This window comes from Heteronotia binoei, chromosome 6, assembly GCF_032191835.1.
Source record: "Heteronotia binoei isolate CCM8104 ecotype False Entrance Well chromosome 6, APGP_CSIRO_Hbin_v1, whole genome shotgun sequence".
Classification (NCBI taxonomy): domain Eukaryota; kingdom Metazoa; phylum Chordata; class Lepidosauria; order Squamata; family Gekkonidae; genus Heteronotia; species Heteronotia binoei.
The window spans coordinates 145,640,272-145,927,537 of record NC_083228.1 but is presented as its reverse complement, the minus strand read 5'-3'; the positions used below and the strand labels follow the sequence as shown (position 1 = coordinate 145,927,537).

The following is a 287,266-nucleotide window of genomic DNA, read 5'->3' as shown; positions in this document are numbered from 1 at the left end:
CCTAAAGGTAACAGGATCCAAACCACATTTTACCAACTTGTCAACAAGGATAGTATGTGGAACTTTATCAAAAGCCTTACTGAAATCAAGATAAACGATGTCTATAGCATTCCCCTGATCCAGCAAGGTAGTCACTTTCTCAAAAAAAGAGATCAGGTTAGTCTGACATGACTTGTTCTTGAGAAACCCTTGCTGGCTCTTAGTAATCACATCCATTCTTTCTAAATGTTCCAGGACCAACTGTTTGATGATTTGTTCTAAAACTTTTCCAGGTATAGACGTCAAGCGGATGGATTGGTAGTTACTTGGATCGTCTTTTTTCCCCTTCTTGAAGATGTGGACAACATTCGCCCTCCTCCAATCTTCCGGCACCTCTCCTGTTCTCCAAGAATTCTCAAAAATAATAGCCAGAGATTCAGAAATTACATCCGCAAGCTCTTTTAGAACCCTTGGATGCAGCTCATCTGGCCCTGAGGACTTAGTTTCATTTAAAGAAACTAGGTGTTTATGTACTACCCTTATGCTGATCCTAGGTTGGAACTTCATACCCTCCTTATATGTTCTATTTTTGCCATGTTGAGCACCGTTTCCCTCAGAAGAGAAGACTGAGGAAAAGCAGGAATTGAGCAGTTCCGTCCTCTCTTCGTTACCTGTTAGAATTTCACTTTCTTGCTTTCACAATGGGCTTACCATGTCCTTGCTCTTTTTCTTACTCTGAACATAAGAAAGGAACCCTTTTTTGTTGTTTTTAGCATCTTTGGCCAGCCTAAGCTCATACCGAGCTTTAGCTTTCCTAACGTTTTCTCTTCAAGCACTGGTGATTTGTTTATATTCATCCTTGGTTATAAGGCCCTCCTTCCAATTCCTAAAGAAGTCTTTTTTATTTCTCAAGTCTTTAGAGAGCTGTTTATGGAGCCACTTCGGCTTCTTTAGGCTTTTTCCATTTTTTCTTCTCATAGAAATCGTCTGTGATTGCACTTTCAGTATTTCGCTTTTAAGAAACTCCCACCCCTCCTGAACCCCCTTCCTCCTATTTCTGACCATGGGATTTTACCCAGCATAGTCCTAAGTTTATCGAAGTTTGCCTTTCTGAAGTCCAACCTATAAGTCTGACTACGTATAGCTTTCCCCTTCCCTAAGACTGTAAATTCCAAAATCACATGGTCACTACTGCCCAGGGTGCCCACTATTTCCACTTCTTCAATCAATTCTTCCTTGTCGGTGGGAATCAAATCCAAGATAGCAGATCCCCTTGTTTCCTTCTTCACTTTCTGGAAAAGGAAGTTGTCAGCAAGACAAGCCAGGAATCTCTTTGACTTTTCATTTTTAGCAGAGTTGGACTTCCAACAGATGTCCGGGTAATTGAAATCTCCCATGATCCCTGTATCCCTTCTCTTGGAGAACTTTGCAATCTGCTGTAGAAGTATCTCATCCAAGTCCTCTGCCCGACTTGGTGGTCTATAGCAGACCCGCATAATAATATCACTGTTATTTCTTACTCCTTTTATTTTTACCCAGAGACTCTCAACTGAGCTACCATGCTCAGATTCACATATTTCCTCAAAAGTATATACCTCCTTCACATATACTGCTACGCCTCCGCCCTTTCTCATTTGCCTGTCCCTTTTAAATAAGTTGTACCCCTGAATCCTAATATTCCAGTTGTGAGTGTCATCCCACCACGTTTCAGTAAGGCCTGTTATGTCATAGTCTCCTTCCTTTATTAGGACTTCCAGTTCCTCCTGTTTGTTTCCCATACTCTGTGCATTAGTGGGGTGCCACAGGGCTCGGTACTGGGTCCCATGCTCTTACTTAAGTTCATAAATGATTTAGAGTTGGGAGTGAGCAGTGAAGTGGCCAAGTTTGCGGATGACACTAAATTGTTCAGGGTGGTGAGAACCAGAGAGGATTGTGAGGAACTCCAAAGGGATCTGTTGAGGCTGGGTGAGTGGGCGTCAACGTGGCAGATGCGGTTCAATGTGGCCAAGTGCAAAGTAATGCACATTGGGCCAAGAATCCCAGCTACAAATACAAGTTGATGGGGTGTGAACTGGCAGAGACTGATCAAGAGAGAGATCTTGGGGTCATGATAGATAACTCACTGAAAGTGTCAAGACAGTGTGCGTTTGCAATAAAAAAGGCCAATGCCATGCTGGGAATTATTAGGAAGGGAATTGAAAACAAATCAGCCAGTATCATAATGCCCCTGTATAAATCGATGGTGCGGTCTCATTTGGAGTACTGTGTGCAGTTCTGGTCGCCGCACCTCAAAAAGGATATTATAGCTTTAGAGAAGGTGCAGAGAAGGGCAACTAGAATGATTAAAGGGCTGGAGCACTTTCCCTATGAAGAAAGGTTGAAACGCTTGGGACTCTTTAGCTTGGAAAAACGTCGACTGCGGGGTGACATGATAGAGGTTTACAAGATAATGCATGGAATGGAGAAAGTAGAGAAAGAAGTACTTTTCTCCCTTTCTCACAATACAAGAACTCGTGGGCATTCGATGAAATTGCTGAGAATTGCTGAGCAGACAGGTTAAAACGGATAAAAGAAAGTACTTCTTCACCCAAAGGGTGATTAACATGTGGAATTCACTGCCACAGGAGGTGGTGGCGGCCACAAGTATAGCCACCTTCAAGAGGGGTTTAGATAAAAATATGGAGGCAGAGGTCCATCAGTGGCTATTAGCCACAGTGTATGTGTGTATATAACATTTTTTGCCACTGTGTGACACAGAGTGTTGGACTTGATGGGCCGTTGGCCTGATCCAACATGGCTTCTCTTATGTTCTTATGTTCTAGTGTAGAGACATCGGAATCCACGTTTATGCATCCTGAAGGTTTGGTTTCTGTACAAGGCTGCAAGTTCACATTACCTAGCGTATGTGCCACTCTTTGCAAATCTTTAATATTCTTATCCCCAGTTTCTGGCATCATACGAGGCTTGAATTATTGTCTCGCTCCCCCCGTACAATTTAATTTTCTCTGAATGAACCGGGTTTGATTCCCCCACTCCTCCACTTGCACCTGCTGGAATGGCCTTGGGTCAGCCATAGCTCTCGCAGAGTTGTCCTTGAAAGGGCAGCTGCAGTCAGAGCTCTCTCAGCCCACCTTCCTCAAAGGGTATCTGTTGTGGGGGGAGAAGATAAAGGAGATTGTGAGCCGCTCTGAGACTCTGAGAGTCAGAGGGGAGGAAAAGGAAAGGAAAGGTCCCCTGTGCAAGCACAGTCGTTTCCGACTTTGGGGCAACATTGCTCTCATGTTTTCACGGCAGACTTTTTTACGGGTGGTTTGCCATTGCCTTCCTCAGTCATCTACACTTTCCTCCCAGCAAGCTGGCTACTCCATTTGACCGACCTCAGAAGGATGGAAGGCTGAGTCAACCTCAAGCCGATGACCTGAAAACCCAGCTTCCGCCGGGATCGAAAAGTCGTGAACAGAGCTTAAGACTGCAGTACTGCAGCTTCAACACTCTGCGCCCGGGGCTTTTACATCAGAGTGGAGGGAGGGATATAAATCCAATATCATCATCATCATCATCTTCTTCTTCTTCCTCAGGAGCATGGTCCATGGACCTTCTCTGTCTCTTCCCAGACCACAGTCTTGCAGCGACTGCCTGCTCTTAATGTCTCCTGCCTTTGCAAAACCAGCCGCTGACATGTCTGTAACATTCTTTGCACCAGCTCCAGCATCTTTAGGATGCGCTCGTTCCAGAGATAGCAAGGAAGGGAAGGGGACTTCATGTTGTATCTAAAGCCAGAAGGAATAAAAGGAAACTCAGAGAACAGATCCATGCGTTCACTTTTTGTCTGGGTTCTCAGGAAACTGGGACAAGAACTAACGCATGAGTCAGGAAACTGGCTTTTTAAAACAAATTAATTGGTTTACTTAAAGTTTTGCTTATCTGCCTGGCTCCTTTCTGGAACTCAAAGCAGCTTGCAAGGTAAAACATGATTAAAAACACAACACAAATCATTTTAAAACCTGTAAAGGTTGTAGTTTAAAAACTCCCAATTAGGATTGCCACTAAGCAAGCTAAATCATTCAAGGTGCTGTCTTGAGGGGGGACCAGGCACATCTCCCTTGGGGAGGCTGTCTCATAATCATGGGGCTGCCACAGAAGAGGCCCTCCAGAGGGGCTTCTTCATTCAGGGCTTTTTTTTGTAGCAGGAACTCTTTTGCATATTAGGCCACACACCCCCTGATGTAGCCAATCCTCCAAGAGCTTACAGGGCTCTTAGTAAAGGGCCTATTGTAAGCTCCAGGAGGATTGGCTACATCAGAGGGGTGTGTGGCCTAATATGCAAAGGAGTTCCTGCGAGAGAGAGAGAAAGAAAGAAAGAAAGAAAGAAAGAAGAAAGAAAGAAAGAAAGAAAGAAAGAAAGAAAGGAAGGAGGGAGGGAGGGAGGGAGGGAAGGAGGGGGGTGAGAGAAAGAAAGAGAGAGAGGGAGGGAGGGAGAGAGAGAGAGAAAGAGAGAAGGAAGGAGGAAGGAAGGAAGGAAGGAAGGAAGGAAGGAAGGAAGGAAGGAAGGAAGGGAGGGAGGGAGGGAGGAGGGAGGGAGGGGAGAGAGAAAGAAAGAAAGAAAGAAAGAAAGAAGAAAGAAAGAAAGAAAGAAAGAAGAAAGAAAGAAAGAAAGAAAGAAGAAAGAAAGAAAGAAAGCCCCAAAAGAAGGTGCCCCTATCCTTCATTATTTCCTATGGAAGGAAGGCATTGAAAAGGTGTGCCATCCCTTTAAATGCGATGGCCAGGAACTCCCTTTGGAGTTCAATTATGCTTGTCACAGCCTTGATCTTGGCTCCACTCCTAATGTCTCCTGGCTCCACCCCCAAAGTCCCCAGATATTTCTTGAATTGGACTTGGCAACCCTAACCCTGTGAGGTGAGTGGGGCTGAGAGAGCTCTCAGAAGCTGCCCTTTCAAGGACAGAGTCTCAGAGCGGCCTACAATCTCCTTTGCCTTCCTCCCCCACAACAGACCACCCTGTGAGGCGGGTGGGGCTGAGAGAGCTCTCCCAGAAGCAGCTCTTCAAGAACAGAGGCTCAAAGTGGCCTACAATCTCCTTTGCCTTCCTCCCCCACAACAGACACCCTGTGAGGTGGGTGGGGCTGAGAGAGCTCTCTCAGAAGCTGCTCTTCTAGGACAGAGGCTCAGGAGCAGCCTACAATCTCCTTGCCTTCCTCCCCCACAACAGACACCCTGTGAGGCGGGTGGGGGCTGAGAGAGCTCTCTCAGAAGCTGCTCTTTCTAGGACAGAGGCTCAGAGCAGCCTACAATCTCCTTTCCCTTCCTCCCCCACAACAGACACCCTGTGAGGTGGGTGGGGCTGAGAGAGCTCTCTCAGAAGCTGCCCTTTCTAGGACAGAGGCTCAGAGCGGCCTACAATCTCCTTTATCTCCCTCCCCCACAACAGACACCCTGTGAGGTGGGTGGGGCTGGAGAGGGCTCTCACAGCAGCTGCCCTTTCAAGGACAACCTCTGCCAAGAGCTATGGTTGACCCAAGGCCATGCTAGCAGGTGCAAGTGGAGGAGTGGGGAATCAAACCCGGTTCTCCCAGATAAGAGTCTGCACACTTACCACTACACCAAACTGGCTGTCTCTCAAACTGGAGTAGGGGCCTCTGGGGGTTGGGAGGGAGATATTTGTGGATTTCTTGCATTGTGCAGGGGGTTGAACTAGATAACCCTGGCCTGCCCACTCTAGGACCCCAGCCCTAAAAGCAGCTCCCCGCCAACTGTCAGCGAAGGCTCATTGAAGCTCCCAAAATAAGCAAGCTTGATTATTTGAAACAAAGTTGCATTTATAGTATACTCCAAAGTTACTTCAGCATGATAGGAGTTGGAATTGATGGCAAGCAGTTTGGGTCATTGGTATTTAACATTCTACATCAAAGCAATTACAACTACCCCCAATTCCCAAAACAGAGGTTGCTTTTGCATGTGAGACTTTTCACACGGCTCCCCCTTATCTTCTACCGTTGGTGGTTACATTCCCGAGCTTGCCTCTAGGGAGGAGGTGAGAATCTGCTGGGCAGTCTTCACTTCAAAGAATGCCTAACAACCTTTGATGTCCCTGGGAAGCTCCTTTTTGGCTATTCCCTACTTGGCCCCCTCTCCTATTCTACTAGCATAGGTTAGGAGAGCCAGGTTTGGTGTAGTGGTTAAGTGTGCGGACTCTTATCTGGGAGAACCGGGTTTGATTCCCCACTCCTCCACTTGCACCTGCTGGAATGGCCTTGGGTCATCCAGAGCTCTCTTATCTGGGAGAACCGGGTTGGATTCCCCACTCCTCCACTTGCACCTGCTGGAATGGCCTTGGGTCATCCAGAGCTCTCTTATCTGGGAGAACCGGGTTTGATTCCCCACTCCTCCACTTGCACCTGCTAGCATGGCCTTGGGTCAGCCATAGCTCTGGCAGAGGTCGTCCTTGAAAGGGCAGCTGCTGTGAGAGCCCTCTCCAGCCCCACCCACCTCACAGGGTGTCTGTTGTGGGGGAGGAAGGGAAAGGAGATTGTGAGCCGCTCTGAGACTCTTCGGAGTGGAGGGCGGGATATAAATCCAATATCTTCTTCTTCTTTTTTCTTCTAGTGAGCATATATGTGAATTAATCAATCTGGTTAGTAGCCAGCATTCAGCAATAGTATCAATGGACAGAGCCTGACACCACCAATCACTGAGAGTGTAAAACAGGCCTGCGGCAAAGTCGCTGCAAGACTGCAGCTTGCCGTGACTTCATTGGCCCTCATTTTGTTGCGGCTATTTCGATTTGGGGTTGGAGTTGGAAAACCCACGTTTCTCCGCAGAGCTACCGATTCCGCATTTGGATTTGATCCCACCCTTGTCTCTTTTGAACCATGGCATAAGAGTAAGTTGTTGGATTCGGTTGGGCAGCCGTGTTGCTCTGAAGCAACGGAACGACGTTTGAGTCCAGCGACACCTTGAACACTAACAACGTTTAATTCTTGGGGTAAGCTTTCATGTGGGTGAAGACATGAATTTTTTTTCCTGGGAGGCTTGAAATGAGCTAAAACTCCACTTTGTTTAATAACGCCCCCCCCCCCCCACACACCCAGCAGAGAACAGGCAGCCGACGGAAAAATCAGTTTAGTAGCTTCCCCAGACATACCTCAGCTCCCCTGCATACAAATGCAAACAGACCTAGGTGGAGAAATCATGGGCGGGGCCACCCCTCCCCCTTCTCTCCCCTTCAAGCAGGGAACAGAGATTTGGAGGGTCAGAATACTAGATAGTCTATAGCAGCGGCCAGATCAGACATAAAGGACCTTCTTGGCCCAGCCCTGCGTGTCAAAAAATGTAATCTCAGGTAGCAGAGATAGAAACTTCATAAAAGAAACAGACAAACATAATTAAAGTTTTTTTTTTTTAAAAAAACATAAAATAAAACATGATTAATATATTAGCACTCATTGACCTTAAAGGTGCTTTCTTTGTATTTCGCCCATGGGATCCAGGGAACTGGGCAAAGGAAGCTCTGTCTCTTTCCTTCCTTCCCCAGGGGACTGGGGGAGCCTCAGCCAATAGAAGGAAGAGAGGCATGGCTCAGTAGCCCTGCTGTGCGATTGAGAGAGCCAGGCAAAGCAAGCTCTCCCTCCCCAAGGGAGGAGCCTCAGCCACTGGAGGAAATAGAGGCGTTGCTCTGTAGCTCCTGTGTGATTAAGCAAGCCTGCCAAAGCAAGCTGTGATGCAGAAGGAAGCAAGAGAGAGAGAAAAGGAAGCAGATGACAGCCAGATGCTCGGGGGCCTGATTCAGCCCCTGGTCCGCATGCTAGACACCCCTGGTCTGTAGAACACTAGATAGTCTACTGAGAGTTCCAGGAAGAGCTTTTTTGAGCTGGCATGACCAGGAAGGAAGGAAGCAGGGAAGCAAGGAAGGAAGGAGGGAAGGAAGGAAGGAAGGAAGGAAGGAAGGAAGGAAGGAAGGAAGGAAGGAGGGAAGGAAGGAAGGAAGGAAGGAAGGAAGCAGGGAAGCAAGGAAGGAAGGAAGGAGGGAAGGAAGGAAGGAAGGAAGGAAGCAGGGAAGCAGGGAAGCAAGGAAGGAAGGAAGGAGGGAAGGAAGGAAGGAAGGAAGGAAGGAAGGAAGGAAGCAGGGAAGCAGGGAAGCAAGGAAGGAAGGAAGGAGGGAAGGAAGGAAGGAAGGAAGGAAGGAAGGAGGGAAGGAGGGAAGGAAGGAAGGAAGGAAGGAAGGAAGGAAGGAAGGAAGGAAGGAAGGAAGGAAGGAAGGAAGGAAGGAAGGAGGGAAGGAAGAAGAAGAAGATATTGGATTTATATCCCGCCCTCCACTCCAAAGAGTCTCAGATCAGCTCACAATCTCCTTTACCTTCCTTCCCCACAACAGACACCCTATGAGGTGGGTGGGGCTGAGAGAGCTCTTATAGCAGCTGCCCTTTCAAGGACAACCTCTGCCAGAGCTATGGCTGACCCAAGGCCCTGCTAGCAGGTGCAAGTGGAGGAGTGGGGAATCAAGCCCGGTTCTCCCAGATAAGAGTCTGCACACTTAACCACCACACCAAACTGGCTCTCCACAGGAGAAGGAGGGAAGGAAGCAGGGAAGGAGGGAAGGAAGGGAGGAAGAAGGGAAGGAAGGAAGGAGGGAAGGAAGGAGGGAAGGAAGAGAGGGCGGGCGGGAGGGAGGGAAATAGATGGCGGAGGGAGGAGGGAGGGAGAGGTGGAAAGAAAGCAACTTTAACTTTAAATACCATCTCCAAGCTGCAGTGCAGAAATGGCTTGGCGTGCAGAAATGATTTAAAGAGAGAAATGCCTTCTCCAAGCCAGCCAATGGGGCGGTGGGGGCTTCAAGAGCCACAGTTTGGCCCGCCCTGCTTTAAAGGCATAAGATTTGTTGCAGGGTTGGCGCTCTCACGAGTCATCGCCGCGCATCGCAGTGAATTCCAACAATGGCGAGGTATGCTGCAGTGCGTCGTGCTTCTATTCTGTCGGCAGTCAGCAGGGGGCGCTCCTGACGTTCCCCACGCTCTGCAAGGGCCAGCGGGGCGAGACCTTTGTGTGCAGCAAGGGAGGGAGCTTTGCCAAGGCCCCCGGCCATTGGCGTAAGGGCGCACTCGCTGGTTAATTCAACCGAGGGGATGAAAAATACCAACCCAAACGCCGTTAAGCTTCAGGGTGAGGAAAGGAGCCTTCAGTGCAGGGCTGGGAAAGCTGCAGAACTGTCTACCACACCTTGCGCAGATGAAAGACTTATTTACAATACAGAGCCCTGAGTTTGAAGTCAACGGATTATTAAATCTATCCCTGGGAGGTAAGCCACGGAGCCCGGCAAGAATCCGGCTTATCCCACAGAGTGCCACACCCTACGTTCAGGACGAGGCAGGGCGGGTCCCGGACTGGTTTGGTAACTTTCGCACCCAGCTACTGTGTGTGCCTACAAACCACAGCGTTCGGAGAGGCTTTCGGGATGCACCGCTCCAAAATGGCTGATCCCACTGAGGTTCCTTGTCACCAGGAGTCGTTTTGCAGAAAAATACGTAGCGGAGCACGTTGGCGTAACTTATAACATATGCTGCCCCCCCTCCAGTCAAAAGCGACCTGATGCAAGAAAGGAGAGCCCTGGTTGAGTGAGGCCTGCTCGGGTTGGCTAGAGATCCAGCCAGCCAAAGCAGGCCTCACTCGCCCGGGGCTCTCCTGGGCTGCCCCCCACACCAGCCCAAAGCGACCTGATGCGAGAATGGAGAGCCCCAGGCGAGCGAGCCCTCGTTGGGCTGGTTAGAAATCCAGGCAGCCCAAGCAGGCCTCGCTCGCCTGGGGCTCTCCTGGGCTGCCCCCACCCCCAGTCAAAAGGCCAGCAAGCCACCCGCCACCCAAAATCACATTAAGAATAATTGCAATTAAAAAAGGCCAGCGCCATGCTGGGAATTATTAGGAAGGGAATTGAAAACAAATCAGCCAGTATCATAATGCCCCTGTATAAATTGATGGTGCGGTCTCATTTGGAGTACTGTGTACAATTCTCATCACCACACCTCAAAAAGAATATTCTAGCACTGGAAAAAGTGCAGAAAAGGGCAACTAGAATGATTAATTGTTTGGAACACTTTCCCTATGAAGAAAGGTTAAAACACTTGGGGCTCTTTAGCTTGGAGAAATAACAACTGAGGGGTGACATGACAGAGGTTGATAAGATTATGCATGGGATAGAGAAGGTAGAGAAAAAAAGTACTTTTCTCCCTTTCTCACAATACAAGAACTCGTGGGCACTCAATGAAATTGCTGAGCAGTCAGGTTAAAATGGATAAAAGGAAGTCCTTCCCCCAAAGTGTGATTAACATGTGGAATTCACTTCCACAGGAGGTGGTGGCGGATACAAGCATAGCCAGCTTCAAGAGAGGATTGGATAAGCATCTGGAGCAGAGGTCCATCAGTAGCTATTAACCACAGCTTATTGTTGGAACTCTCTGTCTGGGGCAGTGATGCTCTGTATTCTTGGTGCTTTTGGGGGGGGGGCACAGTGGAAGGGCTTCTAGCCCCACTGATGGACCTCTTGATGGCACCTGGGTTTTTTTGGCCCCTGTGTGACAGAGAGTGTTGAACTGGATGGGCCATTGGCCTGATACAACATGGCTTCTCTTATGTTCTTGTGTGACACAGAGTGTTGGACTGGATGGGCCACTGGCCTGATCCAACAGGGCTTCTCTTATGTTCTTATGTGACACAGAGTGTTGGACTGGATGGGCCATTGGCCTGTTCCAACATGGCTTCTCTTATGTTCTTATGTGACACAGAGTGTTGGACTGGAGGGGCCACTGGCCTGATCCAACATGGCTTCTCTTATGTTCTTGTGTGACACAGAATGTTGGACTGGAGGGGCCATTGGCCTGATCCAAGAAGGCTTCTCTTATGTTCTTATGTGACACAGAGTGTTGAACTAGAGGGGCCATTGGCTTGATCCAACGTGGCTTCTCTTATGTTCTTAAGAAGTGGAGAAAGGGTGGCGCGGGCTTCTCCAGGGGTGAATGAGGGCTGCTGGGGGTGTGGCAAAGCCCCTGGCGCCTGGGCTGGCTGCCTAATCTCCTAATCCAGGGATTGTTATGCGCTCCTGTGAGCTCCTGCTGAGTCTGATGCTTGCTTGTCACACTTTCCCTTCGACTGACTCCCCTGCCGAAATCCACGGGCCCCGTCTCCTCCAGCTAGTTTGCGGCACCTCTGCACACACTCCCAGGCCTGTTGTCCATCCACCTTTCGACTGGGAGAGGCTTTCCTCTATTAGGGCTGCCAGTTGGAGGTCTCCTGCTTCGACAGCTGATCTCTTCCTCGAGGGACGCGAAAGCCATCTGAATTTCCCCGCAAACTGCTCTCCGCAGAACTCAGTCCCCGTGGAGAAGATGGCAGCTTTAGAGGGTGAACTCTGGGGCATCTTGCCACGCTGAGGTCCCTCCCTTCTCCACACCCCGCCTTCTCCTGGCTCCGCCCAAAATCTCCAGGTATTTTCCGAACCAGAGCTCAACAACAACTGGGAGCTACCTCTTCTTGAGAGCAATGTTGCTGGCAAAGGATTTTCTTGAAGCATTCAGTTTGCTAGCCAAGCACTTGGCAAAGGAGTCTGTCTGTTGTTCCGTCGCACAGTCGAGTTCGACTCTTTGCGACCCCCTGGACCAAGTCACGCCAGGCCCTCCTGTCTTCCACCATCCTCCGAAGTCTGCTCAAATTCGTGTTTGTTACGTCAGTAATGCTGTCCAGCCATCTCATCTTTTGCCGTCCCCTTCTTCTTTTGCCTTCTGTCTTTCCCAGCATCAGGATCTTCTCCAGTGAGTGCTCCCTTCTCATTGGGTGGCCAAGTATTGGAGCTCAGCTTCAGCATCTGACCTTCCAGGGAACAGTCTGGGTTGATTTCCCTCAGGACTGACTGACTGTATCTTCTTGCAGTCCAAGGGACTCCAGTGAGGGCTCCCTTCTCCTTTGGTGGCCAAAGTATTTCAGGCTTCAGCTTCAGCATCTGACCTTCCAGGAACAGTCTGGGTTGATTTCCCTCAGGACTGACTGACTGGATCTTCTTGCAGTCCAAGGGACTCTCAAGATTCTTATCCAGCACCACATCTCAAAAGCATCTATTCTTCTGCGCTCGGCCTTCCTTATGTCCAGCTCTCAAAGATGTCTTAGCAGCTCTGCAAAAGTACTAACCGCCAACTGTGCATGACATGAACTTGAGGGCTCTAGCTCAGGAATGTCAAACATTCGACCCAGGGGCCAAATCAGGCCTCAGCGGGCCCTTATCAGGTCTCCAAGCAACTGGCTCTTGTCTGCTTCCTTCTCCCTCTCTCTGCTTCCTCTGCATCACAGTTTGCTTTGCAGGCTTGCTCATCACACAGGAGCTATAGAGCAAAGCCTCTGTTTTCTCTATTGGCTGAGGCTCCTCCCTTGGGGAGGAAAGGGAGACAGATGGCTCGCTTTTGCCAGGCTCTCTCAATCGCACAGCAGAGTTACTGAGCCAAGCCTCTCTCCTTCTATTGGCTCCCCTTCCTAGTCTCCTAGGGAAGGAAGGAAAGAGCCAGAGCTTCCTTTGCCCAGTTCCCGGACTGCACAGGAGAGAGACAAAGAGAGCATATATATATACACACACACATATATTGGCCACTGTGTGACACAGAGTGTTGGACTGGATGGGCCATTGGCCTGATCCAACATGGCTTCTCTTATGTTCTTATGTTCTTATCTTTAAGACCAATTAGTGCTAATGTTTTAAGGGTGTTTCATTTTAAGCTTTTAAAAAAACTTAGTGTTTGTCTGTGTCCTTTATAAAGTTTATAAGAGAGAACCAGTTTGGTGTAGTGGTTAAGTGCATGGACTCTTATCTGGGAGAACCGGGTTTGATTCCCCACTCCTCCACTTGCAGCTGCTGGAATGGCCTTGGGTCAGCCTAGCTCTCCCAGGAGTTGTCCTTGAAAGTGCAGCTGCTGTGAGAGCTCTCTCAGCCCCACCCACCTCACAGGGTGTCTGTTGTGGGGGGAGAAGATATTGGAGAGTTCAGATAGAAGGGTGGGGTATAAATCTGCAGTCGTCGTCGTCTTCTTCTTCTTCTTTTTATATCTCTGCTACTTGGCATCACATTTTATGACATGAATGGCCTGCCCAACAAGGTCTCAATTATGTCAGATCTGGGCCTCATAACAAATGAGTTTGACCCCCTTTGGGCCACTGGCAGTGACTGGGTCTAGAACTGAGCAGTCAGGTGGCTCTCATCCTGGCTACACACAAGGAGAACCTGCAAGGTCTGGCTCTGGGTGGTGTCTTGAGATGGGCCAGCCAGCCAACCAGCAATGGAACCTTGTCTGAGAAGTCCTTCTGAGCAAACCACCAAGCTGAACTCTCCCCTGACTTTTCACCAGTCTTCTTTGGCCCAAGCAGCAGCTGTTTCTTGCCCGTCCCGGTTCTATGGCACAACCAGGTTACTTTGACACCAAACAAAATAATTTTACTAAAGGGGTGGAAGGAGACGGCATGAGTTAGAGCCAAGGCAAAACAGGTTTGTTCACCTCATCAGGAGATGACATCTACCTACTAGTTTTTCCAGCCCAACCAGGAGCTTTTTCTCCTGGGAAATCTGTCCCCATAATCTCCAGCTTCCTTTGCCTCAACGGACCCATGAAGAAGAACCCGATCCATGAGAGGTAGGACCGTCAAGTTCCAGCTATTCAAGTCCCACAAAGAGACCAACCTGATTTTGACCTCCCTTGACAGTCCTCTACTAATAAAGAGAAGAGAAGAAGGCCAAGAAGAAGATATTGGATTTATATCCTGCCCTATACTCTGAATCTCAGAGTCTCAGAGAAGTCGCAATCTTCTATACCTTCCTCCCCCACAAGAGACACCCTGTGAGGTGGGTGGGCCTGAGAGAGCTCTGACAGAAGCTACCCTTTCAAAACAACTCCTACAAGAGCTATGGCTAAACCAAGGCCATTCCAACAGCTACAAGTGGAGGAGTGGGGAATCAACCCGGTTCTCCCAGATAAGAGAGCTATGGCTCACCCAAGGCCATTCCAGCAGGTGCAAGTGGAGGAGTGGGGAATCAAACCCGGTTCTCCCAGATAAGAGAGCTCTGGCTGACCCAAGACCATTCCAGCAGCTGCAAGTGGAGGAGTGGGGAATCAAACCCGGTTCTCCCAGATAAGAGAGCTCTGGCTGACCCAAGGCCATTCCAGCAGCTGCAAGTGGAGGAGTGGGGAATCAAACCCGGTTCTCCCAGATAAGAGAGCTCTGGCTGACCCAAGGCCATTCCAGCAGCTGCATGTGGAGGAGTGGGAATCAAACCTGGTTCTCCCAGATAAGAGTCCGTGCACTTAACCACCACACCAAACTTTGTTCAGAAGGGCTTTTCAGACAAATATCTGAGTGTGTAAACAGTGTTCAAAGTGAGTGCAAGGTGTGGGTGTTTGACTCAATTGGTACTGCCGTGTTGTATCCCAAGAGGCTCTTTCCCAGAAGGAAGAATTGCGTTTTGGTTAGGGACTGAACTTGTGGAGAAATAAAACCAGGCTTGGTTTTGGGAGGGCTTGTGGCTCATTGAGAGAGCATCTGTTTTGTATGCAGAAGGTCCCAGGCTTCAATCCCTGGCATATCCAATCAGAAGGACAATTGAGGAGGGGATGTAAAACACCCTGGATGGCTACTGCCAGTCAGACGTGGACAGTACTGACCTAGATGGACCAAGATCACATGAAGTAACTAACCTGTTACATTTCTTTGAACAAACATGTGACAAAGGAGACCCGATAGATGTTGTTTACCTTGACTTCCAGAAAGCCTTTGATAAAGTTCCTCATCAAATGCTCCTTAGTAAGCTCGAGAGTCATGGAGTAAAAGGACAGGTCCTCTTGTGGTTAAAAACTCGCTAATTAATAGGAAACAGAGAGTGAGTATAAATGGGCAGTCTTTGCAGTTGTGGACGGTAAGCAGTGCGGTGCTGCAGGGCTCAGTACTGGGTCCCATGCCCTTTAGCTTGTTCATTAATGATTTGGAGTTGGGAGTGAGCAGTGAAGTGGCCAAGTCTGCAGATGACACTAAATCGTTCAGGGTGGTGAGAACCAGAGAGGATTGTGAGGAACTCCAAAGGATCTGTGAGGCTGGCAAGTGGGCGTCAACGTGGCAGATGAGGTTCAATGTGGCCAAGTGCAAAGTAATGTACATTGGGGCCAAGAATCCCAGCTACAACTGCAAGTTGATGGGGTGTGAACTGGCAGACACTGACCAAGAGAGAGATCTTGGGGTCGTGGTAGATACTCACTGAAAAGGTCAAGACAGTGTGCGTTTGTGATAAAAAAGGCCAATGCCATGCTGGGAATTATTAGGAAGGGAATTGAAAAACAATCAGCCAGTATCATAATGCCCCTGTATAAATCGATGGTTGCGGTCTCATTTGGAGTACTGTGTGCAGTCTGGTCGCCGCACCTCAAAAAGGATATATAGCATTGGAGAAAGTCCAGAAAAGGGCAACTAGAACGATTAAAGAGTTGGAACACTTTCCCTATGAAGAAAGATTAAACGCTTGGGGATCTTTAGCTTGGAGAAACGTCGATTGCTGGGTGACATGATAGAGGTTTACAAGATTATGCATGGGATGGAGAAAGTAGAGAAAGGAGTACTTTTCTCCATTTCTCACAATACAAGAACTCGTGGGCATTTGATGAAATTGCTGAGGCAGTTGGGTTAAAATAGATAAAAGGAAGTACTTCTTCACCCAAAGGGTGATTAACATGTGGAATTCACTGCCACAGGAGGTGGTGGCGGCTACAAGCATAGCCAGCTTCAAGAGGGGATTGGATAAAAATATGGAGCAGAGGTCCATCAGTGGCTATTAGCCACAGGTGGGGTATATATATATATATAATTTTTTTGGCCACTGTGTGACACAAGCGTGTTGGACTGGATGGGCCATTGGCCTGATCCAACATGGCTTCTCTTATGTTAAGTGATGGTATTGCTTTACTCTGCTCTGGTAAGACTCACATGGAGTCTTGTGTTCAGTTTGGGCACCCGCGTTTTAAGAAGGATATAGGCAAGTTGGAATGGTCCAGAGGAGGGTGACGATTGGTGAGGGGTCTGGAGACCAAGTCCTATGAAGAAAGGTTGAAGGAGCTGGGCATATCTAGCCTGGAAAGGAGGCAACTGAGAGGTGATAGGATCACCATCTTGAGTCCTTGAAGGGCTGTCCTGTAGAGGATGGTGTGGAATTGTTTTCTGTGGCCCCAGAAGGTCGGACCGGAACCAACGGGTTGAAATTAAATCCAAAACATTTCCAACTAAATATTTATTATTTTTATTTCATTCGATTTATATCCCGCCCAGCCCACCGAAGCTGGCTCATTAAGAAGAACTTCCAGACGGAGTAGTTCCTCAGTGGAACAGGCTTCCTCCTTGGGAGGTGGTGGGCTCTCCTTCCTTGGAGTTTTAAAACAGAAGCTAGAGGGGCCATCTGACAGCGATGAAGATCCTGTGAATTCGGCAGATCACGAGAAGGAGGGCAAGAAGGGTTGCATCAGTGCTTAGTTCTTGTGCCCTTTCATTTTGGTTTTAAAAGTTTTATTAGTTTCAGAAAGAAAAAAGTGAGGGCAGGGAATAGGGGAATAGAAAACAGAATACATATTAACTTGTTCTGCGTATGAGAAAGGTTCCCTTCCCTTCCCTATGAAGAAAGGTTGAAACGCTTAGGCCTCTTTAGCTTGGAGAAACGTCGACTGAGGGGTGACATGATAGAGGTTTACAAGATAATGCATGGGATGGAGAAAGTAGAGAAAGAAGTACTTTTCTCCCTTTCTCACAATACAAGATTCGTGGGCATATCGATGAAATTGCTGAGCAGACAGGTTAAAACGGATAAAAGGAAGTACTTCTTCACCCAAAGGGTGATTAACATGTGGAATTCACTGCCACAGGAGGTGGTGGTGGCCACAAGCATAGCCACCTTCAAGAGGGGTTTAGATAAAAATATGGAACAAGGTCCATCACTGGCTATTAGCCACAGTGTGTGTGTGTGTGTGTGTGTGTGTGTGTGACACAGAATGTTAGACTGGATGGGCCATTGGCCTGATCTAACATAGGCTTCTCTTATGTTCTTATGTAAAATTACTTTCAAAAAATATAAGCCTACATCTGCAATACTTCCTTAAAATACATAAATTGTCACATATTATTACCTGTAAGCGAAACATCATCAACATTTGATATTTTATATTATGAAGCTTTTAGTTAAGATATCTATTAAGTCTGACAATTCAATAAAGGCAATTTTTGTAATATGAAATACCAGGGGGAAAGGAGAAATAAGTTCACACCAAAGAATCTCGAGGGTCTAACCAGACATAGAATTTCATCCAATATTTTCTTGCTTCACCCTAAGATTTCCCAGCCAACAGCTGGGATTAAAAAATCCAGCTCTGCTGTTTCCAGAAGTTTCCCACCAAGTCCTATTTCATGGGAATTTCCTGCAATTTCCATCTCTGCACCAAGAGAATCTTAGCTGCTGTGTTAGTGTGTGCCAACACATGTCTCATTTCTTTGGAGTAGTCCTCAGGAAATATATTCAAGAAAAATCGTTCTGGTTTGAATTGGATCTGTGTCTTCATAATTTTCTGTGGTGTTTCATGAACCATTTCCCAATAGACCTTCACCATCTCACATGTCCACCACATATGATAAAAAGAAACTACTTGTTTAGTACATTTCAGCGTTTGTTAGACATATTAGTATAAATCTTACACAATTTCTGTGGAGTCAAGTACCATCTATAAAACATCTTATATAGTTCTCTTTAAAAGTTACTGACCTAGTTAATCTTGTGGCCCTTTCTTAGACACCCAAGGAAATGCTGATTGTCATTTTGGGGTCAGGCAAAACATTTCTCCAGGCCAGTTTGGCCAGGGATCATGGATTTTTCTTTTCTTTTTTTGCCATCTTTTGGGCATGCGTTGGGGGTCCCTGTTGTGTAGGGGGGGGGGGGGGAGGCACTGTTGACTTTCCTGTACTGTGCAGGTGGTTGGACTAGATGAGCCCAGAGGTCCCTTCCAACTCTAGGATTCTAAGAACATAAGAGAAACCATGTTGGATCAGGTCTATGGCCCATCTGATCCAACAATCTGTGACACACAGTGGCCAAAAAATCAGGTGTCATCAGGAGGTCCATCAGTGGAGCCAGGACACTAGAAGCCCTCCCACTGTACCCCGGAAGCACCAAGAATACAGAGCATCACTGCCCCAGACAGAGAGTTCCATCAATACTTTGTGGCTAATAGCCACTGATGGACCTCTGCTCCATATGTTTATCCAATCCCTTCTTGAAGCTGGCTATGCTTGTAGCTGCCACCAGCTCCTGCGGCAGTGAATTCCACATGTTAATCAGCCTTTGGGTGAAGAAGGACTTCTTTTATCCATTCTAACCCGACTGCTCAGCAATTTCATTGAATGCCCACGAGCTCTTGTATTGTGAGAAACGGAAAAAGTACTTCTTTCTCTACTTTCTCCATTCCACGCATATCTTGTCAACCTCTATCATGTCACCCTGCAGTTGACGTTTCTCCAAGCTGAAGAGCCCCAAGCATTTAAACCTTTCTTCATAGGGAAAGTGTTCAAACCTTTAATCATTCTAGTTGCCCTTTTCTGCACTTTCTCCAATGCTATAATATCCATTTTTAGGTGCGGTGACCAGAATTGCACACAGTATTCCAAATGAGACCGCACCATCGATTTATACAGGGGCATTATGATACTGGCTGATTTGTTTTCAGTTCCCTTCCTAATAATTCCAGCATGGCGTTGGCCTTTTTTATTGCTGTCACACACTGCCTCGACATTTTCAGTGAGTTATCTACCACGACCCAAGATCTCTTTCTTGGTCAGTCTCTCTTGGTCAGTTTCTTCATAGAAAAGTGTTCCAAGCCTTTCAATGTGATGGCCAGAACTCCCTTCAGAGTTCAATTGTGCTCATCACACCCTTGCTCTTTGCTCCTCCCCCAATGTCTCCTGGCTCCACCCCAAAGTCTCCTGGCTCCACCCCAACGTCCCAGAGATTTCCTGAATCGGACTTGGCCACCCTAGTCTAGAATGAGGAGGGGGCTTCAGCGGGAGAGAGATGGAAGGGTAGAGTTGCCAGGTGTGTGCTGGAAACTACCTGGAGACTTTGGCGGTGGAGCCAGGAGAGGGCGGAGTTTGAAGAGGCAAGGGGTCTCAGCACAGTGTGATGCCCAAGAGTTCACCTTTCAAGCGGCCATTTTCTTCAGGGGAGCTGATCTCTGCGCACTGGAGATCAGTTGTAGAAGAAGGAGATCTCCAGGCCCCACCTGGAGTCTGGAAAATACCTGGAGACTTTGGGGTGGAGCCAGGAGAGGGTAGGGTGAGGGGAGGAGCCATTTTCTCCAGGGGGAGCTGAAGAGAGCTAGTTTGTGTAGTGGTTAAGTGTGCGGACTCTTACCTAGGAGAACCTCCACTGTGAGAGCCCTCTCAGCCCCACCCACCTCACAGGGTGTCTGTTGTGGGGGAGGAAGGTAAAGGAGATTGTGAGCCGCTCTGAGACTCTGAGATTCAGAGTGGAGGGGTGGGATATAAATCCAATGTTGCCTTCTTCTTCTTCGAATCATAGAGTTGGAAGGTACCTCCACGGTCATCTAGTCCAACCCCCTGCACAATGCAGGAAACCCACAAATACCTACCCCAAATTCACAGGATCTTCATCGCTGTCAGATGGCCATCTAGCCTCTGTTGAAAAACCTCCAAGGAAGGAGAGCCCACCACCTCCCAAGGAGGAAGCCTGTTCCACTGAGGAACCGCTCTAACGGTCAGGAAGTTCTTCCTAAGGTTGAGCTGGAAACTCTTCTGATTTAATTTCAACCCCTTGGTTCTGGTCCTACCTTCTGGGGCCACAGAAAAGAATTCCACCCCATCCTCTATAGGACAGCCCTTCAAGTACTTGAAGATGGTGATCCTATCACCTCTTGGGCCGCCTCCTCTCCAGGCTAAACATCCCCAGCTCCTTCAGCCTTTCCTCATAGAACGTGGTCTCCAGACCCTTCACAATCTTCGTCGCCCGCCTTCTTCATCTCTGCCAGCTGGAGATAAGTTGTTAAAGCAGATCTCCAGGCCTCACCTGGAGGCTGGCAACCCTAGGGGACCGGGGCCTGCGGAAGGCCACAGGACTCCACACGGCCAGACGCAAAAGCCGCAGCTCTTCTCAAGAGGACAGAGAGGAGGCGGGTCTCCACTGGGGGTGCTTGTGTGATGACTATCAGAGATGCAGACAGACGCACGCAGCCATCTCTCCAGACAAGCTGAAGAAGCCGGGGCCCGGCCTACTGCTGGGAAACGGGAGATGTGGCAATGCGGGAGGGCCTGTGGGCAAACGGAGCTTGACATACTGTGACTGGCCACACCACGAAAATCCTATCTTGACAGATTAGCGCACAAAAGGAAGAAGAAACCTGCGCATGAGAGCCCGTGGGTGGCTGAAGCCACTGAGAACGGCCTGGGGCGCCGACTCCCAGATTTAACGAGGGCAGGGCTGGGAGACAGGCACGATCCGAGGTTCTGCTCCTCGCAGGGAAGACCCCGCGCAATTTGCAGACCGAGCCCGGGCTGTGAAATAAAGGGGGTTCGACGCACGGAAGAGGCGAGGTTGCAGTGAGCGACGCTCTTTATTGCGATAACAGCAAGGCGACGGTGAAACGAAAGACTACTCTGCTGGACCAATGGGGGCCAACTGTATATTCACTGCCACAGGAGGTGGTGACAGCTGCAAGCATAGACAGCTTCGAGAGGGGATTGGATAAGCATATGGAGCAGAGGTTTATGCAAAAGGTCAAGGTAGTCCCCCTGTGCAAGCACCAGTCGTTTTAAACTCCAGGGTGACGTTGCTTTCACAATGTTTTCACGGCAGACTTTTTACAGGGTGGTTTGCCATCGCCTTCCCCAGTCCTCTACACTTCCCCCCCCCCAGCAAAATGGGTACTCATTTTACCGACCTCAGAAGGTTGGAAGGCTGGAGCCAACCTGAGCCGGCTACCTGAAAACCCAGCTTCTGCCAGGATTGAACTCAGATCGTGAGCAGAGAGTTCAGACTGCAGGGGCTATTAGCCATAGCTTATTCTTGGAACTCTATGTCTGGGGCAGTTATGCTCTGTCTTCTTGGTGCTTCGGGGGGGGGGGGGGCATAGTGGGAGGGCTTCTAGTGTCCCGACCCCACTGGTGGACCTCCTGATGGCACTTGGTTTTTTTGGCCACTGTGTGACACAGAATGTTGGACTGGATGGGCTATTGGCCTGATCCAACATGGCTTCTCTTATGTTCTTATGTCTGGGGCAGTTATGCTCTGTATTCTTGGTGCTTGCGGGGGGTGGGGGGACAGTGGGAGGGCTTTTAGTGTCCTGGCCCCACTGATGGACCTCCTGATGGCATCTGGGTTTTTTTGGCCACTGTGTGACACAGAGTGTTGGACTGGAGGGGCCATTGGCCTGATCCAAGATGGCTTCTCTTGTGTTCTTATGTCTGTGGCAGTGATGCACTGTATTCTTGGTGCTTGAGGAGAGCACAGTGGGTGGGCTTCTAGTGTCCTGGCCCCACTGATGGACCTCCTGATGGCACCTGGGTTTTTTGGGCCACTGTGTGACACAGAGTGTTGGACTGGAGGGGCCATTGGCCTGATCCAAGATGGCTTCTCTTATGTTCTTATGTGACACAGAGTGTTGGACTGAATGGGCCATTGGACTGATCCAAGATGGCTTCTCTTATGTTCTTATACAGTCCAAAGTTCCTGTGCTAGAACACCAGGGGTCGTTTTGTAGAAAAATAGATGGTGGAGCTCATCCAGGGATTGTTACGCAGCTGCACCTACTATTCAATAGACAAGGAGACGGAACTCTCAGAAGGAGGAGGTGGAACTTCTCAGAAAGGTTTCAGGAGCTGCGCTCCTGTGATGTTGCACTGAATCTGGGTCATTTGGGTCACCCAACGCCATTGGGTCATTTGAACCAGCAGGAGGACCAGGGAAGCAGGGATTTGGATCCTCCTGCCCATTGTTTCCCAAACCCTAACCTCAGTCTTCAAGGTTCCAATGAGCCAGGCAGGAACTCACAATATATTGAGGGTAAAGTCTCGCACACACAACAAGCTGATAGGATGCAAAGTAGAAGTTAGAGCCCCCCTTTCCCAGTTTCCCCCCCCCCCCCCACCTTGGCTTCCCCGAGAGGTTCCTGGGCTTTCCTGCTGTCGTTTTCAACCTCCAGGCGGCTGGCTGGAGATATCCTGGGATCGCCACTCGTCTCCACCCTACAAATATCACTCGTTTATTTAAAACGTTTATCCGTCTCCACCCTACAAATATCACTCGTTTATTTAAAACGTTTATCGGGGATTTATATCTCGCCTTAATTTAAACCTGTAATCGTGAGTCTTGTTCCCTGCTGCCGACAGAAACAGCTCCCTGCCTTCCTCGAAGTGTTAAAAGAAGAAAAAAGTACTTCACATCACGGTGTTTTCACAGCAGACTTTTTTATGGGGTGGTTTGCCATCGCCTTCCCCGGTCATCTACACTTTCCCCCCCAGCAAGCTGGGGACTCATTACCGACCTCAGAAGGATGGAAAGCTGAGTCAACCTCGAGCCGGCTACCTGAACCAGGTTTTGCTGAGATTGAACTCAGGTTGTTAGCAGAGGGCTCTGACTGCAGTACTGCAGCTTTACCTCTCTGCACCACGGGGCTCTTAGAGGGGCTGGAAGGAAAGGAAAGGTCCCCTGTGCAAGCACCAGTCGTTTCCGACTCTGGGGTGTTGTTGCATCATGACGTTTCCACGGCAGACTTTTTATGGGGTGGTTCGCCCTTGCCTTCCCCAGTCCTCTACACTTTCCCCCCAGCAAGCTGGGGACTCAGTTTACCAACCTCAGAAGGATGGAAGGCTGGGTCAACCTGGAGCCGGCGACCTGAACCCAGCTTCCGCCGAGATCGAACTCAGGTTGTGAGCAGAGCTTGGACTGCAATACTTCAGCTTTACCACTCTGCACCACGGGGCTCAGTTCCTCTAGGTGACAGCCCTTCAAATACAAATGGCAGACTTTTTATGGGGTGTTTTGCCCTCGCCTTCCCCAGTCATCTACACTTTCCCCCCAGCAAGTTGGGGACTCATTTGACCGACTTCAGAAGATGGAAGGCTGAGTCAACCTCCAGCCGGCTACCTGAACCAGCTTCCGCCGGGATCGAACTCAGGTCGTGAGCAGAGCTTGGACTGCAGTACTGCAGCTTTACCTCTCTCCACCACGGGGCTCAGTTCCTCTAGGTGACAGCCCTTCAAATACTTATAGAGAGCAATCTTGTCCTCCCCCTCCTCAACCTCCTCTTCTCCAGACTGAACGTCCCCAAATGTAAAAGGTAAAGATAGTTCCTTGTGGAAGCACCGGTCGTTTCCGACTCTGGGGTGACGTTGCATCATTGCGTTTTCACGGCAGACTTTTTACAAGGTGGTTTGCCATCGCCTTCCCCAGTCCTCTACACTTTCCCCCCAGCAAGTTGGGGACTCATTTTACCGACCTCGGAAGGACGGAAGGCTGAGTCAACCTGGAGCCGGCGACCTGAACCCAGCTTCCGCTGGGATCGAACTCAGGTCGTGAGCAGAGAGTTCAGACTGCAATACTGCAGCTTTACCAGTCTGCACCACGGGGCTCAGTTCCTCTGGGTGACAGTCCTTCAAATGCTTATGGAGAGCAATCTTGTCCCCCCCACCCCTCAACCTCCTCTTCTCCAGACTGAACATTTCCATGTCCCTCAGCCTTTCCTTGTAGGGCTTGGTCTCCAGGCCCTTATCAACCTCGTCGCTCTCCCCTGCACCCACTCCATTCTGTCCACATCTTTCTTGAAGTGTGGCCTCCAGAACAGCATACAAGACTCCAGGTGTGGCCTGACCAATGCAGCGTACAGCGGGACTAGGACATCTTGCAATCTGAACGTTACGCCTCTTGCAGATAACAATCTTCAAGTACTTGAATGGCTGTCGTATAAAGAATGATGTGGGATCGTTTTCTATCGCTCCAGAAGGTCGAACCAGAATGAGTGGGCTGAAATTAAATCGAAAGAGTTTTTGGTTAAACATCAGGAACAACTTGTTGTAGGGGTTCCTCAGTGGAACAGGCTTCCTCGGGAGGTGGTGGGCTCTCCTTCCTTGGAGGTTTTTCAACAGAGGCTAGATGGCCATCTGACAGCGATGAAGATCCTGTGAATTTAGGGGGAGGGGTTTGTGAGTTTCCTGCCTTGTGCAGGGGGTTGGACTAGATGACCCTAGAGGTACTTTCCAATTCTATGATTCTATGATTCTAACTTCCTGACCGTTAGAGCGGCTTCCATGCCCTGTTGATGGCCTTTCAGAGGAGCTGGTTGGCCACTGTGTGAGATAGGATGGGGGACCTGATGGACTACTGGTCTGATCCAGCAGAGCTCTTCTGATGTCCTAATGAAGTCCCCCACTTCTGTGCCCTGTTGGTTTGGCCCTCCAGAGGAACTGGTTGGCCTTGTATGGGACAGGAGGCTGGACTAGATGGAGGGCTCTTCTGAAGTAACCATGCCCTAGTTCCAACCACAGTGGACACTCCAAGGGACCACATGGTTTATCTTGCAGCTGTCCAGAACCTCGGGTTGCCAATCCCCAGGTGGGGGCAGGGGATCCCCAGGTTTGGAGGCCCTCCCCCCACTTCAGGGTCATCAGAAAGCGGGGGGAGGGGAGGAAATGTCTGCTGCACACCCCATTATTCTCTAAGGAGACTGATTCCCATAGGGCATAATGGAGATTTGCAGATATTTGGGGCTGTGGGGGAGCCGTTGTTTGAGGTGAAGGCAAATCTTCACCACAGGGCTCCAGATTTGCAGCATAGCATTCAGTACCTCTCCTCAAAACACCCTCCCAGTTTCAAAAAGGATTGGACCAGGGGGTCCAATTCTGTGAGTCCCCAAAGAAGGTACCCCTATCCTTCATTATTCCAAATGGAGGGAAGGCATTTAAAAGGTGTGTGATCCCTTTAAATGTGATGGCCAGAACTCCCTTTGGAGTTCAGTTGTGCTTGTCACACCCTGGCTCTTGGTTCCACCCCCAAAGTCTCCTGGCTCCACCCAGGTATTTCTTTTTCTTTTCTTTTTTTTAAATAACAAACAGCTTTATTAGGAAAACTTGCAGAGAGCTGACATCAGATCAGAAAATAAATACAAAAAAAAAATACACAATACCTGATCGCCACGCCTGATGGAAGTGTGCTTAGAGAGCACACGAAAGCTGACGTTCTAAATAAAACTTGGTTGGTCTTAAAGGTGCCACTTGACTCCTGCTTTGTTCAACGACTCCAGACCAACACGGCGACTGCCCGCTTGGATCGATCTCCAAAAAAATACAGATAAGTACTACAAAAACACAGAGAACAATATACATAGAGAGCCAAAATATAAATTATTAATTTTAATTTTTTTTCTTATTACAAAAACAAGGATATGAAAAGTTTCCAGGTATTTCTTGAACTGGACTTGGCAACCCTACCAGAACCAGTCAGCTCCTTGTTCTGGACAGGTGGGCTGGGGAGGGTCACTAAGATGGGGAGGCCTGTGCAGGTGTGAGGAGGACAGCATGAGAGCAGAGAGGACTCTTGCCTCAGAACAGAAAAGGCCTCAGAACAGAAGAGGCCTCAGAACGGAAGGCCTCAGAGCGGAAGGGGCCTCAGAACGGAAAGGGTCTCAGAATGGAAAGGTCCTCAGAACGGAAGGGGCCTCAGAACGGAAGGCCTCAGAGTAGAAAGGGCCTCAGAGCGGAAAGGGCCTCAGAACGGAAAATGCCTCAGAACGGAAAGGGCTTCAGAACGGAAAGGGCCTCAGAACAGACAGGGCCTCAGAATGGAAAATGCCTCAGAATGGAAAGGGCTTCAGAACAGAAAAGGCCTCAGAATGGAAAGGTCCTCAGAACGGAAGGGGCCTCAGAACGGAAGGCCTCAGAGCGGAAAGGGCCTCAGAGCGGAAAGGGCCTCAGAACAGAAGGGGCCTCAGAACGGAAAGCCTCAGAGCGGAAAGGGCCTCAGAACAGAAAGGGCCTCAGAATGGAAAATGCCTCAGAACGGAAAGGGCTTCAGAACAGAAAAGGCCTCAGAATGGAAAGGGCCTCACAACGGAAGGGGCCTCAGAACGGAAGGCCTCAGAGAGGAAAGGACCTCAGAATGCGGAAAGGGCCTCAGAACGGAAAATGCCTCAGAACGGAAAATGCCTCAGAACAGAAAGGGCTTCAGATCGGAAGGCCTCAGAGCGGAAAGGGCCTCAGAACGGAAGGCCTCAGAACGGAAAAGACCTCAGAACGGGAAGGGCCTCAGAACGGAAGGCCTCAGAACGGAAAAGGCCTCAGAATGGAAAAGGCCTCAGAAGGAAAAGGCCTGACCGCAGGGAAATGGGAGGAGCTCACGGATGACTCGAGTCTCTCACAGTTGTCTCACGGCGACATCAGCACTGTGTGGGATGAACCTCCGTCATGACACACGCAATCCAGTCATGGTGGCGTAAGCATCAGAACACCAAGTCATGCTTTGTCATGGGTGATTCCTAAAGTGTGAGAAAAAGAATCGCCGTAGAAATCCCAACATTTCCACACACACTTGTGGATTTTGGGAAGTGAGCATTGCCCTGGAGCCCAGGGATGGCCAAATTGTGCCTCGGGAGCCACATGTGGCTCTTTCACACATATTGTGTGGCTCTTGAAGCCCCCACCACCCTGTCGACTGACTGAAGGCATTTGTCTCTTTAAATCATTTTTCCAAGCCAAGCCAACAGGCAGCTTGGAGTTAAAGTTAAAGTTGCTTTCTTTAAAGTTGCTTTCTTTCCACCTCTCTCCTCCTTCCTTCCTTCCTTCCTTCCTTCCTTCCTTCCTTCCTTCCTTCCTTCCTTCCTTCCTTCCTTCCTTCCTTCCTTCCTTCCTTCCTTCCTTCCTTCCTTCCTTCCGTCTTGTGCCTATTAAACACATTAATGTCATATGGCTCTCAAATACCTGACATTTATTCTTTGTGGCTCTTGCGTTAAGCAAGTTTGGCCAGCCTTGGTACAGAAAGACCTCTCTGTCTAGGGCAGTGATGCTCTGTATTCTTGGTGCTTGGGGGAGGGCAAGAGTGGGAGGGCTTCTACTGTCCTGGCTCTGCCGGTGGACCTGCCGATGGCACCTGGGTTTTGGGGCCACTGTGTGACACAAGTGCTGGATTATAGGGGTGATTGGCTTGATCCAGTGTGGCTTCTCTTGTGTTCTTACATCCGTAATGCACCTTAAAAAGGTAAAAGTAGTTCCCTGTGCAAGCACCAGTCTTTTTCAACTTTCACGTTTTCACAGTGTTTTCACAGCAGATTTTTTTACGGGGTGGTTTTTCATTGCCTTCCCCAGTCATCTACACTTTCCTCCCAGCAAGCTGGGTACTCATTTTACCGACCTCGGAAGGATGGAAGGCTGACTCAGCTGCTACCTGAACCCAGCTTCTGTTGGGATCGAACTCAGGTCGTGAGCAGAGGGCTCTGACTCCAGTACTGCAGCTTGACCACTCTGAGCCACGGGGCTCTTATGAGTGCACCTTAGATTCATCTTATTTAGTTACTTACTTACAATATTCATAGTCTGCCTTCCTCCCAGGGACAAGGCAAGTTACACAGAGTGAGCCAGAACAATCCACAAAATGGGATATTCCAAATGCATTAGGATTTTAGACGTCTGGGACCGCCAGGAAGAACTGAAGCAGAGTGTAAGAATTCACACGACACTTTAAGTATTCGCACGACACATTCACTGCCACAGGAGGTGGTGGCGGCTGTGTCACTGTGTGACACAGAGTGTTGGACTGGAGGGGCCTTTGGCCTGATCCAAAATGGCTGCTCTTATGTTCTTATGTTCATAGACGGCTTCAAGAGGGGATCAGATCAACATCTGGAGCAGAGGTCCATCAGTGGCTATTAGCTACAGCGTATTGTTGGAACTCTCCGTCTGTATTCTTGGTGCTTGTGGGTGGGGGGGCACAGTGGGAGAGCTTCTAGTGTCCTGGCCCCACTGATGGACCTCCTGATGGTACCTGGGTTTTTTGGCCACTTTGTGACAGAGTGTTGGCCTGATCCAACATGACTTCCCTTATGTTCTTATGAACATATGAAGCTGCCTTATACTGAATCAGACCCTCGGTCCATCAAAGTCAGTCTTGTCTACTCAGACTGGCAGCGGCTCTCCAGGGCCTCAAGCTGAGGTTTTTCACGCTTACTTGCCAGGACCCTTTTTAGTTGGAGATGCCGGGGATTGAACCTGGGACCTTCTGCTTACGAAGCAGATGCTCTTCCACTGAGCCACCAGGCTTCCCAAAGTAAGTATTGTCTACTTAGACTGGCAGCGGCTCTCCAGGGTCTCAAGCTGAGGTTTTTCACGTCTACTTGCCTGGACCCTTTTTAGTTGGAGATGCCGGGGATTGAACCTGGGATCTTCTGCTTACCAAGCAGATGCTCTACCTCTGAGCCGCCATCCCTCCTTATGTTCTTAAGTGGTACGGAAATTACATAAATAGGATTCTACGTTCAGTAAGCTAAGTGGAATACCCAGCAGCACAGACCACAGACTCTAATTAATGATCTATCCAAGTGAATTTGTGAACCGTTTTGTACAGCGTAACCACGTTGCTTGTACGGAAAAGCCCTCTTGAGTCATTTCAGTTTTGCGGCTGTTGAGGAGGGCCAGCAGAGGTGGACCGACTCTGGCAGGCCGTTCCACAAGGTGGGGGCCACAACGGAGAAAGCCCATGCACAAGCCGTTGTTGATTTCCTCCACTCGCCTGCTTCAAATGCGAGACAACATCGGCCCGGGGACAAGTTGCCACATCTCCCCGCCAAACGGTTTTGTAACATTTTGAAAAGGGCCGTGCAAAAAGGTGCCAAAAGGGGGGTGGGAAGGAGAGCGTTGTTTTGCAGGATCAAAGTGGCGCAGACAAGATCAGTCGAATATGACAAAGGCCAAATGGAAATATAATACCGATCCGCTGCCCAGAGGCAGAGTGTCAGGAGCGGACAGCCCTTGCCCTCGGATTGCCAACCCGACAGCGTGTGCCACCAATCACAGCCAGCCTCGCCCGCCATCCTGTGCCACTTTCTCCGCTGCTGGGCGAGCCCCACCCAGCTGGCAGAGCAGGACGAGGGGAGCGGATCTCCCAGAATTAAGCTGCAAACCAAAGGCTGGGTGTTACTCGAGTGTTTGCACTCTTTCCCACACTCTGCCTCCCAACCTGCTTGTGAACCTCAAAACCACAGAACGACTCCGGAGCTGCTTCTAAACAACTGTGGCTGCGGCTTTGTTAAATACTGGGTTCCATACATTCGGAGTTCGCACAGAACTGGCTTTATTGGTAACTACGTACTAAGACAAAACCAGTCCTGTGGCGCAGTGTGGTAAGCTACTGAGGTCTCTGCTCATGACCTTTCGATCCCAGCAGAAGCTGGGTTCGGGTAGCCGGCTCGAGGTTGACTCAGCCTTCCATCCGTCCAAGGTTGGTAAAATGAGTCCGCAGCTTGGCGGGGGGTAAAGTGTAGATGACTGGGGAAGGCAATGGCATTGTATTGTGAGAAAGGGAGAAAAGGACTTCTTTCTCGACTGTCTCCATCCCATGAATAATCTTGTAAACCTCTATCATGTCAGCCTGCAGTCGACATTTCTCCAAGCTAAAGAGCCCCAAGCGTTTCAACCTTTCTTCATAGGGAAAGTGCTCGACATGCAGAAGGTCTCAGGTTCAATCCCCAACATCTCCAGTTGAAAGGACCACGCAGGAGGTGACGGGAAAGACCGTGGCTACATAAGAGGGGTGTGACCTAATATGCAAAGAAGTTTCTGCTACAAGAAAAGCCTTGATCAGAACACAATTAAAACAATAAAACAGATCCAAAATTTTCAATACTATTAGCTGAAACCCCATCTCTGTCTCAGCATTCCCAATCAGATCCAGAGGCCACTCAGTCTCAAGTGTTGACTTTCTTTCCACCACTCCCTTCTTCCTCCCTCTCTCTATTTTCCTTCCTTCCGTCCTTTCTCCCTCCCTTCCTTCCTTCCCTCCCTCCCTCACTCATAAGAACATAAGCCATGTTGGATCAGGCCAATGGCCCATCCAGTCCAACACTCTCTGTGTCACACAGTGACCAATATGTGTGTGTGTGTGTGTATACACACACACACACACATATACATACACACAAACAAATATATATATATATATATATATATATATATATATATATATATATATATATATATATATATATATATATATATATATATATATATATATATATATATATATATATATATATATATATACTGTGACTACTTCCTCCCTCCCTTCCTTCCTTTCTCCCTCCCTCTCTCCCTTCCTGATGAAGAAAGGTTAAAACGCTTGGGGCTCTTTAGCTTGGAGAAATGTCAACTGCGGAGTGACACAATAAAGGTTTACAAGATTATGCATGGGATGGAGAGGGTAGAGAGAGAAGTACTTTTCTCCCTTTCTCACAATACAAGAACTCGTGGGCATTCAATGAAATTGCTGAGCAGTCGGGTTAGAACGGATAAAAGGAGGTACTTCTTCACCCAAAGGGTGATTCACACGTGGAATTCACTGCCACAGGAGGTGGCGGCGGCTACAAGCATAGCCAGCCTCAAGAGGGGACTGGATAAAAATATGGAGCAGAGGTCCATCAGTGGCTATTAGCCACAGCATACTGTTGGAACTGTCTGGGGCAGTGATGCTCTGTATTCTTGGTGTTTGCTGGAGGGGGGGGGGCAAAGTGGAAGGGCTTCTAGCCCCACTTGTGAACCTCCTGATGGCACTTGGGGTTTTTTGGCCACTGTGTGACACAGAGTATTGGATTGGGTGGGCCATTGGCCTGATCCAACATGGCTTCTCTTATGTTCTTATGTTCTTATGTTCCTTCCTTCCTTCCTTCCTGTCATGTGGGTCTCAAACCTCTGACATCCATGTCTTGTGGCTCTCAGACATCTGACATTTATTCTGTGTGGCTCTTACATTCAGGCAGTCTAGCCACCCCTGATCTAGAGGCAGGTGATGGGAAAGACCTCTGCTTGGGACGGTGCAGATCCTCTGTCAGTTTGAATCGACAATACTGACTGGGTTGGACCGAAGGCGCAGCTCCCTGCTCTATTTTGGTGGCTGTTTCTGAGATAACAGAGTAGAAAGCTTTGCCAGCGTAAGCAGCCGCTGCCCTTTGCCCACAGAGGAGGGTGGGCAGCCCCCCCCCCCGTGTTCAGGACCCACAACGCTGTCCTTTAGGAGCTGCTGTCACGGCTGGGGCCGGGTCAGGCAAAGTCCAGAGGCAGTCCGAGGTCTGTAGCCAGTAAGCAGGAGGGTCCGAGGCGCCAAATCCGAATCACTGTAGAAGTATCGCAGGTCTGAGGTCCAGAAGCCGAGGTCAGGGAGTCCAGAAGTCCAAAACCAAAGTCAGGGAGTCAGGAACCAAAGTCAAGCCAGAGTGGATGCTAGAATGTCAGGGAGATGACTAGTTGCTTCCACAAAGCCTCCTCCCAAAGCCCACAGCTATATAGCCCTCTGCTGGCTGTTGCCCGTTTGGGCTAATTGCTGGCTCAGGGAGGCAGCCAGGATCCTGTTATCACTCAAGCATCCTTGCTCTTAGAAGGGCCAGAATCCTCTCAGAACTCAGGGCTCAGGGAGCGTCTTGCTTGTGAGCGTGCCGCCCTCCTCCGATCCCTGAGGTCCTGCCGGAGGCGGTCACGTACACGAGCCACCCGAGAGGGCAAGGCAGGGGGGCTGGGATCTTCTCCAGCAGGAGGCAGGGGCGCTGGTGCAGGTGGCAGGGGCACAGTTTCCTCATCAGACTCAACTTCCTCTGAAGGGTCCCCAGCACCCATGACAGCTGCTATATCTCTGAACGGAATACCGCTACAGGGCAGACCTAAGTCCTGGGCGTGCTTCATAAACCCATAACTGTTTTACGATCAGGCGGCTGTTCCAGTTCTTGTGAGGTGTGACAAGTCGACTGCAATGCGTGCACACGGGGATCCGCCTTCTACTGAATCACACCAACCCTTGGTCTACCAAAGTCCGTACTGTCTACTCCAGGGGTGGCCGAACGGTGGCTCTTTCACACATATTGGGTGGCTCTTGAAGCTCCCAGTTTATTTTATGTGGCTCTTACATTTAGGAAGTCTAGCCACCCCTAGAGGTAGGTGATGGGAAAGACCTCTGCCTGGGACCCCACAGAGCCAGTGTGGTGTAGTGGTGAAGTGTGTGGACTCTTATCTGGGAGAACCGGGTTTGATGCCCCACTCGTCCACTTGCAGCTGCTGGAATGGCCTTGGGTCAGCCACAGTTCTGGCAGAGGTTGTCCTTGAAAGGGCAGCTGCTGTGAGAGCCCTCTCCAGCCCCACCCACCTCACAGGGTGTCTGTTGTGGGGGAGGAAGGGAAAGGAGATTGTAGGCCGCTCTGAGCCTCTGTCCTCGAAAGGGCAGCTGCTGTGAGAGCCCTCTCAGCCCCACCCACCTCACAGGAGGTCTGTTGTGGGGGAGGAAGATAAAGGAGATTGTGAGCTGCTCTGAGACTCTGTCTCAGAGACTCTGCCTCTGATTCCCCATTCCTCCACTTGCACCTGCTAGCATGGCCTTGGGTCACCCATAGCTCTGGCAGAGGTTGTCCTTGAAAGGGCAGCTGCTGTGAGAGCCCTCTCCAGCCCCACCCACCTTGCAGGGTGTTTGTTGTGGGGGAGGAAGATAAAGGAGATTGTGAACTGCTCTGAGTCTCTGAGAGCCAGTTTGATGTAGTGGTGAAGTGTGCGGACTCTTATCTGGGAGAACCGGGTTTGATTCCCCACTCCTCCATTTGCACCTGCTGGCATGGCCTTGGGTCAGCCATAGTTCTGGCAGAGGTTGTCCTTGAAAGGGCAGCTGCTGGGAGAGCCCTCTCAGCCCCACCCACCTCACAGGGTTTGATTCCCTCCCCACTCCTCCACTTGCAGCTGCTGGAATGGCCTTGGGTCAGCCACAGTTCTGGCAGAGGTTGTCCTTGAAAGGGCAGCTGCTGTGAGAGCCCTCTCCAGCCCCACCCACCTCACAGGGTGTCTGTTGTGGGGGAGGAAGGGAAAGGAGATTGTAGGCCGCTCTGAGCCTCTGTCCTTGAAAGGGCAGCTGCTGTGAGAGCTCTCTCATCCCCACCCACCTCATAGGAGGTCTATTGTGGGGGAGGAAGGGAAAGGAGATTGTGAGCAGCTCTGAGACTTCGGAGTGGAGGGTGGGATATAGATCCAATATCTTCATCTACCTCACAGGGTGTCTGTTGTGGGGGAGGAAGGGAAAAGAGATTGTGAGCAGCTCTGAGACTCTTCGGAGTGGAGGGTGGGATATAGATCCAATATCTTCATCTACCTCACAGGGTGTCTGTTGTGGGGGAGGAAGGGAAAGGAGATTGTGAGCCGCTCTGAGACTCTTCGGAGTGGAGGGCGGGATATAAATCCAATATCTTCATCTACCTCACAGGGTGTCTGTTGTGGGGGAGGAAGGGAAAGGAGATTGTGAGCCGCTCTGAGACTCTTCGGAGTGGAGGGCGGGATATAAATCCAATATCTTCATCTACCTCACAGGGTGTCTGTTGTGGGGGAGGAAGGGAAAGGAGATTGTGAGCAGCTCTGAGACTCTTTGGAGTGGAGGGCGGGATATAAATCCAATATCTTCATCTTCTTTTTCTTCTTTCCACTGCCCCATCGGCTGGCTTGAGGAAGGCATTGATCTCTTCAAATCACTTGAAGAACGGCATTTAAAGTTAAAGTTACTTTCTTCCCACCTCTCCCTCCTCATTAAATCTGCCATCGTTCCTCCTTGCGGCTCTCCAACATCTGATGTCTATTTTATGTGGCTCTTCCGTTAAGCAAGTTTGGCCACCTCAGGTCTACTCAATCCTGGCAGAGAGCTCTGTTTCCTGTAACACCAGAGCCTGGGCTCATCCATCCGCTGCAACTAAGAGGTGAGAGATTCAGGAGAGACACAAGGATGTACTTCTTCACGCAGCGCACAGTTAACCGGTTAAAACGTTAAACACTGAAAAGATTTTCACGCGATGAGATTTGATGTTCGAAAGCCCATTCCCTTAAAATCTTGTCAGCCTCTGAGTTGCTACTAGAATATGGTGCTGAAACAAATTGGGAGGCTCATGAAGAAGAAGAAGATATTGGATTTATATCCCGCCCTATACTCCGAATCTCAGAGTGGCTCACTTTACCTTCACCCCCCCCCCCACAACAGACACCCTGTGAAGTGGGTGGGGCTGAGAGAACTCTCCCAGAAGCTGCCCTTTCAAGGACAACCTCTGCCAGAGCTATGGCTGACCCAAGGCCATTCCAGCATGTGCAAGTAGAGGAGTGGGGAATCAAACCCAGTTCTTCCAGATAAGAGTCCATGCACTTAGCCACTACACCAAACTGGCTCTCAAACCTACCAGCACCTCCAGGTTGCTTTGTGCAGTGTCCCTAGAAATTAGGGTTGGCCAAAAGGCAGCTCCGGAGCCAAATGTGGCTCTTTCACACGTACTGTGTAGCTCTCAAAGCCTCACTGGAAAAGGCTTTTATCTCTTTAAGTTACCGCTCAAAGCCAAGACAACTGGTGGCTTGGAGAATGCATTCAAAATTAAAGTTGCTTTCTTTCCACTTCTCCTTCTCTCCTCCTCCCCCATCTATTCACCTTCCTTCCTTGGTCTTGGGTCAGCCATAGCTATCAACGGAGTTGTCCTTGAAAGGGCAGCTTCTTTCTTTTTTTGTTGGATGAGTAAAAAACAAACAAAAAGCCTACCGTTTTAAGAAATGGGATTTGCTGTCATGTTTTTGTGGAATGAGGGAGCCGTTTTGAAGAACCAGCCACCAATCGGAGTTTTCAAAAATTAAGCATGAATTCTTTGGTGCTCATGCCTGTCTCTCTAGCACACTGAAGTCTGCACGTGTATCGTAGAGGATCTTTTACTTATTCTTAGAAAGCAAATATCTTCTGAAAACTTATTTACTCAAAAAAAAAAAAGGAGCTCCAATTTAAATGAAATTTAAGCTGTATCATTTAGACTTGTATTTAGAATATATAGCTTTGTCTCTGGACTGTTACTTATGGTGTAAGGAGTAACGGACAGCATCGGATTTAACTTTTTTTTTTCCTCTAGGAGAATACAAGCCTTAATAAATAATGCAGGGCAGCTTCTGGGAGAGCCCTCTCAGCCCCACCTACCTCACAGAGTGTTGTGGGGGAAGAAGATATTGGAGATTGTAAGGCACTCTGAGTCTCTGATTCAGAGAACATAAGAACATAAGAGAAGCCATGTTGGATCAGGCCAATGGCCCATCCAGACCAACACTCTGCATCACACAGTGGCCAAAATACACACACACACACACTGTGGCTAATAGCCACTGATGGACCTCTGCTCCATATTTTTATCCAATCCCCTCTTGAAGCTGGCTATGCTTGTAGCCGCTGCCACCTCCTGTGGTGAAGGGCAGGGTATAAATATGCAGTCCTCTCCTTCCTTCCTTCCTTCCTTCCTTCCTTCCTTCCTTCCTTCCTTCCTTCCTTCCTTCCTTCCTTCCTTCCTTCCTTCCTTCCTTCCTTCCTTCCTCCTCTCAAGCAGCAGTTGGTGAGGTTTTTCAGCTCTCAAAAATCTGATGTTTATTCTGTGTGGCTCTTATGTTAAGCACGTTTGGCCACCCCTGCTGTAAATGAACATACCTGCCATGGGAACATCACTGCCAATTAATAGAAGAAGAGGAGAGTTGTGGCAAACTGTGAACAACTGGAGAAATTGTCCTGGTGAAACCAGAATTTGAGAGTGGCCGTGCAGCTGAAAAAGAGCATGGGATAGAACAAGATCACCCCAGCATGCAGCACTCTGCTGTTTTGTCCTTTATTTGTCGCTTTTCCTGTGTCCCCTCCTTTTTGGTCCCTCTTTCCATTGTCTTCTCTCTTTTTTTGGCCACTGTGTGACACAGAGTGTTGGACTGGATGGGCCATTGGCCTGATCCAACATGGCTTCTCTTATGTTCTTATGTGACACAGAGTGCTGGACTGGATGGGCCATTGGCCTGATCCAACATGGCCTCTCTTATGTTCTTATGTGACACAGAGTGTTGGACTGGATGGGCCATTGGCCTGATCCAACATGGCTTCTCTTATGTTCTTATGTGACACAGAGTGTTGGACTGGATGGGCCATTGGCCTGATCCAACATGGCTTCTCTTATGTTCTTATGGGTGCCTTAAATCTGACTGGCTACATGGGAGTGTTGAATTCATTTGTTATGAGGGACGGATCTGACAGAAATGAGACCTTGTTGGGCCGGGCCGTGTGAGCCATAAAAAGTAATGCTGGGGAGCATAGATATAAACTTTGTAAAGGACACAAACACAATTAAATATTTTTTTTAAGCTTAAAATAAAACAAGCTTAAAACATTAGCATTTGTTGATCTTAAAGGTGCTCTCTTTGCATTTCTCCCAGGGGATCCAGGGAACTGGGCAAAGGAAACTCTGGCTCTTTCCCTCCCTCCCCAGGGGACTGGGGGGGAGGGAGCCTCAGCCAATAGAAGGAAGAGAGACTTGACTCTGTAGTTCTGCTGTGCAATTGAGAGACCTGGGAAAACAAGTTCTGCTTCCCCCCCTCTTCCTCCCCAAGGGAGGAGCCTCAGCTAATGGAGAAAATAGAGGCTTTGCACTGTAGTTCCTGAGCGATTGAGGAAGCCTGGCAAAGCAAGCTGTGATGCAGAAGGAAGCAAGAGAGAGGGAGAAGGAAGCAGATATAAACTTTATAAAGGACACAAACACAATTAAAGATTTTTTTTTAAAAAAAACCCAAAATACAACATGCTTAAAACATTAGCACTCATTGGTCTTAAAGGTGCTTTCTTTATATCTCTCCCATGAGACCCAGGGAACTAGGCAAAGGAAGCTCTGGCTCTTTCCTTCCTTCCCCAGGGGACCGGGAGGGGAGGAGCCTTGGCCAATAGAAGGAAGAGAGGTTTGGCTCAGGAGCTCATGTTTGCGATTGAGAGATCCTGGCAAAGTAAGCTCTCCCTCCCCCCCCTTCCTCCCCAAGGGAGGAGCCTCAGCCAATGAGGAAAATAGAGGCTTTGCTCTTTAGCTCCTGTGCGATTGAGCAAGCCTGGCGAAGCAAGCTGTGATGCGGAAGGAAGCAAGAGTGAGGGAGAAGGAAGCAGATGACAGCAGGTCGCTTGCAAGGCATGATAGGAGCCTTCTAGGGGCCTGACCCCCCCCCCCCGGGCCACCTGTTTGACACCCTGGGCTACAGCAACCCATGTGCTTTTGTTCCTTCCCTCAAGGATGCTGGCTTCTCAGACACCAGCGAACAAAATCCTGCGGTTTGCAACAACCGACTGGATTAAAACAGCAGTGAGGGCAATGAAGGGCGAGGACAGCGATGGCAAAAGAGGGGGATGAACAAAACGTTGCACCAAGAAGACGCAGCCGCCGGAGAAAAAAATGAAGCCCAAGAACGTCCAACCACAACACACGCTCGGCTCAGGGAACGATTTGTCTCAGTAAATAGCTCCACACGTTTCGGAGCGTGTAATCCAAATCCGAGACGACGAGGGCTCCGTTCCTACAAGTCGGAGGCCTTTTCCGACTCCCACGGCTGAGGGAAGCCTCCTCTCGCCTTTGACAAAAACGAGTCTCCTTTCCCTCCGGAGCTCGGAGGAGACAAGTTCGTGCCTCAGCCTGGCAGGGCTGACAGGCTGGGATCGTGCCAGCGTGAGTCAGGCCCAGCCCTCATCGCCACCGCACACCCGCCCAAGGGTGATTTGGGCAAGGCTGACTGTACCTGCCGCTTCTGCCCTCACCTGACACCAGCCTCTCACCTGCCTCCGGAAGGCAGCCGTGTGAAGCACTGCCGAATCCCAAGGGCCGCCGCCCACACCTTTCGGCTGCAGGTTCCCATGACGGAGCTACGCGGCCCCCGGAGAGCAGAAGGAAGCGCCTTGACTCAGTTGCTGCTCACCGCCTGGCACACCAGAGTCAGCCTTGGAGCCCCGAGCTGTCTGGGCGCTCTGTTTCACTTCCCCCCCGGGCAGCAGCTGCCCGTCTGCTCCATAGGCTGGAGGATGCAGGCAAGACCATGCATGGGATGGAGAAAGCAGAGAAAGAAGTCCTTTTCTCCCTTTCGCACAATACGAGAACTCGTGGGCATTCCATGAAATTGCTGAGCAGTCGGGTTAGAACGGATACAAGGAAGTCCTTCTTCACCCAAAGGGTGATTAACATGTGGAATTCACTGCCACAGGAGGTGGTGGCGGCCACAAGCATAGCCACCTTCAGAGGGGTTTAGATAAAAATATGGAGCAGAGGTCCATCAGTGGCTATTAGGCCACAGTGTGTATATATATGTGTGCGTGTTTGTGTGTATGTGTATATGTATGCATGTATATACACACACACACACACACACATATATTGGCCACAGTGTGACGCAGCGTGTTGGACTGGAGGAGCCATTGGCCTGATCCAACATGGCTTCTTTTCTGTTCTTATGTGACACAGAGTGTTGGACTTGCAGGGGCCATTGGCCTGATCCAACATGGCTTCTCTTACGTTCTTATGTGACACAGAGTGTTGGACTGGAATGGGCCATTGGCCTGATCCAACAGGGCTTCTCTTATGTTCTTATGTGACTCAGAGTGTTGGACTGGATGGGCCACTGGCCAGATCCAACATGGCTTCTCTTATGTTCTTATGTGACACAGAGTGTTGGACTGGATGGGCCATTGGCCTCATCCAACATGGCTTCTCTTATGTTCTTATCATAGGCCGAAAAAAACAGGAGAGTCCTATCCAGCCCTTGTTTCGGAAGAAAGAAAAGAAAAAGAAGGGAAGAGACATGATTTATTCCTGCCCTTCGCCTGAGTCTCAGAACAGCTTCAATTTCCTTCCCCTCCCAGCAACAGACACCCTATGGCACTGGCAGGGGTGTCAAACATGTTGTTCAGGGGCTAAATCAGGCCCTGAGGAACTGGCTGTTATCTGCTTCCTTCTCCCTCTCCTTGCTTCCTTCTGCATCACAGCTTGCTTTGCCAGGCTTGCTCAGTCACACAGGAGCTACAGAGCAAAACCTCTGTTTTCTCCATTGGCTGAGACTCCGCCCTTCGGGAGGAAAGGGGGAGAGAAAGCTACTGAGATACCCCCACTTCCTTCTATTGGTTGAGGCTCCTCCCTATCCTGGGGGAGGAAGGAAGGAGCCAGAGCTTCCTTTGCCCAGTTCTCTGGATCCCATGGGAGAGATACAAAGAATCACAGAATCATTGGAAGGGACCTCCAGGGTCATCTAGTACAACCCCCTGCACAATGCAGGAAACTCACAATTACTTCTCCCTAAATTACCAGGATCCTCATTGCTGTCACATGGCCTTCTAGCCTCTGTTTCAAAACCTCCAAGGATGGAGAGCCCACCACCTCTCGAGGAAGCCTGTTCCACTGAAGAACCACTCTGACTGTCAGGAAGTTCTTCCTAATGTTGAGCCGGAAACTGTTCTGATTTAATTTCAACCCATTGGTTCTGGTCCTATTTTCTGCGGCCACAGAAAACAATTCTACACCATCCTCTATATGACAGCCCTTCAAGTACTTGAAGATGGTGATCATATGACCTCTTAGCTGCCTCCTCTCCAGGCTAAACATCCCCAGCTCCTTCAACCTTTCCTCATAGAACTTGGTCTCCAGACCCCTCACCATCTTCGTTGCCCTTCTCTGGACCTGTTCCAGCTTGTCTATATCCTTCTTCAAATGTGGTGCCCAAAACTGAACACAAGACTCCAGGTGAGGTCTTACCAGAGCAGAGAAAAGCGATACCATCACATCACGTGATCTGGACACTAGACATCTGTTGATACAGCCCAAAATTGCATTTGCCTTTTTAGCCGCCGCATCACACTGTTGACTCATGTTCAGCGTATGGTCCACTAAGACCCCTAGATCCTTTTCCCACATACTACTGCTAAGACAAGTCTCCCCCATCCTATAACCATGCATTGGATTTTTTAAGAGTTTGGATTAATACCCTGCCCTTCACTCAGAGTCCCAGAGTGTCTTATAATCTCTTTTCCCTTCCCCTCCCTACAACGGACACCCTGTGAGGCAGGTGGGGCTGAGAGAGCTCTGACAGAAACTGCTCTTGAGAGCAACGGCTCTGTGAGAACTCGTGACTGACTCAAGGTCACATCAGCAGGTGCATGTGGAGAAGTGGGGAACCGAACCTGGTTCTCCTAGATATGAATCCAGGCACTCAACGACTATACCAAACTGCATCTAGAAGGCTATGGAGACAGAATGAAACCCAGCCAGCCTGGGAGGTGAATTTGGGGCTGCAAACTCTGGGTTGGGAAATTTGGGGGCTGGAGGCCGGGAAGGCGGGGTTTGGGGAGGTGAAGGACTATACCCTCCAAAGTGGGGTATAACGACGTAGAGCCCGCTCTCGAAATCTGCTGTTTTCTCCAGGGAAGGCTGATCTCTGGAGTCTAGAGGAGTAATTCTGGAAGATCATAAGGCCCCACCTGAAAGGTGGTAACCCAAGACTGATAGGGCTTGGTGGCAGCCTGAAGTGGCAGTAACAGAGGTTCTCCTGTATACAGAACTTTCCAAGTTCTTCTTCTTCTTCCTCTTCTCCTTCTCCTACTTCTTCTTCTTCTTCTTCTTCTCATCCTCCTGTCTAGTGAGAGCCAGTTTGGTGTAATGGTTAAGTGTGCAAACTCTTACCTGGAGAACAGGGTTTGATTCCCCACTCCTCCATTTGCAGCTGCTGGAATGGCCTTGGGACAGCCATAGCTGTGGCAGAGGTTGTCCTTGAAAGGGCAGTTTCTGTCAGAGCTCTCTCAACTCCACCCACCTCACAGGGTGTTTGTTGTGGGGGGAGAAGATTGTAAGCTGCTCTGTGTCTCTGATTCAGAGAGGGTGGGGTATAAATCTGCAGTCTTCTTCCTCTTCCTCCTCCTCTTCTCTGGTTTGATCCAGCTGGGGTCTTCTGATGTTCTTATGTTCCTTTCTCTGCTCTTTTGCCCTCAGAGACCAGAGCTGGCAAATGGCTGCCCTCACCCCGCCAACTTTTCAATTTCTTTGACTCGATTCCTGGCTTAAAACTGGGTGGCTGGGTGGGGCCTGAGGAGGTGTCCCATTTTCATGATGGAGTCAGCCTTTGTTTACGTTCCCAGATGAAGCCTTTTGGCTTTGGGCGTGAAGGAGGGCAGGGCCCCCTTGGTTGGCACGCCTATCTCCCTGCCAAGCGCCAGGCTAAGCTCGGGGGCAGATCTGTTAGGCACCCACCTGCCCTCCTCTCCTAACAGGTACAGTAAACATCGCCGGCAGGAGAAGAATCCTCACTGGGGAGAGACTGCAATAGGATAGAATCATAGAGTTGGAAGGGACCTCCACGGTCATCTAGCCAAACCCCCAGCACAATGCAGGAAACTCACAAACGCCTCCCCCTAAATTCACAGGATCTTCACTGCTGTCAGATGGCCACCTAGCCTCTGTGTAAAAACCTCCAAGGAAGGAGAGCCCACCACCTCCCGAGGAAGCCTGTTCCAACGAGGAACCGCTCTAACGGTCCTTCCTTGGAGGTTTTTAAACAGAGGCTAGATCAAGGGTGTTGAACACATTTATTATGAGGGCTGGATCTGACATGGAAGAGAACTTGTTGGGCGGGGCCATGTCTGGTTGGGCTGAGCCATGTCGGGCCAGGCCATGTGAGTACATATTTAAGATTAGGTAGCAGAGATATAAACTTTATAAAGAACACAAACACATATTTTTGTGTTTTTGTGTGTGTGTGTTTCTAGTGTCCTGGCCCCACAGGTGGACCTCCTGATGGCACATTTTTTTTTTGTCACTGTGTTGGACTGGAGGGGCCATTGCCTGATCCAACAGGGCTTCTCTTCTGTTCTTATGTGACACAGAGTGTTGGACTGGATGGGCCATTGGCCTGATCCAACAGGGCTTCTCTTCTGTTCTTATGTGACACAGAGTGTTGGACTGGAGGGGCCATTGCCTGATCCAGCATGGCTTCTCTTATGTTCTTATGTGACACAGAGTGTTGGACTGGAGGGGCCATTGCCTGATCCAGCATGGCTTCTCTTATGTTCTTATGTGACACAGAGTGTTGGACTGGATGGGCCATTGGCCTGATCCAACAGGGCTTCTCTTCTGTTCTTATGTGACACAGAGTGTTGGACTGGAGGGGCCATTGCCTGATCCAACATGGCTTCTCTTATGTTCTTATGTGACACAGAGTGTTGGACTGGATGGGCCATTGGCCTGATCCAACAGGGCTTCTCTTCTGTTCTTATGTGACACAGAGTGTTGGACTGGATGGGCCATTGGCCTGATCCAACAGGGCTTCTCTTCTGTTCTTATGTGACCCAGAGTGTTGGACTGGATGGGCCATTGGCCTGATCCAACAGGGCTTCTCTTATGTTCTTATGTGACACAGAGTATTGGACTGGATGGGCCATTGGCCTGATCCAGCAGGGCTTCTCTTCTGTTCTTATGTGACACAGAGTGTTGGACTGGATGGGCCATTGGCCTGATCCAACAGGGCTTCTCTTCTGTTCTTATGTGACCCAGAGTGTTAGACTGCATCGGCCATTGCCTGATCCAACAGGGCTTCTCTTATGTTATTATGTGACACAGAGTGTTGGACTGGATGGGCCATTGGCCTGATCCAACATGGCTTCTCTTATGTTCTTATGTGACCCAGAGTGTTAGACTGCATGGGCCATTGCCTGATCCAACATGGCTTCTCTTATTTCGTATGTGACACAGAGTGTTGGACTGGATGGGCCATCGGCCTGATCCAACATGGCTTCTCTTATGTTCTTATGTCTCTGGAGCAGTGATGTTCTGTATTCTTGGTGCTTGGGGAGGCACAGTGGGAGGCCTTCAAGTGTCCTGGCCCCACTGATGGACCTCCTGATGGCACCTGGTTTTTTTGGCCACTGTGTGATACAATGTATGCAGATGACATGATGGTGACAATTAAGGATGTGGAGCCCGCAGTAGCACCCTTAAAAAAGATATTACAGGAATTTGAGGAAGTGTCAGGGTTAAAAGTGAATTTTTCAAAATCTTCAATGATGTGTGTTAATGTAAAACCAGGGTTACAATTAGCAGCTTCAAAAATTCTGGGTATTCCCATAGCAAATAAAATGGTGAAATATCTAGGGGTAAATATTCCTAGGAATATTAAAAAAATATTTGAGTATAGTTATAAAAAAATCTGGAGTGGAATTCAAGTTAAAATGAAAGACTGGAGGAAGAGGAAAGAATCAATTAGTACAAGGAATGCTATGGTTAAAATGTTTCTAGTTCCTAGGTTGACTTATTTATTTTATGTATTGCCTTGGCATATACCAGAACACGTACTGAAGAAATGGCAAGGAGATATAGATAGATTTGTTTTTGCATCAAAGAAACCAAGGAATAGCTAGTAGGTATAGATATTATGGTATTAAAGATGGGGGATGGGGGATTCCCAATATAATTTACTATTATGATGCATATCAATTAAGGCACTTAATGACTTCATTGGAGGGAGAGTTAGGAGAAGAGCTGAACGGGATAGAAAAGGAAAATTTAGAGGTAGTAGGAGGAAAGGAAAGTTTATTTGATAGAACGAAAAGGAGGAAGAAGATAGGTGATAAATTATCAACCTTTACGGGGCCCAGTAGGGTATGGGAGAAGTGGAAAAAAGAACTCGCTCCGGAGATATCATCTATTACTAAAATGTGGTATTATGATAAATTTGCTCCATTAAGGGGATCGTTGTCAAAGGAAGTAGGAGATAAACTGAAGAGGATTACGATTCGAGAATTGAAAGAGGTTTGGGGTACTGATGGGGTGAAGAAAGAGGAGTATAATATTTTGAATAATATTAATTGGTTGTTAAAAAGTCAAATCTCCTCATTGTTGAAGGAGGAAGAACTTAAAAATATTGGTAAAAGAATTAATACTCCCTTTGAAAAATTGGTGAAAGAGTATGGAGAAGATAAGTCAGAAATAGTTTCAAAATTGTATAAGATTTTATTAGGTACAGGGAAATCCCCGAGAGAATTTTTGAAGGAATATTGGGAAACAGATATTGGAGATAAAATTTTAAATGAAGATTGGGAGAGGATTTTTAGATTACCTCCCTTTGTTACAAGATCTAGGTTAATGCAGGAGCAGGGATTGAAGATGATACAGAAATGGTATTATACACCCATTAAGATGTATTATATTTCTAAATCAGGGAGTAAAAATTGTTGGAGGAAATGTGGAGAAATTGGAACTTTCAGTCACATGTGGTGGGATTGTCCCTTAGTGAAAAAATTCTGGGTGCAGGTTGGCATAGAGATGACAAAGATTATGGGAAGAAAAATAAGTATATCTAAAGCAATGGCAATTATTAATTTGGATGGTGTGGGATTAAGATCAAAAGAGGATAGTAAATGGATTAATTTGATGTTAGTAGCAGCAAGACAAGTGATAGCAAGGAATTGGAAAGAAGCTGAGGAACTGACAATTAATCATTGGAGGGATAAAATGAATAATATAATAATATTGGAGTATTTAACAATGAAGATACGAAGAATGAACGGATTAAAGGTTAGGGATCAGGAGGAGGGGTGGTTTAGAAAGATGGTGAGGTATTTGGAAAAGTTTAAACAATTTAAGACGATTGGTTGGTTAATAAGAAAATGAATTGATAAGATGTTTAAATAGAGTGATGGAGTTGTATTTGGATGAAATGTTAATAGTTATAAATATATGGAATATTATAATGTATCTATGGCCTGGGACTCTCACAGAGGTGTGGTGGTGTTGGAATATATAACAATAAAATTTTTAATTAAAAAATCTAAAAAAAAAAAAAGGATCAGGCCAATGGCCCATCCAGCCCAATACTCTGTTTCACACAGTGGCCAAAAAAACAGATGCCATCAGGAGATCCATCGGTGGGGCCAGGACACTGGAAGTCCTCCCACTGTGGTCCCCCATCTTGGTACTTGGGGGGCAACGGTGGGAGGGCTTCTAGTGTCCTGGCCCCACTGGTGGGCCTCCTGGTGGCCCCTGGGTTTTGGCCATTGTGTGACACAGAGTGTTGGACTGGATGGGCTGCTGGCCTGATCCAACAAGGCTTCTCTTCTGTTCTTAGAAGATAATAATAATAATAATAATAATAATAATAATAACTTTTAATTTCTATCCCGCCCTCCCCGCCAAAGCAGGCTCAGGGCGGCTTACAACATAAAATACATTATACATCAGATTACATAAATTGCAAATAAAATCCAAGTTAAGACAAATTACAAGTTAAAATTTACAAATTACAATGGTGCTAAAACATTCGATCTTCAATAATTCCATAAAATTCAGTAACCAAGAGCAATTTTTTAGAGGCATTTCCTAGTTTATCATTGGTTGAAGGCTAGTTTATAGAGGTGGGTCTTACAGGCCCTGCGGAACTGTTCCAAACTCCGCAGGGCCCGCACCTCTACCGGGAGTTGATTCCACTGCAGTGGAGCAGCAATAGAGAAGGCCCTATCTCGGGTGGCCTTCAATCTGGCCTCCCTTGGCCCAGGGACGGTCAGCTGGTTTTTTCCAGCCGACCGCAATGCTCTTTGGGGCTCATATGGGGAGAGACGGTCCTTCAGGTAGGCAGGTCCTCGGCCATATAGGGCTTTAAAGGTGATAACCAGCACCTTGTAACGAACTCGGTATCCCACTGGCAGCCAGTGCAGTTCGCGCAGCCCCGGCTGTATGTGCTCCCATCTTGGGAGTCCCAACAACAGCCTAGCCGCCGCGTTCTGCACCAGCTGCAGCCGCCGAGTTCGGCACAGGGGCAGCCCCATGTAGAGAGCGTTGCAGTAATCCAGTCTCGAGGTGACCGTAGCATGGATCACCGTTGCTAGGTCACGGCGCTCTAGGAAGGGGGCCAACTGCTTCGCCCGTCGGAGATGAAAGAACGCGGACTTGGCAGCGGCCGCTATCTGTGCCTCCATTGATAGTGAAGGCTCCAGAAGAACCCCCAAGCTCTTGACCCTATGTGCCGCTTTCAGCAGCACACCGTCAAAAATCGGCAAGGGGATTTCCCTTCCCAGGGCACCGCGACCCAAGCAAAGGACCTCTGTCTTCGTTGGATTCAACTTCAGCCCGCTCAGTCTGAGCCAACCTGCCACGGCTTGCAATGCTAGGTCCAGGCTTTCTGGGACGGAGTCAGGTCGGCCGTCCATTAATAGATAGAGCTGGGTGTCATCTGCATATTGATGGCACCCAAGCCCAAACCTCCGGGCAATCTGGGCAAGGGGGCGCATGTAGATGTTAAATAACATCGGAGAGAGAACTGCCCCTTGTGGCACCCCACACACTAGGGGGTGCCTCCGGGACAGCTCCCCCCCAATTGCCACCCTTTGTCCCCGTCCATCAAGGAAGGAGGAAAGCCACTGTAAAGCTAACCCCCTTATCCCTGTGTCGGCGAGCCGGCGGGCCAGTAGCTGATGGTCGACCGTATCGAACGCGGCCGACAGATCTAACAACATCAGCACCGCCACGCCGCCTCGATCCAGATGCCGCTGGAGGTCATCCATCAAGGCGACCAGCACTGTCTCCGTCCCATGACCCGGACGAAAGCCGGACTGGTAGGGGTCTAAGGCGGAAGTGTCATCCAAAAAGCCCTGCAACTGCGACGCTACTGCCCTCTCTAAAACCTTACCTAAAAATGGTAGGTTCGAGACCGGTCGATAATTCGCCAATTCGGCCGGGTCTGCTGTACTCTTTTTTAAGAGAGGGCGGACCATAGCCTCTTTCAAAGATGTTGGGAATTGCCCTTCCAAGAGGGATCTATTTATGATATCCCGTATAGGATATCTAAGCTCCCTCTGGCAAGATTTAATTAGCCATGAGGGGCATGGGTCGAGATCACAGGTTGTAGAGCGTGCAGTTGAGAGAATTTCGTCGACTTCCCCAAGACTGAGCGCGTCGAAGTGATCCAGGATAACTTCAGAAGACAGGCACGGAGCCCCGGGTTCTTGTTCTGCATCCAATGTGGCAGGAAAGTCCTGGCGGAGTGACAAGATTTTATCTGCAAAGAATTTCGCAAAAGCCTCACAGCCTATTTCCAATTCTCTCATATTTGGTCTGCCCTGGGGCAGATTGGTCAAATTTTCAATTATCTTAAATAATTGTGCCGGGCGCGAATTTGCAGATGCAATCCTGGCGAATTTGCAGATGCAATCCTAGAGGAGATGTAAGCCACTCTGAGTCTCTGATTCAGGGAGAAGGGCGGGGTATAAATCTGCCCCCACCTCACAGGGTGTCTGTTGTGGGGGAAGGAGATATAGGAGATTGTGAGCCGCTCTGAGTCTCTGATTCAGGGAGAAGGGCGGGGTATAAATCTGCCCCCACCTCACAGGGTGTCTGTTGTGGGCGGAGAAGATATAGAAGATTGTAAGCCACTATGAGTCTCTGATTCAGAGAGAAGGGCGGGGTATAAATCTGCCCCCACCTCACAGGGTGTCTGTTGTGGGGGCAGAAGATAGAGGAGATTGTGAGCCGCTCTGAGTCTCTGATTCAGGGAGAAGGGCGGGGTATAAATCTGCCCCCCCACCTCACAGGGTGTCTGTTGTCGGCGGAGAAGATATAGAAGATTGTGAGCCGCTCTGAGTCTCTGATTCAGGTAGAAGGGCGGGGTATAAATCTGTCCCCACCTCACAGGGTGTCTGTTGTGGGGGGGAGGAAGATAAAGGAGATTGTAAGCCGCTCTGAGTCTCTGATTTAGAGAGAAGGGTGGGGTATAAATCTGCCCCCACCTCACAGGGTGTCTGTTGTGGGGGGAGAAGGTAGAGGAGATTGTGAGCCGCTCTGAGTCTCTGATTCAGGGAGAAGGGCGGGGTATAAATCTGCCCCCACCTCACAGGGTGTCTGTTGTGGGCGGAGAAGATATAGAAGATTGTAAGCCGCTATGAGTCTCTGATTCAGGGAGAAGGGCGAGGTATAAATCTGCCCCCACCTCACAGGGTGTCTTTTGTGGGGGGAGAAGATATAGGAGACTGTAAGCCGCTCTGAGTCTCTGATTCAGGGAGAAAGGCGGGGTATAAATCTGCCATTCTTCTTCTTCATCTAAGTTATATACCCACCTGGGGATTGGCAACTGTATTCCAGAGCTCTGTTCCTGTGAGCTCCTGCCCAAAATGAGGCCTGGTGAGGACCATTCCTGCTTAGCTCCCAAAATCTGGCCAGATCAAGCTACCTCAGGCCACCTGGATCAGCGCTTATCACTGGACAGGATGACCTGAAGGGGGAAATCCCCCCTCCCTTTAACCTCATGATTTGATTTTAAGCCTCTCTCCCCTGGCCAGGCCCACCATGATATCTCTGGAGCAGTCAGCAGCCTTTCAAGAGGGCTTTAGAACAAAACAAAAACAACCCCGTCCAGGTCTTTTATGAGCCGTTGAAGGTGCAGCTCCAAAACACGCATCCCAGAACTCGTTCCCTGTGCATGACAGCGGGTACGTGCCACGCCCTGGGAGTGCCCACCCCCGGGCTCTTCCCGAGAATTTACGGCAAGATTCTCATACTTGTGGCATGAACAAACCCCCAAATGGTTATTTCCCTCACTTCCCTAATTTCTCAAGCACTTTTGTTGCCTCATGGAAGAGCAGATGGTTCCCAAGCGGAGGAACCAAACAAGGAACTTGGCGACGGGACACCAAAGTTTTGATTCCTGCTTTCCCCGCAGGGGAGCTCAAACGGGCAACGCGTGTGGGAGAAGGGAGTGCCGGGGTTGGGGTTGGTGGGTGGGCCGTGGAAAGGCAAAGCACCCTGGGAAAGGAAAGACGGTCAAGGGCCAACGGCGGATATTGCTGATTGATAAGGGGTGGTGAGCTAGGGAGACTGAGAGCCAGCCTCTGGGGAACGAAGTGCATCCTGGGAGTTAATTCCTTGCCAAGTGCCTTCACTCCAAAGCTGGAACGGAGCTAGGGTTGCCAAGTCCAATTCAAGAAATATCTGGGGGCTTTGGGGGTGGAGCCAGGAGACTTTGGGGGCGGAGCCAGGAGACATTAGGGGTGGAGCCAAGAGCAAAGCTGTGACAAGCATAATTGAACTCCAAAGGGAGTTCTGGCCATCACATTTAAAGGGACGGCACACCTTTTTTCAATGCCTTCCTTCCATAGGAAATAATGGATAGAGGCACCTTCTTTTGGGGCTCATAAAATTGGACCCCCTGGTCCAATAGTTTTGAAAGTTGGGGGGTATTTTGGGGAGAGGCACTAGGTGCTGTACCGAAAATGTGGTGCCTCTACCTCAAAAAACAGCCCCCCCCCAGAGCCCCAGATACCCAAGGATCAATTCTCCATTATTTTCTATGGGAATAAATCTCCATAAGGAATAACAGAGTTCCCAGCAGACATTTCCCTCCCCTCCCCCCGCTTTCTGACGACCCTGAAGCAGGGGGAGGGTCTCCAAACCGGGGGATCCCCTGCCCCCACCTGGGGATTGGCAACCCTAAACGGAGCTCTTTCCTGGCTTGAAGGGAGGTGGCATCTCTCATGAGATTTTGATGGCCGAGGCTTTTTCTTTTAAAATGATTTATTGCAAGAGTGGGGTTGCCAATCTTCGGGTGGGGGCAGGGGAATCCCCGGTTTGGAGGCCCTCCCCCCGCTTCAGGGTCGTCAGAAAGCGGGGTGGGGTGGGGTGAAGTGGGGAGGGAAATGTCTGCTGGGGACTCCATTTTTCCCTCTGGAGACCGATTCCCATAGGGAATAATGGAGAATTGATCCACGAGTATCTAGGGCTCTAAGGGGGCTGTTTTTTGAGGTAGAGGCACCAAATTCGCAGAACAGCATCTGGTGCCTCTCCCCCAAATACCCTCCAAGTTTCAAAAGGATTGGACCAGGGAATCCAATTCTATGAGCCCCCCAAAAAGGTGCCCCTATCTTTCATTATTTCTAATGGAGGGAAGGCATTTAAAAGGTGTGCAGTCCCTTTCAATGTAATGGCCAGAACTCCCTGTGTCATGCTTGTCACACCCTTGCTCCAGGCTCCACCCCAAAGTCTCCTGGCTCCACCCCCAAAGTCCCCAGATATTTCTTGAATTGGACGTGGCAACTCTATGCAAGAGGGAGAAGAAACCTCAACCCTGCACTGTTCTTGGCTTCCGAGGGCTGCCAACTCAGAACAGGGAAATTTCTGGAGATTCAGGGGGTGGGACTTGGGGAGGGCGATAGTTGGGGAAGGGGGGGAGCACAGCACAGTACAAGGCCATAACGTCCACCCTCCAAAGCAACCATTTTCTCCAGAAGAACTGGCCAGCAGACCCAGTTTGATGTACTGGTTAAGTGCGCCGACTCTTATCTGGGAGAACCGGGTTTGAATTCCCCACTCCTCCCCTTGCAGCTGTTGGAATGGCCTTGGGTCAGCCATCGCTCTCGCAAGAGTTGTCCTTGAAAAGGCAGCTTCTGGGAGAGCCCTCTCAGCCCCACTCACCTCACAGGGTGTCTGTTGCAGGGAGGGGAAGATAAAGGAGATTGTGAGCCGCTCTGAGAATCTGTCCTTGAAAGGGCAGCTTCTGGGAGAGCTCTCTCAGCCCCACCTGCCTCACAGGGTGTCTGTTGTGGGGGAGGAAGGGAAAGCAGATTGTAGGCCACTCTGAGACTCTATCCTTGAAAGGGCAGCTGCTGGGAGAGCCCTCTCCAGCCCCACCCACCTCACAGAGTGTCTGTTGGGGGGGGGGAGAAGGTAAAGGAGACTGTGCGCTGCTCTGAGACTCCTCGGAGTGGAGGGCGGTATATAAATCCAATATCTTCATCTACCTCACAGGGTGTCTGTTGTGGGGGAGGAAGGGAAAGGAGATTGTGAGCCGCTCTGAGACTCTTCGGAGTGGAGGGCGGGATATAAATCCAATATCTTCATCTACCTCACAGGGGGTCTGTTGTGGGGTAGGAAGGGAAAGGAGATTGTGAGCTGCTCTGAGACTCTTCGGATTGGAGGGCGGGATATAAATCCAATATCTTCATCTACCTCACAGGGTGTCTGTTGTGGGGGAGGAAGGGAAAGGAGATTGTGAGCCGCTCTGAGACTCCTCGGAGTGGAGGGCGGTATATAAATCCAATATCTTCATCTACCTCACAGGGTGTCTGTTGTGGGGGAGGAAGGGAAAGGAGATTGTGAGCCGCTCTGAGACTCTTTGGAGTGGAGGGCGGGATATAAATCCAATAACTTCATCTACCTCACAAGATGTCTGTTGTGGGGAAGAAGGTAAAGGAGATTGTGAGCCGCTCTGAGACTCTTTGGAGTGGAGGGTGGGATATAAATCCAATATCTTCATCTACCTCACAGGGTGTCTGTTGTGGGGAGGAAGGTCAAGGAGATTGTGAGACACTCTGAGACTCTTCGGAGTGGAGGGCGGGATATAAATCCAATATCTTCTTCTCTGCAGTCAGCCAGTTGTAACCAGGAGGCCTTCAGCTCCCACCTGAAGCATGCCTCCCCCATTACTTCCCCACCCCCCCTGTCTCCCCTCCACCCTTTCGGCTCTGCTTCTCTCCTCCTTGGCCTGCAGGCGCCATTTTGGATACCTCGGCATACACAAAAGTCCACCTGGATTCCAAGATCCCCAATTTTCCTGTTGATGTTTTGGATCTTTTATGTTATTACACACAGGGCTGGGCTCTCGGCTATCAGATAGGAAGGTATAGCCCTATCTGTGTAAGCATCAAGCTGGCCTCTCACTTTTGTCTTCTTGAGCCTTATCTGCAGAAGGAAGGCAGCTGGTGGCCAGAGACTGAATAATAGAGTTTGAAGGGACACCCCAGGGCCACCTAGTCCAACCCCCTGCACAATGCAGGAAACTCACAAATACCTCCCTCAAAATTCACAGGATCTGCATTGCTGTCAGATGGCCATCTAGCTTCTGTGTAAAAACCTCCCAGGAAGGAGAGCCCACCACCTCCCGAGGAGGAAGCCTGTTCCACTGAGGAACCGCTCTAACGGTCAGGAAGTTCTTCCTAATGTTGAGCCAGCTCTTCTGATTTAATTTCAACCAGTTGGTTCTGGTCCTACCTTCTGGGACCACAGAAAACTATTCCACACCATCCTCTTGAAATACTTAAAGATGGTGATCCTATCACCTCTCAGCTGCCTCCTCTCCAGGCTAAACATCCCCAGCTCCTTCAACCTTTCCTCATAGGACTTGGTCTGCAGACCCCTCACCATCTTCATCGCCCTCCTCTGGACCCGTTCCAGCTTCTCTATATCCTTTTTAAAACATGGTGCCCAAAACTGAATACAGTAGTAGTCCAAGTGAGGTCTTACCAGAGCAGAGCAAAGCGATACCATCACTTCACGTATATGTTGAATACCTAGCTGTGCCTAGCTTACGCTCTTAGGTTCCAGACTGAAACATTTTTGTAACGAAGCAGTTTCTATTCAGTTTATCTTCTGCTCCTAGTCTGAGGCCTGCTTCAGGAGTATCGTTTTAGACAACACTGCTGGTTTCATCTGCTTTTAGGCCCCAGTTCTTTTAATCAGCTTCTTTCTAATCCATTTTTATTCTTACTCTACTGATTTGGCTGTTCCACAAACGTTTTAGTCGCTTTACTGGTTTGTTAAATGTCGACTGCCCGGAGCAGCTCTGGAGAGCCGATACAGAAGCTTCAGAAATCCATCCTGGTTACTTCTCAGAGTAAGAAACCTGAAAGGTTAATAGGCAGTTAAAGGGCCAAACATTACAAACAAAACTGTAAAACAAATCATAAACCAACATGCATGTATTTATTGCAGAAAGCTAAAATCATTTAAGGGCCCGTTATAAGCCTCTATCCTATGTGCAGTAGGTCCCAGGTTCAGTCCCCGGCATCTCCAACTCAAAAGGGCCCAGGCAAGTAGGTGTAAAAAACCTCAGCTTGACTCCCTGGAAAGCCGCTGCCAATCAGAGGAGGGACGGTGGCTCAGGGGTAGAGCATCTGCTTGGGAAGCAGAAGGTCCCAGGTTCAATCCCCGGCATCTCCAACTCAAAAGGGCCCAGGCAAATAGGCGTGAAAAACCTCAGCTTGAGACCCTGGAGAGCCGCTGCCAGTCTGAGTAGACAAGACTGACTTTGATGGACCGAGGGTCTGAGTCAGTAGAAGGCAGCTTCATATGACCATAAAACCAGAATGGGAACCCACTCAACTTGACCTGACGCGTTTCGACCTAGATTGGTCTTCTTCAGAGGTCAGAAAGGTAAGTACACCTATTGGCTCATAGTACAGAATAGAACAATGCTGCACCACAAGGAAATTTAATGAAGCGACAAAGGCTTAAAGATATTCTTAAGGCCTCTTATTCTAAAGCCTTATGTCTTAATTAAGGGCAGACATATTGCATCCAGTGTCTTATTGTATGCTGCATGGTCCAGAATTGATCAAGACAGGTGTAAGGTCAGAGCCTATGTGCCAAGAGTTAACTTAACTCTTGAGAGGGTACCCATTGTGGTTTTATGACTGTACATAGGATAGAGGCTTATGATGGGCCCTTAAGGAGAGCCAGTTTGGTGTAGTGGTGAAGTGTGCGGACTCTTATCTGGGAGAACCGGGTTTGATTCCCCACTCCTCCGCTTGCAGCTGCTGGAATGGCCTTGGGTCAGCTATAGCTCTGGCAGAGGTTGTCCTTGAAAGGGCAGCTGCTGAGAGAGCCCTCTCCAGCCCCACCCACCTCACAGGGTGTCTGTTGTGGGGGAGGAAGGGAAAAGAGATTGTGAGCTGCTCTGAGACTCTTCGGAGTGGAGGGTGGGATATAAATCCAATATCTTCATCTACCTCACAGGGTGTCTGTTGTGGGGGAGGAAGGCAAAGGAGATTGTGAGCTGCTCTGAGACTCTTCGGAGTGGAGGGTGGGATATAAATCCAATCTCTTCATCTACCTCACAGGGTGTCTGATGTGGGGGAGGAAGGTAAAGGAGATGGTGAGCCGCTCTGAGACTCTTCGGAGTGGAGGGCGGGATATAAATCCAATATCTTCATCTACCTCACGGGGTGTCTGTTGTGGGGGAGGAAGGGAAAGGAGATTGTGAGCCGCTCTGAGACTCTTTGGACTGGAGGGCGGGATATAAATCCAATATCTTCATCTACCTCACAGGGTGTCTGTTGTGGGGGAGGAAGGGAAAGGGGATTGTGAGCCGCTCTGAGACTCTACGGAGTGGAGGGCGGGATATAAATCCAATATCTTCATCTCCCTCACAGGGTGTCTGTTGTGGGGGAGGAAGGGAAAGGAGATTGTGAGCCGCTCCAAGACTCTTCGGAGTGGAGGGTGGGATATAAATCCAGTATCTTCTTCTTCATCTTCTTAAATGGTTTTAGCTTTCTACAATAAATACATGTATGTTGGTTTATGATTTATTTTACAGTTTGTTTTTAATGTTTGGCCCTTTAATTGCATATTAACCTTCCAGGTTTCAGTTTTTGGGTTCTTTCCCTTCTTTGTTTTTCCTGCTTCTCAGAGTATAACAGGCCTCTACTTCCAGCAGCTCACAGTTCAAAATTTGACACGTGGGCGACTAGAAAAAACGCACCAATACGTGAAGCTGCCTTACACTGAATCAGACCCTTGGTCTGTTGAGGTCAGTATTGTCTGCTCAGGCCGGCAGCCGCTCTCCAATGCCTTCTTTAGGTGGAGGTCTTTCCTGTCACCTCCTACCTCATGCTTTTAGCTTGGGGGAACGTCGACTGAGGGGTGACATGACTGAACCTTCAACATACTTGATGTATCCCAATTCTCTATATATCTCCTCAGAAGGAAGTCTTGCGATGCTTAAAAAGGGATGATGTCTTCAGGGACCTTGGACGTGAAGGTTGCCAGTTCTGGGTTGGAAAATTCTTGAGTATTTTTTGTTGTTGGGGGAAAAGAATGAGGAGAGTGGGGTTTGGGGAGAGGAGGGGCCTTAGTGAGGTATAATGCCAGAGAGTACCACCTCCAAAGCAGCCATTTCCATCAGGGAAACTGAGGCTGATGTCTCTATATGGATTTCCACCCCCAAGTCGAGCTCTGATGGCTCCACTATCTCCACACAGGTGAAACGTAAGGCAGGGGTGGCCAACGGTAGTTCTCCCGATGTTTTTTGCCTAGAACTTCCATCAGCCCCAGCCATTGGCCATGCTGGCTGGGGCTGATGGGAGTTGTAGGCAAAAAAAAACATCTGGAGAGCTACTGTTGGCCACCCCTGACATAAGGGCATAAGAGAAGCCATGTTGGATCAGGCCAATGACCCATCCAGTTGGTGTCACACAGTGGCCATAAAAACCAAGTGCCATCGGGAGGTCCACCACTGGGGCCAGGACACTAGAAGCCCTTCCACTGTGCCCCCCCAAGCACCAAGAATGCAGAGCATCACTGCCCCAGACAGAAGAACATAAGAGAAGCCATGTTGGTTCAGGCTAATGGCCCATCCAGTCCAACACTCTGTGTCACACAGTGGCCAAAAAACCCAGCTACCATCAAGAGGTCCATCAGTGGGGCAAGGACACTAGAAGCCCTCCCATTGTGCCCCCCCCCCCCCCAGCACCAAGAATGCAGAGCATCACTGCCCCAGACAGAAGAACATAAGAGAAGCCATGTTGGATCAGGCCAATGGCCCATCCAATCCGACACTCTGTGTCACACAGTGGCCAAAAAAACCAGGTACCATCAAGAGGTCCATCAGTGGGGCAAGGACACTAGAAGCCCTTCCATTGTGCCCCCCCAAGCACCAAGAATGCAGAGCATTACTGCCCCAGACAGAAGTACATAAGAGAAGCCATGTTGGATCAGGCCAATGGCCCATCCAATCCAACACTCTGTGTCACACAGTGGCCAAAAAAAAAACAGGTACTATCAGGAGGTCCATCAGTGGGGCCAGGACACTAGAAGCTCTCCCACTGTGCCACCCCAAGCACCAAGAATACAGAGCATCACTTGCCCCATACAGATAGTTCCAATAGCCGCTGACGGATCTCTGCTCCAGATGTTTATCCAGTCCCCTCTTGAAGCTGTCTATGCTTGTAGCCGCCGCCACCTCCCGTGGCAGTCAATTCCATGTGCTGATCACCCTTTGGGTGAAGAAAGACTTTTTATCTATAGCTTCCAAAGCATCTAACGCCTCCGTAAGCCCCCCAAAATTCCAGACGCATCCACCACTGCTTTTAGAATTTGGCTTTTATTTACACTGGCATTAACAGATCAAATTAATACTTGTTACAACTCACAAATAACCTGTTGGTATCTGCCATTTGAACTGAACAAATGAAGTTGTTTTGAAATCTAGGACTCTTGCCTTGAAGTCAACCCTCCCATCACACTCCCCCCAAAGAGGTTTTCTCTCTCTTTTTCAAAACACATCCCTCCCCCATATTATTAATGTAGCAGACACTTGCATTAATAGGATCACGAGCATTCTTGAAAGTCAGCATACAGACAAGCCTTTGCCGTTCAAAAAAAAAATAAAAATTAAAAAATTAAAAAAAATACAAAACAAAACTGTGGTTCTGAAAGGCCCAGGTACCCCAAGGAGAAATGATAACCATTTTAAAAAAAGAGCTCAAGAATGATCGCTACAGGAAAATATATATATAAAAAAATCACACACACACACAAGACAATTCTTTACTTACAAACTTTACAAGGAACAAAAATCTCCCGTTTGAATGGTGGGCAGACAGAGAAAGAGAGGAACCGCAGAGGACTGCAGTGGCAGTAAACGTTGGGCTTGTGGGGGGGGGGGGGCGGGGGGGGCAAGGAGAGATTTGCAGCGGTGGACGTGAGCAATGGACCGATAAGAAAGAGACTCAATGCATGCTTTGCCCAAAGGGTCTTGGCAGGGCTGAGTTGGCAGTAGAAGCTGAAAAAAAAAAATACATATATTTACACACATACAAAATTCGATGCTCATGGAGCTGGTTCGTCGACATCGTGCAGACGGTTCGTCATGAAATGCTAGCAGAGGGAGCGGAGCCACGGCAGGGCCTCCCGTGTAAATGAACATCAACGCGGGGGGGGGGGGGGGTCCACTGATTCATCCAGGAAGTATCTGTCGTCAAGCAGAAACCGATTCCCCGCTAGCCTTCTTCTGCCCTCGCTCTCTTCTTCTCCGCGAGGCTTCCGTCGGATTTCACGCTCTCGGCCCCGGGGTTGCGGCTCGCTCCGCCACTTTCGCGCGGCAAACAAGACCTTAAAAAAAACCGGTTTCTGTTTGCTGCGCGAAAAGAGCCGAAGCTAGTTGCAGCTCCAGGGCAGACAGCGTGGAATCCCACGGAGGCCCCGCGGAGAAGAGGAGCGTGGGAGCGGCAGAAGGCTAGTGGGGAATCGGTCAGAATGTAGTTCTCGGCACGGCTTTTTTTTGTAGCAGGAACTCCTTTGCCTATTAGGCCACACACCCCTGACGAAGCCAAGCCTCCCAAGAGCTTACAGGGCTCTTCGCTACTGTCAGCTCCAGGAGGATCGGCTACACCAGGGAGGTGTAGCCTAATATGCAAAGGAGCCCCTGCCACAAAAACAAACCAACCAGCTCTAGTTCTTGGTTGCCTCTGGAGGGCAAATGCAACAAATGTACTTGCTCACAAGCTACCTCCTGGGCCAGTCCTTTCTAAGTCTTTTGCTCCCTGTCAGGGTAGAACTGGGGCAAAAACGGAACCCTCCATATTTTGGGCGGCGGCGGGGGGGGGGGGAACAACCCCCTCCCCAAGGCTCTTGTTGATTCAGGGGGGAAAAGGGAACTCAGAATGAAAACCAACACTGTTTTTTTTAAAAGATGGCCTGAAAATCTTGGGGATTTGTGCTGCCGGCTGGCCCATCCGAGGAGAGACATAAAGCACGGTCCACTCAGCCGTGCCGGGCGCAGCAGCAACGCCAGCGCTCGGTTGCCAACTCCTGGTTCTTTGTGGCACGGAGCAGCTGCTGGCAAGACGAGCAAAGGTACAGCTGCAACGTGCGGGCCTGGCAGGGGCAAAGCGTCACGCAGACGCCGGTTTCAACTCCTCTCTGATGAAAAATGCACACTGAACAACCCCACGATACTCTCTGGGATTTTGATTCTCTCCTGGATTTTGACTCTCTCCCACCCGCTGGGGGAAAGTGGCACCCACACCGCTGCATCGGTCCCATTTATCCCCACAGCAATTCCTTAAGCGGTCTCATCAGTATATCCTCAACAGCAGACACGTCCAAAAGCCTGGAGAAATGCGTTCTGGGAAAAGTCGGGCAGCCGTGCTCAGGTGCCACTGAATTAAAAACGGGTGTCTGCACGTTCGTATGACTCAAAACCGTCCCATCAACGCCTGGGCACTTATGCCAGGTCACCAAGAGGTATTGCTATCCTATTCCGGGGCCCAAGGACAGGAAGAAAAAGAGTAGGCCGGATGCCAGGAGATGGCCGTATCTTGGAGTGCGCCCTGAGGCTTCATGTCAGGCAAGTAAGTTCTTTTTCTGTCGCAGTCTGATGTAGGGGCTTCAAAGGACAGGCAAAGATGCCCCCTGATTTGCTCACGGGGTGGGGTGGGGCTAGCTCCAGCACGGTGCCACAACCATTTTAACAGAAGGGCAACGAGCGTGGCACGGAGCTGCCAAATTAAACGTAGGGCGATACTGATCCTTTCCCCCTCCCCACTCCCGTTTGGCAAAACGTTTGGAGTTCAACTATGCAACGGTCCAAACTTAAAAACAGCCAAAGCCCCACGGGCCGGCTTGAAAGTCTGCAAACTGGGGAGAGGACGTTCCGGAAGGAACCCAAAGCAAATGTTTTCTCACAAGAGGCGTTTCGCCCAGTTGCGAACACGGGCCGCGCAGAGGGATGCTGCGGACACTGCAGGCAAGCTGCCCTGCGCCGAACATGGGTGTCAGCTCAGCATGGGGACGGGCAGAAGCGTAAGGGGACAGGCAGAAGCGTAAGGCTTAAGTGCCACAATTTGCAACGTGATCTCAAAAGGCCGTCCGCCGTCCCTTCTTTCTCAGGTGCCGAAGAACGACAACTCCCGCCCCGAGACCGGCAAAAAAAGCTAACCCCCCCCTTCCCCACTAACAAAAGCAACGCCGAGGGAACGCAACTCTGGAGGTGCAGCAAGGGACCCCCAAAACCCAAGCAGGCCACAACTGTGGGGAAAGCAAAGCTCTGGTCAGCAAGAAAAACCTTTGCTTCCTCCCCACCTCCCCATCCCACTGAAGGGCAACTCGAATCAGACGCAGCCGAGAGGTCCCTGGGTTGTGGACGAGGGGTGGAGTGGGGCAGGGGGGGGGCCCGGGGCAGCTCCCCCCCTTCATTCCCCTTCCTCCTTGATGCGCTGCTGCTTGTTGCGCCGGCCGTCCAAGTCGAAGTTGAAGTCGCTCCACTCGTCGCGGGGCGGGAAGGAGATGGTCTGGCGGAGGGTGAAGCGCACGGCGTCGATGACCCGCTCCCCCCGGGTCTCGCTGGAGCCCACGCTGACGGTGGAGGCGCCGCTGGGGGTGCGCAGGAGGTGGGGCGGGGAGGAGAAGTCGTGGAGCTGCCGGTGGTCCAGGATGCCTTTCCAGATGGCGTGGCGGAACTGCTCCGGGATTTTGAGGCTCACCAGATCCTGGAAGGTGGAAGGACAGGACAGGTCAACCCAGGAAAAAAACTACAAACGGGCTGCAAGAGGGTCAAATATTGTTCCGGAGAGAGTTGCCAACTCCAGGTTGGGAAACTCCTTGAGCTTTGGGGGAGGGGGGGTGGAGCCGCGGAAGGGCAGGGTTGGAGGAGGTAGAATGCCCCCAGAGCCCCCCCCTCCAAAGGAATCGTTCAAGAACTTGTGATTACTTCTTGGGTAGAATTCACTGCCACAGGAGGTGGCGGCGGCTACAAGCATAGAGAGCTTCAAGAGGGGATTGGATCAACATCTGGAGCAGAGGTCCATCAGCGGCTACTAGCCACAGCGTATTGTTGGAACTCTCCGTCTGGGGCAAATGATGCTCTGTATTCTTGGTATTTTTTGGCCACTGTGTGACACAGAGTGTTGGACTGGATGGGCCATTGGCCTGATCCAACATAGCTTCTCTTATGGGAGGGGCAACAGTGGGAGGGCTTCTAGTGTCCTGGTCCCACTGATGGACCTCCTGATGGCACCTGGGTTTTTTGGCCACTGTGTGACACAGAGTGTTAGATTGGATGGGCCGCTGGCCCGATCCAACATGGCTTCTCTTATGGGAGAGGCAACAGTGGGAGGGCTTCTAGTGCCCTGGTCCCACTGATGGACCTCCTTCACTGTGTGACACAGAGTGTTAGAATGGATGAGCCTCTGGCCGATCCAACAAGGCTTTTCTTATGTTTCTTATGGTGCTTGGGAGGGGCAACAGTGGGAGGGCTTCTAGTGCCCTGGCCCCGCTAATGGACCTCCTGATAGCACCTGGGTTTTTTGGCCACTGTGTGACACAGAGTGTTGGACTGGAGGGGCCATTGGCCTGATCCAGCATGGCTTCTCTTATGTTCTTATGTAACACAGAGTGTTGGACTGGATGGGCCACTGGCCTGATCCAACATGGCTTCTCTTATGTTCTTATGGGACCCAGAGTGTTGGACTGGATGGGCCACTGGCCTGATCCAACATGGCTTCTCTTATGTTCTTATGGGACCCAGAGTGTTGGACTGGATGGGCCACTGGCCTGATCCAACATGGCTTCTCTTATGTTCTTATGGGACCCAGAGTGTTGGACTGGATGGGCCACTGGCCTGATCCAACATGGCTTCTCTAATGTGACACAGAGTGTTGGACTGGAGGGGCCACTGGCCTGATCCAACATGGCTTCTCTTATGTTCTTATGTGACACAGAGTGTTGGACTGGATGGGCCACTGGCCTGATCCAACATGGCTTCTCTTATATTCTTAAGTGTGACACAGAGTGTTGGACTGGAGGGGCCACTGGCCTGATCCAACATGGCTTCTCTTCTGTTCTTATGTGACACAGAGTGTTGGACTGGATGGGCCACTGGCCTGATCCAGCATGGCTTCTCTTATGTTCTTATGTGACACAGAGTGTTGGACTGGATGAGCCATTGGCCTGATCCAACATGGCTTCTCTTATATTCTTAAGTGTGACACAGAGTGTTGGACTGGAGGGGCTACCGGCCTGATCCAACATGGCTTCTCTTCTGTTCTTATGTGACACAGAGTGTTGGACTGGATGAGCCATTGGCCTGATCCAACATGGCTTCTCTTATATTCTTAAGTGTGACACAGAGAGTTGGACTGGAGGGGCTACCGGCCTGATCCAACATGGCTTCTCTTCTGTTCTTATGTGACACAGAGTGTTGGACTGGATGGGCCACTGGCCTGATCCAGCATGGCTTCTCTTATGTTCTTAGAATGTGTGTGTGTGTGGGGGGGGGGGGTCGGGGTCACAGAGGACTCATTCTTTTTCCTCAGGTAGCCTGATTTGTTTGCCAACAAGCTGCTTCATAAGAAAAAGGACCCCAAAAGCCAGGCTCAGGAAACAAAACGCAGAGATCCCAAACCCAAGAGGCTCATGGGACCCCCCCCCCCCAAGGTTCAGCCCGAGGCCAAGGTACAGCAAAGCAGGCAGTCCGGAAGTGGAGAGCGTGGGAGGGGGGAGGGGGTGAGAGAAGGAGGAACCCCAGGAGCTTACGGGGAGCCCCTCTGGTCTCACAGCAGCATCTGCACCCCATTCAAAGTTAGAGCTGGCAGCACAAAGAAGGATGGGGCCCCAAAGCCGAAAGATGGGTGAAAAAGAGGTTCGGAAGCCTCTGGCAGCTCCAGCAGCACCTCCTCTGGGGGGCGGAGCAAGTTGTGGGTGGGTGCAACGAAGCCCCCCCCCCCCAGACGTTTTCCACTGCACAACACCTCTGGAATTTGGAACTGGGTCAGGAGGGGAGGCGGTGGAACACCTGCTGGTTGCCATTCTAATCCTCGAATCCTAGAGTTGGAAGGGACCTCCAAGGTCCTCTAGTCCAACCCCCTGCACAATGCAGGAAACTCACAACTAGCTCCCCCTAAATTCGCAGGATCTTCATCGCTGTCAGATGGCCATCGAGCCTCTGTTGAAAAACCTCCAAGGAAGGAGAGCCCACCACCTCCCGAGGAAGCCTGTTCCACTGAGGAATCGCTCTAACGGTCAGGAAGTTCTTCCTCGTGTTGAGTCGGAAACTCTTTCGATTTAATTTCAACCCATTGGTTTTGGTCCTTCCTTCCGGGGCCACAGAAAACAATTCCACCCCATCCTCTATGCCAGGGGTGGCCAATGGTAGCTCTCCAGATGTTTTTTGCCTACAATTCCCATCAGCCCCAGCCAGCATGGCCAGTGGCTGGGGCTGATTGGAATTGTAGGTAAAAACATCTGGAGAGCTACCGTTGGCCACCCCTGCTCTAGATGACAGCCCTTCAAGTACTTGAAGATGGTGATCCTATCACCTCTCAGCCGCCTCCTCTCCAGGCTAAACAGGCCCAGCTTCTTCAACCTTTTTTCATAGGACTTGGTCTCCAGATCCCTCACCTTCTCCGTCCCCCTCCTCTAATAATGTTTTGCCTTCTTGATGCTCCAGACCAGGATTCTCCCACCTTTTTGAGCCTGTGGGCGTGCCTCTGGAACTCTGACACAGTGGGGCGGGCACATCCACAAAATGGCTGCCGTGGCTTCCCCTCAGCCAACCAGCCCACAAAATGGCTGCCGTGGCTTCCCCTCAGCCAGCCGGCTCACAAAATGGCTGCCGTGGAGTCCTCAGCCAGCCAGCCCACAAAATGGCTGCCGGAGTCTCCTCCGCCAGCCAGCCCACAAAATGGCTGCCGTGGATTCCCCTCTGCCAGCCAGGCCACGAAATGGCTGCCGTGCATTCCCCTCAGCCAGCCAAGGTCTCTGTGCTGTGGTGGCAGCTGTGGACGTTTTTAAAAACCTGAGCCAAATTGTCCTTTCAGGGTGGGTGTTTGGGGGGGCGGTCTGTGCAATGGAGAAACGGCTGCCGGGTCTTATTTATATTTATTTATTTATATTAAGATTTATACCCCGCCCTTCTCACCTAAGTGTCTCAGGGCGGCTCACAACATAATAATTAAAACAACTTTGCTGCTGGAACTTTAGCTGCTGGAACTTTAGCGTGCCGTTAACCGTCATGACAGAGGGCAGCTTTGCAAGCCCACCCGGCTCAGAGGGTGGGGCGGAGAGCCCCCATTCCCTGAGAAGCGAAAGGTCAAGAGAGTTACTTACATCCATGGAGTAGTGTTCAATCTGATAGGTGGTGGTCAGCCCTTGCGCCGTGAAATAATCCACGCAGGACGAGCAGCCCAGCCTGGCTAAGAAACTGCAGGAGGAGGAGGAGGAGGAAGAGGAGGAGGAAGGAGGGCAGAGGAAGGAGAAGAGAGAAAGAGGGTCACCCAGACTGCAACAGCCCAAAAACGGCAAGAACCGCACCAGGCGCCCGGCTATGCAACAGGCTAGGGGGAGGGGGGGGTGAGACGGGGTGGACTGAGAAGGAACCCTCTCCCCCCCAAATGCCCCTTCTTGTGGTGTTAACTGAGGCAGGAGGAAAAGCGGACGCTACGCCAAAAGGACAGAGGAAGCGGCTGTCTGCGTTGGTTCTCTAGGTTTAAAACTGGGACTGATTTCGCACGAGCCCTTAGGCTCCCGGGGCATCTCTCAGGGCTGCCGGTTGGTGCGCCGTTCTCCTGGAGCAAGCAGAAACCGCTTGGAAAAGGATCTCGCGCTTGCTGCGGAAGAGTGCCGCAGCTCTGGGGCAGCTTGTGCGAAAACAAGAGAGAAAGCCCGGGAGCAAACGGGCTCTCCACTCGGAACAAGCCTCGTGTGAAATCGGTCTGGGCGTGGAAGGTCCATACTCCACCGGCGGACAGCGGAATTCTGTTCTACCAGTTACGCCTAGGTGGGAACGCTCCCCACACGTGGAGAAAGCTCCATAAACAGAGGCCTCCGTGGTCAGAATTCGTCATCTCTAAAAATAAGGAGGGCTAATTATGTTACAGTAACGGGGGCGGGGATTTCTGCTTGTCCCGGCCGGCGATTTTCTCCAATCATTTGATACCAGATGCTGCTATGGCCGAGGTCCGCTGAACATAAGAAAGGTTTTATAAGTGAATGGATCAAACTCGACTACAAAGACCACCTCCCCTGCTCACACACAGAACGCACCCCCCCCCAAAAAAGTTTGTCTGGTGGGTTCCCGAAGGAGATTCACAGGCAGACAAGGAGAACAGTTCTTCCATAAGGCAAACCCATGATTTTTTTTTTTTTAAACTGCAGTTATAGAGGAAGAAGGCAGCCCCATGGGACAGAGTGTTAAAGCTGCAGTACTGCAGTACTAAGCTTTGCTCATGACCTGAGTTCGATCCCGGCGGAAGCTGGGTTTTCAGGTAGCCGGCTCGAGGTTGACTCAGCCTTCCATCCTTCTGAGGTTGGTAAAATGAGTACCCAGCTTGCTGGGGGGAAAGCGTAGATGGCTGGGGAAGGCAGTGGCAAACCACCCCATGAAAAAGTCTGCCATGAAAACGTAATGCGACGTCACCGCAGAGTCAGAATCGACTGGTGCATGCACAGGAGACTACCTTTTACCTTTTTTATACAGTATATATATAGAGGAAGAAGAAGGATTGGATTTATACCCCACCCTTCACTCTGAATCTCAGAGCGGCCTACAATCTCCTTTACCTTCCTCCCCCACAACAGACACCCTGGGAGGCAGGTGGGGCTGAGAGAGTTTTCTCAGAAGCTGCCCTTTCAAGGACAGAGTCTCAGAGCGGCTTACAATCTCCTTTACCTTCCTCCCCCACAACAGACACTCTGGGAGGCGGGTGGAGCTGAGAGAGCTTTCTCAGAAGCTGCCCTTTCAAGGACAGAGTCTAAGAGCGGCGTACAATCTCCTTTACCTTCCTCCCCCACAACAGACACCCTGTGAAGTGGGTGAGGCTGAGAGAGCTCTGACAGAAGTTGTCCTTTCGAGGACATCTCTGCGAGAGCTATGGCTGACCCAAGGCCATTCCTGCGGCTGCAGGTGGAGGAGTTGGAATCAAACCTGGTTCTCCCAGATGAGAGTCTGCGTGCTTAACCACTACACCAAACTGGCTCAGCCCCACTTTGCTTCAATGGAAGCCCGTGCTCTGGGCAGGTATTGCTACAGCTGAGGAGAAACCGAGAGCCGCGCTGCGGGGGGGGCACACGTTGGGATGCCCACCGTACGACTGAATGAAGCAGAGGCCAGAAAGAGAGAAGGAGACGGGGAAAGAGGCCGGAAGCTCCTCACTCCGGCAAGGAATACCATTCCACAACTCAGCCTCGAAAGCCTGTCGTTTGCACACCATGCTTTCGCTTAGTATCGCGTAGGGCTGTGGATCAGGGCCTAAAGTCTCAAATCGAGCCTGCAAAGGGACCTGTAACTCCAGGCAGCCCCTGGGTGGGCTCTCATCTCTCAGCCTCTCTCTGGAGCCGAACTCGGGGATTCTGCAACCACTGGCGTTTCTGAGCAGTCTTCAAGGGCTGCCCCCGCCCTTACAGTCTGTGGCAGTAGTCAATCCATGAGATTGTTTAAAAACACCACCAAACTGTGCAAGAAGAGCCTATATATGGGAAGAGTGGATTTGTCAAATGCGTGGGGGGCAAAGGTGTCCTTGGTTACTGCAAACTCCCTGGTAGGCCGTGGGAGCACCCCAAAACCAACAAAATAGGAGACGTTTGCACCTTTAAGACCAACTTAAGTTTAATTCAGAACGTAAGCTTTCGTGTGCTCTCTAAGCGCACTTCATCAGACGAGGAATCCAGCACAGTGAGCAGAGCCGTACGTAGCTGGTAGACAGTGGCCCAGAATGCAACATGGTACAGATTTAAGAACCAATGACAGTGAAGTAAAATTATCTGGTAGGTTCTTAAATCTGTACCATGTTGCATTCTGGGCCACTGTCTACCAGCTACGTACGGCTCTGCTCACTGTGCCGGATTCCTCGTCTGATGGAAGTGTGCTTAGAGAGCACACGAAAGCTGACGTTCTGAATAAAACTAAGTTGGTCTTAAAGGTGCCACTTGACTCCTGCTTTGTTCAGCTACTTCAGACCAACACGGCTGCCCGCTTGGATCCAAAACTAACAGGAAGGGGAACGTCACCCCCTGACGGACACCAGGTTTCACCCCACCTCCGCCCTCCGGCATTACCTCCAGCTTGTCTGAAGTAGTCTTTTAGGAAGCACCCGCCCAATGCCCACAAACGCAGCAAGCAGAACGAGCAACGCCAGCTAAAGCCGCAGGACTGCAGCAAGCGGGAAGCGGAGGATGTGCCGTAAGCCCGTCGCGGTGGCTCTAACAGGGCCTTCCCACTCGCCGCTGGGAGGGCGCAGGCCCCAAATCGAGGGCACGGCAGCGCTGAGACGGAAGCGTTAGGACAGAGACCGAGAGGGGAGCAGGACCGCCGCTCAACTCACCTGACAATACTGCAGTCTGTGGGGTAGGGAGGCGGTGGTGTGCAGTGGGACGTCGACGGCATGGAGAGAGGCGGGGGCAGCGTCTGCGTGGGGCTGAGCCCGTTCATGTCCCCCGCCATGGCCATGTGGGCCCCCATCATGGGAACTGGAGGGAGGGAGAGAAGGGAGAGCAGAGCGTCAGGGGACCCCGAGAAGCCAACCGCTAAGACGGCGGTCAGACCCGCTTTTGTCTCAGGAAGCTCGAGAGCAGAGGTGGGAAAACTGCGGCTTGGGAGCCATCTGTGGCTCTTGCACACACCTCGTGCAGCTCTCAAAGCCCCTCCCCCCGTCAGCCAGCTTGGAAGAAGATGATGATATTGGATTTATATCCCGCCCTCCACTCCGAAAAGACTCAGAGCGGCTCACAATCTCCTTTCCCTTCCTCCCCCACAACAGACACCCTGTGAGGTAGATGAAGATATTGGATTTATATCCCGCCCTCCACTCCGAAGAGTCTCAGAGCGGCTCACAATCTCCTTCACCTTCCTCCCCCACAACAGACACCCTGTGAGGTAGATGAAGATATTGGATTTATATCCCTCCCTCCACTCAGAAGAGTCTCAGAGCAGCTCACAATCTCCTTTCCCTTCCTCCCCCACAACAGACACCCTGTGAAGTAGATGAAGATATTGGATTTATATCCCGCCCTTCACTCCGAAGAGTCTCAGAGCGGCTCACAATCTCCTTTCCCTTCCTTCCCCACAACAGACACCCTGTGAGGTAGATGAAGATATTGGATTTATATCCCGCCCTCCACTCCGAAGAGTCTCAGAGCAGCTCACAATCTCCTTTACCTTCCTCCCCCACAACAGACACCCTGTGAGGTGGGTGGGGCTGGAGAGGGCTCTCACAGCAGCTGCCCTTTCAAGGACAACCTCTGCCAGAGCTCAGGCTGACCCAAGGCCATTCCAGCAGGTGCAAGTGGAGAAGTGGGGAATGAAACCCAGTTCTCCCATATAAGAGTCCGCACACTTATCCCCTACACCAAACTGGAGAAGGCGTTTCTCTCTTTAAATCACTTCTCTAAGCCAAGCAGTTTTGTGACTCAGAGAATGCATTCAAAGGTAAAGTTGCTTTCTTTCCATCTCTCTCTCTCCTCCTTTCCCTCATCTATTTGCCTCCCTCCCGTCCCTCTTTCCTTCCTTCCTTCCTGCCTTGCAGCTCTCGAAATCTGACATTCAGGTTTTGTGGCTCTCGAACATCTGATGTTTATTCCCAATCCCGCTTTTATTGGCATAACGAAAAGAGATATACAGAGACTCGTCAACCAAACAACAATCAGATATGTCTGTTCAAAGCATAAAAGGCTAAACGAAGATTAAGATCACAACAAAACCTGCTTAGAATAATTTTTGACAATTCCAGCCAAGAGTTTGGCAACAGCTTTTGTGATATCGATTATGTTGCCATTTAGTAGGAAACGGCAACCAATCCTATTTTCTTGAATGTAGGACGGTAAGGAAAGACTTTCTGACAGAACCTTCCGGAGATTAGCATATAGCTTGCAGTTCAATAAAATGCGCTGGATGGAATCAGGCGAGCTTGACCTGCATAGACAATGTCTCTTGCTAAAGGGGACTTGAAGAAATCTCCCGCAGAGAACATTGGAGGGAAATGCATTCATCCTAGCCAGTGTAAAAGCTCTCTGATGTGGCGGATTATCTAGTTCAGATAAATATTTGGCCATTTTCCTGGCTGTCCGATCAAGTCCAAGTGAGGCAGGAGAGCAAGTATAAAATTGGGCAGGACACGGTTTATGAGATTCTAGATCTAAGATTCTCTGTTCAATAAATTATGATTCATCAGATGAAAATAGTTCGTCAACTGCAATCCCCCTGTGTTTGAGCTTTGACATGATTCCATCTTTGTCAAGCAGCGTTATAAGGGACTCTTTTTACGTAGCTGAGCCGGCTAGCTGGTTCAGCCCTATAAAATATCTGTAACGGATAACCCCGTGGCGCAGAGCGTTAAAGTTGCAGTACTGCAGTCCGAAGCTCTGCTCACGACCTGAGTTCGATCCCAGCGGAAGCTGGTTCAGGTCGCTGGCTCGAGGTTGACTCAGCCTTCCATCCTTCTGAGGTTGGTAAAATGAGTCCCCAGCTTGCTGGGGGGAAAGCGTAGATGACTGGGGAAGGCAATGGCAAACCACCCCGTAAAAAGTCTGCTATGAAAACGTTGTGAAAGCAACGTCACCCCAGAGTTGAAAACGACTGGTGCTTGCACAGGGGACTACCTTTACCTTTACCTTTAACCAATATTTAAAAGTTAAGAGTCCAAGCTTTTGTTTCAATCTTTTCTTAAATGATGTTTATTCTATGTGGCTCTTACATTAAGCAAGTTTGGCCCCCCCACAGCTTGAGAGGGTCCCGACTTGGCAACATGTGGAGCTGTTCTCCGCACATGAAGAAAGAAGGAAAAGAAATCCCTGGAACTTTTTATTTCAGGCAGAAAAGGTGGGAGGGGTGTGTGCAAAGAAGGACCTCAGGATACAAAGCTACAACGCAAGCCCCCTGACCCCACTTTCTGGCTGGGACAGAAGGGCTCAGGGATCTCCATTCCGCCCCCGCCCCCCCCGTCCCTCATCTTGTCAGTCTGCAAGACGCTACTGGACTCGAACCCAGCTCTTCCGATGCAGAAGCAACACGGCTGATCCCTGAAACAGTGTGATGTAGCACTGCTTTCAGTAAAGCTCCTCAACCGCTGACTTCAACGGAACTTTCTAGCTTACAGGGCGTCACCCGGCCCCGTAGAACCCTGCAAGAGAACGAGGGGGTGCTCCCGGGATGTTGCAGACCAGGAGCGGCCAAAGTGTGGCTCAGGAACCACATGGGGCTCTTTCACACATACCATGTGGCTCTCAAAGCCCCCACAACCCCATCTCTCTTTAAATACATTCTCCAATCCAAGCCAGCCAACAGCCTGGAGAATGCATTTAAAGTTGCCTTCTTTCCACCTCTCCCTCCCTCATATTCCTTCCTTCCTCCAACTATTTTCTCTCCTTCCTCCATCTATTTTCCTTCCTTCCATCCATTTTCCTCCCTTCCTCCATCTAGTTTCCTTCCATCCATTTTCCTCCCTCCATCTACTTTCCTTCCTTCCTTCCATCCATTTGCTTCCCTCCATCTACTTTCCTTCCTTCCTTCCATCCATTTGCCTCCCTCCCTCCATCTAGTTTTCTTCCTTCTATTTTCCTCCCTCCATTTTCCTTCCTTCCATCCATTTTCCTTTCTCCCTTCATCTAGCTTCCTTCCTTCCTTCCTTCCTTCTATCTTCCTCCCTCCATCTATTTTTCTTCCTTCCTTCCATCCTTCCTTCCTCCCTCCATCTAGCTAGCTTCCTTCCTTCCATCCTTCCTTCCTTCTATCTTCCTCCCTCCATGTATTTTTATTCCTTCCTTCTATTTTCCTTCCTCCCTCCATCTAGTTTCCTTCCTTCCATCCTTCCTTCTATTTTCCACCCTCCATCTATTTTCCTTCCTTCCATCCATTTTCCTCCCTTCCTCCATCTAGTTTCCTTCCATCCATTTTCCTCCCTCCATCTACTTTCCTTCCTTCCTTCCATCCATTTGCCTCCCTCCCTCCATCTAGTTTCCTTCCTTCTATTTTCCTCCCTCCATTTTCCTTCCTTCCATCCATTTTCCTTTCTCCCTTCATCTAGCTTCCTTCCTTCCTTCCATCCTTCCTTCCTTCTATCTTCCTCCCTCCATCTATTTTTATTCCTTCCTTCCATTTTCCTTCCTTCCTTCCTCCACCTATTTTCCTTCCTCCCTCCATCTATTTTCCTTCCTTCCATCCATCCATTTTCCTTCCTCCCTTCATCTAGTTTCCTTCCATCCTTCCTTCCATTTTCCTCCCTCCATCTATTTTCCTTCCTTCCTCCCCCCATTTTTCTTCCTCCCTCCATCTAGTTTCCTTCCATCCTTCCTTCCTTCTATTTTCCTCCCTCCATCTATTTTCCTTCCATCCATTTTCCTTCCTCCCTCCATCTAGTTTCCTTCCATCTTTCCTTCCTTCTATTTTCCTCCCTCCATCTATTTTCCTTCCTTCCATCCATTTTCGTTCCTCCCTTCATCTAGTTTCCTTCCATCCTTCTATTTCCCTCCCTCCAACTATTTTCCTTCCTTCCTTCCATCCATCCATTTTCCTTCCTCCCTCCATCTAGTTTCCTTCCTTCATTCTATCTTCCTCCCTCCATCTATTTTTCTTCCTTCCTTCCATTTTCCTTCCTCCACCTATTTTCCTTCCTTCCCCCATTTTCCTCCCTCCCTCCATCTAGTTTCCTTCCTTCCTTCCTTCCTTCCTTCCTTCCTTCCTTCCTTCCTTCCTTCCTTCCTTCCTTCCTTCCTTCCTTCCAACATCTGTCTTGCGACTCTCAGTCACCTGACAGTTATTCGATGTGGGTCTTACATTAAGCAAGTTTGGCCCCCGCTGCTGCAGACCCCTCACCTCCGCAGACCTGGAGAGTTCTTTCAGTGTCTGCAGTCACTGTTTTTGTGACGGGGGGCCGGGGAGAGTAGGAGCCCCTTTGCAGAGCCGCGAGCGGAAGCTGCGTAGGGGGAAATCCCTTACTGTTGGCCGCCATGCTGTCCGGGATGGAGGTGGGCGTCAGGGCGTTGCGCTGCTGCGGGTTGATGAGCTGGCTGACGGAGGGCAGCTTGTTCATGCTGTTCATCTTGCTGAGCGGAGGAGAAGTGGACCCGTATGAAGACTGGGATTGGATGGAATTTCTGCGGAACACAAGAGAGCGAGAGAGAAATCAAGCATCTACCAGAAGCGGGGGTCACTGGCATGTGCCAATAGGAGCTGGCTCTGGATTGGTAGCAATTCATTGTTAGGGTAAAAAGGCTTGGCTACATTTCCACTGTAAGAGCCCCGTGGTGCAGAGTGGTAAGCTGCAGTAAGTACTGCAGTCGGAGCTCTCTGCTCACAACCTGAGTTCGATCCCGGTGGAAGCTGGGTTCAGGTAGCTGGCTCAAGGTTGACTCAGTCTTCCATCCTTCTGAGGTTAGTACAATGAGTACCCAGCTTGCTGGGGGGAAAGTGTAGATGACTGGGGAAGGCAATGGCATTGTATTGTGAGAAAGGGAGAAAAGGACTTCTTTCTCTACTGTCTCCCTCCCATGAATAATCTTGTAAACCTCTATCATGTCACCTCACAGTTGACATTTCTCCAAGCTAAAGAGCCCCAAGCGTTTCAACCTTTCTTCATAGGGGAAGTGTTCCAACCCTTTAATCATTCTAGTTGCCCTTTTCTGCACTTTTTCCAATGCTATAATATCCTTTTTGAGGTGCAGTGACCAGAATTGTACACAGTACTCCAAATGAGACTGCACCATTGATTTAAACAGCGGCATTATGATACTGGATGATTTGTTTTCAGTTCCCTTCCTAATAATGCCCAGCATGGCGTTGGCCTTTTTTTATTGCAATCGCACACTGTCTTGACATTTTCAGTGAGTTATCTACCACGACCCCCAGATCTCTATCTTGGTCAGTCTTTGCCAGTTCACACCCCATCAACTTGTATTTGTAGCTGGGATTCTTGGCCCCAATGTGCATTACTTTGCACTTGGCCACATTGAACCTCATCTGCCATGTTGACGCCCACTCACCCAGCCTCAACAGATCCCTTTGGAGTTCCTCACAATCCTCTCTGGTTCTCACCGCCCTGAACAATTTAGTGCCATCTGCAAACTTGGCCACTTCACTGCTTACTCCCAACTCCAGATCATTAATGAACAAGTTAAAGAGCATGGGACCCAGTACCGAGCCCTGCGGCACCCCACTGCTTACTGTCCTCCACTGCGAAAACTGCCCATTTATACTCACTCTCTGCTTCCTATTAATTAGCCAGTTTTTGATCCACAAGAGGACCTGTCCTTTTACTCCATGACTCTCGAGCCTTTGATGAGGAACTTTATCAAAACCCTTTTGGAAGTCAAGGTAAACAACATCTGTTGGGTCCCCTTTGTCCACATGTTTGTTCACCCCGTCAAAGAACTGTAACAGCCATGAAAGTTGTGAGCTACTGCACCAATGAGCCTGCTCTGGGGCCATCCTTCCCTGAGCCAAGACAAAAATGTGTGAGCTGGAGGCTAAAAAAATCTGTGAGCTAGCTCACACTCACTCAACTTAGAGAGAACACCGGTCACTGGGTGTGCATGTGGGGAGAGGTAGTTGCGAATGCCCTGTGTTGCGCAGGGGGTTGGATTAGATGACCCTGGAGGTCCCTTCCAACTCTATGATTCCACCAATCCAGTGCTTCTCCATACCACACAATTTAGGGGAGGGACGGTGGCTTAGTGGCAGAGCATCTGCTTGGGAAGCAGAAGGTCCCAGGTTCAATCCCTGGCATCTCCAAAAAAGGGTCCAGGCAAATAGGTGTGAAAAGCCTCAGCTTGAGACCCTGGAGAGCTGCTGCCAGTCTGAGAAGACAAGACTGACTTTGATGGACCCAAGAGGGTCTGATTCAGTATAAGGCAGCTTCATATGTTCAAAATAATTTCTCTGGCTGGATTTCAATGTATAAAGGAAGTTATTTTCCGTCATTTGACCCGGCTGTCTCGTCACCTGCTACAACGTGGACGGGGCCCTGCTCCATGTGCGCGCGGGCTTGTTTCTGCGCTCCTGTGAAAGGGGCCAACTCCCTGCAAGGCACGCTGCCAACTCTGGCTCTAAGCCTCAAACTCTTATCGCCAACTCCGCCACCATCATCGGCTTCAGTTTATCAGACGCTATTTTCGCAGCGCCAGCAACGAGCAAAAGAGTTGCGCAACCGCTATTTTGCTCCTCCCCCCCACGCCTTCGACTTTCCTGGAGAGAAACCGAGGCAGGGAGACGACAGGCGGTCACTGTCTGGCCCTGGCGGGGGCGGGACTCCGATTGGCTTGTGTGGCGTAATTGCTGGCAAGCGGCATGGCTGGAAACGTGAAATCGGGGCACCCCTGGTCCCAAGGCACCCCTGGCGCTGTGGGTTCAGCCACTACCAAATCCACCGATCATGACTTTCAAGTTATCAACACCAGGGTTTTTTTTTTTTTACAGCAGGAACTCCTTTGCATATTAGGTCACACCCCCTTGGTGTAGCCAATCCTCTTGGAGCTTACATTAGGCCCTGTAAGAAGAACCCTGTAAGCTCTTGGTGGATTGGTTTCATCATGGGGATGCGGCCTGATATTGCAAAGGGGTTCTGAACGCTAACAAATGCTGCAGGATAGAGACTGGCAGTGGTGTTTCAGTAAGAGATTCTATACAAAATATTAATTTGGAAGGCCAAGATGTGAAATACAGCACTACAACACTACTGAACCCATAAATAGAAGAAGATGATATTGGATTTATATCCCGCCCTCCCCTCCGAAGAGTCTCAGAGCGGCTCACAATCTCCTTTCCCTTCCTCCCCCACAACAGGCACCCTGTGAGGTAGATGAAGATATTGGATTTATATCCCGCCCTCCACTCCAAAGAGTCTCAGAGCGGCTCACAATCTCCTTTGCCTCCCCCCCCCACAACAGACACCCTGTGAGGTAGATGAAGATATTGGATTTATATCCCGCCCTCCCCTCCGAAGAGTCTCAGAGCGGCTCACAATCTCCTTTCCCTTCCTCCCCCACAACAGACACCCTGTGAGGTAGATGAAGATATTGGATTTATATCCCGCCCTCCCCTCCGAAGAGTCTCAGAGCGGCTCACAATCTCCTTTCCCTTCCTCCCCCACAACAGACACCCTGTGAGGTAGATGAAGATATTGGATTTATATCCCGCCCTCCCCTCCGAAGAGTCTCAGAGCGGCTCACAATCTCCTTTCCCTTCCTCCCCCACAACAGACACCCTGTGAGGTAGATGAAGATATTGGATTTATATCCCGCCCTCCCCTCCGAAGAGTCTCAGAGCGGCTCACAATCTCCTTTCCCTTCCTCCCCCACAACAGACACCCTGTGAGGTAGATGAAGATATTGGATTTATATCCCGCCCTCCCCTCCGAAGAGTCTCAGAGCGGCTCACAATCTCCTTTCCCTTCCTCCCCCACAACAGACACCCTGTGAGGTAGATGAAGATATTGGATTTATATCCCGCCCTCCCCTCCGAAGAGTCTCAGAGCGGCTCACAATCTCCTTTCCCTTCCTCCCCCACAACAGACACCCTGTGAGGTAGATGAAGATATTGGATTTATATCCCACCCTCCACTCCGAAGAGTCTCAGAGCGGCTACAATAACAGGTGCAAGTGGAGCGGTGGGGAATCAAACCCGGTTCTCCCAGATAAGAGTCCGCACACTTAGCTACTACACCAAACTGGCTCTCTTCCTCCCCCACAACGGACACCCTGTGAGGTGGGTGGGGCTGGAGAGGGCTCTCCCAGCAGCTGCCCTTTCAAGGACAACCTCTGCCAGAGCTATGGCTGACCCAAGGCCATTCCAGCAGCTGCAAGCGGAGGAGCGGGGAAATCAAACCCGGTCCTCCCAGATAAGAGTCCGCACACTTCACCGCCACACCAAACTGGCTCTCCCCAAAGCCAGTGTCCTAAAGTCTTTTACTGGTGGCAGGAGGAGTGCATTCAATGGCGGCGTCGGAGGTGAGGAACCACGGCTCCTGATACAACGACACGCATTGCTGGTGCATAAAAGGAGCTGGGAGGCTAGTCCGATCTCATCAGATCTCAGACGTTCAGCTGGGCTGGCCCTAGTTAAAGTTTGGATGGGCAACCATCAAGGAATCCCAGAGTTAATCTGTAGAGGCAGCAGGCTGTCCTGATTCTGGGCCTAGGGAAGCCTGCCTAGGAGTTACCGGGGAAAGTCGACATTTCCCAGGATCCCCTCTGCTTGGGTGGCAAGGTTTTGGAGGGAAACTGGCCCAGAGAGGGGCGGGGCCTGGGAGGAGAGCATAAAAGGGCCGGCCACGGGCAGGGTGTGTCCTTCCCTGGAGAGGCTGCAGGCAGAGAAGCTCTCTGGAACAGGCAGCAGGCAAGGAGCCCTCACCCAAGGGAAGCGTGGTGAGTTTTGGTATTAGAGCAGGGACTGTCTAGCTAAGCGAATCAGGACTTTGGTTCATTTGCACCAACCTTTACCGTTTCATATTCACTTTAGGGCTCAATCTTTCTCACCCACTAATTGTTTTAGAGCACTAACAATAAACTTCTTTGGTTGTTGTACTGCCTGGGTTCTCATGTCTCCTTGGTCACGGTTAAGAGGATTTATTAATAAGGAAGAAGATAGAAGATATTGGATTTATATCCCACCCTCTACTCCGAATGCCAGAGTCTCAGAGCAGCTCACAATCTCCTTTACCTCCCTCCCCCACAACAGACACCCTGTGAGGTGGGTGGGGCTGGAGAGGGCTCTCACAGCAGCTGCCCTTTCAAGGACAGAGTCTCAGAGCGGCCTGCAATCTCCTTTCCCTTCCTCCCCCACAACAGACACCCTGTGAGGTGGGTGGGGCTGAGAGGGCTCTCACAGCAGCTGCCCTTTCAAGGACAGAGTCTCAGAGCGGCCTACAATCTCCTTTCCCTTCCTCCCCCACAACAGACACCCTGTGAGGTGGGTGGGGCTGAGAGGGCTCTCACAGCAGCTGCCCTTTCAAGGACAGAGTCTCAGAGCGGCCTACAATCTCCTTTCCCTTCCTCCCCCACAACAGACACCCTGTGAGGTGGGTGGGGCTGAGAGGGCTCTCCCAGCAGCTGCCCTTTCAAGGACAGAGACTCAGGGCAGCTCACAATCTCCTTTATGATCTTCCGTCGCAACAGACACCCTGCGAAGTAGGTGGGGCTGAGAGAGCTCTCCCAGAAGCTGCCCTTTCAAGGACAACCTCTGCCAGAGCTATGGCTGACCCAAGGCCATCTCAGCAGGTGCAAGCGGAGGAGTGGGGAATCAAACCCGGTTCTTCCAGCAAAGAGTCCGCACACTTCACCGCTACACCAGACTGCCTTTCCAGACAAGGGTGGTTGGGTGCTCTGAGCCCTCCATACAGACCCTTACCAAAGTGGTGGCAGCCAGTAGAAGGTGCTGTTAGGCCCCTGCTGTGTGACACTGGCAATGGCAAAACACCTCTTTATCAACCGCTTTTTAAAAATTTTTAAATCAGGGGCTTCTTTTCTGCCTCCTGAGAGCCGGTTTCTTGTAGTGATTAAGAGTGGTGGACTCTAATCTGGAGAACCAGGTTTGATTCCCCACTCCTCTTCTATGTGCACCTGCTGGGCTGACCTTGGGCCAGTCACAGAGTCGTTTTCTCAAGAGCAGTTCTATCAGAGCTCCCTCAGCCCCACCTGCCCTGCCTTGGGTGGCCCAGGTTAGCTTCATTTTGTCATGTCCTGGAAGCTAAGCAGGTCAGCTCTGGTTGGTATTAGGATGGGAGAAGAAGATGAAAAAGAAGTTATTGGATTTATATCCCGCCCTCCACTCAGAAGAGTCTCAGAGCGACTCACAATCTCCTTTCCCTCCTCCCCCACAACAGACACCTTGTGAGGTAGATGAAGATATTGGATTTATATCCCACCCTCCACTCCGAAGAGTCTCAGAGCGGCTCACAATCTCCTTTCCCTTCCTCCCCCACAACAGACACCCGGTGAGGTAGATGAAGATATTGGATTTATATCCTGCCCTCCACTCCAAAGAGTCTCAGAGCGGCTCACAATCTCCTTTATTTCCCTCCCCCACAACAGACACCCTGTGAGGTAGATGAAGATATTGGATTTATATCCCGCCCTCCACTCCAAAGAGTCTCAGAGCGGCTCACAATCTCCTTTCCCTTCCTCCCCCACAACAGACACCCTGTGAGGTAGATGAAGATATTGGATTTATATCCCACCCTCCACTCTGAAGAGTCTCAGAGCGGCTCACAATCTCCTTTCCCTTCCTCCCCCACAACAGACACCCGGTGAGGTAGATGAAGATATTGGATTTATATCCTGCCCTCCACTCCAAAGAGTCTCAGAGCGGCTCACAATCTCCTTTCCCTTCCTCCCCCACAACAGACACCCTGTGAGGTAGATGAAGATATTGGATTTATATCCCACCCTCCACTCTGAAGAGTCTCAGAGCGGCTCACAATCTCCTTTCCCTTCCTCCCCCACAACAGACACCCTGTGAGGTAGATGAAGATATTGGATTTATATCCCGCCCTCCACTCAGAAGAGTCTCAGAGCGGCTCACAATCTCCTTTCCCTTCCTCCCCCACAACAGACACCCGGTGAGGTAGATGAAGATATTGGATTTATATCCTGCCCTCCACTCCAAAGAGTCTCAGAGCGGCTCACAATCTCCTTTATTTCCCTCCCCCACAACAGACACCCTGTGAGGTAGATGAAGATATTGGATTTATATCCCGCCCTCCACTCCAAAGAGTCTCAGAGCGGCTCACAATCTCCTTTCCCTTCCTCCCCCACAACAGACACCCTGTGAGGTAGATGAAGATATTGGATTTATATCCCACCCTCCACTCTGAAGAGTCTCAGAGCGGCTCACAATCTCCTTTCCCTTCCTCCCCCACAACAGACACCCGGTGAGGTAGATGAAGATATTGGATTTATATCCTGCCCTCCACTCCAAAGAGTCTCAGAGCGGCTCACAATCTCCTTTCCCTTCCTCCCCCACAACAGACACCCTGTGAGGTAGATGAAGATATTGGATTTATATCCCGCCCTCCACTCAGAAGAGTCTCAGAGCGGCTCACAATCTCCTTTCCCTTCCTCCCCCACAACAGACACCCGGTGAGGTAGATGAAGATATTGGATTTATATCCTGCCCTCCACTCCAAAGAGTCTCAGAGCGGCTCACAATCTCCTTTATTTCCCTCCCCCACAACAGACACCCGGTGAGGTAGATGAAGATATTGGATTTATATCCTGCCCTCCACTCCAAAGAGTCTCAGAGCGGCTCACAATCTCCTTTATTTCCCTCCCCCACAACAGACACCCTGTGAGGTAGATGAAGATATTGGATTTATATCCCGCCCTCCACTCCAAAGAGTCTCAGAGCGGCTCACAATCTCCTTTCCCTTCCTCCCCCACAACAGACACCCTGTGAGGTAGATGAAGATATTGGATTTATATCCCACCCTCCACTCTGAAGAGTCTCAGAGCGACTCACAATCTCCTTTCCCTTCCTCCCCAACAACAGACACCCAGTGAGGTAGATGAAGATATTGGATTTATATCCCGCCCTCCACTCCGAAGAGTCTCACAGTGGCTCACAATCTCCTTTCCCTTCCTCCTCCACAACAGACACCCTGTGAGGTGGATGGGGCTGAGAGGGCTCTCACAGCAGCTGCCGTTTCAAGGACAACTTCTGCCAGAGCTATGGCTGACCCGAGGCCATTCCAGCAGGTGCAAGTGGAAGAGTGGGGAATTGAACCCGGTTCTCCCAGATAAGAGTCTGCACAGTTAACCACTACACCAAACTGGCTCTCCAGGGTTGCCCTGCAGAGTCAGGCAATGGCAAACCACCTCTGGTCCCCCCCTTGCCTTCAGAAAACGCTTCCAGGGCCACCGTAAGTTAGCTGCAACTTCTGCCACCCCCAAGGTGTAATATCAGGCAACTGCTGGGCAGGGAGACGAAGGCGAGAGCATGAGAGAGGAACGTGTTGAACAAGGGCAGAGCGAGGGATGCAGCTTGACCCTGCGAGAGGGTAAAGGTGGGGGAGAGAAAAGATAAGAGACAGAGGAACAGGTAAAGCCAAGATGGAAAAAAAAGTTTATTGAAAATCAGCACCACACAGTCACAGAGGAAGATGAAAAAATAAAGGCATTATCTGTATAAAACCTCACACGGCCAAGTCGAGCAGTGGTTCTCAACCAGTGGTATGTGCACAACCGACAAGGAGTGGGATTTCCCGCGCCATTACTAAGACCTCAGCCTTCCTCAAACCCCCATCACCGTTTGCACTGAAAAATATACTAACAGGATGCTTGTTTTAAACACAGGGGAGGAAAACGGGCTCTCGGTTTCTCTCTTGGTGGGACCCAGGTTGCTTGACAAAGTGATTGCGGGTCATAAGATAGGAAGGGGTGAGAACCTTGGTGCTTGGGGGAGGGCAACGGCGTCCTGGCCGCACTGATGGACCTCCTGATGGAACCGGGGTTTTGGCCACTGCTTGGCACAGACTTTGCTTTCACACACCGTCTGCAAGTGGATGTTGCCATTTCGCGCAGTAAAATCCAGCTGCAAAGTGCATCAAACGTGAATAGAAAGCATGTTATTTAGTGTGTGAAAACGCCAAGAGTGCTGGACCAGATGGGCAACTGGCCTGATCCAACATGGCTTCTTTAATGTTCTTATGTCTGGGGCAGTGATGCTCTGTATTTCTTGGTGCTTGAGGGGTATGAGTGGGAGGGCTTCTGGAGTTCTGGCTCCAATAGTGGACCTCCTAGTGGCCCCTCGGTTTTGGCCTCTGTGAGAAACAATGTGTTGGACTACATGGGCCACTGGCCTGATCCAACATGGCTTCTCTTATGTCTGAGGAAGTGATACTCTATGTTGTTGGTACTTGGGGAGCAGCAGTGTGAGGGCTTCTAGTGTCCTGGCCCCACTGGTGGACCTCCTGAGGACACCTGGGTTTTGGCCACTGTGTGACACAGAGTGTTAGACCAGATGGGAGATTGGCCTGATCCCACATGGCTTCTCTTATATCCTTATGCGACACAGAGTGTTGGACTGGATGGGCCATTGGCCTGATCCAACATGGCTTCTCTTATGTTCTTATGTGACACAGAGTGTTGGACTGGATGGGCCATTGGCCTGATCCAACATGGCTTCTCTTTTGTTCTTGTGACACAGAATGTTGGACTGGAGGGGCCACTGGCCTGATCCCACATGGCTTCTCTTATGTTCTTATGTGACACAGAGTGTTGGACTGGATGGGCCATTGGCCTGATCCCATATGGCTTCTCTTATGTTCTTATGTGACACAGAGTGTTGGACTGGATGGGCCATTGGCCTGATCCAACATGGCTTCTCTTTTGTTCTTGTGACACAGAATGTTGGACTGGAGGGGCCATTGGCCTGATCGCACATGGCTTCTCTTATGTTCTTATGTGACATAGAGTGTTGGACTGGATGGGCCATTGGCCTGATCCAACATGGCTTCTCTTATGTTCTTATGTGACACAGAGTGTTGGACTAGAGGGGCCATTGGCCTGATTCAACATGGCTTCTCTTATGTTCTTATGTGACACAGAGTGTTGGACTGGATGGGCCACTGGCCTGATCCAACATGGCTTCTCTTATGTTCTTATGTGACACAGAGTGTTGGACTGGATGGGCCATTGGCCTGATCCAACATGGCTACTCTTATGTTCTTATGTGACACAGAGTGTTGGACTGGATGGGCCATTGGCGTGATCCAACATGGCTTCTCTTATGTTGTTAAAGCAGAGAAGGGCAGAAGGAAGGGGAGAGAAGTAGAAGCTCCAGCTTCCCTCATGCACATTAAATGTCCAGAGTTTCAGCAAGTCAAAGGGACTGGACGGAGAAAAGGGGCCAGCTGGCTGGTCCAACCACAAGCAAGTTTATAACTCCAGGGCAAAAGAAGATCTTTTCCTGCAGATGTACCAAAGGAGCTCTTTCTTGACACGCGTCCGGAGGTGCTTCCTTATCACTAGGCCTAGAAGGCAACTATATGCCACTCTCCTTCAGAACGACAGGCACCTGGGTAGCATCTCAGTGCATTGACTTGTGGGGGCGGGAAAAAAAGACATTCACTGGAGCCTGCAGCAGACTGTGCATCTTCCTGCTCCAAAGGATGGTGTGGAATTGTTTTCTGTGGCCCCGGAAGGTCGGACCAGAACCAGTGGGTTGAAATTAAATCAGAAGAGTTTCCTCAGCGGAAGGTGGTGGTGGGCTCTCCTTCCTTGGAGGTTTTTCCACAGAGGCTAGATGGCCATCTGACAACAATGAGGATCCTGTGAATTTAGGGGGAGGTATTTGTGAGTTTAGAGCAGTTCCTCAGTGGAACAGGCTTCCTCCGTGGGAGGTGGCAGGCTCTCCTTCCTTGGAGGTTTTCAAACAGAGGCTAGATGGCCATCTGACAGCAATGCGAATGTGAATTTAGGGGGAGGTCTTTTGTAAGTTTCCTGCATTGTGCAGGGGGTTGGACTAGATGACCCTGGAGGGTCCCTTCCAACTCAGGAGGTGGTGGGCTCTCCTTCTTTGGAGGTTTTGAAACAGAGGCTAGATGGCCATCTGACAGCAATGAAGATCCTGTGAATTTAGGGGGAGGTGTTTGTGAGTTCCCTGCATTGTGCAGGGGGTTGGACTAGATGACCCTGGAGGTCCCTTCCAACTCTATGATTCCGTGAAAGAGGCATTTGGACCAGAGTCAAACCAAAGGGGAACCCGCAAGACCGTGATCGGTATCGGCTAACACAAGGCTGGAACAGGATATGAAGCCCTTATATCCTGTATATCTACGTCTTTCTTTTCAAAGCAAAATTACATACATGTACTCTCAAGAGATCTCCTGGAATTAAAAGCTGATCTTCAGACTACAGAGATCAGTTCCCCTAGATAAAACGGCTGCTTTAGAAGGTGGACTTTATGGCAATATGCCACACTGAGGTCCCTCCCCTCCACCGACTGCACCCCAAAAATCACGACAAGTTTCCCAACCTAGAGATGGCAACACCCACTCTGAAATACATTGGCACTGAGAGAATTTAGAAGACAGAAGAAGATGATATTGGCTTTATATCCCGCCCTCCACTCCGAAGAGTCTCAGAGCGGCTCACAATCTCCTTTCCCTTCCTCCCCCACAACAGACACCCTGTGAGGTAGATGAAGATACTGGATTTATATCCCGCCCTCCACTCCGAAGAGTCTCAGAGCGGCTCACAATCTCCTTTCCCTTCCTCCCCCACAACAGACACCCTGTGGGGTACATGAAGATATTGGATTTATATCCCGCCCTCCACTCCGAAGAGTCTCAGAGCGGCTCACAATCTCCTTTCCCTTCCTCCCCCACAACAGACACCCTGTGAGGTGGGTGGGGCTGGAGAGGGCTCTCACAGCAGCTGACCTTTCAAGGACAACTCCTGCCAGAGCTATGGCTGACCCAAGGCCATTCCAGCAGCTGCAAGGGGAGGAATGGGGAATCAAACCCGGTTCTCCCAGATAAGAGTCCGCACACTTAACCACTACACCAAACTGTCTCCACAACACTGGCGTTCCTCCGATATCTGGACGCTAGTGCTAAATGGCTGACTTGGAGAACTAACAATAACACTTAAGAGAAACCGTTTGCTCGTTGATAGCAATCCCACGCCAGTGAAGGTAAAATGGGAACCTTTAAAAATGGACCCCTCCTGACCTGAGGTAGGCCCAAAATGGCCAACAAAAAAAGGTTTTCCTGCTAATTGATGAGGTCTTCCTCTGGCTTCTTGGGCCTACAAGGTAGAAAAGTTGTGTGGACGCGACAACGCTGTAGAGGGAGGCCCCACGGAGGGCGTGACCCCCACCGAAACATACTCAAAACGTCCATCTGCTCAGCAGAACCGAGTGTCTACACGCTTTTACTAGTCTCAGACCAGCAACGGAAAGCCCAAATTTGTAATCAGCGGCAGAACGTCTATGTCAGAAGCGGGATTGTATTTGTCGCAGGAGCTGATCTTTAAGTCAAGTAGTCCAGAAGCTCCGGAGATGGCCGAGACCTGCTCGTTGGTGAGACTTCACGAAGATGGCAATGGGGTGGAACAGAAGGCAAGCGGCTAACGTTATAACCCAAGGCGGAAATGAGATGGTTCCATAGACCCAGCGACGGCAGGAGGAGGGCCTCGTTCTTGCAAATACTCAATGTCTCGCAAGGATCTACCGCCCCTTCTCTGGAGGCTAGAGGGTTGGAACAACCCCACCCCCCAAAAAGCGGCCACCTCCAGTTTCGTTTTACGAGTAGAGTGAAGGATCAGAGGGGCTGGAATGTCTGAGACCGGTTTCGCTTCGTTTGGGGGGCTCTCTCCAGGTCTCTGAAAGTTCGCTCCTGAAGCAGGCGGAGAGAAGACTGTGGAGAGAAGGAATCAAGAGAGGAGAAAAAGAAAGTGAAGGCATCGTGGGTTACGGCAAGCAGTCGAGAGGAGGGGGAAAAAATACCTTCATTATCACAGGCGGAGCACACGGCCTGGGGAATGGAGAAGAAAACAACAACTGTGTATACGAACAATGAAGAATTTATAAACCAAGATAGAAGAGTCTCTTATTTGTTTTCCAGTACGAAATCTTTCTCCAAAGGTGATGGGTTCCGCAACAGTGAATATACGTTCTCTCAGAAGTGTTCCAATCGTTATGAATAATAATAATAATAATAATAATAATAATAATAATAATAATAATAATAATAATAATATTTTATTTATATCCCACCCTTCCTGCCGCAGGAGGCTCAGGGCAACTCACAACATACAATAAATACAAAATTACAATATAAAACATTGTATCAGTACAATATGTAATTTGCTAATTAAAACCATTGTAATTAAAACCATCAAAAGTTAAAAACTAACATTTACTGGTGCTGTATTCAGGATGTTCTCCTCTTGTAATTTATGATGGCCGAATACAGCAGACGAAAATCCGCATTAAGCGAAGGCCAGACTCCGCACGGACCGCACTTCATCCGGTAGTTGGTTCCGGCAGTGTGGAGCTGCGATCGAAAAGGCCCTTTCTCTCGTACTCCTCCCATTTGGCCTCATACGGAAGCTTTCATATAGAACGTACATCCATAGTCCTTCACCTTATGTTGCAAACTGTGCGACATAACCTATTGTAAATTGTAAGAAGTCTTAGTTCGATGTCAGTCGATTGATAACACAGAACAGAATGGCTCTAGGATAAAGCATCTCTGCGCGAAACGCGATCCATTCAACTGGCACGTAAAGGAGACGGCTGAAGCATTTGGAGCCTACGTTTCAGGGGGATTGGATTTGCCACAACATACGATGAAGGACTATGAATGTATGTTCTAAATGAAAGCTTCTAAATGCATTTTTCTGCATAACGACTGGAACACTCCTAAGAGAACTGGGCATATATTTACTGGTGTATCAACGGAAAACAAATAAGAGACTTTTCTATATAGGTTTATAAATTCTTTATCGTTCATATATAGAAGAAGAAGAAGAAGATATTGGATTTATATCCCGCCCTCCACTCCAAAGAGTATCAGAGCAGCTCACAAATACACAGTTGTTGTTTTCTTCTGTAATATACTGTGTTGCCACTTTGCTATTATTTGGGGGAATGGAGAAAGCAGGGGGTCCAGTTGGCCATGGATGGCTTCCAGCCTTCCACTTCTCTCACATCAACAGCCAATGGGAGACTGCAGTTGTTGCAACGTAACAATGTATTGCGAAACGCAGCCAATAATTAGCTAGCAAACGCGTCGCGAGAACTTCTACATCGCTGAACCGACTTGTTCTGGATGAGAACCAAGGTCCAACAGAAATGGAAGCACCGGATGCTTGCAAAGGAATTTGGACTCTGAAGTTCCATCCGTTATCAGAATTTGGATTTTGGCTTCTGTGGACAACTGGTTCCGCCATTTACCTCGAACCTGTTCATTTTTTGCAAATATTGTATTGCATATTTTGGGAGCGTTCCGTGTCCTGCAGCTGCGTTTGTGCACGAATGAAATTAACTGATTATTTGCAACAGAAGTTTTATTTGGAATTCATACAGCGGTTTTTGCATTCCATTAGACTGCAGTGTTGGGCAGAAGTCTTATTGGCTAGCACTCCCCTGGAGAGGTAGCCCTCTCGACCGCCTGGGCCTTAGGGAAGGAACATGCAGCGGGGGTTATTAAAATGTGGACTTCGCTTTCAGAGGAGGCAGTGGTGGCCACAGGCACTGACTACTATAAGAGGGGATTAGAAAGATCTCTGGAAGGGCAGGTCTGTTAATGGCTACGAACCATAACTGAGGGGAACCTCCATGTTCAGAGGCAGCCAACTCCGGAATACCAGTGCCATAAAGCAAAATCAGGGGAAGGCCTCAGCCTCTATGCTGTGTTGTTGGCCCTCCAGAGGAACTGGTTGGCCACTGTGTGAGACAAGATGCTGGACTAGATGGACCTCCACTGCTCTGATCCAGCAGGTTCTTATGAAGGCCCTGCTGTTGGCCCTCCAGAGGAACTGGTTGGCCACTGTGTGAGACAGGAGGCTGGACTAGATGGACCCTCACTGGTCTGATCCGGCAGGGCTCTTCTGAGGCTATGAAGGCCTCAGTCTCTCTACCCTGTTGTTGCCCCTCCAGAGGAACTGGCTGGCCACTGTGTGAGACAGGAGGCTGGACTAGATGGACCCTCCCTGGTCTGATCCAGCAGGGCTCTTCAGATGCTCTTATGAAGGCCTCGGCCTCTATGCCCTGCTGTTGGCCCTCCAGAAGAACTGGCTGGCCACTGTGTGAGACAGGAGGCTGGACTAGATGGACCCTCCCCAGTCTGATCCAGCAGGGCTCTTCAGATGTTCTTATGAAGGCCTCGGCCTCTCTGCCCTTTTGTTAGCCCTCCAGGGGAACTGGTTGGTCCCTGTGTGAGAGAGGATGATGGACTGGATGGACCCTCCCTGGTCTGATCCAGCAGGGCTCTTCTGATGTTTTTATGAAGGCCTCAGCCTCTCTGTCCTGTTGTTGGAACTCACTGTGTGAGACAGGGGGCTGGACTAGATGGACCACAGGTCTGATCCAGCAGGACTCTTATGTTCTTTTCTATGCATACGGACTCATTCAAATACTGAGAAATCATACCACTAAAGAGAACCTCTGTGATTATGAAGGCATTTGACAAGGAAAAAATAGAGTCAGAAAACCATGCACAAAAGCACAAGCAAAAGAAAAGAAAACAAGAAAGGGGCAACAAGGGAGACTGCTATGCGTCTTTTGATAACTTGTGGATCCTTTAGGAAGCTTTAGGCACCCATCATCCTTCTAGTTAATTTTTTTAAGTAAATATAATTGTTTTATTAATTGCCTTTCTACACCGAGGAACTCAAAACGGCTTACAATCTAAATAAAACGATTGTTTTTAAAAACCCTGAAAAAAAACACAACCTAAACCCTCAATTCAGGACTGTCGATCAATAAAAAAAAAAACTAAAGCAGTCAAAGACAGTCCTAAATAAGTGTCTTCGGCTGCCTCCTGAAGACTGATAATGCTGGGACCAGGTATATCTCCCTGTGGAGGTTTTTCCTGAATTGTGGGTGCTGCCACCAGAAAGGCCCTCCCTTGTGAACCTGGCAACTGAGCTTTTGGACTAGTAAAATGACCTTCTCTGAGATCTCAATTCTCAGGCTGGGAGAGGACAGTCTTAAGCTCACGACCAAGCTCCAAATTATATGCCCCGTTACAAAGGTCTAAAGAGGAATGGGAAATGTTCCAGGCTCTCCTGAGTATAAGGCATTTTGAATAGTTTAACGTACTTTCTTCTCCACCGCAAAACAGCAGCGAGGCCTATAGCTCGATGGATAAGAAGGTGCTTTGCATACGGAAGGTCACAGGTTCAGTCCCCGAGATGTCGGGTCAGAGGTGTTCTAATTCAAGGGCAATCAGGGTACTCTTTAGTGAGGCTCCAAAAGTGCAATAACGAAGCTCTGTTATGTTACGTCGCTTCCCCAAAGACTTGATGTTCTTTTCCGACCGTCGGAATAACACAGAAATCTCAGTAATGAGCAAAAAACAAAGCGGAGCATTCTCGGAACACACTGACAACTCTCTGTGTAGCAGGGCCCACAAGATCTCAACGCCTGCCTCTTGCACAGAGAAAACTGTGGGTACAACTTGCACGGAGTACGCAATTACACGACCCACAAGATCTCAGTGCATGCCTCTTGCAAAGAGAAAAAACTGTGGGTACAACTTGGATGGAGCACGCAATTGCAAGACCCACAAGATCTCAGCGCATGCCTCCTGCAAAGAGAAAACTGAAGGTACAACTTGGATGGAGCATGCAATTACATGACCCACAAGATCTCAACGCATGCCTCTTGCAAAGAGAAAACTGAAGGTACAACTTGGATGGAGCATGCAATTACACAACCCACAAGATCTCAGCGCATGCCTCTTGCAAAGAGAAAACTGCAGGTACAATTTGCACGGAACACGCAATCACATGCATTCACAGATACCCCCCCCCCAACTTAACAACAAGGCCTAAGAGCCTGGTTGGGGGGGGGGGGCAACCTTTTTGAGTCTTTGAAATTCTGACCCAGCGTGGTGTGCACAATGACAATACGGCTGCCAAAGGAGGCGGAGCCAGCCACAAAACGGCTGCCACAGCTTGCCGTGAGTCCCACCGGGGAGATCCTCGTGCTGGGGCAGCAGCAGAGTTTTAAGAACTCTGCACGGCCAATCCAATCTTCAACGCCCAGTCAGAAGCTTTGCAAGACGGAAGCTCCCTTTGGCCCCGCCCACGCTATAAGGACACTTGGATTTTGCTTATACTCTTGGGACTTAAGCCGGAAGGTATATATTGGCAGTATTACTATTGCTCGCATTTGTAATTGTCGCTGACGTAAAGCCCGATACCTTTGTGGCCTTCCAATTCTTTTTGTGCATGTTAATCATTTCCAGATTGGAACATTCCATTTGGGGGCCCATATTTAAAGCCCTATATGGCCTAGGACCTGCCTACCTGAAGGACCGTCTCTCCCCACATGTTCCCCAGAGAGTGCTGAGATCGGGAACTCAAAACCTTCTCGTTATCCCCGGGCCAAAAGAAGCCCGTTTAAAATCTACCAGGGACCGGGCCTTCTCTGTTACGGCCCCTTCCTGGTGGAACCAGCTGCCGGAAGAGGTGAGGGCCTTGCTCAGTTCCGCAGGGCCTGTAAGACAACCCTCTTCCGGCTGGCCTATAACTAACTGGCACAAGAAGCTAAGTGTGGTTTTAGTAGACTTCTGCTGTTCTTAATGTTTTAAATTTTAAATGTTTTAATTATTTAACTGTTTAAATGCCTAAACCTAATTTATGTGGGTTTCTATGTTGTGAGCCGCCCTGAGCCACTTGGTGGGAAGGGCGGGATATAAATAAATAAATAAATAAATAAAAATATTAGTTGCTTATTGATTGACAAGTGTCACCGGGACGTTATTGTACCTTGCAATTTGCACTATTTGACTTCTGAAGAAGGCCTCCGTGGGCTGAAATGCGTCAGGTCCGTATATGGTTCTTTGCCACGCATTTGTCGCTTGGATTATTTTATAAGGCTTCATCCGAAGCCCTGCAAAGTTTTGGTATGTGCTGGCAGACGCTCATTTGCATACTAGGCCACACCTCCTGGCAGCAAGCCAGCTGGAACTGCGTTCCTGTGTTTTTGTAATTAATGTTTAACTTTGGTTTATAACATGCGGCCCCGTGGCGCAGAGCGGTAAAGCTGCAGTACCGCAGTCGGAGCCCTCTGCTCACGACCTGAGTTCGATCCTGGCGGAAGCTGGATTCAGGTAGCCGGCCCAAGGTTGACTCAGTCTTCCATCCTTCCGAGGTCGGTCAAATGAGTCCCCAGCTTGCTGGGGGGAAAGCGTAAAAGACTAGGGAAGGCAACGGCAAACCACCCCGTCAAAAGTCTGCCGTGAAAACGTTGTGAAAGCAGCGTCACCCCAGAGCCGGAAACGACCGGTGCTTGCACAGGGGACCTTTCCTTTTCCTCTCAGTGTAGAGGACTGGGGAAGGCAATGGCAAACCACCCCGTCAAAAGTCTGCTGTGAAAACGTTGTGAAAGCAGCGTCACCCCAGAGTCGGAAACAACTGGTGCTTGCACAGGGGACCTTTCCTTTCCTTTGTTTATAACTATCAATGTTTATAACTATCAATGAGTAAGGAGCTTTTGGCTCCTTACTCATAACTTCCTTTTGGAGGTTCTTATTCTGTCTTTCAGTGAAACGACATGCTATCATTTTAAGATTGGAGGAGGCAGAATTCCCCCCCCTCCCCCCCCCGGTCACATCATGTGGTGGGGGGAACCCCAAACGAACTTATTTGCAGGAAAAAATGGCCATCTTGGGCAACATCCCTTCAGTAAACAAACATTTCAGGGAGGTTTGCTGACTGAGAGGACGGAAACAAAAGTCTTGGGGAGCTGCTTTTAATTCCACCCCCCCCCAAAGTGCAACCTCAAAGAGCTGCCTTTGCCTCCCAGGAAGGCAAAAAACCAGTAATTAGCACCAAGCAATTCAGTCAGCGTCAAGAGGAAAGGCCCTCATTGGCTGTCCCGCAGCTCTGCCTGGGAGAACCTTTTTGCCTTTTCTTGAAAAACTCGTCTGCTTCAAGGGAACCTTCCAACACACCAGTCTGTGCCCAAACATACGGGAACAGAGCTCTGAGCCTCAAGAACAGCCTGGCTGCGGCATTCTGCACCAGCTGTAGTCTTTGGATTCGAGACAAGGGCAGCCCCATGTAGAGGGCGTTGCAGTAGTCAAATTACACCAAAGCGGCTGAGTTAACGAGAACTGCGCAGAACTTGACACCTGGCATGCAGAAGGTCCCAGATTCAATCCCCGGCATCTCCAGTGAAAAGGGCCAGGCAGGAGGTGATGGGAAAGACCTTAGCCTGAGACCCTGGAGAGCTGTGGAGAAGGGCCATAGCTCAGTGGCAGAGCCTCTGCTTGGCATGCAGAAGGTCCCAAGTTCAATCCCCGGCATCTCCAGTTGAAAGGACCAGGCAGGAGGTGATGGGAAAGACCTCAGCCTGAGACCCTGGAGAGCTATAGAGAAGGGCCATAGTTCAGTGGCAGAGCGTCTGCTTGGCATACAGAAGGTCCCAAGTTCAATCCCCAGCATCTCCAGTGAAAGGACCAGGCAGGAGGTGATGTGAAAAACCTCAGCCTGAGACCCTGGAGAGCTGTGGAGAAGGCCCATAGCTCAGTGGCAGAGCCTCTGCTTGGCATGCAGGAGGTCTCAGGTTCAAGCCCCAGCATCTCCAGTGAAAGGACCAGGCAGGAGGTGATGTGAAAAACCTCAGCCTGAGACCCTGGAGAGCTGTGGAGAAGGGCCATAGCTCAGTGGCAGAGCCTCTGCTTGGCATGCAGAAGGTCTCAGGTTCAAGCCCCAGCATCTCCAGTGAAAGGACCAGGCAGGAGGTGATGGGAAAGACCTCAGTCTGAGTCCCTGGAGAGCTGTGGAGAAGGGCCATAGCTGAGTGGCAGAGCCTCTGCTTGGCATGCGGAAGGCCCCCGGTTCAATCTGGGCATCTCCAGTGAAAGGACCAGGCAGGAGGTGATGGGAAAGACCTCAGCCTGAGACCCTGGAGAGCTATAGAGAAGGGCCATAGCTCAGTGGCAGAGCGTCTGCTTGGCATACAGAAGGTCCCAAGTTCAATCTTGGCATCTCCAGTGAAAAGGACCAGGCAGGAGATGGTGGCAAAGACCTCATCCTGAGACCCTGGAGAGCCGTTGCCAGTCTGAGTAGACAACACTCACCACGATGGACCAAAGATCTGATTCAGTATAAGGCAGCTTCACGTACTCATGTAACCTCTAGAGATAACAGCGCAGTAGATTTGACATTAATTAAAAAAAAAATGGATTAAATGGTCTTGTTGACGGATAGTATCTGGCTTCCATTCGATATTACCGGCAGTGGCGTTACGAAGTTATTCATTAAGTTTAATCTCGGTTATTAGAGCTAAGCCACACCGGCGTGGGTGTCAGTGAACCCGCGCCGGGCCCAACGGCATCCGTTCGATAAAGAGAATCCCGCCCACGCAATCCGAAGAGGCGGCCCATTGTGCACCTTCGATCCAACGCTTCCCTCGAACGGCGGCTCGCGCCCGTCGACGGGCACAGCTCCCTGCCACTGCAGCCGCCTAAGAAGTCCGTGCTCAGCTGGCAGCTTGCGAGGAACCCCCTCCCCAAATGCGGAGGCCCGCCCACGAAAAAAAACAAGCGCATCGCAATGCAGCAAAGCGTCACACCCAAGAGCTGGAGACTGAGGAAAGCAGCAAGGATCCGGGTCCACGTGCAAACCTGCCACACGCACACACGAGCCTCCCCTGCGCCTCCCGCCCCTGCTGCGCCCCGGACGGATACTCACTGCTTCTGCAGCAAGTGCTGGTGCTGCTGCTGTTGCTGCTGCCGGTAGGTCTCGATCGTGTGCTGTGGAAGGTACTGCATCAGCTCCAGAGACTCCTTGATCTTCAGCAGCATCTCGTAGGTCTCCCTGCCGCGCACCTGGACCGGTGGAGGAGGGGGGGAGTCAGGAGTAGAAGACGACGACTGTAAACTTATACCCCGCCCTTCTCTCTGAATCAGACACTCAGAGCGGCTCACAATCTCCTATATCTTCCTCCCCCACAACAGATGCCTTGTGAGGTGGGTGCGGCTGAGAGAGCTCTGACAGAAGCTGCCCTTTCAAGGACATCTCTGCGAGAGAGCTACGGCTGACCCAAGGCCATTCCAGCAGCTGCAAGTGGAGGAGTGGGGAATCAAGCCTGGTTCTCCCAGATAAGAGTCCACACACTTAACTACTACACCAAACTGGCTCTCTTCTTTTTCTACTTCTTCTTTAGAAAAAGAGCTAGGAGACAGCTCTCCCAGATGCTGCCCTTTCAAGGGCGTCTCTGTGAGAGAGCTACGGCTGACAGGAGGTGGTGGTGGCTATAAGCATAGCCAGCTTCAAGAGGGGATTGGATAAAAATATGGAGGAGAGGTCCATCAGTGGCTATTAACCACAGTGTGTGTGTGTGTGTATATATTTTGGCCACTGTGTGACACAGAGTGTTGGACTGGATGGGCCATTGGCCTGATCCAACATGGCTTCTCTTAAGTTCTTATGAGACACAGAGTGTTGGACTGGAGGGGCCACTGGCCTGATCCAACATGGCTTCTCTTAAGTTCTTATGAGACACAGAGTGCTGGACTGGAGGGGCCATTGGCCTGATCCAACATGGCTTCTCGTAAGTTCTTATGAGACACAGAGTGTTGGACTGGAGGTGCCATTGGCCTGATCCAACATGGCTTCTCTTATGTTCTTCTGTGACACAGAGTGTTGGACTGGAGGGGCCACTGGCCTGATCCAACATGGCTTCTCTTAAGTTCTTATGAGACACAGAGTGTTGGACTTGGAGGGGCCATTGGCCTGATCCAACATGGCTTCTCTTATGTTCTTATGTGACACAGAGTATTGGACTGGAGGGGCCACTGGCCTGATCCAACATGGCTTCTCTTATGTGACACAGAGTATTGGACTGGAGGGGCCACTGGCCTGATCCAACATGGCTTCTCTTATGTTCTTATGTGACACAGAGTATTGGACTGGAGGGGCCACTGGCCTGATCCAACATGGCTTCTCTTAAGTTCTTATGTGACACAGAGTGTTGGACTGGAGGGGCCACTGGCCTGATCCAACATGGCTTCTCTTCTGTTCTTATGTGACACAGAGTGTTGGACTGGAGGGGCCACTGGCCTGATCCAACATGGCTTCTCTTAAGTTCTTATGAGACACAGAGTGTTGGACTGGAGGGGCCATTGGCCTGATCCAACATGGCTTCTCGTAAGTTCTTATGAGACACAGAGTGTTGGACTGGAGGGGCCACTGGCCTGATCCAACATGGCTTCTCTTAAGTTCTTATGTGACACAGAGTGTTGGACTGGAGGGGCCACTGGCCTGATCCAACATGGCTTCTCTTAAGTTCTTATGAGACACAGAGTGTTGGACTGGAGGGGCCATTGGCCTGATCCAACATGGCTTCTCTTATGTTCTTATGTGACACAGAGTATTGGACTGGAGGGGCCACTGGCCTGATCCAACATGGCTTCTCTTATGTTCTTATGCTGACCCAAGGCCATGCCAGCAGCTGCAAGTGGAGAAGTGGGGGAATTTAACCCGGTTCTCCCAGATAAAAAGTCCACACACTTAACCACTACGCCAAACTGGGTCCCCACCAGAGAGAAAAGACAGGGCCAAAATGGATTAAATGAATAAAATAAAATAAACCCCTCCTGATTGCTTTGAAGCCAGCCCCTCCCTGATGGGGATGCTGGATTTCAGGATGGTTTCTTGGGGTGGGGTGGAGAGGGGGAGGCTACGACGACAAGAGGGGAGGAAGCGAAGTCCCCTTACCGGCAAGTATAAGAGCTCGTCATCCGGGGAACGCCTTTTCTTGACAGATGTCATCTGGATGCCATGGGTGCTCTGCCGGAAAGCTGCCGAGGGGAAACACAGAAGCGAGTGTCATGCGTCATTCGGGATAAAGGGAGGTTAAAAGTCTTGATTTTGGCCTTAAGTGTGCAGGCCCTTTGATCTAGCTCTGAGTCTGCACCTCCTAAGCTGCTATGTACATCTAAGCCCTGTGCCAGTGGATGAAGACCTAGCTAGGAGAAACGCTTGGCCATCTTCAGATGCCACTGGACTCCTGCCTATGTGGGTCTTCACCAATTCTATCTTTTCAGAACGAGCGCTGTGCTCTTCTAGGTGCCTCTGAAGGCAAAGGTTGGCTATCAACCTAAACTAGGCCGTTGGCTATCAGCCACAGCTTATTGTTGGAACTCTCTGTCTGGGGTAAGTGATGCTCTGCATTCTTGGTGCTTGGGGGGGGGGCAGGGGGAGGGCTTCTAGGGTCCTGGCCCCACTGGTGGACCTCCTCATGGCACCTGGTTTTGGGCCACTGTGTGCCACAGAGTGTTGGACCGGATGGGCCATTGGCCTGATCCAACATGGCTCCTCTTATGTTCTTATAAGGGCACTGAATAATATATGGAGCAGAGGTCCATCAGTGGCTATTAGCCACAGTGTATCATTGGAACTCTTTGTCTGGGGTAAGTGATGCTCTGCATTCTTGGTGCTTGGGGGGGGGGGCACAGTGGGAGGGCTTCTGGTGTCCTTGCCCCACTGGTGGACCTCCTGATGGCACCTGGGTTTTTTGGCCCCTGTATGCTACAGAGTGTTGGACTGGATGGGCCACTGGCCTGATCCAACATGGCTTCTCTTATGTTCTTATGGGCTTCTAGTGTCCTTGCCCCACTGGTGGACCTCCTGACGGCACTTGGGGTTTTTTGGCCACTGTGTGTCACAGAGTGTTGGACTGGATGGGTCACTGGCCTGATCCAACATGGCTCCTCTTATGTTCTTATAAGGGCATTGAATAATATATGGAGCAGAGGTCCATCAGAAGAAGAAGACTGCAGATTTATACCCCGCCCTTCTCTCTGAAATAGAGACTCAGAGCGGCTTACAATCTCCTATATCTTCTCCCCCCACAACAGACACCCTGTGAGGTGGGTGGGGCTGAGAGAGCTCTCACAGCAGCTGCCTTTTCAAGGACAACTCCTACCAGAGCTATGGCTGACCCAAGGCCATTCCAGCAGCTGCAAGTGGAGGAGTGGGGAATCAAACCCAGTTCTCCCAGATAAGAGTCCGCACACTTAACCACTACACCAAACTGGCTCTCAGTGGCTCTTAGCCACAGTGTATCATTGGAACTCTCTGTCTGGGGCAAGTGATGCTCTGCATTCTTGGTGCTTGGGAGCGCCAACAGTGGGAGGGCTTCTGGTGTCCTGGCCCCAGCCTCGGTGTGTCACGGAGTGTTGGACTGGATGGGCCATTGGTCTGATCCAACATGGCTTCTCTTATGTCTGGGGCAGTGCTGCTCTGTATTCTTGGCGCTTGGGGGGCACAGTGGGAAGGCTTCTGGAGTTCTGGCCCTGCTGCTGGTGGACTTCCTGATAGCACCTGGGTGTTTAGGCCACTGTGTGACACAGAGTGTTGGACTGGATGGGCCATTGACCTGATCCAACCTGGCTTCTCTTATGTTCTTCTGTGACAAAGAGTGTTGGACTGGATGGGCAACTGGCCTGATCTAACAGGGCTTCTCTTATGTTCTTATGTGACACAGAGTGCTGGACTGGATGGTCCATTGGCCTGATCCAACAGGGCTTCTCTTATGTTGTTATATGACACAGAGTGTTGGACGGGATGGGCCATTGGCCTGATCCAACATGGCTTCTCTTATGTTCTTCTGTGACAAAGAGTGTTGGACTGGATGGGCAACTGGCCTGATCTAACAGGGCTTCTCTTATGTTCTTATGTGACACAGAGTGCTGGACTGGATGGGCAACTGGCCTGATCCAACATGGCTCCTCTTATGTTCTTATGTGACTCAGAGTGTTGGACTGGATGGGCCACTGGCCTGATCCAATATGGCTCCTCTTATGTTCTTATGTGACTCAGAGTGTTGGACTGGATGGGCCACTGGCCTGATCCAATATGGCTTCTCTTATGTTCTTATGTGACTCAGAGTGTTGGACGGGATGCGCCACTGGCCTGATCCAACATGGCTCCTCTTATGTTCTTGAACTCAATTTTTTGTCTTTTTTTTGGTGCAGCTAAAGATCTGACTGCCTAGGAATTCAGTTCACGCATCTGATAAAGCTGACAAGACCTTCTGCAAAGGAAAATCCATGCCGGTTCTTCTGGTGCAGTGAGATTTTCCTTCGGCTGGAGATTCCCAGGGCCACCCTGTCTGGCAGCTTTTCAGAATTATCCATCCACAAAACCGAGGCTATTACAGCTTTTTAACGACATGTGGGTGAAGGAGGTTATTTTGCTTCCTCTGACGTTCCCTTCCCGGCCAGTGTTCTAACTGCTGCTTTCATGCCATCGTACAGATATTAGCTCAGTTTTTAACAATGTGTGTGCTTGTGCTTTTTGGAGGGGGAGATTTCAATGGCTTTAGTTTTTTACCACGTAGGTTTTAATTCCTAAGCTGCCTCGGTGGCCTTTATGAGGGTAGAAAGGCAGGATATATATTTTGCAAAACGAAACAAATAAAATGGCTCAAAGCAGGATATGGGCTGTCCGAATCAAAGAGGGGGAGAACACATCTGTCCTCACATAGATCCAGATGGGTTGCTGTGTTAGTCTGTCTACAGGAGAAGAAAAGGTCCAATAGCACCTTGAAGACTAACAACATTGACAAGTTGGTAACATGTAGTTTGGATCCTGTTACCGTTAGGTGGATCTGTCACTGGTTGACCGACCGCACCCAAAGAGTGCTTGTGAGCATGTTTAGCCTGGAGAGGAGGTGGCTGAAAGGTGAAATTAAAACAGAAGAGCTTCCGGCTCAACATTAGGAAGAACTTCCTGAGCGTTAGAGCGATTCCTCAGTGGAACAGGCTTCCTCCTTGGGAGGTGGTGGGCTCTCCTTTCCTTGGAGGTTTTTCAACAGAGGCTAGATGGCCATCTGACAGCAATGAAGATCCTGTGAATTTAGGGGGAGGTTTTTGTGGGTTTCCTGCATTGTGCAGGGGGGTTGGACTAGATGACCTTGGGGGGTCCTTCCAACTTTATGATTCTGACATTTGTAATAGGGTAGGAGCTTTTGTGGTGGGCTTAGTTCAAAGGCACACCATTCCTCCTAAGTGCATAGAGAGGGGAACTCAGAAACACAAAACAGTGTCACAAGCCAACATCAGAAGCTTCTTTGGCTCGCAGAAGGGCTCCATGCAACGGAAACATTTCCACCATCCCACAACCGCATAACACGGAAGATCTCCCCTATTTGCTGCCAGGTAGCCTGAGCTATGTGCTGGGGTTCCCCCAATCCTGCCACAGCCTTGAGTGGCATTTGCTTTGGGCTACTTACGGCGCTTCGTACCATCACCGTTTTTGGTGCTGTCGGAGACCTGCTGCTTCCGGATGCTGTCCTCGTCCGCTTTGCGGTCCCTGCCTGGGCAGGCGCAGATCCGAGCCTCGAAGCACCGACGCCCTAAGACTTGCCCGCTGGAGGGGTTGAGAATATTAATGTCAGTTTACGGTACATCGGCACAAAGGCTGGCACCAAAACACCCCTATCCTTCATTATTTCCTATGGAAGGAAGGCACTGAAAAGGTGTGTCGTCCCTTTAAATGCGATAGCCAGAACTCCCTTTGGAGTTCAATTATGCTTGTCACAGCCTTGATCTTGGCTCCATCCCCAAAGTCTCCAGGCTCCACCCCCAAAGTCTCCTGACTCCACCCCCAAAGTCCCCAGATATTTCTTAAATTGGACTTGGCAACCCTAGGGAGTATTGAGGGTCCTATGCGGCTTGTGAGTGGCTTAATGAAGGTGCTTGAAAGGCACCCAGCACAGGGGAGAGGGTTCAAAATCCTCCACGAACCATGGCCTGACCTTGGACAGAAAGAGCTGCGTACCCAAAGCCTTGCTTTTTGTTGGCTCCTGCTCTCTGACTTGTGCTCCATCTCATAGAATCCTAGAGTTGGAAGGGACCTTCAGGGTCATCTAGTCCAACCCCCCGCATAATGCAGGAAAGTCACAAACACCTCCCCTTAAATTCACAGGATCCTCATTGCTGTCAGATGGCCATCTAGCCTCTGTTCAAAAACCTCCAAGGAAGGAGAGCCCACCACCTCCCAAGGAGGAAGCCTGTTCCACTGAGGAACTCCTCTTAACAGTTATAGAATCCTAGAGTTGAAAGGGACCTCCAGGGTGATCTAGTCCAACCCCCGGAATAATGCAGGAAACTCACAAACCCCTCCCTCTAAATTCACAGGATCCTCATTGCTGTCAGATGGCCATCTAGCCTCTGTTCAAAAACCTCCAAGGAAGGAGAGCCCACCACCTCCCAAGGAGGAAGCCTGTTCCACTGAGGAACTCCTCTTAACAGTCACAGAATCATAGAGTTGGAAGGGACCTCTAGGGTCATCTAGTCCAACCCCCTGCACAATGCAGGAAACTCACAAACACCTCCCCCTAAATTCACAGGAGCTGCTGAGCTTCTGAAAGGTGGCCACGGCCTAAAAACCACATTGAGCACAGAGGGCTTTGCTCGCCACACCAACGACCGACCCCTTCCTCCCCCCGCTGGCCCTACTTACTCTCTCGTTTCCAGCGTCACAATGATCAGGATGGGGCGCCTGTTCATGCCCCCCACGCAGCTGCTGTTGCACATGAAGTTGTACAAGACGGTGGTGAACTCCGTGCCCACCTGAAGGGGAAGAAACGCAGGAGTCTCTTGAAGTGCATGGAAAGAATCACAGCGAAAGGCAAGAAGAAGACTGCAGATTTATACCCTGTCCTTCCGTCTCAATCAGAGACTCAGAGCGGCTTAAAATCTCCTATACCTTCTCTCCCCATAACAGACACCCTGTGAGGTGGACGGAGCTGAGAGGGCTCTCACAGCAGCTGCCCTTTCAAGGACAGAGTCTCAGAGTGGCCTACAATCTCCTTTCCCTTCCTCCCCCACAACAGACACCCTGTGAGGTGGGTGGGGCTGAGAGAGCTCTGACAGAAGCTGCCCTTTCAAGGACAACCTCTGCCAGAGCTATGGCTGACCCAAGGCCATTCCAGCAGCTGCAAGTGGAGGAGTGGGGAATCAAACCCGGTTCTCCCAGATAAGAGAGCTCTGGCTGACCCAAGGCCATTCCAGCAGGTGCAAGTGGAGGAGTGGGGAATCAAACTTGGTTCTCCCAAATAAGAGTCCGCACTCTTAACCACTGCACCAAACTGGCTCTCGGAGGCTTAGGAGACCCAATTTGCCAAGTCACCTGTGGTGGTTCGTAGGGCACAAGGACACTCTGTCTCCCGGTGATGGGGTCCTCCACATACTGGGCGTGGCTGTTGCCTTCGACTCTGATCAGGTGGCTGGGAGGAGCTATCTGACCTGCAGAAGCGCAAGAGGAAAAGGATCAGTCTTCGGCACAGAATTTTCAGCGAATCCACACCACTCTTTTCTACCCCCTCCTTCCTCCACGACAGAGTTTGGGGCATCACGTAAGGTTCTTCCCTCCCTTTTTTACCATCACAACGTTCCTGCAAGGCTTCAAGGGAGTGACTTGTTGGAACAGGGGTGGGGAACCTCCGTCCCGAGGGCCATATATGGCCCTTGAGGTCACTTGGTGTGGCCCTTGGGGATTGCTGGGCCGAACCAAGCCACGTGGCAGCCTTTCTGGGGCCTGGCTGGCCAGCGAAGATCGTGGGGCCCAGCCGCGCTGTGCAGCGGCCTCCCCAGGGCCAGGCAGGGATCACAGGGCCCAGAAGTACTGTGTGGCAGCCTCCCTGGGGCCTGGCCGGCCGGCCAGAATTGCTGCAGGGCCTGGGAAAGTTAGTGTCACCGTTCAGTTTGCACTTGATTATCCCAGAGGGTGTGGCCTAATGTGCTAATGAGTGGGAAAAGGGCAGAAAATGATTAAATGGCAGCTAGAATGATTAAAGGGTTGGAACACTTTCCCTAGGAAGAAAGGTTAAAATGCTTGGGGCTCTTTAGCTTGGAGAAACGTCGACTGCAGGGAGACACGAGAGAGGTTTACAAGATAATGCATGGGATGGAGAGGATAGAGAGAGAAGTACTTTTCTCCCTTTCTCACAATACAAGAACTCGTGGGCATTCAATGAAATTGCTGAGCAGTCGGGCTAGAACTGATAAAAGGAAGTCCTTCTTCACCCAAAGGGTGATTAACATGTGGAATTCTCTGCCACAGGAGGTGGTGGCGGCTACAAGCATAGACAGCTTCAAGAGGGGATTGGATAAAAATATGGAGCAGAGGTCCATCAGTGGCTATTAGCCACAGGGTATAGATGGAACTCTGTATTCTTGGTGCTTGGGGGGGGCACAGTGGGAGGGCTTCTAGCCCCACTGGTGGACCTCCTGATGGCACTTGGGTTTTTTGGCCACTGTGTGACACAGAGTGTTGGACTGGATGGGCCATTGGGCTGATCCAACATGGCTTCTCTTATGTTATTAAGATTAGGCCAATGGCCCATTCAGGCCAACACTCTGTGCCCCCCCCCCAAAAAAAACAGGTGCCATCAGGAGGCCCACCAGTGGGACTGAGACACTAGAAGCCCTCCAACTCTGCCCCGCTCCACACACCAAGAATACAGAGCATCACTGCCCCAGACAGAGAGTTCCACATATACCCTGTGGCTAATAGCCACTGATGGACCTCTGCTCCAGATGTTTATCCATTCCCCTCTTGAAGCTGGCTATGCTTGTAGCCGCCACCACCTCCTTTGGCAGTGAATTCCATGTGTTAATCGCCCTTTGATTGGGTGCAACAATCGAAGTGGAATTTAGATGGTGACACCTACAGCTTCTCCAGGGCTTGCTGGGATATGTGGTTTGCTGTTAATATCTGAGCTGTGGCAAATTCTCTGTTGGAACCATAGCCCAGTTTTTCAGGGTACACCAGATATCTCCCTTGTATAATGTACTTAATATCTCCAACACATAAATAATACACAAAACAGTAGTACTACATATGAGAAATACTCAAAATGTTGTCACACACACACTGTTACCAATAAATACAATATCCAGAATAACACAAACCAAACCACCAAGTTCCATTACAGTTTCAGGCCTCCAAGGAATATGTAAAGACTTGTACAACACTCAAAAAGTGATATTAACAAATTGAGCAATTAACGAAGTAACAAAAAAAAATTAAACAAATTTTACTATTCTGTCATTGTACCCTTTTACATTCTAAACCACTGCCAACCAGATAATTTTACTTCACTGGCGTTGGTTTTTAAATCTGTACCATGTTGCATTCCGGGCCACTGCCTACCAGCTATGTCTGGCTCTGCTCAGTTCTGTGTGGCTTTGCTCACCGTGCCGGATTCCTCGTCTGAGGAAGTGTGCTTAAGAGCACACGAAAGCTGACGTTCTGAATAAAAATGGGTTGGTATTAAAGGTGCCACTTGACTCCTGCTTTGTTACGCTTGCTGGGCAGCCCAATGTACTGATGCCCCCCCCCCACCAATGTGGGTTTCAGGATTCATCCTCCCCGAGACACGAAAGCTGACGTTCTGAATAAAAACTGATTCGTCTTAAAGGTGACTCTTGACTCCTGCTTTGTTCTACTGCTTCAGCCCAACACGGCTGCCCGCTTGGATCAGGCTCCGGGAAGGGAAGGCGGGCACAGCACTGCTGCCGCGAGGGGAGGGGGTTGCGCCGGTGGGGCCGAGAGAAAGAAAGAGTCACAGCTGGGCCTCCTGCACACACACACACACAGCAGGAGTCAAGTGCCACCTTTAAGACCAACCAATTTTTATTTAGAACATCAGCTTTCGTGTGCTCTTAAGCACGCTTCCTCAGACGAGGAATCCAGACGAGGAATATTGCTGATTTGTTGCTTTCGAATGCTCCTGCGACTCAGATCAAAGGTTTGCTCAGTTTGTTAATTTTACTATTCTGGCCTTGTACCATTTTATATTCTCAACCACTGCCTACCAGATATTTTTACTTCACTGTCATCGGTTCTTAAATCTGTACCGTGTTGCATTCTGGGCCACTGCCTACCAGCTGTGTTTGGCTCTGCTCAGCTCTGTATGGCTTTGCTCACTGTGCCGGATTCCTCGTCTGATGAAGTGTGCTTAAGAGCACACGAAAGCTGACGTTCTAAATAAAAATGGGTTGGTCTTAAAGGTGACACTTCACTCCTGCTTTGTTCAGCTGCTTCAGACCAACACGGCTGCCCACTTGGATCACATGAACATATGAAACTGCCTTGTACTGAATCAGACCCTTGGTCCATCAAGTCAGTATTGTCTACTCAGACTGGCAGTGCCTCTCCAGGGTCTCAGCTGAGGTTTTTCACGCCTATTTGCCTGGACCCTTTTTAGTTGGAGATGCCGGGGACTGAACCTGGGACCTTCTGCTTCCCAAGCAGATGCTCTGCCACTGAGCCACCATCCCTCCCCTGATTGGCAGCGACTCTCCAGGGTCTCAGCTGAGGTTTTTCATGCCAATTTGCTTGGACCCTTTTTAGTTGGAGATGCCGGGGACTGAACCTGGGACCTTCTGCTTCCCAAGCAGATGCTCTGCCACTGAGCCACCATCCCTCCCCTGATTGGCAGCGACTCTCCAGGGTCTCAGCTGAGGTTTTTCATGCCAATTTGCTTGGACCCTTTTTAGTTGGAGATGCCAGGGACTGAACCTGGGACCTTCTGCTTCCCAAGCAGATGCTCTGCCACTGAGCCACCGTCCCTCCCCTGATTGGCAGCGGCTCTCCAGGGTCTCAGCTGAGATTTTTCACGCCTGTTTGCCTGGACCCTTTTTATTTGGAGATGCTGGGGATTGAACCTGGGACCTTCTGCTTTCCAAGCAGATGCTCTACCACTGAACTACCGTCCCTCCCCAAATCTATCTATGTGATCAGTTAGCTTGCCCTCTTTATCAACAAACTGCGTGTATTTCAGCTCACGATACCTGATCCCCTCATCTGATGAAACGTGCTTAAGAGAGCACACGAAAGCTGACGTTCTAAATAAAAATTGGTTGGTCTTAAAGGTGCCGCTCGACTCCTGCTTTGTCCAACTGCTTCAGACCCACACGGTTGCCCGCTTGGATCTATCGCAGTGCTTCATTTTTGCAACTCTTTCTTACACGCCCAGGGACATACTGTTTGCCACTTTGGGGTCGGTCAGCAATTCTGTCTCCAGGCCAGTTTGGCCAGGGATCCTGGAGGGTTTTTGGTCATCTTATGGGCATGGAGCAGGAGTCACTGTGGACATGTGTGTTGGGGGAGGTGTTTGTGAGTTTCCTGCGTTGTGCATGGAGTTGGACTACATGACCCTGGAGGGCCCTTCCAACTCTAGGATTCTGTGACACCGGAGACATAACAAAGAGGAAAGGATCCGGGACCAACACCTGGCCACCCAACTCACCCTCGTTGAACTCGCGACTGAGCTCATGGTTGGGGCACCGTTTCACCACTTCGGTGACATGCTCGGCTTTCTTGTACACGGGCATGGCGCGGATGACGGCACCCTGCGGCGGCGGGGTCATCACCTTGATCTGGATCGGACACGTCTTGGCGATCTGGCAGTATAGCTTCTTCAGCTCGGTTGAGTACTGCAGAAAGAGAAGAAGCGCCGCGTCAATGGGCATAAGAACGTAAGAGAAGCCATGTTGGCCCATCCAGCCCAACACTCTGTCACACAGTGGCCCCCCAAAAACCCAGTTGCCATCAGGAGGTCCACCAGAAGGACCAGAACTCCAGAAGCTCTCCCACTGTTGCCCCTTCCTCAAAAGCACCAAGAACACAGAGCATCACTGCTTCAGACATAAGGACATAAGAGAAGCCACGTTGGATCGTAAGAGAAGCCAGTGGCCCATCCAGCCCAACACTTTGTCATACAGTGGCTCCCAAAAACCCCAGTTACCATCAGGAGGTCCACCAGCAGGACCAGAACTCCAGAAGTCCTCCCACTGTTGCCCCCCCCTCTCAAGAGCACCAAGAACACAGAGCATCACTGCTTCAGACATAAGGACCTAAGAGAAGCCATGTTGGATCAGGCCAATGGCCCCTCCAGTCCAACACTCTGTGCCACACAGTGGCCAAAAAAACCCAGGTGCCATTAGGAGGTCGATCAGTGGGGCCAGGACACTAGAAGCCCTCCCTCCACCAAGCACCAGGAATACAGAGCATCACTGTCCCACACAGAGAGTTTCATCTATACCCTGTGGCTAACAGCAACTGATGGAGCTCTGCTCCAGATGCTGATCCAATTCCCTCTTGAAGCAGGTTCTCTTTGGGTGGGACCCCAGATCTTTGGTTGGGTATGTCCTGATTCGGATTCTCAGTATTGGATTGAATGTTGGTCTCTTACCCACTGCACACAAAATACAGAGAGGTGTCACATTCTCCGGGTGCAGGCAGGCAGGAGTCCAAAGCTAGTCCAAGGTCAAAGTCCAGGAAGTCAAGCAGGAGCCAAATCCCCAATTCAGAATCACAAACCGGAATCAGAAGTCAATGTCCAAAAGCCAAAAGTTCAGGGTGCCAAGGAAATCAAGCAGGTCAGGATCAGGAAGGAGCGTGGATGCACACCGGAGAATAGACTTGTTGCTTCCACAAGGTTACCAGGTCCTGGGTGGGAGCTATATGGGAGTCTCAATCAGCCTGCTCCCAGGTGGCAGTGACTCTGGTAGAACTCAGGGCTGAGAGATCTGAAGCATCGGCGTGCCTCATGTCTTTGCTCTGAAAGTTCTTTCCGGAGCCTGCTTTGAACTCTTGAGATGGGAGGAGGAGAGCTTGGAGGAGATTGATCATCAACAGCTGACACTGGTGCCTGGAGAGTGACTGATGGGCCAGCTGCTGTTTGTTCAGCTAAGGAACTGGCTGCCAACTCTTCCAGGTCTGTTAACCCTTCCAGCTCCTCCTCGTCAGGACATGAGTCTGAAATTCTTAACCACTACACCACACTGGGTTTCACTGCTCCTCTGTGCTTTGACTCCCAGCAGTGATTAGATACATCTCGGCTTTGTGAGGCACACGGGCCGGATGCTCAGGAGATCACGGCCACCGCCTATCACTTGCTGGGGGTGTGCTGCTACTGAACAGAGAGGCTCCATTCTTGGCTCTCTCAGCTGAACATCATCCTTCTCCCCGTGAATTTATGTAACTTTAAAAAATATATATACTAATTAAGTGGCAATGAATTACACAGGTTATTTATGCACAGGGATCTCCAGTCTGGTGTAACGGTCATCTGGGAGAACCAGGTTTGATTAGTGATTTGTTATCAAAAACATGTGCTTGGAGCAGATTCAGAGTTAACTTGCTTTCTAACTTGGCTCAAAAGGGGCCAGACTCAGCTCTTTGAATGTCTACAGGGACATTAAGAGAACTCTACTAGAGTTTCCGGCTCAACATTAGGAAGAACGTCCTGACCATTAAAAGTGATTCCTCAGTGGAACAAGCTTCCTCCTCGGGAGGTGGTGGGCTCTCCTTCCTTGGAGGTTTTTAAACAGAGGCTAGATGGCCATCTGACAGCAATGAGGATCTGGTGAAATTAGGGGGAGGCATTTGTGAGTTTCCTGCATTGTGCAGGGGGTTGGACTAGATGACCCTAGAGGTCCCTTCCAACTCTATGATTCTAACTGTTTCAGTGTTAGAGTGATTCCTCAGTGGAACAGGCTTCCTCCTTGGGAGGTGGTGGGCTCTCCTTCCTTGCAGGTTTCTAAACAGAGGCTAGATGGCCATCTGACAGCAATGAAGATCCTGTGAATTTAGGGGGAGGTATTTGTGAGTTTCCTGTGTTGAGCAGGGGGTTGGACTAGATGACCCTAGAGGTCCCTTCCAACTGTATGATTCTATGAGCTGGGGATGTTTAGCCTTGGAGAGAATGCAGCTGAGAGGTGATCTGATCGCTATCTTCAAGGACTTGAAGGGCTGTCTTGTAGAGGAGGGTGTGGAATTGTTTTCTGTGGCCCCAGAAGGTAGGACCAGAACCAATGGGTTGAAATCAAAAGAGTTTCCGGCTCAACATTAGGAAGAACTTCTTGACCGTTAGAGCGGTTCCTCAGTGGAACAGGCTTCCTTGGGAGGTGTTGGGCTCTCCTTCCTTGAAGGTTTTCAAACAGAGGCTCGATGGCCATCTGACAGCAATGAGGATCCTGTGAATTTAGGGGGAGGTGTTTGTGAGTTTCCTGCATTGTGCAGGGCGGTGGACTAGATGACCCTGGAGGTCCCTTCCAGCTCTATGGTTCTAGGATTCTACTTTGAAGGCTCCACTAGAGGTGTTGGGATTCCTTGGTGTTCAGTCAGTCACTTTAGCTTGTGAGGGCAATAATGGGGAAAGGCTGAAATTCTGGACCTTTCACTTTAGACAAAAGACAACAGAGAAGGAGGAAGAGGAGATACTGGACTTATATCCCCCCCCCCCTCCGTTATACTCTGAATCTCAGAGTCTCAGAGCAGTCACAATCTCCTTTACCTTCCCTCCCCCCCCACCACAACAGACACCCTGTGAGGTGAGTGGGGCTGAGAGGGCTCTGACAGAAGCTGCCCTTTCAAGGACAACTCCTAGGAGAGCCATGGCTGACCCAAGGCCATTCCAGCAGCTGCAAGGGAAGGAGTGGGGAATCAAACCCGGTTCTCCCAGATAGGAGAGCTATGGCTGACCCAAAGCCATTTCAGCAGCTGCAAGTGAAGGAGTGGGGAATCAAACCCGGTTCTCCCAGATAAGAGAGCTATGGCTGACCCAAGGCCATTCCAGCAGTTGCAAGTGGAGGAGTGGGGAATCAAACCCCGTTCTCCCAGATAAGAGAGCTATGGCTGACCCAAGGCCATTCCAGCAGCTGCAAGTGGAGGAGTGGGGAATCAAACCCGGTTCTCCCAGATAAGAGAGCTATGGCTGACCCAAGGCCATTCCAGCAGGTGCAAGTGGAGGAATGGGGAATCCGACCCGGTTCTCCCAGATAAGAGAGCTCTGGCTGACCCAAGGCCATTCCAGCAGCTGCAAGGGGAGGAATGGGGAATCAAACCCGGTTCTCCCAGATAAGAGAGCTCTGGCTGACCCAAGGCCATTCCAGCAGCTGCAAGGGGAGGAGTGGGGAATCCAACCCGGTTCTCCCAGATAAGAGAGCTATGGCTGACCCAAAGCCATTCCAGCAGCTGCAAGGGGAGGAATGGGGAATCAAACCCGGTTCTCCCGGATAAGAGAGCTCTGGCTGACCCAAGGCCATTCCAGCAGCTGCAAGGGGAGGAGTGGGGAATCCAACCCGGTTCTCCCAGATAAGAGAGCTCTGGCTGACCCAAGGCCATTCCAGCAGCTGCAAGGGGAGGAGTGGGGAATCCAACCCGGTTCTCCCAGATAAGAGAGCTCTGGCTGACCCAAGGCCATTCCAGCAGCTGCAAGGGGAGGAATGGGGAATCAAACCCGGTTCTCCCAGATAAGAGCCCTCACACTTAACCACCACACCGAACTGTTCATCCGCATTATAACAACTAGATTCAAGTCCTGTAGCAGCTTAGAGACCAACCCATTTTTTTGGGGGGGGGGGTATGAACTTTTCAGAGGCAACGCTCCCACCTGGAAAACGTGGCTGGTCCGTAAGGCGCTACTGGGTTTGAATCTCGCCCTCCCGGAAGGGAAGAAGTTTCCAAAAAAAAGGGCACGCGTTGTCTGTTTGCTCAGCCGAGGCCCGCAAGGACGTCTGCTCCTGGGCTCGATACCAAATGCTCAAACAAAGGCTCTCTGCAGGAACACACATGTTACTGAAGCAAAGTTGCCCATCGCATCCTGTCCGGACAACGATGGATTGGCAGGAGAGCCAGGCAGGTGGGTGGTAGCGGGGCACTGGGAGCGATTAGGGGAGGAGGTGCGCGGGGGTGGGGGGGGAGCTGGATGGGTGGGATGGGTGTGAAACCACAAATCGGGGACATTCAAAGAACAGAACAGGAACAATAAATAAAAACGCAAAAGAACGACCAAGTCCTCGGCGGCTTTCTCATGGCCTCCTTGGCAAGGGGGCGCCTCCCCCCCCCCCCCCCCCCAGCGGCCAAGAGATTTTAGGTCGCAGCAGCTGAGCACTGTGGAGATGTCTTAAGCCCTCTTTCACAAGTGACAATGTCGGGGTTGCGCAATCGTCTTCTCTTTTTCGTGCCCGCAGGCGAAGGATTAGGAACACAAAAGGATTTACGCAGCCTGCGGAAACGGGAGTGTGCCAGGCAGCTGGGGGAGGGGGGGGGGGACAGAAAGAGGATGCCAAATTGCAACACTCAAAAGCAAACAACACCTCTCTTGAAAAAGGGCCCTTCTTGAAGGAATCGTTTTCTTGAAAAAAAACCCAAAACCACACCTCATTAGACAGCTCTCTCTCTTCCTTGGAGAGAAAACCACTCACAAAATTTCAAGACAGGAGCTACACCGAACTTGACAGGGGTAGAAGGGAAGGAGAGCGCACAAAGAACGCGCATTTGGGGCCACAAACCCAGTTTCCCAGCGGCTGCAGGCTACCACCTAGGGTTGCCAACCTCCAGGTGGAGCCTGGAGCTCTCCAGATGACAAAACTCAGTTTCCCTAGAGAAAGCTGGCTGCTCTGGAGGGTGGACTCTATGGCGTTATATGATGCAAAGGTCCCTTCTTCAGGCCCTACCCTCAAATCTCCAGGAATTTCCCAGTGTGGAGCTAGCCCCTTCCGCTGTGGAGATGGAAGTGGAAAGGCACCCCTCTGCAATGAAAGACTGACTTTTAAAAACAACAACTGTGAATTCAGACAGAATAGGCCGATCAAGGCCTCAGCTGAAGAAAACGGAGAAGCCCCACATATCTAAGCAGCTGATATCATGTCTTTGGCACTCAGGTCAAGAAAATGTCACAGAATCATAGAGTTGGAAGGGACCTCCAGGGTCATCTAGTCCAACCCCCTGCACAATGCAGGAAACTCACAAACACCTCCCCCTAAATTCACAGGATCTTCATTGCTGTCAGATGGCCATCTAGCCTCTGTTGAAAAACCTCCAAGGAAGGAGAGCCCACCACCTCCCGAGGAGAAAGCCTGTTCCACTGAGGAACTGCTCTAAACTGACAAACGCCTCCCCCAAAATTCACAGGATCCTCACTGTTGTCAGGTGGCCATCTAGTCTCTGTTTTGAAACCTCCAAGGAAAGAGAGCCCACCACCTCCCGAGGAAGCCTCTTCCACAGAGGAACCGCTTTAACGGTCAGGAAAGTTCTTCCCCCTAAATTCACAGGATCTTCATTGCTGTCAGATGGCCATCTAGCCTCTGTTTAAAAACCTCCAAGGAAGGAGAGCCCACCACCTCCCGAGGAGGAAGCCTGTTCCACTGAGGAATTGCTCTAAACTCACAAATACCTCCCCCTAAATTCACAGGATCCTCACTGCTGTCAGGTGGCCATCTAGCCTCTGTCTAGAAACCTCCAAGGAAGGAGAGCCCACCACCTCCCAAGGAAGTCTGTTCCACTGAGGAATCGCTCTAGCGGAAAGGAAGTTCTTCCTAATGTTGAGCCAGAAACTCTTGATGTAATCTCAACCCATTGGTTCTGGGCCGACCTTCTGAGGCCACAGAAGACAATTCCACCCCATCCTCTAGATGTCAGCCCTTCAAGTACCTGAAGATGGTGATCCTATCACCTCTCAGCCGCCTCCTCTCCAGGCTAAACATCCCCAGCTCCTTCAACCTTTCCTCATAGGACTTGGTCTCCAGATCCCTCACCATCTTTGTCGCCCTCCTTTGAACCCGTTCCAGCTTGTCTATATCCATACTGTATATCCATATTGTAAACATACAATAGATGTTGTTTACCTTGACTTCCAGAAAGCTTTTGATAAAGTTCCTCATCAAAGGCTCCTTAATAAGCTCAAGAGTCATGGGGTAATAGGACAAGTCCTCTCATGGATCAAAAACTGGCTAATTAATAGGAAACAGAGAGTGAATATAAATGGGCAATTTTCTCAGTGGAGAGTGGTAAACAGTGGGGTGCCGCAGGGCTCTGTACTGGGTCCCATGCTTTTTAACTTGTTCATGAATGATTTGGAGTTGGGAGTAAGCAGTGAAGTGGCTAAGTTTGCAGGTGACACTAAATTGTTCAGGGTGGTGAGAACCAGAGAGGATTGTGAGGTACTCCAAAGGCACCTGTTGAGGCTGGGTGACAACAGTGGGAGGGCATCTAGTGCCCTGGCCCCACTGATGGACCTCCTGATGGCACCTGGTTTCTTTGGCCACTGTGTGACACAGAGTGTTGGACTGGATGGGCCATTGGCCTGATCCAGCATGGATTCTCTTCTGTTCTTATGTGTGGGTCAGGTATGTTCTGTCTTCTTCCTGCTTGTGGGGGGGGGGGGAAGAGTGGGAGGGCTTCAAGAGTTCTGGCCCTGCTGGTGGACCTCCTAATGGCACCTGGGTTTTGGCCAATTGTGACAAAGAGTGTTGGACTGGATGGGCCACTGGCCTGATCCAACATGGCTTCTCTTATGTTCTTATGTCCAGGGCAGTGATGCCCTGTATTCTTGATGCTTGGGGGGGGGGGGCAACAGTGGGAGGGCTTCTAGTGTCCTGGCCCCACTGATGGACCTCCTGATGGCACCTGGGTTTTTTGGCCACTGTGTGACACAGAATGTTGGACTGTATGGGCCATTGCCCTGATCCAACATGGCTTCTCTTATGTTCTTATGTCTGGGGCAGTGATGCTCTGTAATCTTGGTGCTTGGGAAGGGCAAAGGTGAGAGGGCTTCTAGTGTCCTGGCCCCACTGATGGACCTCCTGATGGCACCTGGGTTTTTTGGCCACTGTGTGACACAGAGTGTTGGAATGGATGGGCCATTGGCCTGATCCAACATGGCTTCTCTTATGTTCTTATGTGACGCAGAGTGTTGGACTGGATGGGCCTTTGGCCTGATCAAACAGGGCTTCTCTTATGTTCTTATGTGACACAGAGTGTTGGACTGGAGGGGCCACTGGTCTGATCCAACATGGCTTCTCTTATGTTCTTATGTGACGCAGAGTGTTGGACTGGATGGGCCACTGGCCTGACCCAACATGGCTTCTCTTATGTTCAATGCCGTCTGGAAGCTGAGAGATGGGGAGGGCCGGCAGCCCAAGGGTCCTCCTTCCCCCAAAGCTGTCTTCTCCCCAAGCTCTGTCCCCAGATCTCCAGGAATTTCCTACCCCAGAGTTGACAACACTAAAGTCATGAAGAGGCTATGGTCCATTGAAGGTCATGTCAACCTGTCCACCCAGCCCCTACCAAGGTCCCTCTCCGCCTTAAGCCCCACCCTCCCAGGCTCTGCCCTGAAATCTCCAGGAATTCCCAAATCTGAAGTTGGCAACCCTCACCTGCAGCTACCATTTGACCCCCACCCCCAGGGAGGTCTGGACTATGCAGTGCGGAAGATCGATGCTGGAAGAGAAACAGGGGGGGGGGGGCTGAATTTCCCATTTTCGCAATTCACTCTATGGGCACTTTGAAATGCCTCCCCCTCCCCGCCAGCAGCCTGAGCTGCTTAGGGCTGCCAACCTCCAGGCTGTGGCTGGAGATACCCTGGCATTCCAACCCGCAGAGGAGTTCGCCGTGTTTGTCTTTTGTTGCAAAACAGCGAAGAGCCCGGTGTCGCCTTTAAGACTTAACGGATTTTATTGTAGCACAAGGTTTCGAGAAGCGCAGCTCTCTTCAGACCCAGAAAAGCTGCGTTCCTCGAAAGCTTGCGCTACAATAAAATCTTCGCTGTTTTGCAACTCCTCTTTAGACTGCATAAATCACTTTTATTTATTCCTGATGAAGAGCTTCTGTCCCGCTTCTGGAGAAAACGGCTGCTTTTTTGGAAGGTGGACTGCGCGGCGTTACCCCCTACCGAGGTCCCTCCCTTCCCACCCTCAATTCTCCAGGAATACCCAAACCTGGAGTTGGCAACCTTTGCCTGCAGCTACCATTCGAACCCGCCCACCGAAGGCGCAGCTTGCGTCCCTCTGTGAGGTTCGGGATTGAGCAGGGCGGAAGAATGATGCTGGAAGGGAAGGGCACGTTCGAGGCGAATTTTCGCCTCTGCCAACTATGATTCAGTGGCTCAGAGGAACTCACGAATCCCGCCCAGGGAGAGGAGACTGTGAGCATTTCTCCGGGGGCAGGGGCGGGGGGGGGGGGGTTCTTGAGCAGCCCCAGGAACGCCATCCGAGCCAGGCGTTCTCGGAGACAAGAGGGGCCAAGAAGCTATTCTTTGGGTGGTTCAGGAACTCTGTGTTAGGCTGAAATAGACAGTCTTCCCGGGGACTGCAAAGAACAGGACTCCAGCACTTCAGTAATAAGACGGTTTATTAGAACGTGGGGGGGGGGGGGGGAGAGGGGCGTAGCATTCCAGCGCCTGCCGCCCTGCCCTCTAAACCTGCCCAGGTAGACAGACCATATTACATCCTTCTTGGTATTCTGGCTGGTAATCCAGCCTCCCGTTCTGCGCACGCCCATGCCAGCTGGGCACCAGCTCACACCTGCCTGATCTCTCAACCACCCAACTCCCCCCCCCTCCATCGGACCCCCCCCTCCCCGGTCTCAAGGGGCATCAACAAAAGTTTCCCAAAGGCCGCACGTATAACTTTTTAAAGCGAGCCACTTCACAAAAGGCCCTCCTCTGTTCTCAGACGGCTGTCGATTTTGGAATAAAAAAAAGACAACACCTGGAAGGCGGATTGTGCCGGGATTTAATTAATACCTTTTAACGTTTTGCTTTTTTTTTTTTTTTTTTGTTATTTTCGATTTTGCAAGCTGCCTTGAAGCAGGTTCCTGGGGGGGGGGGAAGAGACATAAAAAGTTTCTAATTAAGTTTCAAAAGAGCCAAAACAAAACAAAAACAAAGCCGCAGACGGTCTTTGCGGTGGAACGCGAACACGGGTGGAGGGCATCAAATTGCCGCTACGTCGGAGGCGGAGGGCATCAAAAAATCACAGAGTTGGAAGGCACCTCCAGGATCATCTAGTCCAACCCCCTGCACGATGCAGGAAAATCACAAACACCTCCCCCTAAATTCACAGGATCTTCATTGCAGAAAGATGGCCATCTAGCCTCTGTTGACAAACCTCCAAGGAAGGAGAGCCCACCACCTCCCGAGGAAGCCTGTTCCACTGAGGAACCGCTCTAACGGTCAGGAAGTTCTTCCTAATGTTGAGCTGGAAACTCTTTTGAATTAATTTCAACCCATTGGTTCTGTTCCTACCCTCTGGGGCCAAAGAAAACAATTCCACACCCTCCTCTATAGGACAGCCCTTCAAGTACCTGAAGATGGTGATTCTATCACCTCTCAGCTGCCTCCTCTCCAGGCTAAACATGCCCAGCTCCTTCAATCTTTCCGCATAGGACTTCGTCTCCAGACCCCTCAACCCCTCATGTCACCCCTCAGAATCCTAGAGTTGGAAGGGACCTCTAGGGTCATCTAGTCCAACCCCTCTACACAATACAGGAATCTTACAAACACCTCTCCCTAAATTCACAGGATCTTCATTGCTGTCAGATTGCCATCTAGCTTCTGTTGAAAAACCTCCAAGGAAGGAGAGCCCACCACCTCCCGAGGAAGCCTGTTCCACTGAGGAACCGCTCTAACGGTCAGGAAGTTCTTCCTCATGTTGAGCCAGAAACTCTTTTGATTTAATTTCAACCCATTGGTTCTGGTCTGACCTTCCGGGGCCACAGAAAACAATTCCACGTCATCCTCTATAGGACAGCCCTTCAAGGACTTGAAGATGGTGATCCTATCACCTCTCAGCCGTCTCCTCTCCAGGCTAAATATAGAATCATAGAATCACAGAATCCTAGAGTTGGAAGGGACCTCCAGGGTCATCTAGTCCAGGGGTGGCCAACGGTAGCTCTCCAGAAGTTTTTTTTTGCCTACAACTCCCATCAGCCCCAGCCATTGGCCATGCTGGTTGGGGCTGATGGGAGTTGTAGGCATAACATAAGAGAAGCCATGTTGGATCAGGCCAATGGCCCATCCAGTCCAACACTCTGTATCACACAGTGGCCAAAATACACACACACACACACACTGTGGCTGATAGCCACTGATGGAACTCTCTCCGTGTTGTTGGCCTCCAAAGGGACTGGTTGGTAATTGTGTGAGACAGGAGGCTGGACTAGATGGATCCTCACTGGTCTGATCCAGAAGGGCTCATCTGATGTTCTTATAAAGGCCTCGGCCTCTCTGCCCTGTTGTTGGCCCTCCAGAGGAACCGGCTGGCCGCTGTGTGAGGCAGGATGCTGGACTAGATGGACCCTCAGTGGTCTGATCCAGCAGGGCTCTTCTGATGTTCCTATGAGGGGTCTCCTTGGCCTCTCTGCCCTCTTGCTGGCTGCCCAGACGTGTGCATGCACACCAAAGCTTCTATCCAGAATTCAACTCTGTCGGTTTCAAAGGTGCCACCGGGCCCAGTTCTCCCCAATAAGAGTCTGTGCACTTAACCACTACACCAAACTGGCTCTGAAGCCTTGGAAACTGGCAGAAAGTGCCTAGGTGTGCCCTTGCGAACAGCCAACGCACATGCCAGCCCTTTGGCCTCAAGAAGTTTGGCTAGAAGCTCCTTTCGCTCCCCCCCCCTCCTCCGCCAACACTTCCAGCCAGCTCTCCCGGCTTTTCCCAGACCGCAGTTCATTGTCAGATGTGGCCCAGAACCAGCCAGGAGGAGCTGAGAAAATCCTTCCGCGGAGCTCTCTGGGGAGAGCGGGAGCCAAAGGCCGCCCGTTGCCGTCTGTCAGTGGCGGGGATTAATTACCTGAGGGCCGGGCTGGGAGAGGCGCATTCCTCGCCAGGCCGCGCCCACGGGAGATGTTGACACCAGGCATGCAGGGGGCCCCACGATCCGTGCCGCCACAAACCGCAAGAGGGGAGGCCGGCGGTGGGGGGAAGCGCTCCGCGTGGCGGGCGGCGGAGGGGAAGCGCTCAGAGCGTGCGAGCCGCTGATGCGAGGAAGAGACAGCCGTAGAGTGTTTCCCGCAGGGCCTCGGGCAAGGTGCACGGCTGCTGCAGGTGGACTGCGCTAAGCAGGCAAGTCCACCGCGATTGTCCCTAAGCGGTCCACGAGAGGCGGCTGAGCGGGGCAGAGGACTGCCGCCACTGGGGGCCAGTGCCGAGAGCGCGCGGGACGGCTCTTTGTTCGAATCCATCCCTCTGAGGTGTCTCCTTTAATAGATCTCAGGCGGGCAGCCGCACTGGTCTGAAGTAGTCAAACAAAGCAGGAGTCAAGCGGCACCGTTAAGACCGACAAGGTTTCCTTCCAAACATGAGCTTTGGTGTACTAGAAGCACCCTCCCCCAGACGATGGGATGGAACGCCAAACGGGGTCCTCACTTTAGAGAAAGCGGGCAGTGAATCAGCGTGCGGAATCATGGAGACGTTTGTTAGCAGGCTGAAAGAATCACAATTTTGGGGGTCTGGCGATTGTTAGTTTTTATGTTGACTGGGCTGCATCAACAAGGCGGCAACGTAAGTCCGAATAGCAGATTTATGTCTATGTCATTAGGTGTGAAGTGCCGTAAATAAGAGTCCACAAACTAACAGTCACCAGACCCAAAATTGCGATTCTTTTTATCTGCTAAAAAACATTTCCATGATTTTGCATACCAATTGACTGCCCGCTTCCTCTGTGCTCTGCACGTCATCCTGTTGTCTGATGCAGTGCGCCTCTTGCACACGAAAGCTTACAACCTGAATAAAACTTTGTTGGTCTTAAAGGTGCCCTCGACTCCTACTTTGTCCTGCTTCTCCTCTCGTGCAAGAGGGCGCATCTTCTGTCTGATACTTAGAACTGCTGGATTATCGTTGTTATTTTACTAACTGCAACTCGTATTGGACTCATCGCTGGAAAAAGCCAAGGCAAGGAAGGAAAAAAGAAATGGGAGGAAGAGGGGCGGAGGAGATGTAATGAAGTTCAGACGAAGAACACTTGGCTCGAGGCTGGTGACGCAAACACCCTAGAGCAGGAGTGGCCAACAGTAGCTCTCCAGATGTTTTTTTGCCTACAGCTCCCATCAGTCCCAGACATTGGCCATGCTGCCTAGGGCTGATGGGAGTTGTAGGCAAAAAAAAACATCTGGAGAGTCACCGTTGGCCGCCCTATAGAATGATGTAGAACCCCAGAGTTGGAAGAGGCCGTCTAGTCCACCTTGCAAGATCAGCCTACAGCAGGGGTGGCCAAACTTGTTTAATGTAAGAGCCACACAGAATAAATGTCAGATGTTTGAGAGCCGCAAGACACGAACTTCAAATGTTTTGAGAGAAGGAAGGAAGGAAGGAAGGAAGGAGGGAGGGAGGGAGGGAGGGAGGGAGGGAGGGAGGAAGGAAGGAAGGAAGGAAGGAAGGAAGGAAGGAAGGAAGGAAGGAAGGAAGGAAGGAAGGAAGGAAGGAAGGAAGGAAGGAAGGAAGGAAGGAAGGAAGGAAGGAAGGAAGGAAGGAAGGAAGGAAGGAAGAAGATATTGGATTTATATCCCGTCCTCCACTCCGAAGAGTCTCAGAGCGGCTCACAATCTCCTTTCCCTTCCTCCCCCACAACAAACACCCTGTGAGGTGGGTGGAGCTGAGAGGGCTCTCACAGCAGCTGCCCTTTCAAGGACAACCTCTGCCAGAGCTATGGCTGACCCAAGGCCATACCAGCAGGTGCAAGTAGAGGAGTGGGGAATCAAACCCGGTTCTCCCAGATAAGAGTCCGCACACTTCACCACTACACCTAACTGGCTCTCCTAAGGAAGGAAGGAAGGAAGGAAGGAAGGAAGGAAGGAAGGAAGGAAGGAAGGAAGGAAGGAAGGAAGAGCAGCTATGGGAGAGCTCTCTCAGCCCCACCTACCTCACAGGGTTGTCTGTTGTGGGGAGAGGAAGGGAAGGAGGTTGTAAGGCGCTCTGCCAACTCCAGGTTGGGACACTGTTCTGGAGACGTGGGGGGCAGTGCTTCCGGAGGAACGTCCGTGGGGTACGGCGCCTACAGAGTCCATCCTCCAAAGCAGCCATTTCCTCCAGGGGAACTACAGCCTGCAGATCAGTTGTAATTCTTGGGAGCTCTCCAGGCCTCGCCCGGAAGTTGGCAACTGACTTTAAATGAGACCGCGTGTGGATGCAAAGCTGCAGGCCAAAATCAGGCCTAAGGACAATCGGCAACGGCCGCCAAAGTCCGCCCAGATCAACATTCCGGCAGCAACCCACTTCTCAGAGATGCAAACGTGTCTGAGCAGGAACAAATACTGGAGGGGCCACTGGCCTGATCCAACAGGGCTCCTCTCCTGTTCTTAAACTTTTAAATTACATTTGAGCCATAATGTCATCAGGGGTCATTTCATAGGAAAAAAGAGGTGCTGGAGCTCATTAGCACAACCCATTTGCCTATGCCACACACCCCCGACAGCACCAGAAGGCGCCCTAAATTATATCAGCTCAGCATCTACTTTAAAATACTTCTCGAATTATAACTGCCATAATAAAACCTGACTCCCTGGTATGATCCAGACACAGACTCGCCTGCCTTGTTGGAAGAATCTAGATCCAAACACTTCGCCAAAATATTATAATATGTTAAAAACAACATAAGATCCTCACGATGGGTCATAAGAACATAAGAGAAGCCCTGTTGGATCAGGCCAGTGGCCCCTCCAGTCCAGCACTCTGTGTCACATAAGAACATAAGAGAAGCCATGTTGGATCAGGCCAGTGGCCCCTCCAGTCCAACACTCTGTGTCACATAAGAACATAAGAGAAGCCCTGTTGGATCAGGCCAATGGCCCCTCCAGTCCAGCACTCTGTGTCACATAAGAACATAAGAGAAGCCCTGTTGGATCAGGCCAATGGCCCCTCCAGTCCAACACTCTGTGTCACATAAGAACATAAGAGAAGCCCTGTTGGATCAGGCCAATGGCCCCTCCAGTCCAACACTCTGTGTCACATAAGAACATAAGAGAAGCCCTGTTGGATCAGGCCAATGGCCCCTCCAGTCCAACACTCTGTGTCACATAAGAACATAAGAGAAGCCATGTTGGATCAGGCCAATGGCCCCTCCAGTCCAGCACTCTGTGTCACATAAGAACATAAGAGAAGCCCTGTTGGATCAGGCCAATGGCCCCTCCAGTCCAACACTGTGTCACATAAGAACATAAGAGAAGCCCTGTTGGATCAGGCCAATGGCCCCTCCAGTCCAACACTCTGTGTCACATAAGAACATAAGAGAAGCCCTGTTGGATCAGGCCAATGGCCCCTCCAGTCCAACACTCTGTGTCACATAAGAACATAAGAGAAGCCATGTTGGATCAGGCCAATGGCCCCTCCAGTCCAGCACTCTGTGTCACATAAGAACATAAGAGAAGCCATGTTGGATCAGGCCAGTGGCCCCTCCAGTCCAACACTCTGTGTCACATAAGAACATAAGAGAAGCCCTGTTGGATCAGGCCAATGGCCCCTCCAGTCCAACACTCTGTGTCACATAAGAACATAAGAGAAGCCCTGTTGGATCAGGCCAATGGCCCCTCCAGTCCAGCACTCTGTGTCACATAAGAACATAAGAGAAGCCATGTTGGATCAGGCCAGTGGCCCATCCAGTCCAACACTCTGTGTCACATAAGAACACAAGAGAAGCCATGTTGGATCAGGCCAATGGCCCATACAGTCCAACACTCTGTGTCACATAAGAACATAAGAGAGGCCATGTTGGATCAGGCCAATGGCCCATACAGTCCAACACTCTGTGTCACATAAGAACATAAGAGAGGCCATGTTGGATCAGGCCAATGGCCCATCCAGTCCGACACTCTGAGTCACATAAGAACATAAGAGAAGCCATGTTGGATCAGGCCAATGGCCCATCCAGTCCAACACTGTGTCACATAAGAACATAAGAGAAGCCATGTTGGATCAGGCCAGTGGCCCATCCAGTCCAACACTGTGTCACATAGTGATCAAAATACCAGGTGCCACCAGGTCTGTGAGTGGGGCTAGAACTCCAGAAGCCCACCCACTCTTGCTCCCCAAGCATACAGAGCCTCAGTGCCCTAAACATAACAACATAAGAAAAGCCTTGTTGGATCAGGCCAATGGCCCATCCAGACTAATATTCTGTCACTCAGTGGCTAAAAAACACCAGGTGGCCATCAGGAGGTCCATCAGTGGGGCCAGGACACTAGAAGCCCTCCCACTGTGCCTCCCCCCAAACACCAAGAATACAGTGCATCACTGCCACAGACATAAGAACACAAGAGAAGCCATCTTGGATCAGGCCAATGGCCCCTCCAGTCCAACACTTTGTCACACAGTGGCCCAAAAAACCCAGGTGCCATCAGGAGGTCCATCAGTGGGGCCAGGACACTAGAAGCCCTCCCACTGTGCCCCCCCTCCCCACAAGCACCAAGAATACAGAGCATCACTGCCCCAGACAGAGAGTTCCAACAATACGCTGTGGCTAATAGCCACTGATGGGACCTCTGTTCTGTATGTTTATCCACTCCCCTCTTGAAGCTGTCTGTGCTTGCAGCCACCACCACCTCCTGTGGCATTAAATTCCATGTGTTAATCACCCTTTGGGTGAAGAAAGGAAAGGAAAAGTCCCCTGTGGAAGCACCAGTCGTTTCCGACTCTGGGGTGACGTTGCTTTCACAACGTTTTCACGGCAGACTTTTGACGGGGTGGTTTGCCATCACCTTCCCCAGTCATCTACGCTTTCGCCCCAGCAAGCTGGGGACTCATTTGACCGACCTCGGAAGGATGGAAGGCTGAGTCAAGGCCTGTAAAACAGCTCTATTTCGACTTGCCTTTAGTTGAATTAGAGTATGATGCCCAACATTGCTGAATTTAAGGGAATCAACGCTAGCACCAAAATTGTTTTAAATCATTTTTAATTGTTTTAAAATGATTTAATCGGTACCGATTATTGTTAAAAATTTTAAATTGTTGCTTAGTTTTATTGTTTCAGTTGATTGTTGTTAGCCGCCCTGAGTCTGCTTTGGCGGGGAGGGCGGGATATAAATTTGAGAAAGAAAGAAATAACCTCGAGTCGGCAACCTGAAAACCCAGCTTCCACCGGGGATCGAACTCAGGTCGTGAGCAGAGCTTAGGACTGCAGTACTGCAGCTTTAACACTCTGCGCCACGGGGCTCTTTTGGGTGAAGAAGGACTTCCTTTTATCCGTTCTAACCCGAATCACCAGGTTAGTCGGTGTGCAGCAGCAGAAAAGAGCCGGAGTCCAACAGCGCTTTAAAGACTAACAAAATTTGTGGCAGGGCAGCAGCTTTTGTGTCATTTGCTCAGCAGCACCTTAAAGAGTAACAAAATTTGTGGCAAGGTTGGAGCCTTTGTGAGTCATTGTCGCTTCTTGAAAAAGTGAGAAATGACTCACAAAAGTTCTTCTGCCACAAATTTTGTTACTCTTTAAGACAGCGGTCCCCAACCTTTTTCGCACCAGGGACCGGTTTTGTGGAAGACAATTTTTCCACGGACCGGGAAAGGGGGGGGAGAGGACATGGTTTCGGGATGATACAGTTGTGCACTTTTATTTTGGTGTGGCAGTGAAGTGCATAGACTCTTATCTGGGAGAACTGGGTTTGATTCTTCAACCCCTCCACTTGCAGCTGCTGGAATGGCCTTGGGTCAGCCATAGCTATCGCAGAGCTGTCCCTGAAAGAGCAGCTTCTGTCAGAGCTCTCTCAGCCCCACCTGCCACACAGAGCATCTGTTATGGGAGAGGAAGATAAAGGAGATGGTGAGCCACTCTGAGATTCAGAGTGGAGGGCAGGATATAAATCCAATGTCGTCTTCTTCGCCTTCTTCTTCCTCTTCCTCCTCCTCCACTTTGGTGTAGTGGTTAAGTGTGCGGACTCTTATCTGGAAGAACCGGATTTGATTCCCCACTCCTCCACTTGCACCTGCTAGCATGGCCTTGGGTCAGTCATAGCTCTGGCAGAAGTTGTCCTTGAAAGGGCAGCTGCTGTGAGAGCCCTCTCCAGCCCCACCCACCTCACAGGGTGTCTGTTGTGGGGGAGGAAGATAAAGGAGATTGTGAGCCACTCTGAGATTCGGAGGGTAGGGCAGGATATAAATCCAATGTTGTCCTCTTCGCCTTCTTCCTCCTCCTCCTCCAGTTTGGTGTAGTGGTGAAGTGTGCAGACTCTTATCTGGGAGAACCGGGTTTGATTCCCCACTCCTCCACTTGCACCAGCTGAGATGGCCTTGGGTCAGCCATAGCTCTGGCAGGAGTTGTCCTTGAAAGGGCAGCTTCTGGGAGAGCTCTCTCCAGCCCCACCCACCTCACAGGGTGTCTGTCTTTTGTGGGGGAGGAAGGTAAAGCAGATTGTGAGCCGCTCTGAGACTCTTCAGAGTGAAGGGTGGGATATAAATCCAATATCTTCATCTACCTCACAGGGTGTCTGTTGTGGGGGGGGAAGGGAAAGGAGATTGTGAGCCGCTCTGAGACTCTTCGGAGTGGAGGGCGGGATATAAATCCAATATCTTCATCTACTTCACAGGGTGTCTGTTGTGGGGGGGAGGAAGGCAAAGGAGATTGTGAGCCGCTCTGAGACTCTTCGGAATGGAGGGTGGGATATAAATCCAATATCTTCATCTACCTCACAGGGTGTCTGTTGTGGGGGGGGGGGAAGGGAAAGGAGATTGTGAGCTGCTCTGAGACTCTTCGGAGTGGAGGGCGGGATATAAATCCAATATCTTCATCTACCTCACAGGGTGTCTGTTGTGGGGGGGAGGAAGGCAAAGGAGATTGTGAGCCGCTCTGAGACTCTTCGGAGTGGAGGGTGGGATATAAATCCAATATCTTCATCTACCTCACAGGGTGTCTGTTGTGTGTGTGGGGAAGGGATAGGAGATTGTGAGCTGCTCTGAGACTCTTAGGAATGGAGGGAGGGATATAAATCCAATATCTTCTTCTCCTTTTCCTCCTCTTCTTCTTACATTGTAATATATAATGAAATAATTCTACAACTCACGGCCCGGTTTCTAACAGGCCACGGACAGGGACTGATCCACGGCCCAGGGGTTGTGGACCCCCGCTTTAAGGCACTGCTGCTGGACTCTGGCTCTCTTCACTGCTACAAAACCCTCGAGGATAACGAAACTCGTCAAGGTGCTCAGAGCTCTCGGGGCAGCACCTCCGGCCGGCCACAAAGTGCACTATTTTGAGCCAGTAAATTTCCTGCTGACTTCAAACGCCTTAAATTCTTTCCCTCTCCCCCCCCCCCCACCCCGCCTTTCCAGCCCCAAACTTAAAGAGGTGGGCAGGCCCTGTCAGGTTGCGCTCCAGAGGAACTGGCAGCATCCCCCAATTTCCTCACCAGCCCCGCAGGCGAACGGGAGAGAGGCAAGTCCCGACGGAACAGACGACAGCTCTCCCGCACCACTCGGCGCCTCTGGTCTTGTCTTTGAGCGCGCTTGGCAAGTTGGGTCATGCTCGCCCCTTCCTCTGGCCCGATTCCTCTGCCGCGCGCACAAGCGAGGCCAGCAGTCAGCTTTCGGCTGCAGGGAAACACACCTAATGCTCTTCACACTGGAGACACCGATAAAGAGCCAGGGGGTCTGTCGCTGGATTTTGCATGCCAGCCCTGTTTGGACTTCGGCTGGTTCCCAAGGGGAGTGGTGATTGTGGCGGACGATTTGGGGGAATTCTCTCCCCATTCCTTGCAGAGGAGGTGGGGGGACTGTAAAGCCGGCCCTTTGGGGCTTCCCTTTGTGGCTGCTGGGCCCCGAGGACGAATCACAGCAAGCCATCTCCTTGGCACGACTTCCTTGGGCTCACAGGTTCGGGTTCCAGGAGTAGTCCTGAACAAATCCTTAACTCCCCCGCCACAAACTCATTTTCCACAGCACAGGGTGGCAAAACAAATCCTCTGCCAGATGAGTGGGCGAGAAGGGAAAGACTTAAGAAGTTGGTTGCCATCTTCTGGGCACGGGGCAGCGGTCACTGGGTGTGTTGTCTGGGGGAGGCATTTGTGAATTCCCTGCACTGTGCAGGAGACTGGACTAGATGGCATAAAAACAGAAGAGAAGCCATGTCGGATCAGGCCAATGACCCATCCAGCCCAACACTCTGTGTCACACAGTGGCCAAAAAACCCAAGTGCCACCAGGAGGTCCACCAGTGTGGCTAGAAGCCCTCCCACTGTTGCCTCCCTCAAGCACCAAGAATACAGAGCATCACTGCCGTAAACATAAGAACATAAGAGAAGCCATCTTGGATCAGGCCAATGGGCCATCCAGCCCAACACTCTGTGTCACACAGTGGCCAAAAAATCCAGGTGCCACCAGGAGGTCCATCTGGGGCCAGAACACAGAAGCCCTCCCATTGTGCCCCCCACTCAAGTACCAAGAATACAGAGCATCACCGCCGCAGACATAAGAACATGAGAGAAGCCATCTTGGATCAGGCCAATGGGCCATCCAGCCCAACACTCCGTGTCACACAGTGGCCAAAAAACCCAGGTGCCACCAGGAGGTCCATCAGTGGGGCTAGAAGCCCTCCCACTGTTGCTTACCTCAAGCACCAAGAATACAGAGCATCACTGCCCCAGATATAAGAACATAAGGGAAGCCATGCTGGATCAGGCCAGTGGCCCATCCAGCCCAACACTCTGTGTCACACAGTGGCCAGAAAAACCCAAGCGCCATCAAGAGGTCCACCAGTGTGGCTAGAAGCCCTTCCACTGTGCCGCCCCAGCACCAGAATACAAAGCATCACTGCCCCAGGCAAAGAGTTCCAACAATACACTGTAGCTAAGATCTACTGATGGACCTCCGCTCCAGATGTTGATCCAATCCCCTCCTGAAGCTGTCTATGCCTGCATCTGCCACCGCCTCCTGCGGCAGTAAATTCCATGTGTTAATCACCCTTTGGGTGAAGGACTTCCTTTTATCCATTCTAACACATGAAGCTGCCTTCTACTGAATCAGACCCCTGGTCCATCAAAGTCAGTCTTGTCTACTCAGACTGGCAGCGGCTCTCCAGGGTCTCAAGCTGAGGTTTTTGACACCTATTTGCCTGGACCCTTTTGAGTTGGAGATGCCGGGGATTGAACCTGGGACCTTCTGCTTACCAAGCAGATGCTCTACCACTGACCCACTGTTCCTCTCAACTAACTTGACTGCTCAGCAATTTCATGGAGTGCCCACGAGTTCTCATATTGTGTGAAAGGGAGAAAAGTACTTCTTTCTCTACCTTCTCTATATGAACATATGAACATATATGAACATATGAAGCTGCCTTATACTGAATCAGACCCTCGGTCCATCAAAGTCAGTATTGTCTTCTCAGACTGGCAGCGGCTCTCCAGGGTCTCAAGCTGAGGTTTTTCACACCTATTTGCCTGGACCCCTTTTTGGAGATGCCAGGGATTGAACCTGGGACCTTCTGCTTACCAAGCAGATGCTCTACCACTAAGCCACCGTCCCTCCCCTAAAGGGTATGGTATGGAGAAGCACTGAGCCACCGTCCTTCCTCTATCCCATGCATAACCTTGGAGGTTTCTTCCGAGTCTAAGATTCTATGAAACACAATGACCTAGCAACTGGGGGAGATGTGTGGCTCAGTGGTAGAGCCTCTGCTTGGCATGCAGAAGGTCCCAGGTTCAATCCCGGCGTCTCTGGTTAAAAGGACCAGGCAGGAGGTGATGTGAAAGACCTCAGCCAGAGACCCTGGAGAGCCGCTGCCAGCCTGAATTCACAATACTGACCTTTATAGACCAAGGGTCCGATTCAGTATAAGGCAGCTTCACAAGTGTTGTGTGTTTGGACTAGGGGCTGTGGCTCAGCGGTAGAGCATCTGCTAGGCACGCAGACGGTCCCAGGTTCAATCCCCAGCATCTCCAGTTAAAAGGCAGTGTAGTGGAGGTGTTAGGCTAGGGTATAGGAGACCCCGGCTCGAATCTCCAGCGTGCCACGGAAGCGTGCTGACCTCTCACGGCACTCTCAGCCTCACCTACCTCACAGGGTTGCTGTAAGGATAAAAATGGAGGAGTGGAGAATGCTGGAAGCTGCCTTGGGGCGGGGTATAAAGAGTCATTCAAGTCCGTTTTTTCCAGGCCTTTAATTTGCTTCAAGTCTGGCCTCTTAAGAACTTCCCTCTTTCAACCAGACAAGGAGAGTTCGGTGGCTCTCAATTCTCACCCCCTCCCAACACTTTTCAGCCACAAAAAAGACACCACTGGGGTGGCGACAGATTCAGGTGGGGGGCACATGAATGCTTGTACTTTTCTTTTGTAGCAGGAACTCCTTTGCATATTGCCCCCCCCCCCCGATGCAGTCAATCCTCTAAGAGTTTATGGGGCTCTTTGTACAGGGCCTACTGTAAGCACCAGGAGGATTGGCTACATCAGGGGGGTGTGGCCTAATAGGCAAAGGAGTTCCCGCTACAACAAAAGCCCTGCTTACACCCAGAATTTAACTTGAGTGGTCCTAAAGGTGTCAGTTGACTCACAGCTGGTTTCAATGAGGTGCAAGTTAGTTGAAAAACCTTTGTTTTTCGGATAAAAGGAAGTACTTCTTCACCCAAAGGGTGATTAACATGTGGAATTCACTGCCACAGGAGGTGGTGGCGGCCACAAGCATAGCCACCTTCAAGAGGGGTTTAGATAAAAATATGGAGCACAGGTCCATCAGTGGCTATTAGCCACAGTGTGTGTGTATATATAAAATTTTTTGCCACTGTGTGACACAGAGTGTTGGACTGGATGGGCCGTTGGCCTGATCCAACATGGCTTCTCTTATGTTCTTATGTCTTTTTTTTTTGCACTTCTCCACAAGTAGTAGTAATAGTAGCAGCTGAAGATGATATTGGATTTATATCCCATCCTCCACTCCAAATCTCAGAGTGCCTTACAATCTCCTTTATCTTCTTCTCCCACAACAGACACCCCGTGAGGTGGGTGGGGCTGAGAGAGCTCTGACAGAAGCTGCCCTTTCGAGGACAACCTCTGCCGGAGCGATGGCTGGCCGGAGGCCATTCCGGCAGCTGCGAGCGGAGGAGTGGGGAATCACAACCTTGTCCTCCCAGATAAGAGTCTGAACACCAATTAAGCTGCCAATTAAGACACTGAAATGGGCATTTGAGAGAGAACTTGGCTGGAAGTTTCAGTTGGCTTACGAGGAAGCTGCAGGAGCAGCGGAAGGCAATCAAAGCCGGAATTTTGCGTGAAGGCAAGAATTTTTCCTTCAGAAGCCAACAAGCAACGGAGGGACTCCTGTGGAACTTTATTATTGAGTCTTAGTACTCTATTTGGAAAATTAAGAGACTGCGAGGGGTCCTCCCTGAAATACTGTATTTGAGACTCTTGTTTGGCTTTAATTTCTGATTGTATGAATGTACGCCTACTTTTGTAGGCTGTTCGTTATATGACACAATACAATTTACTTAATTTTGTATAAACTATTCAAGAGTGTGTGTCTTGCACAATATTTTTGATATTTCTGTGTGCCTCTATAGTTTGGCACTCAGGCCCAAGGAAGATAGGCAACTCAATGGGGTACTGAGATCAGGATGAGGCTGCAAGAGTCACACAATTTCCCCGTGAATCCAGCAAGGTTTGTCTCTGCACGCCGGCACCCTGGATGCGAAGAGGTTACCTGAAAGGAATGCATTCTCCTGAACTCGTCTCAGATCGACAGAATCAACAGACGTATAGTGTCCAGATCACGTGAAGAGATGGTATGGCTTTACTCTGCTCTGGTTAGACCTCACCTGTAGTCTTGTGTTCAGTTTTGGGCATCACGTTTTAAGAAGGATCTAGACAAGCTGGAAGGGGTCCAGAGGAGGGTGACGAAGGCGGTGAGGAGTCTGGAGACCAAGTCCTATGAAGAAAGGTTGAAGGAGCTGGGGATGTTTAGCCTGGAGAGGAGGTGGCTGAGAAGTGATAGGATCACCATCTTCAAGTCCTTGAAGGGCTGTCATCTAGAGCAGGGGTGGCCAACGGTAGCTCTCCAGATGGTTTTTTTTTGCCTACAGCTCCCATCAGCTCCAGCCAGCATGGCTGATGGCTGGGGCTGATGGGAGTTGTAGGCAAAAAACATCTGGAGAGCCACCGTTGGCCACCCCTGATCTAGAGGATGGGGTGGAATTGTTTTCTGTGGCCCTAGAAGGTAGGACCAGAACCAACGGGTTGAAATTGCATCAAAAGAGTTTCCGGCTCAACATCAGGAAGAACTTCCTGACCGTTAGAGCGGTTCCTCAGTGGAACAGGCTTCCTTGGGAGGTGGTGGGCTCTCCTTCCTTGGAGGTTCTTAAACAGAGGCTAGATGGCCACTTGACAGTAATGAAGATCCTGTGGATTTAGGGGGAGGTGTTTGTGAGTTTCCTGCACTGTGCAGGGGGGTTGGACTAGATGACCCTGGAGGTCCCTTCCAACTCTATGATTCTATACTTCTATGATCTGTGGGCTCCTGGAGGTGTTCAATTACATTTTATGCTGCCAGCGAAAAGTACAAAGTACTCTAGTCTTTACAGAGGACAAAATTCAGCTTGAAAAAGTGGGTGACCCAAAGGCTCGCAAAAAGGATCTCCAGACATCACACTTGTCTCTGCCTCACACCACCAGTCTGACTGGCAGGTTGGGCCCCAAAGAACCCTGGAACTCGCCATTCGGTGGGGATGCTGGAGAAGGGGGGCTGGTTGGGGTGAGGATCCCAAGGGATCCATTGGCAAGGAAGAACCTCTGGGATCCTTCCTTCCTCCTCACCTGTGGCATCTCCAGCCACTAAGTTTAACGTATCTGACAGCCCCAAATATTCCCAATCATTCTTACGAGACACCACACACCCAAAAAACTGAAATGAAAATGCAAATCCATGCAGCTTAACTGCATAAAGATGTCACTTGAAAGACTGATGGCATAAAAAAAATCCTTCCTTAGCCCCCGAGGCACCATAACACCTGCCAACACCTTTCCTCTCCCCCCCCCAAAAAATGTTTTTAGAAAGTGGGTGGGGTCAGGTGCGGCTTTTGCCCAGCAGGGCTACTGATTGGCTACGCGGTTATAAAACAAAAACATTGCTTTGGTAGCAGCTCCCGCCCCAGCACGAGGATCTTCTCTGGGTGACTGACGGTATGCTGCGGCAGCCATTTTGTGATGGGTTCCACCTCCTGTGGCATCCATTTTGTGGCTGCAGCTACCACACTGTGGGTGGAGACACCCCCCCCCCTAAATAATACAGTTTAAATTCACTTTACCTCATCCCTTCCTCCCCCCTGCAATGAGGAAAGCCCAAACCAGATAATATAAATGTTTCAGCTTTCCTGTTCTTGAGAGAAAAGAGACATGGCTGTCTGGTGTGTTATTGCTTTGCCTTCCTCTTTAAATCAGGCGGAAGACTGCCGGCAACTTATTCCTTTCATCGGTTAGGTCTTATTTATTTGTTCATATGATTTACATCCTAACTTTCTCCTCTAGAAGGCCTTAAGACGGGTTATTAAAAAGCCCAAAAGACGTCACGCAACAGTCGGAAGCACGCTAGCGACAAAAACGCTAGCCACAATACACCGGCCAAGCAGAAAGCCCTCACCAGCATTCATGTCCTCCTGCCCTAAAAACATTTCCAAAACAGTTTCCAAAAGAGAACTCGTCTCGCGTCTCTTCCTCAAACCTGACAGAAATGGCACCCTTTCAACCTCCTCGGGTAGGCTCCCGCACAGAATCGGAACCCAGAACAGGTCATGCCCAAGCCAAAGAGAATCAAATACTTTGGTGGGCGGCGCAACGTCAGAGCTAATGGGGGTCATAAGGCATAGGGTGGTATGAGGAGAATCGGCAACCACTGCGCCACCTATGACAACACTTGAGCAAGTTATTCTTTCCCTCCCATGGACTAGAAACTTAGCTGAAAGGCTGATCTCATATTCAAAGTATCATGCATAAACCAATTTCGGGAAGGCAGTCATATTAATCTGGAGTAGAATATTCAAGTCCAGCAGCACCTTTGCAACAAGCACATTTTTTGAAGCTTCTGAAAGTTAAAATTCCCGTCAAAACAACAGGGGGATATAGGCTGAGGCTTTCATATCAGACCAGTGAGGGCCCATCTAATCCAGCCTCCTGTCTCACACAGTGGTCAACCAGTTCCTCTGGAGAGCCAACAACGGGGCAGAGAGGCTGAGGCCTTCCCCTGAGAAGAACATCAGAAGAGCCCTGCTGGATCAGACCAGTGAGGGTCCATCTAGTCCAGCCTCCTGTCTCACACAGGGGCCAACCAGTTCCTCTGGAGGGCCAACAACAGGGTAGAGAGGCTGAGGCCTTCCCCTGAGAAGAACATCAGAAGAGCCCTGCTGGATCAGACCAGTGAGGGTCCATCTAGTCCAGCCTCCTGTCTCACACAGTGGTCAACCAGTTCCTCTGGAGGGCCAACAACAGGGCAGAGAGGCTGAGGCCTTCCCCTGAGAAGAACATCAGAAGAGCCCTGCTGGATCAGACCAGTGAGGGTCCATCTAGTCCAGCCTCCTGTCTCACACAGTGGTCAACCAGTTCCTCTGGAGGGCCAACAACAGGGCAGAGAGGCTGAGGCCTTCCTAAGAACATGAGTAGAGCCCTGCTGGATCGAACCAATGAGGGTCTATCTAGTCCAACATCCTGTCTCACACAGGGCCCAGTCAGTTCCCCTGCAGGGCCAACAACAGGGCAAAGAGGCCAAGGCCTTCATAAGAACATCAGAAGAGCCCTGCTGGATCAGACCAGTGAGGGTCCTTCTAGTCCAGCCTCCTGTCTCACACAGGGGCCAACCAGTTCCTCTGGAAGGCAAACAACAGGGCATGGAGACAGAGGCCTTCATAAGAACATCAGAAGAGCCTTCCTGGGTCAGACCAGTGAAGGTTCACCTAGTCCAGCCTCCTGTCTCACACAGCGGCCAACCAGTTCCTCTGGAGGGCCAACAACAGGGCAGAGAGGCTGAGGCCTTCATAAGAACATAAGAAAAGCCCTGCTGGACCAGACCAGAGGTCCATCTAGTCTAGCATCTTGTCTCACACAGTGGTTAACCAGTTCCTCTGAACAGCCAACAACAGGGTACAGAGGCTGAGATTCTGATAAGAACATAAGAAAAGCCCTGCTGGATCAAACCAGTGAGTGAGGGTCCATCTAATTCAGCATCCTGTCTCACGCAGTGGCCAACCAGTTCCTCTGGAGGGCCAACAACAGGGCAGAGAGGCCAAGGCCTTCATAAGAACATCAGAAGAGCCCTGCTGGATCAGACCAGGGAGAGTCTGATCCTTTTAAAGCTATCTATGCCTGTGACCATCACCATATCCTTTGGCAATGCGGTCAGACTTGGAGTTTCCCATGGACTTTTGTTTCCTTTCCCTGCAGGCTTAATCCGATCTCACGCATCACTTTGCAAACAGCATAATATGCTGTGGTGTGTCTGAACTACTGGGATAACTCGGACGCGGAACCAAATGCTCAGCTCTCCAGACTTCTTTCAGGCAAAGCTTATCGGCCATCAATCCGCAAACCACTGCAGCCATTCCCTTTTTGTGCCTCTTAGCATTCCCCTCAGTGTTCCCTTCTTCCTCTCCAGCGTTGTCATTGTTGGTTTTTTAAAATCTTGTATACTTATTAAAAGTTTTCGTTTTAACTTGTTTGAAGGGATGCGTTTGCATGCTGGTTTTAACGGCCTTTAAGGCAATGTTTTAATTCCTTAGCCACCTTGGGGGCAGAAAGGCAGGGCAAAAACCTTGCCAATGAACCAGAATGAGAGGTGGCCAAACTGTGGCTCGGGAGCCACATGTGGCTCTTTCACACATATCGTGTGGCTCTCCAAGCCCCTGCCACCCCATTGGCTGGCTTGGAGAAGGCATTCGTCTCTTTAAATCACTTCTCCAATCCAAGCCAGCCGGTGGTTTGCAGAATGCATTTAAAATTAAAGTTGCTTTCTTCCTACCTCTCCCTCACCTATTTTCCTTCCTTCCCTCGTCTTGTGGCTCTCAAAAATCTGTCATTTATTCTGTGTGGCTCTTATGTTAAGCAAGTCTTGGCTCCCCTGACCAATATCCTCTCATTCCTGTACCATAAGAGGTTCTGCTCAGCCTAGGTCCTGGATTCCCCAGGGTGGCTCTAATCACAGTCCTGCAGAATGGTGCAAACCTGTGATCTGCAGGTGGCCCAGCCTCCTCTCTCAGCCTTTATGTAAAAGTGAAAGGGCTAACTAATTAGGGAAGGGAAGTCTGTATGTAAAAGAGGAGTTGCGCACAAGGAAATCAGGAGCACCGGCACCTTCCGAGGTGTCGCAACGTCCACGAAGCCGAACGTAGGCGTGACATGTCCCTTGCATGTGAGTGAACACTCATTCCCACTATCACTCCCCCCCTCCCCAAATCACTGGTTAGCTTCTTCTCCCCCAAGCCTGTCCTATTTCTCTTTCGCTAAACAGCCACCTCATCTACAGGCACCTGTCCCGTCCTCATTTCCCCCCCACATCCTCTGTCACAATCTGTGACTGTTTGCACGAGACTGTAGGTGATTCTCACCTCACAGCTGGGTTGCCAGCCTCCAGGCGGTGGCTGCAAATCTCCCAGAATTATGACTGGTCTCCAGATAAGTACGTAAGAGAAGCCATGTTGGATCAAGCCAGTGGCCCCTCCAGTCCAACACTCTGAGTCACATAAGAACATAAGAGAAGCCATGTTGGATCAGGCCAATGGCCCCTCCAGTCCAACACTCTGTGTCACATAAGAACATAAGAGAAGCCCTGTTGGATCAGGCCAGTGGCCCCTCCAGTCCAACACTCTGTGTCACATAAGAGCATAAGAGAAGCCATGTTGGATCAGGCCAAAGGCCCATCCAGTCCAACACTCTGTGTCACATAAGAACATAAGAGAAGCCCTGTTGGATCAGGCCAATGGCCCATCCAGTCCAACACTCTGTGTCACACAGTGGCCAACCCACCCCCACCCCCCCAGGCGACATCAGGAGGTCCATCAGTGGGGCCAGGACAGTAGAAGCCCTCCCACTGTTGCTCCCCCCTCCCGCAAGCACCAAACATAAGAGAAACCATGTTGGATTAGGCCAGTGGCCCATCCAGTCCAACACTCTGTGTCATATAAGAGAAGCCATGTTGGATTTGGCCAGTGGACCATCCAGTCCAACACTCTGTGTCACATAAGAACATAAGAGAAGCCCTGTTGGATTAGGCCAGTGGCCCATCCAGTCCAACATTCTGTGTCTTATAAGAACATAAGAGAAGCCATGTTGGATTAGGCCAGTGGCCCATCCAGTCCAACACTCTGTGTCACATAAGACAAGCCATGTTGGATTAGGACAGTGGCCCATCCAGTCCAACACTCTGTGTCACATAAAACAAGCCATGTTGGATTAGGCCAGTGGCCCATCCAGTCCAACATTCTGTGTCTTATAAGAACATAAGAGAAGCCATGTTGGATTATGCCAGTGGCCCATCCAGTCCAACACTCTGTGTCACATAAGAACATAAGAGAAGCCATGTTGGATCAGGCCAATGGCCCATCCAGTCCAACACTCTGTCACACAGTGGACAATGAAAAAACACCCAAGTGCCATCAGGAGGTCGGTCAGTGGGGCCAGGACACTAGAAGCCCTACCACTATTGCCCCCCCAAGCAACAAGAATACAGAGCATCCCTGCCCCAGACTTAAGAACATGAGAGAAGCCATGTTGGATTAGCCCAATGGCCCATCCAGGCCAACATTCTGTCACACAGTGGCCAAACCCCCCCCCCAGGTGCCATCAGGTGGTCCATCAGTGGGGCCAGGACACTAGAAGCCCTCCCACTGCTGCCTCCCCCCCCCACACTCCAAGCAGCAAGAATACAGAGCATCACTTGCTCCAGACAGAGAGTTCCAACAATAAAGGTCAAGGTATTCCCCCTGTGCAAGCACCAGTCGTTTCTGACTCTGGGGTGACGTTGCTTTCACGGCAGACTTTGTACGGGGTGCTTTGCCATTGCCTTCCCCAGTCATCTCCACTTTCCCCCCAGCAAGCTGGGGACTCATTTGACCGACCTCGGAAGGATGGAAGGCTGAGTCAACCTGGAGCCGGCTACCTGAACCAGCTTCCGCTGCGATCGAACTCAGGCCGTGAGCAGAGGGCTCCGACTGCAGTACTGCAGCTTTCCCACTCTGCGGCTAATAGCCACTGATGGACCTCTGCTCCGGATGCTTATCCGATCCCCTCCTGGATAAAGCATCTGCTGCAGGAATCATCCACATTTGCCTTCGAAGGACAGTCAAGAGCACAGACAGCTGCAGTCCCATCTCCTTGCACAAAGAGAGACGGTGTGGCAACCGGCGTGCTTTTAGAGACACCACAATCCAGGTCTTTCCAATTGTTGGGTTTTTTAAAAAAATGAAATAAATCCCTTCCCACTCAGCAGCCATTCGAGAGACATGCATTCCCTCAGGAATGTTACAGCCTAATCAGATTTTCCAATTAAGCACCTCCCCAATTATGCACGATGATTAGGGGATGGTTATCTCAGCCCTCTGGCTTCCTAATCTGTGTTGTTGTTGGTTCTCCCTTTCACTCTCAACCCACCTGATTGTTAACGTCTTTTTTTGCTTCAAGGTACACGGAAACTGAGAGGAGACCCAAACAACTGCCACAGTGTGGGGAGGCGGCGGTGGGGACTTCAGGCAGGGTGGGTTTTACATCCCTCGGATGTGATGCCTGATGTGCGCTGAGGCAAGGACGGGAAGTCAGCCCTTCTTCAGATGAGGTCCCCAAAACATTCAAAAACCGCTTTGTAACGAGGGGCACACATAAGAACATAAGAGAAGGCATGTTGGGTCAGGCCAATGGCCCACCCAGTCCAACACTCTTGGTCACATGAGAACATAAGAGAAGCCCTGTTGGATCAGGCCAATGGCCCCTCCAATCCAACACTCTGTGTCACATAAGAACATAAGAGAATCCATGTTGGATCAGGCCAGTGGCCCATCCAGTCCAACACTCTGTGTCCCATAAGAACATAAGAGAAGACATGTTGGATCAGGCCAGTGGCCTTTCCAGTCCAACACTCTGTGTCACATAAGAACATAAGAGAAGCCCTGTTGAATCAGGCCAATGGCCCATCCAGTCCAACACTCTGGGTCACATGAGAACATAAGAGAAGCCCTGTTGGATCAGGCCAATGGCCCATCCAGTCCAACACTCTGGGTCACATGAGAACATAAGAGAATCCATGTTGGATCAGGCCAATGGCCCCTCCAATCCAACACTCTGTGTCACATAAGAACATAAGAGAATCCATGTTGGATCAGGCCAGTGGCCCATCCAGTCCAACACTCTGTGTCCCATAAGAACATAAGAGAAGACATGTTGGATCAGGCCAGTGGCCTTTCCAGTCCAACACTCTGTGTCACATAAGAACATAAGAGAAGCCCTGTTGAATCAGGCCAATGGCCCATCCAGTCCAACACTCTGGGTCACATGAGAACATAAGAGAAGCCCTGTTGGATCAGGCCAATGGCCCATCCAGTCCAACACTCTGGGTCACATGAGAACATAAGAGAAGCCATGTTGGGTCAGGCCAATGGCCCATCCAGTCTAACACTCTGGGTCACATGAGAACATAAGAGAAGCCATGTTGGGTCAGGCCAGTGGCCCATCCAGTCTAACACTCTGGGTCACATGAGAACATAAGAGAAGCCATGTTGGGTCAGGCCAGTGGCCCATCCAGTCCAACACTCTGGGTCACATGAGAACATAAGAGAAGCTATGTTGGGTCAGGCCAATGCCCATCCAGTCCAACACTCTGTGTCACATAAGAACATAAGAGAAGCCATGTTGGATCAGGCCAATGGCCCCTCAAGTCCAACACTCTGTCACATAAGAACATAAGAGAAGCCATTTTGGATCAGGCCAGTGGCCCATCCAGTCCAACACTCTGTGTCACATGAGAACATAAGAGAAGCCATGTTGGGTCAGGCCAGTGGCCCATCCAGTCTAACACTCTGGGTCACATGAGAACATAAGAGAAGCCATGTTGGGTCAGGCCAGTGGCCCATCCAGTCTAACACTCTGGGTCACATGAGAACATAAGTGAAGCCATGTTGGGTCAGGCCAGTGGCCCACCCAGTCCAACACTCTGGGTCACATGAGAACATAAGTGAAGCCATGTTGGATCAGGCCAATGGCCCCTCAAGTCCAACACTCTGTCACGTAAGAACATAAGAGAAGCCATTTTGGATCAGGCCAGTGGCCCATCCAGTCCAACACTCTGTGTCACATGAGAACATAAGAGAAGCCATGTTGGATCAGGCCAGTGGCTCATCCAGTCCAACACTCTGGGTCACATGAGAACATAAGAGAAGTCCTGTTGGATCAGGCCAATGGCCCATCCAGTCCAACACTCTGGGTCACATGAGAATATAAGAGAAGCCCTGTTGGATCAGGCCAACGGCCCTTCCAGTCCAACACTCTCTGTCACATAAGAGAAGCCATGTTGGATCAGGGAGGGAGGGAGGGAGGAAGGAAGGAGGGAAGGATGGAGGGAGAAAGGAAGGAAGGGAGGGAGAAAGGGAGGGAGGGAGAAAGGAAGGAAGGGAGGGAGGGAGGGAAGAGGAAGGGAGAGATGGAGGGAGGAAGATGGGAGAGAGATGGAAAGAAAGCAACTTGCATTCTCCAAGATACCAGCTAGCTAAAGAGAGACATGCCTTTTCCACTTTGGCTGACAGGACAGTGGGGGCTTTGAGGCCACATGTGACTCCAAAGACACAGTTTGGCCACCCCTGGCTTGGATCCTCTTGAGGGCCTCATGCAGAACTCACACAGGCCAGTCCCAGCAAAGGAAGCACAAAAATGCATCCTTCGCTTTTCTCTCCTCGCTGGCTGAGCACACCCGGGATGGTAACCTTCCCGAGTGGATGTGGCAATTTTAACCCTGATTCAGCGCCGCATTGCAAAACACGCCCTGCGCACATCAGCTGCAAACCCCTAATTGGCATAATTGTGCATCGCACCGTTCTCGCTCATCAACACATCTCTCCGGGCATCAAAAAGCAGATCTGACTCAGGGCTGCCAGCACAACGGACTCGGTTCTGCGCAGTTCCCCAGCTGCCTTCTTTCTCGTCGATCATGTGATCCAGTCGAACAGCATTTCATCGAGAGAGATCCAGCTGGGCAGCCATGTCGCTCTGAAGCAACAGAACAAAGCAGGAGTCCAATAGAACCTTTGAGACCAACACATTTTTATTCAGAATGCAGCTTTTCCTATGCAGCGCCAAGAATACTTCATCGGTGAAGCATGCATGCGTATGAAAGCTTGCAGTCTGGATAAAATTTTGTTGGTCTTAAAGGTGCTACTGGAACTGAGAACTGGTAGCAATGGGATATCCGGGACAGAAACTCCAGAGAACCCTGTTGGATCAGGCCAATGGCCCATCCAGTCCAACACTCTGGGTCACATGAGAACATAAGAGAGCCAGTTTGGTGTAGTGGTGAAGTGTGCGGACTCTTATCTGGGAGAACCGGGTTTGATTCCCCACTCCTCCACTTGCACCTGCTAGCATGGCCTTGGGTCAGCCATAGCTCTGGCAGAGGTTGTCCTTGAAAGGGCAGCTGCTGTGAGAGCCCTCTCCAGCCCCACCCACCTCACAGGGTGTCTGTTGTGGGGGAGGAAGGGAAAGGAGATTGTGAGCTGCTCTGAGACTCTTCGGAGTGGAGGGCGGGATATAAATCCAATATCTTCTTCTTCTTCTTCTTCTTCTTCTTCTTCTTCTTCTTCCTCTGGGCATAGAACGGGGGCCATGAGGAAATTGGGGAGGGGGGGTAGTTGTAAGTTTCCTGTGTTGTGGGGGGGGGGGGCGGTTGGACGCAATGACCCTTGACACGGAGAAGAAGAAGAAATTGGATTTATATCCCACCCTCCACTCTGAATCCCAGAGTTTCAGAGTGGCTCACAATCTCCTTTACCTTCCTCCCCCACAACAGACACCCTTGTGAGGTGGGTGGGACTGAGAGAGCTCTGACAGAAACCGCCCTTTCAAGGACAACCTCTGCCAGAGCTATGGCTAACCCAAGGCCATTCCAGCAGCTGCAAGTGGAGGAGTGGGGAATCAAACCCTGTTCTCCCAGAGAAGAGTTCACACACTTAACAACAACACCAAACTGGCTCTCTTCCAGCTCTGTGTTTTTACGAACCAGTCTAGTGGGCAGAATGCGGGACCTGAGGCTCAATGACCAGATCCCAAACCATGAGTTTCATCATGCGGCCCTGAGAGATCCACTCTCAGTCTATCTAGGAGAACCGGGAGAGTTGCCAAGCGCCAGGCAGGACCCTAGGGATCTTCTGGAACGACAACGGATCTTCTGACTAAAGAGACACGTTTCCTTGGAGAAAATGGCGACTTCAGAGGGCGGACTGTAGGACACCACACCCCTACTGAGGCCCCTCCCCTAACACCACCAGGCTCCGCCCCCTCCCAATCTCCAGGAATTTTTCTGACTTGGAAGTTAGCAGCCCTTCACCCAGACTTCCCCGAATTCCCGGCAGGGACCAGAGCACTCCATTCAAAATAGTACGTATGGCGGACGCGTTATCAAGCAGCGTCTCGGTACAGAATATGGATGGAGGGTTAAATGCGAGAACTTTTCTTGGGACGGGCAGGCTTCCTCTCAGCAGAAACAGAGGAGTTTGGTGTGCAAATTCCAAGAGGGTGGAGGCGTCTGGGCTGGGCACTTGAAGGGGAAAAAAACATATAACGAAACACGAAAGGGGGATTGCGGGGGGGAGAAACAAAACCCTATAATTTTAGCAAATTTAGCAGAGGCTGAAGACATCCAATCGCTGCTTTTCTTCCTCAGTGTTTAAGCAAGGAACCTCCCAAGCAAAACGGAGAAAGAAGAGTCACCCTTCTAGACACCCCCCTGCTGCCTGGAATAGATTTTGGGGAGAGATAAAAAAGCTCACTGGCTCAAGGCGAAGGCAGCCCAAGATGTGATAGGATCCTTCCCTCTCCCACTGACTTAAAAAGGGGGGGTTAAAGGATTGTGTAACACCCCCGTAAAAAATGACAGCAAGTCCCGCAGAGATTAACTGCTACTTGCAAAACACTTGGCGCTCCGGCAGGTTCGTCTGACCAACACAGAACAAGAGGATCGCTTCCAGCTTTGGAGGCGGCTTTCCAAATTTTCTCACGGGTCTAGAGATGCCTAAAAAACCCCCAATTAGATTCAAGTAGGAGTCCAGTAACACCTTAAGACCAACCGAGTTTGTTTTTTGGAGTTGTCCGGTAATCAACGTTTTTTGGAATTAGGTGCTTTTGCAAATAGAAATAATAGTCGGGACACAGATCAGTAGAAACCCAGAAACTGGCCTTTTGGGGAGAGCCAGTTTGGTGTAGTGGTGAAGTGTGCGGACTTTTATCTGGGAGAAACTGGGTTTGATTCCCCCCTCCTCCATTTGCACGTGCTAGCATGGCCTTGGGCCAGCCATAGCTCTGGCAGAGGTTGTCCTTGAAAGGGCAGCTGCTGTGAGAGTCCTCTCAGTTCCACCCACCTCACAGGGTGTCTGTTGTGGGGGAGGAAGGTAAAGGAGATTGTGAGCCGCTCTGAGACTCTTCAGAGTGGAGGGCGGGATATAAATCCAATATCTTCATCTACCTCACAGGGTGTCTGTTGTGGGGGGAGGAAGGGAAAGGAGATTGTGAGCCACTCTGAGACTCTTCGGAGTGGAGGGCGGGATATAATCCAATATCTTCATCCACCTCACAGGGTGTCTGTTGTGGGGGAGGAAGGGAAAGGAGATTGTGAGCCGCTCTGAGACTCTTCGGAGTGGAGGGCGGGATATAAATCCAATATCTTCATCCACCCTCACAGGGTGTCTGTTGTGGGGGAGGAAGGGAAAGGAGATTGTGAGCCGCTCTGAGGCTCTTCGGAGTGGAGGGTGGGATATAAATCCAATATCTTCTACTTCTTCTCAAAGTAAGTCCAATGAAGAAGTTAGATAAAACAAAACAAGTCATGGTGTCAACATTATTAGCAATTGCTAAGATAGAAACTGCACGTAAATGGAGACAGAAAAAAGGGGCCCAGGTTGGAGCCAGCGCTATTTGGAATGATTTTGTGTTGGGTAAATTAGATCTCTCTTCAGGGTTACAAAATTTAGTTGCTTATCAGAAACAATTTCAATCAGTCTGGTTTCCAATAGTTCAGTTTCTTCTTCTTCGAGAGAGATATTCTGTCATCTAATCTTTTTTTTTTTTTCAGGAGCTTATATTTTTTCAAAAGGACAAATTACTTTTAAATGATAACAGGTGAAAGAACAATGAACAGGGGAATAATGGAGTATCTAATTATAGAAAAGAAATTTTGCTTAGGGTTTTAGATGGGTTGCAATTTTGTTTATATTTCAAATGATCTTTTGTGTTACTAATATTATCTTTTGTGTTACTAATGTTTCAAATAAAATTTATTTAAAAAAAAAAAGACCAACGAAGTTTGATTCGGAATGTAAGCTTTCCCAGGCTAGCATACTTCTTCAGACAAGAAGAAGATGATGATATTGGATTTATATCCCGCCCTCCACTCCGAAGAGTCTCAGAGCGGCTCACAATCTCTTTACCTTCCTCCCACACAACAGACACCCTGTGAGGTAGAAGAAGATACTGGATTTATATCCCGCCCTCCACTCCGAAGAGTCTCAGAGCAGCTCACAAACTCCTTTACCTTCCTCCCCCACAACAGACACCCTGTGAGGTAGAAGAAGATACTGGATTTATATCCCGCCCTCCACTCCGAAGAGTCTCAGAGCAGCTCACAATCTCCTTTACCTTCCCCCCCCACAACAGACACCCTGTGAGGTAGATGAAGATATTGGATTTATATCTCGCCCTCCACTCCGAAGAGTCTCAGAGCGGCTCACAATCTCCTTTCCCTTCCTCCCCCACAACAGACACTCCGTGAGGTAGATGAAGATATTGGATTTATATCCCGCCCTCCACTCCGAAGAGTCTCAGAGGGCTCACAATCTCCTTTGCCTTCCTCCTCCACAACAGACACCCTGTGAGGTGGGTGGGGCTGAGAGGGCTCTCACAGCAGCTGCCCTTTCAAGGACAACCTCTGCCAGAGCTATGGCTGACCCAAGGCCATTCCAGCAGCTGCAAGCAGAGGAGTGGGAAATCAAGTTCAGTCCGCACATTTAACCACTACACCAAACTGGTTCTTCTTTGTTGGTCTTAAAGGGTGCAGTTTGACTCCTACTTTGTTCTACTGCTTCAGACCGACACGGCTGCCCACTTGGATCTAGATTCAAATCCAGTAGCACTTTGGGGATGAGCAAGATGGGAGGTATAGTTTTTGGAGTCAAAGCTTTCTGACTCTGGAAAGCTGATGCTCCCGAATTCTTATTGGTCCAGTTGAGAGCCAGTTTGGTGTAGTGATTAAGTGTGCAGACTCTTATCTGGAGAACCGGGTTTGATTCCCCACTCCTCCACTTGCACTGCTAGCATGGCCTTGGGTCAGCCATAGCTCTGGCAGGAGTTGTCCTTGGATGGGGAGCTGCTTTAAAAAGCTCTCTCAGCCCCACCCACCTCACAGGGTGTCTGTTGTGGGGGGAGAAGTTATAGATTGTAAGCTGCTCTGAGTCTCTGATTCAGAGAGAAGGGCAGGGTATAAATCTGCAGTCTCCTTCTTCTTCTTCCAATAGATGCTAACGGCCTCAAATCTAGCTGTTCTGCTGCAGACTCACCCAGCTGCCGTCTCTAACTAAAAATCAAAAGCGGCTCAGAGCGGCTCACAACTCGGGACCAGTGTTTCTCTCAGCTGAGTTAGCGTGAGTTAGCTCACAGCTTTTTAGCCTCTGGCTCACACGTTTTTGTCTTCGCTCAGGAAGAACGGTCCCGAGCAGACGCAATGATACAATAGCCAAATTGCTCACTCACAACCTATAGGCCTCTAGCTCACCAAAGCAGAATTTTTGTTCACAAGACTCGGCCGCTTAGAGGGAGTATCGCTCAGGGCGGCAGATTTTCAGGTCTGCATCCAACAGATCCCTTGATCAAGAAAGCAAGGACATCTCGGTAATGCCCCAACGGCCACCCCCACCTTGAAATCCTGCTGGTCTTTCTGAGCTCTTGTGAACCTTTCTTCTCTCAACCCCATCCTGTTTTGGATCAGGCTCACTAAGTGGTCCTCGGGAAATTCTGCCCTCATGCAAAACGGCCCGGTGACAGAATGCAAAAGTGTTTTTAGACTCACACCAGTGAATCCGTTCGGGGGCTTTATTTCTAAATGCAGCCAAGAAAACACCGCCATATTCTTGGAGAACACAGCAGGTCCTCCTTTGCACCGAAACAAAAGCTGGGCGGAGGCTCGAGCTGGGCTGTTTCCAATTCAGAGAAGAAGAAGATGACTGCAGATTTATACCCCGCCCTTCTCCCTGAATCAGAGACTCAGAGCGGCTCACAATCTCCTATGTCTTCTCCCCCACAACAGACACCCTGTGAGGTGGGGCAGATTTATACCCTGCCCTTCTCCCTGAATCAGAGACTCAGAGCGGCTCACAATCTCCTATGTCTTCTTCCCCCACAACAGACACCCTGTGAGGTGGGGGCAGATTTATACCCGCCCTTCTCCCTGAATCGGAGACTCAGAGCGGCTCACAATCTCCTATGTCTTCTCCCCCCACAACAGACACCCTGTGAGGTGGGGCAGATTTATACCCCGCCCTTCTCCCTGAATCGGAGACTCAGAGCGGCTCACAATCTCCTATGTCTTCTCCCCCCACAACAGACACCCTGTGAACTCAGAGCGGCTCACAATCTCCTATGTCTTCTCCCCCCACAACAGACACCCTGTGAGGTGGGGGCAGATTTATACCCGCCCTTCTCCCTGAATCAGAGACTCAGAGCGGCTCACAATCTCCTATGTCTTCTCCCCCCACAACAGACACCCTGTGAGGTGGGGGCAGATTTATACCCCGCCCTTCTCCCTGAATCAGAGACTCAGAGCGGCTCACAATCTCCTATGTCTTCCTCCCCCACAACAGACACTCTGTGAGGTGGGGGCAGAGTTATACCCTGCCCTTCTCCCCGAATCAGAGACTCAGAGCGGCTCACAATCTCCTATGTCTTCTCCCCCCACAACAGACACCCTGTGAGGTGGGGCAGATTTATACTCCGCCCTTCTCCCTGAATCAAGAGACTCAGAGCAGCTTACAATCTCCTATGTCTTCTCCCCCCACAACAGACACCCTGTGAGGTGGGGCAGATTTATACCCCGCCCTTCTCCCTGAATCAGAGACTCAGAGCGGCTCACAATCTCCTATGTCTTCCTCCCCCACAACAGACACCCTGTGAGGTGGGGGCAGATTTATACCCCGCTCTTCTCCCTGAATCAGAGACTCAAAGTGGCTTATAATCTCCTATACCTTCTCCCCCCACAACAGACACCCTGTGAGGTGGGGGCAGATTTATACCCCGCCCTTCTCCCTGAATCAGAGATTCAAAGGGGCTTACAATCTCCTATACCTTCTCCCCCCCCACCACAACAGACACCCTGTGAGGTGGGGGCAGATTTATACCCCGCCCTTCTCCCTGAATCAGAGACTCAGAGCGGCTCACAATCTCCTATGTCTTCTCCCCCCACAACAGACACCCTGTGAGGTAGGTGAGGCTGAGAGGGCTCTCACAGCAGCTGCCCTTTCAAGGACAACTCCTATGAGAGGTGTGGCTGACCCAAGGCCATTCCAGCAGCCACGAGTGGGGAATCAAACCCAGTTCTCCCAGATAAGAGTCTGCACACTTAACCACTACACCAACTGGCTACCCGTGCGCCTACACCAAACCACTACCCATGCACCTCCGGTGGATCCGTGGAAGCTACCCGCAAAGACGGAACCACATTCGGCAAAGCAAATGTCACTTTTCCTCTTCTTCCGACCGCGTGAGAGCGCAACCTCCCTGTGCCCTGACATGTTTGTGCAGCGCAGAGAACAACGGAGGGCTGGGGCTTGCCTTGAAGATATCCACCGTGTGCCAATCCATTTCCTTGCCAAACCTCACATTCGTTGGCCATTCTCTCCTCTCTCTTTTTTCCCCCCATGGTACTCCCATTCAGTGCAACCACAGAGTCTACTCTCCGACCGGGAAACAAAAGAAGAATCAGCGGAGAATTGGCCTCTTAAATTTACCGGGGAAAGTTCTCAGGGAGCCGCTATGAGCGAACCACGCTGAGTCTCCGGCAGGGGCGACGCGCCAGTGACCATTCAACAGCAAGGACTGCAACGGGGTGGGTGGGTGGGTGGTGGTCTTTGGGCATCGTGTCCCCCTCTCGTGCCTTGTCACCGCTGCCTATATCAAACCAGAGAGCTCACGGATAAGAGTAAGGTAGATGACTTTTGATCCCTCCATGAGGGTTTTAGCTAACGTGTATTGAAAAACAAAATATTAACCATAGTATTTTTCGCATCACCTATTAATTTAGATAGATCCAGGTGGGCGGCTGTGTTGGTCTGAAGCGATAGAACAAAGCAGGAATCCAGCCGCACCTTGAAGACCAACAAAGTTTTATTCAGAATGTAAGCTTTTGTGCTCTCTGACGAGAGAGAGGCAGAGGTGGAAGACAGGAGGGCCTGGCGTGACTTTGTCCATGGGGTCGCAAAGAGTCGGACTCGACTGCGCGACTGAATGACAAAAAGCTTTTGTGTGCATGCACACTTTGGTGTAGTGGTTAAGGTGTAGTGGTTAAGTGTGTGGACTCTTATCTGGGAGAACCGGGTTTGATTCCCCACTCCTCCACTTGCACCTGCTGGAATGGCCTTGGGACAGCCAAAGCTCTGGCAGAGGGCAGCTGTCCTTGAAAGGGCAGCTGCTGTAAGAGCTCTATTAGCCCCACCCACCTCACAGGGTGTCTGTTGTGGGGGGAGAAGATAGGAGATTGTAAGGCGCTCTGAGTCTCTGATTCAGAGAGAAGGGCGGGGTATAAATCCAATATCTTCTTCTTCTTCTTCTTCTTCTTCTTCTTCTTCTTCTTCAAGGAATGAGGTACAGTGAGCGGAGCTACGCAGAGCTGGTGAGCAGGGGTTTCGAATGGAAAGTGGTACAAAGTTAAATATCCAATGGCAGAATAGCAACTTTAGGACATTTTAGTTAATTTAGTTAATTTTGCTATTCTGCCTTTGGATTTTAACTGTGTACCATTTTGCATTCTAAACCACTGCCACCAGCTATATGTAACACTGCTCAGTGTAGAAGAAGATATTGGATTTATATCCCGCCTTCCACTCCGAAGAGTCTCAGAGCGGCTCACAATCTCCTTTCCCTTCCTTCCCCACAACACATACCCTGTGAGGTAGATGAAAATATTGGATTTATATCCCGCCTTCCACTCCGAAGAGTCTCAGAGCGGATCACAATCTCCTTTCCCTTCCTCCCCCACAACAGACACCCTGTGAGGTAGATGAAGATATTGGATTTATATCCTGCCCTCCACTCCAAAGAGTCTCAGAGCGGCTCACAATCTCCTTTATCTTCCCCGCCCCCTCAACAGACACTCTGTGAGGTAGATGAAGATATTGGATTTATATCCCGCCTTCCACTCCGAAGAGTCTCAGAGCGGCTCACAATCTCCTTTCCCTTCCTCCCCCACAACAGACACGCTGTGAGGTAGATGAAGATATTGGATTTATATCCCGCCTTCCACTCCGAAGAGTCTCAGAGCGGCTCACAATCTCCTTTCCCTTCCTCCCCCCACAACAGACACGCTGTGAGGTAGATGAAGATATTGGATTTATATCCCGCCTTCCACTCCGAAGAGTCTCAGAGCGGCTCACAATCTCCTTTCCCTTCCTCCCCCACAACAGACACCTTGTGAGGTGGGTGGGGCTGGAGAGGGCTCTCACAGCAGCTGCCCTTTCAAGGACAACCTCTGCCAGAGCTCTGGCTGACCCAAGGCCATTCCGACCGGTGCAAGTGGAGGAGGGGGGAATCAAACCCGGTTCTCCCAGATAAGGGTCCGCACACTTAACCACTACACCAAACTGTACCCCATTTCATTATCTGACAAAGTGTGCATGCACATAAAAGCTTACATTCTGAACAAAACTCTGTTGGTCTTCAAGGCGCTACTGGACTCCTACTTCGTTATATTAATTTAGAACTATTTTACAGTCCATTTTACAAAGACAACGTCCTCTGACTGTAGGACTTCCTGAAGTCCAGTAAGTCCCACCAGGTGTGATGGCAGTTCCCAAACCGGCATTGCTGCAACTGGACTGCTGCTTCCATCCATTTTCAGAGCGAATCTTTCCTCAGGCAGCTCACCAGGGGATACAAGTATTTCAGCTGCCACTACTCCGTATCTCCAATGGATCTAGCACGGCTCCACGTTTCTATTGCCCACACCTATTTGCGAACTGCAGTCTCGGCTGGTGAGAATTATTGGTTTGAAGTCCTACAAACACAGGAAGAATGGTGCATGCTCTTTGTAAAATGGACTGCAAAACATTTCTAAATTAATACGTGGTGCAAAATACTGTGGATGATATTTTGTTTTTCAATATATGCAGGGCTTTTTTGTAGCAGGAACTCCTTTGCATATTAGGCCACACCCCCTTGATGTAGCCAATCCTTCTGGAGCTTACAGTAGTCCCTGTATGAAGAGCCCTGTGAGCTTTTGGAGGACTGGCTACATCAGTGGTGTGTGGCCTAATACACAAAGGAGTTCCTGCTACAAAAAAAGCCCTAAATACGTATTAGTTAAAACCCTTATGGAGTGGTCAAAAGTCATGTACCTTATAATAAGAACATAAGAGAAGCCATGTTGGATCAGGCCAACAGCCCATCCAGTCCAACATTCTGTGTCACATAAGAACATAAGAGAAGCCATGTTGGATCAGGCCAATGGCCCCTCCAGTCCAACACTCCGTGTCACATAAGAGAAGCCATGTTGGATCAGGCCAATGGCCCATCCAGTCCAACACTCCGTGTCACATCAGAACATAAGAGAAGCCATGTTGGATCAGGCCAATGGCCCATCCAAGCCAACACTCCGTGTCACACAGTGGCCAAAAAACTCAGGTGCCATCAGGAGGTCCACCAGTGGAGCCAGGACACTAGAAGCCCTCACACTGTTACCCCCCCCCCCCCCCCAAGCACCAAGAATACAGAGCATCACTGCCCCAGACAGAGATTTCCAACAATACGCTGTGGCTAATGGCCACTGATGGACTCTGCTCCGTATGCTTATCCAATCCCCTCTTGAAGCTGGCTATGCTTGTAGCCGCCACCACCTCCTGTGGCAGTGAATTCCACATGGTAATCACCTTTTGGGTGAAGAAGGACTTCCTTTAATCCGTTCAAACCCGACTGCTCAGCAATTTCATCGAATGTCCACGAGTTCTCGTATTGTGAGAAAGGGAGAAAAGGACTTCTTTCTCCACGTTCTCTATCCCATGCTGCCCGCTGGCCCTGAGTAGCCCCTCCGGCCCCCGCAGGTCCACCGGGACTCCGCTCATCTCCCTCCCGGGCCATTTTGACACGCCAATCCGTCCTCACCCCAAAATGGATCTGACAAGAGAGAGGCGGAGGGTTTGCGCCACCCCCGTTCCGGAGGCTTCCAAACAAACAAGCCACAGCTCCCTTCTGCCCCTGTAACCACACCTACTTTCCGCTGTAAAAAAAAGAAAAAAGAAAAAGCCAAAAGGTTTATTAAAAGTTCCCCAGGGTTTAGAAAAGGGGAGGGGGGAACCCCCAGTGCTCTTAAGCAAACGCTGAGCTCGCTCTGCCTTTCCCGTTGAGACATTTTTTGTTGCTGCTAACATGTCGGAGCAGGTAGCGGGACACAAACACGTCTCCGGCAGAACAGACCGGCTGCAGATGTTCTCCTGCAAGCTACGTCTTGCCTCCTTGCAAGAACATTCTCCTCCAAAAACACACCGTTTCACCTACATTGCCCGCAGCCCTAACTTGGAAGATTTGGGGTGGGGGGGGTGGGGTGGAATCTAATCACTTCTTTCTTTTTTACAGTCCTGAGGAGCACATGAAGTACAAGAAAGAGAAGCACACTGGATCCTTTGAGATGGAGGAGGAGGAGGAGGAAGAGAAATTGGATCTATATCCCACCCTATACTCTGAATCTCAGAGTCGTCACAATCTCAAAGATTTCAGGTTTTCACGGCTGGTAACATCATTAGGGTTTGTAGAATCTTTCGGATCAAATCTCCTTTATGAACAATCTCCTTTATGAACATGAACATATGAAGCTGCCTTATACTGAATCAGACCTTTGGTCCATCAAAGTCAGTATTGTCTTCTCAGACTGGCAGCGGCTCTCCAGGGTCTCAAGCTGAGGTTTTTCACACCTATTTGCCTGGACCCTTTTTTGGAGATGCCAGGGATTGAACCTGCGACCTTCTGCTTCCCAAGCAGATGCTCTGCCACTGAGCCACCGTCCCCTCCCCACCCACACAACGGACACCCTGTAAGGTAGCTGGGGCTGAGAGAGTCTGTTGGTTTTTAAGACTCTATTGGTCTTAAAGGTGCTACCGAAGAAGAAGATATTGGATTTATATCCCGCCCTCCACTCCGAAGAGTCTCAGAGCGGCTCACAATCTCCATTCCCTTCCTCCCCCACAACAGACACCCTGTGAGGTAGATGAAGATACTGGATTTATATCCCACCCTCCACTCCGAAGAGTCTCAGAGCGGCTCACAATCTCCATTCCCTTCCTCCCCCACAACAGACACCCTGTGAGGTAGATGCTGGATTTATATCCCGCCCTCCACTCCGAAGAGTCTCAGAGCAGCTCACAATCTCCATTCCCTTCCTCCCCCACAACAGACACCCTGTGAGGTAGATGAAGATACTGGATTTATATCCCGCCCTCCACTCCGAAGAGTCTCAGAGCAGCTCACAATCTCCTTTCCCTTCCTCCCCCACAACAGACACCCTGTGAGGTAGATGAGGCTGGAGAGGGCTCTCCCAGCACCTGCCCTTTCAAGGACAACCTCTGCCAGAGCTATGGCTGATCCAAGGCCATTCCAGCAGATGCAAGTGGAGCAGTGGGGGGGAATCAAACCCGGTTCTCCCGGATAAGAGTCCACACACTTCACCACTACATGAAACTGGCTCTCCTACTGGATTCCTACAAAGAAGGAGGAGGAGGAGGAGACTGCAGATTTATACCCCACGTTTCTCTTTGAATCAGAGTCTCAGAGTGGCTTACAATCTCCTTTATCTCCTTCCCCCACAACAGACACCCTGTGAGGTGGGTGGGGCTGAGAGGGCTCTCTCAGAAGCTGCCGTTTCAAGGACAACTCTGCAAGTGCTACGGCTGACCCAAGGCCATTCCAGCAGCTGCAAGTGGAGGAGTGAGGAATCACACTCGGTTCTCCCAGATAAGAGTCTGCATACTTGAGCACTACATCAAACTGGCTTTGTAGCGACAAGAGTTAGCAGATGCTGACCAGGGGACCTGGGGGTCAGACCTCTACTCTGCCATCATGCCAAGTCCTTCCCGACCTGTAAAAATGGTAAAGGTAGTCCCCTTGTGCAAGCACCAGTCGTTTCCGACTCTGGGATGGGGTGGCTTGCCATTGCCTTCCCCAGTCATCTCCGCTCCGCCCCCCCCCCCCCCCCAGCAAGCTGGGGACTCATTTGACCGACCTCGGAAAGATGGAAGGCTGAGTCAACCACAAGCCGGCTACCTGAACCCAGCTTCTGCCGGGAATCAAACTCAGGTCGTGAGCAGAGCTTTGGACTGCAGTACTGCAGCTTTACCACTCTGCGCCAGCTGTAGACCTCTCAAATTTTGGGGGAAACCACACACATCACCGTGGCAAAAGAGCAGGGCAGAAATGAGACGGAACAAAGCTGAAGTGGGTTTGGATAAATGCTACGATTAAAGTCACCTTCTGTGTTTAAGCCCTGAATGGTTCCCAAATTTAAATCCGTGAAAATTCATGAAAATTAAACACTTTTGCTTTTTTGAGAAGAGATACCGACCAGCAGGGCCTATCCGGGTGTGGCCCTGTTGGAGGAAAGGGATAGGTCCTTCCAGGCAGTGCCCACAGAACTCCATCTCTGCATCCTCTGACCTCACCCCTTAATGACTTTTGGGTGCCAAGTAAAACAGATGATTCAGTGGGACATGCCGTTTTTCTTTCAGGCGCTGCACTGAAAGGTGTCTGCGTCGCCTGACATTTCGGCCCAGCCTCTTTTGTTTCTAAAGAAGTGAAGTCACAAACTGTCTTTGGAATACTGACTGATTAAAGAGATTTAAAATAAAATCCAGGCACACCTAGCGACAACAACAACACCCCAGAGGTGAAGCAAAGACCACCTTGATGCTCAGAAGAGAGGTGATTATATAAAATATTTTAAATGAATGTCTTTTTTTTCCCCATTCCCACCCCTAATAGTGGAATGCATCGAAACCAAAAATAACTTTAGCTTGTGGCCAACTAACTAAAGAGTAAAGACTGCCCCAACTGATTCCCAAGTCAACCCCCAACCAGTTCCTTCAACAGAAATGTCGACTGCGGGGTGACACGATCGAGGTTGACAAGATTATGCACAGGATAGAGAAGGTAGAGAAAGAAGGACTTTTCTCCCTTTCTCACAATATGAAAACTCGTGGGCATTCAATGCAATCGCTGAGCAGTTGGGTTAGAACGGATGAAAGGAAGTCCTTCTTCACCCAAAGCTGCCCTTTCAAGGACAGAGAGCGGCCTACAATCACCCTAACACATGGAATTCACTGCCATAGGAGGTGGTGGCGGCTACAAGCATAGACAGCTTTTTTGGCCACTGTGTGACACAGAGTGTTGGACTGGATGGGCTGTTGGCCTGATCCAACATGGCTTCTCTTATGAACATGAACATATGAAGCTGCATTATACTGAATAAGACCCTTGATCCATAAAAGTCAGTGTTGTCTGCTCAGACTGGCAGCGGCTCTCCAGAGTCTCAAGCTGAGATTTTTCACACCAATTTGCCTGGACCCTTTTTAGTTGGAGATGCCAGGGATTGAACCTGGGACCTTCTGCTTACCAAGCAGATGCTCTACCACTGAGCTACCATCCCTCCCCAAACATTCTTATGCAACAGAGTGTTGGACTGGAGGGGCCATTGGCCTGATCCAACATGGCTTCTCTAATGTTCTTATGTGACACAGAGTGTTGGACTGGATGGGCCACTGGCCTGCTCCAACATGGCTTCTCTTATGTTCTTATGTGACACAGAGTGTTGGACTGGATGGGCCACTGGCCTGCTCCAACATGGCTTCTCTAATGTTCTTATGTGACACAGAGTGTTGGACTGGATGGGCCACTGGCCTGATCCAGCATGGCTTCTCTTATGTTCTTATGTGACACAGAATGTTGGACTGGATGGGCCATTGGCCTGATCCAACATGGCTTCTCTTATGTTCTTATGTGACACAGAATGTTGGACTGGATGGGCCACTGGCCTGATCCAGCATGGCTTCTCTTATGTTCTTATGTGACACAGAATGTTGGACTGGATGGGCCACTGGCCTGATCCAGCATGGCTTCTCTTATGTTCTTATGTGACACAGAATGTTGGACTGGATGGGCCATTGGCCTGATCCAACATGGCTTCTCTTATGTTCTTATGTGACACAGAATGTTGGACTGGATGGGCCATTGGTCTGATCCAACATGGCTGAACTATTGGAAACCAGACTGATTGAAATTGTTTCTGATAAGCAACTAAATTTTGTAACCCTGAAGAGAGATCTAATTTACCCAACACAAAATCATTCCAAATAGTGTTATAGCGTTGCTCCAACCTGGGCCCCTTTTTTCTGTCTTCACTTACGTGCAGTTTCTATCTTAGCAATTACTAATAATGTTGACACTATGACTTGTTTTGTTTTATCTAACTTCTTCATTGGACTTACTTTGAAGAGAAGTAGAAGATATTGGATTTATATCCCGCCCTCCCCTCCGAAGAGTCTCAGAGTGGCTCACAATCTCCTTTCCCTTCCTCCCCCACAACAGGACACCCTGTGAGGTGGGTGGAACTGAGAGGGCTCTCACAGCAGCTGCCCTTTCAAGGACAACCTCTGCCAGAGCTCTGGCTGACCCAAGGCCATTCCAGCAGGTGCAAGCGGAGGAGTGGGGAATCAAACCCGGTTCTCCCAGATAAGAGTCCGCACACACTTCACCACTACACCGAACTGGCTCTCTGGCAGGGTATATATCCAATCTCTTCCCTTCTTCTTCAGTCTGGACTGGGGCCACCAAGAGCACTAGAAGAAATGTGCTCATATCTATAAGACTGGTGATCATAGCGAGGCCATGTATGAGAGTCTGATTGCGGAATTCACCTCCACCGGGCCCTCTGTCAACACACTTTCCACAAAGGGAGACTCAGGAGCTGCCCAGTTCCCAATTTCACTTCCTCCACTGGCACATCCTCCTCCATTCAGGACGCAGCAGACAGACTGAGTCCGATGAGTCAGTTGACAGGTCAACTAGATGTCTCCTTCCTGTTTGGAAGGACATTCCAGGATTGCCTGGGGGAGGCCACTGGGAAAGTCCACAGGTACTTCATTTGACCAAGAAGATCGACTTAGTCCTGGTAGGAAAAAAAACACCCACCTGAACTTTGCTAGGAAGGTCACCGTAAATGCCCTCTTGTGAACCTCCTTTTTTTTGGCCACTGTGTGACACAGTGTTGGACTGGATGGGCCACTGGCCTGATCCGACATGGCTTCTAAAACTGCTTCAGTAACAGAGTATCTTCCTCTCAGAAAGCCTCACAGGATGCTGCTGACCAAGATAATGTTTGGAACATAAGAGAAGCCATCTTGGATCAGGCCAATGGCCCATCCAGTCCAACACTCTGTGTCATGCAGTGGCCAAAAAACCAGGTGCCATCAGGAGGTCCACCAGTGGGGCCAGGACACTAGAAGCCCTCCCACTGTTCCCCCTCCCCCCAAGCACCAAGAATACAGAGCATCATTTGCCCCAGACAAAGAATTCCAACAATATGCTGTGGCTAATAGCCACTGATGGACCTCTGCTCCATATGTTGATCCAATCCCCTCTTGAAGCTGGCTATGCTTGCAGCCGCCACCATGTCCTGTGGCAGTGATTTCCACGTGTTCATCGCCCTTTGAGTGAAGAAGGACTTCCTTTTATCCGTTCTAACCTGACGGCTGAGCAATTGCATTGGGTGTCCACAACTTCTGTATTGTGAGAAAGGAAGAAAAGGATTTCTTTCTCTGCCTTCTTTATCCCGTGCATAATCTTGTAAACCTCCATCATGTCATGTTGAAAACCCCTTGGTTAGGAAGACTCCCCCACCTTCACAGAATTAAAATCCGCAGGATTTGAGACCTATCAATGCTGCCTTTGGCTCTAGCCTGGATGGTCCACACTAGCCCAGTCTCTTTAGGTCTTAGAAACTAAGTAGGGTCAGCCCTGGTTTGTACTTAGATGGGAGACCACCAAGGAAGTTCAAGGTTGCCACAAAAAGGCAGTCAATGGCATGTCTCTTGCTTTAAAATCTTGGCTGAATCAGAATGGTACTTAGATTGGAGACCACCGAGAAGTCCACGGTTGCTATGCAGAGGCAATGGCAAAACACCTCTGTTGGGACTCTTGCTTTGAAAAACAGGTGGGGTCACCTTAAGTCGGCTACAACTTGATGGCCCTTTCCACCACACAGAGCGACAGTGTGGAAATGCCTTCTTATGCCACATGGTTGCTTCCACAGGTCATGTTTCATCTGAAAGGGTTCCATCAGAGCACTTACTTCCCACCGCTGGCTTGAAGCTGATTCTGAATTGAAGTCTCTTTCAAATTTAAAGAACCGAGACGATGCCCCAAGCAGATGGAGGAGGAGGAGGAGGAGGAGAAGGAGAATAAGGAGGAGAAGGTGCAAAAGGAGGAGGAGGAGGAGAAAAAGATATTGGATTTATATCCTGCTCTTCACTCTGAGTCTCAGAGTGGTCACAATCTCCTTTACCAGTTTGGTGTAGTGGTTAAGTCACGGAGTTGGGTTTTGCGCTAGCCCCGTGTTCTCTTGATCAGTTTGTCAGGATGTTGTGGTGCCGTCGTGTGAGATTGCTGATTGAGAGCCAGTTTGGTGTATTCGTTAAGTGTGCGGACTCTTATCTGGGAGAACCAGGTTTGATTCCTCACTCCTCCACTTGCACCTGCTGGAATGGCCTTGGGTCAGCCATAGCTCTGGCAGAGGTTGTCCTTGAAAGGGCAGCTGCTGTGAGAGCCCTCTCCAGCCCCACCCACCTCACAGGGTGTCTGTTGTGGGGAGGAAGGGAAAGGAGATTGTGAGCCGCTCTGAGACTCTTCGGAGTGGAGGGCAGGATATAAATCCAATATCTTCATCTACCTCACAGAGTGTCTGTTGTGGGGGAGGAAGGTAAAGGAAATTGTGAGCCGCTCTGAGACTCTTTGGAGTGGAGGTGGGATATAAATCCAATATCATCTTCATCTTCAATATCTTCTTTACCTTCCCCCCTTCCCCACAACAGACATCCTGTGAGGTGGGTGGGGCTGGAGAGGGCTCTCACAGCAGCTGCCTTTTCAAGGACAACCTCTGCCAGAGCTATGGCTGACCCAAGGCCATTCCAGGAGCTGCAGGTGGAGGAGTGGGAAGGAAACCCAGTTCCTCCCAGATAAGAGAGCTCTGGCTGACCCAGCAGCTGCAAGTGGAGGAGTGGGGAATCTCCCAGATAGGAGTCCACACACTTAATCACTACACCAAACTGGCTCTCAATCAGCAATCTCACACCACGGCACCACAACATCCCGGCAAACTGACCAAAGAACACGGGGCTAGCGCAAAACCTATCGCCGCGACTTCAAGGAAAAACCCCGCCCCCTCAATAACATGTAGTTGAGTTCATCATTGAAGTGGGATGTCAGAACAATGTACCTCAGAATGACATCGTCTTTTCCCACCACCGCCCTGCATTCTAACCCAGTGAAGTCATGAGGCAATTTGACACATAGGCCTACCCCCAGTGCTTATATCCAGGTGTGCCATTGCGCTGGAAATGGCCATAAATCTGTGGGTGGGCGGGTGTTATTCTCAATCCTGACATTTCCATGTGAAAATCCCAACCAAATTTCAGATGCCAAACGGGGGCAGCGGCCACACACGGTCAGACCACTGCAGCGTGACTGTTAATGGGGCTCCCTAGATGGGAGCACATTCATAGAATCATAGAGTTGGAAGGGACCTCTAGGGTCATCTAGTCCAACCCTCTGCACAATGCAGGAAACTCGCAAACGCCTCCCCCTAAATTCACAGGATCTTCATCGCTGTCAGATGGCCATCTAACCTCTGTTTAAAAACCTCCAAGGAAGGAGAGCCCACCACCTCCTGAGGAAGCCTGTTCCACTGAGGAATCGCTCTAACGGTCAGGAAGTTCTTCCTAATGTTGAGCCGGAAACTCTTTTGATTTAATTTCAAGCCACTGGTTCTGGTCCTACCTTCTGGGGCCACCGAAAACAATTCCACACCATCCTCTATAGGACAGCACTTCAAGTAATTGAAGATGGTGATCCTATCACCTCTCAGTGGTCTCCTCTCCAGGCTAAACATCCCCAGCTCATAGACTCACAGAATCATAGAGTTGGAAGTGACCTCTAGGGTCATCTAGTCCAACCCTCTGCTCAGTGCAGGAAACTCACAAATACCTACCCCTAAATTCGCAGGATCCTCCCCCTAAATTCGCTGTCAGATGGCCATCTAGCCTCTCTTTAAAAACCTCCAAGGAAGGAGAGCCCACCACCTCTCGAGGAAACCTGTTCCACTGGGAATCGCTTTAATGGCCAGGAAGTTCTTCCTAATGTTGAGCCGGAAACTCTTCTGATTTAATTTCAACCCATTCGTTCTGGTCCTACCTTCCGGGGCCATAGGTCTTCTTCCTGATCTCCTCTCTTGAACACTTGCATGCCTCCATGTTGTCCACGTTCACTGGCTGCCTATTGTGTTCCGAGTCCGCTTCAAGGTGTTGGTATTGACCTTTAAAGCCCTTTATGGACGGGGGCCTGTCTATCTACAAGACCACCTTTCTCCGCATGTTCCCCAGAGAGCACTGCATTCAGGGACACAAAATCTACTGTCGAGCCCGGACCAAAGGAAGCCAGGCTGTGCTCTACACGGGATAGGGCCTTCTCGGTGGCAGCACCAGAAATGTGGAATGCCCTCCCGGAGGCCATAAGGGCCCTGCGGGATCTTTCGCAATTCCGCCGGGCCTGTAAAACTGAACTATTCCGACAGACCTTCAACATCTAACCGGGAGGGAACGGCCACCTCACGCCGCTGAGGAGCTATGAACACTATAGGATCGCAAACAGGAACAGAATAAGAAGATCCCGCCAATATTGAGGTTGTATAGCAGGGGCGGCCAACGGTAGCTCTCCAGATGCTTTTTGCCTACGACTCCCATCAGCCCCATCCAGCACGGCCAATGGCTGGGGCTGATGAGAGTCGTAAGCAAAAAAAACATCTGGAGAGCTACCGTTGGCCACCCCTGTTGTATAGCACCACCGAGCCCGCTTCGGTGGGGTAGGGCGGGATGTAAATCAAATCAAATAAATAAATATGCACTGGCTGCCAGTTACATACCGGATTCGTTACAAAGTGCTGGTAATCACCTTTAAAGCCCTATATGGCTGAGGACCTGCCTACCTGAGGGACCGTCTCTCCCCATATGAACCCCAGAGAGCACTGAGGTCAGCAGGGAAGAAACTGCTGACTATCCCCGGGCCGAAAGAGGTAAAACTACAGAGTATCCACACTCGGGCTTTCTCTGTAGTGGCTCCACACCTATGGAACCAGCTCCCGGAAGAAACGCGGGCCCTGCGGGACTTTGAACAGTTCCGCAGGGCCTGCAAGACCATCCTTTTTAGGATGGCCTACACCGATTAAGAGAGAGACTGCTAAGGGAAAAAAAGGAAATTTACCACCTGTTTTAATAGCACCACGATGTTAATTTTATTAATTTTAGAATGTTAATGAAATAGTTAAATTAGTTATTGTTTCGAATATTATTGTACTTAATGTATTGATTTGATGTTGTTAGCCGCTCTGAGCCTGCTTCGGTGGGGAGGGCGGGATACAAATAAAATGATGTATGTATGTAAATAAAATAAAATAAATAATTAGGGTTTGTAGAATCTTTCGGGATCAAGTGCCGTGTTCTACTGGAGAAAGTTTTCCTTCCAGATGTTTCCTTCCATTGGCATTTTCATCCATCAATCTTGGTACCCAGCTCTGCAAAACCCCTACAGACGATAAATTGCAGCAAGTCACAGAACAACCAGCACATTCAACAGAACAATCAGCACAGTCAACAACCATCTTCCTTATCTTCACACCCCTTCCAACCCTCCCAGCAATTAACACAGAACAATGGTCACATTCAACAGCCAGGTTCCTTATCACTACCCTTCCAGGAAGCCCCACCAAACAATGGGCACATCCACAAGCCTATTGCCCTTTCACCACACCCCCTCCAGCCTAGAAATAGCAGCTCTCCAGCAGCCCTGGCCTCACTCAATGCACAGCAGCCAAGAAGGTCTGAGCGCCTGCTCCGGCTGCAACGCCACTGAGGATGTTCTCCGCAGCCGAGAACGAAACGTCTGGAAGGAAAACTTTCTCCAGTAGAACACGGCACTTGAGCCCGAAAGATTCTACAAACCCTAATGATGTTACCAGCCGTGAAAACCTGAAATCTTTGATAAAATAAATAATGTTTTAAATTGTATGTTGTTGATTTTAGACTGTTTTATAGAACTGATCGTCAGCCGCCCTGCGTCCGCTCGCGGAGAGGGCGGGATAGAAATTTAAAGTACCAATAAATAAATAAATAGTACAGCCAAGCCTTACTCTGACTGACAGCTTTATAGAACCCGGGACCTTCTGCATGCAAAATATATTATCTGCCTCTGAGTGAAGGTGCCTGCCAAGAATTTGCACTGAACCTCTAACATACTGAAGAAGCGGCAAGTGACTCACGAAAGCTTCTCCGTTGCTACAAATTTTGTTAGCCTTGAAGGTGATCCCGGAATCTGGCTCTTTTTGACTGTTACAGACAGATTACCCGTCTTGATCTGTCTTCCAAAACAGGGGTGGCCGACGGTAGCTCTCCAGATGTTTTTTTTTGCCTACAACTCCCATCAGCCCCAGCCGTTGGTCAAGCTGGATGGGGCTGATGGGCGTTGTAGGCAAAAAAAAAATAATAATAATCTGGAGAGCGACCGCTGGCCACCCCTGTTCTAAAATACTGTCATTCTCACTACCTGAATTCAGAATTTGATATTTTCTCCTTATTTCAGGAAGGGTATTATCACTTTTGGTAAACCTGTAGTCCTGCAGTCCAACCTCTGCTCATCAACTGAGTTCGATCCTGGCGGAAGCTGGGTTCAAGTCGCCGGCTGAAGGTTGACTCAGCCTTCCATCCTTCTGAGGGCAGTAAAACGAATACCGAGCTTGCTTGGGGGGGGGGGGGGAGGTCAAGTGTATATACCTGGGGAAGGCTACCCCATAAAAAGTCTGCAAGAAAACAGGGGGCTACCTTTACCTTTTTATCAAAAGAAACTTAAAGCCTACAATATCTTGGGTCATCCCAACACAGTCTGCTTGGTGTGGTCTCAAACATTAGTTATCTCCAAACTGATTAGACTCAGCAGGGTAGGAGACAGAGGTAGGTATTTCTAAGTGCCACCATTTATCTCTTTCGTTGAGGATGGAGCTTCCGGAGCTCACAGGAGCACAGCTCCTGAACCTTTCTGAGAGTTCTACCTCTTCCTTCTGAGAGTTCTACCTCCTTGTCCACTGAATAGTAGGTGCAGCTGCGTAACAATCCCTGGATGAGCTCCACTACCTATTTTTCTACAAAACAACCCCTGTGAAGAGATAAGCACTAATGGGAAACCACGGCCTTTAAAGTTGCAGTCGCAAAACAAGAGACCATGGGAGACAAAATAATCACAGTAAATGTAATTAAAGCTATTAGCAAAAGTCAATACAAAGTTTTCAACAGTATCACACTAGAATATAATAGAAACAATGCATTTTTAGCCCTGTAGTCAATATAACCGCTGACAGACCGCTGTTATATGTTTTACTATTTTACTGTTTTAACTGTGTAAGATGTTTTAAATTCAAAATTTATGTTAGATTTTATATGCTGTGAGCCGCCCTGAGCTACTTCGGTGGGAAGGGCGGGATATAAATTGAAATAAACTTAAACTTAAACGTACAAAGAGTCCCGCAGGGTCAGAGATTCTAGTCCAGCATCCACTTCCCAGCAGCCGCCAATCAGATATTTCAAGAAGCACAAAGCAGAACATCCTTCCATTAGGGGTCTGAAAGAACCTAATATTCAGGGCGATAAACACTGGAGGTTCCGTTAAACTACGAGGGTTAATAGTCGTAGGTAGGCCAATCCTCCATGAATTCTCTGAGCCAGAATGATGCGATGCTTAGAGCAGGGGTGTCAAACCATGTGTCCTGGGAGCCAAATCAGGCCCCCGAAGGGCCCCTGAGCACCTGGCTGTTATCTGCTTCCTTCTCCCTCTTTTGCTTCCTTCTGCATCACAGCTTGCTTTGCAAGGCTTGCTGAATCGCATAGGAGCTGCAGAGCAAAACCTCAGTTTTCTCCATTGGCTGAGGTTCCTCCCTGGGGGGAGAAGGAAGAGCTTGTTTTGCCAGGCTCTTTGAATCGCACAGCAGAGCTACCAAGCCAGGCCTCTCTTCCTTCTATTGGCTGAGACTCCTCCCCCTCCTGGTCTCCTGGGGAAGGAAGGAAACAGCCCGAGCTTCCTTTGCCTTGTTCCCTGGATTGCAGGGGGAAAGATACATAGAAAGCACCTTTAAGACCAACAAGTGCTAATGTTTTAAGCATGTTTTATTTTAAGCTTTCTAAAAATCTTTGTGTTTGTGTCCTTTATAAATGAAGATGAAGTTATTGGATTTATATCCCGCCCTCCACTCCAAAACTCAGAGTCTCAGAACGGCTCACAATTTCCTTTACCTTCTCCCCCCACAACAGACAAGATACAAGATAATGCATGGGATGGAGAAAGTAGAGAAAGAAGTACTTTTCTCCCTTTCTCACAATACAAGAACTCGTGGGCATTCGATGAAATTGCTGAGCAGACAGGTTAAAACGGATAAAAGGAAGTACTTCTTCACCCAAAGGGTGATTAACATGTGGAATTCACTGCCACAGGATGTGGTGGCGGCCACAAGCGTAGACAGCTTCAAGAGGGGTTTAGATAAAAATATGGAGCAGAGGTCCATCAGTGGCTATTAGCCACAGTGTGTGTGTGTGTGTGTATAATTTTTTTTTTGCCACTGTGTGACACAGAGTGTTGGACTGGATGGGCCATTGGCCTGATCTAACATGGCTTCTCTTATGTTCTTATGTTCAGACCCCTGTGAGGTGGGTGGGGCTGAGAGGACTCTCACAGCAACTGCCCTTTCAAGGACAACCTCTGCCAGAGATAAGAACATAAGAGAAGCCATGTTGGATCAGGCCAATTGTCCATCCAGTCCAACATTCTGTGTCACATACACACACACACACACACATATATATATATACACACTGTGGCTAATAGCCACTGGTCCATATTTTTATCTAACCCCCTCTTGAATCGGTTAGATATGGCTGACCAAAGGCCATTCCAGCAGCTGCAAGTGGAGGAGTGGGGAATCCAACCCAGTTCTCCCAGATAAGAGAGCTCTGGCTGACCCAAGGCCATTCCAGCAGCTGCTCTAGATAAGAGTCCGCACACTTCACCACTACACCAAACTGGCTCTCTTATACCTCCCCTACCTGGCATTGCATTTTATGACATACGTGGCCCGGCCCGACAAGGTCTCATTTATGTCAAATCCGGCCCTCATAACAAATGAGTTAAACACCCCTGGCTTGGAACATCAGGCTATGGTTGGCGAGGCTTGGCCTCAAGTCCCTGGTATGAAGCTTCTGGGTGATCATCCGTCAGCCCCTCTCTCTTCCATTCTAGCCTCCCTCACAGTGTCGTTGTGCACATACACTGGGGAAAGGAGAGCGTTGGACTGGATGGCCATTGGCCTGATCCAACATGGCTTCTCTTCTGTCCTTATGTGACACAGAGTGTTGGACTGGATGGGCCACTGGCCTGATCCAACATGGCTTCTCTTATGTTCTTATGTGACAAAGTGTTGGACTGCATGGGCCATTGGCCTGATCCAACAGGGCTTCTCTTATGTTCTTATGCTTCTCTTATGTTCTTGTAGATGGATCACTCTGTCTTGGGCACATGATGCTCTGTCTTCTTGGTGCTTGGGGGGGTGCAGCACAGTGGGAAGGCTTCTAGTGTCCTGGCCCCACTGATGGACCTCCTGATGGCACCTGGGTTTTTTGGACACTGTGTGACACAGAGTGTTGGACTGGATGGGCCATTGGCCTGATCCAACATGGATTCTCTACTGTTCTTATGTGACACAGAGTGTTGGACTGGATGGGCCATTGGCCTGATCCAACATGGCTTCTCTTATGTGACACAGAGTGTTGGACTGGATGGGCCATTGGCCTGATCCAACACGGCTTCTCTTCTATTCTTAAGTTCTTAAAATATATTAGAGAGGCAGTTCATTTAAAAAGTCAGTAAGAGACCCTGACCCTACTGCTCCGCTGACGGGGTGTCCCATCCTGTTGACTGTATTGGACTCACGCTACGCGATCTGCCTTGAACCTCAGACAGGAAGGCAGAGTCAAAATGACGTAAATGAATAAATAAATTTAGGAACCGCAGCTCTGGATAGGCAGCCCCATCGGCACAGTATGCTTATCCGCCGGAACGGAAAATGGGAGTGTGGTGTCAGACTAACCTCTCCAGGATCTCAGGAAGCGACTCGTTCCCAAATCCTTTGAACTGGAGACACTGGGAGTTGAACTCGAGGCGTTGCACAAGCAGGCTCCGCCAATGAGAAGGGCAACCGAGGTCACACAAAAGGCACATCCAGACGGATGCCGACGTACCGGGAAAGTCCGCGCCAAGGAGCTGTGCAGCTCCAGAAACTGCTGAGGACCGCTTGGCAAAGGAGTGACTCAGAATTCGATACTCCTGAACATCTCTTCTCCCCCTCGTTGTGTGGCTGCTGTAAACCCCTTGGCAGAGGTCAGTGGGATGTCTGAACAAACAGAAGCGGAGGTGTCGGCTCGGCTCGGTGCACCACACCGATGCTCTTCTGCGGGAAGAAAGGACCGCAGGGCACCATCATCGTGCCCCTTGCCAGCCGTTCGCTGTTTCCTGTGTCCCATTTGGCAAAAGCCACCCTGAGATGTACAAGCAGCAGCACAAAGGTGGCGAAAAGCGTTGTCACATGGCAGCTGACTTTATCGCAAACCGTTCCTTTTGGAGATACAGTGACCAGAATTGAACAGTGTTCCAAATAAGGCCGCACCATAGGGTCTATGCAGCGGCACTGCAGTATCAGCTGTTTTATTCTCAGTCACTTTCCCAAGAATTCCAAACATAAGAGAACATGAGAGAAGTCGTGTTGGATCAGGCCAATGTCCCATCCAGTCCAACACTCTGTGTCACAAAGTGGACAAAAAAACCAGGCGCCATCAGGAGGTCCACAAGTGGGGCTAGAAGCCTTCCCACTGTGCCTCCCCCCCCCAAGCACCAAGAATACAGAGCATCACTGCCCCAGACAGAGAGTTCCAACAATATACTGTGGCTAATAGCCACTGATGGACCTCTGCTCCAGATGTTGATTCAATCCCCTCTTGAAGTTGGCTATGCTTGTAGCCGCCGCCACCCCTCCTGTGGCAGTGAATTCCACGTGTTAATCACCCTTTGAGTGAAGAAGGACTTCCTCTTATCCGTTCTAACCTGACTGCTCAAGCAATTTCATTGAATGTCCACGAGTTCTTGCATTGTGAGAAGGGGAGAAAAGGACTTCTTTCTCTATCTTCTCTATTCCAGGTACAATCTTGTAAACCTCTATGAAGTCACCCTTCCGTTGACGTTTCTCCAAGCTAAAGAGCCCCAAGCGTTTTAACCTTTCTTCGTAGGGAAAGTGTTCCAACCCTTTAATCATTCTAGTTGCCCTTTTCCCAATGCAATAATAACTTTTTTTTGATGTGTGGTGACCAGAATTGTACACAGTACTCCAAATGAGAATAGAATCTGCCTTTTTCCCTGCTGCATCGGGCTTATTTTTGCTGGGCTGTCCACTAACACCCCAAGACCTTTTCCCTTCTCAGTCTCAACAAGTTCAGACCCCATCAGCCTGTACTGCTTTATTTCTCGAGAATGAAGGAAGAAAGGTCGAAACGCTTGGGGCTCTTTAGCTTGGACTGGAGAAAGGTCGACTGAGGGGTGACATGATAGAGGGTTACAAGATTATGCACGGGATGGAGAAGGTAGAAAAAGAAGTCCTTTTCTCCCTTTCTCACAATACAAGAACTCGTGGGCACTCCACGAAATTGCCGAGCAGTCTGGTTAGAACGGATAAAAGGAAGTCCTTCTTCACCCAAAGGGTGATTAACACGTGGAATTCACTGCCACAGGAGGTGGCGGCGGCTACAAGCATAGCCAGCTTCAAGAGGGGACTGGATCAACATCTGGAGCAGAGGTCCATCAGCGGCTATTAGCGACAGCATATTGATGGAACTCTCTGTCTGGGGCAGTGATGCTCTGCATTCTTGGTGTTTGGGGGGAGGCACAGTGGGAGGGCCTCTAGTGTCCTGGCCCCACTGATGGACCTCCTGATGGCACCTGGGTTTTTTGGGCCACTGTGTGACACAGTGTTGGACTGGAGGGGCCATTGGCCTGATCCAAGATGGCTTCTCTTGTGTTCTTATGTCTGTGGCAGTGATGCACTGTATTCTTGGTGTTTGGGGGGAGGCACAGTGGGAGGGCTTCTAGTGTCCTGGCCCCACTGGTGGACCTCCTGATGGCAACTGGTTTTTTTGGGCCACTGTGTGACACAGAGTATTGGACTGGAGGGGCCATTGGCCTGATCCAAGATGGCTTCTCTTATGTTCCCATGAGAGGGCTTGCAAGAACTGAAGGCGGCTACTGGAAGGACTTTGCATGTGCAGTGTTGCATGCCCCCGGCTGCTAGCAGCCTCTAAGAGCCTAACACCCCTTCTCCCAAAAACACACACACACTAAAAGCAAGTGAGGGATCGGGGCAGCCTCAAAAGCACATGCTAAGACAGGGGTGGCCAAACTGTGGCTCGGGAGCCACACGTGGCTCTTTCACACATATTGTGTGGCTCTCGAAGCCCCCACTGCGCTGTTGGCTAACTTGGAGAAGGCCTTTGTCTCTTTAGATCACTTCTCCAAGCCAAGACAGCCGGCGGCTTGGAGAATACATTTACAGTTAAAGTTGCTTTCTTTCCACCTCTTCCTCCGTCCTCCTCCCCGTTTCTATTTGCTTTCTTCCCAGCTTTCCTGCCTTGAGGCTCTCAAACATCTGACATTTTGTGGCTCTCGAGCACCTGGCATTTATTTTATGTGGCTGTTGTGTTAAGCGAGTTTGGCCGCCCCCGTGCTAAGAGTACAGAGTGCACCGCTGGATTATGCCACTATTTTTGCCATCTGCCGGGTGCAAAAGCTGCCCAGCCCAGCCCAGCAGGCAGGTGAGACGGAGATCGATGAATTTCCCAAGCGTGCGTCTCTGGCATCTTTCTCCAGGCCCGTTCCCACACTCTCCAGCCAAGCTCCACCCTTATCCTCAAAGCCGCCTCACGGCAGCAGTAGCCGAGACAGTAGCTGTGCCCAGGACATCTCCTACAGAGGAAATGACATGCCCCATTGATCTTGGAGCCACGTGGCCTCTGCTACACCACCTATCATTCTTGCACGCACAGGGAATGCTATTCACCAATTTAAGCGAATTTTTCTCCAGCCTAGTTTGGCAAGAGATCTCTGAAGTGCTATGGTCATTTCAAACAGTGCCGCTTTCTCTCTATCCTTTTCCACCAGGTGATCTCCCTTGGGCTTTTTAAGAATGTTCTAATGTGAGTGCTATAGTGCTAAACCACTATAGCATTTCAGCACTATATTTCCCCCCCACCACCATCATCTGGGCACGGAGTAGGGGCCACTGGGTGTGGGTGTGTGTGTGGGGGGGAGCTGTGAATTCCTGCATTGTGCAGGGGGTTGGACTAGATGACCCTGGAGGTCCCTTCCAACTCTATGGTTCTGAGGGGTGATATGAGGGGTGAGGAGTCTGGAGACCGAGTCCTACGAGGAAAGGTTGAAGGAGCTGGGCATGGAGAGGAGGCAGCTGAGAGGTGATAGGATCACCATCTTCAAGTCCTTGAAGGGCTGTTGAATAGAGCTGGGATGGCCAACGGTAGCTCTCCAGATGTTTTTTGCCTACGACTCCCATCAGCCCCAGCCAGCATGGCCAATGGCTGGGGCTGCTGGGAGTTGTAGGCAAAAAAAAAACCATGTGGAGAGCTACCATTGGCCATCCCTGATATAGAGGATGGGGTGGAATTGTTTTCTGTGACCCCAGAAGGTCGAACCAGAACCAATGAGTTGAAATTAAATCAGAAGAGTTTCTGGCTCAACATTAGGAAGAACTAACTGACCGTTAGAGCGGTTCGTCAGTGGAACAGGCTTCCTCGGAAGGTGGTGGGTTCTCCTTCCTTGGAGGTTTTTAAACAGAGGCTGGATGGCCATCTGACAGCAGTGAAGATCCTGTGAATTTAGGGGGAGGTGTTTGTGAGTTCCCTGCATTGTGCAGGGGGTTGGACTAGATGACCCTAGAGGTCCCATCCAACTCTATGATTCTACGATAGAGCAGGGTTTCCCAAACTCCCCGCCCCCCCAGTGGCCCGTTTATTTTTACACTTCTCCTTCATAGCCCACTAAACTTCGAGGGTGGAGCCAGGAGACTTTAGGGGTGGAGCCGGGAGACTTTAGGGGTGGAGCCAGGAGACTTTAGGGGTGGAGCCGGGAGAAAGGAATTATGTCATTTCTTGTGGTGTCACTTCTAGGTCAGGAACCAAGTGATGTCACTTCCGGGGCACACTGAACCAAAGCTTCCACCTCTTCCTGTGATGTCACTTCCAGGGCACTCCCTCAAACCTGCCTCTTCTTCTGAAGTAACTTCATTTTCAAAAAAAAATCTCTCTGAAACTCATGCTGAGCCAAAATGGGGGTGGAAAGTGGGCGGTCCGCAACTTTTTCATATATGCCCAGGGTCCTCTCTTTCCACCCCCACACCTGCATGCGCCTATCTGTTTGTGTGTTCTTCTCCAGCTTGCAAGCACTCCTCATGCCCACGTTCAATTGCCTGCACCACCTACACACCCCTTCCTCAACCGCACTGGCCAGGGTGTGCAGTTGGGAGAGCTGTTGCCATTGCCATCAGGAATGCCAGCACTGTGTACCACCCACACTGGGCCCTGGCAGCTGCTCTACCTCAAAATATGCTGACACATTTAGTATTAGCCACAGTGTATTGATGGAATTCTCTTGTCTGGGGCAGTGATGCTCTGTATTCTTGGTGCTTGGGAGGGGCAACAGTGGGAAGACTTCTAGTGCCCTGGTCCCACTGGTGGACCTCCTGATGGCACTTGGGTTTTTTGGCCACTGTGGGACACAGAGTGTTGGACTGGATGGGCCACTGGCCTGATCCAACATGGCTTCTCTTCTGTTCTTATGTGACACAGAGTGTTGGACTGGATGGGCCATTGGCCTGATCCAACATGGCTTCTCTTATGTTCTTATGTGGCACAGAGTCTTGGACTGGATAAGCCATTGGCCTGATCCAACATGGCTTCTCTTATGTTCTTATGTGACACAGAGTGTTGGACTGGATGGGCCATTGGCCTGATCCAACAGGGCTTCTCTTATGTTCTTATGTCTGGGGCAGTGATGCTCTGTATTCTTGGTGCTTTGGAGGGGCAACAGTAGGAGGGCTTCTAGTGTCCTGGTCCCGCTGGTGGACCTCCTGATGGCACCTGGGTTTTGGGGCCACTGTGTGACACAAGTGCTGGAGTGGATGGGCCGTTGGCCTGATTCAACATGGCTTCTCTTATGTTCTTATGTCTGGGGCAATGATGCTCTGTATTCTTGGTGCTTGGGAGAGGCAACAGTGGGAAGACTTCTAGTGCCCTGGTCCCACTGGTGGACCTCCTGATGCCACTTGGGTTTTTTGGCCACTGTGGGACACAGAGTGTTGGACTGGATGGGCCATTGGCCTGATCCAACATGGCTTCTCTTATGTTCTTATGTCTGGGGCAGTGATGCTCTGTATTCTTGGTGCTTGGGAGGGGCAACAGTAGGAGGGCTTCTAGTGTCCTGGCCCCGCTGGCGGACCTCCTGATGGCACCTGGGTTTTGGGGCCACTGTGTGACACAGACTGCTGGAGTGGATGGGCCATTGGCCTGATTCAACATGGCTTCTCTTATGTTCTTATGTCTGGGGCAATGATGCTCTGTATTCTTGATGCTTGGGGGGGGGGGCACAGTGGGAGGACTTCTAGTGCCCTGGTCCCACTGGTGGACCTCCTGATGGCACCTGGGTTTTTGGCCACTATTGTGTGACAGAGTGTTGGACTGAATGAGCCACTGGCCTGATCCAACAGGGCTTCTCTTATGTTCTTATCCTACAATACCTACGAAATCCACCAGAGCTTGTGGTGGGATGAGGGAATTGACCCACACTGCGCAAGGAGTTCGCAGGTCTTTAGCCAAAACATGAGGGTTATCAGCAAGCGTTTCAATCCTTCCTGTTATCTGTTGTTAGATCCAGGCGGGTAGCCCTCTTGGTCCGAAGCGACAGAACAAAATAAGCAGAACAAACTGGACTCTAACTTCGTGGTTGTTGTTTAAGTAAAACCAAAAGGCAGAGCCGCACTTGTGAGCAGACGTATTCCGAAGGGATCTCGCGGATGGACGAGTTGAACATAATCAAATACATGTCGGATATCTTTGAAGGGATTAAGTGCATTGGAATAAGATTTTTAAAAAGCTACCCAACCCTTCCGCTTGGGTCTGAAGCTTTCCCAACGCGTTTCACGTAATCTTGTGAGCAGGGTTCTCTCTAAGCCAGGGGTGGCTGAACTTGCAGAATGTATGAGTCGGAAGGAAGGAAGGAAGGAAGGAAGGAAGGAAGGAAGGAAGGAAGGAAGGAAGGAAGGAAGGAAGGAAGGAAGGAAGGAAGGAAGGAAGGAAGGAAGGAAGGAAGGAAGGAAGGCAAATAGCTGAGGGGAGGGAGAGGTGGAAAGAAAGCAACTTTAACTTTGTGTGCATTGTCCTAGCCACCAGCTGTCTTGGCTTGGCGTAGTGATTTAAAGAGACAAATGCCATCTGCAAACCAGCTGACGGGGTGATGGAGGCCTTGAGAGGCACACAATATGTGCCAAAGAGCCACACGTGGCTCCCGAGCCACAGTTTGGCCACCTCGGCTGTAAGCTGAGTTAGCGTGAGCTAGCTCACAGATTTTTAGCCTCCAGCTCACACGTTTTTTGTCTTAGCTCAGGAAGGATGACCCCAGAATGGAATAACTTAGGCAGTAGCTCACAACTTTAATGCCAGTAGCTCACAAAGTAGAATTTTTGCTCTGCACCTTAGAGGAAGCATTGATTGTGAGTGCCAAATCCTCCCTAGAGGTTCTTCAACAGAGCTCAGTGTTACTGAGAGGTAACATTCTGCCGAAATGAAGATGATATTGGATTTATATCCCGCGCCCTATACTCTGAATCTCAGAATCTCAGAGGGGTCAAAATCTCCTTTACCTCCCCCCCACACACACACACAAAACAGACACCCTGTGAGGTAGGTGGGGCTAAGAGAGCTCTTACAGCAGCTGCCCTTTCAAGGACGACCCTGCAAGAGCTCTGGCTGAACCAAGGCCATTCCAGCAGCGGCAAGTGGAGGAGTGGGGAATCAAACCCGGTTCTCCCAGATAAGAGAGCTCTGGCTGACCCAAGGCCATTCCAGCAGCTGCAAGTGGAGGAGTGTGGAATCAAACCCGGTTCTCCCAGATAAGAGAGCTCTGGCTGACCCAAGGCCATTCCAGCAGCTGCAAGTGGAGGAGTGGGGAATCAAACCCGGTTCTCCCAGATAAGAGAGCTCTGGCTGACCCAAGGCCATTCCAGCAGGTGCAAGTGGAGGATTGGGGAATCAAACCCGGTTCTCCCAGATAAGAGAGCTATGGCTGACCCAAGGCCATTCCAGCAGCTGCAAGTGGAGGAGTGTGGAATCAAACCCGGTTCTCCCAGATAAGAGAGCTCTGGCTGACCCAAGGCCATTCCAGCAGGTGCAAGTGGAGGAGTGGGGAATCAAACCCGGTTCTCCCAGATAAGAGAGCTATGGCTGACCCAAGGCCATTCCAGCAGGTGCAAGTGGAGGATTGGGGAATCAAACCCGGTTCTCCCAGATAAGAGAGCTCTGGCTGACCCAAGGCCATTCCAGCAGCTGCAAGTGGAGGAGTGGGGAATCAACCTCGGTTCTCCCAGATAACCACTGCGCACTTAACCACTACACCAAACTGAAGTCTAAGAGAACAGAGCAGTGCATCTGAACGTATCCAAAAAATTCGTCTGCGGCCCTTTTAGCTGCCGGAGGTGGGGCCTCCTCGTTGCAGACGAAAGCCTAAAGGGCAACTTCAGTCCCCACGCCCACTATTGAAGGCATCTGTCATCGTCCTTTGAAGGGAAACTTTAGAAAGGCATTCCTGTTCCGCGAGAGCTCCAAACAGACCTCTCCTGTGCCGCTCAAAGGCCGCTTATTACAGTCAGCGTCTCCTTCCAGTTAATGCTCCCCCTCTCTGGTGAGGGTGGGGCGAGGTCATGCTTACCTGGACCCTCCGCAAAAACCAGGAAGCAATTTCTGCAATCGCAGAGACGCCAAGGACGCCACAGCTGGAGAAGACCGCCAACGATACAAATTTTAGATTCTCGTGGGTCGCCGCTTTGGTGTGAAGCAGCGGAACAAAGCCGCAAACTTCAGACCAACAAGGTTGAATTCCGGGCATAAGTGTCCACGAGCGTGCACACTCACAGAATTATAGAATCACAGAACTGTAGAATCACAGAGCTGTGTTTTAACAATTTATTAATAACATACGGTTACAGTAATTAATTGTCTCTTTTCTATACTAACCCATATGATATTTGAACCCCCGCCCTCCCTCCAATATTTGACTTCCCCGAAGTTGTAAATTTAAATTCAATTATAAAGGTACCGCTAACCAATCAAAGTTCAATATTTTTCTTCTCTCACTACTACTAAAAAATTGTCCAATGACTTTTTATATTCTATTCTTTCTCCATATATCTTTTAAATTTCTTCCACTCCTTTTTGAATATAACTAAATCATAGTCTTTTAAAGTTTTAGTTAATATGTACATCTCACTCCACAATAAAACTTTCACAATCCAGTCCCATTTCTCTGGTATTTTTCCCTGTTTCCACAGCTGTGCATACAATGTCCTAGCAGCTGAGAGCAAGTACCAAATTAAAGTCCTGTCTTCCTTTGGAAATTTCTATACTTTTCTATTTCTTTTCTATACTAACCCATGTGATATTTCAAACCCCCCTCCCTCCAATATTTGACTTCCCCGAAGTTGTAAATTTAAATTCAATTATAAAGGTACCACTAACGAATCAAAGTTCAATATTTTTCTTCTCTCATTACTACTAAAAAATTGTCCAATGACTTTTTATATTCCATTCTTTCTCCGTATATCTTTTAAATTTCTTCCACTCCTTTTTGAATATATCTAAATCATAGTCTTTTAAAGTTTTAGGTAATTTGTCCATCTCACTCCACGATAAAACTTTCACAATCCAGTCCCATTTCTCTGGTATTTTTCCCTGTTTCCACAGCTGCGCATACAATGTCCTAGCAGCTGAGAGCAAGTACCAAATTAAAGTCTTGTCTTCCTTTGGAAATTTTTCTAATTGTAATCCAAGCAAAAAAGTCTCTGCTAGAATCACAGAGCTGGAAGGGGCCACAAAGGCCATCTAGTCCAGCCCCCTGCTCAACGCAGGATCAGCCTAGACTGCAGGGGTGTCGAACTCATGTGTTACGAGAGATGGATCTGACGTAAATGAAACCTTGTTAGGCCGGGCTGGGCCATGTAGCGGCCAGCTGTGTGTGCACCTATTTAAGATTGGATAGCAGAGATATAAACCTTTTAAAGGACACAGATAAACATGACTGTGTAACACGACAAAGGACACATTGTTTTCTGTGGCCCCGGAAGGTAGGACCAGAACCAATAGGTTGAAATTAAACCAAAAAAGTTTCCAGCGCAACATTAGGAAGAACTTCCTGACCGTTAGAGTGGTTCCTCAGTGGAACAGGCTTCTTCCTCAGGAGGTGGTGGGCTCTCCTTCCTTGGAGGTTTTTAAACAGAGGCTAGATGGCCATCTGACAGCAATGAAGATCCTGTGAATTTAGGGGGAGGTCTTTGTGAGTTCCCTGCATTGTGCAGGGGGTTGGACTAGATGACCCTAGAGGTCCCTTCCAACTCTATGCTTCTATGACTAAAGATTTTTTTTTTAAAAAAAACCCTTAAAACACGCTTAAAACATTAGCACTTCTTGGTCTTAAGCTCCGACTCTTTCCTTCCTTCCCCAGGGGACCAGGAGGGGGAGGAGCCTCAACCACTGGAAAAAAATGAGGCTTTGCTCTGCAGCTCCTGTGCAACTGAGCAAGCGGCAGCGGTGCAAAAGGAAGCAAGAGAGAGGGAGAAAGAAGCAAACGAGTCAGTTGCTCGGGGGCCTGATAGGAGCCCTCGGGGGGCGGGGGGGCCTGATTCAGCCCCTGGGCCGCATGTCTGACATCCCAGGCCTGGAGCATCCTTGACAACTGTTTGTTTAGCTGCTGCTTAAAGACTGCCAGTGAGAGAGACCTCACCCCTTCCCTCGGCAACTGATTCTACTCTTGAACAACTCTGGCTGTACAAAAGTTTTCCCTAACACCCAGCCAGTATCTTCCTGCCCTTCGAATCATAAGAGTTGGAAGGGATCTCCTGGGTCATCTAGCCCAACCCCCTGCACAAACTCACAACCTCACCCCCATAATTCAAACTCTTTCTTGCAAGCCCTCTCCCCTGCTGCTGACAGGAACAGCTCCCTGCCCTCCGCTAAGGGACAGCCCTTGAGACTTCGAGACAGCCATCAAGTTCCCTCCTCTTCGTTAAGATGCTTCTTCGGCACACGCAAGCTGATACCCACAATTAAACTTTGTGGGTCTTAAAGGTGCCAAGGAACTCAGACTTAGGAAAGGAAAGGTCCCCTGTGCATAAAAACATAAGAGAAGCCATGTTGGATCAGGCCAGTGGCCCCTCCAGTCCAACACTCTGTGTCACATAAGAACATAAGAGAAGCCCTGTTGGATCAGGCCAGTGGCCCCTCCAGTCCAACACTCTGTGTCACATAAGAACGTAAGAGAAGCCCTGTTGGATCAGGCCAGTGGCCCCTCCAGTCCAACACTCTGTGTCACATAAGAACATAAGAGAAGCCATGTTGGATCAGGCCAGTGGCCCCTCCAGTCCAACACTCTGTGTCACATAAGAACATAAGAGAAGCCATGTTGGATCAGGCCAGTGGCCCCTCCAGTCCAACACTCTGTGTCACATAAGAACATAAGAGAAGCCCTGTTGGATCAGGCCAATGGCCCCTCCAGTCCAACACTCTGTGTCACACAAGAACAGAAGAGAAGCCATGTTGGATCAGGCCAGTGGCCCCTCCAGTCCAACACTCTGTGTCACACAAGAACATAAGAGAAGCCCTGTTGGATCAGGCCAATGGCCCATCCAGTCCAACACTCTGTGTCACATAAGAACAGAAGAGAAGCCATGTTGGATCAGGCCAATGGCCCCTCCAGTCCAACACTTTGTGTCACATAAGAACATAAGAGAAGCCATGTTGGATCAGGCCAATGGCCCATCCAGTCCAACACTCTGTGTCACATAAGAACGTAAGAGAAGCCATGTTGGATCAGGCCAGTGGCCCCTCCAGTCCAAACACTCTGTGTCACATAAAAATATAAGAGGAGCCATGCTGGATCAGGCCAATGGCCCATCCAGGCCAACACTCTGTGTCACATAAGAACATAAGAGGAGCCATGTTGGATCAGGCCAATGGCCCTCCAGTCCAACACTCTGGGTCACATAAGAACATAAGAGAAGCCATGTTGGATCAGGCCAATGGCCCATCCAGTCCAACACTTTGTGTCACATAAGAACGTAAGAGAAGCATGTTGGATCAGGCCTATGGCCCATCCAGTCCAACACTTTGTGTCACATAAGAACATAAGAGAAGCCATGTTGGATCAGGCCAATGGCCCATCCAGGTCCAACACTCTGTGTCACATAAGAACATAAGAGAAGCCATGTTGGATCAGGCCAATGGCCCATCCAGTCCAACACTCTGGGTCACATAAGAACATAAGAGAAGCCATGTTGGATCAGGCCAATGGCCCATCCAGTCCAACACTCTGTGTCACAGAAGAACATAAGAGGAGCCATGTTGGATCAGGCCAATGGCCCATCCAGTCCAACACTCTGTGTCACAGAAGAACATAAGAGGAGCCATGTTGGATCAGGCCGATGGCCCATCCAGTCCAACACTCTGTGTCACACAGTGGCCAAAATTTTTATACACACACACACACACACACACACACACACACACTGTGGCTAATAGGCACTGATGGACCTCTGCTCCATATTTTTATCTAACCCCCTCTTGAAGCTGTCTATGCTTGTAGCCGCCACCGCCTCCTGTGGCAGTGAATTCCACGTGTTAATCACCCTTTGGGTGAAGAAATACCTCTTTTTATCTGTTCTAACTCAACTGCTCAGCAATTTCATTGAGTGCCCATGAGTTCTCATATTGTGAGAAAGGGAGAAAAGTACTTGTTCTCTACCTTTTCCATCCCATGCATAATCTTGTAAACCTCTATCATGTCACCCCGCAGTTTCTCCAAGCTAAAGAGCCCCAAGTGTTTTAACCTTTCTTCATAGGGAAAGTGTTCCAACCCTTTAAATCATTCTAGTTGCCCTTTTCTGGACTTTTTCCAATGCTATACTATCCTTTTTGAGGTGCGGTGACCAGAATTGTACACAGTATTCCAAATGAGACCGCACCATCGATTTATACAGGGGCATTAGGATACTGGTTGATTTGTTTTCAATTCCCTTCCTAATAATTCCAGCATGGTGTTGGCCTTTTTTATTGCCATCGCACACTGTCTTGACATTTTCAGTGAGTTATCTACCACGACCCCAAGATCTTTCTCTTGGCCAGTCTCTGCCAGTTCACACCCCAATTTGTATTTGTAGCTGGTGCAAGCACCAGTCGTTTCTGACTCTGGGGTGATGTTGCTTTCACAACGTTTTCACAGCAGACTTTTTATGGGATGCTTTGCCATTGCCTTCCCCAGTCTTTACAAATTCCCCCTAGCAAGTTGGGTACTCATTTGACCGACCTTGGAAGGATGGAAGGCTGAGTCAACCTCGAGCCGGCGACCTGAAAACCCAGCTTCCGCTGGGGATCGAACTCAGGTCGTGAGCGGAGCATCAATGACAACCTCGTTAGCATCCAAAACTCTTCACACTGACGTGCTGTGTGATCATGTAGGTCAAAATTTTCCCCGCACCACAGAGGGGCTGAGAGAGAATGGTTTGCCTAAAGCCACCGAGGAAATTTCAGACCAGAGGCAATAATGTAGGTCTTGGACTTCTATCTCTGACACATTGCCACAGTTGCATTCCCTCCCAGGAAGACACAGTTGTGCCTGTATGGCTTAGACTACTTCCCAATAATTCCCAAGGATATCTTTGCAGGAACTCAGTGGACCAAACACGGAGGGGAGAGGCTGCAGTTCAGTGGCAGGGCCTCTACTCAGCTTGCAGAAGGCCCCAGGTTCAATCCCCGGCACCTCCAGTCAGGGGTGGAATTCTAGCAGGAACTCCTTTGCATATCAGGCCACACCCCTCTGATGTAGCCAATCCTCCAAGAGCTTACAAGGCTCTTTTTTGCAAGCTCCAGGAGGACTGGCTACATCGGGGGGCGGGGGTGGGTGGGTGCTGGCCTAATATGCAAAGGCGCTTCTGCTAGAATTCCACGCCGGTCTACAATTAAAAAGGACCAGGCAGGAGGTGATGGGAAAGACCTCAGCTTGAGCCCTTGGAGAGCAGCTGCCTGTCTGAGTAGGCAATACCGATCTTTCTGATTCAGTATAAGGCAGATCTCTATGTTCACATGTACACGCTGGTAGCCCAACTTCCTTAATGTAAGAGCCACAGAGAATTGTCAGATGTTTGAGGGCTGCAAGACATGAATGTCAGATGTTGGAAGGAAGGGACGGAGGGAGGGAGGAAGGAAGGGAGGGATGGAGGAAAGGAAGGAAGGGAGGGAGGGAGGGAGGGAGGAAGCAAGGAAGGAAGGAAGGAAGGAAGGAAGGAAGGAAGGAAGGGAGGGAGGGAGGGGAGGGAGGGAGGAAAGGAAGGGAGGGAGGGAGGGAGGAAGGAAGGAAGGAAGGAAGAAGGAAGGAAGGAAGAGAGGGAGGGAGGGAGGGAGGGAGGAAGGAAGGAAGGAAGGAAGGAAGGAAGGAAGGAAGGAAGGAAGGAAGGAAGGGAAGGAAGGAGAGGAGGGAGGGGAGGAGGGAGGGAAGGGAACATTGAATGAATTCTCGAATCCACTGCCTGCCTTGGAGAAGTGATGTAGAGAGGGAAATGCCTTTTCTAAGTCAGCCAATGGGGTGGTGGGAGCTTCAAGAGCCACAAAATACGTGTGAAAGAGCTGCAGTTGGGCCATCCCTGAATTAAAGCAACAAATTGAGTGAGGGTATGTTTTTGCTCAGTCAGGACCACTCCCACCCCCAACAAACACCCCTACCTCTGTGATACTAGCAGTTTTTTGCCTCACAAACGTAGGAGTCACAGAAAAAGAAAAAGGAGAAGGAGACTGCAGATTTATACCCTGTCCTTCTCCCTGAATCAGAGAGCAGATCACAATCTCCTCCCCCACAACAGACACCCTGTGAGGTGGGTGGAGCTGAGAGAGCTCTCACAGCAGCTGCCCTTTCAAGGACAACTCTGCAAGAGCTATGGCTGACCCAAGGCCGTTCCAGCAGGCGCAAGTGGAGGAGTGGGGAATCAAACTTGGTTCTCCCAGATAAGAGTCCACGTACTTAACCACCGCACCAAACTGGCTTTTACCTTCCTCCTCCACAACAGACACCCTGTGAGGTGGGTGGGGCTGAGAGGGCTCTCACAGCAGCTGCCCTTTCAAGGACAACTCCTACGAGATCTATGGCTGACCCAGGGCCATTCCAGCAGGTTCAAGTGGAGGAGTGGGGAATCAAACCGTTCTCCCAGATAAGAGTCCGCGCAACTAACCACTACATCAAACTGGCTCTCTCAAGCTGGAAGAGGGCAACCGTCCGCCTCCTGCAGGAACTCCAAGGCTAACCCGACTGCTCAGCAATTTCATCGAATGCCCACGAGTTCTTGTACTGCGAGAAAGGGAGAAAAGGACTTCTTTCTCTACTTTCTCCATCCCATGCATAATCTTGTAAACCTCCATCATGTCACCCCGCAGTCGACGTTTCTCCAAGCTAAAGAGCCCCAAGCGCTCTTAACGTTTCTTCATAGGGAAAGTGTTCCAAACCTTTCATCATTCTAGTTGCCCTTTTCTGCCCTTTTCCCAATGCTAGAATATCCTTTTTGAGGCGCGGCAACCAGAATTGTACACAGTACTCCAAATGAGACCGCACCATCGATTTATACAGGGACATTAGGACACTGGGTCAATGAGTATGAAGAGTAGGCCAGAGTAAAAACGGCCCCAGAGCACACTCAGTTATGCAGAAGCTCACAACTTGAATGTCAGCAGCTCAGAATGTAGAATTTTTGCTCAAAAGACTCTGCAGCATAGAGGAAGTACCGCCCAGAATAAAACTTGTGGGTCTTAAAGAGGCCGCAGGACTCCGACTGCATTCTAACAGGAAGAGAACATTCGATTCAATTCGCAACACTGAGGAGTCCTTGCTCCCAGTTCCTCTCGAGCCCGGCCTTTCTCCCAAGTCAACGCCCTCCCGCATAAAGTCAACCTCCTCCCCCCCCACCAAGGTGATCTTGCTGAAGGTGCAATTTGGTTCACATAATTAATTCCTTCTCACATGCTCCTCTCTCTCTCTTTAGAGTTGCAGTCAAACTATCCCTTAAGCCAATCTGGCAATTAGGTGTTATCGCTTTCTCAAGAACGCAGGTGGGGCGTTGGCAACAGTTAAGGCTGCTTTTTTGCCCTCCACACACACAAAAAAAAATCCAAGAAGAAAAACAAAAACAAACAAAAAAGATGGCTGCCTGCCATCCACGAGGGAATTCGGCAATATGGCCTTCCACACATGACGAAGGACGTAAGAGAAGCCATGTTGGATCAAGCCAATGGCCCACCCGGTCCAACACTCTGTGTCACACAGTGGCCAAAAAACCAAGTGCCATCAGGACGTCCACCAGTGGGGCCAGGACACTAGAAGCCTTCCCGCTGTTGCCCCTCCCAAGCACCAAGAATACAGAGAACATAAGAGAAGCCATGTTGGATCAGGCCAATGGCCAATATGGTCCAACACTCCATGTCACACAGTGGCCAAAAAAACCAGGTGCCATCAGAAGGTCCACCAGTGGGGCCAGGACACTAGAAGCCCTCCCACTGTGTCCCTCCCCCCCAAGCACCAAGAATACAGAAAACATAAGTGAAGCCATGTTGGATCAGGCCAATGGCCCATATGGTCCAACACTCTCTTGTCTTTACATCCTAAATGACATGCGTTCAAAGGGCAGTAAGGATTCAAACTGTCCATCATCAGTGGGAAGTTAAGGGGGGGGGCATCATCAAAAGGCCCCTGTATCAATCAACGGTGTGTGGCATCATTTGGAGTACTGCGTACAATTCTGGCCACTGCACCTCAAAAAAAAAATACTATAGCACTGGAAAAACCCCAGAAAAGGGCAACTAGCATGATTAAAAGGTTGGAACACTTTCCCTACGAAGAAAAGTTAAAGCTGGGGCTCTTTAGCTTGGATAAATGTCGACTGTGGGGTGACATGATTGAGGTTGACAAGGTTATGCCTGGGACAGAGAAGGTAGAGAGAGAAGTCCTTTTCTCCCTTTCTCGCAATACGAGAACTTGGGGCCACTCAATGAAACTGCTGAGCAGTCAGGTTAGAATGGATAAAAGGAAGTCCTTCTTCACCCAAAGGGTGATTATTAACACATGGAATTCACTGCCACAGGAGGTGGTGGCAGCTACAAGCACAGATAGCTTCAAGAGGGGATTGGATAAACATATGGAGCAGAGGTCCATCAGTGGCTATTAGCCACAGGGTATAGATGAAACTCTCTGTCTGGGGCAGTGATGCTCTGTATTCTTGGTGCTTGGGGGGGGGCAACAGTGGGAGGGCTTCTAGTGTCCTGGCCCCACTAGTGGACCTCCTGATAGCACTTTGGGGGGGGGGTTGGGCCACTGTGTGACACAGAGTGTAGGACTGGATGGGCCATTGGCCTGATCCAACATGGCTTCTCTTATGTTCTTATGTTTCCCCCTACTAACAGCGATACATAATGGAGATACCAAAATGCCACAATTGTGATCTTAAACACTACTGTTTCCTCAATCAACATATGGTGCAATTCTTTGTCTCTTATCAAATCTAAAGGTTGTCTGACTGCTTTAACAGCATAAAACACATTATTTATAACTGAGTTCATATATAAAGTTGGATCCTTTGGCATATTTACGGCATTTACACTTATAAATCCCTCCATATTCTATGAGCCAAATTGTCACCGCACTCAATATGAGAGGGAGAAAGTGCTGCGAACTAATGCACACTGCACAATCTTAGCGCATGTAGCACATGTATCTTAATTTTGGCCATCTGACAGGAAAAACTAAAATTGAAAATAAACACAAACTTGGTGGGGTGGGCAGCGTTACATGGATGGAAATAAATTCATATATTTGCAATAAGACTGGAAGCTTATTTTGATATCCGGTTAAACTTACATAATTCAGAAAACAATAAACAATAGTATATTATTATATAAAAAGGTCAAGGTCGTCCCCTGTGCAAGCACCAGTCGTTTCCGACTCTGGGGTGACGTCGCTTTCACGACGTTTTCACGGCAGACTTTTGACGGGGTGGTTTGCCCTCGCCTTCCCCGGTCATCTCCACTTCCCCCCCCAGCAAGCTGGGGACTCGTTTGACTGACCTCGGAAGGATGGAAGGCTGGGTCAACCTCGAGCCGGCTACCTGAAAACCCAGATTCCGCCACGGATCGAACTCAGGTCGTGAGCAGAGCTTAGGACTGCAGTACTGCAGCTTTAACACTCTGCGCCACGGGGTTCTTTTTTTAATTTAACAGTGGTATTATTCTGTTATCCATCCCCGGACCAAGGGAGGCCAGACTAAGCTCTACACGAGCCAGGGCCTTCTCGGTGGCAGCTCCAATGTTATGGAATGCTCTCCCAGCGGCCACAGCATTATGGAATGCTCTCCCAGTGGTTTGCCATTGCCTTCCCCAGTCATCTACACTTCCCCCCCAGCAAGCTGGGGACTCATTTGACCGACGTCAGAAGGATGGAAGGCTGAGTCAACCCTGAGCCGGCTACCTGAACCCAGCTTCTGCCAGGATCGAACTCAGGTCGTGAGCAGAGCTTCGGATGGCAATACTGCAGCTTTACCACTCTACACTACACTTTATACTACAGCATATTCATTATGGATAAAATTAGTCACATTTAAACAACGAATGGCATCTATGAAAGAATGCTGGGTCTGTCTACAGTATGTATGCCGTGAACTGGATATCCCAGACTTAGCTCAATCTTATCAGGATTCGGAGGGCTTAAAAGAGGTTGTAAAAACACGGTGCAATCCGCAGAATGCTTTCGTGGGAGTAAGTTCCACTGAGCAGGTTTGAGTAGGATACTGAGTAGCAGGGGTGGAATTCTAGCAGGAGCTCCTTTGCATATTAGGCCACACCCCCTGATGTAGCCAATCCTCCAAGAGCTTACAAGGCTCTTTTTTGTAAGCTCTTAGAGGATTGGCTACATCGGGGTGTGTGTGGCCTAATATGCAAAGGAGCGTCTCCTACAATTCCACCCCCGCTGAGTAGACTCGCTCAGGATATATCTCACAGTAATCACAGTAATGCTGAAGCGAAATAAGATTGGTCCTGATAGGTATTTGGATGGGAAACCACTTCTGAACGTCTGTTGCCCTTGAAAACCCTACATGGTCACTACAAATCAGCTACGACTTGAAGACACCTTCCTCTGCCACAATAGATATTGGAATATTACACTGCATTTATAGAAGAAGAAAAGAGATTGGATTTGTACCCTTCCCTTCGCTAGCCAAAGGCGCCTCAGGGCGGCTCGCAATCTCTTTTCCCTTCCCGTCCCCACAACAGATACCCTGTGAGGTAGGTGGGGCTGAGAGATCTCTGACAGAAACTGCTCTTGAGAGGAACAGCCTTGAGAGAGCTTGTGGTTGACCCAAGGCCACATCAGCAGGAGCGTGTGGAGGAGGGGGGAATCGAACCCGGTTCTCCCAGGTAAGAGTCAGCGCACTTCACCACTACACCAAACTGGCCCACCTTTTTCCAGAAGATGGAGTCGGGCAAAAATCTCCACAAATATCCGCAAAAAATCTTCACGCTGTACAGTGTGTAACACCACATCTTGCAAGTAATCTCATTCACTCCAAGTGACAAAATATTTCCTTCCCCCACCCCTGCCCCGAACGGCCTAAAATTCACTATTTTTCCATTAGAAAAACTGCGCAAAACCCCCTTAAGAGTTAAAATGGAGGTTGGGTTCAAAATACATCCTCCCCTTCCCAAGTCTAAGAGCCCCTTCAGAACTGACAAAACCTCACATATAAAATTCTTAAGGCACCCACGTGTGAAGCTGCCTTAAACTGAATAAGACGCTTGGTCCATCAAAGTCAGTATTGTCTACTCAGACTGGCAGCTGCTCTCCAGAGTCTCAGGCTGTTGTCTTTCCCATCACCTCCTGCCTGGTTCTTTTAGCTGGAGATGGCGGGGATTGAACCTGAGACCTTCTGCATGCCAAGCAGAGGCTCTGCCACTGAGCTATGGCCCTTCTCTATAGCTCTCCAGGGTCTCAGGCTGAGGTCTTTCCCATCACCTCCTGCCTGGTCTTTTTCACTGGAGATGCCGGGGATTGAACCTGAGACCTTCTGCATGCCAAGCAGAGGCTCTGCCACTGAGCTATGGCCCTTCTCTATAGCTCTCCAGGGTCTCAGGCTGAGGTCTTTCCCATCACCTCCTGCCTGGTCTTTTTCATTGAGATGCCGGGGATTGAACCTGGGACCTTCTGCATGCCAAGCAGAGGCTCTGCCACTGAGCTATGGCCCTTCTCCATAGCTCTCCAGGGTCTCAGGCTGAGGTCTTTCCCATTACCTCCTGCCTGGCCCCTTTTCACTGGAGATGCGAGGATTGAACCTGGGACCTTCTGCATGCCAAGCAGAGGCTCTGCCACTGAGCTATGGCCCTTCTCCATAGCTCTCCAGGGTCTCAGGCTGAGGTCTTTCCCATCACCTCCTGCCTGGTCCTTTCAACTGGAGATGCCGGGGATTGAACCTGGGGCCTTCTGCATGTCAAGCAGAGGCTCTAACCACTGTCGCACAACCCCTCCCCACAAGACATGGCAAGGACAAAACATTTAGGAGCGTCGAACTCATTTGTTCTGAGGGCCGAATTTGACATAAATGAGAGCTTGTTGGGCGGGCCATGTCGGGTCGGGCCATGCATGTATCTATTTAAGATTAGGTAGCAGAGATATAAACTTGATAAAGGACACAGACAAACACAAAGATTTTTAAAACACTTAAAATAAAAACATGTTTAAAACATTAGCACTCATTGGTCTTAAAGGTGCTTTCTTTGTGTCTCTCCCGTGTGATCGAGGGAACTGGGCAGAAGAAGCTCTGGCTCTTTCCTTCCTTCCCCAGGGGACGAGGAGCAGTGTTCCCTCTAAGCTGAGTTAGTGTGAGCTAGCTCACAGATTTTTAGCCTCCATCTCACACATTTTGGTCTTCGCTCAGGAAGGATGACCCCAGAGCACAATAGCTTATGCCGTAACTCACAACTTTCATGCCAGTAGCTCACAAAGTAGAATTTTTGCTCACAAGACTCTGAAGCTTAGAGGGAGCACTGACCAACAGAGGGAGGAGCCCCAGCCAATAGAAGGGAGAGAGGCTTGGCTCAGTAGCTCTGCTGTGCGATCGAGAGAGCCTGGCAAATTAAGCCCTGCCTCCCCACCTTCCTCCCCAAAGGAGGAGCCTCAGCCAATGGAGAAAAATAGAGACTTTGCTCTGTAGCTCCTATGCGATTGAGCAAGCCTTGCAAAGCAAGCTGTGATGCAGAAGGAAGCAAGAGAGAGGGAGAAGGAAGCAGACGACAGCCAGTTGCTCGGGGGGGGGGGGTTCATAGGAGCCCTCCAGGGGCCTGATTTGGCCCCCAAGCTTTATGTTTGACACCCATGACTTAGAAGGCACCTGAGGGTGAATGCAGCCCAAGAATCCATCAGCTCCCACATTTAGGTTCTGCACACGGAATTACAGAGGAAGGGAACACAAGCATGAGTAGCCCGCGTGACCTCGCACCAAGCTTTTCCAGCAGATCCCTTTGCCCTCTTTCCTGCAGATCCTTCCTTGTCAAAACAGGTTTGTTCCTCCGATCTGCTGGACCAGCTTGCACACGAGAAAGCTGCCTTTGCGGCAGGCAACGAGGAAGGAGGAAACAGAGATCCTGGAAACAGCCCAGCGTTCGCACAACGGGAGGTGCCACCATGGCCGCATTGACATCTCCACGCGACACGCTGAGCATTACTGGGGTTGGATCCTCTCCTCTCTGTTGTCTTTGATGCTTCCGAAACAGAGAGCGAGGTGTAAAGATTATGCATATGACCCGAGCCTACTGGATGTAAGATTGTCAGCAGGAGGAAGAGCAGAATTAGTTGCAAAACTCCAGGTGGGCAACGTAAGAAAACTAAGATAAGCCATGTTGGATCAGGCCAATGGCCCCTCCAGTCCAACACTCTGTGTCACATAAGAACAGAAGAGAAGCCATGTTGGATCAGGCCAGTGGCCCCTCCAGTCCAACACTCTGTGTCACATAAGAACATAAGAGAAGCCATGTTGGATCAGGCCAGTGGCCCCTCCAGTCCAACACTCTGTGTCACATAAGAACATAAGAGAAGCCATGTTGGATCAGGCCAATGGCCCCTCCAGTCCAACACTTTGTGTCACATAAGAACAGAAGAGAAGCCATGTTGGATCAAGCCAATGGCCCATCCAGTCCAACACTCTGTGTCACATAAGAACATAAGAGAAGCCATGTTGGATCAGGCCAATGGCCCCCTCCAATCCAACACTTTGTGTCACATAAGAACAGAAGAGAAGCCATGTTGGATCAAGCCAATGGCCCATCCAGTCCAACACTCTGTGTCACATAAGAACATAAGAGAAGCCCTGTTGGATCAAGCCAATGGCCCATCCAGTCCAACACTCTGTGTCACACAGTGGCCAAAAAAACCAAGTGCCTTCAGGAGGTCCATCAGTGGAGCCAGGACACCAGAAGCCCTCCCAGTGTGCCCCCCCCCCCAAGCACCAAGAATACAGAGCATCACTGCCCCAGACAGAGAGTTCCAACAATATGCTGTGGCTAATAGCCACTGATGGACCTCTACTCCATATGCTTATCCAATCCCCTCTTGAAGCTGGCTATGCTTGTAGCCGCCATTTCCTGTGACAGTGAATTCCATATGTTCATCACCCTTTGGTTGAAGAAGGACTTCCTTTTATCAGTTCTAACCCGACTGCTTAGCAATTTCATTGAATGCCCACGAGTTCTTGTATTGTGAGAAAGGGAGAAAAGTACTTCTTTCTCTACCTCCTCTGTCCCATGCATAATCTTGTAAACCTCTATCAACCCTAGAGTACCACAGTAAGCAGCGAAAAAATCTACAAAAAACTGGAATATTAACGAAATAATACTTGAAAAAGAGAAAAGCAACCAATCAATATCATTCACTCTCTTGAGTTTAAACAATTTATTGGTAGCATATGGTTACAAAAACTTAACTATTTCTTAGGTTTTTTTCCCCGCATTAACCCATATGACATTTCCATCCCCCCTCCCTCCAATGTTGACTTCCCCGAGGTTATAAATTCAAAATCAATACTAAAGGCACTTCTAACTGCTCAAAGTTCAATGTATATATTCTTACTACTAAAAAATTGTCCAATATTTCTTTACTTTCCAAGTTTTCTCCATATATCCTTTAAATTTTCTCCACTCCCTTTTGAATATCTCTAAATCATAGTCTCTTAGTGTTCTAGTTAGTTTGTCCATTTCACACCACGATAAAACTTTCATGGTCCAGTCCCCATTTCTCCGGTATTTTTTCTTGCTTCCAAAGCTGCGCATATAATGTCCTAACAGCTGATAGCAGGTACCAAATATCATTCACTCTCTTAAAGCAAAACAGCTATAAAGCAAAAACACAAACAAAATTCCTATATATTTCACAAGATTACTATTATATATTGTTTACAAATTCAAATACAAAAATCGTATCAAAATAAACCATCCATACAAAATATACCGTCCATTCTAAGATTCACAGATTCCAAAAGTTCTTTTGTAGTACTGTAAGGCAGCCAAACTGATAGCTTCACATATTCAAAGCGAATGAACTTCAAAAGTGGGCAAGACCCAAGCTGGGTTACCTTTTGAACCTGCTAAAGGAATCTGTACTGGAATCATTGTGAGCGCTGGCCCCTTTAAATTCATTCCGCAGGAGTGGGTGGAAACTGACATGCACACGTGAATCTTTGAATGGACAGTATATTTTGTCTGGATGGCGTATTTTGATAAGATCTTGTATTTGAATTTGTAAGCAATTTATAACGATAATTTTGTGAAATATATAGGAATTTTGTGTATGAGTTTTTGCTTTGTAGCTGCTTTGCTTTCTCTTTTCAAGCATTGTTTTGTGAACATTCCACAGGGTTTTTTTTTGCAGGTTTTTAAACTCCAGGCAGGGCCTGGAAATCTCCAGGAAGAGTACCAGGTATCAGGTCCCCAGGAGAAAAATCGCTGCTTTGAAGGGTGGAGTCAATGTCATTAAAATCTGCAGCAGTCCCTCCCCTCCCTAAACCCCGCCCTCCCCAGGCCCCACCCCCAAAATCAGGGATTCCCAACCCCAAAGTTTTCAACCTTAAATAGAATGCTATTCAGACAGCAACAGATAGCCCCCACAAAAAACCACCCCGGAAGTAGGTTTGCCAGCCCCCCTGGCGAGAGATGGGGCGTTAGGGTTGGGAAACTCCTGGAGATTTGGGGATGGACCTCAAAGGGGGGAAATGCCTTAGACTTCACCTTTCAAAGCAGGGGTGGCCAAACGTATTCAACGTAAGAGCCACGTAGAATAAAGTCAGATGTTTGAGAGCTGCGAGACATGAACATCAGATGTTTGAGAGGCAGGAACGAGGAAGAAAGAAAACCTGCAGATTTATACCCCACCCTTCTCTTTGAATCAGAGACTCAGAGAGGCTTACCATCTCCTATATCTTCTCCCCCTGCAACAGACACCCTGTGAGGTGGGTGAGGCTGAGAGGGCACTCACAGCAGCTGCCCTTTCAAGGACAACCTCTGCCAGAGCTATGGCTGACCCAAGGCCATTCCAGCAGGTACAAGTGGAGGAGTGGGGAATCAAACCCGGTTCTCCCAGATAAGAGTCCGCACACTTAACCACGACACCAAACTGGCTCGAAGGAAGGAAGGGAGAAAGAAGAATTGCAGATTTATACTCCACCCTTCTCTCTGAATCAGAGACTCAGAGCGGCTTACAATCTCCTATATCAGGGATGGCCAATGGTAGCTCTCCAGATGTTTTTTGCCTACAACTCCCATCAGCCACAGCCAGCATGGCCAATGGCTGGGACTGATGGGAGTTGTAGGCAAAAAAACATCTGGAGAGCTACCGTTGGCCACCCCTGTCCTATATCTTCTCCCCCCACAACAGACATCCTGTGAGGTGGTTGGGGCTGAGAGGGCACTCACAGCAGCTGCCAGAGCTACAACCTCTGCCAGAGCTATGGCTGACCCAAGGCCACTCCAGCAGCTGCAAGTGGAGGAGTGGGGAATCAAACCTGGTTCTCCCAGCAAAAGAGTCCACACACTTCACCACTACACCAAACTGGCAGGCAGGCAGGCAGGCAGGCAGGCAGGAAGGAAGGAAGATCGATGGGAGGAGGAAGGGAATGTGGAAAGAAAACCATTATAACTTAAAATGCATTCTTGGAGCCACTGGCTGTCTTGGATTGGAGAAGAGACTTAAAGGGACAGTTGCCTTCTCCAAGATGGCCGATGGGGCGGTGGGGGCTTTGAGAGCCACACAATATGTGTGAAAGAGCCACACGTGGCCCCCGAGTCACAGTCTGGCCACCCCTGCTCCAAAGCACCCTTTCCACACACCCCAGGAAACTGATCTCTGTAGTCTGGAGAGAAGCTGTAACACCAAGGCATCCCCAGGTCCCACCTGGAGCCTGGCATCACTACCTGGAAGTCAAGATCTTTTGGCCAGCCAGACCGGGAGAAAATGCCTGCTGCCAAAAGGGGTGGCAAAAGACTTCCAGAAACAAAGTCTGACAACACAAGCCTGGGAACTTAACCTGAAAACCAAAATAGCACAAGCGGACCCCTCCTGAACCGGTTCCGGCAGGCCTAGCTGCTCCTAAATATATAGAAAAGGTTTCCTTGAAAGGGAAATAATAATAGTTTTTCTTTAAAAAAAAACCCTTGCAAAAGTTAGATTTCCAGTCTTTCCAGGTAGTCATCGTGTCTTTCGAGTGGCAAGGGATAAATCTCGCACGCCTCCAAGGATCCCGCAAACCTAACGCGAGGCGAAGTTCAACCGACAAATGTCAAGACGTTTTATTGCAGGGAAACACCAGCCTACCCAGGAGATGTCCCAGCAGCTAGAAAGTCCAGTTGACTCTACTTCCGGAAGGACGAACCCCGTGGCTCAGGGGTGTCAAACTAATTCGTTATGAGGGCCAAATCTGACCTTGCCGGGGCTAGGCCATGCTTAAAACATTAGCACTCCTTCATCATAAAGGTGCTTTCTTTGTATTTCTTCCATGGGATCCAGGGAACTGGGCAAAGGAAGCTCTGCCTCTTTCCTTTCTTCAACAGGGGATGAGGAGGGGGAGGAGCCTCAGTCAATAGAAGGAAGAGAGGCTTGGCGCAGTAGCTCTGCTGTGTGATTGAGAGAGCCTGGCAAAGGAAGCTATCCCTCCTCCCCAAGGGAGGGGAGGGGAGGAAGGAAGGAAAAGAAGGGGAGGGAGGGAAGGAAGGGAGGGTGGCTCAGTGGTAGAGCATCTGCTTGGTAAGCAGAAGGTCCTAGGTTCAATCCCCGGCATCTCCAACTCAAAAGGGTCCAGGCAAATTGGTGTGAAAAACCTCAGCTTGAGACCCTGGAGAGCCGTTGCCAGGCTGAGTAGACAATACTGACTTTGATGGACCAAGGGTCTGATTCAGTATAAGGCAGCTTCAGAAGGAAGGAAGGAAGGAAGGATTTAGCCATACAGCTATACCCCAAGCCAAGGGGTTGGAATCTTCAAGTCAGTTTCTATGAAAATACTGAGCTGTTTATTGTCCAGCGGGCGTGAATGATATACAGTTTACTTTTGAGATATCTTCAGAGAGTACTTTTGCATGAAGTTTTTATTTCTTCATCGCAGTAAAGCATTTTTCTGGTAATTTGGGCCATGAGCCTTTTTGGCGTCCTCTACCCCAGTTTCTTACACGGCTTCCTCCCTTTGTACCCACTGCCTGGAAGTTGGCAACCCTAGGACAATGTAGGTGGTTGAAGGGGGCAGAGTGGGGCATTTGCTTGAACCTGATTTTGCCGGCAGCGAGGTGGGCACCAAACCCCATTTCACCAGAAGCGTCTGTGACTTCCCCATTCAAGCGGGAGGTGGAAAAGAAGCACACGGCTCTTTCCCTCTCCTGGAAAAGGAACCTAACGCCAGGTGTGAACGCCTTTGAGATGCCTTGTTCCCCTCTGGCATTTAAAAAGGGGGTGGGGGGAGGCGCATAGGCCACCTCAAGGTATCTGGGAATCCGGCGAGTCTGGGAATCCCACAATAAACTGACGGCACCCCTTTGAAAGCAGCTTACGGCTTGGCTTCAGGTTGTAAAGAACCTCACGCAAACGGTGTGAGACACACCCTGGTCTGCCCATTATCCCATGAACGCTGCTGATTTCCTCTTTTTCTAAAGTGGTTTTCAGGGAATTTTCACGGCAACCCCAACTGCTGGTTTTCAGGTGGCCAATCCCATCCGTCACAGAGAGAGAGAGGCGGGAAATGGCATTTGGCCCCTATCAAACCCAGGAGGCTAGCAGAACTTCTTCTGTTTTGGAAGAGAAAGAGAGGGTGTGCCATTCCACGCATCCGTATTCTGTGCACTACATATATTTTAGTAGGGGGAAATTGAATCATCTGCAATACTGAGTTTCCTATCAAACCTAAACTGATCTTGCCGCTTTCACAGAAAATGCAAGATGTATCAATTGGCGTGGTGCTGGAGAAGACTCTTGAGAGTCCTTTGGACTGCAAGAAGATCCAATCAGTCAGTCCTAAGGGAAATCAACCCAGACTGTTCCCTGGAAGGTCAGATGCTGAAGCTGAAGCTCAAATACTTTGGCCACCAAAGGAGAAGGGAGCACTCTCTGGAGAAGATTCGAGAGTCTCTTGGACTGCAAGAAGATCAAATCAGTCAATCCTAAGGGAAATCAACCCAGACTGTTCCCTGGAAGGTCAGATGCTGAAGCTGAAATCCTTTTGCCACCCAATGAGAAGGGAGCACTCCCTGGAGAAGACCCTGATGCTGGGAAAGGCAGAAGGCAAAAGAAGAAGGGGACGGCAAAAGAGGAGATGGCTGGACAGCGTTACTGATGTAACAAACACGGATCTGAGCAGACTTCGGAGGAGGGCGGAAGACAGGAGGGCCTGCCTGACTCCAAGAATTTTAACAACGCTAAATTCTAAAGCAAGATAATTGCAAGCAGGAAGATGTTGTGCTCTTTTAGCACATTTCACTTCTTCTTTTTTTTTTAAAAAAAACACAATTCCTAGGGCATTTTATTTTTGGAGGGCTCCCCCCCGCCCCATTATTTATTTTTAAGGCTCCCCAAAATTTTCTGATTTTTTCCATTGGTTAAACCGAAAACTCAGACTTTTCCATAATATATCTTTTAAGAAAGTAAAGCATTGTGAAGTAAACTAGAATGATTAAAGGTTTGGAACACTTTCCCTATGAAGAAAGGTTAAAACGCTTGGGGCTCTTTAGCTTGGAGAAACGTCGACTGCGGGGTGACATGAGAGAGGTTTACAAGATTATGCATGGGATGGAGAAGGTAGAGAGAGAAGTCCTTTTCTCCGATTCTCACAATACAAGAACTCGTGGGCATTCAATGAAATTGCTGAGCTGTCGGGTTAAAATGGATAAAAGGAAGTCCTTCTTCACCCAAAGGGTGATTAACACGTGGAATTCACTGCCACAGGAGGTGGTGGCGGCCACAAGCATAGCCAGCTTTAAGAGGGGATTGGATAAAAATATGGAGCAGAGGTCCATCAGTGGCTATTTGTTGTTGTTCAGTTGCACAGTCGAGTCCAACTCTTTGTGGCCCCATGGACAAAGTCACGCCAGGCCCTCCTGTCTTCTGCCATCTTTCAAAGTCTGCTCAAATTTGTGTTTGTTAAGAACATAAGAACATAAGAGAAGCCATGTTGGATCAGGCCAGTGGCCCCTCCAGTCCAACACTCTGTGTCACATAAGAACATAAGAGAAGCCATGTTGGATCAGGCCAGTGGCCCCTCCAGTCCAACACTCTGTGTCACATAAGAACATAAGAGAAGCCATGTTGGATCAGGCCAGTGGCCCCTCCAGTCCAACACTCTGTGTCACATAAGAACATAAGAGAAGCCATGTTGGATCAGGCCAGTGGCCCCTCCAGTCCAACACTCTGTGTCACATAAGAACATAAGAGAAGCCATGTTGGATCAGGCCAGTGGCCCCTCCAGTCCAACACTCTGTGTCACATAAGAGAAGCCATGTTGGATCAGGCCAACGGCCCATCCAGTCCAACACTCTGTGTCACATAAGAACATAAGAGAAGCCCTGTTGGATCAGGCCAGTGGCCCATCCAGTCCAACACTCTGTGTCACATAAGAACATAAGAGAAGCCCTGTTGGATCAGGCCAACGGCCCATCCAGTCCAACACTCTGTGTCACACAGTGGCAAAAAAAATTATATATACACACACACTGTGGCTAATAGCCACTGATGGACCTCTGCTCCATATTTTTATCTAAACCCCTCTTGAAGGTGGCCATGCTTGTGGCCGCCACCACCTCCTGTGGCAGTGAATTCCACATGTTAATCACCCTTTGGGTGAAGAAGGACTTCCTTTTATCCGTTTTAACCCGACTGCTCAGCAATTTCATTGTTACATCAGTAATGCTGTCCAGCCATCTCCTCTTTTGCCGTCCCCTTCTTCTTTAGCCTTCTGTTTTTCCCAGCATCAGGATCTTCTCCAGGGAGTGCTCCTGTCTCATTTGGTGGCCAAAGCATTTGAGCTCCAGCTTCAGCATCTGAGCTTCATGGCTGATGGTTGGGGCTGATGGGAGTTGTAGGCAAAAAACATCTGGAGAGCTACCCTGAGTAGAGGATGGTGCAGAGTTGTTTTCTGTGGCCCCGGAAGGCAGGACCAGAACCAATGGGTTGAAATGAAATCAAAAGAGTTTCCGGCTCAACATTAGGAAGAACTTCCTGACCGTTAGAGCGGTTCCTCAGTGGAACAGGCTTCCTCCTCGGGAGGTGGTGGGCTCTCCTTCCTTGGAGGTTTTGAAACAGAGGCTAGATGGCCATCTGACAGCAATGAAGATCCTGTGAATTTAGGGGGAGGTGTTTGTGAGGTTCCATCATTGTGCGAGGTGCTAGACTAAATCAGGGGTGGCCAACGGTAGCTCTCCAGATTTTTTTTGCCTACAACTCCCATCAGCCCCAGGCAGCGTGGCCAACGGCTGGGGCTGATGGGAGTGGTCGGCAAAAAAAAAAAAATCTGGAGAGCTACCGCTGGCCACCCCTGCTCTAGGGCCATTTTTCCGAAGCTGAGACAAAAAGGGCTAAAAAATCGTGAGCTAGCTCCCACTAACTCAGCTTAGAGGGAAATTGGTCCTGACCCTTTGCATTCGATACCAGTTGGAATAGGAGAGGAGCCACAGCCGTTCCTTGGCATGTGTAGCCGAAGCGCTTTTTCTCCCTCCCTCGGCAACAGCTGCCAAAATCTCTGCACCCTGCTTGCAGCAGCCTCGGGGGGAGCTCCACGCACCGTGACTCAGCCCGCACGGCCTCCCCAGGTCGTTTCCCGTGGCTGTACAATCCCTCCCGAGAACACGATGATCTTGCCGACAAGAGACGCCCGTTCCCAGCAAGGCCGGAAAGCGAGCAAGGCCCTGGGAGCGCGGGGAGGGCGGCGGGCGAGCGGGGGAGGCGGCAGTGTCAAGTAACCCTGCCCGCCTCTGGGCCAACGCCTCTGGGAGGCTGGAGAGAAAGAGGCGCTTCAGAATCTGGGCCTCTTCGCAAGGGCGGGGCCTCGCGTAATTAAAGTTTTAATGGGTCACTGTAACCCAAGAGAACCTGCCCGTCAGTTTGGTTCCTAGAGCGTCACAGACGGAGAAAGGAGGGTGATGGGTGTTTGGTGTAGTGGTGAAGTGTGCGGACTCTTATCTGGGAGAACCGGGTTTGATTCCCCACTCCTCCACTTGCAGCTGCTTGGAATGGCCTTGGCTTAGCCAGAGCTCTGGCAGAGGTTGTCTTTGAAAGGGCAGCTTCTGGGAGAGCCCTCTCAGCCCCACCCACCTCACAGGGTGTCTGTTGTGGGGGAGGAAGGGAAAGGAGATTGTAGGCCGCTCTGAGACTCTGTCCTTGAAAGGGCAGCTTCTGGGAGAGCTCTCTCAGCCCCACCCACCTCACAGGGTGTCTGTTATGGGGGAGGAAGGGAAAGGAGATTGTAGGCCGCTCTGAGACTCTGTCCTTGAAAGGGCAGCTTCTGGGAGAGCCCTCTCAGTCCCACCCGCCTCACAGGGTGTCTGTTGTGGGGGAGGAAGGGAAAGGAGATTGTAGGCCGCTCTGAGACTCTGTCCTTGAAAGGGCAGCTTCTGGGAGAGCTCTCTCAGCCCCACCCACCTCACAGGGTGTCTGTTATGGGGGAGGAAGGGAAAGGAGATTGTAGGCCGCTCTGAGACTCTGTCCTTGAAAGGGCAGCTTCTAGGAGAGCCCTCTCAGACCTACCCGCCTCACAGGGTGTCTGTTGTGGGGGGAGAAGATAGAGGTGATTGTAAGCCGCTCTGAGTCTCTGATTCAGGGAGAAGGGCGGGGTATAAATCTGCAATTCTTCTTTTTCTCATCAGAGTCACAGCAGGAGGCCAAGATGGCGGGGATGGGGGAGTCAACTTCAGCAGCCCAATCAGATCTTAAGGCTTTCTGACTCGGGGCCAAGGAGCCAGGAGAGGTTGCAACTACACGTGCAAAGGAATGTTGCTGGTAGAACCCAGAGGAGGTGGTTCTTTCAACCACTGGCACAAGCAATTGCTGTAAATGGGCATCAGAAGGGCTCTGCCTGATCGGATGAGCAAGGGTCCATCTTTTTGAGCATCCGATCTCACACAGAGGCCAACCAGCTCCTCTGGAAGGCCAACAACAGAGCGCAGGGATCAAGGCTCCCATAAGAATATCTGAAGAGCCCTGCTGGATGAGACCAGGGAGGGTCCATCTAGTCCAGCATCCTGTCTCACACAGGGGCCAACCAGTTCCTCTGGAGGACCAACAACAGGGCAGAGAGGCCGAGGCCTTCATAAGAACATCAGAAGGGCCCTGATGGATCAGACCAGTGGTCCATCTAGTCCAGCATCCTGTCTCACACAGAGGCCAACCAGTTCCTCTGGAGGGCCAGCAGCAGGGCAGAGAGGCCGAGGCCTTCATAAGAACATCAGAAGGGCCCTAATGGATCAGACCAGTGGTCCATCTAGTCCAGCTTCCTGTCTCACACACTGACCAACCAGTTCCTCTGGAGGGCCAACAACAGAGCACAGAAGTAAAGGCCTTCATAAGAATATTGGAAGAGCCCTGGCTGGATCAGACCAGTGGTTCTGGTTACTGCACCTCAAAAAATTATAGCATTGGACAGCGGTGGAATTCTAGCAGGAGCTCCTTTGCATATTAGGCCATACCCCCTGATGTAGCCAATCCTCCAAGAGCTTACAAAGGTCTCTTTTGTAAGCTCTTGGAGGATTGGCTACATCAGGGATGTGTGGCCTTATACACTAAGGAACTTCTGCTACAATTCCACCCCTGGCATTGGAAAAAGTGCATAAAAGATGATTTAAAGGGATGGAGCACCTAAGAAGAAAGGTTTAAAAGGTTAGGACTCTTTAGCGTGCAGAAACAATGACTGAAGGGAGAAACGACAGAGGTTTACAAAATCATGTGTGGGTTAGAGAAGGTAGTGAAAGAAGTCATTTTCTCCCTTTCTCACAATACACGAACCCATGGGCACTCAATGTAACTTGATGAGTAGTAGGTTTGGAACAGAAATAATCAAGTCCTTCTTCACCTAAAGAAGAATTCACACATGGAATTCCCTGCCACAGGAAGTGGTGGCGGCACCAGCTTCTCTCCACAGACTGTCTATGATCTACAAGGACCAACCAGAATTTGATCCGCAGGCAGGTAATGCAATCAACTGATTTCCAAGGTTCATGGTGCGAATTCAAGACGGGGCAGAGGAAGAAGAAAGCGGGATGCATCCAGAAATACGTGCAGCAGTTGGGTGAACTGGTTCTAAGTAGGCCCGAATACCTCTTGAGGGAAAACAAAGGACTGGGGAAGCAAAAACCCTTTTGCAAGCTTCCTTCGGCGGTTTCCACAGGAAGATCACAACACTCCACTGGCACTCGGCACTCAACCAAATGCAGCAGCGACAAGATTCGCAGGCTGTCTCCACGCATCACCCCGGTGTACCCCACTGCCAAACGGCAGCAAAACAATCGCCTGGATTGTCTTCTCTGCATCCATGAGGTACAGTTATGAATGGACACAACAACGTAACACTTGCTCTCCCACCCAAGGACAAGTGAATGTCAATATCCACTGCGAGGGCACCATAGACTCATAGAGTTGGAAGGGACCTCCAGGGTCATCTAGGCCAACCCCCTGCACAATGCAGGAAACTCGCAAACACCTCCCCCCTAAATTCACAGGACCTTCATTGCTGTCAGACGGCCATCTAGCCTCTATTGAAAAACCTCCAAGGAAGGAGAGCCCGCCACCTCCCAAGGAGGAAGCCTGTTCCACTGAGGAACTGCTCTAAACTCACAAACACCTCCCCCTAAATTCACAGGATCCTCATTGCTGTCAGATGGCCATCTAGCCTCTGTTGAAAAACCTCCAAGGAAGGAGAGCCCGCCACCTCCCAAGGAGGAAGCCTGTTCCATTGAGGAACTGCTCTAAACTCACAAACGCCTCCCCCTAAATTCACAGGATCCTCATTGCTGTCAGATGGCCATCTAGCCTCTGTTGAAAAACCTCCAAGGAAGGAGAGCCCACCACCTCCCGAGGAAGCCTGTTCCACTGAGGAACCGCTCTAACGGTCAGGGCGTTCTTCCTAATGTTGAGCCGGAAACTCTTCTGATTTAATTTCAACCCACTGGTTCTGGTCACAGAAAGCAATTCCACACCATCCTCTAGATGACAGCCCTTCAAGGACTTGAAGATGGTGATCCTCTCACCTGCCTCCTCTCCAGGCTAAACATACCCAGCTCCTTCAACCTTTCTTCATAAGACTTGGCCCCTTGAAGGCTGCCCCCAAAGACGTTCATTTTGCTCCGTTTTTAACTGTTGCTGGCTTCAAATGGACTCTGGAAAATGCCCACCTCTTTTAGAACTTCAGAAGAGCCCTGCTGGATCAGACCAAGAGTCCATCTAATCCAGCTCCCTGTCTCACACAGCCAGTTCCTCTGGAAGGCCAAAACAAGTGCAGAGACGCCGAGGCCTTCCCCTGTTGCCTCCTGGCTCTAGGATTCAGAGGAATTAGTGCCTCTGATTGTGCAAGTTCCCCTCAATCACCATGACCAGCAGCCACAGACAGGCTTATTCTCCGTGAACCAGTCTAATTGCCTTTTACAACTGTCCGCGAGAACGTAAGCAACGCTAGCCTATCAGCTACAAAGAAAAGCAACGAAAACGAGACAATAACCTCTGGACTGGCTTCTCCCAATTCTCTAACTGTGCTTCTTCCAAACTCCATTGCAGAAGGGGCTTCTCCACCCTATGTCTCCGAGTGAGACCACCCACACAAGGTATATATTTTATAGCCCACCATTTTTCTCACCGGGATTCAAGGCAGAGATATCAACTTTATAAAGGACACAGACGAACACTAAGATTTCTAAAAAGCTTAAAATAAAGCACGCTTCAAACATTAGCGCTCAGCGGTCTTAAAGGTGCTTTCTTTGTATCTCCCGCACGTGATCTGGGAACTGGGCAAAAGAAGCTCTGGCTCTTTCCTTCCTTCCCCGGGGGTCCAGGAGGGGGAGGAGCCTCAGCCAATAGAAGGCTCAGCAGCTCTGCTGTGCAAGTTAAGAGAGCCTGGCAAAGCAAGCCATCCAGCCCGCTTTCCTTCCCAAGGGAGGAGCCTTAGCCAATGGGGAAAAAAAAAAGAGATTTTGCTCTGTAGCTCTGCTGAGCGATTGAGCAAGCCTGGCAAAGCAGGTTGTGATGCAGAAGGAAGCAAGGGAGGGGGGGGAGAAGGAGAAGAATTGCAGATTTATACCCCACCCTTCTCCCTGAATCAGAGACTCAGAGCGGCTCACAATCTCCTCTGTCTTCTCCCCCCACAACAGACACCCTGTGAGGTGGGGGCAGATTTATACCCCGCCCTTCTCCCTGAATCAGAGACTCAGAGCGGCTCACAATCTCCTATACCTTCTCCCCCCACAACAGACACCCTGTGAGGTGGGGGCAGATTTATACCCCGCCCTTCTCCCTGAATCAGAGACTCAGAGCGGCTCACAATCTCCTCTATCTTCTCCCCCCACAACAGACACCCTGTGAGGTGGGGGCAGATTTATACCCCGCCCTTCTCCCTGAATCAGAGACTCAGAGCAGCTCACAATCTCCTCTATCTTCTCCCCCCACAACAGACACCCTGTGAGGTGGGGGCAGATTTATACCCCGTCCTTCTCCCTGAATCAGAGACTCGGAGCGGCTCACAATCTCCTATACCTTCTCCCCCCACAACAGACACCCTGTAAGGTGGGGGCAGATTTATACCCCGCCCTTCTCCCTGAATCAGAGACTCAGAGCGGCTCACAATCTCCTATACCTTCTCCCCCCACAACAGACACCCTGTGAGGTGGGGGCAGATTTATACCCCGCTCTTCTCCCTGAATCAGAGACTCAGAGCGGCTCACAATCTCCTATACCTTCTCCCCCCACAACAGACACCCTGTAAGGTGGGGGCAGATTTATACCCCACCCTTCTCCCTGAATCAGAGACTCAGAGCGGCTCACAATCTCCTATACCTTCTCCCCCCACAACAGACACCCTGTGAGGTGGGGGCAGATTTATACCCCGCTCTTCTCCCTGAATCAGAGACTCAGAGCGGCTCACAATCTCCTATACCTTCTCCCCCCACAACAGACACCCTGTAAGGTGGGGGCAGATTTATACCCCACCCTTCTCCCTGAATCAGAGACTCAGAGCGGCTCACAATCTCCTATGTCTTCTCCCCCCACAACAGACACCCTGTGAGGTGGGGGCAGATTTATACCCCGCCCTTCTCCCTGAATCAGACTCAGAGCGGCTTACAATCTCCTATACCTTCTCCCCCCACAACAGACACCCTGTAAGGTGGGCGGGGCCGAGAGGGCTTTCACAGCAGCAGCCCTTTCAAGGCCATTCCAGCAGCTGCAAGTGGAGGAGTGGGGAATCAAACCCAGTTCTCCCAGATAAGAATCCACGCACTTCACCACTACACCAAACTGGGAAAGGGAAGCAGACGACAGCCAGTTGCTCGGGGGCCTGATAGGAAGACGAAGATGATATTGGATTTATATCCCACCCTCCACTCCAAATCTCAGAGTCTCAGAGCGGCTCACAATCTCCTATATCTTCTCTCCCCACAACAGATACTCTGTGAGGTGGGTGGGGCTGAGAGAGCTCTCCCAGCAGCTGCCCCTTCAAGGACAACCTCTGCCAAAGCTATGGCTGACCCAAGGCCATTCCAGCAGGTGGAAGTGGAGGAGTGGGGAATCAAACCTGGTTCTCCCAGGTAAGTGTCTGCACACTTAACCACTACACCAAACTGGCTCTTGCAACCACCCTTTCAAGGACAACCTCTGCCAGAGCTCTGGCTGACCCAAGGCCATTCCAGCAGGTGCAAGTGGAGGAGTGGGGGATCAAACCCCGTTCTCCCAGATAAGAGTCTGCACACTTAACTACTACACCAGACTGGCTCCACCAGTTTGCCCCCCCCCCCGCGGCCGCACGCTCGACACCCCCGTTTTAAACTGTATGAACTGTTGAAATGTTCTCACGATTTTATTGTACCATGATTCTAATATCGTGCTCTTCAAACTGCCGTTAGCCGCCCTGAGCCCGTTAGGGGAGGGCGGGATACAAACGCAATAAAATGAATAAATGGAGCCCCGATTCAGGGGCTGAAAAACGGGCTTACCGTCCACGTGGCAGACTTAGCAGTGCTGGACTGTTGAAATGATACGTCGAAGCTGTGAGGTCCCGGGTAATCTGTGTTGGAGGGGATGGCCGGTGACGGCGAGAGGGCGTCGAAGGTGGAGCTGGGCTGGGCGTAGGGCGAGGGTGCCGTGACACTGTTCTGAGCATGCTCTGTGTTGTACGGGCTGGTGGAGGAGGAGCCGTTTTGGATCTGCTGGTCCATGCTGCTCAGGAGCCCCAGGTTGGTGTACTGAGGCTGAAGGGGAGGGGGAGAGAGGAAAAGAAAACATGAGAGAGCTTCTGGAAGGGGGGGGGGGGGGACATTTAGAAATCGTGCACTGAGGATGCCGTGAAGTCTAGCGCAATTTGAAGAAGTTCTTCTGGATCGGGGCAACTGAGGAGTGGAGGAAAACGGTGGGGAGAGAGACAGAAGGGGGAGATCAAACTCTTCGCCTAACTTTCCCTATTTTTTCCCTCTCTGAATCTCTAACCCCATGCAATTTCGCAATAGAGAACAGAAGAGAAGCCATGTTGGATCAGGCCAATGGCCCCTCCAGTCCAACACTCTGTGTCACATAAGAACATAAGAGAAGCCCTGTTGGATCAGGCCAGTGGCCCCTCCAGTCCAACACTCTGTGTCACACAGTGGCCAAAACCCAGGTGCCATCAGGAAGTCCACCAGTGGTGCCAGGACTCTAGAAGCCTTCCTACTATTGCCACCCCCCCCCCGAAAGCAACAAGAAGACAGAGAATCACTTGACCCAGACATAAGAACATAAGGGAAGCCATGTTAGATCAGGCCAATGGCCCATCTCGTCCAACACTCTGTGTCACACAGTGCACAAAAAAAACAACAAGTGCCATCAGGAGGTCCATCAGTGGGGCCAGGACACTAGAAGCCCTCCCACTGTTGCCTCCCCCCCCCAAGCACCAAGAATACACAGTTTAAGTTATCTATTTTTTTTAAAAAAAATGTTCATTTAGATCAACAATCCATCAACCAGTGCTTTCTTTTCAGATATTACTGGTTGTATGAAATGGGAAATTAAAAGTAGTAGAAAAAGTTGCCATTTTTTTTTTGAGACGATGCAAATGAAGCTGTTTCAGAAGCAGAAGAAGAAGATGTTGGATTTATATCCCACCCTCCACTCCGAAGAGTCTCAGAGCGGCTCACAATTTCCTTTCCCTTCCTCCCCCACAACAGACACCCTGCAAGGTGGGTGGGGCTGAGAGGGCTCTCACAGCAGCTTCCCTTTCAAGGACAGAGTCTCAGAGCAGCTCACAATCTCCTTTACCTTCCTCCCCCACAACAGACACCCTGTGAGGTAGATGAAGATATTGGATTTATATTCCACCCTCCACTCCGAAGAGTCTTAGAGCGGCTCACAATCTCCTTTCCTTTTCTCCCCCTCAACAGACACCCTGTGAGGTAGATGAAGATACTGGATTTTTATCCCGCCCTCCCCTCCGAAGAGTCTTAGAGGGGCTCACAATCTCCTTTGCCTTCCTCCCCCACAACAGACACCCTGTGAGGTAGATGAAGATATTGGATTTATATTCCACCCTCCACTCCGAAGAGTCTTAGAGCGGCTCACAATCTCCTTTCCCTTTCTCCCCCTCAACAGACACCCTGTGAGGTAGATGAAGATATTGGATTTATATCCCGCCCTCCCCTCCGAAGAGTCTTAGAGGGGCTCACAATCTCCTTTCCCTTTCTCCCCCTCAACAGACACCCTGTGAGTTAGATGAAGATATTGGATTTATATTCCGCCCTCCACTCCGAAGAGTCTTAGAGGGGCTCACAATCTCCTTTCCCTTCCTCCCCCACGATAGACACCCTGTTTGGTGGGTAAAGCTGAGAGAGCTCTCACAGCAGCTGCCCTTTGAAGGACAACTCCTACGAGAGCTGTGGCTGACCTAAGGCCTTTCCAGCAGCTGCAAGTGGAGGAGTGGGGAATCAAACCCGTTTCTCCCAGATAAGAGTTTGCACACTTAACCACGACACCAAACTGGCAGTATTTAAAATAGAAGAAAAGAACCAGGAGCACCTTAAAAACGAACTGCATTTGTGGCAGGAGCTTTCGTGAGCCACTGTTTACCTCTTCAGTATTTAAAACAATTTAAAATCGATTAATTTCAGTTTTATATTTTGTCGCTGTTGTTGTTTAACTGCTCTAAGCATGCTGAACGGAGTTCAGGTATTAGCTGGAGATGTCCTGCAATTGCAACTCCAGGTGAAGGAGAAGAAGATGGCTGCAGATTTATACCCTGCCCTTCTCTTTAAATCAGAGACTCAGAGCGGCTTACAATCTCCTATATCTTCTCCCCCCCACAACAGACACCCTGTGAGATGAGTGGGGCTGAGAGGGTTCTCCCAGAAGCTGCCCTTTCAAGGACAGAGGCTCAGAGCGGCCTACAATCTCCTTTCCCTTCCTCCCCCACAACAGATACCCTGGGAGGCTGGTGGGGCTGAGAGAGTTCTGACAGAAGCTGCCCTTTCAAGGACAACTCCTACGAAAGCTCTGGCTGACCCAAGGCCAATCCAGCAGGTGCAAGTGGAGGAGTCGGGAATCAAACCCGGTTCTCCCAGATAAGAGTCTGCGCAGTTAACCACTACACCAAACTGGCTCTCGTATGAGATCTATTCTCTTGGATAAGAGATCGGTGATAAGAGATCTTGGAGAAAATGATCCATTTTGGAAGGTGGATTTATACGGCATTAGACCCCCACTGAAGCCGCTCTCCTCCCTAAAATCTGCCCTCCTCTGGCTCACGCATCCCCCCCCAAATTTCCAGGTACTTCCATACCATGAGCTGACAACCCTAAAATCCATACAGGCTTAAGAGATTCACTTAGTCCACTGAAAAACAATAAACAGGATAAAAAAATCAGGAGGCCAATAACACCTTCAAGGCTAACAACATATATTCTTCAGTCTTCAACCTGCACACGCGCCAGTTGCGTGATGTGTTGGGTTACTCTGTAAAGCACTGTATACAATGGTACTCCAGACTATAAGCCGCGCACAAAAGGAGAGGGTGGTGCTTTGAAATGGATCATCTCGCAGGAGAAAAACACATTAATCTCGTTGGTGCTGGGTTGCATTTTTGTTCCCAGCGTGCAGAGGGCAGAGAGACACCATCAGCCTTGGGAAGGGAAGCTGAGCTCTTCGACCAAAAGGCTGGCTCGGTTGGCGTGCCCACGTTTCTCGCTTGGAACAACCCACAGCGGAAGGCGAGAAATGTCATCAACGCAGCGGTGGAATTCTAGCAGGAGCTCCAATGTATATTAGGCCGCACACCCCTGATGTAGCCAATCCTCCACTTTGAAAGAACTGAAGACCTTTCTACAGTCTCACATTATCATACCCGCCTGAACAGAGAAGCTATTGAGATTTACAAACACCAGCACAATTTTAACAGAAAGAAGAAGGCATTTCCATCCACCAATCTTGGTATCCAGCTCTGCAAAACACCCTACGGACTATAAATTGCAGAAATTCACAGAACAACCAGCACATTCCACAGAACAATCAGCACAGTCAACAACCATCTTCCTTTTCTTCACACCCCTTCCGACCCTCCCAGCAATTAACACAGCACAATGGTCACATTCAACAGCCAGGTTCCTTATCACTACCCTTCCAGGAAGCCCCACCAAACAATGGGCACATCCACAAACCAATTGCCCTTTCACCACACCCCCTCCAGCCTAGAAATAGCAGCTCTCCAGCAGCCCTGGCCCCACTCAATGCACAGCAGCCAAGAAGGTCTGAGCGCCTGCTCCGGCTGCAACGCCACTGAGGATGTTCTCCGCAGCTGAGAACGAAATGTCTGGAAGAAAAACTTTCTCCAGTAGAACACGGCACTTGAGCCCGAAAGATTTTACAAACCCTAATCCTCCAAGAGTTTACAGAAAAGAGTCCTGCAAGCTCCAGGAGGATTGGCCACAGCAGGGGGTGTGGTCTACTATGCAAAGGAGCTCTTGCTAGAATTCCACCCCTCCATCTATGGAACAGTCCACCGTTTAGGACAAGAACTCTTCTCCTTAGGCAATCCTCAGCTGCTGAGAGTCAGACGTAGGGTTGCCAAGTCCAGTTTAAGAAATATCTGGGGGACTTTGGGGGTGGAGCCAGGAGGAATTAGGGGTGGAGCCAAGATCAAGGCTGTGACAAGCATAATTGAACTCCAAAAGGAGTTCCGGTCATCACATTTAAAGGGACGGCACACCTTTTCGACGCCTTCCTTCCATAGGAAATAAGGAAGGATAGGGGCACCTTCTTTTGGGGCTCATAGAATTGGACCCCCCCCCCCCCCGTCCAATCGTTTTGAAACTTGGGGGATATTTCGGGGAGAGGCACTAGATGCTGTACTGAAAATCTGGTGCCTCTACCTAAAAAAACAGCCCCCCCCAGAGCCCCAGATACCCGCGGATCAATTCTCCATTATTTTCTATGGGAATAAATCTCCATAGGGAATAATAGAGTTCCCAGCAAACATTTCCTCCCCTCCCCGCCCCCCCGCTTTCTGACGACCCTGAAGCGGGGGGAGGGCCTCCAAACGGGGGGATCCCCTGCCCCCACCTGGGGATTGGCAACCCTAGTCAGACGTGTTGCCGATTTGCCTCACTTCCTGCACATACGGCTCCCACCTCAGATGGGCAGGAGATCCAGCTGGACAGCCGTGTTGGTCTGAAGCAACCAGGGGTGGGATTCTAGCAGGAGTTCCTTTGCATATTAGGCCACACACCCGATCCTCCAACAGCTAATTCCCCACGCTAACGCAACCCAGATCAAAGGTTTTCCGCATTTGTTAATTTTACTATTCTGCTATTGGTTTTTTAACTTTGTACCACTGGGCATTCGAAACCCCACCAGCTATATGTGGGCTCTACTTACTGTACCTCATTCCTCGTCTGAAGAAGTGTGCTTGGAGCACACAAAAGCTTATGTTCGGAATAAAACTAAGTTGGTCTTAAAGGTACAATTGACTCCTATTTTGTTCTAAAGCTCTTTTTTGCAAGCTCTTGGAGGATTGGCTACATCGGGAGGGGAGTGGCCTAATATGCAAAGGAGCTCCTGCTAGAATTTTACCCCTGGAAGCAATAGAATGAAGTAGGAGTCCAGTAGAACCTTTAAGACCGATCAAGTTTGATTCAGAATGGAAGCATTCATATGGAAGCTTACATTCTGAATAAAATTCCGTTGGTCTTAAAAGTGCTACTGGATTCCTACAGAAGAAGAAGAGGAGGAGGAGGAGAAAAAAGAAGTTGATGATGATTCTGGGTTTAAACTTCGCCCTATACTCTGAATCTCAGAGTCTAAGAGCAGCTTACAAACTCCTTTACCTTCCTCCCCGCCCCCACAACAAACACCCTGTGAGGTAGGTGGGGCTGAGAGAGCTCTCCCAGAAGCTGCCTTTTCAAGGACAGCTCTGCAAGAGCTATGGCTAACCCAAGGGCATTCCAGCAGGTGCAAGTGGAGGAGTGGGGAATCAAACCCGGTTCTCCCAGATAAGAGTGCGCACACTTCACCACTACGCCGAAATGAACTCTCCGATGCTGAACTGGCTATTTTGTTCTTCGATGGCAAGTGCGGTATGTGTGGAACTCCAGACTCCCCTCCCTTGGGCGTTTCCCCAGCTGGAAAGGCACAATCTGGCTCCACTATTACCCCAAAAGACAGTATCCTCATTAGTTGGGGGAATTGGCTTTAAAGAAACAGGGCAAGATGGGGTAACTGATTCTCCACCTAGGTATATGGGGATTTTCCCTTTAAGGAAACTCTGAGATAAAGCAGGCAGGTGTCCATCTGGGAACGTTTTTAGTAAGACAAAGAATAAAACAAAATTGCACACGATAAACACACCTTCCGGAGCCGACTAAGAGAAATGCAGGGAAGATACAAAAATGCTAACTATGAATGCACATCGATGGGGTCCAAACTGGCGGAGACTGACCAGGAGAGAAATCTTGGAGGTGTGGTAGATAACTCATGGAAGAAGTTGAGTCATTGTGTGACTGCGATTGTTTAAAAAAGGCAAACGCTATGCTGGGGATTATTAAGAAGGGAACTGAAAACATACCAGCAACAGAATGCCCCTGTACAAATCTGTGGCGTGGCCTCATTTCGAATACTGCATACCGTTCGGGTCCCCATACCTCAAAAAAAGGTATTATAAGAAGAAGAAGACGACTGTAGATTTATACCCCGCCCTTCTCTCTGAATCAGAGTCTCCAAGCGGCTCACAATCTCCTTTTTCTTCCTCCCCCACAACAGACACCTTGTGAGGTGGGTGGCGCTGAGAGAGCTCTGACAGAAGCTGCCCTTTCAAGGACAACTCTGCAAGAGCTATGGCTGACCCAAGGCCATTCCAGCAGCTGCAAGTGGAGGAGTGGGGAATCAAACCCGATTCTCCCAGATAAGAGTCCCCACACTTAACCACTACACCAAACAGGCTCTCATAGCATTGGAAAAGGTGCAGAAAGGAGCAACTAAAATGATTAAGGGGATGAAACACAGAGGTTACAGTCCTTTAGCATGGAGAAACGACGACCAAGGGGTGACATGATACAAGGTTTATGCATGGAATGGAGAAGAGAGTGAAATAAGTCCTTTCCCCCCTTTCTCGCAATACGAGAACTTATGGGCACTTCATGAAATTGCTGAGCAGTCGGGCCAGAACGGATAAAAGGAAGTCCTTCTTCACCCAAAGGGGGATTAACACGTGGACCTCAACAACGGTGAACTTGAAGGACCTCTGCCCAAATGTTCTCAGTCAGCCATGCATGCATTTTTCTACTGCAATAGCACCCTGAGGGGTTGTTTTTTTGCCTGTTTGTCTTTTCTGACAGACTATTAAAGCACAGGGGCTGCATCATTCGCACACGGTCCTCTTCTGCACAGCGTATCTGGCATTAGCAGGTGTTCCACAGGTTGTCATGGCGGAGAGGGGTAGGAATAAAGCAGGGGTGAGAGGGGGAGGTGAGCACCCGCCAAAATGGCTTCTCCCAGAAGTGAAGCCAAACCCAAAATGGCGGCCTCAGAAGGTGGAGCCCAACAGAATACCCTTTTCCAGTTTGGTGTAGTGGCTAAGTGTGCGGACTCTTATCTGGGAGAACTGGGTTTGATTTCCCCACTCCTCCACTTGCACCTGCTGGAATGGCCTTGGGTCAGCCAGAGCTCTCGTAGGAGTTGTCCTTGAAAGGGCAGCTGCTTTGAGAGCCCTCTCAGCCACACCCACCTCACAGGGTGTCTGTTGTGGGGGAGGGAGATAAAGGAGATTGTGAGCTGCTCTGAGTCTCTGAGAGCCAGTTTGGTGTAGTGGTTAAGTGTGTGGACTCTCATCTGGGAGAACCAGGTTTGATTCCCCACTCCTCCACTTGCACCTGCTGGAATGGCCTTGGGTCAGCCATAGCTCTCGTAGGAGTTGTCCTTGAAAGGGCAGCTGCTGTGAGAGTCCTCTCAGCCCCACCCCCCTCACAGGGTGTCTGTTGTGGGGGAGGGAGATAAAGGAGATTGTGAGCCGCTCTGAGACTCTTGAATGGAGGGCGGAATATAAATCCAATGTCTTCTTCTCCTGGAAAGAAGGAAACCACGCAGTGGGGATGGAACTACATACTGACTAAAGAAAGCCCAGCTGCTCAAAATCCACCTGTGGAAAATTCTTTAATTTGAACGAGGGACACCTCCAATGAGCCTTCCTGAAAAGTGCAGGAGCGTACCATGGCACCGACAGGGTAACCCGCTGTAACCACTACACTAGGCTGGGTCTGACCACAAGTCACTCCAAAGGCGCCCCAGGAATGCCAGGGAAAGTAACGAAATAATGCACCCAAGAGGCGAATCTTGTTACAGCTGAAATCAGGCATTAAAATTAATTATTGGATGGCGAAATCTAGAGAGCTGGAGGAAAAACTGCCCTATTTGCGGCAAGAGTTTGGCTTAGAGCAGAGATCCCCATTGCCCAACTATTTTGAGCCTATAGGCCCCACTGGAGTTCTGACATAGCGTGTTGGGCACAAAACGGCTGCCACAAAATGGCTGCTGTCCCGCCATAAAAATTTATTTATTGGATGGCTCGGGGAGGGTTACAGACATAAATACAACATGAATACCACATTACAGACATAAATACCACAAAAATGTAAGATTCTCCACATACACAATATTCAGTATATAAGCTTCTTGTATACACTTCCTCGGGAGATGGTGGGCTCTCCTTCCATGGAGGTTTTTCAACAGAGGCTAGATGGCCATCTGACAACAATGAGGATCCTGTGAATTTAGGGGGAGGTGTTTGTGAGTTTCCTGCATTGTGCAGGGGGTTGGACTAGTTGACCCTGGAGGTCCCTTCCAACTCTATGAGTCTGATAGAGCAGTTCCTCAGTGGAAGAGGCTTCCTCCTCGGGAGGTGGTGGGCTCTCCTTCCTTGGAGGTTTTTCAACAGAGGCTAGATGGCCATCTGACAACAATGAGGATCCTGTGAATTTAGGGGGAGGTATTTGTGAGTTTAGAGCAGTTCCTCAGTGGAACAGGCTTCCTCCTTGGGAGGTGGTGGGCTCTCCTTCCTTGGAGGTTTTGAAGCAGAGGCTAGATGGCCATCTGACAACAATGAGGATCCTGTGAATTTAGGGGGAGGTGTTTGTGAGTTTCCTGCATTGTGCAGGGGGTTGGACTAGTTGACCCTGGAGATCCCTTCCAACTCTATGATTCTATGATTCTGATAGAGCAGTTCCTCAGTGGAAGAGGCTTCCTCCTCGGGAGGTGGTGGGCTCTCTTTCCTTGGAGGTTTTTCAACAGAGGCTAGATGGCCATCTGACAGCGATGAAGATCCTGTGAATTTAGGGGGAGGGATTTGTGAATTTTCCTGCATTGTGCAGGGAGTTGGCCTAGATGACCCTGGGGATCGCTTCCAACTTTGATTCTAAGTTGTAACGACAAGATGGTAAGAGCTCCCTAAGTCTGCTCAATAACATTCAGGTTTCAGATTTAATTCAAAATCATTGTGCGGTGGCAGCAGCAGCTACCAAGGACGCGTTTCTAAAAATCTGTGCAACCAATCAAATCTCCAACGACCAACAGCCCTGCCAGGGCCCTCCCACTTTCTAAAAAACTCTTGACAGGCATCACTCAGTTTGAGAGCCAGTTTGGTGTAGTGGTTAAGTACGTGCACTCTTATCTGGGAGAACCGTGTTCGATTCCCCACTCCTCCACTTGCACCTCCTGGAATGGCCTTGGGTCAGCCAGAGTTCTCGCAGAGCTGTCCTTGAAAGGGCAGCTTCTGTCAGAGCTCTCTCAGCCCCACTTACACCACAGGATGTCTGTTGTGAGGGAGAAAGGGAACGGAGATTGTGAGCTGCTCTGAGACTCTTGAGATTCGTGGTATAGTGCGGAATATAAATCCAATATCGTCGTCTTCTTCCGCCTCTTCCTCCTCCTCCCAGAAGCATTCAAAGGGAATCTGGACCTTCCAAAAAGCCAAGCGTTTCCATCAGGCATGCAAAGATTCTCAAGAGGGATTCACACACCCTCGATGCGGGGTCAGGAACACGGCAGTGTGGGATTTTTAAAGAGGTCTTCCATTCCCCCCTCGGAGCCGTGCCCTATAAGCACTCCACGCTCAACTGGCATATCCAGAGTTCCAAGCCCTCGTGGGCCGGAGCAGATTATGACTCTTGAAGAACAATCGTAACAAGGGGAAGGGGAGTGTAAATATGGAAGCGCCATTCCAAGCAAGCCAGAAACCATCTGTCTAAAATGGTGCAGAGGGGAGAAGCCATTCCTCCGCATTGATCCCCGTGCGCATTCCACAGTCCAAAGCCACCACCTCCCTGCCTGCTATTTAAATAACCATTAATCCTCGCCTTGACAAGAACAGCTGGAAGTCGTCCTCTGCCCCTCCTTCCCTCTAGCTCCTCGGAGTCCCTTATCCTCCCCCTCCAGACAGGTGCAACAAAAGCGTCCAGGTGAGACAAGGAAAGTTAAGAACCAGAGATGCACCCTGGGCCTGGGGAGGCCGTGCCCCAGGGCCAAATGGGGCTGGAGAAGCCACTGGCACGCCGGGGTCAGCGTCTGAGGCTCCGGTGAGCCCCCTGGTAACCATCAGATAACTCTCGCGGAGGCGTGCGCCTTCTGACAAGGGGACAATTAAAGAAGGGGGCCTCCACGGAATTCAACTCTGGCGTTTGCTCCTCCCTCCGCCCCGGCCGCATTTTTTTTGGAGAACAAAAGCGCTCCAGGTACTCCCTCGGCTTATCGTGCCATCGCTGTCTTTGAAGGGAACACGCTGGAAAGTTATTTACGAATTCAGGTGGTCCGCTTTGATGATGCAACGGGGGGGGGGGGGGGGGGGTTCAACGGCTTTTAAAAAATCTTCGCGTCCTCCTGCCAGCCTCCTTGGAGGCATGCGGGGGGTCATTTTGTAGAAAAAATAGGCGGTGGAGCTCATTAGCATATGCCACCCCCCACCCCCAGCCAAAAGCAACCAGATGCACGAAAGGAGAGCCCCGGTTGAGCGAGGCCTAATTGGGCTGGCTAGAGATCCAGCCAGCCCAAGCAGGCCTCGCTCACCTGGGGCTCTCCTGGGCCGCCCGTCCCCCCAGTCCAAAGGTCAGCAAGCCACCTGCCGTCCAAAATCACATAAGAAGTGGAGAAAGGGTGGCATGGGCTTCTCCAGGGGTTAATGAGGAAGAAGTCCTTTTCTCCCTTTCTCACAATACGAGAACTCGTGAGCATTCGATGAAATTCCTGAGCAGTCAGGTTAAAACGGATAAAAGGAAGTCCTTCTTCACCCAAAGGGTGATTAACATGTGGAATTCACTGCCACAGGAGGTGGTGGCGGCCCCAAGCATGGCCACCTTCAAGAGGGGTTTAGATAAAAATATGGAGCAGAGGTCCATCAGTGGCTATTAGCCACAGTATATATGTGTGTGTGTGTGCGTGTATGTATGTATGTATATGTGTGTGTGTGTATATATATATATATATACACACAAACACATATATTGGCCACTGTGTGACACAGAGTGTTGGACTGGATGGGCCATTGGCCTGATCCAACATGGCTTCTCTTATGTGACACAGAGTGTTGGACTGAATGGGCCATTGGCCTGATCCAACATGGCTTCTCTTATGTGACACAGAGTGTTGGACTGAATGGGCCATTGGCCTGATCCAACATGGCTTCTCTTCTGTTCTTATGTGACACAGGGTGTTGGACTGGAGGGGCCACTGGCCTGATCCCACATGGCTTCTCCTATGTTCCTATGAGGGCTGCTGGGGGTGTGGCAAAGCCCCTGGTGGCTGGCTGGCTGCCCACTCTCCTAATCCGGGGATTGTTATGCAGCTGCACCTGATATTCAATGGACAAGGTAGGTGAGGAGGAAGAGGGGGAACCCTCAGAAAGGTTCAGGAGCTGTGCTTTTGTGAGCTCCTGCTGAATCTGAGGCCTGGAGACACAGCTACTGAGGGCAGCAGTAGTCTGTGCGAAAAGGATCTAGGGGTCTTAGTGGACCATACACTGAACATGAGTCAACAGTGTGGCAGCTAAAAAGGCAAATGCAATTTTGGGCTGTATCAACACAAGTCCAGACCGCGCGAAGTGATGGTATCGCTTTACTCTGCTCTGGTAAGACCTCACCGAGAGTACTGTGTTCAGTTTTGGGATAATAGACAAGCTGGAACGGGTCCAGAGGAGGGAGACGGAGATGGTGAGGGGTCTGGAGACCAAGTTCTATGAGGAAAGGTTGAAGGAGCTGGGGATGTTTAGCCTGGAGAGGAGGCGGCTGAGAGGTGATAGGATCACCATCTTCAAGTACTTGAATAGAGGATGGGGTGGAATACTTTTCTGCGGCCCCGGAAGGTCGGACCAGAACCAACGGGTTGAAATTAAATCAAAAGAGTTTCCGGCTTAACATTAGGAAGAACTTTCTGACCATTAAGAGTGATTCCTCAGTGGAACAGGTAAACAAATACATATTTTGCAGTCGCATCACCCTGATCTAGACTGAGCCGAAGGCAAGTCCTAAACAGAACTTGAAAAGTTTTATAACTGGACGCAAAGAAAGAGAACTCGATTAAAGGCAGGGCCACCGGCCCCCCTCAAATTTTCCAAGTCTTTCAGGGTCTGGCATGAGCGACGCATGCCTTTCAACGCAAGCCGGGGTTGTGCAACGCACAGCTTAGTGAAAACTCTTTCCCCCTTTCCAAGGGATGACCTGTTAGGAGCAGAGAGTCATCTAAACAAACATTGCCTCAGGGGCCACATGCTTGCCATTTTTGGTCTCTTACCACCTGCCTGAGGTTGACAATACAGAGGTAGCTTGTCTGAGGCCAGGATTATCAAAGACGCACACACACACCCCACTTCCCCAGTGAGACAAATCATAATCCAGAATTGCTAAGGGTTTTCTTTTATTTATCAATACAGTCTGGGGCACAGAGGAAAAGAACGTTACCCAATAGAGTCGGAACCACCTTTGCAGAAAATCTGGGAGTTAAAAAAAATAATACCAATCAAGTTCTAATGGTACACATACAACCACAAACATGTATAAACCACATTTCTCGGCAAGAGAACACAAAACTGAGACCTGTCCTTTATACGTCGCTACTTGCTGTTCAAGAGCCCCGTGGCGCAGAGTGGTAAAGCTGCAGTACTGCAGTCCAAGCTCTCTGCTCACGACCTGAGTTCGATCCCGGCGGAAGCTGGGTTCAGGTAGCCGGCTCCAGGTTGACTCAGCCTTCCATCTTTCCGAGGTCAGTAAAATGAGTCCCCAGCTTGCTGAGGGGAAAGGGTAGATGACCGGGGAAGGCAACGGCAAACCACCCCGTCAAAAGTCTGCCGTGAAAACGTTGTGAAAGCAACGTCACCCCAGAGTCGGAAACGACTGGTGCTTGCACAAGGGACTACCTTTTACCTTTTTACTTGCTGTTAATTGCAGGAAAACTGGGCTGTGGACAGGCAATGTCTACAAATTTACCATTTATTTATTTTTTTTTAAAAAAATGTATGTCCCAAATTTCTGGTCTCACAAGGGACACTGAGGCAGCTAACAATATAAACATACACGGTAAGATCATAGTTTAAAACCACTAAAATTGAGCAAAAACAGTTCTGTCTTACACAGCCAAGCATGTTTTTCCTCTTTAGACTCAAGTGCTGTTTTTGCACTAAAGAGAAGCGAGGGCCAAACGTGACCGAAGATCTGGGATTTCTACCTGTTCAGGTGAATCTGAACAACCATCTTGTCTCACATGTTCCTGCCCAGGGACTAAGATCACGGGGGAGAGACGCCCTCTTCTCTGGCCTATCAACCAAAGAAACTCCTTTGGTGGAAACACAAGACGGGGCCTTTTTAGTGGGAACCCCACAACACTGGAACAACCTCCCCGGGGAGATGCACCTGGCCAAAGGATTTGAGCTTCAGCATCTGACCTTCCAGGAAACAGTCTGGGTTGATTTCCCTTAGGACTGACTGATTGGATCTTCTTGCAGTCCAAGGGACTCTCGAGTCTTCTCCAGTGAGGGCTCCCTTCTCATTTGATGGCCAAAGTATTTGAGCTTCGGCTTCAGCATCTGACCTTCCAGGGAACAGTCTGGTTGATTTCCCTTAGGACTGACTGTCTGGATCTTCTTGCAGTCCAAGGCACTCTCAAGAGTCTTCTCCAGTGAGGGCTCTCTTCTCATTGGGTGGCCAAAGTATTTGAGCTTCAGCTTCAGCATTTGACCTTCCAGGGAACAGTCAGGGTTGATTTCCCTTAGGACTGACTGATTGGATCTCCTTGCAGTCCAAGGGACTCTCAAGAGTCTTCTCCAGTGAGGGCTCCCTTCTCATTGGGTAGCCAAAGTATTTGAGCTTCAGCTTCAGCATCTGACCTTCCAGGGAACAGTCTGGGTTGATTTCCCTTAGGACTGACTGATTTGATCTTCTTGCAGTCCAAGAGACCCTCAAGAGTCTTCTCCAGGGAGTGCTCCCTTCTCATTGGGTGGCCAAAGTATCTGAGCTTCAGCTTCAGCATCTGCCCTTCCAGGGAACAGTCTGGGTTGATTTCCCTTAGGACTGACTGATTGGATCTTCTTGCAGTCCAAGGGGCTCTCAGGAGTCTTCTCCAGTGAGGGCTCCCTTCTCATTTGGTGGCCAAAGTCTTTGAGCTTCAGCTTCAGCATCTGACCTTCCAGGGAACCGTCTGGGTTGATTTCCCTTAGGACTGACTGATTGGATCTTCTTGCAGTCCAAGGGACTCTCAAGAGTCTTCTCCAGTGAAGGCTCCCTTCTCATTGGGTGGCAAAAGTATTTGACCTTCAGCTTCAGCATCTGACCTTCCAGGGAACAGTCTGGGTTGATTTCCCTTCGGACTGACTGATTGTTAACTTTGGACTGCAAAAAGATCCATAGTTGTTTGCATCGTCTGAAAGCAGAGAGCTGTGAAGGATGTTCGGATGTTAAATCTGGAGACATTGATCAGATATGGGGATCTCAAGATGATCAGATGCGATTAGTCTGAACCAGGGGGCACCTAAGAGAAAGGGTGTGTGTGTGTGGAATATGCAAATGAGTTATGCAAATTTGTTGTGCCAATGACCTCTGTCACCTCTTTTCCTACAGAATGACCCCTGGAGACCACTAGCCATCAGCACAGAAGCAGAGCAGAGCCAGAAGACCAGGAAGAAGGCTTGAGTCGGAAAATAAACATTATTCATACAACGATCCTGAGATTGCTGGATTTCTTTTTTAAAAAAAAAAATGCAATGTGGTAAGGAAAGGTCCTCTGTGCAAGCACCAGTCGTTTCCGACTCTGGGTGACGTTGCTCTCACAATGTTTTCATGGCAGACTTTTTACGGGGTGGTTTGCCCTTGCCTTCCCCAGTCATCTACACTTTCCCCCCAGCAAGCTAGAGACTCATTTGACCGAACTCGGAAGGATGGAAGGCTGAGTCAACCTCGAGCCGGCTACCTGAACCAGCTTCCGCTGGAATCGAACTCAGGTCGTGAGCAGAGGGCTCCGACTGCAGTACTGCAGCTTTACCACTCTGCGCCACGGGGTTCTTACCAAAGGTAAAGGTAGTCCCCTGTGCAAGCACCAGTCGTTTCCGACTCTTGGGTGACGTTGCTTTCACGACGTTTTCACGGGAGACTTTTGACGGGGTGGTTTGCCATTGCCTTCCCCGGTCATCTACACTCCCCCCCCCCAACAAGCTGGGGACTCCTTTGACCGACCTCGGAAGGATGGAAGGCTGAGTCAACCTCGAGCCGGCTACCTGAAAACCCAGCTTCCGCCGGGGATCGAACTCAGGTCGCGAGCAGAGCTTAGGACTGCAGCTTTAACACTCTGCGCCATGGTGCTCTTACAACAATCTGGTAAAACGCAAGCTAAACCACGCGTTGCAATTTCTGCAAGCTTTGATTGCAGGAAAAATCTGGGCGACGATCATTTTTTGGGTTACAGATTCTAAGTGGAAGGGGGGCGGAAATCTATCGCGGGGAAAAAATGAGTCACAGCTGAAGGACGAGTGCCCAACGGAGGGGGAAAAGGAACAGAGCCGCCCAAGAAAGGTTGCCTCCTCACGCTCCTTTTGTTCACCGCTGGCCTTATCAGCACCATCTTGCATTTTATGGCAACGGGGCAGAGGACGCCGATTACTCAGGCCTGACAAGATGTGTGCAAGCATCACCCGGGGAGTGAAAGGTGAGCAGATGTCCCGATTGCAGGTGAGACACGGACGGTCGCACTGGGCCGGAACACAAACAGCCTCGTGGCTGACTCAGCGGAACGTGCTGAGACGCTTTACCACGACTCCCAAGTGCTCCAATGCCATAAGGGGTTCTTTGTTTCAGACGGTAGCAGATTTGCCTGCAGATTCAAATCCTGCAGCACTGGAGGGCTTTAATCTCTCCTTTTTTGGGGGGGAGAGGGAAGTGTGACACAGTGTTGGACTGGATGGACCATTGGCCTGATCCAACAGGGCTTCTCTTATGTGACACAGAGGGTTGGACTGGATGGGCAATTGGCCTGATCCAACATGGCTTCTCTTATGTGACACAGAGGGTTGGACTGGATGGGCCATTGGCCTGATCCAACACGGCTTCTCTTATGTTCTTATGTGACACAGAGTGTTGGACTGGAGGGGCCATTGGCCTGATCCAACACGGCTTCTCTTATGTTCTTATGTGACACAGAGTGTTGGACTGGAGGGGCCATTGGCCTGATCCAACACGGCTTCTCTTATGTTCTTATGTGACACAGAATGTTGGACTGGAGGGGCCATTGGCCTGATCCAACGTGGCTTCTCTTCTGTTCTTATGTGACACAGAATGTTGGACTGGAGGGGCCATTGGCCTGATCCAACGTGGCTTCTCTTGTGTTCTTATGTGACACAGAGTGTTGGACTGGAGGGGCCACTAGCCTGATCCAGCATGGCTTTTCTTATGTCCTTATAACACAGAGTGTTGGACTGGATGGGCCACTGGCCTGATCCAACATGGCTTCTTTTATGTTCTTATGTGACACAGAGTGTCGGACTGGATGGGCCACTGGCCTGATCCAACATGGCTTCTCTTATGTTCTTATGTGACACAGAGTGTTGGACTGGAGGGGCCACTGGCCTGATCCAACATGGCTTCTCTTATGTTCTTATGTGACACAGAGTGTTGGACTGGAGGGGCCACTGGCCTGATCCAACAGGGCTTCTCTTATGTCCTTATAACACAGAGTGTTGGACTGGATGGGCCACTGGCCTGATCCAACATGGCTTCTCTTATGTTCTTAAGTGAAGCCCCCCCTCCAAAAAGGAAGTCCTTCTTCACTCAAAGGGTGATTACCTGGAAACCACTGCCACAGGAGGTGGTGGCTGCAAGCATAGCCAGCTTCAAGAGGGGACTGGATCAACATCTGGAGCAGAGGTCCATCAGTGGCTATTAGCCACAGTGTGTGTGTGTGTGTGTGTGTGTATATATATCTGAGGTTGTCCAAAGAGGCAGGGTGGCCCACCCGGGATCCAGGTGGATGAAAGAGGCAGCACGCGGTGTCGCTCCGAAGCACCCCACCCCTTTCATCCGCCCGGGTTCTGGACGGGCGGAAGGCACAGTGCAGCAGCGACCTATGCCTACCCCTAATTTAAAGACCTCCCCCATGGGAGTCAGGGACAAGGTGGGGGGCCGCCTGGGGCAGCCAAAAGCCCAACACCCTTCCCGCAACGGTCCGTAGAAAAATCCACACATGCCGCCATGTTGGTCTGAAGGGACAGGACAAAACTGGAGTCCATTCTGGCACCTTTAAGACCAGCAATGGTTTATTCACAGTGTAAACTTTCGTGAGCATGCAAAGCTTTTGTGTGCATGAGCAAAGCTGTTAAAAATAGTATGTTTTGGAAGTCATTCATTCACAGAGTCGAGTTGGAAGGGATCACCAGGGTCATCTAGTCCGATCCCCTGCACAATGCAGGAAACTCGCAAACACCTCCCCCTAAATTCACAGGATCCGGGAGAACCGGGTTTGATTCCCCACTCCTCCACTTGCACCTGCTGGCATGGCCTTGGATTAGCCAGAGCTCTGGCAAAGGTGGTCCTTGAAAGGGCAGCTGCTGTGAGAGTCCTCTCAGCCCCACCCACCTCACAGGTTGTCTGTTGTGGGGAAAGAAGATAAAGGAGATTGTAAGCTGCTCTGAGACTCTGATTCAGAGAGAAGAGTGGGGTATAAATCTGCAGTTGTCTTCTTCTAATGGTTAAGTGCATGGACTCTTACCTGGGAGAACCAGGTTTGATTCCCCACTCCTCCCCTTGCAGCTGCTGAGATGGCCTTGGGTCAGCCATAGCTCTGGCAGAGGCAGTCCTTGAAAGGGCAGCTGCTGTGAGACCCCTCTCAGCCCCACCCACCTCACCGGGTGTTTGTTGTGGGGGGAGAAGAAATAGGAGACTGTAAGCCGCTCTGAGTCTCTGATTCAGAGAGAAGGGCGGGGTATAAATCTGCAATTCTTCTTCTGCATTGCTGTCAGATGGGCCTCTAGCCTCTGTTTCAAAACTTCCAAGGAAGGAGAGCCCACCACCTCCCGAGGAAGCCTGTTCCACTAAGAAACCGCTCTAATGGTCAGGAATCATAGAGCTGGAAGGGACCTCCAGGGTCATCTAGTCCAACCCCCTGCACGATGCAGGAAACTCACAAACACCTCCCCCTAAATTCACAGGATCTTCATTGCTGTTAGATGGCCATCTAGCCTCTGTTTAAAAATCCCCAAGGAAGGAGAGCCCACCACCTCCCGAGGAAGCCTGTTCCACTGAGGTACCGCTCTAACAGTCAGGAATCATAGAGCTGGAAGGGACCTCCAGGGTCATCTAGTCCATCCTCCTGCACAATGCAGGAAACCCACAAACCCCTCCCCCTAAATTCACAGGATCCTCATTGCTGTCAGAGGGCCATCTAGGCTCTGTTGAAAAACCTCCAAGGAAGGAGAGCCCACCACCTCCCAAGGAGGAAGTCTGTTCCACTGAGGAATCACTCTTAACGGTCAAGAAGTTCTTCCTAATGTTGAGCCAGAAACTCTTTTGAATTAATTTCAACCCACTGGTTCTGGTCCTACCTTCCGGGGCCACAGAAAACAATTCCACACCATCCTCTATAGGACAGCCCTTCACAATACTAGACTTGAGAGCACTTCACTCACACACACACACACACACACACACACACACACACACACAATATCATCTTAAGGCTTAAGCTCTGGTTCTTTTGCCCATTTCGATGGCAGGCATATGAATGTCCATTCACCTGCTGCCCAGGGAGAGAGTCCATAGATGCCTGCACTATGTAGAAAAGACGGGCCCAGAGTTGAGTAACACAGCCTTGGGCTGCAAGACCCCAGGGTAAGAAGACAGAGGAGGTTGTTCGAGGGAGCACCGCCTCCCCACGCTGCCCTGTCTGATGTTCTAGTCCGCCCACGCACCACAGGCGATGCCAGGAATTTTATGTAATCAGTCCCTCCCGCATAGCTCATCTCAGGACGGAAGTTTTCAAAAACACTACCTGGAATCAAACTCGTAGCATTTCCCTTAATGCCCAGCTCTGAAATATAGTGAGGAGGAGGAGAAGAGGAGGAGAAGGAGGAGGAGGAGAAGATGAAGAAGAGGAGGAGATGATGATATTGGATATACACCCCATGTCGCAGAGTGGTAAAGCAGCAGTACTGTAGTAGATGAAGATGAAGAAGATGATATTGGATTTATATCCCGCCCTCCACTCCGAAGAGTCTCAGAGCGGCTCACAATCTCCTTTCCCTTCCTCCCTCACAAGAGACACCCTGTGAGGTAGATGAAGATATTGGATTTATATCCCGCCCTCCACTCCGAAGAGTCTCAAAGCGGCTCACAATCTCCTTTCCCTTCCTCCCCCACAACAGACACCCTGTGAGGTAGATGAAGATATTGGATTATCTCCCGCCCTCCACTCTGAAGAGTCTCAGAGTGGCTCACAATCTCCTTTCCCTTCCTCCCCCACAACAGACACCCTGTGAGGTAGATGAAGATATTGGATTTATATCCCGCCCTCCACTCCGAAGAGTCTCAGAGCAGCTCACAATCTCCTTTCCCTTCCTCCCCCACAACAGACACCCTGTGAGGTAGATGAAGATATTGGATTTATATCCCGCCCTCCACTCCGAAGAGTCTCAGAGCAGCTCACAATCTCCTTTACCTCCCTCCCCCAGAACAGACACCCTGTGAGGTGGGTGGGGCTGGAGAGGGCTCTCACAGCAGCTGCCCTTTCAAGGACAACCTCTGCCAGGGCTATGGCTGACCCAAGGCCATGCTAGCAGGTGCAAGTGGAGGAGTGGAGAATCCAACCCGGTTCTCCCAGATAAGAGTCCGCACACTTAACCACTACACCAAACTGGCTCTACTGTGGTCTGAACTCTCCGCTCACAACCTGAGTTCAATTCCGGCGGAAACTGGATTCAGGTAGTCGGCCCAAGGTTGACTCAGCCTTCCAGCCTTCTGAGGTCGGTCAAAGGAGTCCCCAGCTTGCTGAGGTGAAAGGTGTAGATGACTGAGGAAGGCAAGGGCGAAACATCCCGTAAAAAAATCTGCCGTGAAAACGTTGTGAAAGCGGCATCACCCCAGAGTCGGAAACAACTGGTGCTTGCACAGGGGACCTTTCCTTTCCTATACTCTGAATCTCAGAGTCTCAGAGGAGCTTACAAATTTCTTTACCTTCCTCCCGCCCCCACAACAAGCACCCTTTAAGGTAGGTGGGGTTGAGAGAGCTCTCCCAGAAGCTGCCTTTTCAAGGACAACTCCTATGAGAGCTATGGCTGACCCAAGGCCATTCCAGCAGCTGCAAGTGGAGGAGTGGGGAATCAAATCAGATTAGAGTTCCCGCACTTTATTCTAACTGATGCTGACGTTTGTTCCTTGTGAGGACAGCTATGGCGAATCTGGGCAGTATAATAAAAAAGTAGAGACATCACCCTGCCAACAAAAGTCCGTATAGTCAAAGCGATGGTGTTCCCAGTAGTAATGTACGGCTGTGAGAGCTGGACCATAAGGAAGGCCGAGCGCAGAAGAACAGATGCTTTCGAGCTGTGGTGCTGGAGAAAACTCTTGAGAGTCCCTTGGACTGCAAGAAGATCCAATCAGTCAGTCCTAAGGGAAATCAACCCCGATTGTTCCCTGGAAGGGCGGATGCTGAAGCTGAAGCTCAAATGCTTTGGCCACCAAATGAGAAGGGAGCCCTCACTGGAGAAGACTCTTGAGAGTCCCTTAGGCTGCAAAAAGATCCAATCAGTCAGTCCTAAGGGAAATCAACCCAGACTGTTCCCTGGAAGGTCAGATGCTGAAGCTGAAGCTCAAATACTTTGGCCATCAAATGAAAAGGGAGCCCTCACTGGAGAAGACTCTTGAGAGTCCCTTGGACTGCAAGAAGATCCAGTCAGTCAGTCCTAAGGGAAATCAACCCCGATTGTTCCCTGGAAGGGCAGATGCTGAAGCTAAAGCTCAAATGCTTTGGCCACCAAAGGAAAAGGGACCACTCACTGGAAAAGACTCTTGAGAGTCCCTTGGACTGCAAGAAGATCCAGTCAGTCAGTCCTAATGGAAATCAACCCAGACTCTTCCCTGAAAGGTCAGATGCTGAAGCTGAAGCTCAAATCCTTTGGCCATCAAATGAGAAGGAAGCCCTCACTGGAGAAGACCCTTGAGAGTCCCTTGGACTGCAAGAAGATCCAATCAGTCAGTCCTAAGGGAAATCAACCCTGACTGTTCCCTGGAAGGTCAGATGCTGAAGCTGAAGCTCAAATACTTTGGCCATCAAATGAAAAGGGAACCCTCACTGGAGAAGACTTTTGAGAGTCCCTTGGACTGCAAGAAGATCCAGTCAGTCAGTCCTAAGGGAAATCAACCCCGATTGTTCCCTGGAAGGGCAGATGCTGAAGCTGAAGCTCAAATGCTTTGGCCACCAAAGGAGAAGGGACCACTCACTGGAGAAGACTCTTGAGAGTCCCTTGGACTGCAAAAAGATCCAATCAGTCAGTCCTAAGGGATATCAACCCTGACTGTTTCCTGGAAGGTCAGATGCTGAAGCTGAAGTTCAAATTCTTTGGCCACCCAATGAGAAGGGAGCACTCCCTGGAGAAGACCGTAATGCTGGGAAAGGCAGAAGGCAAAAGAAGAAGGGGACGGCAGAAGATGAGATGACTGGACAGCGTTAGTGATGTCACAAACACAAATTTGAGCAGACTTCGGGGGATGGTGGAAAACAGGAGGGCCTGACGTGACTTTGTCCAGGGGTCCGCAAAGAGTCGAACTCGACTGTGCGACCGAACAACAAAACATCAATTAGAGCCCGGCGTTCGCTGGGTCGAGGCGATTCACACATTTAATAACAACAAGCAACAAAGCAACAGCAGCAACAACGTCTGCTCAGTCTGATGTAGCCAGTCCTCCAAGAGCTTACAGTGGGCCCTGGAAGAAGAGCCCTGTAAGCTCTTGGAAGTTTGCCCACATCAGGGGTGTGTGGCCTAATATGCAAAGGAGCTCCGGCTACAACAAAAAGCCCTGCTGCAAAGTATCAAAGGATAAGGTCAAATGTAGGGGGTGTGGGGAGAAGAAAGAAAAAAGGAAACCTTGGAAACTTTGCTAGCCTTACAAAAAAAAACCCGTACCAATACAATAACCATCTTCAAGTACTTACAGGTGATAGGATCACCATCTTCAAGTCCTTGAAGGGCTGTCCTATAGAGGATGGGGTGGAATTGTTTTCTGTGGCCCCAGAAGGTAGGACCAGAACCAGTGGGTTGAAATTAAATCAAAAGAGTTTCCGGCTCAACATTAGGAAGAACCTCCTGAGCGTTAGAGCGATTCCTCAGTGGAACAGGCTTCCTCCTCGGGAGGTGGTGGGCTCTCCTTCCTTGGAGGTTTTTCAACAGAGGCTAGATGGCCATCTGACAGCAATGAAGATCCTGTGAATTTAGGGGGAGGTGTTTGTGAGTTCCCTGCATTGTGCAGGGGGTTGGACTAGATGACCCTGGAGGTCCCTTCCAACTCTAGGATTCTATGATTCTTCAGGAGGTGGGGGGCTCTCCTTGTTTGGAGGTTTTAAACAGAGGCCAGAAGGCCATCTGACAGCAATGAAGATCCTGTGAATTTAGGGGGAGGTGTTTGTGAGTTTCCTGCATTGTGCCAAGGGTTGGACTAGATGACCCTAGAGGTCCCTTCCAACTCTTCCATGATTCTATGATCTGTCTGCTTCTTCTTGGTGTCCAGCGATCTTCACAATGGCTGACAGGAACAATCCTTTCTGTGGCCCCAGAAGGTAGGACCAGAACCAGTGGGTTGAAATTAAATCCGAAGAGTTTCCGGCTCAACATTAGGAAGAACTTCCTGACGGTTAGAGCAGTTCTTCAGTGGAAGAGGCTTCCACCTTGGGAGGTGCTGGGCTCTCCTTCCTTGGAAGTTTTTCAACAGAGGCTAGATGGCCACCTGACAGCAATGAAGATCCTGTGAATTTAGGAGGAGGTATTTGTGAGTTTAGAGCAGTTCCTCAGTGTAAAAGGCTTCCTCCTTGGGAGGTGGAGGGCTCTCCTTCCTTGGAGGTTTATAAACAGAGGCTAGATGGCCATCTGACAGCAATGAAGATCCTGTGAATTTAGGAGGAGGTATTTGTGAGTTTAGAGCAATTCTTCAGTGGAACAGGCTTCCTCCTCGGGAGGTGGTGGGCTCTCCTTCCTTGGAGGTTTTTCAACAGAGGCTCGATGGCTACCTGACAGCAATGCGGATCCTGTGAACTTCGGCAGATCGCGAGGGGGAGGGCAGGAAGGGCTGCACCCGTGCTCAGTTCCCGTGGCCCTTTCTTAGACGTCAAGGGAAATGCTGATTGCCAGTTGGGGACAGGAAGCAATTTTTCTCCTCGCCCAGTTTGGCCAGGGATCCTGGAGGTTTTTCTGCCATCTTCTGGGCATGGAATAGGGCTTACTGTGTGCATGTGGGTGGAGAGGTACTCATGCATTTCCTGCATTGCGCAGGGGGTTGGACTAGATGACCCTAGAGGTACCCTCCCACTCTAGGATTCTAACCCTATCAACTTTCCCTGACATTTTGCCCTCGTTCCGCCCCGAGAAGGGATCAACCCACCTCTGCTTGGCCCGCACCCCCGTTTCTCCACGAGGGCACCCACCCTGACCTGCCAGCTGGAGTGGGGATCGCCACCGTGGAGACTGGCACCTTCTCCCCAGAGCTGGCAGCTCCTCGAACCAGCGCCCATGACTCAAAAGCCACCCTCAACCCGGAAACGGACCAAACCCGCCACGTCGCTTTTGTTTTCGGAGATTCTCACGAAGCGATTCTTTAAATCAGAGTAATCCCCTCTTGATAGCTGCCATCTGTCACTCACTGGCACTCAACGGGGAGGGGAAGAAAAGAACAAATGCAGGCGACTGACACAAGCAGCTGCAAGGAGTTTTCTGGCAGAAAACTTTTCACCTCCGAAAGATACTCTCTAGCAGGGACTCCAAGCAACATCAGGAAGTCTTCTCTCACAAAAGGAGAAGGCGCCCCGGCCGCAGCCGCCCGCCCAGGAACTGATCCAAGCAGAGGTGGCATGTGAAGTTCAAAAGGGGTGACAGGATGGAAATCCATGAAGAAGAAGAAGAAAACTGCAGATTTATGCCCTGCCCTTCACTCTGAATCAGAAACTCAGAGCGGCTTACAATCTCCTGTATCTTTCCCCCTACAACAGACACCCTGTGAGATAGGTGGGGGCTGAGAGGGCTCTCACAGCAGCTGCTCTTTCAAGGACAGAGTCTCAGAGCAGCCTACAATCTCCTTTCCCTTCCTCCCCTACAACAGACACCCTGGGAGGTGGGTGGGGGCTGAGAGGGCTCTCACAGCAGCTGCCCTTTCAAGGACAGAGTCTCAGAGCAGCCTACAATCTCCTTTCCCTTCCTCCCCTACAACAGACACCCTGGGAGGTGGGTGGGGCTGAGAGAGCTCTCCCAGAAGCTGCCCTTTCAAGGACAGAGTCTCAGAGCAGCCTACAATCTCCTTTCCCTTCCTCTCCCACAAAAGACACCCTGCAAGGTGGGTGGGGCTGAGAGAGCTCTTCCAGAAGCTGCCCTTTCAAGGACAGAGTCTCAGGGTGGCCTACAATCTCCTTTCCCTTCCTCCCCCACAACAGACACCCTGCAAAGTAGGTGGGCTGAGAGTGCTCTCCCAGCAGCTGCCCTTTCAAGGACAGAGTCTCAGAGCGGCCTACAATCTCTTTCAAAATCAAACCCGGTTCTCCCAGATAAGAGTTCACGCACTTCACCACTACACCAAACAGGAGGGACACAAGCCCCGGAGACCTCTTTTCCAAGAAAGGTGCAGTTGGTAGAACCACAGTCCAAGATCCACGTACAGCAGTGTGTCCAGGGTGAATTTGGAGAGTTTTGAAAAATCCAGAAAGCTTTTAAGGAAAGCAAAAAAGAAAAGGTTGAAGAAAAGCTTCTCAAAGAGGTGCCCTAGATGGGGGTCAGTCACCACTGCCTTGCGGCAGCAGCCGCAGTCTGATCCAGTCGTCTGAAGCATTCATGGAACACAGAACAGATTCTCCTCTGCCAGACCTGTGTGCTACACAGGCACGAAGAAAAGAAGAAGGGAGGAGAAGAAAAAAAGGAGGAGGAGGAGGAGAAGAAGAAAAAGGAGAATCATAGAGTTGGAAGGGATCTCCAGGGTCATCGAGTCCAACCCCCTGCACAATGCAGGAAACTCACAAACCCCTCCCCCTAAATTCACAGGATCTTCATTGCTGTCAGAAGGAGAAGAAGACAACGACATTGGATTTATATCCCACCCTATACTCTGAATCTCACAATCACAAGTGGTCACAATCACCTCTACCTCCCCCCCACAAAAGACACCCTGTGAGGTAGGTGGGGCTGAGAGAGCTCTCAGGGCTTTCAAGGACAACCTCTGCCAGAGCTATGGCTGACCCATGGCCATTCCAGCAGCTGCAAGTGGAGGAGTGGGGAATCAAACCCGGTTCTCCCAGATAAGAGTCTGCACACTTAACCATTACACCAAACTGACTCTCAAAAAGACCCCTGCCTCTTGCATGGGACCCCACAGTTTTGCCCATGGTGTGGAAACACAGACTGGTTGAAGTGGGGAGTCTGCCCTGCCTCAAAACATCGCCACAAGAAGCAAGGGTGTGCTTCGCTCTAAAGGTGTTAAACCATTAGCGTTCAGAAAAGAGCTCTGACTCTCAAAAGCTTAACCCCTCCCCTCCAAACTCTTCTTAGAATCATAAAATCCTAGAGTTGGAAGGGACCTCCAGGGTCATCTAGTCCAACCCCCTGCACAATGCAGAAAACTCACAAACACCTCCCCCTATATTCACAGGATCTTCATTGCTGTCAGATGGCCATCTAGCCTCTGTTTTAAAACCTCCAAGGAAGGAGAGCCCACCACCTCCCGAGGAGGAAGCCTGTTCCACTGAGGAACCGCTCTAAGGGTCAGGAAGTTCTTCCTAAAGTTGAGTCGGAAACTGTTTTGATTTAATTTCAACCCCTTGGTTCTGGTCCTGCCTTCCGGGGCCACAGAAAATAATTCCACACCATCCTCAATAGGACAGCCCTTTAAGGACTTGAAGATGGTGATCTTAAAAATTTTCAAGCCGCGTCCTCTCCAGGCTAAACATCCCCAGTTTCTTCAACCTTTCATAGGACTTGGTCTCCAGACCAAAACAATTCCACACCATCCTCTATAGGACAGCCCTTCAAGTACTTGAAGATGGTGATCCTATCACCCTCTCAGCCGCCTCCTCTCCAGGCTAAACATCCCCAGCTCCTTCAACCTTTCCTCACAGGACTTGGTCTCCAGACCCCTCACCCTCTTCGTCGCCCTCCTCTGGACCCATTCCAGCTTGCCTATATCCTTTTTCAAATGTGGTGCCCAAAACTGAACACAAGACTCCAGACGAGGTCTTACCAGAGCAGAGTAAAGCGACACCATCACATCACGTGACCTGGACACTACACTTCTGTTGATACAGCCCAACATTACATTTGCCTTTTTAGCCGCCGCATCACACTGTTGACTCATGTTCAGCGTACGATCCACTAAGACCCCTAGATCCTTTTTGCACGGACTACTGCTAAGACAACTCTTGGTCTCTAATGTGCTACTGGACTCAAATCCAACTGCTGGCGGAGAGGCTACTGAGCCAGAGAGAACGCATCAGAAATCTGAACGACTGCAGGCTGCCTAATGGTGCCCCCCTTTGCTTCCCTTCTTTGAAATCAGAACCCGAAAAGTGCAAAGATTAGAAGGGGCAGATCAGACAGGTAGGTAGGCGGGGTACCCCAGTGGACAGTCGTACATCTAGACCAGGGGTGGCCAAACAAACTTGCTTAATGTAAGAGCCACACAAAATAAATGTCAGATGTTTAAGAGTCGCAAGATATGAACATCAGAGGTATGAGAGCCGCAAGGAAGGCATATAGAGGGAGGGAGGGAGAGGTGGATAGAAAGCAACTTTAACTTTAAATGCATTCTCCAAGCTGGCTGATAGAACAGTGGGGGCTTCAGGAGCCACATAATGTGTGAAAGAGCCACATGTGACTCCCAAGACATAGGGGAGCCGTGGAACAGGAGCACCGAATTCGAATCTAGCAGCACCTAAGAAACCAACAAGATTTTCAAGGCAGGCGCTTTCCCGACTCAAATATAGCTGTTCACAATTATAGTTCCAATTATAGAGCTTTTCTGCTCTGCAACAGATCAGCTAGATTCGAACCCAGGAGCGCCTGAGAGACCAGTCAGATTCCCAGGGGATAAGCTTTCAAGAGTCAAAAGCTCCCTTCTGCTTTGAGCACCGACTCTCAAAAGCCGACAGCCTTGATGGTCTCAAAGGTGCTCCTGGGTTCGAATCCAGCTGCGCTCAGACTAGGGTTCAACGTGTGCTGCAAATGTGTATTCCAGGGTCCGTCTCTTTTGCGCAGCTTCCGTTTCAGCAAAACTGAAACCTCCGCAGACTGGAAGCAAACGCAGAGCTCCTTCAAAAGCGTCAAGAAATTAAAGGAGGAGTCAAGTGGCACCTTAAAGACCGACAATATTTTATTCAGAAGGTACGCTTTCGTGTGCTCTAAGCATACTTCCTCAGACGAGGAATCAGGTATAGTGAATCAGGTACAGTGAGCAGAGCTGCGTAGAGCTGGTAGGCAGTAGAATGCAAAATGGTACAAATTTAAGATCCAATGACCGAACAGTAAAATTAACCAACGGAGCAAACCTTTGATCTGGGTAGCAGGAGCATAAGAAAGCAATACAACAAAGGTTTGCTCAATTTGTTAATTCTACAATTCTGCCCCGTGCCACAGAGCGGTAAAGCTTCAGTACTACAGTCTGAACTCTCTGCTCACCACCTGAGTTCGATCCCAGCGGAAGCTGGTTTCAGGTAGCCGGCTCCAGGTTGACTCAGCCATCCATCCTTCCGAAGTCGGTCAAATGAGTCCCCAGCTTGCTGGGGGTGGGGAAGTGTAGATGACTGGGGAAGGCAATAGCAAACCACCCCGTAAAAAGTCTGCCGTGAAAACGTGAAAGCAACGTCACCCCAGGGTCGGAAATGACTGGTGCTTGCACAGGGGACTACCTTGACCTTTTTACCTTTACTATTCTGTCATTGGATCTGAAATTTGTACCATTTTGCATTCTAAACCACCACAGATCAGCTATATGTAGCTCTGCTCACTGTACCTGATTCATCTGATGAAGTGTGCTTAGAGCACACGAAAGATTACCTTGTAATAAGAACATAAGAGAAGCCATGTTGGATCAGGCCAATGGTCCATCCAGTCCAACACTCTGTGTCACACAGTGGCGCATGTATATATATATATATACACACACACACATACATACATACATACTGTGGCTAATAGCCACTGATGGACCTCTGCTCCAGATGTTGATTCAATCCCCTCTTGAAGCTGGCTATGCTTGTAGCCGCCACCACCTCCTGCGGCAGTGAGTTCCACATGTCAATCACTCTTTGGGTGAAGAAGGACTTCCTTTTATCCATTTTAACCTTTCTGCTCAGCAATTTCATTAAATGCCCACGAGTTCTTGTATTGTGAGAAAGGGAGAAAAGGACTTCTTTCTCTACTTTCTCCATCCCATGCATAATCTTGTAAACCTCTATCATGTCACCCCACAGTTGACGTTTCTCCAAGCTAAAGAGCCCCAAGCGTTTTAACCTTTCTTCATAGGGAAAGTGTTCCAAACCTTTAATCATTCTAGTTGCCCTTCTCTGCACTTTTTCCAATGCTAGAATATCCTTTTTGAGGTGCGGCGACCAGAATTGCACACTCCAAATGAGGCCGCACCATTGATTTATACAGGGGCATTATGATACTGGCTGATTTGTTTTCAATTCGCTTCCTAATAATTTCCAGCACGGCGTTGGCCTTTTTTATTGCAACCGCACACTGTCTTGACATTTTCAGTGAGTTATCTACCACGACCCCAAGATCTCTCTCTTGGTCAGTCTCTGCCAGTTCACACCCCATCAACTTGTATTTGTAGCTGGGATTCTTGGCCCCAATGTGCATGACTTTGCACTTGGCCACACTGAACCTCATTGTGAATAAAACTTTGTTGGTCTTAAAGGTGCATTTTGACTCCTACTCTGTTCTACCGCTTCAGACCAACACGGCTGCCCGATCTATCGTCAAGAAATTAAGTTCTGGCAGTAAACAGGTTATGAACGAAAACAGCACCTTGACGAACGCCGAATCGGGCCACTCCCCGGGGTGCACATCTTCCGTCCATTTCATGGGGAAGTGACACCAATTTCCTCGTCAACGCTTTCACGGTGCTTACACTCCTGTCTCTGAACGAACGGCTAAGTCCCTTCCTTTGAAGACGGCACAGACTCACGCCCCCACCCTTGAAAAAGTGCCAGAAAAACAAGGGATGAGGGATAGAGTGGGAAAAGCTGCCTTTGTGTTCCCCGGCTAGAGGTGTCTGAATTCTCCCCCCTGCCCCTCTCTGAGCAGTTCCCCAAAGATACGCTCAGCAGGTTTCCATGGTGGATCTTTAAACCTGCCAAGAGGGTCTTGGGATAAGCTAGGCAGAAAACCGGGAAGCTTGAGGCTACAGGGAAAGAGACAGCCAGGGAGAAAGAGGTGAAGGAAGCTAGCTGCAAAGGGACGTCTGATTGTAGAGCAGGGGATGGAGAAGGCAGAGAAAGAAGTCCTTTTCTCCCGTTCTCACAGTACGAGAACTCGTGGGCACTCCATGAAATTGCTGAGCTGTCGGGTTAGAACGGATAAAAGGACGTCCTTCTTCACCCAAAGGGTGATTCACACGCGGAATTCACTGCCACAGGAGGTGGCGGCAGCTACAAGCAAAGACGTCTTCAAGAGGGGATTGGATCAACATCTGGAGCAGAGGTCCATCAGTGGCTCTTAGCCACAGCGTATTGTTGGAACTCTCTGTCTGGGGTAAGTGACGCTCTGTATTCTTGGTGCTTAGGGTGGGGTGGGGGCAACAGTGGGAGGGCGTCTAGTGTCCTGGCTCCACTAATGGACCTCCTGATGGCACCTGGGGGTTTTTGGCCACTGTGTGACACAGAGTGTTCGACTGGAGGGGCCATTGGTCTGATCCAACCTGGCTTCTCTTATGTTCTTAGAGCAAATGCACGCATGCACAAACACCCTGGGGTCAAGCGCTGCTGAATTACTGTCACCTGAACTGCAAGGATGCCGCTGGACCCAACACAAAGCTGACACAGTGGCAGGACAAAAGATGCTCTGGGAAAGTCTGCGAGCTGGGCATGAAGGAAACGTCCCTTTCCCTTGTACTCCTCTTGCCCCGACTACGGGAGGGACGGTGGCTCAGTGGTAGAGCATCTGCTTGGTAAGCAGAAGGTCCCAGGTTCAATCCCCGGCATCTCCAAAAAAGGGTCAGGCAAATAGGTGTGAAAAACCTCAGCTTGAGACCCTGGAGAGCCGCTGCCAGTCTGAGAAGACAATACTGACTTTGATGGACCGGGGGTCTGATTCAGTATAAGGCAGCTTCATACGTTCATATGTACGGCATCCTGGGCCCCGAGACAGCCTGGCTCTGAAGTCCTTTCTCGCTACCCCCTTTACCGCCCCGTAGCCAGCCTCCCCCCTCCGTTCCATCAGCCAGCCACCCTGGCACGCTGGCAGCCATCCCCGGCTCTTGCGTCAGCCCGAGTTGCACAATGGGGCCGTGTGCAAAGAAACCCTCTGTGTCTGTCTCTGCCCCAACGCTGCCGCTGGGGATTCCAACAGGTATTGCAGAAGTGAGTGGCCAAGAAACTCCTCTTCCTCGCACACGAGCCTCTGTCGTGCCCTCGCCGTTGCGGACTGGATCGCCCCCTCCCTCCGAGAAGCGCCCCCTGGGGAACAGGCCCTGCTGCTGTTTTTGCAGCCAGAGTGGCCTTAAGAACATAAGAGAAGACCTGTTGGATCAGGCGAATGGCTCATCCAGACCGACACTCTGTGTCACACAGTGGCCAAAAAAACCCCTAAGTGCCATCAGGAAGTTCACCAATGGGGCCAGGACACTAGAAGCCTTCCCACTGTTGCCCCCCTCCAAGCACCAAGAATACAGGGCATCACTGAACATAAAAGGAGCCATGTTGGATCAGGCCAGTGGCCCATCCAGACCAACACTCTGTGTCACACAGTGGCCAACCCCCCCCCCCCAAGTGCCATCAGGAGGCCCACCAAGGGGGCCAGGACACTAGAAGCCCTCCCACTGTGCCCCCCTTCAAGTACCAAGAATACAGGGCATCACTGAACGTAAGAGAAGCCATGTTGGATCAGGCCAGTGGCCTATCCAGTCCAACACTCTGTATCACGCAGTGACCAGAAGACTCCCAAGTGCCATCAGGAGGTCCACCAGTGGGGCCAGGACACTAGAACCCCTCCCAGTGTGCCCCCCCAAGCGCCAAGAATACAGAGCATCACTGCCACAGACATAAGAACACAAGAGAAGCCATCTTGGATCAGGCCAATGGCCCATCCAGTCCAACACTCTGTATTACGCAGTGGCCAAAAAACTCCCAAGTGCCATCAGGAGGTCCACCAGTGGGGCCAGGACACTAGAAGCCCTCCCACTGTTGTCCCCCTCCAAGTACCAAGAATACAGAGCATCACTGAACATAAGAGAAGCCAAGTTGGATCAGGCCAGTGGCCCATCCAGTCCAACACGCGGTACACACAGTGGCCAACCCCCCCCCCCCCACACACAAGTGCCATCAGGATATCCACCAATGGGGCCAGGACATTAGAAGCCCTCCCACTGTTGTCCCTCCCCCCAATCATCTAGAATACAGAGCATTGCCTGCCTCCGGACAGAGAGTGGTTAATAGCCACTGTTGGACCTCTGCTCCAGATGTTTTCCAGTCCCCTCTTGAAGCTATGCTTGCAGCCCCCACCACCTTTCAGGGAGAGGCAGCACAGATCTTACATGGGAGACCACCAGGGACAGCACTGCAGAGGCAAGCAATGGCCAACCACCTCTGCTTCTCTCGGGTCTTGCTGGGGCTGATATAAGCTGGAATCTATGGAGGGTTGCTGCTCAGATAGGAGGCTGCCAAGGAAGCAGGGGTAGCCGCTGGCAAACCACCCATTTCTCACTTGTCTTGAGAGTCCCTTGCTCGGTTCACCATAATTCAGTTGTAACTTGATGGCACATAGTAACGCTCACCCCCAGATTCATCCCACGACATGGGTTCCCCAAAACATCAGAACTCAACAGATCACTGGAAATCCACCCAAATCAAAACCACCTTTAGGGAAGTAGGAACCCTGTTTCACTTGTTAGCCATAGAACATAAGAGAAGCCATGTTGGATCAGGCCAGTGGCCAATCCATTCCAACACTCTGTGTCACACAGTGGCCAAAAAAAAACCCCAGGTACCATCAGGAGGTCCATCAGTGGGGCCAGGACACTAGAAGCCCTCTCATGTTGCCCCCCCCCCAAGCACCGAGAATACAGAGCATCCCTGCCCCAGACATAAGAACATAAGAGAAGCCATGTTGGATCAGGCCAATGGCCCATGCAGTCCATCACTCTCTGTCACACAGTGGCTAAAAAACTCCCAAGTGCCATCAGGAGGTCCACCAGTGGGGCCAGGACACTAGAAGCCCTCCCACTGTTGCTCCCCCACCCAAGCACCAAGAATACAGAGCATCACTGCCCCAGACAGAGAGTTCCAACAATATGCTGTGGCTAATAGCATGGACCTCCGCTCCACATGTTTATCCAATCCCCTCTTGAAGCTGTCTATGCTTGCAGCTGCCAACCACCTCCTGTGGCAGTGAATTCCACATTTTCATCACCCTTTGGGTGAAGAAGGACTTCCGTTTATCCCTTCTAACCCGACCGCTCAGCAATTTCACAGAGTGCCCACGAGTTCTTGTATTGTGAGAATGGGAGACCAAAAGGCATCCGGAGGCACAACTAACTGCCTCCTGCAAAGAGGGCGGGTACCTCTCCGCCACCACCACCCCTCCATCTGCGAGATCTCCTCTGCCACTCCCCAAAGAAGAAAGGCAACCATTTGGCCTACCCAGCCCAATTTCTCCAGGAGGTTAGGGAGTTCACGGCTCTGCACCCAAGGGCTTTCTCTCAGCAAGCTCATTTCCCCCTTTTGCACTTGCCCAATGGCTAAGATCCTTCCCCAGCGCCATGCACCCGGTGAGTCAGGGCAGAGGAGTAGTCCTTTGTCTAGCCCTGGGTGGAGGGAGCCTTCTGAGTCTGACCTCCCTTCTATTGCAATCAGGCTGGCAGTTCCCCCCCCCCCAGCCCCACGGAAATGTGGACTCAACGAACTGAATGGTCTGATATCCCAAGTCTCTGTTCTTGGGACTCGACACGGAACAGCTGTGGCTCAATGGCAGGGCATCTGCTCGACACGCAGAAGGTCCCAGGTTCAATCCCCACCACCTCAGGTTAAAAGGACCGGGCAGGAGGGGATGGGAATGACCCTTTGGGGATTGGATCAACATCTGGAGCAGATCGGTGGCTCTTAGCCACAGCGTATTGTTGGAGCTCTCTGTCTGGGGCAGTGATGCTCTGTATTCTTGGTGCTTGGGGGGGGGGGGCAACAGTGGGAGGGCTTCTAGTGTCCTGGCCCTACTGGTGGAACTCCTGATGGCACCTGGGTTTTTTGGCCACTGTGTGACACAGAGTGTTGGACTGAATGGGCCACTGGCTTAATCCAACCTGTCTTCTCTTATGTTCTTGTGTCTGGGGCAGTGATGCTCTGTATTCTTGATGCTTGAGGGGAGGGGCAACAGTGGGAGGGCTTCTAGTGTCCTGGCCCCACCGGTGGACCTCCTGATGGCACCTGGGTTTTTTGGCCACTGTGACACAGAGTGTTGGACTGGATGGGCCACTGGCTTGATTCAACAGGGCTTCTCTTATGTTCTTTCTGAGACCCTGGAGGGCCACTGCCCGTCTGCGTAGACTTTGCTGGACCAAGGGTCTGAATCTATATATGGCGGCTTCGTGTGCGTGTTCATGGCAGCGCATGGCCCTGTGCAAAATGCGCCAGTGCTGGTCCATCATGCCCACCCAACGGCTTTGAGATCTGGACTCCAATACTATAAGCCGTGAGAGGGGTGGGGAGGCAGAGGAAGCATTAGGGATGGAGAGGGTCAGTGGCTCAGTGGCAGAGCATCTGCTTGGGAAGCAGAAGGTCCCAGGTTCAATCCCTGGCATCTCCAACTAAAAAGAGTCCAGGAAAATAGGCGTGAAAAACCTCAGCTTGAGACCCTGGAGAGCCGCTGCCAGTCTGGGTAGACAATACTGACTTTGGGAAGCACAGTGGCTCAGTGGTAGAGCATCTGCTTGGGAAGCAGAAGGTCCCAGGTTCAATCCCCGGCATCTCCAACTAGAAAGGGTCCAGGTAAGTAGGTGGGAAAAACCTCAGCTTGAGACCCTGGAGAGCCGCTGCCAGTCTGAGTAGGCAAGACTGACTTTGGGAAGCATGGTGGCTCAGTGGTAGAGCATCTGCTTGGGAAGCAGAAGGTCCCAGGTTCAATCCCCGGCATCTCCAACTAGAAAGGGTCCAGGTAAGTAGGTGGGAAAAACCTCAGCTTGAGACCCTGGAGAGCCGCTGCCAGTCTGAGTAGGCAAGACTGACTTTGGGAAGCATGGTGGCTCAGTGGTAGAGCATCTGCTTGGGAAGCAAAAAGTCCCAGGTTCAATCCCTGGCATCTCCAACTCAAAAGGGTCCAGGCAAATAGGCGTGAAAAACCTCAGCTTGAGACCCTGGAGAGCCGCTGCCAGTCTGAGTAGACAGTACTGATTTTGACGGACCGAGGGTCTGAGTCAGAAGAAGGCAGCTTCATATCTTCATGTTCAAGTGGGGTGGGAGCCCTCCAAAGCGCCCCAGAAGAGCCCAGGCTCAACTGTAGAATGTGTTCCACTCAAGAGAGTTATCTGCACCGCTCACTCACCGCAGGCTCGGGGGGGGGGGGGTGGTGGCTTGCACAACATTTACCTCCCAAGCTCCTGGGTGGAGCAGGCTGCATACCCCGGGCCAGAGACGTTGTCTGGGGAAGAGAGGAATTAGTCACCAGGTGAAGGTGGAGGAGGAGACAGCAATTCCCAGAAAGGGACTGCTGCGGGGGAAAGAAGAGACGGGAGGGGGGCGGGGCTGGAGTTTGCACCTCTTCCCTGACTCCTTGTTTCCTGCCGCGCTTCCAAACTCCACTTTGCTTTGCTTCACCGGAGCTCAGCTTTCAGCCTTTGTAGCACAAAGCAGTAGACAAGTGGCACCTTGTGTGTGTATAATTTTTTTTGCCACTGTGTGACACAGAGTGTTGGACTGGATGGGCCGTTGGCCTGATCCAACATGGCTTCTCTTCTGTTCTTATGTGACACAGAGTGTTGGACTGGATGGGCTATTGCCTGATTCAGCATGGCTTCTCTTATGTTCTTATGTGACACAGAGTGTTGGACTGGATGAGCCACTGGCCTGATCCAACATGGCTTCTCTTCTGTTCTTATGTGACACAGAGTGTTGGACTGGATGGGCTATTGCCTGATTCAGCATGGCTTCTCTTCTGTTCTTCTGTGACACAGAGTGTTGGACTGGATGAGCCACTGGCCTGATCCAACATGGCTTCTCTTCTGTTCTTATGTGACACAGAGTGTTGGACTGGATGGGCCATTGGCCTGATCCAACATGGCTTCTCTTATGTTCTTATGTGACACAGAGTGTTGGACTGGATGGGCCGTTGGCCTGATCCAACATGGCTTCTCTTATGTTCTTATGTGACACAGAGTGTTGGACTGGATGGGCCATTGGCCTGATCCAACATGGCTTCTCTTATGTTCTTATGTGACACAGAGTGTTGGACTGGAGGGGCCATTGGCCTGATCCAACAGGGCTTCTCTTATGTTCTTATGTGACACAGAGTGTTGGACTGGATGGGCCATTGGCCTGATCCAACAGGGCTTCTCTTATGTTCTTATGTGACACGGAGTGTTGGACTGGATGGGCCACTGGCCTGATCCAACATGGCTTCTCTTATGTTCTTATGTGACACGGAGTGTTGGACTGGATGGGCCACTGGCCTGATCCAACATGGCTTCTCTTATGTTCTTATGTGACACAGAGTGTTGGACTGGATGGGCCACTGGCCTGATCCAACAGGGCTTCTCTTATGTTCTTATGTGACACGGAGTGTTGGACTGGATGGGCCGTTGGCCTGATCCAACATGGCTTCTCTTATGTTCTTAAGTTTCATTCGGAATGCAAGCTTTCGTACGCTCTTAAGCAGACTCCGTCAGACAAAATGGGAATGGCAAGCAGCAGTGCTTAATGTAAGTGGGCGGTGTGGAATCGTGGGAATGTCCCCGCCCCCCCGCAGAGCAAAAGAATCGCATATAGGTGTGCAGTGCCATAAATCTAGGTAACATTCTGGCTTTGTTAGTTTAAGTAGAGGGCCTAGTTTCTCAAGAGATCATAACAGCCATCATAGTTTGCCATGAGAAAAAAAGGAAGACGTTAAAATGTGGTGGAGGATGGGTTGGTATATGCACTAGACAAACAGCCAATATCCCCCATTTGAGTGGTGTCGATACAAAAAAACCCCAAAACCCCAAATATTCTGATACACTGTTCTAAAAGGGAAATAATATAAGTTAGCCCTTAGAAAACAGGGTGCATTAAAGTATAGTGGAAGGTGGGTTGGTATATGTAATGAGACAGACAGCCCACATCCCTCATTTGAGCATGTCAACGCACACACACACAAAAACACATTATTCTGATATACTGTTCTAAAACACCCTCCAGTGTTTGTTTGTTTTTAATGTCGCAGAGCGTTAAAGCTGTGATACTGCAGTCCTAAGCTCTGCTCATGACCTGAGTTCAATCCCCGGCGGAAGCTGGGTTTTCAGGTAACCAGCTCCAGGTTGACTCAGCCTTCCATCCTTCCTAGGGTGGTCAAATGAGTCCCCAGCTTGCTGGGGAGGAAGTGGAGATGACTGGGGAAGGCAATGGCAAACCACCCCGTAAAAAAAGTCCGCCGTGAAAACGTCGTGAAAGCAACGTCACCCCAGAGTCGGAAATGACCGGTGCTTGCACAGGGGACCTTTCCTTTCCTAGCGTTTTTTCAGCCCTGCTTTGTCCTAACACTAACAGACACAGATCCCTATTTGCGATTCTTTTAATCTGCTAAAAACATTCCCATGATTCCACACCGCCCACTTATATGAAGAATTGCTGCTTCCATTCCCATTTTGTCTGATGAAGCCTGCTTAAGAGCGTACGAAAGCTCACATTCTGACTAAAACTTAGTCGGTCTTAAAGGTGCCCCTTGTCTACTGCTTCGTTCTGTTGCTTCAGGCCAACATGGCTGCCTACTGGGATCCGCCTTTAGAGAAGGGAGCCATCTTCTTTTAAATCAGGATGCTGCTGCAACTCTCCGCTCTGTTCCTGCAGAAATCCAGACCTGTCCTAACCACACCTCCTTTGCCTCTTCATCGGCTCCGCCACGAGCAAGCGAATGCCAATCTCCTGGGTGGAGAAGCCCACCGCCGTCTGGGTCTGTACTAGGGGTTGCCAAGTCCAATTCAAGAAATATCTGGGGACTTTGGGAGTGGGGTCAGGAGACTTTGGGGGTGGGGCCAGGAGACTTTGGGGGTGGGGCCAGGAGACATTGAGGGTGGAGCCCGGAGCAAGGGTGTAGCAAGCACAATTGAACTCCAAAGGGAGCTCTGGCCATCCCACTGAAAGGGATCGCACACCTTTTAAATGCCTTCCCTCCACTGGAAATAATGAAGGATAGGGGCACCTTCTTTGGGGGCTCATAAAACTAGACCCCCTGGTCTAATCCGTTTGAAACTTGGAGGGTGTTTTGAGGAGAGGCCCTGAATGCTGTGCTGATAATTTGGTGCCTCTACCTCAAAAAACAGAGCCCCAAATACACGCAGATCAATTCTCCGTGGTACTCTACAGGAATCGTTCTCCATAGGGAATAATGGAGTGCCCAGCGGACATTTCCCGCCCCCCCCACACCCCGCTTTCTGACGACCCTGAAGCGGGGGGAGGGCCTCCAAACCAGGAGATCTCCTGCCCCCACCTGGGGATTGGCAACTCTAGTCTGCACAGCCCCTGGGGACGCCAACTAAACGGCCGTCGGGAAAGCCCGGAAAGGGGTCCCAACTCCGCTGCGACCCATTTAGTCGTGGGGTGGGGTGGGCCAGAAAGTTTCCCGACCGCGTTCTGATTGCTGGCGTTCTTGGGGAAAATTCCTTGAAACTTTTCCGCCCAAGGCTTTCCGGCCCCCTTTGAGGATCCTGGAGCCGGGCCAAGCGATCGGAGGCAGCAGGATATTCGGGTTCCCCTGCGTCGCGAACCCAACCCCAAGCGGCGTAACTGAAAGACTGTGAAGAAAACTCTGCCGTTCCCCCCCCCCCCAATGTATAATTGTCTCAAGACTATTCGGCCGCTTTCCCTTTCTAATTATGGATCTGCTAAAGGAAAAGACGCGTCTTGCTGCTTTGTTTGTTTTAAGAAAAAAGATGGTCTTTGCCCTCCTCGCGCTGGAAACAAAACACGATTCCGAGACCGTAGCGCTTCGACCCCATCCCCTCGACCGGAGCTGGAACCCTCCTTCCGAAACAAAGAAACTCTGCTATCATGTCCTAAAGTCAGGAACTTTTCAACTCCGTGAGTGAAGGCCCCTGAACGACTGTCAAGGACAGACAAAAGAGCCCAGGGAGAGACGTGGGGGGGGGGGGGTGGTTGCTGTGCGGAATCACCTTCCATCCCGAAAAGGCAACGACAAGCCGACAATGGGGCATGAACAGTGGGGAAGCTAGGAGCGAAGGCAGGTTCCTGCAAAACAGGGCCGTGTAAGCAGGATCATGCCCCAAACCAAATGCAAGGACCATGCCGGGCAGTGCCGGATTAAACCCTGCGGAGGACCCCAGGCAGTCAAAATCTGGGGGGGGGGGGCTCGCACATTATCTCAGAGTCTGAGCCTCCGCCCCACCTCCCACGGCCCCCGCTGCAGCCTGAAGGAGCCTTCTCAAAAGCCCCTTGGACTAAGCTGCGGGGGAGAGGCAGAGAGAGGCAAACTTGGCGACAACGCCAATAGCAGCCGCACCAGGCAAGTCGGGCAAAGAGAGGCTCGGTCGCTGGCTGCGTGTGCAGGCTGGAAGGGCTGCAAGCAGGGGGGAAACCGAAGGAGGGAGCTGGGCCGGGGCCCCTAAAGGCATGCACGCCCATAGGCCAGTGCGTACTTGGCCTAATTGATAATCCAGCTCTGAAGCCGGGTCACCATTGGGGTATTTAGTTTTCCGAGGGAGGAAGGGGTGCCTTTTCGAGGCTAACCCAGCAGGCCAGTCTCCAAAGAACTTGCCCGCAAAGATGCACACTCCCAGCTTGAGGATGGGGCAAACGCGTTCTCTCCAACAAAACAACACGGCTAATGTTTCTCTTCTGCAAAAGAAGCAAGCCGTGACTCTTGAAAGCTCATCCTTTGACACAAAGGTGGTCGGTCTTCAAGGTGGGAGGGAGGGTGGCCCAGTGGTAGAGCATCTGCTTGGGAAGCAGAAGGTCCCAGGTTCAATCCCCGGCATCTCCAAAAAAGGGTCCAGGCAAATAGGTGTGCAAAACCTCCGCTCGAGACCCTGGAGAGCCGCTGCCAGTCTGAGAAGACGATATTGACTTTGATGGACCGAGGGTCTGATGCAGTAGAAGGCAGCTTCATATGCGTTGCTGGTCTCTTTTCTACTGCTACTGAGCTACTGAGACTTCGCAGGACTTAGCCTGAAAATCCACCAGGGAACCGAAAGGCTTTCTGCCTGGCCTTTTTGGGCAACGGAAAGCCAGCCCCGCCGACCTGATCCGGCAGACTTGAGTCTGACCCCGGCCTCTCAAAACCCAACAGCTCCTCGAAATGGCTCCGGGGGGAGGGGGGATCCACGCCGGCGAAGGGCTTTGCTAGGTGAGAAGGCTCCGTTGCGCCCTCTCTTCTACCTCCTCCCCTTGCGCTCAGCTGGGTCGCCAGGGGACAAAGGGGTCCTACCCATATCATTTCATTTTTATGAGAAAGAAATAAAATTTTAAAAAGCACGTCAGTGGGGAAAAAAGGTACAATCAAAACAAAACAAATGCATATATATATATATATATTTAGTACTTACAGTGTACATCTATCGTACATTTTACTGACAGTATGCAGTAGATACTAAACGTAAATCAAAATTGTCTTTTCTCCAGGGGAGCTGGTAACTCTGCCAACTGGAGATCAGTTGGAAAAGCAGGAGGATCCCCAGGCCGCACCTGGAGGCTGGCAACCCTAAATACAACGTAAATTTTAGTTGCATTACAGTAATAATATTGGAACTTCTATTGTGTTTTCAAGCTACTAAAAGGACATAGCAGCAGAGTGGGAAAGCTGCAGTATTGCAGTCGGAGCCCTCTGCTGACGACCTGAGTTCGATCCCAGCGGAAGCTGGTTCAGGTCGCCGGCTCGAGGTTGACTCAGCCTTCCATCCTTCCGAGGTCGGTCAAACGAGTCCCCAGCTTGCTGGGGGGGAAGTGTAGATGACCGGGGAAGGCAACGGCAAACCACCCCGTCGAACGCCTGCCGTGAAAACGCTGTGAAAGCAACGTCACCCCAGAGTCGGAAACGACCGGTGCTTGCACAGGGGGCTACCTTGACCTTTTTACAGCAACAGTATTGGAACGTCTATCATATTTTCAAGCTACTAAAAGGACATTTAGCATTTTTAACATATTGTCTAACGTTTAAGGGGGTCCGCCTCCCGGGGGCCCACTTGCCATCGGGCAAGCTGACGTCCTGGCCAGTCCGCCACAGCTCAGCGCCCAGAGGGGCCCACCCCGATAAATCTGGCAGCCCCGTGCCGGAGCTCTCCAAGCCGCAGAGCCGTGCTGCCTTCCCTCCCTAAAGGTGTCACTCTGCTGGAATGTAAGCTAATCTTGTTGTTCACCTGGATCCGGAGGTCCCTCTCCCTCCGTGTGTGCCATCTCTCCCCCCCCTTTCCCTCCGCCCCCCCCCCCCCCGCAAGCATCCTATGTTTTAGCTGCACCGACATCTCAAGTCTACCCGCGCCGCGCTGGTCTACCCGCTTGCACCCAAACAAGACGTAATTACTCGGCAAACAAGAACGCAGATGCTTAGCGTGCGCGCACACTTCGGCCGCATTTATGTACGTGGTTTTGTTGACACAGAGGCATCTCTCCGTCTGCGCAGACGGCGGGGGGGGGGGGGGGAGACTCAGACAAACAATTAAAAGCACGCCAGGCTATGTTGACTTCGTTATCTGTGCACGTATCGGGAAAAGGACTCTGTTTGCTCGACTCTGGAGTAACTCGAGCCCTTCGAGAAGCGACGCCTCGCACCCAAGCGAACCAGGACGGCAATCATAATTTTTAAAAAATCACTAGCAGGGTTTACAGTCAACACGAGACGCGCATCAGTTTCTTGCAACAATCGCGCTTCTTGCTGGGTACTTCTCTTCGCCTGGGAAACGTCAGAGCCTAAATACTCCTGGGGTGTCTCCCCGTCCGTCCATCCCTCCCAAAATAGTAAAAAAAAAAAGGAATCTAATCTAAAAGACTTCCAAAGTGTTGCCACTCCAGTGGTATCCAAAGTCTTGGGTCGTAAGGAGAAACTGAATTCCGCAGCAAAGACCCAAGGGCCTCTTACCTCACTGTACTGGGACTGTGCATTATTCTCCAGGTACAACATGCTAGCGGTGAGGTTCAACAGGGCTTCCGTCCTGTCCTCGGACTCCAGGATGTGTCCTTCCTTCCCACCCGGGCCCCCCACCCCCAACGAGACCCTCGGTGGGGGGAGAAAAAAAAAAAAAAGAGGCAGGGCGGTTTCTGCTTGCAAGCTCTCGGGACAGCGTAATGCCTGGCTACATAATTTAAGGTTCGCTTATATACCGCTCCGTGGGGGGGGCGGGGCTCTACCTGTCAAAATGTTGCGCACCTGGACTGCCACACTCCAACGGAGGGGAGCCTCTCCCAGCTCATTAAGTAGCTGAGGAATCCTTATCACCACATCGCCAGAAAGGGAAGGAGCAGGGGAAAGCCAGAGGGAAGGAGAGCGGGGGGGGGGGGGGCAGCAGAGGAACCCAAAGGTCTTGGCTGCCGTGAAGGCTACAGCCAAAAAAGCTGGGCCGTTTCAGAAAGAGTGCAAGACCTCCCCTGGGGGTGGGGGGTGTCTGCTTTTGCAAAGGCCCAGAAAACCTCTTGAGAGTATCTGTTTGGCCAGTCTCTGAACGTCTCTTGTCTTTAACGCCCTAAGTCAGGGGGGTCAAACATGCAGTTCGGGGGCTGAATCAGGCCCCCGGAGGGCTATCAGGCCCCCAAGCAACTGGCTGGCGTCTGCTTCCTTCTCCCTCTCTCTTGCTTCCTTCTGCGTCACAGCTTGCTTGGCGAGGCTTGCTCAACCGCACAGGAGCTGCAGAGCAAAACCGCTATTTTCTCCATTGGCTGAGGCGCCTCCCTTGGGAGGAATAGCTTGCTTTGCCAGGCTCTCTCAATCCCACAGCAGAGCTGCTGAGCCAAGCCTCTCTTCCTTCTATTGGCTGAGGCTCCTCCCCCCTCCTGGTCCCATGGGGGAGGAAGAAAAGCGCCAGAGCTTCCTTTGCCCAGTTCTCTGGATCCCATGGGAGAAATACAAAGAAAGCACTTGGAGAAATACAAAGAAATACAAAGAAAGCACTTGGAAGACCACTGAGAGCTAACGTTTTAAGCATGTTTTATTTTAAGGTGGTTTTTTTTAAAGAAAAAAAAAACCCAAAACCTCTAGTTGTGTTTGTCTGTGTCCTTTATAAAGTTTATATCTCTGCTACCTAATCTTAAACAGGTACATACATGCCCCGGCCCGACATGGCCCAACGAGGTCTCACTTACGTCAGATCTGGCCTTCATAAATGAGTTTGACACCCCTGCCCTAAGTGGTCGCTCTAAGATGGGACTGCTCACTGCCATCTAGGACAAGGGTGACTAAACTTTCTTAAGGTAAGAGATACACAGAATAAATGCCGGATGTTTGGGAGCCGCAAGACACGAACATCGGATGTTTGAGAGAAGAAGAAGAAGAATATTGGATTTATATCCCGCCCTCCACTCAGAAGAGTCTCAGAGGGGCTCACAATCTCCTTTCCCTTCCTCCCCCACAACAGACACCCTGTGAGGTAGATGAAGATATTGGATTTATATCCCGCCCTCCACTCCGAAGAGTCTCAGAGCGGCTCACAATCTCCTTTACCTCCCCCCCCCCACAACAGACACCCTGTGAAGTAGATGAAGATATTGGATTTATATCCCGCCCTCCACTACGAAGAGTCTCAGAGTGGCTCACAATCTCCTTTACCTCCCCCCCCCCCCACAACAGACACCCTGTGAAGTAGATGAAGATATTGGATTTATATCCCGCCCTCCACTCCGAAGAGCCTCAGAGCGGCTCACAATCTCCTTTACCTCCTTCCCCCACAATAGGCACCCTGTGAGGTGGATGAAGATACTGGATTTATATCCCGCCCTCCACTCCGAAGAGTCTCAGAGCGGCTCACAATCTCCTTTACCTTCCTCCCCCACAACAGACACCCTGTGAGGTAGATGAAGATATTGGATTTATATCCCACCCTCCACTCCGAAGAGTCTCAGAGCGGCTCACAATCTTCTTTCCCTTCCTCCCCCACAACAGACACCCTGTGAGGTGGATGAAGATACTGGATTTATATCCCGCCCTCCACTCCGAAGAGTCTCAGAGGGGCTCACAGTCTCCTTTCCCTTCCTCCCCCACAACAGACACCCTGTGAGATGGATGAAGATATTGGATTTATATCCCGCCCTCCACTCCAAAGAGTCTCAGAGCGCCTCACAATCTCCTTTCCCTTCCTCCCTCACAACAGACACACTGTGAGGTGGATGAAGATATTGGATTTATATCCCGCCCTCCACTCCGAAGAGTCTCAGAGGGGCTCACAGTCTCCTTTCCCTTCCTCCCCCACAACAGACACCCTGTGAGGTGGATGAAGATATTGGATTTATATCCCGCCCTCCACTCCGAAGAGTCTCAGAGGGGCTCACAATCTCCTTTCCCTTCCTCCCCCACAACAGACACCCTGTGAGGTGGGTGGGACTGGAGAGGGCTCTCATAGCAGCTGCCCTTTCAAGGACAACCTCTGCAAGAGCTATGGCTGACCCAAGGCCACTCCAGCAGGTGCAAGTGGAGGGGTGGGGAATCAAACCCGGTTCTCCCAGATAGGAGTCCGCACACTTCACCACTACACCAAACTGGCTCTCTTCCTCCCCCACAACAAACACCCTATAAGTTGGGTGGAGCTGAGAGAGCTCTCTCAGAAGCTGCCCTTTCAAGGACAACCTCTTCCAGAGCTATGGCTGACCCAAGGCCATTCCAGCAGGTGCAAGTGGAGGGGTGGGGAATCAAACCCGGTTCTCCCAGATAAGAGTCCGCAGACTTAACCACTACACCAAACTGGCTCTCTTCCTCCCCCACAACAGACACCCTATCAGGTGGGTGGAGCTGAGAGAGCTCTCTCAGAAGCTGCCCTTTTAAGGAAAACCTCTGCCAGAGCTCTGGCTGACCCGAGGCCATTCCAGCATCTGCAAGCAGAGATGTGGGGAATCAAGCCCCGTTCTCCCAGATAAGAGTCCGCACACTTCACCACTACACCATACTGGCTCTACATCACTACACCAAACTGGATTGAGAGAGCTGCAAGGAAGGAAGGAAAGCAAGTCGATGGTGGAGGGAGAAGCAGAAAGAAAGCAACTGTAGCTTTCAATGTATTCTCCAAGCCACCAGCTGGCTTGGCTTGGAGAAGCGATTTTAAAGAGACAAACGCCTTCTCCGAGCTGGCCAACTGGACAGTAGGGGCTTCAAGAGCCACACAATATGTGTGAAAGAGCCCCATGTGTCTCCCGAGCCACAGTTTGGCCGCCCCTGATCTGGGAACATCCTAAGCCCTCCCCGCCTATAACTTTGCAAGCCGGTATCAAAATGTAGCTGCCATTCCCAAAAAACTTTGAATGGGTGCTGCCCCGCGACCCAGATGCCACCCCAAAACAGGCTTTCAGTAACTTGCTGCAGCAGCTATACTAAGCAGAAAAGGGCAACTAGAATGATTAAAGGGCTGGAACACTTTCCCTATGAAGAAAGGTTGAAACGCTTGGGGCTCTTTAGCTTGGAGAAAAGTCGACTGCGGGGTGACATGAGAGAGGTTTACAAGGTTATGCATGGGATGGAGAAGGTAGAGAAAGAAGTACTTTTCTCCCTTTCTCACAATACAAGAACTCGTGGGCATTCAATGAATTCAAGCAGTCGGGTTAGAACGGATAAAAGGAAGTCCGTCTTCACCCAAAGGGTGATTAATATGTGGAATTCACTGCCACAGGAGGTGGAGGTGGCTACAAGCATAGGCAGTTTTAAGAGGGGTTTGGATAAAAATATGGAGCAGAGGTCCATCAGTGGCTATTAGCCACAGTATGTGTGTGTGTGTGTGTGTGTGTGTGTATGTGTGTGTGTGTCTGTGTACAAACACACACATATATTGGCCACTGTGTGACACAGAGTGTTGGACTGGATGGGCCATTGGCCTGATCCAACAGGGCTTCTCTTATGTTCTTATGTGACACAGAGTGTTGGATTGGATGGGCCATTGGCCTGATCTAACATGGCTTCTCTGTGACACAGAGTGTTGGACTGGAGGGGCCATTGGCCTGATCCAACATGGCTTCTCTTATGTTCTTATGTTACACAGAGTGCTGGACTGGAGGGGCCACTGGCCTGATCCAACATGGCTTCTCTTATGTTCTTATGTGACACAGAGTGTTGGACTGGATGGGCCATTGACCTGATCCAACATGGCTTCTCTTATGTTCTTATGTGACACAGAGTGCTGGACTGGATGGGCCGCTGGCCTGACCCAACATGCCTTCTCTTATGTTCTTATGTGACACAGAGTGTTGAACTGGATGGGCCACTGGCCTGATCCAACATGGCTTCTCTTATGTTCTTATGTGACACAGAGTGCTGGACTGGATGGGCCATTGGCCTGATCCAACATGGCTTCTCTTATGTTCTTATGTGACACAGAGTGTTGGACTGGATGGGCCATTAGCCTGATCCAACATGGCTTCTCTTATGTTCTTATGTGACACAGAGTGTTGGACTGGATGGGCCATTGGCGTGATCCAACATGGCTTCTCTTATGTTCTTATGTGACACAGAGTGTTGGACTGGAGAGGCCATTGGCCTGATCCAACATGGCTTCTCTTATGTGACACAGAGTGCTGGACTGGAGGGGCCGCTGGCCTGACCCAACATGCCTTCTCTTATGTTCACCTTCCTCATTTGTCAAACAGGGGATAGAAGAGAAACTAGTTCTGTAAACAGTTATTAGTGGAACCTCCATGTACAAAAGCAGTATACCACATGCCAGAGGAGGGGGCGGAGACATGAGGAAAAATTGGTGCTGCTTCCCCGTTTTTGTTTCTGGGCTTCTGGAAAACATGACGCCGGAGAAGATGGGAGCCATTGCTCTGATCCAGCAGAACTCTGTACATTTTTGCATATCCCACTTTTCCAGGTGGCTCAAAGCAGCTTGCAAAGGCTGTGCGCCATGCCGAACATAAAAGAGAAATGCCCAAGAAGCAACCTTTTATGCATCCTCCCCAAGACCACACTGAAACCCGGGTTTCTGGAGGCGAAGAGGGTCTTAGTGAGCCAGTTTGGTGTAGTGGTGAAGTGTGCGGACTCTTATCTGGGAGAACCAGGTTGGATTCCCCACTCCTCCACTTGCACCTGCTGGCATGGACTTGGGGGGGTCAGTCATAGCTCTTGCAGGGTTGTCCTTGAAAGGGCAGCTTCTGGGAGAGCTCTCTTAGCCCCACCCACCTCACAGGGTGTCTGTTGTGGGGGAGGAAGGGCAAGGAGATTGTGAGCTGCTCTAAGACTCAGATTCACAATGGAGGGCGGGATATAAATCCAATAATTTCTTCTTCTTCTTCTCCTCTTCCTTCCTTCCTTCCTTCCTTCCTTCCTTCCTTCCTTCCTTCCTTCCTTCCTTCCTTCCTTCCTTCCTTCCTTCCTTCCTTCCTTCCTTCCTTCCTTCCTTCCGTTAGGGAACTTAGCAAAGGGAGTTCCACTGTGCCTGATCAACACAAGCAAACTTACAGAGTTCTGCTCCAAAGAACAGGAAAGACCTTTTGGGGGAGGGGAGGGGGGGGGAGGACAACTTCAGCCAGAATCAATATTATCACATCAAGGTTAATTTGCTCCCACTGCATCCAACCTGACAAAAGAGTTCGGAGTAAATTATTTTTATCCATTTTATTATACACACAAAAGCTTATTCCCGGGATTAAACTTTGTGGGTCTTAAAGATGTGCCGATGGATGCAAACTTCGTTCTATACATACTACTGTTAGCATGATGACTTCACCATCAAATTTCACTTTAACAGAGATCCTGGAGTAGAACTCGAGGGTATCCCATGAAATCGGTGGGCAGTAGATTCCAGACAGACAAAAGGAAATATTTCTTTACACAAAGAGTAATTACAATGTACAATTTGCTGCCAGAGGATGTGGCGATGGCCACAGGCATAGACAGCTGTAATAGGAGATGAGACAGCTTCATGGAAAATAGGTCTATCAGTGGGTAACGGCCATGGTGAGTAGAGGTCAGTCTTGTCTACTCAGACCGGCAGCGGCACTCCGGGGTCTCAAGCTGAGGTCTTTCCTATCACCTCCTGCCTGGTCCTTTTCACTGGAGATGCCGGGGATTGAACCTGGGACCTTCTGCATGCCAAGCAGAGGCTCTGCCACTGAGCTATGGCCCTTCTCTATAGCTCTCCAGGGTCTCAGGCTGAGGTCTTTCCCATCACCTCCTGCCTGATCCTTTTCACTGGAGATGCCGGGGAATGAAGCTGGGACCTTCTGTATGCCAAGCAGAGGCTCTGCCACTGAGCTACGGCCCTTCTCCACAGCTCTCCAGGGTCTCAGGCTGAGGTCTTTCCCATCACCTCCTGCCTGGTCTTTTCAACTGGAGATGCCGGGGAATGAACCTGAGACCTTCTGTATGCCAAGCAGAGACTCTGCCACTGAGCTATGGCCCTTCTCTATAGCTCTCCAGGGTCTCAGGCTGAGGTCTTTCCCATCACCTCCTGCCTGATCCTTTTCACTGGAGATGCCGGGGAATGAAGCTGGGACCTTCTGTATGCCAAGCAGAGGCTCTGCCACTGAGCTATGGCCCTTCTCTATAGCTCTCCAGGGTCTCAGGCTGAGGTCTTTCCCACCACCTCCTACCTGATCCTTTTAACTGGAGATGCCGGGAAATTAACCTGAGACCTTCTGTATGCCAAGCAGAGGCTCTGCCACTGAGCTATGGCCCTTCTCCACAGCTCTCCAGGGTCTCAGGCTGAGGTCTTTCCCATCACCTCCTGCCTGGTCCCTTTAACTGGAGATGCTGGGGATTGAACCTGGGACCTCCCACATGCCAAACAGGGGCTCTGCCACTGAGACACATTAACTACGTGATTGGGGGGGAGGGGAGGCTACTGCAGCCCGCATGGACGCTTTATTTGAACCAGACAGAAGACACGCCCACAATACCTACAGCAATTAAGGAACATAAAATGCTTCATTTCACTGGTTAACAGTCCCTGAAATCTGAGCCCCCATTCCAAACCCGGTAGCTTCCCCCCCCCCCCACGCTTCCAACACCAAACAAAAATATTCAGGCACCTCTTGCTCCACACAGAACTCTCCTATCCAACAAAAAGGTGCTTTGTACACCCGACTTTTCAAACGCACACCTTGCAAGAACATCAGAATAGCCGCGGTGGATTTGACCAGTTGCAGCCTTCCCTTTACTTGCTGGGTCACGGGCTTCTCAGTAAAGCGTTCTCTTCAGAGAGCGCACGACGAGACGAGGCTTCAATCACTCCCCCCTTTGTGTAGTTCCTGCAGAGTGCAGGGGGTTGGACCAGATCGGGGTCCCCAACCATGGACCGGTCCTGGTCCGTGGCCTGTTAGCAATCGGGCCGTGAGTTGTAGAATTATTTCATTATACATTACAATGTAATAACATGAGAAGAAGAGGCAACATTGGATTTATATCCTGCCTCCCACTCTGAATGTCAGAGTCTCAGAGCAGCTTACAATCTCTTTTATCTTCCGTCCCCACAACAGACACCCTGCGAGGCGGGTAGGGCTGAGAGAGCACTGACAGAAGCTGCCCTTTCAAGGACAACTCCTGTGACAGCTATGGCTGACGCAAGGCCATTCCAGTAGCTAAAAGTGGAGGAGTCAAATCGGAACATATGAAGCTGCCTTATACTGAATCAGACCCCTCGGTCAATCAAAGTCAGCATTGTCTACTCAGACTGGCAGTGGCTCTCCGGAGTCTCAAGCTGGACCTATTTGCCTGGACCCTTTTGAGTTGGAGATGGCAGGGATTGAACCTGGGACCTTCTACTTACCAAGCAGATGCTCTACCACTGAGCCACTATGCTTCCCAAAGTTAGTATTGTCTACTCAGACTGGCAGCAGCACTCCAGGGTCTCAAGCTGAGGCTTTTCACGCCTATTTGCCTGGACCCTTTTTAGTTGGAGATGTCGGAAACTGAACCTTGGACCTTCTGCATCTCAAGCAAATGCTCTACCCCTGAGCCACCGTCCCTCCCTCAAAGTGGGGAATCAAACCCGGTTCTCCCAGATAAGCGTCTGCACACTTCACCATTACAGCAAACTAAGAAGAAATAAAGTGCACAATTGTATCATCCCGAAACCATCACCTCTCCCCCCCACTACCCTGGTCCATGGAAAAATTGTCTTCAACAAAACCGGTCCCTGGACTACATGGAGTACTATGTGCAATTCTGGTCACCGCACCTCAAAAAGGATATTATAGCATTGGGAAAAAGTCCAGAAAAGGGCAACTAGAATGATTAGAGGGTTGGAACACTTTCCCTATGAAGAAAGGTTAAAACGCTTGGGGCTCTTTAGCGTGGAGAAACGTCAACTGCGGGGTGACATGATAGAGGTTGACAAGATTATGCATGGGATGGAGAAAGCAGAGAAAGAAGTCCTTTTCTCCCTTTTTCACAATACAAGAACTCGTGGGCATTCGATGAAATTGCTGAGCAGTCGGGTTAGAATGGATAAAAGGAAGTATTTCTTCACCCAAAGGGTGATTAACATGTGGAATTCATTGCCACAGGAGGTGGTGGTGGCTACAAGCATAGCCAGCTTCAAGAAGGAATTGGATAAAAATATGGAGCAGAGGTCCATCAGTGGCTATTAGCCACAGTCTGTGTGTGTGTGTGTGTGTATACACACACACATATATTGGCCACTGTGTGACACAGAGTGTTGGACTGGATGGGCCACTGGCCTGATCCAAAATGGCTTCTCTTATGTTCTTATGTAATAGAGTGCTGGACTGGAGGGGCCATTGGCCTGATCCAACATGGCTTCTCTTATGTTCTTATGTGACACAGAGTGTTCGACTGGATGGGCCACTGGCCTTGTCCAACATGGCTTCTCTTATGTTCTTATGCGACGTAGAGTGTTGGACTGGATGGGCCACTGGCCTGATCCAACATGGCTTCTCTTATGTTCTTATGTGACACAGAGTGTTGGACTGGATGGGCCACTGGCCTGGTCCAACATGGCTTCCCTTATGTTCTTATGCGACGTAGAGTGTTTGACTGGATGGGCCACTGGCCTGATCCAACATGGCTTCTCTTATGTTCTTATGCGACGTAGAGTGTTCGACTGGATGGGCCACTGGCCTGGTCCAACATGGCTTCTCTTATATTCTTATGCGATGTACAGTGTTCGACTGGATGGGCCACTGGCCTCATACAACATGGCTTCCCTTATGTTCTTATATGACACAGAGTGTTGGACTGGAGGGGCCATTGGCCTGATCCAACATGGCTTCTCTTATGTTCTTATGTGACACAGAGTGTTGGACTGGATGGGCCATTGGCCTGATCCAACATGGCTTCTCTTATTTTCTTATGCGACGTAGAGTGTTCGACTGGATGGGCCACTGGCCTGGTCCAACATGGCTTCTCTTATGTTCTTATGCGATGTAGAGTGTTCCACTGGATGGGCCACTGGCCTGATACAACATGGCTTCTCTTATGTTCTTATATGACACATAGTGTTGGACTGGATGGGCCATTGGCCTGATCCAACAGGGCTTCTCTTATGTTCTTATGTGACACAGAGTGTTGGACTGGATGGGCCATTGGCCTGATCCAACATGGCTTCTCTTATGTTCTTATGTGACACAGAGTGTTGGATTGGATGGGCCGCTGGCCTGATCCAACAGGGCTTCTCTTATGTTCTTATGTGACACAGAGTGTTGGACTGGATGGGCCATTGGCCTGATCCAACATGGCTTCTCTTATGTTCTTATGTGACACAGAGTGTTGGACTGGAGCGGCAACTGGCCTGATCCAACATGGCCAGTTGTCATCAGGAGGTCTACTGTTGGGGCCAATACACTAGAAGCTCTCCTACTGCTGCCCCCCCAAGCACCAAGAATACAGAGCATCACTGTACCAGAGCCAATGATAAGTTGTGGCTAATAGCCTCTGATGGACCTCTGCTCCATATGTTGATCCAATCCCTTCTTGAAGCTGGCTATGCTTGCAGCCACCACCACCTCCTGTGGCAGTGAGTTCCACATGTTGATCACTCTTTGGGTGAAGAAGGACTTCCTTTTATCCGTTCTAACCCTACTGCTCAGCAATTTTATTGAATGCCCACGAGTTCTCCTACTGTGAGAAAAGGAGAAAAATACTTCTCTCTCTACCTTCTCTATCCCAGGCATAATCTCATAACCAAGCTAAAGAGCTCCAAGCGTTTTAACCTTTGTGAACCGCTCTGAGACTCTTTGGAGTGGAGGGCGGGATATAAATCCGATATCTTCTTTTTCATGACATGGTATGAATGTCAACAGTTTGAAAGCCAGAAGGAAGGAAGGAAAATAGATGGGGGGAGATGTGGAAAGAAAGCAACTTTTACTTTAAATGCATTCTCCAAGCTGCTGAGTGGCGTGGCTTGGCTAGGTGGTTTCAAGAGAGAAATGCCTTCTCCAAGCCTGCTGACGGGGCAGTGGGGACTTTGAGAGCCACACCGTATGTGTGAAAGAGTCACATGTGCGAAAAGGATCTAGAGGTCTTAGTGGATCATACGCTGAACATGAGTCAACAGTGTGATGCGGCGGCTAAAAAGGCAAATGCAATTTTGGGCTGTATCAACAGAAGTATCAACGTGAAGTGATGGTATCGCTTTGCTCTGGTAAGACCTCACCTGGAGTCTTGTGTTCAGTTTTGGGCACCGCATTTTAAGAAGGATATACACAAGCTGGAACGGGTCCAGGGGTGGGTGACAAAGATGGTGAGGGGTATGGAGACCAAGTCCTATGAGGAAAGGTTGAAGGAGCTGGGGATATTTAGCCTGGAGAGGAGGTGGCTGAGAGGTGATAGGATTACCATCTTCAAGTCCTTGAAGGGCTGTCCTCTAGAGGATGGTGTGGAATTGTTTTCTGTGGCCCGGAAGGTAGGACCAGAACCAATGGGTTGAAATTAAATCAAACGAGTTTCCGCCTCAGCATCAGGCAGAACTTCCTGACCGTTAGAGCGGTTCCTCAGTGGAACAGGCTTCCTCCTTGGGAGGTGGTGGGCTCTCCTTCCTTGGAGGTTTTTAAACAAAGGCTAGATGGTGAGGAAGATAGACAGCGAGGAAGATCCTGTGAATTTAGGGAGAGGTGTTTGTGAGTTTCCTGCATTGTGCAGGGGGTTGGACTAGATGACCCTGGAGGTGCCTTCCAACTCTACGATTCTAGGACTCTACAAGCCACAGTTTGGCCACTCCGATGTAGACTATTCAGGGGCAGAGACACAAAACTCTGGGTTCCTTGGGGCTCACCTCCCTCCCTCGAGCAATGCGCAAAAAAACAAAGTCACGCTCAACACCAGATCAGGAGCGATCAGCACGAGGCTCGGGGCGAGCAGAAGGCAAGGCGGCTTCACGCAACGCTAAATTAAACCTGTGGAATTCATTGCCACAGGATATCGCAACGGCCACTGCCGCCGAGGAATGAGGGATGGACGAACCTGCCAAAGACGCGCACCTGCCAGCAGCTCCCACTGCACAAAGCGGTTGCAGCCTTCACAAGCCAAGGAAGGGATGGACAGAGGTCAACTGTCCGCTCCCCAACCTGGGATCTGGGGAGAAGATGAAGATATTGGATTTATATCCTGCCCTCCACTCCGAATCTCAAAAGTCTCAGAGCGGCCTATAATCTCCTTCACCTTCCTCCCCCACAACAGACACCCTGTGAGGTGGGTGGGGCTGAGAGAGCTCTCCCAGAAGCTGCACTTTCAAGGACAGAGTCTTAGAGTGGCCCACAATCTCCTTCACCTTCCTCCCTTACAACAGACACCCTGTGAGGTGGGTGGGGCTAAGAGAGCTCTCCCAGAAGCTGCCCTTTCAAGGACAGAGTCTCAGAGTGGCCCACAATCTCCTTCACCTTCCTCCCTTACAACAGACACCCTGTGAGGCGGGTGGGGCTGAGCGAGCTCTCCCAGAAGCTGCACTTTCAAGGACAGAGTCTCAGAGCGGCCTACAGTCTCCTTCACCTTCCTCCACCACAACAGGCACCCTGTAAGGTGGGTGGGGCTGAGAGAGCTCTCCCAGAAGCTGCCCTTTCAAGGACAGCTCTGCCAGAGCAATGGCTGACCCAAGGCCATGCTAGCAGCTGCAAGTGGGGGAGTGGGGAATCAAACCCGGTTCTCCCAGATAAGAGTCCGCACACTACACCAAACTGGCTAGCTGCTGCTGGCAACAGGATGCTGGGCTAAATGGATTTGTCTTATTTGCTATGATCAGCCAAATGACCTGAAAGTTACTTCGGCTTCAACGTGTATAATCTGTGACTTATGGAGACCCTGTACAGTTTTTCAAGGCCAGAGACATTCAGAGGCGCTTTGCCATTGCCTGTCTCGGGAAGCAATGAGAGTCAGTCTGGTGTCGTGGTTAAGTGCGCGGAGTCTTATCTGGGGGAACCGGGTTTGATTCCCCACTCCTCCACTTGCACCTGCTGGAATGGCCTTGGCTCAGCTGCAGCTCTCGCAGAGTTGCCCTTGAAAGGGCAGCTTCTATCAGAGCTCTCTCAGCCATACCTACCGCACAGCGGTTCCTCAGCGGAACAGGCTTCCTTGGGAGGTGGTGGGCTCTCCTTCCTTGGAGGTTTTTAAACAGAGGCTAGACCAGGGGTGTCAAACAAGCAGTTCGGGGGCCGAATCAGGCCCCTGGAGGGCTCCTATCAGGCCCCCGAGCAACTGGCTCTTGTCCGCTTCCTTCTCGCTCTCTCTTGCTTCCTTCTGCATCACAGCTTGCTTTGCATGGCTTGCTTAATTGCACAGGAGCTGCAGAGCAAAAGCTCTATTTTCTCCATTGGCTGAGGCTCCTCCTTGGGGAGGAAGGTGGGGAGCGAGAGCTTGCTTTGCCAGGTTCTCTCAATTGCACAGCAGAGTGACTGAGCCAAGCCTCTCTTCCTTCTATTGGTTGAGGCTCCCCCCCCCCTCCCAGTCCCCTGGGGAAGGAAGGAAAGAGCCAATGCTTTTTTTGCCCAGTTCCCTGGATCTTATGGGAGAAATACAAAGGAAGCATCTTTAAAACCAACGAGCGCTAACGTTTTAAGCATGCTTTAAGTTTTTTTTAAAAAATTGTGTTTGTCTGTGTTCTTAAATAGATACACACTTGGACCAACCCGACATGGCCCTGTCCAACAAGGTCTCATTTATGTGAGATCTGGCCCTCATGAGTTCTACACCCCTGGGCTAGATGGTCACCTGACAGCAACGAGGATCCCGTGAATTTAGGGGGAGGTACTTGTGAGTTCCCTGCATTGTGTAGCGGGTTGGACTAGATGACCCTGGAGGTCCCTTCCAACTCTAGGATTCCTGACCATTCGAGTGGTTCCTCATTGGAACAGGCTTCCTCAGGAGGTGGTGGGCTTTCCTTCCTTGGAGGTTCTTCAACAGAGGCTAGATGGCCATCTGACAGCGATGAAGATCCTGTGAATTTAGGGGGAGGTGTTTGCGGGTTGCCTGCATTGTGGAGCGTGTTGGACTAGAGGTCCCTTCCAACTCTAGGATTCTATGATTCCTGACCATTAGAGCAGTTCCTCATTGGAACAGGCTTCCTCAGGAGGTGGTGGGCTTTCCTTCCTTGGAGGTTTTTCAACAGAGGCTAGATGGCCATCTGACAGTGATGAAGATCCTGTGAATGTAGGGGGAGGCGTTTGGGAGTTCCCTGCATTGTGGAGTGGGTTGGACTAGATGACCCTGGAGGTCCCTTCCAACTCTAGGATTCCTGACCATTCGAGTGGTTCCTCATTGGAACAGGCTTCCTCAGGAGGTGGTGGGCTTTCCTTCCTTGGAGGTTCTTCAACAGAGGCTAGATGGCCATCTGACAGCGATGAAGATCCTGTGAATTTAGGGGGAGGTGTTTGCGGGTTGCCTGCATTGTGGAGCGTGTTGGACTAGAGGTCCCTTCCAACTCTAGGATTCTATGATTCCTGACCATTAGAGCAGTTCCTCATTGGAACAGGCTTCCTCAGGAGGTGGTGGGCTTTCCTTCCTTGGAGATTTTTCAACAGAGGCTAGATGGCCATCTGACAGCGATGAAGATCCTGTGAATGTAGGGGGAGGCGTTTGGGAGTTCCCTGCATTGTGGAGCGGGTCGGACTAGATGACCCTGGAGGTCCCTTCCAACTCTAGGATTCTGTGATTCTACAAGCACTCTTTGGGTGCGATCTGTCAGCCAGTTCCAGATCCACCTAACAGTCACAGGATCCATACCACATTCTAATGAAGCTATAGCCCCACACGTGAAGCTAGAACGGGCTGACAGGCTGGTGTAATTGAAGAAGCAAGTTGAAATCCTGCAGGTCTAAGATTTTTTTTCCCCCCCGAGCGCTTGTTCCGATTAGAAGCTCTGTTCCCTCGATGGAAGACGAGACGCCGAAGAAGCGGCAGAAACATGCTGAAACGCCTAGGATGCGCGACTGATCCACGGAGGATGGCAGCCGCTTTGAAAATATCGATGTACAATCGTTCTTCCAGTGTGATGCACATTCAGCCGTTTCGGATGTACCATCAATGTACGTTTTTGTGAACCGCATTTGAAAAATGCACTGGGAATCTTTGGACTGAGGCAGATCGTGCGGGCAGGAACGACAGCACCAGTGCTCAGTTCTCACGGCCCCTCCTTACCCCCCCAGGGAAGTGCTGGACGCCACTTTGGGGCCAGGCAACGATCTTTCTCCAGGCCAATACGGCCAGGGATCTTGGAGCCATCTTCTGGGCACAGAATAGGAGTCACTGGGCGAATGTGCGGGGAGGTAAGTTGTGAATTTCCTGCATTGTGCAGGGGGCTGAACTAGATGACCCCGGAGGTCCCTTCCAACTCTTATGATTCTACGTTGCACGAATGAACAGCACCCTAAGGAATGCATAGCGATTTCAACACGTTTGGTGCATTCAGGGGGCTTTTCCAGACCAGCTGAGATGTCATTTGTCGGGAAAAGATGATATTGGATTTATATCCCACCCTCCACTTCGAATCTCAGAGCTGCTCACAATCCCCTTTATCTTCCTCTCCCACAACAGCCCCGTGAGGTAGGTGGGGCTGAGAGAGCTCTGCCCTTTTAAGGTCAGCTCTGCCAGAGCTACGGCTGACCCAAGGCCATTCCAGCAGGTGCAAGTGGAGGAGTGGGGAATCAAACCCGGTTCTCCCAGATAAGAGAGCTCTGGCTGACCCAAGGCCATTCCAGCAGGTGCAAGTGGAGGAGTGGGGAATCAAACCCGGTTCTCCCAGATAAGAGAGCTCTGGCTGACACAAGGCCATTCCAGCAGGTGCAAGTGGAGGAGTGGGGAATCAAACCCAGTTCTCCCAGATAAGAGAGCTATGGCTGACCCAAGGCCATTCCAGCAGGTGCAAGTGGAGGAGTGGGGAATCAAACCCGGTTCTCCCAGATAAGAGAGCTATGGCTGACCCAAGGCCATTCCAGCAGCTGTAAGTGGAGGAGTGGGGAATCAAACCCGGTTCTCCCAGATAAGAGAGCTGTGTCTGACCCAAGGCCATTCCAGCAGCTGCAAGCGGAGGAGTGGGGAATCAAACCCGGTTCTCCCAGATAAGAGAGCTATGGCTGACCCAAGGCCATTCCAGCAGCTGCAAGCGGAGGAGTGGGGAATCAAACCCGGTTCTCCCAGATAAGAGAGCTCTGGCTGACCCAAGGCCATTCCAGCAGCTGCAAGTGGAGGAGTGGGGAATCAAACCCGGTTCTCCCAGAGAAGAGAGCTCTGGCTGACCCAAGGCCATTCCAGCAGCTGCAAGTGGAGGAGTGGGGAATCAAACCCGGTTCTCCCAGAGAAGAGAGCTCTGGCTGACCCAAGGCCATTCCAGCAGCTGCAAGTGGAGGAGTGGGGAATCAAACCCGGTTCTCCCAGATAAGAGAGCTCTGGCTGACCCAAGGCCATTCCAGCAGCTGCAAGTGGAGGAGTGGGGAATCAAACCCAGTTCTCCCAGATAAGAGTCCGCGCACTTCACCACTACACCAAACTGGAGGAGGAGGAGGAGAAGATGAAGTAGAAGGAGCAGTAGTAGTAGAAGATGAAGAAAAAGAAGAAGAGATGATGATATTGGATTTATACCCCGCCATCCACTCTGAATGTCAGAGTGGCTCACAATCTCCTTTACCTTCCTCCCCAACTGTGAGGTGGGTGAGGCTGAGAGAGCTCAAGAGGAGGAGGAGGAAAAGGAGAAGAAGAAGGAGGAGGAGGAGGAGAAGGAGGAGGAGGAGAAGGAGAAGAAATGATGATATTGGATTTATACCCCGCCACCCACTCTGAATGTCAGAGCGGCTCACAATCTCCTTTACCTTCCTCCCCAACTGTGAGGTGGGTGAGGTTGAGAGAGCTCAAGAGGAGGAGGAGGAAAAGGAGAAGGAGGAGAAGAAATGATGATATTGGATTTATACCCTGCCCTCCACTCTGAATGTCAGAGAGGCTCACAATCTCCTCTACCTTCCTCCCCAACTGTGGGGTGGGTGAGGCTGAGAGAGCTCTCACAGGAGCTGTCCTTTCAAGGACAACCTCTGCCAGAGCTATGGCTGACCCAAGGCCATTCCAGCAGCTGCAAGCGGAGGAGGGGGGAGTCAAACCCAGTTCTCCCAGATAAGAGTCCGCACACTTCACCACTGCACCAAACCGGACAAGAGGCCTTCTACATGCAGGACACATGTTCAGCCACAGAGCTACAGCCTCACTGTTGGTGGGCCTGCCTTTCGACGGGGTGGGGTGGACCAGAGGCTGGAGGAAAGGGGTGGTCTTGCCGAGCGGAGAACAGGGTGGCCACAACTATCTGTGGACACGCTCCAAGGGACAAGGAGGGGCTTGGGGGTCCATGCTGCCACATTTTTAGAGAGAGATCGAAGGGAGGAGCAAACCGGTCAAACTCCCAAGCTAGTGGAAGATCTGATTGGCTGCGCTGATTAAAATAACGAGCCGGTGCGGTGCAGCAGTTAAGTGCAGGCTCTTCGCTGGGAGAACAGGGTCCGATTCCCCACCCCTCCACTTGCAGCCGCTGGAATGGCCTTGCGTCACCCGTAGCTCTCGCAGAGCTGTCCTTGAAAGGGCTGCTTCCGGGAGGGCTCTCTCAGTCCCACCCGCCTCACAGGGTGTCTGTTGCAGGGGAGGAAGATAAAGGAGACGGTGAGCCGTTCTAAGACTGATTCAGAGAGAAGGGCGGGGTCTAAATCTAATATCTCCTTTTTTAATGTCGCTTCAGTGGCAGCTGCAACCAAAGTGGTTGTTTCATTCTCTCTTTCCCAGTGTATTTTTTAAATTAGCTCTTCTCTCCCCTGCACTTAAGAGTCATAGAATCACACAGTTGGAAGGGATCTCCAACCCCCTGCACAATGCTGTCAGATGGCCATCTAGCCTCTGTTTAGAAACCTCCAAGGAGTCTTTTTTTATTTCTCAAGTCTTTAGAGAGCTGTTTATGGAGCCACCTCGGCTTCTTTAGGCTTCTTCCCTTTTTTTCTTCTCACGGGAATCGTCTGTGATTGCGCTTTCAGTATTTCGCTTTTAAGAAACTCCTACCCCTCCTGAACCCCCTTCCTCCTAAGTATTTCAGACCGTGGGATTTTACCCAGCATAGTTCTTAAGTTTGTCAAAGTTTGCCTTTCTAAAGTCTGACTTTGTACAGCTTTTCGCTTCCCTCAGACTGTAAATTCCAAAATCACATGGTCACTGTGCCCACTATTTCCACTTCTTCAATCATGTCTTCCTTGTTGGTGAGAATCAAATCCAAGATAGCAGATCCCCTTGTTTCCTTCCTCACTTCCTGGAAAAGGAAGTTGTCAGCAAGACAAGTCAGGAATCTATTTGACTTTTCATTTTTAGCAGAGGTGGACTTCCTCAGCTGTGTGGGGCTCTGGTTCCTGCGGCGGCCATTTTGTGGTTGTGCCCAGCGCCCCGAATCCAAATTCCAAAATGCGCCCACAGGCTCAGAGACACTGGAGGCCTCTGTCCTGCATCTTTCCTCAGCCCTTCCTCCACCAAAGAACTGAAAGAGCCCCCCCCTTCATAATTTCCCCCTCACAACACCCCTGCAAAGTAGGCTGGGTTGAGGGAATGACTGGCCTGAGGTCACCTAGCAAACTTCCTGGCTGAGAGGCCGTTTGAACCCAGGTCCCTCATCCAGTTCTCCAAACACTGCACCAAAATCTCAACGGGACCCTATAAACCAGACTGTGACTCGGGAGCCACATGTGGCTCTTTCACACATATTGTGTGGCTCTTGAAGCCTCCACAACCCCGTTGGCTGACTTGTAGAATATATTTAAAGTTAAAAGATCCAAGCGGGCAGCCGAGTCGGTCTGAAGCAGTTGAACAAAGCAGGGCTCAATTTGCACCTTTAAGACCAACCAATTTTTATTTAGAACGTCAGCTTTCTTGCGCTCTTAAGATTCCTTGTCTGAAGTGTGCTTAAGAGCACACGAAAGCTTACGTTCTAAATAAAAATTGGTTGGTCTTAAAGGTGCCACTTGACTCCTGCTTTATTCAAAGTTAATGTTGCTCTCTTTCCACCTCTCTCTCTCTCTCCCTCCTCCTCCCCATGTATTGCCTGTCTGCCTGCCTTCCTTCCTTGGTTGAAGGAGCTGGGCATGTTTAGCCTGGAGAGGAGGCGGCTGAGAGGTGATAGGATCACCATCTTCAAGTCCTTGAAGGGCTGTCCTCTAGAGGATGGGGTGGAATTGTTTCCTGTAGCCCCAGAAGGTAGGACCAGAACCAAGGGGTTGTAATTAAATCAAAAGAACTTCCTGACCGTTTGAGCGGCTCCTCAGTGGAACGGGCTTCCTCCTTGGGAGGTGGTGGGCTCTCCTTCCTTGGAGATTTTTCAACAGAGGCTAGATGGCCATCTGACAGCAATAAGGATCCTGTGAATTTAGGGGGAGGTGTTTGTGAGTTTCCTGCATTGTGAAGGGGTTGACTAGATGACCCTAGAAGTCCCTTCCAACTCTATGATTCCTGACTGTTAGAGCGATTCCTCAGTGGAACAGGCTTCCTCCTCGGGAGGTGGTGGGCTCTCCTTCCTTGGAGATTTTTCAACAGAGGCTAGGTGGCCATCAGACAGCAATGAGGATCCTGTGAATTTAGGGGGAGGCATTTGTGAGTTTCCTGCATTGTGCAGGGGGTTGGACTCGATGACCCTGGAGGCTCCTTCCAACTCTACGATTCTATTATTCCTTCCTTCCTTCTGACTCTCAAACATCTGACGTTCAAGTCTTGTGGCTCTCAAACACCTGACGTTTATTCGGTGTGGCTCTTACATTAACCACCCCTGCTACACACAGACTCGCTTGGGTACAAGATTAGAACCCTGCCGCACTCCACTTTCAGGCCGTTCCAAGCCAACCTGTCTCCCAGAACCAAGAGGAAATTAAATGGCGGAGGAACGCTCTGCACCTTCCGGACCGGCGGGTGGGGGGGGCGGAGAGGTTTCTCGGCAAGGGTTCCGCTTTGCTCTCCTTCCAAAGCCTGGGGGCCAAAGCACTGGAGGCACAGTGGCTTTGAGATCAAGACTGCTTTTAATTAAATGTTTACGCAGCACTTTGAAGACGCGGCGCGCCGAGGAGCAAAACAGGGCGATTGCTCCACACTGCAAGCCAGGAACACGTGCAGCCGCATCAGGTTGGGGTTTGGGAAAGCTGCCTCTCTTTCCTGCCCTGGGAAGAGTGTCTCCTTTCCTCCCGAACTTCCTTACTACCCCCCCCGCCCCCGCAACTCGCACCCCAGGGTGGATCTCTGTGTTTTGGGGAAAACTGGCAGAGAAGACAACATATTCCTCTGCAGTGATGATTCTAGGGAGTTACTTCAAGGGGTGCAAACACGAGAAAGCCAAAACTTCTTCCAGTTTGGGGTGGTGGTTAGGAGCACAGACTCTGATCTGGGAGAACCGGGTTTGATTCCCCACTCCTTCGCATCCACCAGCTGGAGTGACCTTGGGTTAGCCACAAGTTCTCCCAGAGCTGTTTTCTCAAGAGCAGCTCTCGAAACAGCTCGCTCAGCCCCATGTCCCCCCTTAGCTGAGTTAGCATGAGCCAGCTCACCGATTTTTAGCCTCCGGCTCACACATTTCTGACTTAGCTCAGGAAGGATGACCCCAGAGCACACTAATTTATGCGGGAGCTCACCGCTTTAATGCGGGCAGCTCACAAAGTAGAATTTTTGTCACAAGACTCTGCAGCTTAGAAGGAACATTGCTCACAGGGTGTCTGTTGTGGGGAGGGGAAGGGAACTGGAAGAGACTGACCAAGAGAGAGATCTTGGGGTTGTGGTAGATAACTCACTGAAAATGTCGAAACAGTGTGCGACTGCAATAAAAAAGGCCAACGCCATGCTGGGAATTATTAGAAAGGGAATTGAAAACAAATCAGCCAGAATCATAATGCCCCTATTTAAATCGATGGTGCGGTCTCATTTGGAGGACTGTGTGCAATTCTAGTCACCGCACCTCAAAAAGGATATTATAGCATTGGAAAAAGTGCAGAAAAGGGCAATTAGAATGATGAAAGGTTTGGAACACTTTTTCTATGAAGAAAGGTTGAAATGCTTGGGCATCTTTAGTTTGGAGAAACGTCAACTGCGGGATGACATGATAGAGGTTTACAAGATAATGCATGGGATGGAGAAAGTAGAGAAAGAAGTACTTTTCTCCCTTTCTCAAAATACAAGAACTCATGCGCATTCAATGAAATTGCTGAACAGTCAGGTTAAAACGGATAAAAGGAAGTCCTTCGTCACCCAAAGGGTGATTAACATGTGGAATTCACTGCCACAGGAGGGGTTTGGATAAAAATATGGAGCAGAGGTCCATCAGTGGCTATTAGCCACAGTGTATATACATTTTGGCCATGTGTGACACAGATTGATGGACTGGATGGGCCATTGGCCTGATCCAACATGGCTTCTCTTTTGTTCTTATGTTACGTTCTTATGAAAGAAGATTATAAGTCACTCTGAGTGAAGTGAGGGGTATACATCCAATCACCTCTTCTTCCTCCTCCTCTTTCTTTTCTCTCAGTTCCTAAAGCTGACCCACTGAAAACATAAGAATATAAGAGAAGCCCTGTTGGATCAGGCCAGTGGCTCATCCAGTTCAACACGCTGTGTCACATAAGAACACAAGAGAAGCCATGTTGGATCAGGCCAATGGCCCATCCAGTCCAACACTCTGTGTCACATAAGAATATAAGAGAAGCCATGTTGGATCAGGCCAGTGGCCCATCCAGTCCAACACTCTGTGTCACATAAGAACACAAGAGAAGCCATGTTGGATCAGGCCAATGACCCATCCAGTCCAACACTCTGTGTCACATAAAAACATAAGAGAAGCCATATTGGATCAGGCCAATGGCCCATCCAGTCCAACACTCTGTGTCACATAAGAATATAAGAGAAGCCATGTTGGATCAGGCCAGTGGCTCATCCAGTCCAACACGCTGTGTCACATAAGAATATAAGAGAAGCCATGTTGGATCAGGCCAATGACCCATCCAGTCCAACACTCTGTGTCACATAAGAACGTAAGAGAAGCCATGTTGGATCAGGCCAATGGCCCATCCAGTCCAACACTCTGCGTCACATTAGAATATAAGAGAAGTCATGTTGGATCAGGCCAGTGGCTCATCCAGTCCAACACTCTATGTCACACAGTGGCAAAACCCCCCAAAAACACCAGATGCAATCAGGAGGTCCATCAGTGGGGCCAGGACAATAGAAGCCCTCCCAAGCACCAAGAATACAGAGCATCACTGCCCCAGACATGAGAACATAAGAGAAGCCATGTTGGATCAGGCCAATGGCCCATCCAGTCCAACAGGGTGTCTGTTGTGGTGGTGGGGGGAGGTAAAGAAGATTGTGAGCCGCTCTGAGACTCTTTGGAGTGGAGGGCGGGATATAAATCCAATATCTTCATCTACCTCACAGGGTGTCTGTTGTGGGGGAGGAAGGGAAAGGAGATTGTGAGCTGCTCTGAGACTTTCGGAGTGAAGAACGGAATATAAATCCAATATCTTCATCTACCTCACAGGGTGTCTGTTGTGGGGGAGGAAGATAAAGGAGATCGTGAGCCGCTCTGAGACTCTTCGGAGTGGAGGGCGGGATATAAATCCAATATCTTCATCTACCGCACAGGGTGTCTGTTGTGGGGGAGGAAGGTAAAGGAGATTGTGAGCCGCTCTGAGACTCTTTGGAGTGGAGGGTGGAATATAAATCCAATATCATCATCATCTTCTAAAAGTGTGTCTCTGCTTTAAAACATGGGATGATGTCCTTTTGTTTTCAAACAATTACACAGTCACAAAACGATCGGCCTGCGAGCCAAGCTGCACCCAGAGCCAGTTAACTTACTTCCAGGGCTATGGTTCCATTTTAAAACACAGCAAACAACAAAGAAGAGGAGGCTTCCTGCAGCTAAGCGTGCACAGAGTACCCAAGACTGAGCTCAGTCTGTTGCAAAATACAGAGCAAAAGAAGGGGACAGAACTTGCGGCTCGGAGCGGCGTGAAGGTGCCCCAAAGGGAGCTGGCGGGAAACGGGGCAGACCGGAAGCATCCAGACAGCCCGCAGCCCACCCCCGGAACACGGATGGCCTTTGTGCACTCTGGCGGACCTTCCAGAGCGCTCCTACACCTCCCAGTCGCTTCCCAGGCACTTCCTGGCTGTCCAGAGGGCCAGAAATCCCCTCGAAATATGGGCAAGCTTCAACCTGCCTACCGTCCCCAGAGCGACTTAAACCGCCTGCCAGTATTCACCCCTAGAATCACAGATTCCCAGCGCTGGAAAGGGCCATGCAGGCCAATTAGTCCAGCCCCCTGCTCAGTACCTAAAAGAACAGGAGATTGGATTTATACCCCACCCTTCACTTGGGAGTCTCAGAGCAGTTTACAAGCTCCTTCCTTTCCGCTTCACACAACAGACAGCCTGTGATGTAGGTGGGGCTGAGAGAGCGCTGAGAGAACGGCTCCTGAGAGAACAGCTCTGAGAGAGTTAAGGCTGACCCAAGGCCAGTCCAGCAGATGCACAGAGGAGAGGAAATGGTTGGCCCTTGTGTGAGACAGGAGGCTGGACTAGATGGACCCTCACTGATCTGATCCAGCAGGGCTCTCTGATGTTCTTCTCAGGGGAAGGCCACGGCCTCTCTGCCCTGTTGTTGGCCCTTCAGAGGAACTGGTTGGCTACTGTGTGAGACAGGATGCTGGACTAGGTGGACCTTCCCTGGTCTGATCCAGCAGGGCTCTTCTGATGTTTTTATGAAGGCCTCGGCCTCTATGTCCTGGTGTTGGACCTCCAGAGGAACTGGTTGACCACTGTGTGAGACAGGAGGCTGGACTAGATGGGTCCTCACTGGTCTGATCCAGCAGTGTTCTTCTGATGTTCTTTTGAAGGCCTCAGCCTCTATGTCCTGGTGTTGGCCCTCCAGAGGAACTGGTTGACCACTGTGTGGGACAGAAGGCTGGACTAGATGGACCCTCACTGGTCTGACCCAGCAGGGCTCTTCTGATTTTCTTCTCAGGGAAAGACCTCGGCCTCTCTGCCCAGTTGTTGGCCATCCAGAGGAACTGGTTGGCCACTGTTTGAGGCAGGATGCTGGACGAGATGGACCCTCACTGGTCTGATCCAGCAAGGCTCTTCTAAGGTTCTTATAAAGGCCTCGGCCTCTCTGCCTGTTGTGGCCCTCCAGAGGAACTGGCTGGCCACTGTGTGAGACAGGATGCTGGACTAGATGGACCCTCACTGGTCTGATCCAGCAGAGCTATTCTGATGTTCTTAGGAAAGCCTTGGCCTCTCTGCCCTGTTGTGGCCCTCCAGAGGAATTGGTTGGCCTCTGTGTGAGACAGGATGCTGGACTAGATGGACCCTCACTGGTCTAACCCAGCAATGCAGCTCTCATGTTCTTAGAAGCATGGAAGGAATGAAACCTTACCCATCAGATCCCTGGTCTGATCCAGCAGGGCTCTTTTGATATTCTTCTCAGGAGAAGGTCTCAGCCTCTCTGCCCTATTGTTGGCCTTCCAGAGGAACCGGCTGGCCACTGTGTGAGACAGGAGGCTGGACTAAGTGGACCTTCACTGGTCTGACCCAGGAGGGCTCTTCTGATGTTCTTATGAAGGCCTCGGCCTCTCTGCCCTGTTGTTGGCCCTCCAGAGGAACTGGCTGGCCACTGTGTGAGACAGGATGCTGGACTAGATGGACCCTCACTGGTCTGATCCAGCAGAGCTATTCTGATGTTCTTAGGAAAGCCTTGGCCTCTCTGCCCTTTCCCTTCCTCCCCCACAACAGACACCCTCTTTTGATATTCTTCTCAGGAGAAGGTCTCAGCCTCTCTGCCCTATTGTTGGCCTTCCAGAGGAACCGGCTGGCCACTGTGTGAGACAGGAGGCTGGACTAGGAGGACCTTCACTGGTCTGACCCAGGAGGGCTCTTCTGATGTTCTTATGAAGGCCTCGGCCTCTCTGCCCTGTTGTTGGCCCTCCAGAGGAACTGGTTGGCCACTGTGTGGACAGGATGCTGGACTAGATGGACCCTCACTGGTCTAACCCAGCAATGCAGCTCTCATGTTCTTAGAAGCATGGAAGGAATGAAACCTTACCCATCAGATCCCTGGTCTGATCCAGCAGGGCTCTTTTGATATTCTTCTCAGGAGAAGGCCTCAGCCTCTCTGCCCTGTTGTTGGCCTTCCAGAGGAACCGGCTGGCCACTGTGTGAGACAGGAGGCTGGACTGGATGGACCTTCACTGGTCTAACCCAGCAATGCACCTCTCATGTTCTTAGAAGCACGGAAGGAATGAAACTTTCCCCACGCACAGACTGAGCATACCCCACAGTAGGATTTGAGGGGCAAAGAGATTAAGATAAAATGGCCGCCTTCCCTTGCCTCTGCCGTTCTGGACGTGGTAGAGCAGAGAGAGCCTTGAACGTGGAAAGGGTGGAAGCCCATTTCCTCCAACAGCACTGAGGAGCTGCTTCGAAATTTACCCACCCCATTCGGTTAGGAAGACTTTCCCCAGGTTGGGAGACTTTCAGCAGGAAGGCATTCTGTCAAACTGGTTTGGCAAGGGAAGACTGCCTGAGGGGTAGCAGGGAAGAGGAGCACAAGTAGAAAGAGGGAGCGGGGAAGGAGGGGGGCCACAAATCAAGCCAAGGCGGGTGGGGGAACGAAAGCTCTCCAATGCATTTCTCTTTTAGCTGTACTGACACACTCGAACAGGGACTTTGGTTGCTTATCCCATTACGTATATCGAACCCATCTCCCACTGTCACTGAAAGAACCTCACATTTTGCCATACTGCTGTTTTGTTGCTTTCGCATGCTCCTTTGTTTTGTTTTGTTGCTTTCGCACTGCTGAGCAGACAGGTTAAAACGGATAAAAGGAAGTCTTTCTTCACCCAAAGGGTGATTAACGTGTGGAATTCACTGCCACAGGTGGTGGTGGCGGCTACAAGCATGGCCACCTTCAAGAGGGGTTTAGATAAAAATATGGAGCAGAGGTCCATCAGTGGCTATTAGCCACAGTGTGTATGTGTGTATATAAATATCATTTTTTTGACCACTGAGTGTTGGACTCGATGGGCCACTGGCCTGATCTAACATGGCTTCTCTTATGTTCTTATGTGACACAGAGTGTTGGACTGGATGGGCCATTGACCTGATTCAACATGGCTTCTCTTATGTTCTTATGTGATACAGAGTGTTGGACTGGATGGGCCACTGGGCTGATCCAACATGGCTTCTCTTATGTTTTTCTGTGACACAGAGTGTTGGACTGGATGGGCCACTGGCCTGATCCAACATGGCTTCTCTTATGTTCTTATGTGACACAGAGTGTTGGACTGGAGGGGCCACTGGCCTGATCCAACATGGCTCCTCTTATGTTCTTATGTGACACAGAGTGTTGGACTGGAGGGGCCACTGGGCTGATCCAACATGGCTTCTCTTATGTTCTTATGTGACAGAGTGTTGGACTGGAGGGGCCACTGGCCTGATCCAACATGGCTTCTCTTATGTTCTTATGTGACACAGAGTGTTGGACTGGATGGGCCACTGGCCTGATCCAACATGGCTTCTCTTATGTTCTTATGTGACACAGAGTGTTGGACTGGAGGGGCCATTGGCCTGATCCAGCATGGCTTCTCTTATGTTCTTATGTGACACAGAGTGTTGCACTGGAGGGGCCATTGGCCTGATCCAACAGGGCTTCTCTTATGTTCTTGTGTGACACAGAGTGTTGGACTGGAGGGGCCACTGGCCTGATCCAACATGGCTTCTCTTCTGTTCTTGTGTGACACAGAGTGTTGGACTGGAGGGGCCATTGGCCTGATCCAGCAGGGCTTCTCTTCTGTTCTTATGTGACACAGAGTGTTGGACTGGAGGGTCCACTGGGCTGATCCAACAGGGCTTCTCTTATGTTCTTATGTGACAAAGAGTGTTGGACTGGAGGGGCCATGTTGGATCAGATCAAAGGCTTGTTCCATTTGTTGATTTTTCTATTCTGCCATTGTACCATTTTGCATTCTAGACCACTGCCTACCAGATAATTTTACTTCACTGTCATTGGTTCTTAAATCTGTACCACGTTGCATTCTGGGCCACCGCCCACCAGCTATGTCTGGCTCTGCTCAGCTATGTGTGGTTTTGCTCCCTGTGCTGGATTCCTCGCCTGAGGAAGTGTGCTTAAGAGCACACGAAAGCTGACGTTCTGAAAAAAAACTGGTTGGTCTTAAAGGTGCCACTTGACTCCTGCTTTGTTTAATTGATCACATGGTCACGTAAAACAGTGTGGCTTGGCCGTTTGGTCTGGAGAGCCAGAAAAGGTAATAAAATCCCCTGCCAAATGGTGTTTCTGTAAATCTAGGTGAATCACAAAAGGACCTGTATATCACAGTTGCAGTCCACCCAATCTACTTATCAACATCAATCTATGTCCTACCCAGAGTTCAGAATAGGGTTGCCAATCCCCAGGTGGGGGCAGGGGACCCTCCCTACGCTTCAGGGTCATCAGAAAGCGGGGGAGGGGGGGAGAGAAAGGTCTGTTGACCACTCTATTACTCCCTGTGGGGACCAATTCCCATAGGGAATAATGGAAAATTGATCCGCAGGTATCGGGGGCTCTGCGGGGGCTGTTTTTTTGAGGTAGAGGCACCAAATTTGCAGCACAGCATCCAGCGCATATCCTCAAACAACCCTCCAGGTTTCAAAAAGATTGGACCGAGGATAACAATTCTATGAGGCCCAAAAGAAGGTGCCCCTATCTGTCATTATTTCCGACAGAGGGAAGGCAGTTAAAAGGTGTGCTCAGCTCTGTATGGCTTTGCTCACTGTGCCGGATTCCTCGTCTGATGAAGTGTGCTTAAGAGCACACGAAAGCTTGTGTTCTAAATAAAAATTGGTCGGTCTTAAAGATGTGGCTTGACTCCTGCTTTGTTCCCTCTCCTTAGGCAGCGCTCAGTGTGACTCCTGGGACCAACCTCCTAGCACAGGGCCTTCTGGGGTCTTTTTGTAAGCCAAGGGCCAGTTCCTCAAGGAAAGGCAGCCGGGGACCATGAGCAGAGCTCTTTGGCACCCTTTGGGATTGTGTAAGGTGCTGTACAGATCTCGGAAGGGACAGGAATGCAGGGAGAAAGGGGTAGGGGGAGTAGAGAAGAGGCTGGAGAGACCGCTAAAGATGCTTCCACGTGTCCTGAAGACCGTGCTTCCAAACCACTTTTGCAGCTGGATTTCACTGCGCGGAAATGTAAAAGCCACCTGCAAACCACTGATAAAGACCACAGAAAGCGGACTGAATGTGGTTTGGTGTAGTGGTTACGAGCTTTGAAAGCACTGAATGTGTAGCGGTTAAGTGCACGGACTCTGATCTGGGAGAACCGGGTTTGATCCCCCACTCCTCCCTTGCAGCTGCTGGAATGGCCTTGGGTCAGCCGGCACTCTTGCAGAGCTGTCCGTGAAAGAGCAGTTTCCGAGAGATCTCTCTCAGCCCCACGTACCTCACAGGGAGTTTGTTGTTGTGGGAGAAGATAAAGGAGATTGTAAGCTGCTCTCCTCCTCCTCTTTTTCTTCTCCTTCACCAGTTCGGCATAGTGGTTAAGTGTGCAGACTCTTATCTGGGCAAACGGGGTTTGATTCCCCACTCTTCCGCTTCCACCTGCTGGAATGGCCTTGGGTCAGCCATAGTTTTCATGGGAGTTGTCCTTGAAAGAGCAGCTTCTGTGAGAGCTCTCTCAGCCCCACCTACCTCACAGGGTGTTTGCTGTTGTGGGGGAAGGTAAAGGAGACTGTGACCGCTCTGGGACTCAGAGTGAAGGGCAGGATATAAATCCAATATCATCATCATCTTCTTTACTCAGCATGTGTGGGAGTGCAGGACCGTACCCAAGATCAACTCTTCAGTTCATGCGAGGAGATGACCCAGAAAGTCCTCGGTTCAAACCTCATCTCTACCAACCAACCTTCTTAGGCAAGGCATGAACCCCCTGCCTCCTTCTCAAATGAGCATACGAAGCTGCCATACTGAATCAGACCCTTGGTCCATCAAAGTCAGTATTGTCTTCTCAGACTGGCAGTGGCTCTCCAGGGTCTCAAGCTGAGGTTTTTCACACCTATTTGCCTGGACCCTTTTTAGTTGGAGATGCCGGGGATTGAACCTGGGACCTTCTGCTTCCCAAGCAGATGCTCTACCCCTGAGCCACAGCCCCATTCATGGCTCTCCAGGGTCTCAAGCTGAGGATTTTCACACCTATTTGCCTGCACCCTTTTTTGGAGATGCCGGGGATTGAACCTGGGACCTTCTGCTTAGCAAGCAGATGCTCTACCACTGAGCCACTGTCTCCCGCCCCGGGAGGACATCAGCCTACCTTACAGGGCTGCTTGTAAGAACTGTTGTAACAGTTAGACGAGGCACTCAGAAGACCGCTCCCCACCCGAAGCAGCCTACTCAGTAATAAGATTTGGCACCTGCAGAGACGTCATAATCTCCACATCCCGTTCCTTCTACCCCTCCTTGCCTTCTACAGCCCCAATCACACACAATCGGCTTCTTTCGACTGTCCACGTTCTCCCTCACCCGCCGTTCGTTTCTTTGGCTGTTGCTCCTTCGTTTGGATTTCAGGTTTCGGCCGCCGTCCCCTTATTTCCTAATATTTTTTAAACGGTGCTGTTTCCGCAAGTTGCACTCTGCGTTGTCAAAGAGGAAGGACGATAAACGTACGGAGAAGGAAGCATCGCAGAACGTTTCCTCTAATTCAAATCCCGAAGGGATCCTAGGAAGAGCCCGAAGGCAGCACAGAGCAAAAGCAAAGTGATGCGGGTCAGTCAGAGGTTACTGCCATGGTGGCTGAGGGGAAACCTCCACATTCAGAGACAGTAAGCCTCTGAAGCCCCAGGGCCAGGAGGCAACATCAGGGGAAGGCCTCAGCCTCTCTACCCTTTTGTTGGCCCTCCAGAGGAACCGGCTGGCCACTGTGAGAGACAGGAGGCTGGACTAGATGGACCTTCACTGGTCTGATCCAGCAGGGCTCTTCTGATGTTCTCATGAAGGCCTCAGCCTCTCTGCCCTGTTGTTGGCCCTCCAGAGGAACTGGTCGGCCACTGTGTGAGACAGGAGGCTGGACTAGATGGACCCTCCCTGGTCTGATCCAGCAGGGCTCTTCTGATGTTCTTATGAAGACCTCAGCCTCTCTACCCTTTTGTTGGCCCTCCAGAGGAACTGGTTGGCCCCTGTGTGGGACAGGAGGCTGGACTAGATGGACCCTCGCTGGTGTGATCCAGCAGGGCTCTTGTGATGTTCTTCTCAGGGGAAGGCCTCAGACTCTCTGCCCTGTTGTTGGCCCTCCAGAGGAACTGGCTGGCCACTGTGTGAGACAGGAGGCTGGACTAGATGGACCCTCACTGGTGTGATCCAGCAGGGCTCTTCTGATGTTCTTATGAAGACCTCAGCCTCTCTGCCCTGTTGTTGGCCCTCCAGAGAAACTGGTTGGCCCCTGTGTGAGACAGGAGGCTGGACTAGATGGACCCTCACTGGTGTGATCCAGCAGGGCTCTTCTGATGTTCTTATGAAGACCTCAGCCTCTCTGCCCTGTTGTTGGCCCTCCAGAGAAACTGGTTGGCCCCTGTGTGAGACAGGAGGCTGGACTAGATGGACCCTCACTGGTGTGATCCAGCAGGGCTCTTCTGATGTTCTTATGAAGACCTCAGCCTCTCTACCCTTTTGTTGGTCCTCCAGAGGAACTGGTTGGCCCCTGTGTGAGACAGGAGGCTGGACTAGATGGACTCTCACTGGTCTGACCCAGCAGGGCTCTTCAAAGGCCCGTTTGAAATCTACAAGGGATAGGGCCTTCTCCGTAATGGCCCCTTCCTGGTGGAACCAGCTGCCGGAAGAGGTAAGGGCCCTGCGGGATCTGGCTCAATTCCGCAGGGCCTGTAAGACAGTCCTCTTCCGGCTGGCTAACAACTAACCAGCACTTGAAACTTGAAACTGAGTGTAGTTTTTGTAAGATTGCTGTATGTTTTTAATGTTTTAATTATACTACTGTGTGAAATGTTTAAATTTTAACTATGTAAACTGTGAAATGTTTAAACTTTTATGCTTAATTTTATATTCTTATGTTAGATTTTATATGTTGTAAGCCGCCCTGAGCCACCTGGTGGGAAGGGCGGGATACAAATTACAAATAAATTAAACTAAACTAAACTGATGTTCTTCTCAGGGGAAGGCCTCAGCCTCTCTGCCCTGTTGTTGGCCCTCCAGAGGAACTGGTTGGCCACTGTGTGAGACAGGAGGCTGGACTAGATGGACCCTCCCTGGTCTGATCCAGCAGGGCTCTTCTGATGTTCTTATGAAGGCCTCGGCCTCTATGCCCAGTTGTTGGCCCTCCAGAGGAACTGGCTGGCCACTGTGTGAGACAGGAGGCTGGACTAGATGGACCCTCACTGGTCTGACCCAGCAGGGCTCTTCTGATGTTCTTCTGAAGGCCTCAGCCTCTGTGCCCTGTTGTTGGTCCTCCAGAGGAACTGGTTGGCCACTGTGTGAGACAGGAGGCTGGACTAGATGGACCCTCACTGGTCTGATCCAGCAGGGCTCTTCTGATGTTCTTCTCAGGGGAAGGCCTCGGCCTCTGCCCTATTGTTGGCCCTCCAGAGGAACTGGCTGACCCCTGTGTGAGACAGGAGGCTGGACTAGATGGACCCTCCCTGGTCTGATCCAGCAGGGCTCTTCTGACGTTCTTACCCAATCGAGGGTTTATATTCTGTACTCCCGCGACACCTTAACCGAATCCCCCATGCAAAGGAGTGACAAGACAAGTGTGTGTGTTCTGCACAAGTAAAAAGCTTGTCATCTAAATGCAAAGTCCCACCCTCTGTCAGTGTATCTATCCAACCAAGCCCACGCGTGCAGGAGAATGAGACGGCAGAATCTCAGCATGAGAGCCAGAGTTTGCGTAGTGGTCAGAGTACTGAGCTATTATCAAGGAGACCCGGGTTCAAAACCCCACTCTGCCATGGGAGCCTGCTGGGCGATCTTGGACCTGTCACTTCCCTGCAGCCGAATTTTACCTCACAGGGTTGTTGTGAGTTTAAAAGGTGGAAGAGGAGAATGTCTGAAGCCATTCTGTATCCTCCCTGGGGACAAGGCAGTGTTTGTAGGAAGAAGAAAAATTATTGCAGATTTATACCCTGCCCTTCCCTCTGAACCAGAGACTCAGAGCCACAACAGACACCCTGTGAGGTGGGTGGGGCCGAGAGAGCTCTGACAGAAGCTGCCCTTTCAAGGACAACCTCTGCCAGAGCTATGGCTGACCCAAGGCCATTCCAGCAGCTGCAAGTGGAGGAGCCTGGAATCAAACCCAGTTCTCCCAGATAAGAAGAGAAGTCTGCAGATTTATACCCCACCCTTCTCTCTGAATCAGAGACTCAAGAGCACCTTACAATCTCCTATCTTCTCCCCCCACAACAGACACCCTATGAGGTGGGTGGGGCTGAGAGAGCTCTGACAGAAGCTGCCCTTTCAAGGACGACCTCTGCCAGAGCTATGGCTGACCCAAGGCCATTCCAGCAGCTGCGAGTGGAGAAGTGGGGAATCAAACCCGGTTCTGCCAGATAAGAGTCCACACTTTCACCACGACACCAAACTGGCTCTCATAAAGTAAATAAAATTTAAAAGATAGCATAAAAATAAAGCACATAAAATAGATAACAAAACAGGATGAATCAAATGGGGGGGGGAGCCATACATGTAATGCTCCCCTTTGTAAAAATGTCCCTGTAAATAATAATAAAAAATCATTACTATTCATGTACAGGAAACTTCGCAGAAAAGTCAACCCTCACCTGCAATCTGAAACAGCGCAGTCTATCCCACCACTCCATCTTCCGTCTCCCCCTTATATCTGCATGGTTCCTTCACACATCTTTCACAAGCCCCCACTGCTCCGTCGGCTGGCTTGGAGGAGACGTTTGTCTCTTTACATCACTTCTCCAAGTCAAGCCAGCCAGCAGCTTGAAGAATACATTTAAAGTTAAAGCTGCTTTCCTTCCACCTCTCCCTCCCTATTTCCTCTCTTCCTTCCGGCTCTTAAAACATCTGGCATTCGTGTCTTGGGACTGATATAAACCGCTGTTTTTTTCTACGTGGCTCTTCTGTTAAGCTAGGCAATGAAAGTGAAACGGAACGGAATGTTTTTAAACGGTACAAAATTGCATGAAACGTTTTTAACGATGTTATTGCGATTTAATTTTAACACTATGTCGCATTAATTGTTGTTAGCCGCCCTGAGCCTGTCGGGGGGGGGGTACAAATGTAGGGAAGGAGGGAGGGAGGGAGGAGGTGAGTGTTGGACTGGATGGGCCATTGGCCTGCTCTAACATGCCTTCGCTTATGTTCTTATAGATGGAACTCTCTGTCTGGGGTAGGGATGCTCTGTATTCTTGGGTGCTTGGGGGGCACAGCGGGAGGGCTTCTAGTGTCCTGGCCCTACTGGTGGACCTCCTAGGTTTTTTGGCCACTGTGTGACAAAGAGTGTTGGACTTGATGGGCCACTGGCCTAATCCAACATGACTTCTCTTATGTTCTTATGTCTGGGGCAGTGATGCTCCGTATTCTTGGTGCTTTGGAGGGGGGCAACAGTGGGAGGGTTTCTAGTGTCCTGGCCCCACTGATGGACCTCCTGATGGCACCTGGGTTTTTTTGGCCACTGTGTGACACAGAGTGTTGGACTGGATGGGCCACTGGCCTGATCCGACATGGCTTCTCTTCTGTTCTTATGTGACACAGAGTGTTGGATTGGATGGGCCATTGGCCTGATCCGACATGGCTCCTCTTATGTTCTTATGTGACACAGTGTTGGACTGGATGGGCCACTGGCCTGATCCAACATGGCTTCTCTTATGTTCTTATGTGACACAGAGTGTTGGACTGGAGGGGCCATTGGCCTGATCCAACATGGCTTCTCTTATGTTCTTATGTGACACGGAGTGTTGGACTGGATGGGCCATTGGCCTGATCTGACATGGCTCCTCTTATGTTCTTATGTGACACAGTGTTGGACTGGATGGGCCACTGGCCTGATCCGACATGGCTTCTCTTCTGTTCTTATGTGACACAGAGTGTTGGATTGGATGGGCCATTGGCCTGATCCAGCATGGCTTCTCTTATGTTCTTATGTGACACAGTGTTGGACTGGATGGGCCACTGGCCTGATCCAACATGGCTTCTCTTATGTTCTTATGTGACACAGAGTGTTGGACTGGAGGGGCCATTGGCCTGATCCAACATGGCTTCTCTTATGTTCTTATGTGACACGGAGTGTTGGACTGGATGGGCCATTGGCCTGATCTGACATGGCTCCTCTTATGTTCTTATGTGACACAGTGTTGGACTGGATGGGCCACTGGCCTGATCCAACATGGCTTCTCTTATGTTCTTATGTGACACAGAGTGTTGGACTGGAGGGGCCATTGGCCTGATCCAACATGGCTTCTCTTATGTGACACAGAGCGTTGGACTAGAGGGGCCACTGGCCTGATCCAACATGGCTTCTCTTATGTTCTTATGTGACACAGAGTGTTGGACTAGAGGGGCCAATGGCCTAATCCGACAGGGCTTCTCTCATGCTCTTATGTCCAGTGTTCCACCAACATGAATGACACACACCAGAAGCAGAGACCGAGAAATTCTTCCCTTCGGACCGGCCACCATGCACAACATCTCAGCAGGGCAGGACTCGGCCTCTGCGGCAGGCCAGCGCTCAACCTCCCAGACAGAAAGGTGGCCTCTTCTCCTGCCACATTCCTTCATGTTTACCTGCCCCCCACTTCAACCCTTCACCCGCCCCAGGAGAAAGTCGGGTCGGGCAGGCTGCTTGTGTCTAAAGCGCCACCCCAGGGGGTTGAGTGAAGACAGGTGCGAGGCGGACACCGAGCCCAGGGCGATGCAGAGAGAAGGGGGGCGGGAGGGCCGAGGAGACAAGGAGGCCTTTCTGATTCCCTACAACAAAACACCTTCCCCCAGGCTACAGGTTTCCTTGTTCCTCCTCCGAAGAAGCAAAGCAAACACCGGGCTCCTCCGCCTGTCAAGCGATGTTTGACAATCCACCAGAAAGGGGAGAAAGCAAACGGGTCGGCCCCGCTCCGGGAACATTACTGTTTGCACAGAGTCCCCGAAGGAGCATATTTCAGCCCCTGCCAAAACCCTTTTATGAATGACTGAAAGGAAAGAGGGGGGGGGGCGCGTTTGCGGGAGTGCCGCCAGGGGGGGAAGAGTGGCATATTTGTACACGGAACGTAGGGGCAGAGAGCACTTAAGAGCTGCCCTTGAGTCAACAGCAGATTAGAGCCACACGCCAGAATTGCACTGAATTGCATGACAAAAGGCGTGGCCTGCCTCCCGGGCAAGCCCCCCTGCTCCTCCTTGGCTCTAGAAACCCAGCGGCAGGCAGGCAGCCCGCAGCACACCTTTGAAGACACGCAGGAAAGCCACTGCCGGCAGCCCAGCAAGCACCTGCAAAGGAGGAGGGTGCTGCAGCCGATGGAGAGCCCCAGTTTTGCAAACAACCTCATAAGAACATAAGAGAAGCCATCTTGGATGAGGCCAATGGCCCCTCCAGTCCAACACTCTGTGTCACATAAGAACGTAAGAGAAGCCATGTTGGATCAGGCCAATGACCCATCCAGTCCTACACTCTGTGTCACATAAGAACATAAGAGAAGCCCTGTTGGATCGGCCCAATGGCCCATCCAGTCCAACATTGTGTGTCACATAAGAACATAAGAGAAGCCATGTTGGATCAGGCCAATGGCCCATCCAGTCCAACACTCTGTGTCACATAAGAACACAAGAGAAGCCATGTTGGATCAGGCCAGTGTTCCCTCCAGTCCTACACTCGGTGTCACATAAGAACATAAGAGAAGCCATGTTGGATCGGCCCAATGGCCCATCCAGTCCAACATTCTGTGTCACATAAGAACGTAAGAGAAGCCATGTTGGATCAGGCCAATGGCCCATCCAGTCCTACACACTGTGTCACATAAGAACATAAGAGAAGCCATGTTGGATCAGGCCAATGGCCCATCCAGTCCAACACTCTGTGTCACATAAGAACACAAGAGAAGCCATGTTGGATCAGGCCAGTGTTCCCTCCAGTCCTACACTCTGTGTCACATAAGAACATAAGAGAAGCCATGTTGGATCAGGCCAATGGCCCCTCCAGTCCAACACTTTGTGTCACATAAGAACATAAGAGAAGCCGTGTTGGATCAGGCCAGTGTTCCCTCCAGTCCAACACTCTGTGTCACATAAGAATATAAGAGAAGCCATGTTGGATCAGGCCACTGGCCCCTCCAGTCCAACAGTTTGTGTCATATAAGAACATAAGAGAAGCCATGTTGGATCAGGCCAGTGGCCCCTCCAGTCCAACACTCTGTGTCACATAAGAACATAAGAGAAGCCATGTTGGATCAGGCTAATGGCCCATCCAGTAAAACACTCTGTGTCACATAAGAACATAAGAGAAGCCATGCTGGATCACGCCAATGGACCATCCAGTCCAACACTCTGTGTCACATAAGAACATAAGAAAAGCCATGTTGGATCAGGCCAGTTGCCCCTCCAGTCCAACACTCTGTGTCACATAAGAACATAAGAGAAGCCATGTTGGATCAGGCCAGTTGCCCCTCCAGTCCAACACTCTGTGTCACATAAGAACATAAAAGAAGCCATGTTGGATCAGGCCAATGGCCCCTCCAGTCCAACACTTTGTGTCACATAAGAACATAAGAGAAGCCATGTTGGATCAGGCCAGTGGCCCCTCCAGTCGAACACTCTGTGTCCCATAAGAACATAAGAGAAGCCATGTTGGATCAGGCCAGTGTCCCCTCCAGTCCAACACTCTGTGTCACATAAGAACATAAGTGAAGCCATGTTGGATCAGGCCAATGGCCCATCCAGTCCAACACTCTGTGTCACATAAGAACATAAGAGAACCATGTTGGATCAGGCCAGTGTCCCCTCCAGTCCAACACTCTGTGTCACATAAGAACATAAGAGAAGCCATGTTGGATCAGGCCAGTGGCCCCTCCAGTCCAACACTCTGTCTCCCATAAGAACATAAGGGAAGCCATGTTGCATCAGGCCAGTGGCCCCTCCAGTCCAACACTTGGTGTCACATAAGAACATAAGAGAAGCCATGTTGAATCAGGCCAGTAGCCCATCCAGTCCAATACCCCGGGTCACATAAGAACATAAGAGAAGCCATGTTGAATTAGGCCAATGGCAAATCCAGTCCAACACTCTGTGTCACATAAGAACATAAGAGAATCCATGTTGGATCAGGCCAGTGGCCCAACCAGTCCAACACTCTGTGTCACATAAGAACATAAGAGAAGCCCTGTTGGATCAGGCCAATGGCCGCTCCAGTCCAACACTCTGTGTCACATAAGAACATAAGAGAAGCCATGTTGGACCAGGCCAGTGGCCCCTCCAGTCCAACACTCTGTGTCACACAGTGGCCAACATATGTTTGTGTGTACACACACACACACACATATATATATATATATATATATATACATACACACAAACACACAAAAACACACACACACATTATATATATATATATACTGTGACTACTAACCACTGATGGACCTCTGCTCCGTATTTTTATCTAAACCCCTCTTGAAGGTGGCCATGCTTGTGGCCGCCACCACCTCCTGTGGCAGTGAATTCCACATTTTAATCACCCTTTGGGTGAAGAAGTACCTCCTTTTATCCGTTCTAACCTGACTGCTCAGCAATTTCACTGAATGCGCATGAGTTCTTGTACTTTCTCCATCCCATGCATAATGCATAGAGTCCCCTTCCCTGGGACCGCTCCCTGCCCCCCTTCAAAAGGCAGAACTTGCAACTTGCTCACAGCACCAGGGCAGGCTGGCGATTCTAAGAAAGCGGCCCCGGAAAAGGCTTCGGTGGGCACATGAGAAAGGGACTTTTCAGTGGCAGCCCCCTGATTATAGAACACGGGTGGCCAAACTGCAGCTAGGGAGCCACATGCGGCTAATTCCACACCTATTGTGCGGCTCTCAAAGCTGCTATTGCCCCAAAGGCTGGCTTGGAGATAGCATTTGTCTCTTTAAATAACTTCTCCTACCCAAGCTAGCTGGCAGCTTGGTTAACATATTTATTTTTAAATAGAAAAGGCCCAGCGGGAACTCACTGCATATTAGGCCACACCCCTGATGTCACCATTGGTTAACACGGGTTTGCTGTAGAAAAAGAGCAGCATAAGCTCATTTGCATATAAGGTCACACCCCCTGATGGCAAGCCAGGCAGAATTGCATCACTGCTAAAAAAAAAAAGGCCCTGTTTAAAGTTAAAAGTTGCTTTATTTCCACCTCTCCCACCCTCAATTTATTTCCTTCTTTCCTTGTGAGCCGTCCTGAGCAGGGAGGACGCGATATAAATCAAATAAACTAAACTGTCTTCTTCATGACTCTCAAACATCTCCCCCCCAGCCCCAACTCTCAATCGTTAGGCAGCAGCTGAATACAATTTTATGTAGGTCTGCGTCTCATCAAAGCAGTTCTAAACTGTGATTTTAATTTCTGGTTTTATGTATTTCTATGTCCCCTGTTTTCTGTATTTCTTTTCTATTGCCAGACGCCCTGAGCTCTGGAAAGCAGAAAGGTACTTAATAAATGTTTTCCAATAAAAGAACAAATAAAAGTGGATCGCAGGCGAGCAGCCGCACAGTTCCACATCTGCGAATCAGAGCAAAACCACTGGATCCTCCTTGGAGAGCCAGTTTGGTGTAGTGGTTAAGTGCACAGACTCTTATCTAGGAGAACTGGGTTTGATCCCCCGCTCCTCCACTTGTACCTGCTGGAATGGCCTTGGGTCAGCCATAACTCTGGCAGGAGTTGTCCTTGAAAGGGCAGCTGCTGGGAGAGCTCTCTCAGCCCCACCCACCTCACAGGGTGTCTGTTGTGGGGGAGGAAGGAAAATGAGATTGTGAGCCGCTCTGAGACTCTTCGGAGTGGAAGGCGGGATATAAATCCAGTATCTTCATCTACCTCACAGGGTGTCTGTTGTGGGGGAGGAAGGGAAAGGAGATTGTGAGCTGCTCTGAGACTCTTTGGAATGGAGGGCGGGATATAAATCCAATATCTTCATCTACCTCACAGGGTGTCTGTTGTGGGGGAGGAAGGGAAAGGAGATGGTGAGCCGCTCTGAGACTCTTCGGAGTGGAGGGCGGGATATAAATCCAATATCTTCATCTACCTCACGGGGTGTCTGTTGTGGGGGAGGAAGGGAAAGGAGATTGTGAGCCCCTCTGAGGCTCTTCGGAGTGGAGGGCGGGATATAAATCCAATATCTTCATCTACCTCACGGGGTGTCTGTTGTGGGGGAGGAAGGGAAAGGAGATTGTGAGCCGCTCTGAGACTCTTCGGAGTGGAGGGCGGGATATAAATCCAATATCTTCATCTACCTCACGGGGTGTCTGTTGTGGGGGAGGAAGGGAAAGGAGATTGTGAGCCGCTCTGAGACTCTTCGGAGTGGAGGGCGGGATATAAATCCAATATCTTCATCTACCTCACAGGGTGTCTGTTGTGGGGGAGGAAGGGAAAGGAGATTGTGAGCCGCTCTGAGACTCTTCAGAGTGGAGGGCGGGATAGAAATCCAATATCTTCATCTACCTCACAGGGTTCTGTTGTGGGGGAGGAAGGGAAAGGAGATTGTGAGCCCCTCTGAGGCTCTTCGGAGTGGAGGGCGGGATATAAATCCAATATCTTCATCTACCTCACAGGGTGTCTGTTGTGGGGGAGGAAGGGAAAGGAGATTGTGAGCCCCTCTGAGGCTCTTCGGAGTGGAGGGCGGGATATAAATCCAATATCTTCATCTACCTCACGGGGTGTCTGTTGTGGGGGAGGAAGGGAAAGGAGATTGTGAGCCCCTCTGAGGCTCTTCGGAGTGGAGGGCGGGATATAAATCCAATATCTTCTTCTGCTTCTTCATACCCCCGCCGTTTGCAAAAAGCCCAAGCAAGTCCTCGGCCCGCCGGGGGGCAGCGGCGCATTCCTCACTCACCCACATCGGGTCCCCGACATCCGCGTCTTGCATCCGGAAGCAGTCCATGCTGATCTCAATCTTATTAGAACGCCCATTTTCCGTCGGGTCGTCCAAAAAGTTCAGGTCAATCGGCTGAACGGAACAAATTGGCCTGCAAATGGGGAGAGAACGGAGGTGATGGCTGGCACTGCGGGGTAGGGCTGCCAGTCCCCCCCACACACACCAACCACCAGCAGAAGGGTGGGGACGGGGGGTTTGGTGGCCACAGCCAGCTTGGGAAGCTCCTGAAGATTTGATGATATTGGATTTATATACAGCCTTCCACTACGAATCTCAGAGTGGCTCACAATCGCCTTTATCTCCCTCCCCTACAACAGACACCCTGTGAGGTGGGTGGGGCTGAGAGGGCTCTCCCAGAAGCTGCCCTTTCAAGGACAGTGTCTCAGAGTGGCCTACAATCTCCTTTCCCTTCCTCCTCCACAACAGACACCCTGTGAGGTGGGTGGGGCTGAGAGAGCCCTCCCAGAAGCTGCCCTTTCAAGGACAGAGGCTCAGAGCAGCCTACAATCTCCTTTCCCTTCCTCCCCCACAACAGACACCCTGTGAGGTGGGTGGGGCTGAGAGAGCTCTCCCAGAAGCTGCCCTTTCAAGGACAGAGCCTCAGAGCAGTCTACAATCTCCTTTCCCTTCGTCCCCCACAACAGACACCCTGTGAGGTGGGTGGGGTTGAGAGAGGGCTCTCCCAGAAGCTGCCCTTTCAAGGACAGAGGCTCAGAGCATTCTACAATCTCCTTTCCCTTTTTTCCCCACAAAAGACACCCTGTGAGGTGGGTGGGGCTGAGAGAGCTCTCCCAGAAGCTGCCCTTTCAAGGACAGACGCTCAGAGCAGCCTACAATCTCCTTTCCCTTTCTCCCCCACAACAGACACCCTGTGAGGTGGGTGGGGCTGAGAGAGCCCTCCCAGAAGCTGCCCTTTCAAGGACAGAGGCTCAGAGCAGCCTACAATCTCCTTTCCCTTCCTCCCCCACAACAGACACCCTGTGAGGTGGTTGGGGCTGTGAGGGCTCTCACAGCAGCTGCCGTTTCAAGGATTACCCCTGCGAGAGCTCTGGCTGACCCAAGGCCATTCCAGCAGCCGCAAGTGGAGGAGTGGGGAATCAAACCCGGTTCTCCCAGAGAAAAGTCTGCATGCTTAACCACTACACCAAACCGGCTCTCAAACATCTGACATTTGGAGATGGAACTTTGGGAGGACCGGGACCTCAATGGGGTATGATGCTGGAAAGTCCACTCTCCAAAGTAGGGGTGTAGAACACAATTGTTATAAGGCCTTGTCTGTTGTGGGGGAGGAAGGTAAAGGAGATTGTGAGCCGCTCTGAGACTCTTTGGAGTGGAGGGCAGGATATAAATCCAATATCTTCATCTACCTCACGGGGTGTCTGTTGTGAGGGAGGAAGGGAAAGGAGATTGTGAGCCGCTCTGAGACTCTTCGGAGTGGAGGGCGGGATATAAATCCAATATCTTCATCTACCTCACAGGGTGTCTGTTGTGGGGGAGGGAGGGAAAGGAGATTGTGAGCCTCTCTGAGACTCTTTGGAGTGGAGGGCGGGATATAAATCCAATATCTTCATCTACCTCACAGGGTGTCTGTTGTGAGGGAGGAAGGGAAAGGAGATTGTGAGCCTCTCTGAGACTCTTCGGAGTGGAGTGCGGGATATAAATCCAACATCTTCATCTACCTCACGGGGTGTCTGTTCTGGGGGAGGAAGGGGAAGGAGATTGTGAGCCGCTCGGAGACTCTGTCCTTGAAAGGGCAGCTGCTGTGAGAGCCCTCTCAGCCCCATCCATAGGGTATAATGGAGTGCACAGCAGATATTCCCTCTCCCTCCCCCGCTTTCTAATGACTCTGAAGCGGGGGGAGGGCCTCCAAACTGGGGGATCCACAGCTTTCACCTGGGGATTGGCAACCCTAGTCAAATGCCAAAGGTAGCTTCTAAAAGGTGCTGCAGGGCTCAGTACTGGGTCCCATGCTCTTTAACTTGTTCATTAATAATCTGGAGTTGGAAGTAAGCAGTGAAGTGGCCAAGTTTGCAGATGACGCTAAATTGTTCAGGGTGGTGAGAACCAGAGAGGATTGTGAGGCACTCCAAAGGGATCTGTTGAGGCTGGGTGAGAGGGCGTCAACGTGGCAGATGCAGTTCAATGTAGCCAAGCGCAAAGTAATGCACATTGGGGCCAAAAATCCCAGCTACAAATACAAGTTGATGGGTTGTGAACTGGAAGAGACTGACCAAGAGAAAGATCTTGGGGTCGTGGTAGATAACTCACTGAAAATGTCAAGACAGTGTGCGATTGCAATAAAAAAGGCCAACGCCATACTGGGAATTATTAGGAAGGGAACTGAAAACAAATCAGCCAGTATCATAATGCCCTTGTATAAATCGATGGTGCAGTCTCATTTGGAATACTGTGTGCAATTCTAGTCACCGCACCTCAAAAAGGATATAGCCTTGGAAAAAGTTCAGAAAAGGGCAACTAAAATGATTACAGGTTTGGAACACTTTCCCTATGAAGAAAGGTCGAAACGCTTGGGACTCTTTAGCTTGGAGAAACGTCAACTGCGGGGTGACATGATAGAGGTTTACAAGATTATGCATGGGATGGAGAAAGTAGAGAGAGAAGTACTTTTCTCCCTTTCTCAAACTACAAGAACTCGTGAGCACTCCATGAAATTGCTGAGCAGTCAGGTTAAAACGGATAAAAGGAAGTCCTTCTTCACCGAAAGGGTGATTAACATGTGGAATTCTCTGCCACAGGAGGTGGTGGCGGCTACAAGCATAGCCAGCTTTAAGAGGGGATTGGATAAAAATATGGAGCAGAAGTCCATCAGTAGCTATTAGCCACAATATATATGTGTGCGTGTGTTCATGTATGTGTATGTATGTATATGTGTGTATATATACACACACACACACATATATTGGCCACCGTGTGACACAGAGCGTTGGACTGGAGGGGCCATTGGCCTGATCCAACAGGGCTTCTCTTATGTTCTTAAGGTCAGCGACCCATAGCCAAGAGGTTATTCCCACAGCATATCCTACCCAAGGCACACACAAACACACCCACCCCTTTCAAGTCACTGCATCTTTCTACTTACTGCTCAAGGATATCCCAAAGGTGCTGGAAAAGCTCTGGATTGAGGAATTCCCTGGTTTGCGAGCCCTGTGACATGGTAGACCGGCAGTAGCTCTCTGCCCAGGAAAAATGGCTGGGAGGATCCACAAACCTACAAAGAAACAACACATTTCACAAAAGTTCTATGCTGGAAGATCACGGGCAAGAGATAACAGAGAAGAAGAAGAAGAAGATATTGGATTTATATCCCGCCCTCCACTCCAAAGAGTCTCAGAGCGGCTCACAATCTCCTTTCCCTTCCTCCCCCATAACAGACACCCTGTGGGGTGGGTGGGGCTGGAGAGGGCTCTCACAGCAGCTGCCCTTTCAAGGACAACCTCTGCCAGAGCTATGGCTGACCCAAGGCCATGCTAGCAGGTGCAAGTGGAGGAGTGGGGAATCAAACCCGGTTCTCCCAGATAAGAGTCCGCACACTTAACCACTACACCAAACTGGCTCTCCTCTTTCCTCTTGCATAGCCAGATGTAAGCTGCCTATGACTATGGAGATTTCAAGCCTTGGCCACAACAGTGAAAAATAGCTAGAGGTCAGGAAAAAATCCTGACCAGAGGGAAGAAATGTCCCGTTTGGTGTGAGAGCCAATCTGGTGTAGTGGTTAAGGGTGCGGACTCTTATCTGGGAGAATCGGGTTCGATTCCCCACTCCTCCACTTGCAACTGCTGGAATGGCCTTGGGTCAGCCGTAGCTCTGGCAGAGGTTGTCCTTGAAAGGGCAGCTGCTGTGAGAGCCCTCTCAGCCCCATCCACCCCACAGGGTGTCTGTTGTTGGGGAGGAAGGGAAAGGAGATTGTGAGCCGCTCGGAGACTCTGTCCTTGAAAGGGCAGCTGCTGTGAGAGCCCTCTCAGCCTCATCCACCTCACAGGGTGTCTGTTGTGGGGGAGGAAGGGAAAGGAGATTGTGAGCCGCTTTGAGATACGGAGTGGAGGGTGGGATATAAATCCAATATATTCTTCTTCTTCCAACAGAGGAGGAAGAAGAGTAGAAGAGAGAGAGGAGTCTAGTAGAAAAATTTAAGAGTCCGGTAACACCTTAAAGCAGGGCTGGTCAAACTGTGGCTCTTTCACACATATTGTGTGGCTCTCAATGCCCCCACCGCCCCGTTGGCCGGCTTTAAATCACTTCTCCAAGTTAACCCAGCTGGTGGCTTGGGGAGTGCATTTACAATTAAAGTAACTTTCTTTTCACCACTCCCTCCCTATCTATTTGCCTGCCTTCTTTCCTGTCTTGCGGCTCTCAAACATCTGACATTTATTCTGTGTGGCTCTTACATTTAGAAGAAGAAGACTGCAGATTTATATCCCGTCCTTCTATCTGAATCAGAGTCTCAGAGCGGTTCACAATCTCCTTTCCCTTCCTCCCCCCCAACAGACACCCTGTGAGGTAGATGAAGATATTGGATTTATATCCCGCCCTCCACTTCGAAGAGTCTCAGAGTGGCTCACAATCTCCTTTCCCTTCCTCCTCCACAACAGACACCCTGTGAGGTAGATGAAGATACTGGATTTATATCCCGCCCTCCACTCCAAAGAGTCTCAGAGCGGCTCACAATCTCCTTTCCCTTCCTCTCCCCTACAACAGACACCCTGTGAGGTAGATGAAGATATTGGATTTATATCCCGCCCTCCACTTCGAAGAGTCCAGAGCAGCTCACAATCTCCTTTCCCTTCCTCCCCCCCAACAGACACCCTGTGAGGTAGATGAAGATATTGGATTTATATCCCGCCCTCCACTCCAAAGAGTCTCAGAGCGGCTCACAATCTCCTTTATCTCCCCCACAACAGACACCCTGTGAGGTAGATGAAGATATTGGATTTATATCCCACCCTCCACTCCAAAGAGTCTCAGAGCGGCTCACAATCTCCTTTACCTTCCTCCCCCCCAACAGACACCCTGTGAGGTAGATGAAGATATTGGATTTATATCCCGCCCTCCACTTCGAAGAGTCCAGAGCAGCTCACAATCTCCTTTCCCTTCCTCCCCCCCAACAGACACCCTGTGAGGTAGATGAAGATATTGGATTTATATCCCGCCCTCCACTCCAAAGAGTCTCAGAGCGGCTCACAATCTCCTTTATCTCCCCCACAACAGACACCCTGTGAGGTAGATGAAGATATTGGATTTATATCCCGCCCTCCACTCCAAAGAATCTCAGAGCGGCTCACAATCTCCTTTCCCTTCCTCCCCCACAACAGACACCCTGTGAGGCGGGTGGGGCTGAGAGAGCTCTGACAGAAGCTGTCCTTTCAAGGACAACTCTGCAAGAGCTATAGCTGACCCAAGGCCATTCCAGCAGCTGCAAGTGGAGGAGTTGGGAATCAAACCCGATTCTCCCAGATAAGAGCCTGCGCCATACTGGCTCTCTGGTCACATCTCACAAAATCACCTCCCATGGCAAAAATTTTACTAATCTTAAAGGTGCTCCAGGATTCCTGCTCTTTTCCGTTGCTACAGACAGAATACAATGGTGGTGGCCCATCGATTCTTGATCTATCTCCAGAGGGGAGTCCGACACACCCTAGTGTGTCAGTTTGGTGTAGTGGTGAAGTGTGCGGACTCTTATCTGGGAGAACTGGGTTTGATTCCCCACTCCTCCACTTGCACCTGCTGGAATGGCCTTGGGTCAGCCATAGCTCCCGTAGGGGTTGTCCTTGAAAGGGCAGCTGCTGTGAGGGCCCTCTCCAGCCCCACCCACCTCACAGGGCGTCTGTTGTGGGGGAGGAAGGTAAAGGAGGTTGTGAGCCGCTCTGAGACTCTACGGAGTGGAGGGCGGGATATAAATCCAATATCTTCTTCTTCATCTTCTAAACAGCTCCATCTTCTGGGACTGGGACACCAGCCCAGTCCTTTCGGGCTTCCGACCCCATGCACAAATTAACTTTACTTTCCATCACAGCAAGCAGGAGCTCTCATCTCTCCCCACGTCCAGAAGGGCACCCGCAGCTGGAAATGTAGCTGCTCAGTAGCCAAAGAACTTTCTGCATGAACACGGCAGGTGGCCTTGTAATGTCACAGCCCCTTGGTGCGTCCAAGACCTCAAGCTGCTCTCCTTCATGTGGGGCCTGGAGATCTCGTGCAATTCCAGCTGACAACCAGATGACAGAGAGGCAATAGCTGCTTTGTAGGTGGGGTTGCCACCCTCCAGGCGCGGCCTGGAGATCTTTCAGAATTACAGCTCACTTCCAAATAGAGAGCCAGTTTGGTGTAGTGATGAAGCGTGCAGACTCTTCTCTGGGAGAACCGGGTTTGATTCCCCCCTCCTCCACTTGCACCTACTGGAATGGCCTTGGGTCAGCCATAGCTCATGCAGAGCTGTCCTTGAAAGGGCAGCTTCTGTCAGAGCTCTCTCAGCCCCACCTACCTCACAAGGTGTCTGTCTCCTCAGAGCCAGTTTGGTGTAGTGGTTAAGTGTGCAGACTCTTATCCGGGAGAACCGGGTTTGAGTCCCCACTTCTCCACTTGCAGCTGCAATGGCATTGAGTCAGCCAGAGCTCTCTTAGGAGTTGTCCTTGAAAGGGCAGCTGCTGTGAGAGCTCTGTCAGTCCCACCCACCTCACAGGGTGTGTGTTGTGGTGTGGGGGAGGAAGGGAAAGGAGATTGTGAGCTGCTGAGCCTCTGAGAGCCAGTCTGGTGTAATGGTTAAGTGTGCAGACTCTTCTCTGGGATAACCGGGTTTGATTCCCCCCTCCTCCACTTGCAGCTGCTGATGTGCCCATATCAGCCCCAGAGGACACTACGATCTGGACAGCCTGTAAGATGGAGCTGTTCCGCCAAGCCCATGGGTGAGGCGGACGGATGTCCTTACCATCTAAACGGCACTGATTGCACTGATCTGTCCGCATCATCCGTGCCGCCTTAATGTGAGCGGGGATCTAATTGCTTCAATTTTCAATTGTTTTAACTGTTTTTATTGCTCTAAATTGTTTTTGATTGTTTTATTGTGTCGGAAGCCACCCTGAGCCCGCTATGGGAAAGGGCGGCCTATAAAATTGTGGCAATAAATAACTAAATGTGAGCTTGGATCAGCCACAAGTTCTCTCAAGGAAACAGTGAAGGCACAGCAGGAACCAGCAAAACCAAAACCAAAACAAACAACAATGACCCTTCCATTTTAATACAGAAATATTTAGAAACTCTGAGGAGCCAACAAGCATCCGTAAGTCTGTATCACAATAACAAAAATGTTTGAAAAGTCCCATAGAGAACACATCGATTTCACTTCTTGCACATCAATGCACATCAATGAATTGTAAGAACTTCCAGATACTTTTCCAACATGAAGTCTATCCGCAGACTCGGCTCCAAAGGATAGTTGACCTTCAGGTGATCGCCAGCTTGAGATGCACGTTTCACTGCATACAACTTTTTCATAAACTGAGAAATTCAACTTGCAATCTCACACAGACCATCTCTTGCATACGCCCATTTCTTTACAACGTACTTAAGAACATAAGAGAAGCCATGTTGGATCAGGCCAATGGCCCCTCCAGTCCAACACTCTGTGTCACATAAGAACATAAGAGAAGCCCTGTTGGATCAGGCCAATGGCCCCTCCAGTCCAACACTCTGTGTCACATAAGAACAGAAGAGAAGCCATGTTGGATCAGGCCAATGGCCCATCCAGTCCAACACTCTGTGTCACTTAAGAACATAAGAGAAGCCCTGTTGGATCAGGCCAATGGCCCCTCCAGTCCAACACTCTGTGTCACTTAAGAACATAAGAGAAGCCCTGCTGGATCAGGCCAATGGCCCCTCCAGTCCAACACTCTGTGTCACTTAAGAACATAAGAGAAGCCCTGTTGGATCAGGCCAATGGCCCCTCCAGTCCAACACTCTGTGTCACATAAGAACAGAAGAGAAGCCATGTTGGATCAGGCCAATGGCCCATCCAGTCCAACACTCTGTGTCACATAAGAACATAAGAGAAGCCACGTTGGATCAGGCCAATGGCCCATCCAGTCCAACACTCTGTGTCACATAAGAAGAGAAGCCATGTTGGATCAGGCCAGTGGCCCATCCAGTCCAACACTCTGTGTCACATAAGAAACGAAGCCATGTTGGATCAGGCCAGTGGCCCATCCAGTCCTACACTCTGTGTCATAGAAGAACATAAGAGAAGCCCTGTTGGATCAGGCCAATGGCCCATCCAGTCCAGCACTCTGTGTCACATAAGAACATAAGAGAAGCCATGTTGGATCAGGCCAGTGGCCCCTCCAGTCCAACACTCTGTGTCACATAAGAAGAGAAGCCATGTTGGATCAGGCCAGTGGCCCATCCAGTCCAACACTCTGTGTCATAGAAGAACATAAGAGAAGCCATGTTGGATCAGGCCAATGGCCCATCCAGTCCAACACACTATGTCACATAAGAAGAGAAGCCATGTTGGATCAGGCCAGTGGCCCATCCAGTCCAACACTCTGTCATAGAAGAACATAAGAGAAGCCCTGTTGGATCAGGCCAATAGCCCATCCAGTCCAACACTCTGTGTCACATAAGAAGAGAAGCCATGTTGGATCAGGCCAATGGCCCATCCAGTCCAACACTCTGTGTCACATAAGAACATAAGAGAAGCCATGTTGGATCAGGCCAATGCCCCATCCAGTCCAACACTCTGTGTCACATAAGAACATAAGAGAAGCCATGTTGGATCAGGCCAATGGCCCATCCAGTCCAACACTCTGCGTCACATAAGAACATAAGAGAAGCCACGTTGGATCAGGCCAATGGCCCATCCAGTCCAACACTCTGCGTCACATAAGAACATAAGAGAAGCCATGTTGGATCAGGCCAATGGCCCATCCAGTCCAACACTCTGTGTCACAGAAGAACATAAGAGAAGCCATGTTGGATCAGGCCAATGGCCCATCCAGTGCAACACTTTGTGTCACACAGTGGCCAAAAAAACCCAAACCCAGGTGCCATCAAGAGGTCCACCAGTGGGGCTAGAAGCCCTTCCACTGTGCCCCCCACAAGCACCAGAACACAGACAATCACTGCTTCAGACAGAGCGTTCCAAGGATAAGCTCTGACTAATAACTACTGATGGACCTCTGCTCCATATGTTCATCCAATCCCCTCTTGAAGCTGGCTATGCTTGCAGCCACCGCCACCTCCTGTGGCAATGAATTCCACATGTTAATCACCCTTCGGGTGAAGAAGGACTTCCTTTTATCAGTTCTAACCCAACTGCTCAGCAATTTCATTGAATGCCCACGGGTTCTCGTACTGTGAGAAAGGGAGAAAAGTACTTCTTTCTCTACCTTCTCTATCCCATGCATAATCTTGTCAACCTCTATCGTGTCACCCCGCAGTCGACGTTTCTCCAAGCTAAAGAGCCCCAAGCGTTTTAACCTTTCTTCATAGGGAAAGTGTTCCAAACCTTTAATCATTCTAGTTGCCCTTCTCTGCA

At 50.3% G+C, this 287,266-nt stretch overlaps 1 protein-coding gene and 2 non-coding genes across 5 annotated transcripts; all 3 read right to left on the bottom strand.

Annotated features, from left to right (window-relative positions):
* Positions 1-28,262: 28,262 nt before the first annotated feature.
* Positions 28,263-28,329, bottom strand: TRNAT-CGU (transfer RNA threonine (anticodon CGU)). Its single transcript has one exon. It is a non-coding gene; the product is annotated as a tRNA-Thr (tRNA).
* A 30,943-nt stretch (positions 28,330-59,272) lies between these two features.
* TP63 (tumor protein p63) lies at positions 59,273-280,946 on the bottom strand. 3 transcript variants are annotated; one of them, XM_060242855.1, is made up of 13 exons: positions 280,823-280,946; positions 277,681-277,813; positions 196,419-196,673; positions 103,041-103,227; positions 98,915-99,030; positions 98,246-98,355; positions 97,014-97,150; positions 93,494-93,576; positions 91,466-91,602; positions 71,040-71,197; positions 66,433-66,577; positions 63,221-63,314; positions 59,273-59,604 (listed from the first exon to the last, which is right to left on the bottom strand). In XM_060242855.1, the coding sequence occupies exons 1-13, from the start codon at positions 280,894-280,896 to the stop codon at positions 59,308-59,310; spliced, it is 1,926 nt and encodes a 641-aa protein (XP_060098838.1). In that variant the 5' UTR covers positions 280,897-280,946; the 3' UTR covers positions 59,273-59,307. The 3 variants fall into 3 exon arrangements, with proteins under 3 accessions (XP_060098838.1, XP_060098839.1, XP_060098840.1); XM_060242856.1 differs by lacking the exons at positions 277,681-277,813; positions 280,823-280,946 and adding an exon at positions 238,121-238,271; XM_060242857.1 differs by lacking the exon at positions 63,221-63,314 and having other exon boundaries at positions 59,444-59,604.
* TRNAS-GCU (transfer RNA serine (anticodon GCU)) lies at positions 266,862-266,934 on the bottom strand. Its single transcript has one exon. It is a non-coding gene; the product is annotated as a tRNA-Ser (tRNA).
* Positions 280,947-287,266: the final 6,320 nt, after the last annotated feature.

Excerpts from the sequence above, each read along its gene's own strand:
- TP63 (XM_060242855.1), bottom strand. The coding sequence starts at position 280,896 with ATGTCACAGGGCTCGCAAACCAGGGAATTCCTCAATCCAGAGCTTTTC. Across the intron at positions 277,814-280,822 it reads CTTTGGGATATCCTTGAGCA|GCCAATTTGTTCCGTTCAGC; the intron begins GTAAGTAGAAAG and ends CCCCATTTGCAG. Across the intron at positions 91,603-93,493 it reads ACGAGCTCTTATACTTGCCG|GTGCGCGGCAGGGAGACCTA; the intron begins GTAAGGGGACTT and ends CCACCGGTCCAG.